Source organism: Typopeltis vanoorti, chromosome 15 (assembly GCF_054136105.1).
Source record: "Typopeltis vanoorti isolate ZY-2024b chromosome 15, IOZ_Tvanoo_1.0, whole genome shotgun sequence".
NCBI lineage: Eukaryota > Metazoa > Arthropoda > Arachnida > Uropygi > Thelyphonidae > Typopeltis > Typopeltis vanoorti.
In genome coordinates, this window is record NC_143563.1 from 111801625 (window position 1) to 112084061 (window position 282437).

Genomic DNA, 282437 nt, shown 5'->3' on the forward strand with positions numbered 1-282437 from the left:
ACAAGGGTGAAATTATTTACCAAAATTCAACGGCCAAACAAAAACGCGTTTTGATATAACCTGTTAACTAGAACAATCATACAAGATCACGTTCTCGCCATAATTGTCGGCCTGGTTGGATAACGTATCCGCTCTCCAGCCAAAAGACAGCGGGCTCGAATCCCGCCGTGGGCATGGATGTTTGTGATTGTCTGTGGAAGTGGTGGTCGAAAATAATGGCGTTGGTGTAGTTGCGGTCAGTTGGTGGATTGAGTGGTGGAGACTGAGTTGTAGAGCAGGTGCCCTCCCTCGATGAGTCATTGGACTCCCTGGAGGTATCAAATAATAATAATAATAATAATAAATAGGAGACTACAAGAATGCTGTAGCATAAATCTGTTGATACCATATAATACAGAGTTCGCTCACAGTAAATTTGTTCCACTACTCCTCCTCACCGTCTCGACAGTCAGTTCTCTGGAGAGCTAATTACAGCCTTACGGCGTCATAAGGAATGAAGTGAGTTGGTGTCAACTAGTCTCGCGTGTCCCAAAGCAATAAACGGAGAAAGAACTGCTCACTTCTTAAAACATGTTTGCTAAACAGGTAAGGATGAATTAAAGTAAAACTGATGTTCTACAGTAACAATTTTCACTGTATTAAGAAAGAACAGATTTTTGAGTAGAAGTAAATACAGTTCGATAAAAGTTTTCAATGAGAAATGCGCCTTTATTCAAGAGATGCTTTACGAAAGTCGAAGGAAATGTGAACAAAGAGATTATAATGAGTGTTTCATTTATCCTCTCACTGTGTATTTCTTCTTTCTTCCTTATCATTTGCATGGCACACACCATGTGCTTCTTCCTATGAGTAAGAAAGTTATTATGGGCTGGTAATCAGAACAAGGCAAGTGTGATTAGATGTTAGGATAATATAATCATTCACTGCAAAACAGCATGTCAGCAGAAAAGGAGGCAAAACTTAATTGTAACTCCAGCCGTCTTTCTTAGCTACATGACATAGTTAAATATTCTCTTTTATATTCCGAGATTTTAAATATACTTGCAACAAAAAAATAAATTATCTACAGTAAAAAAAAATAACTTATGAAATTTTTCTCTGTGAAATGGGAAAATGCACAAAAGAATAAAAATATGGACCAGTTTATGATTTCAGTGAGCACTTCAGTGGGATTTGGTTTTTCGGAACTGTCTCCTGCTCATCCCCAGCGATTCTGATTTTCCAAATAATCTAAACAACGTGAAAGGCATCGCACACAGTTTTTCAGAACTGCAGACAATACTTCTCACGTGGTTCGGGTTATCTTGTTCCATCGTGAAATGGCCTCACGTGCACTTCAATCGGGTTCCCTTTCTGTTTAAAACGGTACACGTTGACAACGAAATATAAAGCATACACCAGACAGCGTAGTACTTGTGTTATTCATTTAATTGATGTTCATTTTTTTTTAAATTCTCCAGTTCTTAAATGTAGCCTTTTTAATAAGAAAACAAACAAACAAAAAAAAACCTCAAACCTAATGGTGCCTCAGAGACAAAATGAAAATTCCGTACATTTTTCTCATAGAAACGTCCAGCACTTGCATAATCTTATGGCGTGTCTTCTTTATCACGTGTGTATTTCGTGTTTGACAGTTGCACAAATGTCATTGTAAACTTCCTCCAGATATCAAATAGACGCTTTTACTCTACATTCGTTAGATATCGATATTAATGAACAGAGGAAAAAGAATAAATTGTCTGATAACCAAAAAGCAAAATTCCCTTCCTGATGTGCTCTTAAGACTTTTCAATAAAAAATAATAAATAAATAATAAGAAGAACTTATCGAACATAAGTAACGTGAAGAAGACGTATAACAATCTGCGATTTGAAGTTTAAGTTTTTCGAACAAAGAAATTTAAGTTTTCAAAAAACCAAAAGATATTTTTAAATAAATATACAAATAAACCATAGGTAAACCATTTGCTCCTTTTTTTAAGCAAGAAATTCCACATCATTATATACATATATAGCGTTTACGCCTAGAAAACGTCGATAAAGAACAGACTGATTTACAAAATGTAATTTTTTAAGTAATTTTCTTTCATGTTTTAGAATATTCTGTTAAAATTTGCAGTGGTTATCGTGTGCATAGGAGAGTGCGATTGTGCAAAAGGTGAAGTGCGAGAATTGTAAGAATCTCATTTGTAGAAAAAGATTTTTTTCCTCTTATTTTAAAACTATCTTCACCACTTCTTCAAAGATGGCAACATAATCCATGTCCGTTTTCTCTGCGTGTAACCAAAATCGAAGTTCCTTTACGTCCTCGGAAGAAAAAAAATTAGTAAATAACTACGACGCTTTTCGATCTCACCTTCAAGACGCATGGACCGTACAAAGAACTGCTCGAGGATTTTTTGTGGTGTGCACACGCGGAAAATCCTTGTTTGCTTTGTACTTCATCCAGTGCCCTTTTTCTATTTTTCGCACAGCATGCATGTACTTTCCGAACGAAAGCCAAAAAGTTTAATCTCCAGTTTGAATGATCACGCCATCTACCGGGGCACTTTCGAACCGTAGCCATATTACCAGCGGCAGCTGCAGAAAGAATTCAGTGTTGCGGTGGTATTTCTCTTGTTACAATGCTTCTTACAGGACCGCGCGTACGTGCTCTATATGGATGCATTGGCGACTCTCTTAGAATGGTAGTTTAAAAATAAGGTGAGTTGTGCTGTGTGTTCTTAAGACGTGTTTGGTCAATTTAAGTATAACCTAGAAATATAAACCGAAAACGTTTCTTAGTGAGCAGAGCCTTCATTTTTATTTATTTTTTTTCAGAAATTCAGAATGTTAAGCTAATGCGTGGTTTAACTAATACCAGTGCCCATCTGGATTCGTTATTTTGAAGAACAATAATATTTAAACATAGTTTCCAATCAGATGACAAAGTTCATTTCTTAGTAAGGTCTTGCTGATGGCAAAAGTTTAATGGCGTTCCATACCTGGCCCTTCTTATAATAAAATTTCCATAACAATTTTCGGACGTCGATTGAGGATAGACGCACCGTTTATTCTTAATTAGGGCGCAAATGCACATGTTATTAATAGTAGGGGGAGAATTATTAGGAGTCTTGTTTACAATGAATTGGACAATCCCTTTTAGTTTCAGAATAGGAGAATTGTTTATTATTCTTCAATACTTTTAAAAAATGTTGAGACTACGCAGACCACGAATAATGCATTGTTTAAAAGAGCCGTGCGATGTTACACATAGAAGAATGCAAAGGGATAACAGAGGAAACTGATGATGATCTGCGATTTTCAGGTTCGATATATAGCTTTTAAATATATTATTCACACTTTTCCACGTGATACCATGTTAATGTGCAAAACGTCGGCTGGTGCAAAATGTCGAACAGTCTTTGCGCTGGAAAGAATCTTACGAAAATGTTCTTTCAAGCACAAAGTTTACGAAAACATATTTCAAAAAGATTGAATTTTTTACACCTACTATCTTTCATAAATTTGATGTGTTAGAACGTATCTCTAGAGTTCAAAATAGACCTTGCAATCGTTTTAGATGTGCAAATCTAAATACCAAACCATACATCTATCTACATGTAAGATGGAAATCATTCGGGATTCAAGTGAGCGACCAAGTTAAAAGGGCAATTCACACGTGGTACAGCTCTCGAATTAACTTTAAAAAGTTCAAGTTTGGTCTGAATCAGGACTTTGTTGCATGTAAAGTTTACAATAGCTGTCTGAAGAATATTGAAACGAAGTCACTATCTAGGGCAAAACCGAGACACTTGTCGGCGAACACGCTTGTGTTATATTGCCTTAGTAGGTTATATGCACTAAGCCAGATGCCGATGATTGCGAATGCGCATCGCTGATTTTTGTACGCAGAAACCAGGAAATAGCAATAATATAAATCCGAGCGAATCACGTAATTGCTCCCAATACACTCGAACAAACATCAAGAATATTGTCTTACTAATTCTATATACCCAGAAGGGGGGGGGGGGGGAATCACTACCTAGACCGGCTTCCACGTTTGTTGAGGTCTCGTCAGTGGGGAGCCGGACCCAGATGTAAAGTCTGGCTCCCACTGACGAGACCTCAACAAAGACCCCCTTCCCATAATGTATAACATCATACATGTCCGAAAGGAGATGTGCTTTACATTATGGAAAATACTAAGGATAGTGATCAATGTTTACTCTACCTTTACTACGAGTTGCCCCTGTCATGTAAGGTTTGCTTACGCTTGGATAAGCCGAAACTTTTATAGTTTCTATATTCGGCAAGAAACTCTTGTTGTCTCTCTATTCGGCTTTGAAATAATGTAGAATTCAAGATATCCACTTAATTTGAATAAATAAGTTGACTTTTTTTATTTTTTTATTTTTTTGCCGCATCCTAGTATTTTTGAATTTCCTTGAATAGTTAATGCTCCCTCCATGGTAGATTCATTAATGATCTGATGCAAAACGCAATTGGGAAATTAAGTTAATTCGGACTGTAAACCATTCCTGATATTTGAAATTGATTCCTAAGGAGTTCGAAGCAAAATTTGTGTCGAGCGGATGGAGTCAAAGATAATTCAACACTATAAAAGTAGAACGTCATTGGCGTAACCTAAGCTACTGTTTTCAAAAGAAATGTAAGAGTTAATACTTGGAAATAATTAACTACAACTAAATATGCATATTACGGAATAGTCATTTAATAATTACAATTCTCAGAACAAGCTTTTATTCCTTTCAATAGCGTCTTAAGAAAAGCGGATGTTCTAAAACGAGAATTCAAATCAACCAATCAGTGTAATATTCCAAGTCTCAAAGCGTTCTTGTGAAACAAATTTTATTTAAATTTATTATTATTATTTTTTTTTTTACCGCTCACGTCATTCATCCCAACATTTGAACAAAGGAAGCAAATATTAATTTTTTTCTACGAGGTTGGTACGTCAATAATTCTCTGGGACCTGCTTTTGTTCTTCATTTATCAAAATATGAAAATTTTTCTAAACTATAATGAATTTGATCCATTTCCATATATAATATTTTTCCCTGGGTAAGCCAATCCTTCTTTTATTTCTTTAATTCTAAACTCAAAATAACCAAATTCTCTTCTTTTGTTTGCTTCGAAATTAACTCGGAAATCTTGGGATCAATTATTTATTCCTTTTAGGAAAATTAACATTACGGAAATACGCGGATCGCAGAACGCTGTCGTCTTTGAGATTTCTTATGTGCTGCTTAAAATAATCTTGAAGAGGTTAATTTATACGTAAGCAATTTATCATCTTTATGCAAATGAAAAGAATTTAAAATTCACATCCACTTAAGATTGGTTACATTCTACTGAAACACTGCCTGATACAAATCAGTCTGAGAATTTCTAGTTAAATTAAGTGAGTTAAATGCTTGTGTTAATCAGCCAGTATGCTTATTTTAGAGTTAAATTAATTAATTTCAATTAATTGGATATTTTGATAATCTCAGTGTGAAAACATGCACCAAAAAGAAAATTGTCCAAATTAGTAATAAAATAAAAAATATGTCCTCCCAGGTTGTGTCTTCAGTGCAATACTATGACAACCCATGTTAATGCACTTCCGATACATCACGAAACAGTCACTTGCTGAAACTCTGGTTGCTAAATGCAAGAGGCGAGATTCTTTTTTCTTTGCATTCTTAGCTATAATTCTTCGAGATCAAGATCTGCACATCCTTTAGCATCCAAATTAAAGTTACTTTGTGCTATAACATCGATAATGTTTCTGTCATGACATCCAGAGGTTAAAAATCGTTATTGCATTTAATGGATTCAAAGCTTTTCAAGGTAACTTGACCAGGTTAGATGGAATTTCGTTCCTTGCCATCCTGTGGTTCACCTGTTTTCTGGTGTCGCTCGTCTGGTGATGCATCGAAGAAGGCAGTTTACTTTTCATTTTTCGCAGCTCGTGACCTACACGTAATCACGTGTGCCATTTTCAGAAAGAGGTGGATGAGACGTCACATGCTAATTTCACGCGAATTTTTCTTCGATTTTCAGAAAATTCTTACATTTTTTCTTAATGAACAAAAAACGTTAATACTTTAAATGAAAAAAATTCAAATTAAAAAAAGTCATCAAAATAAACAAATCCGCTGACTCCTTAATTCTCAGTCGGGCCTTTTGGAGAATGAAGAGACCCCCATTAGACATTTCATGTAATATAAAAATTTAGTACAATTATAATGCGCAATATTATTAAGAATACAGAACCTTTTTTGTAGGGGGAAGCTTGCATTACATTATCCATGTTGTAACAGAAAGTAACTTAATCGAGGTGGACGAAAACTTATTTCCATAGTAACGTAAGGTTCGACTTACGCAAGTAGAGTATTATGAACGTCATTTTATTCATTTAATTACAAACATTCTTATTAGAAAACTGATCAAATTAAAAGAAAATCGAAATAAAAAAAACATTTCCACGAGCATATTAAATTTTATTCACAACATTTTTTTCACCACGTAAAATTTTATATGTCGTTGCTTCTTATTAGAGAACAGCACCAAAGGAAGATTTACCGTCTTCCTACCGGCATCTATAAATATTTCAATTGATTAAAATACCATACAATAAAACAAATCTTACTGTTTTCTCGTATTCAACTGGCTTTTGGATAACATGTCCGCGCGGTTAGCCCAGTGGCTATGCGCCTCGCAATCGTATGCCTGGGGAAGGAGTGTCCTAGGTTCGATTCTCTTCGGAGACGTGAGGGACTGAAGGATTTTCCTCAGCCATAGCCAAGTTAGCCGGTCTTGGGCGTGGACAGCAGGGTTTTCCCACAGTTTATCTGGGGTTTTTCCTCCTACAAGCAGGCAAACCTGCCCCCTGAACACACACACGGATGCAGTCAGGAATACTTAAGGCAATCCCTCAAGCCATAGGTCTAAATTGTCAGCTATGCCGGTCCTGAGCACGGATAAAAATAGGGTGGGGTAGAGGTGGAGCCGTACCTCCCCGTAAAAGCAGCTCACGGCCGTTGAATCACCATACGAAATGAATAAGGTTGGTCGATTGGTAGAGCCTCTGTTACCAATGGCTTGCAAAAAGTTAATTAAGTTTGAGCGAGGTTAGTAGTTGCAAGGGGTTCGATCGTTCGCTGCTGTTGGTGCACTCTCCCTCGATGAGTCTTTGGACTCCCTGGAGATGTCACATAATAATAATAATATCAAGTAATTTTTTTTTTAATTCTAAGGCAACCTGATCATAAATTTTATTTCTAATTTTGGAGACCTTAGTTCAATACAGCTCCTTAATCATATTGAAATCCAGGAACTACACTGCGTTGAATCTAGTACTAAAAACTGTTTCAAAAAAAAAAAAAAAAAAAAAAAACATACCGATGTTTGTATATGTTCTAATCACACTTGATCTAGATTTCAATAAGGAAAACCTTCCTACAGTCTTCTGAATGTTGTATGCTGTCGAGCACACACATGGAAATATATATTTGTAAGGAAGCGTTATTATAGGATTATCACTGGCATATTCGTCCGAGAAGTTACTAAAATATGTCTTCGCTCAATGTCAACTTTAGACTACGTTATCAGTTGAGAGAAATGCGAGGGTGAAGAATTCATTCACAGGAAAATCGGGGAAGCGAACAGCAAAGGTCCACTGAATGCCTAAGAACGGTTATCACATCGTCAGAAGTGGATAGGATCGGCCAGGTATCTAGTGTTTAGGTAAAGAACTCATTCTCAATTTCTAAGTAGGGGAAACTAGGGAAACTGAGAAAACCATCGTTGGGAAAGGCCATATAACGAAGTGCATTATTCTAACTGAATTCATATAGGAAATGTGTTATTATCTCGAGTTGTTTATTCTGATATGGATACTTGTACATGGAGTGTGTGGAGCATGACATGATGCATTGTTAATAATACAACACATCACGCAACAAACAATATTGCGGTATGGTTTGGATAAATACAGAGAAGGTTGATTGATCTGCACAGCGCCAATTTAAGCCTAATAAAATAGTTTGGTTATGAACGGAAACATCAAGTATTTGGCAAACTATTCCAACAAGGGAACGTGATATTGGCCGTCAAGTTGAAGATAGAAAGGTCTAAAACACTCATTATCACGGTGCTTAATAGCATTCCCACAAGGATGATGGTGGTAGGTGTGAAGGTCAAAGGAGAGTTAAGGCATCCTCATCAAGGCCAAGTTAATTCTTATATGAATGTATTCCTGATAGTCACTTCATTTTCTTTAAGCGTGTTATTTATGGGGGCTAACAGATGTTTGCTCGATATTATTTCTGGGAAAACTGAAAATTCTATTGGAGAGGAATGTGATAAAGGGAAAAGCGCAGATGTTTGAGTTAGAACCAGAGGGGAAAGGGGGTTCTTATGTGAAATGTGGCTTGTTTCTTATAAGGGTATGCGTAAATCAAAACATTTCACTCCGAATCAAAACGCGATTGGCCGGTAAAATATGGTGAACAAAAGAACATTCGCAGGTGGAGAAATTCCACGTTTCTGAGTAGATTTGATTTCGAATACTTGCCAAATACCAGAAATGAAGGAAGGAGGGAGTAATTTCTTTAATTCAAGCACATGTTAGGGAAAGTAGTTCCCATCGCAATTTAGATTAATTAAGCAACCGGAAACATTGACAGGTAGCTTAACAACCTGTCAACATGGGAGATAAATGTTTTAATTACTGATCTCATTCGTTTTATCCCTAACATTAAAGATTCGTCACATTGCTTAACACCAAATCCACGACATGTTTTTAACGAATGAATGCATTTATTGAGAGCTGAAAATGTTTTGATTTACGTTGCAAAATTGCAATTTAAGAGAGTCTTTGAAATTCCGCCGGATTACCACTTCTACACAGGAAACTTCTGTATTGCCGAGAGAATGCAGCTTCGTCACGGAAAAGATAAGCCTTATCAACTTGTCTCCTCCGTAACGACTAAATCACTTTTCATCCGCAATTATGACTCCGGAACAAAAAGATTTATCTGATTCCTGAAACGGAGGCTGTCAGCCGCTCCGCTTCCGCCTAGTTACAAGGTGATGATGTATTTCTAGGCATATTCGCGTAGTGAAATTTGCTATTTGAAAACAACCCTCCCTTCGATAGCGGTATTTACTCACTGTAGCAGATGGCAGTCCTTCGACTAAATAACGTTCAGTAAACAGAAGGATGCACTGCGTTTAGATCTCGTGTGTTAAAAGTTTTGTAATATTTTGTGTCGAATCGAAGTTGTGTGGCAGTCTGTGATGTGCTTCAAGCATAACTGGGGATATAACATTCCGTACGTGGTACGTGCAGTATAGTGGAATAGCTTGTATCTGACCAAGAAAAATTATTTACCCTAGTGCTCTTCATGTTTCTAAGTGGTGTGCGCATTACTTTATTTAGTTTTAAGATGATCAGATGTGTTGGTTAGATGGTATGGATTCCTCTCGGAGCCGCGAAGGGTCAAATTATTCTGCTGAAAGAACGGTGTCAACGAAAAAGTACTTTTGAGGTAGTTTCAACCACATTTGATTGAGTTTTAGCTCATGTGAATTATGTTTCTTAATAAAATAGAATGAATCTTGGAATTATTAACCGTGAATTCAACTTACGCTTGTGTTTATTTCGTTTTATGCATGTTAATGGCACAGACGGCGGCTCTTTTTCTCGCTCAACTCTTACCTTACACCGCGGCATATTCTTGATAAGACCTTTTTCAATTGAAAAGACCTTTTCAACTGAAGGAGTTTGTTCGTCCTCCGAGGCCAATAACGCGCTAAAACATCCTCCGACTTCCGAGAGTTCGTGTGGTTTCTCGAAAGCAGACGGTTTTATCTTCTTAAAATTTATCCTGTAACACGTTGTTCGACTGCCGTGCCAATTTTTGTGATGAAATAGAGTAAAGAGTGATAAATTCATGTAAAATAGTTTTCTTTCTTACTCTCTTCCTTCTTTGCTGCCCAATAGTATCTGTCTTATGGAATAATAAATATTTTACTTCTGATTGCAGCTTCCTTTTCTAATAAGATTATTAACGGGATCGCTTGAAATTTAGTAGTTGTTTGAAGTTTGTTTGTTTGTTTTTCAGACCAAGCTCTCCTCGACTCCACATACACAATCTGATTTCTTAAGACCTTTTTTGCGAGCGCTGCTTGCCTTATACACATTGTTTTCGTTACAGTCTAATTTCTCGAGTTACTGAACACTCTGGATAAACCCCATCTTCCCAAAAAAGTAGAATTATAAAACTCTAATCTCTTCCCACTCGTTTTGAAATGAATATCCTTAATAGAGAACTTTCAGAAATATTGCGTGACAATTAAACTCAATGCTCGCAGCTGTTAATCAAAAATCATCCCAACTCTCATTTTGAAGATCCAGTGATGTATGAGTTTAATGAATGCGTTAAGGTTACGTAAGAGTAAGGTGATTTGAATGTTACATCCTTCTTTGTTTACAGAACAACAAGATTCTGCTTGCGTCTTCCACCTGAAGAGATGATTGCGTAGTCAAGAAAGAAATTGTCACTTCACTCAGACTGAAGTGACAATTTCTTTGTCATTTCAGTCTGAGTATGGCAAGAAAATGCAGACCACTTTACATAAAACGAATAAAGACGATGTAGGCGTGCACTAGAGCAGATCCCTAGTGCACGCCTGAGCTCTAGTCTCCATATATGAAAAATATATTTCGTGTCTTTTGTAGAAAAGATGGTTTGACGCACTTTCCATGGCAACAATACGTTCTCATATGAAGGTCGAAGTAAGCATGCGGTTGCTATAAATATACATTCGATCTGAATTTTGTGTGTGTGTGGGGGGGGGGAAACAGATCCAAGACTATATTTTATCCAACTGCCAAAGGATTGGCATAAATGTCATCGCACATCATTAATCAACGAGATGTGCATAAAATGACAGGATGCTATGAATGTCCGTAAAGTAAAAACCTTCTGCATTGTTTGAACTTTCTTGTCATTTTTCCTTCCTTGGGTTCTTTCGAGAACACACGTTGTAATTTAATGTTTATGAAAAGGCACGTGAAAGCCCAACGCTAAATAAATAACAGATTGAAGGATGGGGGAAGGAAAACAATTCATCAAGACTATATTATGTCTAAAAATTAGCTGTAATGGTTTCCATGACTACTACAAGTTATGGCAGTCACAGTTCAACTGTGAAGGTCCACTGCGGGCACTAAAGATAACACGAAGGCTAAAATATTACCAACCCTCCTTCAAACGGGTGCATTTCTCATCGAGATCCTATAGAATCCTACAGGCTTGACTAGTGCATACATGCAGAAACCGCCGTTTCCATTTAAGTATATCACATTCACCTTAATTGGTGTTGAAACTATTTTGTTGGGTGGAAAGTAATGCGACTTTGCAACATTCATACTTAAACAGTGAACTCATGCAACGAGGACACTGCTAGGGAGACTGAATAACTTCTTGGGAGAGTCACATCACATGGCATAATTGTAGTGCCAATGAGTAATTCCACGAAAGAAATTTAAACCACCAACGGGATGTTCTGGTTGAAGTTTTGGTGGCTATCATACGTCAACGGTAACCAACTCCACTTTCTACACTTTCTGTTGGTGTGCCTCTTAATAGGCCACGATACGAACACCCACAAACAGGCGTTTGACAATTGGGCGAAGGGAAGAAGCTGCCAAAGGTGATCAAATTGATGCAACTGTTGAAGTTTGGCGTGTGCCTGAAAGGTGATCCATGTTCCTCTTAAAAAAAAAAAAGTCAGCAAAAAAGAAATAGCACACAAAACAAAAATATTTCCAGATAGTCAAACGCAATGCATTTTAACCTCCACGAAGTTCATTTCACCTCCTGTCGGTAATAGAGTATTACTGACATCAGCTTTTCAAATTACGTTATTTTTCAAATTTGGCTCGGGGACTAAATTTGTAAGTCTAATCCATTCTTTCAAGTTCATTTTCAGTATCCATTCTCTCGTAACCTTAATAATTATTCCAAACTTTTTTTTTAAATTTCCTTGAAGGTTTTCGTGTACATTTTAATCTTTGCAACTGTTTTTTTTTTCCTTCGACGTCCGTTTAGCTGTAAATAAAATTGTCACGTTTTCTGATGACAATAAATCGCACTCCTGTCATTTTATAAACCTTGCATTTTATAAATACAAACTTCCTGCATGTAGAATGCTAAAATCTTAACTTCTGATCTATAAATCAGAATTTAGGATTTTAACATTTAATTTGGGAAAATGAAAAATATTTTAAATTATTTTAATGCAAGTAAAACTCAGTTCCGTATTTATTCCTCGTAAAAGAGAAGTCCTTTCTTCCGTTCAACAGCATCTAAATCTCTATAAAACGAGATTTATCTCGACAATGTTGTTACAAATATCACTTATCAGCATCTAAAAAACACCGTTTTCTTTCTTTCTCTTAAAGCATTACTTCAGAACAGCTTCCAACTCCAAACGAATCAATCTAACCTTTAAATGTGTTGCCACATTTGGGGAAGTACCCCGAAGATCCTCGTTAAAATATGCGACTAAGATGAGAACAATTAGATTAATAAAACACATGCTTGTCGCGTTTATATTTCCATTTAAGATATTCATTAGAATTTCTTTCATTATTTCACTCTCTTTCAAATCTTAAAACACATGCAGCACCTATGAACATCCTTCAAAGTTCAAGCTCACTGATCATGTCCCTCTCTCCCTCTATTTCTACTGATGAAGGGCCCTCTTCCTCAGTAGGAAATGCATAAGACACTCTTATTATGCACTTCCTATGGTACAATCTGCAGGTTTTCAAACCAAATGCTGACTAGTTTCATCTTTCTACTCTACGTTATGCTCATCGAAAATTGTAATGCTGTGCGAAGTGAACAACCTCTAAGGTCTGGGACTACCAAGTGTTTGATTCTGTTGCTTTGAATTTTTGTTGATGATATTGTTTAATGTCATAATTTCCAGACAATATTAAAGCGTAAACTACAAATATTAGTGACAGTCTAAGATAAATTGAAGTATGAATTCGACGGGTCCGAAAAATACTCAACGTTTGACAGTTTGAAAAACAATCCCTGCATTTCAAGCGGCAACTATTTTGAGTATCTTGCTACTCTTTGAGTAAGGATAAACTGAAACTATTGGTAAAACTATCTGGGAATTTCTCGAACTGTTCTTACATAAAGTGAAATCTCAATATTTGTGCACTTTGATGTTTCTTCACGAAGATATACTTCATATGCAAGTAGCATCAGACGTCATATTCAGTAGAAATCACGTATACCATTTTTAAGTATTTTGGAGAATCCACTCCTATTAACAGAAGATGTACCTAATACCTGTTAACTCTTTCACCATTTAATTCCGTTTTGGTTACGTATTTTCAGCACTAACTGTACGTGTCGTCAGAATACCCTGTATAATTACGAAGGTGGTCTGAAATGTTGTCAGCCTAGCAATGAAAACACGAATTTATTAATTCAAAATTATTTTTATTTTTCAACATAACTTCCCTTAAGACTGATACACTTATTACAGCGATGCTCCAGGGTCATCATCAGGTCCCTGTAGTGGTTCTCAGTAAGATCTTCAAAATACCCTTCTACAACTGCAATCACCTCTTGATTCGAAGGAAAACGCTGACCAGCGAGTAAGAGTTTTTTTTTTTAGTTTTGGGAAGAGATAGAAGTCAGAGGGAGTCAAATCTGGGGAATGGGGTGGATGTTCCCTAATGCAAATCCCTTAATTTTCTCATTGTCAAAACACCTTTGTGGTTAGGTGCATTGTCCTGATGGAAGATGATTTTTTTCCTTCTGCAAACCGGGTCTTTTCTCACGAATTCTTTCGTATAGTCTGGTTAAAAGATTGGAGTAATATTCCCGATAATAACTTTCTTTTGGCGTTAAACCTATTTTTACAGAGAATTTTTTAACCGCACGATGCTCAATTTTATCCATTTCAAGGGATACAGAAACACTTTTGCTTCAGACAGCTGTATAACAAATTACTTCATAGAATGACTTGCAATTTCACATGAATGCTTATGACAGATGTACCAACTTAGAAAAAAAAAATTCTTGCCTATAGCGTTACCATTTATAGTCGAGGCCGAAAACGTTTCAGATCACCCTCGTATATTATGAATAAAAAATAATAAAACATTTGTTTCATTGCTTTTTTTTTTTTTTTGTGGTCTCTCTTTTCGTATATTTTCTAATATTGGGCAGCACCTCTCCAGAAAAAAACATTCAGAGCCCTGGCTATCTAATAACCACTTCATTAGTAATAAACCGATATTTTCTTTATTTTCTATTTCTCTAGTCGCGGCTATTACAGTAATGAAACCAGAACACTTATGGAGCCCTAGACGGTTTTTCATTAGCCTTACCTCTGCAGACGGAGCTTTCACTCTACACGAATCCTATTCTTGTAACGACAACGTAAGCAGGAAATGAGAGGAAAGCAATGAAAATTGCTGCTTTTAAAAGTCGTCTAGATCCGAATTAGTAATTGAAGTAGCGGATTATATAATAGCGGAATGCATTTAAACAGCTTGTGGCAATTGGCCCACACGTCGATATGGAGATGCACTTAATGAAAGTAACAGGGGAGAAGTGGGAATCCGAAAATTCGAACAGAGGATACAGGAAATTTCTATTTGAAATAAATTAAAACATGGATTACAATAAAATATCGTGGGTTGTTTTTTCGCGCCTGTGAGATTTGCACATAAAAAGACATGCTTGAAGTAAGGCTTGAATATGAGATGACAGCGAGATCGCTTTAATGCAGCCTCATTTAAGTTCAGTGGGAACAGAAGAAATCATGCGATGGAATCACTTACTCCTAGAGATCGATAAATTTGTATTTCTAAATTCAGTTTATAAAACCTGTTGACAGTTAACTAAGAACACCAAAAATCTCACTTGGTTCTTCGACAAAGTCTGCCAACTCCTGATTTCAACTACTCGTGAAACATGAAAATTTTCTCCTCGACCATCTTCACATCTGAAGCAAGAACTCCAGTTATTGGGTTCAGCTTTTTAGAAAAACTATTCAAATGGATTTTAGGTGTCTTTCTGCACGTCATGTACCATGGAGTGTGACGGGGCTACAAATTATCAACAATGCTTTTTTGACTGCTCCTGGAATACGCAATGAATGAAGCCCTGGAGACTGATATTGGAGTGGCGGTAGGAGGAAGAGCAATAAATCTAAAGTTTGCTGACGATATGGATCTTCTAGCCGAAAACTAATCGGGACTTTAGAAAATCACCACTAAAATAGCTTCTACTATTAAAATGTTGATTTAAAGATAAAAATCATAATCATATTAAAGAATCAAACAATGACAAATATCTATTCTTCTGACCAACAAGGAAGTACTGTCGCAGAAAGTGAAAAAAAAAAACGCACTTGAGGATTTATCCTTAAAAGAAGTTGATCACTAAGCTACAATAGCAGTACAAAAATTAAAACCACTGTGGACAGATAACAAGCTTGCATTTACAAACCGATTACTATGCGAATGCCATAAAGGTGTGCTTATATTAACCGGTCTGGGTAGTGACCTCTCCTCGTCTGACAGTATTACATCTCCTAGGAGCTGTGTTTTACATTATGAGAGAATATCAAGAATAGTGAGGGAGCTTACTCCACCTTTACCTACGAATTGCCTTCGCCGATAGTTTTTCGGCATGAAACCCATAGTTCGTAGTTCTCGATCTTGAGTTTCACTTACTGGCTATATAACAACATAGGATTTTTATCCCCTTAATGGTTTTACTATACTATATAAACCGTACTTCTAACCTTAACATAATTGTCAAGTGACATCGACGACATGAATCTTATTACATCACAGGACAAATATTAAACCCAAACAATATTTTCTCTTTTGACTAACTCATGTGAGAAGGTCCAAATTAAGGACACCGCCTTTAACCTTTCCTTATTTTGCACAACTGGGTTAGGATTCGTCCTCACTTGATCAGAGCAATACTGTTTAGTAGAATCAAAACATGTTTACGTTATAGAAATCAACCGATAAAACCAAACTCAACATATTACTCATAATATTCTCAGATGTTTTCACAGACGTAAAGGATCAGTTACTAGTTACGAAGAAATGCATTACGAAATAAAGATGACGAGTGCGAAAAGGGTAATCATCGTGGAGGATTTTAAGTATCAAATTCTTTGATTCAGTTGTAGAAATCCATGAAATCAACAAAACCGAATTTATTGAGCTGTTGCGAGACAACTTCAAGTATGTGACAGAAGGGACTCGAGGTCAAAGTGTGTGACATCTGATTTAGTATCAGCTGGGATTTCAGCAAAAGACGTGACAGTGATTATGCCGTACTATCTTGATTAAGTATAGGATGGTCCATGAAGAAAACATCACATGCTAAACAAGACCACAAGAAAGTATTAACAACTGGGTAGTATTCTAGGTGATGTCCCAGAGTGTCAGTCGATTGATGTTAAGGTTATCGTAGTGTGCACGGGACGCATTTAGGGAATATTTAAATGATGAATTATTAGACTGTATCAAGAGAAAGCGAAGAATAAGTAGGATACGAGTAAAATGGATGTGCACTATTATTTAAAATATACTTAAGAAAAAGATGATGTGGAAAGAATATCGTATTCTTAATGATTATATCAGTGATGAAAATTATAAGCTGCAGACCAGAAAAACTGTAATTACTGTAGGACAAGCTAAGACTCAGTATGAAACGAAACTGGCTATATCAGAAACAATTCTATCGCTATGGTGCCAGTAAATGAAAGAACAGCTACTGAATGCAGATGGTATGGAGATATCGACAAGATTGTTCAACTAATTTGGGTGTATTCAGCTAAAAGTGATCGATCTGGTGCAGGCAACTTTGAGCCCACTTGTTAATGCATCACTGGATGAAGAAACGCAGATCAGAATTCGGCAATTGGGTCTAATGGGATAGCAGAAAAGATTATAAGAGTGTTCAGCTGTTCTGGTTGTTCCTTTGACCACGCTATATAATCTGGGTCTCAGAACAATACGTATTCCACGTCAGCAGAAAGAATGTATGTTAATCCCATTGCACAAGGACGATACATAGATGGATGAATATTTTAGAATAGTTGGTCACACTCATAAATGGGTTGACAGAAAATCTATACTTTGCAAAGAACAGCATTATTCTTACTAAGGGAAAGATCATGTTTGAAAAACCTGTTCACATTTTATAATATTAACGTTGGGTTAGACAAACAGAATAGATAGACCGTGATACTTTGGTATGTCTTTTAACAAGATGCAACACGGAAGACCGTTGTTTATATTGGTAAATATGGGATTGGATTATAAGGAGCTAAGTTCCTGGTAAAAGAGGTAGACTTTCAATCAGATGGATGGATGCGTGCGTGTAGAGTGACTGATCTTCAGAGAGTTAAAGCCTCCAGAAAAGCATACAACAGGACCATAAGGCGAGGCCGGGTGCGCACATAACCGAGCATCGAAGTGACCATCTGTGGATGCCCAGTGTACATATGGACATGGTGAATTGTTATTTAATTTTTAATAACATTGGGAAGGATTTGACAGGAGACATACAGCTATTTCCTGATGGTACAAAGATAGGCAGGGTAATCGAGAATACGGCTGATATGCAGTACTTGTAGAATGATTTAAATGTTGCAAATGCGCGCATGTGAAAATGATTATCAATTCAATGTCACTGAATGTGAAGTTATGCTCTTTTGTCTGATGGGATATCATAAAATATTGCTTATGATAAAAGAAAGTAATCACGCTACCGGTGTTGGAGGTTTAGTGAATATCAAGTTGAAATTAAAGGATCATATAGAGGAGATTGCAAATATAACTCAGAGGATAATTGCAATGCAGAACTGAACACTGACATGTAAAGATGAGTCATGTTTCTTCAACTACTGCGCTTAAGTCTAGTCTCCTGGTGTCCGTTGGGAAAACAGATAAAAAAAATGAGAATTTGTGGACTAGACACTGGTAAACAGAGGAAAAGGGGGCAGTATGATTCACACTTAAAATCTTAATACATGTGCCAGTATATTTGGAGCTTTTTTTATTTTACGGAGGTTGAGGAAAGGGTATCAACGATACCCTTTGAGAATGGCACTGAAGACGAAGTAGGGTGTTAGATTTCCCTCAGGGAGTGATGCGTGAGTGGAATGAATTGCCATTGGAGGTGCTGACTGCAGGTCGTGTGAATGAATGCAAGAAACATGTAAGGCAGCTGATATGTAGCCTCCTGCGATGAGTCTGCCCCTCAGGTGATAATTGCACGGTTACTAAATTCACGTGACCTATAAGAACCATACAAAAAATGTCTGTCAAACTTCTTCTGGGCCTTCTTAGTCCTAAAGAAATCGAAATGAGGGTTCATTTAACGTAACTTCAAGATTACTCTCCAATCTCCTTCGATCAAAACAAGTCATTGAAATACACAAAATCTGAAAAATTCTTTCCGGTTTTCTACGTTACATTGATTTTCTGCAATTTAATCATCACTTGTAAGTTTTCGAACTTTATTCTTTTTTTTTTTTTGATTAAGTCTGATCGCTAAGGTTTTTTTTTTAGACGAAACGGGAAAATATTCTTCAGAGGCCATTCTTGGTTGTGTCTCTCTCTGATTTACCTTAATGCGTATGGTGGGGATTGAAATCCGAACCAGTCTCGTATTAAAAACAGCCAAAAATTAAGTGATTAACAGATAAAATTGGTACTATATCCTCCTTCTCGTGAGGTTTTTCGCTGTCACACGAAATTTCTTGCCAAACTCGTTGCCACTTTGGCAAGAAATTCTAGTGAGATGCTCAGAAGGCAGCAAACCAATAAACGAACTAAGCCGATGGAATTTCCCCCATGGCAAGAATCCGAATTGTAGACCGATAAGCATTACCCAAGTTAAACATAAAAAAATTCAAAAATTAGCTGTTTTTATTTACTGTGCCACCAATTTGGTATCGTAACTGAAGCGCAGATACCAAATTAGTAGCCCGAAGAGAAGGAATTTTATATTCCACTACGCCGGGTCACCGGCTGCGTATAACCTAGCGCGTCAAATGTGCGAAGGCACAGTATGAGAGAAACTCCGAATTATTCCAAAAAAAAAATTGCACAAAGACAATTGAGAAATAAGAAAATACCTTTTAACTTTATCGGCTGGCAGGAAAAATTTTACCGGTGACTCAGGCTGCTAATCCGGCATAAAAGTAACGTGATCTAACCCTACTCAACATCTTGTTGAAAAATCGAAGAGTAGTTCCTGTATGGGCATTGTTTCGGCAATACATGCCAGTCGCTTATCTCACTTACCATTATTTTTTTAATGCTGTTGGGAAATGGTTTTTCGGATGAAGGATATATTTAGGCTTTGATCTAGTACGAAATCGTAAACCGAGGTTGTCCATAAACAGCAACATTCACTTCAAGAAATCATTCGAGCTCTTAAGAATGTCGTTGTTTAGAAACCCAAAGTTCAATAGCAGGACTTGTAGATATCACTCGATGTCTATCTTCCCACTGATTAGTACTTCAATTCATCATCTCTGAGGTTAGTCACAAAGCCCCAGAGTTGAACTTTTTTTATGTGATAAAAACATTTTATCACATAAAAAAGAATCAGGCGATCCAGCTGCTCATATCAATGCATAACCCACATGATACTCTTATGAAAACATTTCGCAATAGAAAGCATTCATTTCTCAGCTAAAGTCACATTCGCATTTGCCAACAAATTCGTAGTTTTACTGATGTGCTCCTACTGAACACGAGGATCAGAAGTGACAATAACTGGTCTTTATTATCAGAGCAGAGGAGAAAGCCAATTACTCCTGCCCTGTAGTAATAAATAATGAATATCTGAGATGCCTTCAAAAATGAATACAACACTTGAGCGATTTGCTGTAATTATATTAAACCAATGTTCCTAAATCTTTAATCGCCTTTGTACCTGCTAGTATGAATTGCCCATTGTCATGTTTCCTCTATAGATTAGGGTTTTGCCACTTGCCTTTCTCCCCATATGCAAAACGATGTAGACGTCAGAGTTCGCACTCTCTACACCGTAATTGTTTAATTAGGGAGTCAGTACCCGCATCGTTTGAGAGAATTGCAGTCTCCGAAAGCTTGTTTCCAGTTATTAGAAGGGATCGAACCAGTTTGCAACACTTCGTCAACAGTCCCTTTCGTCTGACAAACTAATCTTCTTATTAATTACTTCGCTAGTTTTGGGCTTGATGGTATTGAAGATAATAAAGTTTTCAGAGGGCAACGTCCAATGTCAGATTTTGATTGAAGACTGAGCACTCGCTATGTGGAAGTAATGACCGTGAGTCCTACTCTTGTCTCTAAATTTTAATATTTCATTCATTACCAAGTTAGGCACCATAGAAATTATAGTGACTTCGGGAAAATTCCACCAACAAATATCACCAAAAGTCCTCGATATCAAAACATTTCAATAATCATTATCCAAATATTCCAACATCAGAATTCAATGCTATTCCAGATTGACTTTACGAACATACCAGCTTTCAGTTTTAATAAGTATGAAGTACATGACTAAATTCAGACATTCCAGTATGTTATTTACAGTGAACCACAACTGATACACTCTAGCATGATGCCAGTTGCACATTGACGTTACTTGAGCTCTTCATTACATTATTCGTGACGTGCGTTTTCCTAGTAATGTGGTACTTGCATATTTGATTTGCCATCCAAAGTTTATCGAACATAAATTCCGCTTTATTTGATTTGTTGTGACTCGATTTTACTGATATCACTACTATGTTCATTTGCTTCATTGAAAAAAACTGAGTTCATTATATTTGACTGTCTCTAAAATTCGAACCCATGCTATCTAATTACTCTTCCAGTGAAATAATCTTCCTTGGCAATTTCAACGTCAATCATTCGAACTGGATTCCTTCTTCATCTCTAAATTGCACGCAGGAAGAGAAGAGAAGTAGTTTGCTGTGAGTAAATGATTTAACAGAAACAGAAATTGTCTTAAGTCACTAGAATTTCGGATAATCCTCATGATTTCCCAACATTCTGAATTTTAACTGCATCTGTCTTCAAATATACCGTTCATGTTCGCACTCCTCTTGACAAGTGACCATATCCTTATCCATATTTCCTTTTCTATTAATCTTCTTCCTACAGTCAATCCCAGCCTTGTATCTAGTATATAAAAACTGATTCGATCAACTATAAATGTCTTAAGTATATCTATTTGTGTTTCCATTTCCGAATACTGCTTTCCCTCTTCTGATGCTGGCATCTGCTTTGAAATAATAACCGAAGTCATTCACTGTGGAGGGCTTCAGTTTTTTTAATCAAAGCTGACATAAACAAGTCTCTGTTTTCCCTTATAATCAATAATCTGTCTCTGGAATCCAATTCTATTCACAGGTTTAATGATGGCAACACTCTACATACATCTTCTTCGATTAATAAACCTTGTTTGCTCGGGTGATTTAAGTTTCGAGATCCTCTATAATCAGGACATTCAAAGAGATCCCACAATGGGATCTCTTTGAATGCCCTGTTTTAATGTCAGCAATACACAAGTCTTGTTTCATATCTCACGCGAAAGACTGTTTTTCGCTCATCCTAGTTTCTGCTTGCGAACAAGAATCAAGATTATCTAATTAGAGTTACTTTCATATCAAGCCTATTCTCGCATTGCTACATCACATGCTGTTATTATATTTCGTGTGATTCACTAAGATCCACCTCAGAATGTTTGATTGTGTTCAGAAATTGGCTGATTGCTATGATAACCACATGCTGGTTAGGTGACGCTTTGATATTATTATATTGTTGTCGATCAGATTTCTGATTTTCGTATTCCGGCAAATGAAAATAGCTATATTAGAAAGGAAATAAAATTATTAACGAAGTTCATGTGAACAACTGTGGGACGTAGTACATTTACAAAATCAAAACTAGTATAGACATCAGCTCAGCCACGACAACCTGAGTTTCTTCTTTGTGTATTCTTACAATTATCTATTATCCATCCTTAGCAAGTCTTGGAAAATATCACTGCACATAAACTCTGGAGTCCCCCCCCCCCCTTTTTTTGAGTTATTACACATATGCTTTAGAGTGAAGGCAAGAGTGTATTGATGCAGTTTTATTATCGTGGCTCAATTACATAAGAAATTAAGAATTATTTTGGCATAACGCATTAGAACATCTCAGTTTCAGAAGTGAAGTCCAACTACCGTGACCAACCTACCCCACGTAGCACAAAACGACGGTGGTTACTCCACTTTATGTCCTTCATTCGATGTGCTTCTGTTTCCACGCAGCTACTGGTTTGATGCGTGGAGTTAAACGTTCGTAACGACTTTAATTGCACTTTCAATTATCTAATCTGACGGTACATGTGAGGGGGGGGGGGTGCTACTGCTTAACATATCATAACAATCTGTGTATATCGTAGTGCCACTAAATATAACAGAATTTCAGTTAAATCAGGTTTTAAAGATACGGCAAATTAAAATGATCGTAGACTTAGTGCTAACTAAAGGATTGCTTAACGTTACGATATTTATAAAAGTTTATTACAACTTTGATATTTCAAATAAAGTAATTTACAATATGACGTGAAAGCTAAAATTATCTTTTTACTGTATATATTACCATTTATTTTTAATTCTATTATTGGATATTTACCTTGTTAACATTAATGAGAAGTCTTCGAGTGACTGAAACAACTGACACATATTCAATGCGACTTAACCGGGCAATAGAAAAGAAAATATTGGGGAGAACGTGAAAGCCTATGAGTTGATAACAATTACTGTGGCGTAAACGAATAAAAAAAGCATTTGTTAATGAAAGAATACTGTTGCGTAGTATTTTTAAGCAGAAAAAGCATTTTGTTTCTCCAACAATGAAGACTTTTTATTTCTAGATATGGGTGCAATTAAGCAGACGATACATGAAATAAGATCACTTTTGTAAGTCAGCAAGGAATCAAAACATTAACTCTTGATTCCACACTGATCATGTCATATTATCCGCCCAGTTATTTCACATTTTAAACTACACAATAAAACAGTATCTTTCATAGATGATAATCGAAGGTCCTGACTTTTAACTAATTACAATATACTAAACAACAACCTTTCCACTTTTGCCAAATGTAAGAATTAATTGCTGCTTGTGTTTGGGAATCCAGATTGTAACGTAGTATTGACGCAGTGGGTATTGTAATGTACAACACATATAACACTAAATATATCACCTCTTAGATATGTATACGTTTATAGGCCATTATTCATAAAAAGTGAAACAATTACTCTTTAGTAGACAATGCGCCACAAAATATGCAGCTTCAAAATGAAAGAGAAGTATCCTGAAAATTTTTACTGATAAAATATTCAACACACTGACTTTTTCAGGCATATAAACAAACGAAAACAAATACATAATCGTGTAAATAAAATTTAAACAGTGCTATTTACCTATTTATTGTCTTATGAATTCAGATTGTCCGAAAACCGAATCTTATAATGAAACCGTTTCTGTATTTAATAATGATTGCATTTTTTGGTCATGTATATGCACACAATAATGTATTACCTAGCTATCTGAATCTTCATGACTCATAAGATAAAGCATTCTTTATCTTAAATCAGTTATTGGTCTTAGGTTACACCGATCTTCCAACGTTTTCATAGCATAATATAAATTTTAGAATTAGTTTTACAAACTTCAACTCATTTGGTTAATTTGTGTCATTTGCGCTGATATATCACATGTTCTTACCCGTTATCTTCCTCGAATATTATCCAAAATGCAGTGTCCTGATCATCCAATTTATTTCTTAAATCCGCTAATTCTCTTTTGCAACTGACACTTCGGAACTGGAAAAACCTGTCAAATAATTTGCTCAAATCAATTCCTAGTTCTGGAAACATTTGTAAATCAAATTTTGTATTAAACTTTAATTTTTAAAAATTAAAATTGAGTTCGAATGCAGAAACTTATTCTAGCTAGTGCGTATTCTCATTCTTCGCACAAATCTCTACAATACCACCTTAAAAGTTACTAGGGAGATGAAGTCAGAATTAAATGCCTGGAACAAATAAATTGTGCAGCCGAACGCAATATTTAATAGAGGAATAATTCAAAAATTCGAGACTTATCACACATTTAAACCCTACACTCTTTTTTCTTTTCTCCATAAAAGGTGTTTGTATTACTGTTAGCCAAATTTATTAGTATTTTCGCTGTTCAACTGTCGTGTAGAATAAACAAAAATCAAACGTAGTGGTGGCAATATTAGAAGTATAATCGGAAGCTTTTGTTTACGAGAAAATTAAATGAAAATGATGGGATATTGCCTTCATCCCTACTCTCAACATATCAAACGTAACGAGAATCAAATAATCTCGTAATGTTTCAAAACAAAAGCAGAAATATAACAGGAAAGAATGGAATTAGCTGCATTTTTTTCAACTGCAATAAATATTAAAAAGCAAGAAATCTGTGATTATAACTGTTAAGGACCGTGTGTATTTATCACTGTTAATTTCCTCTAGTTAATTGTGATTTGAATTTCTGGAGCTAGAAAATAGCCAGTTGACAGATAGATTTGCTACTGTGCAAAATTACGTAATCAGTTTTTTCCATACACTATCGATGGTGTCATAATTTAAATTGAACATACAAACCCTTTGAGTGAATTTTCATTTAAGCTTCATAGGATGCAAGAGATATTTATAAGCCCGGTTAAACCGCAGTAATAAGCACATCTGAGTTAGCAAACTGCTGACACACTCTGAGTTTGCGTAACAAGTCGTTGTTGGCGGGTCGGTTAGGAGGAGAGTACGTCATACCGTACCTGAAGCGGAGTTTTCAATACAGCGAATAAAGGCATTGCTGATACGCAGACAAAACGATACCAAGCAGAGTCTGGAATACTCTGAATACTGCTAATTATAAAATAAAATAAAGTAATCTAGCTCTAAGTCATGTATCTTAAAGAGTTTCTAACATTGGTAACGTATGAGAAATCTTATGACACACGAATGTCAAGTTTCGGGAAATAACAAATATCAGCCAAGACATTAAGATGAATATTTTGTCCCCATTGAACGCATCTAATTTAACAAATATAAAACATTAAATAAATCGAAAGGGCTCACGAAGTTTGGTTGAATATCTTGATTTCAGTACGCACGCTAACTTTTTATTAAATTCTAATGCATCCTCCCTGTCCCCTTATCTAATAGACTGCGTTGTGCAAGTCCAATTATACGTGTAACACTGACGGGTGCGAAAGGGAAGTTGAAACTTCGCACAAATATCTTCAATACCATTCATAACAAGAACATAAGACTTGGAGTCTTTTTTTTATTCACTCTTAAACTGCATTTCAAGTCGTCTGTTTAACAGTTTTATCTTAAAATGTAACTACTCGATAATTAAAAAAAACAATACCCGGGTTGGAATGACATTATCACAGCTTCTGAAGTACGTCACAAGTTACTTACGAGTAAATAATTATCAGTATAGTTCACTATACTAGAATAAAATAAACCAAAGCCTCTTCCTACCGAATTGGTTGGAAATGCTTAATATTACTGCGATCTCTAGCGGAAAATTTTGGCTTCCTCTAAACTCTGCGACTTTCACTTTTATATATTGATTAATTTTAAACTGAGATTAGTTTATTTGTTATTGATTAACAATGTGCTAATTAACAATTACTGAAATAATATAATACTACTATAATATTTTAATGAAAAAAAAACTGAAATAAGTTTATTTAGTAACAATTAGAAGTAAGATCAACAGTTCAAATCCAGCTAGCGCATAATGACTGCAGCAATTCGACTATTTTATGATTTGATTTTTTTTTAAAATAAATAAAAAATATGTTTTAAAATTAATATTGTAATATCTTACAATATTAATTTTAATATCTTACAATATTAATTTTAAAACCTAATTCTTCATATCCGTCATCAAACCTCAGCAAAACTGTTTGATACTCGAAAAACAAAATCATTTGAAAAAGCTTAAAAATAAAATTGGGTAATGAAATGTATATTTAGTAACCACGTTCGTCTAATTAACCACCAGCTTTAAAACAGTTATCTTGCGGATGACTGCAGTACCCCTAAATGAAAGCTATGCCAGTTCATCTGGATGTCCGCCAGGAACTAGCAAAATGCTTAGAATACTAAGCTGACGGTTCTAAATATTTTAAAGCACGCACTTATCCCACCATCACTCTAACTGATATGTCATTTAATCGAGCATGTTTTTCAATTAAATGGCTGCAATACTTAGGACTGTCTTTATCTTTACTATTAGCAGTTTATTTCAAAAGGCTGTTAGTCATATAACATACTAATATTACATTTGTAGAGGTACTATGTGGGGGAAACAAAGGTTAGATGATCTGGGGACCATCCTGCTCTAGACTAAATTTAAAGCGCCAATAAGCAAGTCTCCCATATATTGCATCTCCCACATAAAATTGCATCACTACCTAACCGTCTTTCTGAAAATAATTCAAATAAATTCAATAAATAATATAGAGAAAATGTGAAGACTCCATAATTGATACCCAGTTGCTTCGAAAGCGGTCTGGGAACGAAAGAGGCACTTTCTTGATCTAAACTCTTATTGCAGAAGTGTAGTGACCAAAGCAAGGAATTATTCATTTGCTTCATCGACTTAAGGAAGGCAAAGTCCAACATACTAAAACGTTAGATACTAAAACGACTGAATTATTAAAAAAAATGGATTAGATGGTAAGGATCCTGATGTTTCCATCAGGATCATCGAATACCTATAATGGAAACAAAAGGCATCTGTTCGAGTTGGTGACATTATTACAGACTCCTTAACATCAAACGAGGAGTAAGGCAAGAATGGGTGCTGTCATCTTCACATTTTAACATATATTCAGAAGCCATATTTCAAACATTCTTAAAAGAAAATGGTGAAATCATCAATACCATCCGATATACTTAAGACACAACTCTCCTGGCTGACGATATTCAGGACCTTCAAAATATTCTTTAACTAGTGAACGAAGTGATTGAAAAAGTGGAATTAAGAAAAATATCACCAAAACTAAATTCATGCTCATAAACAAGAAACCAATTCTTAATTCACCACTTTCTTTAAACGGGAAAAAAAATAGAAAGAGTGACAAAACATAAATATCTCGTGTGCTTAAATGAAGAATGCAAAGCAAAAATGGAAATTAAAGTTGCAATTGAAATTGCAAGAAAAAATTTTTCTCCCGATGAAATCACCACTGTATAACCGCAATTTAATTTAGAGCTCGGAGTACGCATGATTAAATCTATGTATGGTCTGTACTGCTGTATGGCGCAGAAACTTGGACCGTGAAGACAACATCAATAAAAAAAACTAAGCCTTTGAGATGTGGTGACACAGACGAATGTTAAAAATCCCAAACAAAAACGTCCAGTCAATAAGTACCGGAACAAATGGGGAATCACGTGAACTTTTAGAAACCATAAAAAGGACTCCATATCTTGGTCACCTATGACGTAATGAAAAATATGAGATACTTCAATTGATTATAAAGGGAAGATAAATGGAAGAAGAGGACAATGAAGACCAAGAAAATTTTGGCTGGCTGACATCTGCCAGCGAAGATTTCAGAAATAAGCCAGATATCAGACAGCAGACTGGCATGAGCTCTGAGGGACTGTTCAAAGTGGCAGGGATCGTACTAAATATGCCAAGGAGGTTGCCTACCTCCGATAGGAGATGGCATTCAAAGATGAAGACTTAACTGTCGTAGAGACGTGGAAAACATAATCTAAACTGAATTTCGATAGTATTTCAATTGAAATATTGCAAAATTAATTTTAAATTATATTTGCATCTTATTCTTCTCCAATGGTAGGGAGTGTAATAGATGGTTTGCCAACGAGTTAATAGTAATATTTCACACATAAAAGGTAGAGTTTTATATTATGGGAAGGATGAGTGTTGATGAGTTTTCATAGTGAAGCACATTTGGGCTGAAATTTATAGAGCTCGAAACATTATTACGTAAACAGTCCACCAATCTAGCAGCACCCATATTTCACTTATGTTAATAAGAAACATTTCAAAACAGACCTCTGGTGTTCTCAAGAAGTAACGTTTATAGTACACTCGGGAAAACAGTACAGAGATTTTCACATTAGTAAAATATGAATAAGTTGACAAACAAATTTTCATCATGATGATTATTTAATTTAAAAATAACAATAAGAATAATACGAAATCAGCGTATCATTTATATAAATAATATTAGTAATACGTAATAGAGTATACTGCAGTAGAATGAAATGGGCATTATCAAGTTCGAATAAAACGCTAATTGCTTTTTTTCCCCCCTAACTGAAATGCATACGCGAGTGCACAAGTTACGTACATGTTATACAAAACATAACGTTCAGATAATCATTTGAATTTATGGAAGTAAAACTCAATCACATGCATTTATTCTGAAAATATTATGAGGCTAATGTGTTTCGATGTTGGCATAGTTTTATTAATCCCGAGAAGGGATCAATTTGTTCTTAATAACTTAATTAGGGAAAATTAAAAACAGAGAAATAGCGAATTATATGATAACTTACAAATCGAATATATCCGTTTTAGTTTGTTTTTATTCTCTCTCAAATAAATTAAGTTAAGAGCGCAAGAATTTCTTCTTGCGAATCTTCGCAAGATTGGTTCTCGCTTGAATGCTTTACAACGTCATCTGCCACAGCCGTGTTCAGACAATGCATCTAACCCTTCAATATCTTTTATATGCTCTATAAACTAACTATTTATATCAACTAATTAAAATTATTTCCTTAATATCCTCGATTTTCTTGAAATGGACTAATTCCTTGGTGAGCAAGGCTTGCACCCATAATACATCCTCGTCCTAAGTAAAGACACATATCATAATTATGTCCTTCCTCTAACAGAAGATTTTTATAAACAAAATCGAAACCTAACTAAATGTAATACTAATCATTCAGAATTTGAACTCCCTACAAAATACTCAATTTTTTTACATTAATTTTTATGAAGTCCGGATCTTAGTCTTATGTCTACTTTAAATATCTTCTTAGGGAATCGGCCCTGCGTTAAATTATAAATCCAACTTCTATTGTAGGCGCGCACTTTCAACGTTAAGATCATCATGTAAGGACCTTTTCTTATACAAAACTGACTACAGTAAAATTTTTGCATCACCAACAAATAACTCTTTATTTATGTAAATTTTTAGTATATATATTAATAAATGAACCGAAATTATACCGGAACGAATTAAAGAAGATGCTTCCTAAAATCGAAGTCTGAGATATCGCTCACACCCACCTCGCTATCGAATGACCGACTTCAACGCTGCTCGTCAATAACCCAGTTTCCTAACCATCTCATTAGGTAATTCACCAGAACCTATTTAGAGCATATCGTTTGTGTATGTGACCATACTGCGAAATACCATGCTGAAGTCCAAATTTAAGCCTTTACCATGTCGATATGTCATAAATAAGCATCGACCAGGTCTGGTTTAGGCCTTACTCGAGCAAAAATGCAGAACGAGGAGTGTTCCAAATGGCTAGAAAGAATGCATGATCATTCTATTGTACCAGGGTGGTGCAAGGGCTGATGTATGCATTTATCTATCTATCCGTATATCCCGGTGGAGAAGATTTTCGAAAAGTTGTTAAGGTCTCGTATACGGAAATGGATTGCAGTGAAACTATACTTCTCAGTAAACAGTGTGGGTTTACTGAGATAAACTCATGTTTTATCAACGTGCTCACATTCAGTAATAATGTCTACACAAGGGGAATGGATAGAACATGAACTTCTGAATTTTGCTTAAGGTTTCTGACAGGATATACCATTGAAGACCTTCTTAAATTGGAAAGTATGCGATTGGATTAAAAACTATTGGTTTCGATAGTTTTTATCGGACTGATATATATCAAAAAAGGGGTGTATGTGATTCAAAGATTTAAAATAACCAGCGGTTTACTCTAGGAATGAGTTCTTGCTCAATTATTATTCAATCTTTATATATTAATGATGTACGAGTGTACATCACGTAAGTACAAGTAGATAAGGAAATCAGATATGCAGTACTAGCAGATTGACTCGAACAGGCGCGAATAACACACAATGGCTGTCATTACAATGTCAGTATATGTAAATTTATGCACTTTAATGTGATGAGATGCCCAATGTCATTATATTGATAGGGATTATGCTATAAGACACTGATAGGCATGTGACGTCGATGTTTATTAGATAGGTAGTTGAAATTCAAGGACATACAGCAAATAGAATTCGGGAGGATAATCGGAATGCAGAAGCGATCCTTAATATGTAAGGATAAGCAAGTCATTTTGTCTGTTTACAATGCCTTAATAAGACCTCACGCGTATGCAGATCTGTCTCCTGGTTTCGTTATGGATACCGATGCTGTTGAGAGCGCGTAAAGGATGATGTTAAAGGTGATGTCGTTGTGGAGTACTGCTTTATAAGCAGTACCCACGGAATTTTGGAGTGCAGACACTGGTAAGCAGGAGAAAGAGGAATAACATAATTAATATTCAGAGACTTCTGAAAGGTTCGTACAGGATATGAGTATATGGAGTTTTCATTTTAAGGAGTGTGGGGTGAAGAGATTCTTGGCAGCTTACAATGAATGTAGTTAAGAATAGGGTGAGATCTAGATTTTTGTCTCATCTCTCATAAAGTGGTGCGCGATTGGAACAGATTGCTTTTGGAGGTTGCGAATGGAGGTAGTGTGAATGAATTCAAGAAAGGGTACGGCAGCTGGTATCGGCGATAAGTGAAGTTCTCTCTTAATAATAATTGAATGGTTATTAAACTCCCTAACGTGATCTAGAAATACGCATACGATCACTGCTGTCAGTACAACTCTGAGCCTTCAAGTCCTAAACAAATCGGAACTAGAGCTCATTTAAGGTAACTTCAAGCTAAAGCAAATAAAAATAAAACAAAATAAAACAGTCTTCGAAGTTTCTCTTTTCCTCAATTCCATAATCTCTCATAAGTTCCAAATTTATTAATTTTTTATTACCCAGTATGATCGATTGCGTCCAGTTACTAGGATTTTCCAAATGAACCTGAAAAATTATCCTGCCGAGACCCCCCCCCAGCACTTTCCGCATCACATTTGTGTTACGATCATCAGCCAAAAATGCACGTCATTTCCACAGAGAAATCAGCGCTCTCGTCTCTAAGCTAGGATTTTCGCTGCCAAGCTTGACGAAATTAGAACCAGTCGACTTCGCTTCGAGCGCACTGCGTTTCGCAGAAAATTCAAGTGGAGACACTCAGAAAGTAGCAAACCAATAAACTACTCTATGCGGGTAGACATCCCTTGCGGCATAATTCTGTTTGTTTGTTTTTTTACCGTCAAATATTACGTATCTCTGGGCAAGTTTAACATAAAAATACTTTTACTCGGTGAATTATTATCTGCATGACGATACACGATCAAAACGGCTCGCACACCCCGTTAACACCCTCCCCCCCAGCCGGTTCCCATAAATCCCTTCCTTTTCCCAAAATGGGAATTTTTCTAGCAATTCGAAGCAAAGGTGGAGCAAGCTCCCTCACTATTTTACATTATGAGAGAATATCAAGAATAGCGAGGGAGCTTGCTCCACCTTTGCTTCGAATTGCCTTCGCCGATAGCTTTTCGGCATTGAAACTCTTAGATCGTAGTTATCGATCTTGAGTTTCACTTACTGGCTATAAAATAAAATAGGATTTTTATCCATTTAATAACTATTAAATTGCCAGAAAACTAGCCTTTTGGCTTTTCATTTTAATTGCCCTGACAAATTCTTGGGTAAAAAGCAAATATATTTAAAATAAGGGACAGTCCTAAACGGAAACAGGCTGAAATATCCGTATAAACAATATTTTTTTTAAGAGGAGTAACATGGGAATTTTTCAAGAAATAATACCTAGGCTTTATTCAGTTATTTTTAATTACTGAGCTACGAATTTAACAAGGAAAGTAAACTTTAGATACAAAAATTAGTGGCAGGAAATAAATAATTTTATATTCCTTTGCTAAATTCAGAACTGGGTAGTTATAGTTTCGTATAGCGCAACCTGTTAAATCTACAATTATCTGCGAACGAGAGTGGATGAAACCAAATTGAAGAGAACATTTAAATTAACCCAAAAAATAAATAGTTGCGCAAAAGAAACGTAAATGGAAATAAAAATGCCAAAAAAATTCGTCGTCGAGCAGGAAAATTTTTATAGGCGACTCTGTGGTACTAATATGCCATAAAAGTGATCTTCGTGCTCAGGAAATCAAAGTAGTTCCTGCCTGGACGTAGTTATGGCAATTTAGTAGTCGCTATCTCACCGTCATTATTACCAACCGGCGAATTTGTAACTGCTGGTGGAAAAGAGTTTTCGGATGAAGGTCACATTTAGCTTTGATCTAGTCGTAAATCGAGGTTATCCATCAACAGCAGAATTCTCAAGTATCATCGAAGATTTCTTTAAGCATTCGCTTCAAGAATCTTCAATGATCTTTGAGAATTCTGCTGTTTAGAAAAATCTTAAGTTTAGGGCACAGTTTGTTTTGGTTATTACTTTATCTCTCTGTCTTGCCACTTTCTTAATTCAATTTCTGATCTATGGGGACAGCGCTCACAAGTCATTTGATCTCTTAAAACACGGATTACTGATCCAACTACTTGGGCCAGTACAATATCATTTGACAACTCACAAAATCTTTACTCGATAGAACATGTTAATTTCTTAACTATCGTTATATTTAGAGCTTCCTATAAAATCTCCAGACTTTACTGATTTGTTCTTGAGACTGTAAACTAGCGATCAGAGTTGACGAGAGCCGATCCATATTATTAGAGAAAAATAAAGAATATTACTCGTATCCCGTATTCAGTAGTAATAAACATAAGCGATGCCTACAAGTTAAAAACTACACTCAACATTTTTTCTGTATTTATAACTGTCCAATATTCCTAAGTCTGCTTATTTAAGACGTGTAGTAGCAAATGCCATGTTATATCTCTAGAACAGGATTTTGCACCTTCCCTTTATTTCATCACTTGCAGTTCGGTGGAATACTCGCTGATCAACACACTGTGAAGAGACTCCATTTAGGGATAAAGCAGTTTCGAAGTGATAGCTGCCAGATAGTAAACATGAGCTAAGCTGTGGGTAACACTTCTAAAATATTTCCTTCGGTTTGGAAAAATAATCTTACCGCTGCTTACCTTGTTGTTCGTGCCTTCATGGTGTATAGCAGCTTGCAGTAGGCAATATACAAGCTAGCACTTTGATTTGAAGCCTGTGCACGCACTATGTACAAATAATGACTGAGTCCTTCATCCCTGATCTATAACTTTTCCTGATATTTCACTACCTCGCTACCATGACAAACAGCATAGAAAACCTGTATTGTCTGCGCATAAAGGCATCTCTCACAGAAACCAATAATAATTTTAATATCAAAAAATTGCATAAATAATGACCTATCCAAAAATTTCACTATCAAAACTCCATGGAATTCCAAATTGTCCTTACCAACACCCAAGTGTTCAAATCTAGTATATGAATGACGTGCATCACTACCTCCAGACATCCCGATATGTTTTTGATCAGCGAACCACAAACGCATACTCTTCGAGGATGCCTGTTGCATACACGTTACTCCAACTTTCTCTATTACTTCATGCATTGTGCAAGTAGGGTGCGACTCGTATCTTTGTTACGTTTAAATCCAATGCCAAAGGTGATTACTATCTCTGAAAGTCAAACCTACACGGTAATTACCCTAACAGTGAAATAATCTTAGGGATTTCAACGTCCACAATTCAGATTGTGTTTCCTTCGGTGATTAGGATGGAAGTGAAGATAAACAGTTTGCTGTCAGCTTATGATTTAACGCAGATTGTTCATCAACTCATCAAAATTCCGTATTATCCTTATCATTCTCCCAACACTTGGGATTGTTTCTTAATCAGCTCCTCCATTGCGTTGATGTTATCACTACCCTCCAAAGATTTGACCATATTTCGTTTTCTTTGAATCGTCCGTGTTTTAGTCAGTCTCATCCTAGTACGTAAAATCTAGTCGAGGAATTGATATCTTCACGGTGTCTCTTCATAGTTTACCTAATCTGATTATTGCTTCTTTCTAGTGGTTGCGAGGAGCAACATCCTTTCTTTCATGTTTCAAATTCTCTTTCTCTAATCCTTTAGTTATATGTATAACATCTCACACATTAGGCAGATTTTCCGCACATGTTTTTATTGCTTTTCCACTCATACATAAAACAAAGAAAATCTACTCCGTCGAACATCAGAAAAAGGCTCAATTGGCTTGATGCATACATCTCATGGCCCTGATTGCGTTTCACTTGTACTAATAGCTTGTAATACACAACTAACACCTAGCTTGTCTCCACTCATAAAGTCGTCATTCATCGAAGTCTTCCGATGTAAGCTCTTGAAGAAAGAAACAAGTCAACCGTTACCATTATCCCTGTACTATTTTTACTTTAATACTCGCGAACGTCACGGAAGAGGTTTACAACAAAAGTACTTAAAGACTGACTAGTTACTTGGTGATCACCATTATGCATTCCACCATTCACGTCCAACAGCGATCTACTGGTCAATCTCCCCACCTTTGGAAACATGGAAAAAAAGTGTAGCCTTCTAACTACGTTATAATCTTATTGCATTTCTCCTTCCCTTTGTGAGTGGATTGCCAGATTATTCTTCGGTATTCGTTGTGGTAATGGTGAATGGCTTCAGATTTTTCAGTCAAAGCTGGGATACCCCAAGGCTGTATATATGCGATGCGTTCGCTTATACTCTTTCTCCTGTACATTAATGTTCTTTCTTTCTTTGGCATCCAATCCTATTCATATCTTCTTTTTCAATTTCTGGTCCTCCTGATCAACTTCAAGAAGATCGTCTACAATCAAGGTCTTAAGAGATTCCAAAAGGGGGGATAGGATAACCTAATGTGTTTTTAAACCAGAAATACACTAGTTTCTCATTTCTCGTGAGAAAGACAGTGCTTCACTCTCCCCAGCTTCAGCTTGCGAACTAAAATAAGTTTATCTACTTTGGTTTACTTTAAGAACTAGCCTATTCTCGTTTTAATACGTTACGTTCAAAGCCTATTCATACTATAAAAAACTTATTTTCTAAATAATTGTTGTCGTCTTTAACTCCTCATGCTTTATAAATCACATCCAATCCGATATTAGAATATTGTTCTTACATTTCTTGTGGTTCACTTAAGATCTCTCTCCTAAGAATGTATGATCGTATTCAGAAATGAGCAGTTTTCTTACATAACAACATATATGTTTTGATATAATTACATTGCTATCTATCAGTTCCCTGATTTTTGTATTCCGGCAAGTGAAAATACCTATTTTGGAAAGGGAATAAACCCCTCCTAAGGAAATGCATATAAACAGCTAGTGGGGATCCTAGCATATTTATAAAAAAAAAAAAAAAGTTAAAATATTTGCTTTGTTCAGCTCAGCAGTGACATATTAATTTTCTACCTGCAGGCTTACCATATCTGTTATCATACGCACTTCACAAGTCGTAGAAAAACTCACGGCACATGACCTCTAACCTTTTTTTATTATTATTCATTTCAGAATGATCGAAACGTATTGATTCAGTTTTTCTCTTACGGCTCATCTACATAAAAAACCATTTCGACATAATTTATTCCATCCCCTCAGTTTCACTAAGTCCAACTGTACGTGACCAGGCTACCTCACTTAGCACAAGATTGAGGCGGTTCCGCCACAGATAGGCGGGTAAGCACTGTAATGAACCCCCATTTCCCAGAACGCTGTCCACCCGAATATAATTAAGAAGTTTTATGTCCTTCATTCGATCCGCTTGTGTTCCTGTGCGGCTACTGGATTGATGCAGATTATTCGCATCTTTAGACATCCGTATCAAATTCAAAAATATACATTCGATTATCTAATTGAGCGGCAGAACAGCGGGGTGGGGGCTTCGGCTGCACATGACATCGTAACAACCTGTGTATATAGGAGGGCCGCCAAACACAACAGAATTTAATTCAAATCAGGCTTTAACCCTTTAACTGCTGATTTTAGATTCTGCTGACATTGTCCCATGTGCTGAATTAATTTTAAAAAAATTATAAATAAAATCAATTAAAATTCTTACAAATAAGAAGTCCGGACAGCATCATACAGTCTTGATATACACTTCTTGACACACAAAAATGGCAATAATAGTGTTTTATAAGATTTGCGTAATCTGCAAGGGGTATCCACTTGAGGGCGTCATTTTTTTCTGCGTAGCAGTTAAAGGGTTAAATATGTTACAGAAACACTAAATGATAACTACGTTAAACATTATATTAAACTTAAATCTCACGCATTCAGAATCAAGTTGAAATCATCGCAGCCCGCTGCTGACTTAAGGTTGCCAAAAAGTACGATATATATAAAAAAAAAAAAAAAAAAAAAATACAATTTCTAACTTCTCAATGGCGTAATTTACAATATAATGCGATAGCTAAAACTGCGTATTTACTAAAGATATCATTTTCTGAATTCTATTTCTGTATATTTACCTTGTTAACATTAATAAGTCCACGAGTGATTAAAATAGTCTACACATATTCAATGCTACTTAATCGGGCAATAAATGCTGAAAATAATGGGAAGAATGTGTAGGACTATGACCTACTAACAATTACTGTGACGTAAATAAATACATTAAACATTTGTTTTTCACAGAATATTGTTGCGTAGTATTGTTATGGTAAAAATGCATTTCATTTCTCCAAAAATATAAATATTTTTTTCTGGGTGAAGTTAAGCAGAAGATACACGAAAAGGGAACTTTTGGAAGTTAGAAAGGAATTAATTTTTTATGTTGAGCCCATATAAAAATTCTGATCAACATATAGTACTTCAGTACCGTATATGGGTAGTGAGTTGGGAAAGGAGGAACCTGTTTACATTTGATTTAAAAGTCTGCATATGGAATTCCTTGGGAAATACATCAGGGGCAAGACTGTTCTTCAGTACAACAATAGCATGAAGGAAGAAGAGGAAAAGAAACTTGTTCTGTGGATTTCAAGGTGTAGTGTGAAAGGATGTTGGGCGGTGGCTGTACGTGTTCCAATGGGCTTAGTACGGAGTAGGGAAATTATTGATGCTATTTCAGATGAACATTTCCCATGGAAATATTTATAGAATATACAAATTGCAGAGACCAAACGTCTATGGGGAAAGTGAGGGAAGTGACTTGATAAGAGAGGGTCATTTATCAGTCTAATTGCTCTCTCTTTCTCTAATCCTTTAGTTATATGTATAACATCTCACACATTAGGCAGATTTTCCGCACATGTTTTTATTGCTTTTCCACTCATACATAAAACAAAGAAAATCTACTCCGTCGAACATCAGAAAAAGGCTCAATTGGCTTGATGCATACACCTCATGGCCCTGATTGCATTTCACTTGTACTAATAGCTTGTAATACACAACTAACACCTAGCTTGTCTCCACTCATAAAGTCGTCATTCATCGAAGTCTTCCGATGTAAGCTCTTGAAGAAAGAAACAAGTCAACCGTTACCATTATCCCTGTACTATTTTTACTTTTGAGTCAAGCATTTTGTGGGATCCCCACTCCAAATATGAGAACAGTATTCGATACCTGGGCGGATTTGTGATTTGTATAAGGTTAAAAGCTGTTTAGAGGTGAAGTAATGTCTTGAGCGAAAGAGAAATCTTAGTTTTTTAGAAGCTGAGTATGCAATGGTTGTGATGTGTTTATGCCAGGAGAGGCTTGATGTCAACGTAATTCCGGAAAGAGAAATGTAATCGTGTCTGGGAATTTGAGTGTTATCAAAAATAATACTGGGGGAAAAGTTTATTTTTGTGAGAAATAAGGCAGAACTGTCTTTTACTAGCGGTGAAGTTGATGAGGTTATCTGAGCCCCATTGGAGGATGGCTTGGAGGTCAAAATTGAAAGCAGTAGTGGTTGATGTTCTGTGGGTTGAAGAGATTTGTGTAAGGTAAGGTTTATCAAATCAAAGGGAGGAGTGCAATGTGATGCGATCTGCAAAACTGTGCATCGGGTAGGAGGTCAACTGTAGTAGGTCATCGATATACAGAAGGAAGAGTGTCGGTGAGAGAATAGTGAGCGGTCTATTATCACACATAGTGTGCATCCAGATAGAAAGCTAGCAATCCATCTGCGAAAGTTCTGAGACAGTCTAAATGATAGGAGTCTGCTTAGTAAGCCTTTGTTCCAGACCCAGTAAAAGGCTTTAGAGATATCAAGTGCAACAACTTGGGATTTGCCAAATTTCGCCATGCCGTTTGTCCAGAGGTGGGTGATGTATGAGAGCAGATCCTGTTGATCGGCATCGACGGATTCCGTTGGTGGTCGCTTAATAGTTGGGTACCTTCAACGTAGAGTAGGAGTTGAGAGTCGATTGGTTTTTCCATCACTTTAGATAGGACTGAGGTGAGTAAGATAGGGTGGTAGTTAGATGGCAACGATTTGTCACCCGTTTTAGGAATGGGTTGAATATAGGCCACTTAAGAGTATGTACAGACGGCAGTCTGTTCTGCTGTACAGACCTTTAGAACAATTGGAGAATGCCATCAGAGCCAGGAGCCTTTTTTTTGTCTAATTTAGACAACAGATTTATGATATCTTTCTGGCAAATGGATACAGGGGCATTGTATGTTGAGCAGTTGGAATGATGGGGGGGGAGCGTTTGCCATTGTCAGTTATGCGTGCTTTGGAGGCATAGTATGAAGCCATGAGATTAGCTATTTCTGTGGGTTATGTTGCAATTGAGCCATTGGGTATGATAGGGGTGGGAATAGTGCAGGGCAAAAGTTACGACCAATTGCTTTGGCAAGGAACCAAAAGGCATGGTTGCCATTTGTACAGGCTGCAAGTTTCCTGCTTTTTGCCCGTTCAAATTTTTTTTTGGAAGCATTGATAAATGTTCTTGCATCTGTTTCTGGCTTCAGTATAGGCATGAAGGAGGATGGGGTTCGTGATTTGAGCCAGTTGTGGTATGCCTGATTTTTCATTTGTACAGCCTTGGGACATCTTTTGGATAACCAGGGTTTAGATAGGGGACGGCAGTTCATCGAAGTATGGGGAATGTATTCTTTCATGCCAGTAAGGATTACTTTGGTGATATGTTCGCTGCATATATTTGGATTGGAAGACTGGAAACAATAGTCCAACCATTAGAATGAAGCAGTGTAGTCTCGGAGACTGTCCCATTTGGCGCTGTTATAATGTCGAACTACTCTTGTGTGGGTGTGACTATGTAAGCCTTGTTGCATAGGGGAGGAAATGAGCACTACGTTGTGGTCAGAATTACCACACTTCATTCATTGCATATTTGGAATGGCCATTGATAACGAATAGATCTAAGGTACTGGGGAGTGATTCGGGTTATCAGGTATTCTGGTTGGCTTGTGAACAATGTGTATAATGTCTTTAGTGATGGAAAATGTTTCAACATCTCTGTCTGCAGGATCTGTATAACTGGAAGAGGATAGCCAAATGGTGTTGTGGACGTTAAAAGAGTGGAACTGGATAAAATTGTTAGTATCACGTTGATAATATCGAGTTATCCGCCCGGCTATGACATATCAGAAATCATTTTTCTTTAAGTGCAGAGAAAAAGAGTATCCTTCACAGATAATAATCTGTGAAGGATACTCTTCACAGATTATTATCTGTGAAGAGTATCTTTAACTGATTACAGTAAACAAGTAATAATTATTACTACTTCTAATATAGTAATGCAGATTGTAACGTAGTATTAATACAGTAGATATTGTAAAGTATTCCACACATTACAATATCATTTATACGTTTACAGGCCATTACAAATTAAGACATTAATAACGTCATAAAACATATACAGCTTCCAAGTTATAAAGCAATTACATAAGCATATTTATTTAGCGTCCGCCTTTATCAATTATAAAGGAAATAAACCTAAACAAACACAAAATTCTGATCAAAGAATAGCCAGATTTTTATACTGAAATTAAGAAAATTTGGTCAAAACAATTATAAATTATTAAATAACCTTTTGTGGGTGGGAGTAACAAGCAAAAAATGTGGATATTGGTTCGGGCAGATTCCTCGTGTTCAAGGATTTGGTCATGTGTAAAATGTAAATGTTTATTTTAGCTAAGCCTTGTTTTATCTTGTTCTAAAACAAGACCTTTGTATAGTGATACATTTTCTGTATTCAGTAATAAGTTGCATTTCCATTTTGTTCATATATATGCGGACAGTGATGCATTACGTACCTGTCTCTATCTTCATGTATTCTATATCTTGGATGAGTTACTGACCTCAAGTTATCTCAGTGTATTGATCTCAGGTTACACCGATCTTCCAAAATTGGTACTATACTAGGAATTTTAGAATTAATTGATGTTATGGTTAAATAAACTACGAATCATTTTGTTATTTTTTGTCATTTCTGCTGCTAAATTACATGTTCTTACCTGTAACCTTCCCAGAAGCTTTATTCGAAATGCATTGCTGTGTTCCCCCTAAGTAACTGTTAAATCTGCTCCTGCTCAAGATCCCTTTCCAACAGCACCTTTCGTTTTGCAAATTATACTTTAGCACTTTAATGCTTGTCAAATAATGATCACATCAGTTGAGAGTTCTGAAAAATATCTGAAATCAATCTTGTATTATACATTTTTATTTTAATTTCTTATTTGCAGTTAAAATGCAAAACTATTATAGCCAATTAGCATATCCTTTGTAAATTACTAGGGCAATGAGGGGCAGAATTAAATAGCTATAACAACAACAATAATAAGTTGTGCATCTTATTACAAATTATACATAAAAACTGTCCAATGTTTTTATATAATTTAAAAGTTTATTTACTACAGTATACCAAGAGAACTGTCAAAGAAAGTTTCTTAATTTGAATTAAGTGGATATTGAATCCAATATTATTTCATAGCCGAATACAGAAACTAGAAGAGTTTCATGCCGAATATAGATATATCCACTTAATTTGAATAATTTTGCATTGTCGAAGTAGTGAAGCCTTTCGGCTCTCTTTTTCAGTAAAGTTTCCTAAGTTATTTTTATTTATTTGTCGTGTTGATGAGGTTACGCATGGTCATTTAACGTAGTTAACGGAACTCAAAACTGATGCTACTTAAACGACTTTAAGTTGTATTTAAAAATCCTCCAAATCCCGTAATAGAATGGGCAATTCTAATAAGACGCGATCGATGCAGTGTCCTCTTACGGGGTTAACACTCAAGCGTTTCCATTGGCCCATATTTTTAAAAATTTTAAAAATATATATATACTAGATCCACAGTTTAATCACTTATCTTTAGACATCATTTGCTGTCTGTACGTTATTGTGCAAACTGTGTGATTGATGGCATGACGGTGCGCGAATGTTACACAGAATATTTACTAACTTTTTGAGGTGCAATTCTTTGGTTTCTCTTTAGTATGCCATGAGAGCGATTGACATTGGAAGACTCCTCGTAATACTGAACGGCTGAGTTGGTTTCAACTCTTGTTATTTGATATCGATTCTGCCTACCAAGGATTACGTTAACAACCATGCGTACCTATGCATAAATACATAAGAACAGAATTTATTTACTCAGCGATATCTTTTAAGTTCAGCCCATAACTGCAGCTTCAGCAAGTTCACATTTAACTGGCCTTTAGTGGATTGCATTCATGATGTAATGCAACACTCATTAAAGTATTGAGACACACGAAATTCAGCCTGTCCAAAGTAATTCTAAGCAGTCACGATGTGTTAACTTAAGCAACATAGCGATTAATTTTAATGATAAATTAGTGTCAACTTTATTTTTCTAAAATAACTGAAGCTTTTGTATGTGGTAACTATAATAAAATGAATAAGGTCAAGTGTAGCTCACTCCTGTTTTACACAAGTAGATAAATTTGTTACGTAGTTTGTGTTTTGCTTCGGAGATAAATGAAAATGACTTCTAATCATCACCCCAATCTTCTCGTTCAAATATCGATAAAAGAAAGCTACGCAGAAATTTATTTAAACAGCCAATACCAAATGAATTTTCGCTGCTAAAACAGTCTGCTTAATTAAGATACACATCTTGTCGAGTTGAGGTAGACGCAAACGTTAGATAAGGGAAAACCGTAATTTATGCTGATCCCGCCCACTAAATGTTGTAGACTTATGATGTGAAAATTGTGGGTGTGCTGAGGATTCGGTAATTCAAAAACTCTGATGAAGAGAGCAAAGGTGGACCATTTTGTGACACTTCTGTCATCCAGGTCGGAGTGATTGAGGTCCAACAATGGAAGATTAAAATTTCCAAAGACATTAAAAAAACATCCATCATACCTAAGAGGGGATTGTTCGCATACATCGTTTCCTTCAGGTTAGGAAGAATTCGGGAACAGTTAAATCTGAATAACGTGATGGAAAATTACAGATCTTTGCAAAAAACAAAAATCAAAAACAAATTTCACGATTTCGGTTTGTTGTTTGGTCGTTTACTTTTCAATGATTAATTTCCAAATGTTCTTTAGAAAACCTGGAAAAAATGAAATGAAAAAAAAAAAAAAAAAATCCGAAATGTTCTTTAGATTTTAAATCTCTTCGTGACTTATGGACCACCGTGTAGCTTAAAAACATGAAAAAAGCGCTACAATGATTGGCTATTCCTTGCGAACAGCCAATTATTGATGAGAGAACATTTGAGTGGTGCACAAACATCGGTAAAACTTTGTTTGTAGAATGCCGAAGATATTTAAGTGAGTGCGACTGATAAACCACACACTTATTACCCAACTAAAACGCGCATTTGGAAATAAGCTACTTCGAGTCACTCAATGAAATAAAATCAAACGAAAAGAACAGCACTAAGCAGTTAAAGTTTTTGTAAAACAATTTAACATTTGCTTTAAGCGCTCTGTGGAAAGTGGAGTGTTACCGACGCTAAGGATTACTCAATTTCTCGTGAATAAAATCGAATACACGCGAAATATCTAATATTTTGTCGTCTTGTTATAGTCTCAAAATTATAGGCATAAAATTCTTACACATTCTCAACCGAAATTGTGTTTTCTTTGAATACTTCGCAATATAAAAGATTATTCGTTGGCCACACTACTTTTATTGCTAAGGCAACACTTCGGAGAGTCGGGCATAAAATGTTTCCAAAAATCCTATTCATATTGCAGATGCGCGTTTTCTCCACGAGTGGCTTTAATATTGCTGCCGGACCAACTTAATATTCTTTCTGTGCAGCCATCGTACAGAATAGAAACTTTTCACCCAACTGGTAGCGACAATATTAAAAGTAAACTCGAAAGATGCTGCGTATGAGAATATTACCTGAAGATAAAGGAACACCTTCAAACCCCAATATTAATATATCGAAGATAACGAGCATCAAATGATCTCCTAATGTATCAAAAATCAAAATTAGAAGCATAACGATAAAAGATGGAATTAGGTGAAGTGTTTTTTCTGCCGTAAAATGTTACAAAAAAAAATCACTGATCTGGTTAATATTTAGCAAACAGAAAAACAGCCAACTGACAGTAAACGTAGCACTAATGGAACTGCCTTTCATTAATGTTCGACCATAGAAGCGAGAGCCGTCGTTGGCAGGCTGCCAAGAAGAGTCAATTCATGTTCAAGGGGAGGAAGAAATAAGGCGATGTACGAATTGGTCACCAACAGGCGAAATCACGTGCTTTATACGTACAATTTTCCAACTGTTATACAAGCAAAATAGTTATCACTTTAAAAACTACAATGATCATAAAAGAGAAGTTCATTTTCCGACGTGTAATAATAAACACCTCATCCCACAAAAAGGATTGATTACCCTATTATCGGAATGAATTCTCCTTCTTTTGACATGCGCAAAAGTGTCGAAAGGCCTCGCATCTGTGGACGTACCTACATTATATATACTCTACAGAAAGGAATGCAGAAGAATCCCGTAATCAGTCTCTTGTCAGCGCGTGGTTAATATTTTTTTCATCGTGTGAACGATGAATCTGATGCAGATCATCACGCTACCTCGAAATGCTAAGCTTATGTTTGTTTTGCTTTGTTTTAGGATCTGCCTCAGATCCCAATTCAAAGCCATTTCGAAAGATATTTGTTTCAGACCGAAAACTTCATTTTCTGTCTGAAAATTAAGTTTTATTCTGACTGGTGTGTCTGTTTTGCGAGTTGAACACCAATGTTTCGGGGAAAACATTCTGTGCTTATATATCACAGCTGGGCTTACGTGACGTTCGGTCCTTCAGCAACTACATCACGTATTCACAACTCCAGCTTATTAGTACCTCTCCTCAGACTGAAGAAAACCAACGGCGACACAGAGACTGATTTAAAGGTCACTTTATAAGAGAGGCCAAATCTCTTCAGTAATAGCTGTACACCCAGGCATACGGAAGATACGACACCGCACCACGCGTTACAGTACTGTAGGCTGGAAGAGTTACATAACTCTAGAAACTAAACACGGAAATTTTTAAAGATAATTCAGCCCTGCAGTAAGAAAGGGTTCTCAGATTGGAAGAAGAAAATGATTTCCCACCGATTAATATTCATAAACATCTATAGAGGAACTGAAACCAGCAGCCTACTGGTTAAAGAGAAGTAATGCTAACAAGTCGGCCAAACAGGTAAACTGAGCACTGCTTGACGGCAGATCTATGTTGTCAGACTTAACACTACCGCAATGCTCACTTGGCGCCTTGGAATTTCTAAGATCTGCACTTGTGCGTTGTAACATTCGACTTTCTATTTCGTTTCTTTTCATACGCAACACGAGTACAACCATTTAATTTATATACAACCTGGAAAGTTTGATAGGGAATTTAAAGGCTGTTCTATTTCTGTTTCTCAGATGGAAAAGATTTCAGACTCTACTAGATAAGATACCGGACTGAAAGTAATGCTTTAAACAGAAGGCATCCATGGAGTGTCTGCAGGAAAAGAATTACTGCCGCTGCTCTGAGTCGATTTCTTTGTTTTTGGAATTACAGACCAAGCATCTAAGGATACGTGAACAGTGTACAGTATATTGATTGAATTTATTCTTCTGGTCGGTTGGCCTGTTTACTAGTTGAAAAACCATGCCTTCTCCGTTTGAAACCAGCTAGGAGAGAGTTAACAGTGGTGGTGTGTTGGGGATACTGACGAAAATACGATATGCTAGCATTTGGAATTAACTTTTCGCCTGCATGTCTTAGAAAGAAAGAAATTCATATCCCTCCCAGTAATAGCTTACTTGAAACAAATAAGTTGCATACCGAAAAGTGTAAGAACTCGCATGCTGAATAAACCCATCCACTTTTTCAGAACCTTCCTATACCTGCTAACAAATATACGAGGATTACATAAACGGAACCTCATTGGAAACTAAACGGAATTTATGTTAAATATGCGCATGTGTAAAAAATCCTTTATACACATGACGATAGAGCTATCTGTCGCATCGTGGTGTCATTTGGATGATGCCGGAAGAGAAGAATTCGTGGTCCCCACTATAGTCAAACATCTTATTATGCTTCAGGATTGTTTCTAATCTGTGACCACCAATAGGATTCTTAAAAGGATCAAAGTAGAAATTGCTAGCAGTCAAGTGAGGAATATTTGTGTGTGTGTGGGGGGGGAAGTCTGAAGATCATTATCCAAATCTGGTATTTAGAGAGTCGACATTCGTTTCCTATTAACCAGTGGCAGAACTTTAGTTCGGACGGTGGTTGCTAATCTTTCGCTGGAGCTTCCATACGATTTTATGCTATGGTGTCTGTGGCCGAAATACAAATAGAAAAATAAAATAAAAGCATTAACTTGCTTTAGTATTTTTTCAGGTAATATGCATACCGCTATCTCCTTTACAGTTAACAAAAACGAATCAACTAGAAAGGATTGGAGTAAGTGTTATGTGAATGCAGAATACAATATGGCATCAAGAACGTAAGGGTATCACAGTTATCAATAAACATAAATAACAGTAATGCTCAGGACTCGCATTACACTCCAATTCATGTTAGTCTATACAACACTGCACTTAGTTATTGTCAGGTCTAAATGCAGTAGTCTTGTGGAAGTCTCCTAAATGAAAAATGCGCAAGTTCACTTGGAGGTCTGCCAATGATTTAATGATTAGGAACTCGGCAGAATGCTCTAACAACCACTTAATCCCACAGACGGACGCCACGTTAATTAAATTGTCATTTAAAAGGGCATACTAGTTGATTAAATGGATGCAATATTAAACAATTCTCTTTCCATGCACCGCATGTCTATTTCATATTAAAAATTTATGATTTGTAAATGCTCATATAATTAGCAATCATAAATGGATCCTGTTGTCTGTTATTACGATAGATGTTCATGTAATTCCACTGTCACACAGTGTTTCAGGTTTTTTTAATACTCAGGATGTCGTGTATCACCATAAATTTTTCTTTGTAATTAGAACAAGTATCTAAGTACTGATTCTCAAATACCCTGAGCTTTTTTTTTAAGATGAGGAGTTTAGTTTGAAGGTCTTCTATAATTTCTGTCCATTAAGTTGAATGTCACAAATGCATATGACGAACAGAGCAAGTGGTGCCCTCTGGGACTCCGTGTTTTACTTGTATGCCCCAGTTATGATTTGTGTCTATTTCGGTCATTTAGGCATGTGTAGCAATGTGATTTAAGGGTAGTCGCAGCTATTCTTGTCGTTAATGCAGCGGTTTATGTGACAGTGTCGCAAGGGATGTGCAGGGCGCATGATTCTTGGGTTCTTTATAATCAGCAACGTTTTGGTGCTGCTCATTATAACTGAATTGTGATAGAAGCGCTTAATTTCGTTCAGGTCTTGTTTTTGTTTGGAGAGAACAGTGCTACTCTGTGTGAATCGTTAGTGGTGTAGAATCATCTGCGTGTTAGTATAATTTACTTAATACAACGAGGTTCTGAATGTCACAGATGTATATGATGGACAGAGCAAGTGATACTAGAGCGCCCTGTTGACTCCCTGTTTCATCTGCATCCCTCAACTATGATTTTGGTCACCTGTATTGAGTTTGAGATGTACTTCCCGGCCCAGGTAAGTAGAATTCTTATTTTGAAGAAGATGACAGCATGTCGGCTTCAAATGTATCAAAAACCTTTAAATCATGAAGACGTCGTATTATTTATTTTATTTTTCAAGGATTTTGTTGGTGGTGTTAAAGTAGTAATGCTTTGTTTTGTGGAACCGGTTTTGTGAACTGATTCACTTTCACAAGTAGTTCTTAGTTTAATTTTTGTGCAAGAGCTTTGGGATGACTGGTAGGTCACCAGTCATCCCAAAGCATGACAGTTCTGTGTGTTATTTCTTTCCTTCTGTTTGCAAATATTGTGGGTTAATATCACTATCGATTAACAATATTCAAGAGTCTCAAAGAAGTACAGGTTTTATTTGTTCAAAGCGTGTTAGAAGTTTGTGTCTTTATTTGTGCATTGGAATGGTCTTTGGTTTTAGCTGTGGGGCATCCTTCAGTTCCAGTTTGATTACGGATGGAAAACACACGGTTTGCTGATGACTGTGTCGGTAATTTTATGTTATTACGCTAGAAGATTATCTTTTATGATTTGCATGATGTTCATGTAGACATCGTTCAATGAGTGCTAATTCCTCTTGATTCATATCCAGACAAAACATTTCGCTATCATGTTGTGAAATGTTTCCTGTTTATAAGTAATTCTTTAAGTGTAAACCACGTCTAATTCATACTGCCCTTGTATTACGTGACTTTCGGAGAGCAGAAATAGTACATATTTATACTATTTCTACTCTCCTATTTATACTATTTTATTGTATACCAATGTCTTCTATTATAACGAGCCGGTTAGGTCACACGTGGATTGCTTATTAGTCAGGATCATCGTTGTCGCTATAGGCCTCTTCGACTTCTGCTGCTAAAACGACCAATGACTGATGGCGTGCGTTCGATTTTTTCTTGTCCTCGATTAACAGAGCTGATGTTCATGGTCGTAACAAGAACGCCGATGCTTGTGCCAATTAATTGCACTGGAGCATAAATATTCCCTCTGTAGTTCTTTTTGCAGTAGATGATGAATTAACACTTAAAAGTGTTTATTTCTTTTCACCGTTGATTTTCGCGCTTGGGGTTTTCAGGCGCTTCTGATGCTACCAATCTCAATCGGAATCATAAGCAACAAAGAAAAAAGCGTGTTTCAAAACAGATTTCCATCGGCATTTGTGCATCACAACACATTTTACAGTAAACGTGAAAGTTAATTTCGTGCACTATAACATTCATCAGTAATGAAACGTCGGCAAGAAACCACTACATGCCAGGAGAAGTATACGTGAGAAGTATACGTATACATTACGGTGTACTTGGCCAATTCTGGTTCCAACTTAAGCCACTGTGTTCATTTTCTCAAGCGAAATCGCCTCCTTCCTTTTCTTTTACTGCTTCGTCCGTTTCTATTCGTCTCTGGACGAACTTCGCAAACGAAAGACATCTTTGAAATTTCCCTTCAGCCAGCAGCAATCACGTGGTCATTCACTGAACGAATGTACAACGAAAACAAAAATACCCAGGAGGATAGACTCCGCACTAGAAATAACTCACTACTTCGCTTATTCTCGCTCTTATGTGTGGTGAACTGATGTGATACCAAAGAGTGAGTTTCCTTAGGAAAGAATTGCTCCTCCAGGACTTGATGTTCACTGTTATCACATAAGTCACTTGAACCGCTGAGGGCGGGAAATATCTAAGCGACGAGTACCAGAAGGTTTCTGTGAAGCTATGCCTTTTTTTTTAATTTTTTTTTTTATTTCCACTGCGGGATATTTCCACGCAGCTATCACCACCGCTGTATTGCAATTTTTGTCGACAAAGTGAAATGAACTCCACACAGTATTAAATCAATAAATAAAATCTCTTAACTGCGTCTATAATAACTAAAAAATACTACTTAAGTAGAACTATGTTCAATGGTATTAGTATACTTTTCTCGACCTTTATATTTTAATTATTCTTTGTTGTTCTTATATTTTTTGTTTCTTTTTTTACAATGACTGCAGAATTCCTCTCACGTCCGTACATAACTCGCTCCCAAATCTTTCGGTTTTGAGGGCTTAAGCAACGTATCCCGGAAGGAATTCGAACTCAGATATTTTCTGACAACGGGTACAGGTATTCTTCCGAACTACCCTACGAAGTAGATGGATTATCTAGTAAATACAGCAATACACTGTCTTACGACGATCCGTTGATACGAAAGTTTTGAAAGATGTCCAGTGCTCATTTATACCCCGCTGCATTCCATCATACGATTGTTTAGGAACAAGACTGTCCCGTGAATCAACCCAGTTTTCGTGAACTGTTTGTTGGGGATGCCGTTGTTTTTCCTGCGTCTATGTTTTGCTGTGAATTTTACACGGTTTATAACTATTATTTAATTGCTGTTAATAATGGCAGTTGGAATTCATAGTAAGGATCCTATGGCATGCAATGAAAAGATTCGTAGAGCTATTGCATTAGATTCTAAGCTTACTATCATTAAATTTGGTGAACAATGGTGTATCGAGCACTGGGATAAGCGGCAGTCTAAATTTACCTCGTTACAATTGTTTGAAACAAAAATAAACCGAAAATTGCTGCACTAGTTAATACCATATTTATAGGTAAATATGACAATCCTATCGACGAAATAGAAAAAAAAATCAATCGTGCAGATAAATGACCGAACTGGTTGGCATGTTCCTTAGGCGAAACTCATCCGAATAACACTTGCGTTTGCGAAAATTATTCTAAATTTTTGGTTTGCGCATCTCACCTAACTAATGGTTTTGTTTATGTCAGTTACTCGCATATATGATTGCTTTAAAATGTTGTTACATGCATTCTACAACCTATAAAAAGGCAGCGATTCGCAACGGTCTGGAAGGTACTATGTCATGTGACCGAGACAAGCCTGTACGTTAACAGTTTGTTAGTACAATGTGTCCAAACGACAATTACCGCAACAATTCCAAATTCCCTTTAATACTAGTTTTGTACCATTTATTATTTAATGTTCCGTCTTCTAGTTTCATACATTTTCGAAGGAATATTCTTTATTTTTTAAGGAAAGCCGTCCACTCGTTTTTAATTCAATAAATGTGATTTTCTTGTATTTGCGTTTTAATATTTGACCCTGAACCAATTAAATTTCATCCGGTTCTTGTGCTTTTAACACACCGCTTTAAGCGACGTCCACGGGATAACGCGTGATCGGCCGTTTGGTGAGAACTCGCATCCCGCGACATCGCGTGATTGGCAATGAACATGTTAAACGCCGGTTTCCAGCAATTTAGTTGGAAGTACACACAGATCGCCACTGAATTAGAAATCTTTATGCAGCGTACATACAAAATACTTGGTCACAACGTTTTCTAGGAAATATTTATGATTTCAGCTGGTCTGTGATCGTGAATACTGTTGATCGCAATGGGAAAATCACAGATTTTCCGGAGTTCGACAAAGGGACAAACAGAACTTACGGTGTGCAGTAGTCGACATCTCATCCAGCAATTTCAGTTGGTGATCAACTAAAAAAAGATGATAAACGAATTTTTCAGTCATAACACATCGTGATAACTAACAAACAGAAGAGGAGTGTTACGCTTCTCAAGTCAGTTGGTGTTTCCGATATGCCGGGGGAAACGACAATCACCATCGTCGTACTGCTCAAAACGACTGCATTTTCAGTAGAAAAAACACGTTTCAAAAATATTCGATTTTCGTTTCTAGAATTACTGGTTGATTGGAAAATAAGTAGTTTCTTAACTACATCGTTGTCCTGACTGAACGTTGCATCGTCAGATTGTTTATTATGTGGGGGAGAATACCTAGAAGACAAAATGTGCATACCACAATAAAAGTCGATAGTACTTCATTGGTTACATAGTATTCAGAAATGTCGAAGTGCTTATGGACAGAATGATACACTCAGTTAAGTCATTACAGAAATGTACATCTCATATTCATTCTCTATCGTACGGCAAAGTGATGCCTGCAGCGTACTAAACTGAATATTACAGTTGAATAACAAAACAGTTCCATGTTTTGTCTCTGGAGAAAGATATCCTACCTTACAGACTCACTTGGAACATCAATTACCAATAAGAGAGGCGGAAACGTAGAAATTCGTCCCCTAATTAAATACACTATTTAGAAAGAAGTCAACGAAAAAAAAAAGGTGTGCCGTTAATCTTTTTTCCTCACACCATAATGTGAGGAAAAAAAGAGACATGGCGTCCACCTTAAGATACAGGACTTCTTTTTCTGCGATGAATGCACTAATTCTACGGAGCATCCTATCCACAAGAGGATGATAGCGATCAATGGGGATTTTGGACCCCTCTTCCTGCAAGCTTGTAAAGAAGTCCTCGACTGTTGTGAGGAGGCATCCTTTGACCTCCCCCGACGCTCCAGTTCATCCCACAAAGTTCAATAGGGTTGAGATCAGGGTTCTGTGGAGGCCAGTCAAATGTGTTGACGTTCATATCCCTAAACCATGCAGATAAGTGATGCCTGAAGTAAGTCATGCATATTCGGATGATATTGGGCTATATTTCGTCAAAATAGTTAAGTAATATCATTTTTTCAGTTTATTTAATCACGTCATGCTCGAACTATAATTTACAATGCACCACAATGTGTGTTCCAAAGATAAATATCATGTGACATATTCTGTGCGCCATATATCCTATTTGTATGATATATGGCCCCCGTCAAATCTGTCAAGGGGTCTTGAAATTATCAACAGCCTACGGCTAGAATTTTGCTTATTATGAAGAAAATGTTTATCTTATCAATGGATTGGTAATAGTGTTAGCAATGTCGTAATATTTATAGATGCCGAAATCAGTTTATCGGCACTTTCAAGCACGTCTATCATGATATCCAATATCACATTTTTCCTCTTCAAGAACATTTCATCTCATGAGAATGAATTTTAATACATTTGACCTTTGCTATGACCTTGACACCAAACATCAGCATTGCATAACTTAGGTCACCTTAGAGTTTCCTTTATATTAATTGTCAAAAGCATATTGGCTGAGTGTTTATGTCATGGTAAATAACAGGTGAACCAACATGAAGGTGTAGAAAGAGAAATTGGTTACTGCAGGTGGGCAGCAGCAACCAAACCATTTTGAACGCAGTGTTTTGAGCTTCGAGCTTCTTCAGTTTGGTCACTGACACTGCGACTCTCTTAAGAAGTTCAATTCTCTTAGTAGCGTGGTTCTCACAAGAGCTCATTCTTGCGGTATGAGATTATTGGGTTGCGTTGCTCAATCACTAATCAATTCTACATTTGATGAAACCTTTCCTCTGTTTCTGGCGCCTTTCCAAACGAGTGTCCAAATTTTGTTTGATGTTTTGTGTTTATAGCAGTCTTTTCAGTATATCCTAGACAGTGTTGTTGAATGATCCAATGACGATGTCAGTCATCGAAACTCCTGTCCATCCTTTATCTCGGATTAACGCGGGTTCCTGGCATATCGGTATTTTGGTGCAATTTGTGAATTAATTTACCATAGCAATTTTACTTTTACTGATATTTTGGTTTAGTATGATAAACAGCATATCGCTCTAAGCGATCCGCGTGTTCTGCACACGGTGCTAACGTACTAAAGGTTAATCAAACTTCTGGTGTATAGGTCCAACATTTAAAAATAAAAAACTGTACTGAGTTTTAGAAATCTCCTTTTGCTGCCCAGGCAGTTCACAATCAGGTCTATGACTAGATGTATAATTTAATATTTTTCAATAATAAGTGTCGAGATAAACTACTTTCAGCGTGATACTAAAAATGAGATAAATCAAAAAAGTACACTTCTCTCAGAGTTAGTATCACGTGCACAAATTAATACGTGTTGTTGGCCTTTGATTGTGGAAGCATATGGTTGCTTGCGGTACTTTATTATCTGCAAACAGTTTTTTTTCCAGATCTCAATGGGATCAGCAACCCTTTGAAACAGTGAGGGGACACTGCCTTTTATTGTCTTGGAATAGAAATGTTTAGTTTTACTATTGAAAAGCTAATTTTGAAGCATAATAAAAGAGTCTTAACGAATTGTTTCCTCGGGTTTTTTTAAACAATTTTAACGCTGCTTTTCCATTTTCAGATGCAGTTTCATAAATATTAATGGCGGAATGTGTTCTCGCTTCTTTGTCACCTGCCCCTTTCTTGGTCTCCGAAAGAGACCTAGGAAGGGGCAGGTGATAAAACGGTTCAAAACTGCATACGATTTTCTCTTTACGAACTTCGATATTATCTCTGCATTTTATGCAGGTCACCTTCATTAACAAAACGTGCTACGGCATTAATGTTCATAGCTCTGGGGGTATGCTAAAATGTCGTCTTTGTTCTGTTTCCCCTCCACAAAAAATTCAGAACCATTGTATATTTATAGCAACCGCGTTCTTATTTTGCTCTTTATGATATGAGAACTTGTTGACATGGAAATAGCGTCAACTCGTCCTTTCTACCAAAGATACGAAACACTTTTTTCATAACGGGAGAATAAAATTCAGACATGCACTGGGAATTTGCTTAAAACATCCTTATTTTAATGTTATTTGCATTTTCTTACCATAAGTTAGATACATACACAACTAACATGTTAATCATACAACATATAACAGAAAGCATTGCATCTGCTGGATTGAAAACCAACAAATTAAATCCCCTCCTGTTAATCTCAGTTTTATACTACTCTTAGAAACCTGCTTGGTTACACACACACACATACAAAACGAGGTTTGGGAATAATAACAGTGTGGGCGTTTCGAACAATCTCTTCAAAATCGGCTCCCAGAAGGCACAGTTCAGATTTTAACTCAGAAATGTGTTTTCAGAAATATGTAAGATGTCGAAAGGGGCGTTTAGAGTAAGTTTTCTCTTATGTAGCGAGTCAAATATCAAGAAAATGTGTAGAGCAGGGGTGTAGGACTCATTTCCATAAAGTGAGTTCATCTAGGCCTCGATCCAAGTATTGACTCGGTTATTGCCTTCTGCAAGCTTATTTGCTTGACACCAAACGGTAATCACAAATCGGTAGCAGCAGGATTATTTTCCCTGACGACAGGGAACATTCCCGGAGTGTTACCAACAGATTCACTATATTATTAGGCTGTAATGCCATGGTAACCGATTTACTACTCCGCCATTAAATCGTGGAGGTCCTAGCTCACTAACAATGCGCACTTCACCAGAAGTGCATGTGGGAAGAAAGAAAAGGAGCAGAAACGGAACCCTGCTCTAGAGAGGAAACATGGCAACTGCCACTACACGTCTCCAGTAAGCACGGGGATTAAAAACTTAACTTTGACCTAATATAATTACAAAAAATCTATTGAGTGTGGTGTTCAATTTGAAGGCATCGCTGATGTTATTACTCTTTGATACAGAATATGAATACTTGGCTTTTATCCTCTCTGATAATATGGATCAGATGGATCTTGTTAACTCTAATCGTATATTTTCAGTTTGAGGAACACATCTGGAAAACTGTAAATTTGAGAGGCAGATAGGAACATAATAACGATAGTTCATGTTCTAAATGAACCGATTCTGTTGGGAAAAGATTTTATGAGAGTCGTCAATAAGATGTACTGTCGTGAGAAGGTGGACCATGTGATCTTTTTAGGCCATCAAATGAAAGTCATAAAGGCTTGTTAGCGGTTCCCACACGAGAAACTGGATTAAGAAAGTGGCCAGATAGAAGGATTAAGTAATAATAAAAATTCGTGCCTTAGGCTTAAAATTTTCTAAGCAGTGGAATCCAAAGAGCCTCAAACGATTTCTTGAAGCAAATTCTTGCTGTTGATGGTTAACCCCGATTTAAGATTTCGGACTTGATAAAAGCGTAACGATGTCCTTCATCGGAAAAATGGTTATCACCAGAAATAATAATAATAAAAAAAAGCCGGATGGAGATAATGGCACGTTAGACAGCGACTGCTATACTGCCATAACTACGTCCAGGTACGAACTATTTGATTTCTTGATAAGCAGTGGAGCATCTGAAGATCGTTTTTATACCATATTTGTAAAGTATTTCCGGATCGCTTATAAACTTTATGGCGTTTTGTAATTTCTGAGTAGCTTTTGTGCAACTTTGTATCTCTTTAGGATAATTCAAGTGTGTCATTCAATTCTGTTTTATCCACTGTGTCTTCGCATATATCTAAGGTTATATTATACTTAGCCAGCGCTGCCCCGGTTTGATTTTAATGAAGCAAATGCCGAACATAAATTTCTAATGTTTTAATTCGTACAAATAGTTTGGCTGATAAGCTTTAATTTCGATAAATTCGTGACGCAGTAATTAAAAATAACTTTAGACTATGTTAAACTTGCCTAAAATACTTAATATCGGAATTTGGCCGCAGGCGAACTCGACCGGCATAGTTAGAGTTGGTTATTGGAGTGATACTTTCTGAACATCTCCTCTTCAATTTTCCGCCAAACGCGTTGCGCCCGAAGCGACTCTGAAATTGTTCGATGTAAATCAATATTTTCTATGGAAATTACTTTTTTTTTTGGCTGATGATCGTAATGCCGAATATTATTTCAGGTTTATTTATATAATCCTTGTGGCCAGTTCTGGGCCATGGTATCAATTGTTGGTTGTGAAGGATATCAACAGTGCATGGGAAGTGTTTAAAATACTTAAATGATGCGATATCAGAATGTCCCTAGACTTCGGAGTATAAATAGCGTAGGAGCCAAATGGATGTGTAATCTTATTAAACAAGAGATTCTTAAGAAAAGGTTGATGTGGAAGGAATACCGTGTGCATTAGGAAGATGTCAGTTAATATAATTATAAGCAGCAGGCAAGAAGAGTCACACCAAAGTGTACTTTCCGTGCAGAGTTGTACAGAAGTCTCAAAGCTAAGTCTCAGTATGAAAAGAAACTGGCTCTGCAAGTCAAAGACAACCAAAACGAATTCTATCGTTATGCTGCAAGTAAAAGATTAACAGCTAAATTAGTAATATAAAATGATATTAATAATTAAAATCCAAGAGAAGAACTCAGCTGCCCGTGTATAGTCCTGCACGATTTTGCTCAAGTTATTCCCTCTGTAACCACAATGGGAACCGTATTCTGTCTTAGAATTTTGACTGGTTTTTGAAAGAGTACTGCGAAGTATACTTCAGCAATTATCTAGTCAATAACGTTCTATAAATGTGCTAATAAATGGAATTCCGTGTCCAGAGTGAGTTTGGTCTTGCAAAGAGAATTCTGCAATACTCAGTTAAATGAAAACAGAGATTATACCTTCATGTAGATTGAAAAGTGCTACACTGTAAAAAACCGCTAAGGACGCGTCGTTCCTGTAGAGTAGAAGTCTTCGACTCATGGCCTGCGGGCCTCTTTACAATTTTGAAAATATAACTACAGTACTTAACATTAAAACGCGATTAAATAAAAAATAATTTCAATATAGTCCGGGGCCCACTAAGCTATACTACGGTATTTAGAATTGTATGATGCATTCCAGATTCACAGGGATGCTGTGCATTTGATACTTCACATAAAATCCTATGAAAATAAGTATTAAATACACATGCTTCTTCAGTCATCTACCAGCGCCAAACGGTGCTTAAGTACTAGTACTAACGTCGCATGTAGATGGCTGAAGCAGTAGTTAGTTCGAGTGCGCTGTCTAGTGCCTTCCAGATATCTCGATACTTCGCTATTTTCATATAAATACAAGATTTCTCATCCGCAGTCAGTCAGTCGTGAACAGTCTGATATTCGTGTATAAGCGCAAGCAGGTTCGACGTGGATAATAACTTACAAGGCCATTTTGTATAATTTTTTGGATTCACCTTCTATCACTATGGCGTCTACAAGTAAAATGCGTAAATCAAGCGATTCCTGTCGGGTTTTTAATGAAAAGTAGCCCAATTTGTACTTTTTTGTGCCGATCGACGATAAATCAGTGTGTTTGATTTGTCGTGCAGTATCAAAAGAATACAATATAAAACGACACTATGAGAATGCGTCCAATTTCGTTCACCTTCAAGGGCGGCTTCGTGTGGACAAAGTGAACAGTCTCCAAATTGAGGGAAGGGTGCGAAACGTGCGTCAAAGTAAGTAATAGCTGAAAAAATATCTAACATATTATAAGCCTTCTTTGACAGCGAGTTTGTGAAAGAGTCTCATCGCTTCTGAACACAAATAATAAGAAGTGTTAAAAAAAACTGAGTTTGTCTGGGATAACTGTAGCACGACGTGTCGAAGAACATGCCAATAACACTGAAGGAACTTGAAATAAACGGTCGTCCGATTTTACGTCACATTCACTTGCTTTAGATGAGAGCACAGATGTGAAGGTTACAGCACAGCTGAATATCTTTGTCCGTGGCATTGATCAACAATTTAATGCCACAGAAGAACTGATAGGACTCGTACCTATAAAGGGAACGACGAAAGGCATTGATATTCTTGAAGCCGCCAAGAAAACACTCCTACGTTTCGACCTTAGCTTAACCAACCTCGAGGGCGTGATTACTGATGGTACCTCTGCTATGTTGGGAAAGAATGAAGGGTTTGTTGCGTTGCTACGGAAAGAACCGGAACTGGAAGAAAAGGATTTCGTCCATTACCACTGTTTAATCCACCAGGAGAATTTGTGCGCGAAAACTATTGAATTTGAGAATGTCATGAAAGTTATTGTGACTGTCGTCAACATTATTAGGACCAGAGTATTGAATCACTGTCAATTCCAACAGTGCGAAGTGGATCACGATGTGGTTTATTATAGTGATGTGCGTTGGTTGAGCAGAGGGAAGGTTCTTAAAAGAGTCTTTGACTTAAGGAGCGAAATACAGCAGTTCACGTAAACCATGAGGAATCCGATTGCGGAATTTAACGATACGAAGTGGATGACAGGCTTTGCCTTTGTGACCGACATCTCGTTCCATATGAATGACCTAAATGCGCGGTTACAATCCAAAGATCAACTGGTGCACACTCTGATCACATCAAAGCTTGTGCGGCCAAGCTCAAACTTTGGGAGGCACAACTCGCAAAAAAAACTTAGCTCATTTTCAGCTTCTCGCTGAGTCCACCTGTTCGTCACTTGATGAATACGCTACAAAATTAGCCGTGTTGCGAAGTGAGTTAGAAGGGAGATTTAGTATTTTCGTAACCAACAGTCTTCTTTAGATTTATTTTCAATTCTGCCGAAATGCCAGGCTCAGTACAAATGGAGCTGCTTTAATTCCAAAAAAACTCTTCTTTGAGAGAAAAATTATTCATTGTGCGCTTGCTTACAATTTACAAAGACTACATTTCTGAGGACGCATTCCCTAACCTTCGCCGGCATGCTTTGAAGATGTGCGCTTTGTTAGGAAGCCCATACTTATGTGAGCAGTTCTTCTCAAGAATGAAGCATGTGAAGTCCAAGACAAGAACTCAGATTACGGACTAACATTTCGAGAATACTCTACGCATAGCGACTTCCAACATTGATGCCAACATCGACAAGCTGGTCAAGGAAAAGTATTACCAAGTGTCCCATTGCCACTGTAAAAAATTAATGTTTTCTTCATTAAATTATCTTTTTACAAGTACTGATTGTATTTACTTATCATGAACCCGACTCCTACCTGCGCTCTTAAAGCTGAGTTTATTTTTATAGGATTTTATGTAAAGTATCAAATTCACAGCGTTCCTTGTGATTCTGGAAAGCATCGTACAATTGTAAATAGCTTACTATAGCTTAGTGGCCCGCGGGCTTAATTGAAATTTTTATTGAGGCCCGCACTGTCAGAAAGGTTGAAGACCTTTGCTGTAGAGGATGCGTTGGTTGGGATAAGTGTGAGAAATATGTTTGGGGAGAAATATGTCACATACGTTCTTTCCAAGTTGAAACACGCTTATACTTAATGCATGCGATGTTAATGAATAGAAGGGTTCGACCCCGTATCAAGAAAATTAATCGAGAAGCATTAGTAGGGGAAGAGGGGGAACAAAGCCGAATTAAAACGAATGCTTCCCCAAAATAAACAAATCGCAATAATGTGTACACACTTTTTTAATCTAAGGGATTGAAAGGGCACTGCATCATTAAGTGGGTGCAGAAAAAGTGAGTTTTGGAACCTGTCAGTAAGAACGTATTTTGGTCTGCCCAAAATAGCGAATGGTTCTTATGCAGCCGCTAATAGTTGGTGCAACGGGATAGTGTCTCATCTTCTCTGCTGACGACTTAACTACTTGCAAGAAAGTTTGAAATAATTAACCTATTTCATTCGATATAAATAAAGGTAAGCAAATTACTTCCTCTGAATGCGATTTTCATTAATTCCGTGTATTTCGTGATACATCGAAACAAATCTCGTTTATCGAGTTATCTTTACTAGTAATTCTGGGCATTGTCATCACGTTCCACTGTGGACATGAAGTTAAGTGAGGGATCCTAGCATATTTATAAAAAGAGTTAATATAACTTGTACACTTCATTCATGACATGCTGATTAAGTGTATGTGGTCTTACAATGAATCCGCTATCGCCCAGCCTTCTCAAGTGTAGAAAAACTCATAGCACATGACATTGAATTCCCCCCCCTCCCTTTTTTTTTTAAATTATTACGCATATTCTTTTAAACTAAACATGTATTGATTCAGTTTTAACACCACGGCCAAAATTTCTTACTTAAAGTAAGAAATTTCATCATCATGATCATCAAATTCCTGCCATGTACCCTCAAGGGGTGTACAGGATGTGACAGTACTACATGAAAAATTTACATCATTACTAACTTCATATCTACAATTTTCCTCCAAATCAGTCTGTTGCTTGTCAAGACTCCAACATTATCAGATCTTATATTTCTATCGTCTAAGGAACTTCGTACCGTATCAATCCACCTATATCTTGGTCTTCCTCTGGGTCGTTTTCCTGCCAACCTGGCAGAGAACACTTGTTTTGCTAATCTTTCCTCTCCCATTCTATTTAAGTGACCATACCACCTGAGATTAGCTCTGCTAACGCATTTCTGGATGCTGACAATGTCAAGTTATTTCCTAATATCCTCATTTTTAATATGATATTGCCATTGATGCCATCTGTTCAAGCCTCTAATCTTTCTCAGGACGCTCATATCTGCGGTCTCTAGTCTTTGGTAAAGTGTTTTACTTCTGACCCAGCTCTCAGATCCATAAGTTAAAACTGGTTTGAACACTGGCTTGTATACAGCTAATTTAGTGTTCCGACTAATTTCTCTCTTATTCCATATGAATTTATTCAATTGACTTCCCACCATACCAGCTTTGCTGATTCTGTTGTCTATTTCTGTATTTAATGTACCATCTTCAGTAAAAATCGCACCTAAGTAGCTGAAATGTTTTACTTGTTCCACAGGTTCTCCATTCACAACACAGTTGACATTTTCAATGATTCTGCCTATTTTCATCGTCTTTGTATTTTTATTGCTGACCTTCATACCATATCTATTACAAAAGTTATTCAATTTAGTCAGAGAATCTTGTAGACTTGTAGCGGATTTATTTAGAAGTATAACCTCATCCGCATAAAGCAAAGAGCTGACATTAACATCTCCAATTCTGATATCAGGTTTAATACCACTTTCCTTCATAATGTGATCCATATAGATAATGAATAAAAGAGGGGATAATGTACATCTTTGTCTCACACCAGATTTAACATTAAACCACCTTCCTGTACTTCCTCCAATTCTAACTGCTGACTTACAACTCAAATAAAGACTAAGTATTGCTTGATATAATGCCCCATTGACACCATATAACTGCAGCGCATTGAACAGCTTCTCTCTTGGCACCTTGTCATATGCCTTTTCCAAATCGACAAAACTTAAATACAGATCTTTGTTATATTCCCATACTTTCTCGACTATTTGTCGTAAAGTGAAGATCTGATCCTGACAGCCTCTATTTGGCCTGAATCCAGCTTGTTCAAAGCTTTTCTTCCACAATTCTTCTCAACCGTTTCTCAAGTATACTCGCATAGATCTTGCCAGGAACACTCAGAAGGGAAATACCTCTGTAATTCTCACATTCAGTTTTATTTCCCTTTTTATATATGGGTACTATGAGAGCTCTACTCCAATCATCAGGAATTCGTCCCTCTGTCCAGGCTTTCTGAGCTATGCAGTGCAGCCACTGTAAGACTTTTATACCACCATACTTCAGCATTTCTGGTCGAATATCATCTACTCCTGCTGCCTTTCCACATTTCAAGCCTTTGATGGCTTTTTCTACTTCAAGTATGGATATGTATTCCTGACTGCATGCCTGGTCAGTGTTTTTTATCACTGTGCTGTCATCACTGCTTGTTTCATTTAGCAGTTTTTCAAAGTAATTACTCCATACTTCAAGGATTTCTTTTTCTCCTGTTTTCATGTCACCTTTATCATCTTTAACTCCTTTTACAGCACGCTTTCCTCCATTCCTAAGCTTGTTCAACACCCTCCAGAATATTTTGCCACCTTCTTGATATTTATTTTCTATATTCTTGCCAAAGTCCTCCCATGACTTTTGTTTAGCTAGTTTTACACACTGTTTAGCTTTCTTACATTTGTCTCTGTATTCTCTAAGAGTAAAAGCTGACTTATTTGCCAGGAACGTTTGATATGCTTTCTTCTTTTCCTTCACTGCCTCTTTAACTTCCTGTGTCCACCAGGGAGTTCTGATTTTTTTAGTAAGAAATTTTTGGCATAATATATGGGATTGCCTCGATAAGTGAAGTCCATCTGCACGTGACCAGTCTGCCTAAGCACAAGACTGCGGTAGTTCTACAGCATGCAAACATCCCCAATTTCCCAAAGGGCCTTCCACGCGAATACAGTGGAGCCCATTTAGAAGTTTTATGTCTCTCACCCAAATTCGCTTCTTTAACCATGAAAGCGCTGTGGATTGTTGCAATTTCCCGCATCTTTAAGTATGCGTAACAACACTTCAAAGGTTCACTGGCAATTACTAATGAACGCAATAAATGACAGGAGGATCGTGACACGCAGAACATCGTAAAGTGTGCATACAGGAGTACTTACAAACAGGATTGATTTCAGCTAAAGTTTAAGGGTATGGTATCTCAGTAACACGAAATAATTGGATTAAAAATTAATTAAAATCTACTCATTCAAAATTAAACTAAAATTATCGTAGCCCAGCTGACTAAAGGGTTACTTAATATAATTACAAAAAATTATAAAATAGATACTTATTAGTGATTAGAATATCGAAATTTCCAATAAAGTAATTTACAACATAACAGGAAAACTAAAATTATTTAATATGTATATTATCATTTTATAACATCTGTTGGTGGAAGCGTACCTTTTTAACATTAACGACAACTCATCTCAATATATGAAGATGAAGCCACATATACTCAATGCACTGCAACATGACAAAACAGAAGACGACTGGAGAGGGGTGATGTGTAGGCCGTTGTGAACTCGTAACAATTTTATCATGAAACAATTTATCACAAAACAGTAGGTGGTAGTTCTTTCTCCAACGATGCCAAACACTTTCATGGGTATGTGTGCAGTTAGGCACACATACCCATGAAAATACATACCCACACATACCCCAGAAATTACCTAAGAGAAATATTAGAAGGAAGCAAGCAATGAAAATATTAATTACTAGCGCCACATTCATCGTGTTAGATTATCTGCCCAGCTATGATTTGCAAAAATAATTTTGTTTAACTGCATAGTAAAACAGTATCCTTCACAGATCCAAGAAAACATCCTGATGACACCTTCAAATGTTTACAATATCAATCTAGTGTTACGTACAGTATGGCGCAAAAAAAAAAAAATACTGAGTACGGCATATCGCATTTACGGAAGGAGGGTGTCGAAGTTCAGTATTTTTTGTCCATACCATAATAACTACTCTTTCTCTCCTTATACCGCGTATCTCTCTCTATTTCATATTAACAATTTATGTGAATTCCACATCGAAAGACTATTGTTCTATAGTACTTTAATTACATAACTTGATGATCTGAAAAAAACACTGCTCTAGACACTAAACCATAAACGTTTTTAAAGTCAATTCTTTCATTTAAGAAAGAATAATTTTATCATTCTTTCTCAAATGAAAATGAGTAATTAGCAATGAGTGAAAAGCAAGGCAAGTACTTGGTTTAGTCACTTACGTTTGTCTTAATCCGCCTCCTTGTGTATTGAACTATACTACAAGAAAGCCCAATTTCAGCGAGAACTGCGTTTGTCTCTTAGTGCTTGGATTGAATCCTTTAAAGACAACCTTACGAACTTCGAATCAATGGCTATCTGGTCAATGAAACTAAATGTGCTAATAAACCGAATTTGGTTTCCAGTGTCAATTGCGTCTTCGAAACGGAGTAGTGGAGTGTTTATACAAATTAATACGAACTGAAAAGACCGCATTATTACTAAAGAGTTGAAAACCACAAGCTCTATCTAACGGAAACAACTACAGTGTTGGGACAATGAGTTATTGCACTACAGAATGCATAGCTCAAGTAGTGTTATCGCACAAAGTGGTCCTTTCTAAAAAGTACTCTCCAGAATATTTAATTATTTTTGTGATCTGCATTACGAAAACGGGTTTGAAAACGTTATGTTATCATCTGTTTTCTGATTCTCTAAGATGAATCTGTAAGAATGATTCTCTAAGTAAGTAGTTAACCCTTTCTGTCCTAGTGATTCCAATTGGGATCATTAACTTTCTTGTCCTTCATAGCCCATATTACGTGGCGAATGATTCCAATTGTGAAATGATTCATTGAAAATGAAATTTCCATGAATCATTGAAAAAAATGCATTTTCATTTTCTGAAAAATGAAAAATGTATTTTTCAGAAAAATACTTGATACCCTTGCTTTTTTAGACCTAAATACAAAATAAATAGAAAGAAAAATATTTTTCACTTGGAAAAAAAAATTCAGGTCAGAAAGGGTTAAAATGCTTTGTGTTACCAGTTTGTGGGGAACGATGCATTGGTTGTCGACATTGGGGAGAAGATGCAAAGATGATTTAAATTAATTGTGTGAATATTTCCATTGATATGAAGGGTTAGTGAATGTTTCCATCTTGCGAAAGGGATTAAACATGCGTGGCACATGCGTATTAGATTGACCGTAAAACTCATGTACAGTAATGCTTAAGCGTTTAGTTTCAATGTGTGCTGGTAGATGACTTCAACCGTCCAACTACTGTGAAGGCCTCAATATTTTGCTTAAGTTTCTTCTTAGCGACGTGATCTGTGGAAAATGAAAAAGTAAGAAAGTTCGAATTGAGCATTTACAGGCGGGTCACGTGATGTGATATATCCATCTGTTATTGGGATTACTGCTGAATGTTCAGGATATTGCCTATCGTGATAAGGGGTTCGGGTTATTGACTGGTGGATATTAGATGTCTAGAGGACTGTCGAAACAAGTTTTTTTATGTACTTTTTCTACCAAATTGGATAGCCGACTGTCTGTACTGTTTAGTAGAATGGTACATCGTATACGGATTCGCAAATCAGATGATATGAGTTTTTTTGTTAGTGGGAATCATGGTCGTACTTGAAAGTCTTCTGCTGCAATGAGGTGGAGCTTAGCACGTAGGTTTTCTATACTTTGGTGCACTTAAGATGGCAGTCCGTATAAAGGCATTAAGCAGGCGTTACGGTGTAAATCAAGGGCAGTGGCAACTATTTTTGTTGTCGTTAATGGAGTGGAATGTGAGATATTGTTGAATTTTTTTATATTTAAAATAGCTATGGTCTATTATAGCATGTTTTCGATAGTAAGTATTAAAATTATTTCATAATATTACTTGCAGTATTGTTTCTAAACTTGTTATAAGATGAGTCTTATATTACTTGAAATGGATTTAAAACTTGGTCTTAAAGATTGGAGGAAGGGGAGTTATTGCACTACATAAGGAAATTTTCTTGAAATTAAATAAATTCGGCGAGTTTTTAGTCGATGTAACCATATTTCTTTCTATTTTCTTGCTTGTATGAGAATAAGTTATCTGGATTGGAGTTTGGGATTACCTTTTGTCTCGCTTTCTACTAGAATGCAGTCTCTCAGAGTTGGTTGGTAAAACGCGCGATGATTATGGGAGGTCTATGTTTTTGTAGTCTTCCATCAATCGAGATGATCTTCCGTATTTTCTCATTTAGCATGCCATCAATTTTCTGCCGATTTTTCCGTTCTTTTAGTAATAAATGTTATATTAGCAGTAGATGTTATACTGCAGAAAGTACTCCTTTCCCCATTTCATTTTCCGCTTGAAATTTTCCTGCGCTTCTGATTCTACCAATAGATTCAATAGGAATAATGAGTTACGTTGACAGCGAACAAATCGCGTTTTTCAAATTGATTTCCAATAGAATTTGCCAATCTAAAGCATCTTAAAAAATAAATAAATAAAATACGGAGTTAATTTTACAATCAAAGATTAATATGTATTCTCAAATAATTTTGTTGAACAAGGCCGATATAATCACAAGTAGTTAATTTCATGCACTGTGGCTTTCATTCGAAATGAAAAATTGACAAGAAAATGCGTCGTACGTGCTACGGTGATTGAGGTTTTACTATGCAGAGAGAGATCTGTTAAAGCTGGCAGCCTCGGATCCCTCCCGGAGGCGCTGTACAAATAACTTTCTCGAAGGAAATTAGCTCACTTTTTTCATCTTATTTCTTTTGTCTGAAAGTACTCTCACCTACTTTTTTTCGTCTCTGGGGTGAACTTCACAAACGAAGGACGTCACAGAAATGTGCCTTCGGCCAACAATAATCACGTGGCCATTCAACTTAAAGAATGTAATAACGGGGGAGGGGAAGAGAAAGCACACCCAGTACGATACGATACGATAGTGAACTAAAGATAACTCACTCCTGTTCCAATTCTCCCGTTTCGTGTTGACATATCCGAGAAGGAATGAATCGTTCCTCCAGGGCTTTATGTTCACCATAATAACAGAAACAACCGAGGTTGAAAAATATCTAAGCGACTGAATATAAAGTCATCTGCAAACCACGCAGTTTTGTTTTTAACTGCGTAAAATTTTCGATAGTCAAAACCATCACGTTTTGTCGACAAGCAAACATGAATGCCACAAATCATGAATTCAAGTAGTAAATTGATTTGCTTATTTAAAGGTAAGACGGAAACTCGTCTTACATGAATTACTGCTTCATTACGACCTGTGTATGCTGAATATCATTGGTACCTTTCTGGACTTAAGTTTTATATATTATAGTTACTTTTGTTCTGTTTGTATTTCTAAATATACGCTGTACGTGGATTATTAATAAATCCTATTAATTTGACAATTCCAAGGGTCTAATATTCGAATATCTACTTTATTTTATAGTTCAATGCTATTCAATGGATATTAAGGTTAGAATGGATTTTTGGAAAATAATAAAGAAGTTGGCTCCATAAACTTTAATGTTTAAAATAATTTTTATAATTTCAGTTAAGGTTGTATAACGATTGTAGCAGAACAAAGGCAGCATCATCTATCGTCCGCTTCAGGCCTTCAATAAGCTAAGTGTATGACACTGAAAAACAACCATTTAACAAAGCTACATCTCACTGAAGTTGATCGGCGAAACGGAAGTTGAAAAAAAATTCTCTATCATTATAGTTATTAAACCAATTAATGAACTATCGACAAGAGGAATCATCTTTAAGTAATCATCTTGGTAATATGCCATTTATTACATAATGCGAAACATAACGTTATCAGATTATGGAAAACACATAATAGGCTTTTAACCAATATTTATTCAATATTCGTTAACAGCCTATTTGATAACATATAGGGCATTGATGTGTCCTTGAATTTCGTACGAAAAAATGTTGTGCAAACGTTAACTTGCCGACTTAATTTTTTTGTCGATTATGATGCGATATCAATTATCCACAGATAAACCTGTCCATGGATAATTGACACCCATTGACGTATGGAATGGAATTCATCCATACGGATGGTAGTGGCAGCTATGCTACCATACTAGGGAAGTGACTATGAGAAAGGTGGTTTCCCGTTGCCTTCCTTGCTGTCCTATGGCTGTATCCTGTGTGTTCACGGGTTCGGTTTGCCTGCTTTGCGGGATGAAAAACCCCAGAATAAACTGCGGGGAAAACCCTACTGTCAACGCCCAAGACCGGTTACCTTGGCAATGGCTGAGGAAAATCCTTGAGCTCCTCACGTCTCCGATGGGAATCGAACCTAGGACACTCCTTCCCTAGGTTGAGAATATTGGGTTGCGAAGGGCGCAGCCATTAGGCTAACTGCGCTGTATTAACATACATTTCTTTATAAATTACTGCAACGGGAGTACTAAGCGTTAATTAGTTTTGAGAACCGCTCAAAACAAATCAAACACTGTACTTTTTGACCACTTCGGGCCTCCAAGTGTTCACTAACCGCATGATGTAAGTCATCAACGTAATCAACACATTGAATTAATGTCCTGCGAGGGTGCGATGCAATCTACCGTCTGTCCGTTGGAAAATGAGGCAATATACACTTGGCCAATCATGTATTATGTTTTTTTTTAATTAGAAAAAGATCACTAAATATATAAATGGATTAGAGAATAACATGCGGTGAATATTTGTTACCATATTTTTAAACAGGCACGGAAATACTCAAGAATTTTGCAGCTAAAGTGACTGTGCAGGCCCACACTTCGATAAGCTTTATGGAATTTTAAATACCAGTTTGCTGCTTCTTGGTGATGTTTCCTGATAATCATCCATGCCATTAAGAAAACGGGTGTCATTTTACTGGAACGCTATGTTATCCCCACTGAATTTAAACGGTCATAAAAAACATAGGGGATTCGAGGATTCTACGCATTTGTTAGTCGACGGGCTATTTGTATTCTTTAGCATATGACACAGGTGTCGTTCAAAGTAACATAACCGTAACTCTCCTGGTCATTATCGGAAAAAGAAATCAAAATCCGGTTACTCAAGTAATGGGCGATTTCACAGGGATGTCACCTGAAGCTGCGATCATTGCTATGGACACACACACAGAAGGCATTAAAGTTAACGGAAAACGCGATGGTCAAGTTTTCAGTCTGAGATGTTTTGATTTTTTTCGTTAAGGATGATGGAAAGGTCTGGCTTAATCGTGTTGGAAACTTAATGGCTTCATTTCCCAGAACCGGCATTTCTTCTAGATTAAAGAATGATTCAAATACACTCGCAATCCTTAATGTTGGGACACCATCATAATCGAAGCAAAAGCTCCTGTTACGAAGAATGACTGCATTTTCATTAGACTTTTTTTTTCATACCTTTCAAATGAGCGCTTCCAAACATCAGAAAAAAAAAACCTTAAATAGGTCAAATTAACAGCTCTCATTCATAGTTAGAAATTTATGGAGACCCAACACACGTGTTAAAATAATTTCTTTACTTAATATTAGGTAAATAACATTCGACGTTTCGATCTCTGTATTGAGGTCATCGGGAAAATACATAAGAACCAAGCTACATGCTACTGTGCTATACAAAGGTAAAAAATCTAACTGTTCGTTAATCTTTTACCTAGGCTGACCTCTTGTGGAAAAACTAAATTAATATTAAATTTAAATATATATATATATATATTTATATATAAATAGATTAAAAAATTAAATTCGAAAAACAGATAAGTTTAAAAATAAATTAAAATAAAAAATAAACAAAATTAAAAAAAATAAAATAAATTAAAACAGAACTACATTAAACATTACTAAAGTCCTCTTATGAGGACTTAAGAAATGTTTTTCTTCTGGGCTTGTTCCGGTTGCTATAAGGTCGAATATTATTTTCCTAATATTAAGTAAAGTAATTATTTTAACACGTGGGTTGTGCCTCCATAAATTTCTATGAATGCTGATCACCGCGTAACTTTAAAAGAAAGAATTAACAGATGTCACAGATACAAAAATAGTGTGAAAGAAGCAGTTAATTTGGCATTCAGAAGTTCTTTTCAGTTATGCAATTATTAAATGAATTAACTATAATTATTAAATTTATATTTATAAAAGTGCTAAAAGCTAACGACACTGATTAATGATAATGCATTCTTGTGTAGAGGCTTAAGTGCTGTGAGGACATTATGTTGGAGGTTTAATGGACTTTTTACAGCACTCACAAAGAATTAAAATAGAATTTAATACTTCCTATATTTCGTCCTAGTCACTAGGACATCTACGGGGATTACAAAGACAATTAATGTAACATGTACACAAAAACTTACAATACTAAGCCAACCACGTGGGTGACAATAAAGTCCTATCTAGGTGGAGCGCCCTCTAAGGGCAGTTGTAGGTGGCCTGGAATGTAAGGTGGGACCTCTGGCGATGACTGTTTCCCAAATCTTCGGAAGCTTAATGCAACCGTATTTGTTAAGATTTGGTTGGTTTTTGAGAGCTGCTGCTGCTGCTTCTAATAAAAGTCTCTCTTTCTTGAATTTGCTGTGGTGGAGCATGGTGGTTTTTTTCCATGATACTCTGTGGGTGGTGTCCAAAACATGGTCACCCTCCTCTCTCTCTGCCTGGAGTTTACAAAGTACCCTGTTCCTGTAAGCTTGCGTACTTTGGACAGACAGGCAGATCAGCATCCATCCGCCTAGAGGAACACAAGTCGTACATCGTTAAACACAACTATGGCCATTCAGGCTTGGCTGACCATGTTTTGGACACCACCCACAGAGTATCATGGAAAAAAACCACCATGCTCCACCACAGCAAATTCAAGAAAGAGAGACTTTTCTTAGAAGCAGCAGCAGCTCTCAAAAACCAACCAAATCTTAACAAATACGGTTGCATTAAGCTTCCGAAGATTTGGGAAACAGTCATCGCCAGAGGTCCCACCTTACATTCCAGGCCACCTACAACTGCCCTTAGAGGGCGCTCCACCTAGATAGGACTTTATTGTCACCCACGTGGTTGGCTTAGTATTGTAAGTTTTTGTGTGCATGTTACATTAATTGTCTTTGTAATCCCCGTAGATGTCCTAGTGACTAGGACGAAATATAGGAAGTATTAAATTCTATTTTAATTCTTTGTGAGTGCTGTAAAAAGTCCATTAAACCTCCAACATAATGATAATGCAAGATATTCAATTTCTTTATAAATATAGATGTCATGAGAACACACGTTAGAAAGTTAATGTTTAAGGCAGTATTCCCAATCCTACTCTGCTAATACAGATAGAAAATATCAAAATGCCTGCTATGGTGCCGGAATGCGTGTTGTAATAAATACAATGATTTGAAATCTAATAGAATCTACTAGAATCGAAAATTAAAGGAGACAAACCTAAAGCTTCTTTGAAGTGACTAGTTTGCGAAATTTCAACCACCAAGCATGAACAATTTAAGTTTGCCGTCAGTTATGTTTCACGTGACTGCTGTCCCAAAAGGTAACAAAAATGAATAAAAACGATTTTATTTTTTTAATATGGAGAAAAATATGCAGGACAGGATATTAATTTAAAATTCAATACACTGCTCCGCCATGGTTAGTGGAGCAAGTATTGCCAAAAATACCACGTCCGTGTGCAAAAGACAACAAAAGCTTATGCGCAGAACAAACATGAGCAATATGTCAGCACTGAATTCCACCAAAACACTACTGACGATCTCTTGAGACCCTCAAATGCAGGGCCAAATTCTCCATGCTTGTTTTGCAAGCTCATTAATTGAGAAAGACGTAATATTTATATTTTAATAAATGCATGCATTTATAAGCATTCCATTCAGGCTTTTATTTTTGTAGACAGAAGTCGTCTTAAGCTTGCGCGGCAATAATTGAGCTTTGCGTTTTGTATCGAAGGCCGATGCTTGCTCGTCTAGTCCACCTTGGCTTGCTCGGTTGTAGGAGCTTCCAGGTCCTTGCAGCAGCACTGTGATTTCATGCGCGCGCATAGCCATTTCACGTCGTCTCACTCTATTGCTTAAACCCAGGCCATACGCAATCAACGTAGCTCTAGCGAGTGAGCTTCAGCCAGCCTTTACAAGTGTGCGTGTTGCTTGGGAAAATTAAGTTACAACCAACTTTTTATGACGTTGTTATTGACCAGTTCATAAAGAAAAACCGTAAGGTAGAATTTGTATTCGCGTAGCTCAATTGAAAACAATAGAATATCATTTGTAAAATAAATGTTGTATATGTATGATTAAATGTAAATCAATTTCTAAATATAAAGTTTTAAATGGTCAGTAATTCATTATTCCGATAATCAGATTTCAATCACACCTCTCACTGCCTGAATGATAACGAGCAAATTTCAAGACCAGTATTCGCCCCTGCTCAAAAGCTAACCTGAAATTCTGAAGTCAAGAAATAAAACATATCTGATAAGCTGACACCCACCGTAATACCAGAAAGGTAGTATCAAGCTATTCGACAGTCATACTCAAAATTTACTAACAGACAATTCGAACATCAAAAAACCGATACGTCCGTAAACAACTTAATGGCAAACAACCATTAATGTCGCTTCTGGCGACTCAAATCACGTGATGCGAAGTATATCACATGGATTTTTGCACGTTGGCTAAATATTTTCGTCAAAATAGTTCATAGTATTATTTTGGTTTATCTAATGACATAATGAAAGAATTGAAATTTCCACACAAATTCTGCACAATATTTCCAAAGAAAAATATTCACATGACATATTTCGACGCGCTTTATATTAATATTTGCATGACATATGGATCGCAAAATGTTGCATTAGATCTTCGACAATCATTAATCAAATGGAAGAAGCAGAATATGACACTTGATTGTAACCAATGCATGTCAGAGGGGGGGGAGTCTCCTTATCATGACGTTTTCTTGGCGAGTTTTTCTATATCTAATACCGTAAATGGAGTTGTGCGGCGAGTGAACTTAGTGTGTTTGCAGCACTAGGAACCCACTGTTCATTTTACGTGATTGAATATATTGAAATCTGTATTCAATTCAATTTAATGTAAAAATGCTGCCACAGTCGGAAACGATGTCAACGACAGCCAAAATATCACCTTCACATTATGGCGAGTATGAAAAATGCAAGGGTTAGGTTACAGCTATGATAGGGTCTGAATAGAAAAAAGTTAGAATGATGTGTGGTAGCATCTGCGGCTGCTTTAGTATTTTTATTCTAGTGTCCATATGGATATTTTTCTAGCTGAGGAAATCGTTTTATTAAAAGAAGTTGAAGTGATGGTTATGTTTACAGAAAAAGCTATGTTGTTAATAGCAACGGAAAATGTAATAAGTAATGCTAAGACATTAGATGGATGGACGGTTGGCCTGAACTCTTCTTCTGCAAATGTAAAAACGGTGAATAGAAATCATTATGTTAAGCTCAATCTGAATATCGATTGTTTCCATAAAACCATCGGTTAGTTTAGAGCTGGGAATATCATTTTTCAACTCGGCATTATTCATTCAAGTTTATTTATTTATGCACATAAGATATCTTCATCGCTACTGCAGTTCGTTATCCGAATGAAATATTAATATTTCTGCTAAATGCTAAAGTTTGCGTGTCTCTCTTATTCATGTTTAGGGAACCATTTTAAACGATGTGTCCTTTGAAAAATTCTTTTGGGTTACTTAAAATTATAGTTCATGCATCAAGCCCGATTCCTTACGAAAAACAAAATTATTCTCAATACTGCTCAGCTTTCAACGTAATCCTTACTTAGCGAGATAAAACACTTCACTTGCTTAATGAAACAAAGAAGGAAAGTACACGTTTATAAGTAACTATGTTTAAGTGAACCAAAGTAGGCGAAGCTTTGTTAATAGAAATAAGAACACGTGGAATGGTTTGCAAACTAGCTGCTTACAAGACAACGTGCGTTGGCTTAAGGCGAGTTTAATAAACATGTGTTTGTCAGACGGTTCTGGATTAAGAATTAGATTATCAGTGACGAAATCGGCTTACCCCAAGTGGGAATTAAAATCTTAAATTACGTGCCATAATCGGACTAACGTTATCTTTCCACTTAAGCAATAATACGGTTGAGTTCCGCAGTATGCTTTATTTATAACACGAGGTGTTTCTATTTTGTATTTCATGTATTCGTAAATAGTTAATTTAAGATGCAATATACGAGAAGCTTTTCCATAGTATCTCGAATATCACATCTCAGGAATTTGATGCAGGAACCAGCAATGTCTTCCTATCGGAGATAAGTTTCTTTTAGAAGCTAATTTTGTATGTGCCAAATCATTCGTTAACTTTCATGTAGTAAGGTGCTCTTCTGAAACAATCCCTTAAACGTAGGACAAACGAAGCAAAATCATCTGCTCATGCTCTAATATTCTGAGTAATAACGAAGTAAGGTATGATTCGGTTTAGACTGCGGTTAGATTTCCGTCGAATATTAAGTGGCGTAAATCGAACCAAAAATATAACCGAGAGATTGCTAAACACAATACGTTCCGTTCGAAGATTTTCAGTAATTAACACAAAACACTTGAAAAATATTTAATTTCGTGAAATATTTTTCAAGGATGATGTATTTTCAAGAGAAAGTTAATTTGTTTCTTTATAAACACCTGAACAGATGTCTGTCTAGTTTCATGTTTTTGTGATAGTAAATTATGTTATGGCTGTTGAACTCAGTCAGTTCCTCTCTGCACAGTTGAGCTCAGAGTTCCAGTCTTTTTCCATTCAACAAATGGGGAAAAGGTGAAACTTGATAATACGTTTTAAGCGCATGGCCGTAAATATTTGAAAATATTAATTAAAAAGGAGACAAACAAACACCCAAAACCCCGAGTAGGATGGAAAAAGGGGTACTTTCTTATGGCACTGGAGAGTAGGATCGATCACACATAACCTGTCGGCGTCCTGTTTTCTAGACACCAGTGCATATTTTTCAGTTCACTTGCAATTCTTAGTCCGTGGTTGATCTCATTTGCTTTTTTCTCGTTGAATTTTATATTCCATTTTGTGTTTAATTACTTAAATTTTAGGCCGTAGTGAAATCGTTTATTATTATAGTTTTATTACAATATCGGGACCATGTGTTCATGGAAGTCGATCAGAGTCTTGACTTATCATTACCTCCACTCATGATCTATGAGACCCAAAAGTGAAGCAGGCAGCAACCGATCATATCTCTAATCAGTTTTTCGATAAACTGAATTGGGTTTCTTCCGGTTTTGTGGTTCTACGAGATCTTCAAACGCCCTAAGATTAACCAAATCGGTGTGCTCCTGAGTTAATGAATTTTGCAGTCAACGTAGAATTAATTACTTGGCAAAGGCTGAAGCCCCTTAGGCCTTAATCTCTCCCCGATATTACACTGCATTAGTTATACTGCATGTTGTCAGCGGAGTATTTAGAGTTACTCGGCGGTTGAAACTCCAATTTGCAACATTTACACCAACATTAATCAGACATTAATCAGTAAATCGGGTGATTTACATATCATCCTAAATGGGAAATTTAATCAACCTATTCTGGGATTTCGCCTCAAGTATTATGTCCGGTTTGCATTCGAGTAATTAATTTTCGATACAGATCGACTGCCCATTCACATCAGCTGTGACAAATGCTAGAAACTTTCTAGTTTACCCTTTCGGAGGAAATCTTATAAGCTCTATGAATTTTACGTTGATAAATCCTAAAGAGGGTAAAGGCTGCAAAACTACCTTCTCACCATAGGTACCTCATGGAAAGCCATCATGTTACGAATTAAGTTTTTTTTTTTTAATTACGTTTGATTTCGCATTCTTTTCCACCTGTTCGAGAAATAACATTATTTTATATATTTCTTGCTAATTTAATTTAAATTCTCTTTACGAAAAATATTATTCATACTTTGCTCTTCCTAGTACCTTAAGAAAATATGAATCCACTTAAAAAGCAAGCAGATCTAACTAAAGAATGCGTATAAAGAAGAATTTCCTGCACAGATCCCACATTTATACTCAAACAAATTAGAGAGAAAAAAAATAGAATTTAATCTGCCAACACATATGGCCTTCCTAGATTATCAGAAAGCATACTATCAAAAAATTAAATATACTATATCAATTGAAAGCTCCACCTCAAACCACAAAAGCAAAGAAAACCCTGGAGTAGTTCATCTTTACTAGACATCCATCTGTGAACTACAACTTTCCACTGCGAGAACAATGCTACAAAGTACAAAGAAGTATGAGCAATAGAATAATTTAACTGGTGAAGTTTTAACGATATCAGTGATAAACTGGCTGCTGGAAACAAAGTTTCGTGCTGTAGTTATTGACTTGCATGGAGTATTTTAAATTTCACCAGAACTTTGCTGTTAGCCCCGAAGTGGTGTTTGCTTTTAGCCTTATCAGTAATAAATGAAGGTAGTCGTCCTTGAAAGCTAATTAAGGTGTGAGGGTTCATTTATCTTTTTCGCGATTTGAGTTTGTTCCCAACAATGTTAAGAAATATTTGGAGCTTATGTAAGTGGCCTAATGGTAGCTGCATAATTGCTGCAACGTGCGAACCCACGAGGAGCTGTTCTGAATTATAGAATAGCACGGGAGGGTTTGTGTAATTATTGTAATTTAATTTAAAGTTAAATGATCTAAAGAAAATATTGGAAAAATTAAAAAAAAAAAGAAAAGCTACAGGAGAAGATGGAATAAATTCAGAACTATACAAATACAGCTCTAAACCATTTCAATTACAATTAATTAAATTTCGAAAGAGAATATGGGAAGAAGGAAGCATCCCACAAGAATGTAAGCAGCAATAGTCAAATATATTCAAAAAAGGAAACAGAAAGGATTGCGAAACTGCAGAGGAATATCCTTAATAAATACATGCTATAAAATATATCTAGATATAATTAAAAGGAAATTAACACCATGGGCCGAGAAAATTATTGGAGAACGATGCGCCTTTAGGAAAGGAAGATCCTGCACAGATCCTACATTTATACTCAAATTAGAGAAAAAAAAATAGAATTTAACCTGCCAACATATATGGCCTTCCTAGATTATCAGAAATCAACAGAATAAAATTAAATATACTGTATCAATTGAAAGCTCCACCTCAAACCACAAAAGCAATAGCAAATATTAATATAATAGAAGAAAGCTATATTAAAATTAATAACGAAACCACCTAAAAAAAATTACAACCAATAGAGATCTCATTCAAGGAAGTGGATTATCACCAATAATCTTCAATATATATGTATATATTGTAAAATATAGTTAAATGACTTAAATCGATTGTTAGGTAAAAAAGAGGATGTTTAATATTAAAAGACGACTAGTTGTGTAGTAAAAACTAGTCGTGTTTTACTATTAACCCCCTTTTTTTTGCCTACTTCTCAGTTTAAGTCATTCAACTATTTTACAATATGTATTTCAACCGAGTCAATCAATCGAAATATATATGGAAAACATTTCAAGAGAATGAAAGAGAAACAAAATCATGGGAATTTAAATAGGAAATAAAGAATTAACCAGCCTTTTGTATGCTGACAATCAAGTTACTTTTGATGAATATGAAGACCAATTACAGAAAAATCTATACGTATTGAACAAAAGAAAAGAAAAGCATGACATTAGAAGAAAAGCAAAGATGCAAACTGGTCATCCACAACGAAGTAATAGAACAAGTGAACATATTTAAACATCTAGGAAATTACATAAGCCCCAATGGAGAAATCGACATTGCATATAAAAAGCAAAAATTCCTAGCAATCATTAGAACTTTGAATACACACTTCAGTAAACAGATGTCTAGAACAACCCAAATAAAACTATATACGTAGGCTGTTCAATAAGTAATAAGACTATATTTATACAGAAAACAGATTACCTTTAATCGTCATCATTTACATGGTCTTTTTCGAAGCAACTACCGTGAGACGCGATGCATTTGTCCCAACGTTGCGTCCACTTCTTAAACACATGTGAAAGTCCATTTTTTGAGAGTTCTTTCAAAACCGCCTCCGCAGCTTTTACACATGCTTTGTTGCTTTCGAAATGGCGGCCTCTTAGTGGTTTCTTGAGCTGAGGAAACGGCCAGAAATCGCACGGTGCGAGATCAGGACTGTATGGAGGGTGTAGTAGGATATCTTGTTCTGCAAAACGTCCACTACACAACCAGCAATATGTGGCCTTGCATTATCGTGGTGCAATAAGAAGCCATTCTTCAGCAATGGACGCTTCCTTTTGATGTGCTTGATGATAATCGCTGCTGTGTTGATCATTGTCTCCGTGATGGACGTTGAAGGTCTTCCACATTTTGCCTTCCTTAAAAGTTATATGCCAGCGAAAAACACTTGCCCTCGACATTGCTTCATCGTGGAAAGCTTCGCGTATCATGTTAAAAGTGTCCGATGCCGATTTTTGCAAACGCACACAAAATTTAATCGAATAACGCTGTTCCAAGGACGCTTCCATTTCGACGACTGGTCGAGGTTCGTAGGCGCACCGAAACAAGCTTGTGTTTAGTCACGTGAACACTCTGGCACATCAGCCCGTATACGCCATCTATCAACCTCTTTTGTTAATACAGGCAGCAACATTTCTTTATTCCAAAGAAATTAATATTGTGATGAGTGGTTTTGCCACAGTAAAATTAGTCTTATTACTTATTGAACAGCCCACGTAAAATAATAGCGAAACCAATTCTTGAATATGGTAGTGAAACATGTACTTGGGGAGAACGAGATAAAAGACAAGTGGAACCTGCAGAAATGAAGACTGATCACAAGCTATAAAAGAATAGATAAGAGATAACATAAGAAATGAAGAATATGAAAACAATTATCCATAATTAACATAACAAAAGACATCACAAACAATAGAAAGAACTGGAAAACCACAGAGAAAAAATGAATGAGGACTGATGACTAATTATTGCTTGGAAATATAAACAAAGGGACACTGATCAAGAGGAAGAAGATGAAGAATTCAATTTAAATAGTAACTCGTTAAGTAATCATTTAAAGATGCTTTATTATTCGAATTGTTTCTGAAACATAATTTTGCTCCTTTTTCGAAGATTTTCTATTGGAGAATAAGGACATTTCAGGGAGAAATCTTGGGTTTATAATGCGCTCTATCTGCAATTAATTAGTACCTATTTATTCGCTGATGTGACCGTCAGTTCCTGTATGTTAAAATATAAATTTATTTCCTCTCCTTTTTCTTATCTTCACCTGTAAAAACATTTACATAATATTTATAATATTATGTAAATGTATTTTTATCAAAAAGTTACATAAAATATTTCCTTCTACAGTTAACCATTCAGAATTTTGAAAATTAAATTTAAATTTTGCACGACGGCGTACGTACCTGCCAAATTTGTACCCGCGTTATTTTTTGGTTGGAATTAGCGAATTTTACTGAAAATGTTTAACTGAAACCCTGGCCAAATTTTATATGAACTTCAATAGCTTTTCCATTTTCGTTTCATTGCTAACATTAAATGCATGAGCAGACGCGATACTTTGGCTCTCGCTCGGTGATGATTACGTTTGGCTCTTACGATATGCGACAAAAGCAGTCAAAAGATACTTATTTCTGTAGGTGATTTTTATGCAAAAATTAAGTGAATAGTAAATAATAGTAAAAAAAAATAATTACAAAAAATCATAGAAAGGAAGGGTTTACTGATATCATTCACGTATAGTAACTGCAATCAAGATCAAACTCTAACCTTTTCGGTTCAAAGGCTTTTACGTTTCACTAGAGGAAACTAAACTTTCCTTATGCCATCTGTGGGTAAGGTTCCTGACCAAGGTGTTACGGTGATATTCTTCTTAAACAGATGGAGACTGTATTCTTCGGAAAATAATTCGTGTGGGTTCGGATAAAAGGAATCCAGGTCAATGAAATGAAATGTGAATCCGTATCATTTTCGATGAGTCGGCGATTCAGACAAATGTGGGAGCAGTGATTCAATGCTGGCTGAATTGATTTGTGCAATAAGCAAAACGGGAGGGAAGAAAAGTAACGAATTAAATAAAAATTATTACTTATCTTAGTCTTATATTTGATGGAGAGAAAGATAACTACCCGTCCTTAAACACCGAATTTCTTATATTTTTGTTTGAGATAGAAGGTAGGGTGGTATGTAATCTCCTCTAGTGGAAACGTGTTGTATGAAATACATCGAATATTCTAATTGGCACCAAAACAGAAATGTTCAACCAACAGTGAGATGCAATCAGTGAAAGTTTTCTTGAATATTTTCGGGATCATTTAACATGTATAGAATAGGATCGAATGTATTTAACGACGATCTTCACCAACATCAATGAAGAATAACGTCAATGCATGATAGTCTGCGTTATTTAATGGGGTAAAGCAGGATCACAAGCTAGACAGACATAAGCATACAAAACATACGGTATCTCCGCTAGCATGGGATCTAAAATTAAAGTTCGTCCGAGGGAAAAGGAAGAGGGTTATCTAGATATTGCACGTATGATTCGGATTATTAGCGTAGCAAATAAGTGACGCCAAACCCGCTTAAAACGGAAGGACCGATACAAGAGGAGGAAAGAAACATCCTGTGTAAAATATTTGTTCCATTTCACTTTAATTCAATCTTTCTGGAAGAATAAAATAACGTCTGAATGCAGCGGAACACTAAATTGCACATTAATAAACTTCCTTCAAAATAGAGGGGATTTTTTTCGCTTTACTATACTCTTTAAATGCGACGTTATTCTTTGGACGGACACTGTTATCTTAATTAATGCAATGCTAAAATCATTATCAAGCGAGAGTAAATGTCACCTACAGTTTGTGTGTTTCATTTAACTTGTGAGTCGCACACATTTCCGAGGGGAGGGCTGGCAGTACATTTCATTTACGTTTCCGAGAAACCTTTAACCTAGTTAAAGGTTTCTCGGAAACCTTTTTGTAGAGATATCAAAGCAATGACAAATGTGAAAGTGCTTTCCAATGTACACCTAGCGAAGGACACGTGGGATTCAGTATCGAAGTACGTATCTTAGGAAAATATTCTTTCGCAAAAATGACTGCCTCAATTAACTTTCTGAAAGACTTCCGCATTTAATTTCATTTATTATGGATGAGTTAACAATAGTTTACAAAGCCAAGGGCAGTATAAATTCCAAGACAAGTTAACACAATTAACTTTTCATGTATCTCCAGAGCAGACGGGGCCCGAAGACTCATAGGAGATAATTCACGAGCTTTCTGAAACAAAAGCGTTGCATTCCCATGTAAACATTTTAAGCCATTTAATATTTTTATTACAAATTTCATATCTCCATCCAGGGTTACAATTTCATCCTAAAATACTTCGTTTTCCATGTTAAAAATCATTCAGCAAATCAGTATTAGAAGAAGGTCCGATTCCTCCTGGGGTATCTTGTGAAGAAATGGAAGTTTGTTTTTTTAAATCTCACAAGATGATATCTCATTTCTACACATCATAGCACATTAACCACGTGGTTTTACTTTTAGTCGTATAAAGGCTTAAAGAACTAGATGTTTCGTATAGAGAAAATAAGAAAATCACCTCGCGTATGACATTCTATTAAACTATTAATATGATATTGCATTGTTATTTTTCACCGTTCTCGAGATAATTCAATACACTATAAACAATTAAAATAATGTGAATTACATGCCACTTGTATCCTGAGGAAATTGGCAAATACACAACGAGAGATGGCGTGAGATTAATAATAGGGGACTTTTGCGACAAGTACGCATACCTAACACTCTTAATGTAATTGCAAGTTCTGCCATATTTACAATAGTCCAGTATTTCATAATATTTTTTGAGGTAAGTCAATTCAAGAAATCAGTAAATAAAGACACTAATAAAGACATTACTTTTATAATAATTAAGTATTTGTTGACCATACTCTAATATGAAAAATTGAACGCCAATTCGTAATACCTTCGTAAAATTAATTAAAAACTTTTCACAAAGAGAAGATTATCGAATTCTACTTTCCTACTACAGCATTCGATTGGTTTTATTACGGAATATTTATTCTAATCAGTTGTGCATGTTCAGCAATACATTTAAGCGTATGAATTTCGAAAAAAAGTCCTAAAAATAGGCATTATGAGAAAAAAGCATGTTATTCTTCATGTTCTACGCCTCCGAATCGAAAAATTAGAATAATCAAAGAAAGTGTGTTTAATGATTTGCAATTGTTATTTATTGCATAGAAAATAATTATTACCAAATACGAATTAGCGTCATCTAAATGTACATACTTGTAATTATATAACCATGTAAGCACATTAAAATGTGCTTACATGATTACTCGTGTGAGGAATTCTTTGCGCACGGATTTCAGTTAATCATTTGCTAAACATGGGTCGATCGAGTGGACTATCGGCAGCTAAGAAGTTTCGTATGACGTATCTACACAAAGAACTATAAACTCAACAGTTTATAGCTAAGGAATTGAAATGTTCTCAATTGGAGTTTTCGCCGCAATAGCGGTCGAAAGATAACTACATCAAGAGATGAGACGAGAATGAAGAATATCGTGAAGAAAAAGCGCTTCTGAAGTGCAAGTTATTTCCGCAGGAGAAGGAAAGGACTAGGTGTGAATGCGTTTAAATATACGACGCTGAGACTAAACAAATTGGGGTTTCAAGTCATGTGTGCATGAGACAAAGTCGCTTCCAAGCAAAAGCGCGATGGTGTCAACAAAGAATGTTGTGGGGTAAAGAGGACTGGAAAAAGGTACTTTTTAGCGATGAAGGTATGGTTTGTATGTCCTCTGGTCATTAACAGATAACGTGTTTGTCGAAGCATTCTTAAGAAGCATTTCATAAAGAATACATGCAACGTTAAATGAAATTGGCAACCTGTGTCATGGTATGGGTTTGTATGACCGCAGAGGGTCCAGGTAGGCTGTGTACTATGTACCAAAGAGCCAATTCCCTAATGTACCAAGAAACTAAACATTTCATGTTACCGGCAGTGGATAATTAATGTGATGGCGATTTCATTTTTCAGCAAGATTAAGCTTCTTGTCACACTCTATCCAAACCCACTACCAGATGCTTCAAAGAAAGGCAAATCAGTGCAATTCCTTGGCCAGCAAACTCACCCAGATTTATATCTCATTGAGAATTTGTGGGGAATTATGAAGAAGTGTCTTCAAGAAGTTGTTCAAAGAGACAAAAAATTAACTTGTTTCTAGTCCGTAGACCACATGGGGACGTTTTGATAAAAAAAAAATAAAAAATGAAAAAAAAAATAAAAAGACTAATCCTCTAGTAAATAACATGTCCGACCGTTTACTAACGGTCATAAAAGCTATTGGGGGATGCAACAAAAGTGCAAATTATTTTCCCCTTGGAATGTAATTTTTGAGCATTTATTTTTGCAGTATTCTAATATTTTGAACCATTCTGAAATTATTTTAATTTTTTGAATGTTTTAATATAGCAGTTTTCTTATAATTTATATTACACTTTTATGTGCCTATGTGATTATACAATCTACGAAGTACGTTCATTTCCATGATGCTAATTCATATTTGGCAATAATTATTTTCTATGTAATAAATCAGAATTGCAAATCATTCAGGCACATTTTCTTTGATTATGAGATTCGGAGATGTACACAGCTTTCCTGCACCTTTTAACCTCCTTAACTAGTTCGTTTTCTTTATCTTTCAGTATGGCATAGAGAGAAACAACAGACATAATCAAGGCGTAAGCATTTAAGGTATCCAAAATAATAAGATAATTAAGATGGAAATGTGAACTTCAATTATCTTTCATCTCTTAGCAGTAAAGTGAAGGTGTCTTCTGGTCTATTCCTATTTATCAGATCAGAGCATCTCGTGCTCGAAAGGTAAAGCAGTCAATATGAGACACACTAAAGTGATGGCAGGTTTCATTTTACATTTGACATGGAGTGCTCATCCAATTTGACTTGAAAGCGAATACTCGTTTCGTATTCGGAACCGCATTGTGAAAGTCGGCCGGAATTCTTAATCAAAGAGTCGGAACAACGAAGCAGCGTTCTGTTTATTCGCTATTCAGTGATCTGCCCTTTGATCAGAAGCAGGTCCCAACTGATTTGTTGTCTGCCTAACGAGAATCGATTAACATTTGCTTTCAATGCAAAGCTTACGATTTCTTAATGTACCAAAGCTTTCGCCTACGAAGAATAGAAATGAATAGTTTCGACCCGTAACAAAGCGGTATAATGCAAACTATACTTAGCGAAAAATGAACTATTGCTGCCACAACATGAAAAGGATTTCCTACAAGTACATTAATGCAATATTTCAGCAATTTAATACCAACGAAACAATAATGATCAGCAACTGACCATAAAACAATTTACTGCAAGCGTCCAAATTTCAAATCTCTGCGAATAACCGGACAGCTATTTTCGCAAAACTTTTACCAATTAAATACTGAGGTTCATTCACGGTCAACCACCAGGAATGGAAAGACCACGAGAGTTAAATAAAATTGTGCATATAATTTATAATTAAAAATGAACTAAATGTAGGTGATGGATGAATTTTTATTCTGGTTCATTTTAATAATTTCTGTACTTTGAGCCATTATCCTTAACACTAAGAACTTTTTTAAGCCAATTAAATTGTACGACTTTTAATGCTCAGAGAACATTAATCATTTACTTTAAAAGTCGGGTAGGGTGGTTCACAATTTAAAGTTATTCTCATAATTGTTAATGTTAAACAGACTTTAAAAGACTTTACATTTATGTTAGGGGTTATGTTCACTGTTCAACATTGAGGAATATGTAAAACACATTAAAATATAGATTAAGAATTTACGCATTCGAAGTGTACTGAGTAAAAACGACCAACCTAAAAGTTATTTGCAGAAGTTATTTTGTTCCACCAACTTCGTTACCTGAGTGCACAACACAGCGATCCAGAAATATCCAACTGATTCGCCAAAGTACGAGCAATGCTACTCACATGGTTCTGTTTCTTTCGTTCTGTAGTGAAATGAATTCACACATGCTTCATTCGACTTCTTTTCCCTTACTGTTTGAAGGGTAAATATTTACAAGTTGACAAGGAAATATAAACCAGAGATAAAACTGTGCAATACTGGTGTAATTTGATAATTATCTTAAAAATTCTCCAGTGCTTTCGATTGAAAAAAAAAAAAAAAAAAAAAGCCAACTCGGAAAATGTACCCATTTTTAACAAAAAAAAAAAAGAATAAATAAATAAAATAATATTAAATTAAATTGAGCCTTGGAAATGAAATGAAAACTTATGTCTAAGACAATCACTGTCTTAGAATCACTCTCAACCCAAGGGGTGCACCCCCTTCGGAGATCGAAATACCTCTGGGAGGGGGGGGGGGGCGAAGAAAGCTGACATCAAATGAAAAACTGAAAAATTACTTCATTGAAACAAAGCATTTAATGAAACTATTTATTGAGATAAAAGCAAAATACACTCAAAATAAAATAATAAAATTAACTGTATTAAATAAACTAAAACGCTTATGGTAAGATATCAATATTGCAAAATATGCCGAGAAACTAATTAAAACTAAATAACAACAATGAATCTAAAAATTAACGGCTTCCTTGGGCCTGTGTTGCGGAACAACACTTTTCATATGAAGGCGATACACTGAAAATTGACACTCTTAGTTCTCTTTCTATATTTAACTGAGAAATATATTTTGTTTTTAAGGCAGCCACTGCAGAAGTGCCGATTTCACAAAGATAAGATGTTGGAAATGGAAAAAATGCACGAAACGTTCATGCAGAAAATTCATCATCAACACCATTCAAAATTCAAACAGCGTTTGAGATGCAAATTGTCTTTTGATTTCGCCGCTTGATGTCAAGTCTATAAATTGTTCGTCTTCTGAAATTGAGAAACCTTCAGGGGGTTAATTTGAAATAGATTTCAAATTTGAAATGGTTTCTAAAATTCCTCGTGAACATTGTTAAATTATTTTCAATAGGTGTAAACAAAACTTTGATGTGTTGCTCTTCTGTCTTGCAGGTTTTGATAAATTCATCAATCTTTGCAAACATTTCTAATATTTGTTGCTTTACCTTTTTGTTCCATAACTCTAGTTTTTTACAAAAAGCATTAACTTTGTCACTCATCCATAAGATATGTGTACTTTTTCTTTGGAGTTGCAGGTTTAATATATTCAGTTGCTCGAATATGTCCACCAAGTAGCTCAATTTCATCACAAGTAAGTGATTTCCTCTTCCAAGATGATGGCTATTTCGTCTCTTAATGCGGAAACATGTTGTAAGCATTTTCCCTGTGATAACCATCCTGTCTCGCAGTAAAAAGTAGCGCTGAATGTTCCACTCCAGCCATGTCCTTGCAAAGTTCAGAAAACAGTTTTGATGTTAAGGGTCTCATTTTTTGTATAATTCACCACGGTTATAGCTGTTGTTAACACAATGTTTAGACCAGGACTCATTTCCGTTGCAGCAAGAGCTTCTGTATGAATTATGCAATGTGTCCAAATACATTGTGGGGATTTTCCCCTCACAAGGGCTTGTAAACCTTTAAACCTTCCAGACATAACTCGAGCACCATCAGTGCAAATCCAAACACAATTTTTCCACTGTATGTTTGCCTTGCATATAAAATCGTCCAATATTTTGAACAATTCAGGTGTTGTGGCGCTTCTTTCTATTGGTTTACGAAACAATAAACTCTATTGCTGATAATCCTTCGCAAAATCATTGAACAAAAGCAATTAAATGACAATCTCTGTTGCTATCCGTTGTCTCGTCAGGTTGAACTGAGAATAATTGGTCACATAGCTTCGACAAAAGTTGCTGCTTCATATCTTCACACAAATTACCAATTCGCCGAACAACAGTGTCATTTGCTAGAGGTATGCACTGTAGTTGTTTAGTAAAACTTTCTTCAAACATAGTTTCCACAATATCATTCTCAGCTGGCCGATAGTGTAGGGCTTTTTGCACCTAGCTATCTTATATGCAATTTTGTAAGAAGCTAGTAAAGCTTTTTAATTTGCAATGCTAGACTTTTCAGTTTAACAACTCTCGAGAATTGTTAACATGCTGCTTATGAAGTGTTCGTAAATGTCTATTAAGTTTATTCGGTTTCATGCTATCAGTCACCAAAATTTTTTAACAGTTGACACACAGGTCTTTCTTCATCATTTGTAAAACAGAAATCAAAATATTCTGCTGCATACTTTCTTGTTTTTATTTTCGGAATGATGTTCCGAACCTTAATTTGTTGACATCGACTCCAAAGTCGTCAGATGCCCGCTTACGTCCAATTAAAAATCTATCAATTTTTCTAAACTAGAAAATATTATTTTTTAGGCCCGTGTATCACAGTCGTTGCGAATATCAGTAAAATAACGCCGACCATCGACTTCTCAATTTTGGTCATTGTTGCCATTTCAAGTCTTATACATTTGAGACCTCCGGATCAAATCACCAAAGTTTCAGAAAGGGCGATACGATTCAACGGTCTGTGTAGTGATGCTTTTCGAAAGATTTGATGATGTATTTAAATTTGCATAAATATTTAAACATTTTCATTAATTAATTTTTTTTTGGTTTTGTTTTTCTAACTTTTATCTGTTTTGTCCGTGTCGGAACACAAATGCAAGGGATAAAGTGGGGGGGGGGGGCATAAAAACTAATATCAAAAAATGGAGCACATATGAAAGAAGGTTGAGAAACACTGGTCTAAGAAAATTGCGCTCATTTTTCTCATGGTAAGTTTCAGCAATTGCATAATCTTGTGATGTGTCTTTAGTTACGTGTTTGGAAATTGCGAAACCGTTACATTAAATTTTTCTTCAGATATCACATTTTAATTTGAGGAATATTAGTATAACGACTCAATGGGAAAACTAGTTGACATTTAGAAGCAATTCTGAATTACATTTCATAATCATTACAAATACAACAGAGATAAAAAGAAACAAGCTACGCGTAATTGATTTTTTAAGGCAAAGAAACTTCATTTAGCATCAGGAAAAAAAGTAAATATTTGCTTACTTGTGCGTAAAATATTATATTCATTATTTCTTTAATTACTTCCCTCCGGGCGAGATGAATCCTTTTCAAACTCATGTTTTAAGAAATTAATTATAATTTCTTATCGTATTTAACTTAAGAGAAATAGATCACACCTGAATTAGTATGTTATTTAGTCAAACACCTAACATTCGATGGATTTTGAATCCCTCAGTCGCTTCATATGTACACAAACTTTATTTTCTCCTTGGTCATAAAACAGGAAATATTTTGTAGCCCTCCATAAAATATGAAATGTTCATTTGGTTTTCAAGTTGTTTCCAATACCATGTGGCTATCTACGATGTGCAGTTAAGTAATTCACTTGAACAACACTTCTGGTGATCAAAATGTCTTTAACAGAGTAAGATGAATTGTTGGATAAGTACGAAATTTAAGCAGATAACAAGTATGACTTATTTTCCTAATGTGCTCTTAAAAGGCTTCTAAATAAACAAAAATAAACACAATATTTGATTCTTAACCCTACATATAATTCCACAAATTAACTAATATGATTTTTTATACATCGACTTCTAAATGTATCCATCTCTTGATGCAAATAGCGTAACGCTTACGCCTAGAAACCCTCGGTACAGAACAGACCAATATACAAACTGAAACTGTTTTCTTTGAAGCAATTATCTTCCATGTTTTACCGTCGCCTTCTTAAAACACACACGACACTGTCTTTGCGTTTGTAAAAAGTAGTAACGGCAATTGTAGGAGCTAATTTGTTGAGATTAAACTATTTTATTCTCTTTTAATTTTTTTAAAAAATTCAGTACAAAATGATTACGACGTAATCCATCTCCTTCCATTCCCTGTTAGTCTAAAATCGAAGTTCATTATAGTTCTAGAGATCTCTTTTTTTTTTTTTTTTGTCGCCATCGCTCAAGGAAACAAACATTCGCTTTCAACAGGTTGCAATTAATACCAGAGGGGGGGGGGGAAATCGACAAGAACTACGACGACTATATCGATATCATCTTCCAGACACATCAACCGTAACCAGAACTGCTTGAGAAATATTTAACTTGGAAAATCTTTGATTGCTTTGTGCTTCATTCCATTTCACAGCTTGTCGAACGAAAAAACAAAAAGTTCAATCGCCCGTCTTAATGATCCCACCATCAACTTGGAGCACTTTCGAATCATAGTATTATTAGAAGCAAACAAAGTTCAGTGTCGAGTGATCACTGCTGAAAGGGATCAGTGTTACTTTTACTTCCGAACAGTGTTTTCTCACAGGAGTGTGCTTGTGTGTTCTATATGGATGTAGTGGAGACCATTTGGAATAGCAGTTTACAAGTAAGGTGAGTTGTGAATCAATGCGTGATCGTAAAGACGTATTTTGTCACTTTACGTATAACTCTGAAAATTAAATCAGATAGTTACTTAGTGATCCTGTGAGTTAATTTTTTTTTAATTTTTTCAGAAATAAATTCACAATTGTCAAGCAATGCAAGGTACAACTAGTGCCAGCGCGCAGCCTGGCATTAGTTGTACTGTAATCTGTATAGAATAAAATTGACAGAAGCCTTGATAAACAGCTCCATTTGAACCATCGCCTTTTCTTAACACATCTCCTGGTTCTTTCAGCGATATTTCTGCAATACTATTTCTGAAACCAACACGATAGCACAATAAAGAGTGAATAAGGTATTTAATAGCCATACATTTCAACCTGAAAATTACAGGTGATCATCAGTGAAATCAGGCTGTTGAATACGAACTAGAACATGAAGAATGGATTATTGAAAACAGTAAGAGTCGTGTGATGTTATACAGAGAAAAACCCAAAGGAATAAAAGAGGAAACTGACGATATGAAATTTTACTGATGAAATACGTGGGTGGCAATTAGATTTATTATTCACTCTTTTCCGTGTTCATTTTTAAACGTCTCCTGGTGAAATTGTTCAACGGCGTTTGCACTGGAAAGGTCGTTCAGAAAACATCGCGAAAAGCACAAAGGTTTTTGTCAAGAAAAAAATTTTTTTTTTTAATTTCATAAATTTAGGGAGAATATATCCCTAAGTGTTCAAATATAATTTGCAGTATTTCCCCTAGTCAAATTGGGAATAAAATAAATGAAATGAGTTCGCTAATGAACGCTAGAAAATAAAATCATTCCATTATTAGTGTAATCTGAGCTCCTGCTTTCAAAAGAGAAAAATATTAATTCTTGGAAATTAACTACAACTATTTTTCTTTATTAGGGAATAGTTCTTTTTGACCCCTTACAAAAATGTCTTAAGAAAAGCGAATGTTCTAAAATCAAATCTACCAAGTCTCGAAATCTAGCGAAACTTTTTTGTTATTCCTTCCCATCATTCAGTCCAACGTTTCCAGAAAAAAAAAAAAAGCTAATATTAGCTTTTATTTTCGATTCTGGTATATCAATGCCAACGCAGCGTTCTTTCTCCCGAACCTGCTCCCCCCCCCCCCCGCTCCTTTATGGAAATATTAAAGTTTGTCGAAACTATTGTGGAGTTATAAATATTAATTTTGGGCACACAAGATTCCAATACCAAGTAGAATAAGATTATTTATCCAGTGTTTACGTAAATATTTCTTTTGTCAAACAGACTGGAATCTTTATCTGAGTTTCTTTTGTTTGCTTCCAACATCAACTTTTTCTGCTATTAGAATGCTACGTTCAGAAAATATTTTTGTTTTCGATTGATACTGGGTCAAAGAAAATTATCAAGTCGGGAAAAAGTGATAAAACCACGCAAAGTCGCTTCGTTAATGAAATTCATATCCACTTGGGTTACGTCATACTGAAACACCATATTACAAATTTCTCGCCAAATTAATGCATTACTTGGTCAAGTGTATGTAAGCGACAGCTTAGAGTTGGTATACCTTTTCTTTTCACAAGCGTTACTTTGATGTTGCACCGCTTTAAAAGACGAATTTGATTAGATTTAAAATGAAAGCTAAATCATACAAAACTTCGTACTGGATTTCGTTAGATAAATTGCGTGTGTTTACCAGCGGAGTTCCTTGTTTTGTAGTTTGGCAAACCCAACTTTCCGGTATCATCGCAATGCTGTTTTTAACAACCCACTATTTAAATTTCAATTAATTGGATATTTAAGTGACCTCTGTACGAAAGCAAGCTCATTTCGTGTCTGTCTTCATGAAACCCTATTTAGATGCACTTTCTGTACATCATGAAATAATCACTTTCTGAAACTGCGCAAGAGGAGTGCATATTTTTTTCTTTGCATTAATTCTCCGAAATCAAGAGCTACACATCCTTCAGCAAAAGGTATAGAAAATGTTATTATTGAATTAGATCACAAATCTTCGCAAAGAAATTTGACAGCTGTTACAGAAATTCCTTGGCATCCCAGAATTATAAGAGGTGAAACACGGGATGTGTTTAACCTATTATCCACCTTCGCTTGTAATCTGGGGAATCGAAGAAGAAAGTTTGTCATATCATCGATAACAGTAATTTACCTTTTCGTGTTTTTGCAGCTCATAACTGAGGCGTGATAAAGTATGGCATTTGCGCAGAGAGTATGCAGTTGATAACTAATTACTTGCTGAAAACTGAGCCTGAGGCAATGGCAGAAGGACTTCTTGTTCATATACATTTACCGAACGGTCTCCCATCGCGAGTTCACGCGGCGATTTTTCGATTAAATGCCCGTTTCAGGTAGAGTACGCCGCCAAATTAAAAGCAATTTTGCTGATTAGTTTTACAGTATATATATATATATATATATATTTGTAACGTAAAACCGAATGTCGTCTGGATTCACTTTGTGACTAAAATTAAATTCCTATGCATATAAAGTCAAACACCGAAATTTTTTTCCTTAACATTTCAAACAAAGAAAAAAAATCATTTAGAGATAGAGAAACATTTTTTGAAATGAACGATAAACGTTAATACTTTAAATAAATAAAAATCTGAATTTAGAAAAAAAAATACATAAAAATAAAAAAAATCCGCTAATACTTTTTATCCAATTTTGGGAGTAAGCGAGGCCGTTTAAGCCCAGTCTCACGTTTGGAGACTGAGGACAGTTTGACAACTTTTATCATAAAATGTGCGCTAAACAACAGAAAAAATTGGGAATAGAGAACTTCTTGTGGATTCGAGGCGAGAGTTCCGTTAGGTTACCAAGTTGTGTCAGAAAGTAACTTTTGAGGAAAAATCTGCTCAAGCTAGTAGAAAACTGATATTACCATAGCAACCAAAGTTCAGCTAACGTATACCAGTGAGAGTACATAAACTACAACAATTCTACTCGCTATAAAAATCAATTTATTATGAAAGTAGGAATTGTATTCATTTACCTACATTCTTACTTGTAAAGTGATAAGATGACAAACATTTCCACGATCATATTTAATTTTATGCAAAACACGTTTCTTCGCTCCATAGAATTGTGTGTTTCCGTACTTCTTACTTGGTAACGGTACTGACGGAAGAATTACTGTAATTCTACCTAAGTTTATATATCTTCGTGTTTATTAACTACCACTTCTTAGTGGTAGTTATACACGAGCATATTTTCAAGCATGTTTTATTATTATTATTATTCAACTAGGCAACTTATAAATGTTGCTAATCGCAGACTGTGATTGAAAGAACACAATCATTGAAAAAAAAAAAGGCCTTTTAACGAAGTGTATCATCTGATTTTCGGTGGAAAGGTGTAATGATCTTTGTAATACAGTTATTTCTTCGCATGTGGACTCGGACCTCTGGTTGTACTGCGAGTAATGATGAACACCTGTCGATAATGCAGCGCATCGTGTTACCCCGTAGCCGGTATTGCGACACGATTCGGAAAAATGCAGAAAAGGTCGACTGATACCGAAGAATCCGAACTTAATCAAATGAGTTACGTTTGGGATGAATGGAAATGTCGGTTAATGATCGAAATGCAAGCTTAACAAACCCACGGGCAACTTTTGGTCAACTTGAATGGAAAGCAAGGATATTTTATTCAATGGGCTCAAGGGATTTTCTTAAGTAAAGTTTTGCGTGTTCTTTTTAAGGGCGAGTGTAAAACTAGCACAGTCAATTGTCTTCTGTACAATTCTGATCGTTTAGCGGAATTTCCAAGAATCACTTTAAATAGCAATTTCACCGGGAAAAACCAAACGCATCAACGAATCCTAAGGTGACTGCTGACTGAATGAAGTGAATAAAAGAAAAGCAACGCTAAGATGGAGAAATTCATACCACGAATGAATACAAGCCAAATACGTAGCAGAGAATAATTTCTGTAGTTCAAGCACCAAGTAAGGGAAAAACAGTTTCACAACATCTAAGATAAATCATCTTAATAAAAAAAAAAAATAATAATATTACGAGGAAGAGTAAGGACTTGTGATATTAATGCTCTTTAAACCATTGTGTAATTCAAAAAATGTGTAAAGCAAAACCACCCTCACACCTTTTTATTCCATGCATCGACATCAATATAACGCATGTTTGACGAAGGAATTTGTTTATAGAACCTTGAACACATGTTGGATGCTGAGAGTAAACAGCTGCAGACATGGCAGGGAAACAAAAATCCTACTCGACCAGACAACTGCGATATCGAGCAACTACTTTTCATCAGAAGTTGTGAAAGCAGTTTGAAAGCGTCATCCGATTCCAAAAAAGAAAATTGTCAGTAACTCAATTTCTACTTGGTGAACAAATTATAAAACATTTCGCTGTTCTTGGCATTCTGAAAATAGCCTTCCTTTCGGCAGAAATATTTATCTATTTCAGCATAAGCGGTCCATCGATTTTGTATACGACTTTCTATACAGAGAAAGTGAATTATGTTTAGCTGTGGTATGAGGGGTGTCGCAAGTGTTTCGAATGTTTAAAGTCGAATAGCATGGTTATGTGTAGCCTGTTAAATGCTTCAAGCATGGTATTCCGTCCGTGATGAACTAAGGTATAGTGCATACGAGTCATCTGATTCCGTTTTCCCTGTTGCATTTTATGTCCTTTAATTCTGCTCAAATAGTTAATTAGGTTACGTGGTTAGTTTTAGAACATCAACATTTTATAATCGAACATCGAGGGTGAAAATATTTAATGGGGTGCGGGATTAGTTTATTTTGTAGGAAGATTAGAGGTATGTCAATGTGATGGTACAGATATCCTCCCCAAAGCTTCACGGTATACTGTCGAACGGACTGTAGAATACAGTGAAAGGTTGTTAGAGATTAGTGGAATGGAAACTATTTTCACGTAAAAATGCATTACCAAATAACGATGACGGATGCGAAACGAGTAATCATAATGGGAAATTTGAATTATCCGAAAACTGTTTGGGTTGCAGCGAAATTTACGTGAGAAGAATGAAAACGAATTGAGTTGTTGCGAGACAACTTCCTCATGCGACATCCGACAGATGGAACTCAAGGTTAAAGACTGTTCGATATGATTATAGTGTTATTTCATGCAGTTTCATCGTAAATGGCGTGACTGTTCTGCTTTCGGTTGGTGACAGTGATCATGAGGCACTGACTTGGGAAGGGGGATAAGTATCAAGAATGCTCCATCCAAATTATGAATAACTGAGGTGTATGCCATGGGACATAACTGGGTTATGTCCCATGGTAACAGCTTTTCCATGTTAAGGATATCGAAAGTGCATTGAACGGTTTTAAAAGTAATTAAATGATGCAATATTGGAATGTGTTAAGAATTCAAAGAATAAACAGGGTAGTAGCGCAATGGATGTGCAGTCTTATTAACAAGAGATTATTAAAAAAAAAAAAACGACGACAGAATAAATACCGTTTTTATTGGGATGATATCAATTAAGAAAATTATATGGATCAGACAAGACGACTTACCTAACTATTGTACGGCAAGCTAAGATAGTACGAAAAGAAACAGGCTGTATTAACAACAGACAACTAAAAAATAATTCCATCGTTATGGTTGTAGTAAAAGAATGAACATGAAAGAATAACTCTTCCGAATGGAAATGGTATGAAGGCGACAGACGCAGATGTGATGCTTCACGTAAGGAGTGCTCATTTTGCTTAAAGCTATCAACCTGGTGTGCGCAACATTGAGCTCACATTTCTGGACGAAGAAATTCAGGATTAAGGGGGGAGGAGGAACTCGAGGTAATTAAATAATTCGATAAAACGAGCCTGATGGGATGTCAGGGCGGAAGCTAAAAGAGTTTCAGTTATTCCCTTGACCACACAATGATTTGGACCTCAGAAAATTAAGTAAACCATGGCAATGGAAATCAGGTCTGTTCTGTCGGTTTCCATGGTGATTATGGTCCAGCGAGGAAGTGCAAAGGAGAGTTAAAATGATATCAGTATTGTGGAATTCAGATGAAGACAGATTGAAATTTGTAGAGTTCACGCTCTACAAATTTCAATCTATAAACAGAAGAAAGAGGAGAGATATGATTGAGACAAACTTTTGAAAGGATGATCAAGGGCATCGGTTAGATGGAATTTTTATGGAAGGGGGGTGAAAGGACGAAAGAAGATCATTTTAACCTGAAAATAAATGCCGTCAAGAAGGAGGTAAGCGATCGATTTTTCTACCAAAATGGTGCGTGATTGGAATCTTTTGCCATCGGAGGTGGTGAGTGAAAGTGGGGTGAATGAATTCAAGAAGAGTTATGCAGAAAAGGTGTGGTAATAATGTTCTCTCTCGATGAGTCTGACTACCTGGAGGTCTCTGTTAATAATAATTATTACATAGTTATAAAACTCACTAACGCTACATATAAAAACACACGAAAACCGCAGTTACAGTTCGTGTGGGATCGATCGCATTGGGGCAACAGGGTTTTCTAATTGAACCCGAAAACATATTCTTCAGAAGCCTGACTCCTAGCACTTCCGTTACGGATTAAAATCCACACCACTATCTTTTTTGGTTCGTGCTCTTAATATGAAAATAATTTTCACAGAAAATTAGTACCGCTGTCTCAAGTTAAATGCTTCGCACTATCACAAAGGACGAAGAAAACAACCATTGATTTTATTACCGCTTCGGCTGCGACGCGTTTGGCAAGAAATTCGATTGGGGATGCTCAGAAAGCAGTAAGCCAACGAACAGTTACAATTATTTCTATCCATTTCCCTTACAGCAAAATTTCGAATTTTCAAACTACGAATATTACATATCTTGAGAGAGATGGCAGAAATGGCCAGAGATAGACGGTTAGCAAAGATGCAGAGAAGTTTTGGATTTAAAAAAAAAAAGAAATTAAAATTAGCTACTTGTAAGTACTGTGAGCTAATGTATCGAAAATAAAATGTTATACTAAACAGTAGTATGAATAAACACGTAAGGACATTATATGACCATTTAGGATATACCTGCGCTGCTAGGTGTGTCCTAACCCGTCTTGTCTGCCAAGGCACAGTAAAAACTAAATTAAAGGTACAACAGAATTTTTCCAAAAATACAACTTGCGCAAACGCAACCGGTAAGTTTAAAATATCTTCATCGGCGAGGAGGGAAATATTTTCCTGGTGACTCCGCGCTACCAATGCAGCAAAAACGTGAAGTCATCTATTCGTGCGCCACTTCTTACCAGGAAATTAAAGGAGTTCCTGCTTGGACATGATTTCCGCAATACAGCAGTCATCGTCTCACCTACCATTATCGTCTTCCGCTTTCTTTTCATTGCTGGTGATAACGATTTTTCTGATGAAGGATATATTAACGCCTTCGTGTGGTCTGAAATTGTAAACAGGGACTGTCGATGAAGAGCAACATTCGCTTCAAGAAATCCTTCGAAACACTTCAGAATGCAGATTGTTAGAAATCCAAGTTTAAGGCACGAATTTTGGTTATAACCTGATCAATGTGTTGCCATTCTTCCCTCACTGTTCCCACTATGATGACAGTTAACAAGCCAGGAGGGTTTTCGCAATAGAATTGGTTAATTGCTCAAAGATGATTATCCTTATCGGAACATAAACAAACCAATTACTCCTTTCTTGTATTAAGGTAATAATAAACATCGGCGATTCCCTCAACTTGAATACCAAACCTAGATTACCTTTAATTACATTTGGCCACTGTTTCTTTTTTTATTTTTTTAATTAAAATTTTTTTTTAATGTTGAGCCCATGCACGAGAGGTCTATAGAGGCAGATTCGTTTACTATCTCTTCCCCTTCGTCTCGTAGTGCGAACGGGCACTTCATTGATCACACTATAAATATGTAAAGAAAACGAGTGTCTACACCATACAAGAATCAACCCTTTTATTTTAATTAAATTTAAATAAAAAAAATCATCTGGAAAAATCTGCTGCCACCACCTAATTTTGTGGGCGATGCCTGGTTATTGTTCGAGTAAACAGCACGTAGACGTAATCCATAATACATGTAGATTAGCTGCGTTTTTAAGTATGCGTAACAACTGGATGCTAGAAGGGAGGGGAAGCTCGTGCTGTACGAAGCACCGTAGCAACCTATGCATACAGGATTGCCGCCAAATCTGGTTTTGAAGCTTTAATAGAAACGAGGAGTTATTAAAATAATTAAATTCTGGCTCATTCAGAATTAAATTCAAATGATCTTAGCCTTGCTGCTGAATACAGAATTGGCTAATAGTACTATATTCCAAAAATACTTTTACAATTTCGTAATTCCAATCACGTAATTTACAGTATAACGTGAAAGCTAAAATTGTCTATTTACTTAAGATGTTATCATTTTCGCAATTCTTTTACTGAATATTTACCTTGTTAACATTAATCAGTAGTCCTCGATTGATTCAAACAACTTACATATATCGAATGTGACTTAACCGGGCAGAAAATGCAGAACATTATGCGAAGCATGTGTAGACCTATGTCCTGATAACAATTACTGTGGCGTAAACAAATAAATGAAACTTTTTTTTATTATTCCCAATATTTTTGCGTATACTGTTATTCGAAAAATTCATTTTGTTTCTCCAACAATATAAATGTTGTTAAGCAGAAGATACATGAGAAGAGAACTTTTGGATGCTAGCAAGTAATTAAACGATGAACTGTTAGTGGCTCATTCTTCGTTTCAATTATCCCCCAGCTTTAGTTTCGCTGCTTACCTACAATTCCTTCACAAATAAGCCAGGACAACATCCTGCCAAAGCCTTTAACCGTTTACAATATATTCAAGTCCTTTTCAATTCAACTATGTGTAAGTACTAATTACTGCTTGTATTATGGTAATCCAGATTGGCACGTAGAAATCATGCAGTGGATATTCTAATGTAAAATACTCATTTCACACTATACATGTTACCTCCTTAGATATTTACAAGTTCATATTATTCATAAAATGGATCCGTAATTCTTCGTCCGCCTAGTGGCTGTGCGCTTCGGAGAATCAGTGTCCTAGGTTCGATTCTCGTCGGAGACGTGAGGAGCTTAAGGATCTTCCTCAGCCCCAGCCAAGTTAGCCGATCTTGGATGTGGACAGCAGGGTTTTTCCCCCAGTTTATCCTGGGGTTTTTCATCCCGCAAAGCAGGCAAACCGGACCCGGGAACACAAAGGATACAGCCATAGGATATAGTACGACAAGGAGGGCAACGGGAAACCACCTTGCTCATAGTGACTTCCCTAGTATGGTAGCATAGCTGCCCCTACCAATCCGTAAGGATGAAAGGAAATCATTACATTCCAATTCTTCTTCAATGGAGTCACGTCAAAACACAAACATCTTCCAAATCTAAAAGCGATTACATAATCAACATACTTTTTTAGTGTTAAAATATTCAAAACCCTCACGTTGTAAGTCAGGAAAACAAACCTAATGAGAAAAAATAGTCTGATCAAAGAATAATTATTTTTCTACAGAAGCGAAATTTGTTCCAAATAATCGTATAAATAATTTTGAGAAGTTAGTTTATTTTAAATGATCTGTTCTTAAAGTATAAAATTTATACAGTACTATTTAACTAATCACGGTTTTATCTTGTTCAAAAAGTTAATATTTGTGTACTGAACGTTTTCTGAATTTAGAAATTGAATTTTGTTATCTACACAATGATGTTTTACGCAGCTCTCTGCATCTTCTTGCATTCTATATCGTGGTCGAGTTATTGGTGTTGGGTTACACCGATCTTCCAAAACTGGTACTATAATATGAAGTTTTAGACTTCTGTGATCCTTTGATTAAACAGGCTTCTAACACTTTACTTAATTTGTGTCATTTGTGCTATTAACTAAAACGTTCTTACCTGTCATCTTCCTCAAATATTATCCAAAATGCAAGGTCCTGTTTGTCTAAATAATCTCTGTCCAAATCTCTGCAATCCGCTCGTACTGAGTTCCGTTTCCATCAGCAATTTCTTTATGCAAAATGTCACTTTGGAACTGGAAGACCTGTCAATTTTTTCAAATCAAATTTTGCAATTTCTGGAAACATTTGTAATGAATTTTGCATTATAATCTTTAATTTTTACAAATTATTTCTCAGCTTAATTGAGCCTCAGAATTAAAGTGTCATTTAACCGGACATGCTTTCTGAGTTAAATGGCTTCAACATGTAGTGATTCTCTCTATGTAATGCACTCGCTCTTTACACATAAGCAGTTTAAATGACTTGTACATAAAAAAAGCTGCGAGTCATTTACTACATGAATTTACTTTGGTAGTGGTACTATCGGGAGGAAAAAGTGTTATGTGATTCGGAAACCCTGTTCTGGTGAATAAATCCCGAACGTTTTTTTTAAGATACTTAAAGCCTCCAATAAGCAAAGCGGTGTTTTCCGTAAATCGAGCTGAGTTTCATCTCCAACGTAATTGACACCAATAATCAACAATCGGATGAAAGTGATGCAATACTCAGTATAGTGACTATACACTTTGGCTCAATTTGCCTCTGCATTGTCTTACCAGCATAAGAATAAATTTTTAATGGAACCTTCTCTCAGTATTTTAATTAGTTCTTGAAAGAGAAGTGTAAAGTTTAGATCAGCGATTATCTGGTCTATGCACGCACTACTACGTGGAATACTTGTTTCCAGTTGGAACAGCGCGTTTTAAATGAGATTTGTTCTATTCTCAGTTTAATAAAAACATTTAAACTTTATGTAGTTTGGAGAGTGCAGAAAGAAATGGCCAAGGACACCAGCTCGTATAGAAGCTGCGAGTTAAATCTAAAATAAACACATCAACTCCTGTAATGAGTTCGTGCGTTAATACTCCACTAGAGAATGCATAGTTTATTATGAAGGTCAGAAATTATAAACAAAGTGATGGATTCTAAAAATGCAGTGCAGAAAATTAAATTAGTTTGTAATTTACATTTATAAAAAGCTTATAAACTCTCTGCCTACTTTCTAGCATGAAAAATGTATGTGATTCTCTAAGAAAGTAGTTTAACGTACTTAATGTTATCATTAAATCTTGCGGAAGAGAAAAATAATATTGAAACGTGCTAATTAGATTGACAGTTAAATGATATTTAAGGCGAAGAGCGTGTATTTTGAAGTGTATGCCTTTTGATGTGTTCATAATGGAAGCACGTTTTCACTGGGATTTATACCAAGTATGACAAGTAGACATGACTAGTGTAGAAGCGGTCAATATCTCACCGTAATAAAACGGCGAGATATTGACCGCTATCAACGGAAGAATTCAAAGAGGCCTCGCTTATATCAGAGAGTGCGAAGAAGAATTAAAAAGATCTACAAGCTGCTGCGCGGAATTTATTGCAAATTATGTGAATGGGATATTGAATGGGAATTATACGCAGTTCGAACAAGCTACTTCTGATCAACAATCTATAAATAAATAGAATCGAAAATAAAAGGATCCAGGGCCTTAAGCTTCTTTAAAGTGACTAGGGTTGTGAAAATTCGACCAAGAAGCAGACCTGGTTTTATTGTTGTTTTTAATAATGTGATCAATATATATTGATCACTGCTATTGCTTTTAATTTACAGCTCCTTTCTGCAAATGAACCAGCAGTTTTATTTTATGATTTTTCACATAATTTTGTTCAACTGTATATTTCTATTTGATTTGCCAAGAGGAACCTCCAGCTTAATTTACGATGATCTTCGCTATACAGGAAGAGAAGTGCAGTTATCGCGATATCAATGTTTCTTTGCACTGCGAGATAATTTGTTAGTTTAGTGCTGTTCTCCGAATTTAACATCAAACTCTTTAAAACCGCGGTCTAGATTGCAAATGGTCTTGCAGTGTCGTGCGACGACATTTCGAAACAATGTATGTATAGAGATAACCAGGACGCTTTTACTTATGATGCCAGCCAGCAGTTAAAGCCGAGAACGAAAATATTCGGTTCCAGTGATTTGAAAACCTAGAATTTGGATAGTTAAACAGGTCAAACATATGTTCGAATGAACTGGAAGCAACACTAATCCTAGACTAGATAGTAACTCTCTTACTGTCGCACATGGACATATTACCATAATACATAACAGCGGCTTATTAATTTTTTAAGTGTTGACAATTGACACTTTTGTATGCTTAGATTTTATTGGGATTAAAAGCGTATTTTGTAACTCAAAAATTCTGTAACTCAAATTATGAACATTCTGTTCATAATTTCCGCAAAGAAAAAAGAGCCTGAAAACAACCACATATTTGGCATTGAATGCCGGAAAAGGCAAGTATAATACTCTGACAGAACAACTTAATCAAATTCAGTTCAGTACTTAGTTTGGTTATTTTGAATTAAAGCCGAAGTAAGCTAGGGCTAATGTTTGGCGGTGTTAGTTGTATCCTATTTTCAACCGAAACATCTAAGGTCACGGTCCGATTACTGATATTGTGAACTGAAAGTTTCCGAGTGAGGCTGGCTAACTTACCTTCGGATGAAAAGATCTCAATCTTCGCATTCTAGACTGGATTCGAACCCATCCAAACAAAAAGTATCTTAGATTACAATTGAGCTTGAAAGGCTCACGCCAAATCGCTGTTTTGATCGCCAAACCATTTAGGCTTTCATGGGAGTTGCTCTCATGAAACAATCTATTAAACGTAGGTCAAATGGCATCTCAGTCAGATGAAGCGGTATGGTCTGCGCATGCTTTGATATTTAAACTAATATCGAAATAATCGGTTTCGATTAAACTGAATTGGAATTTCTTATTCTGTGGTTTCTACGATATCTCCAAATGCTATCCCTTTTGTCTAAGGCTTAAGATGGGAAGGCTTACTTGACAAAGGCTATAGGCGCTTAAGACTATTTCCTGTATTATATTGTACGTAGTGGAATATCTTCAGTAGAATTTGCCATCTCGGTGGGTGAAATTTCAACAAGTGAGTTGTCAAATTCTACAGTAAACGTTAACGCTAACATTAATCACATTATAAGTGATGGCTTAAGTAGGAGTGTCGAAATGACCTTCTCTTTAAGCACATTCGGAAATTTAATCTCGGGCGATTTACATATCATTATAATTAGGAAATTTATTCAACCCATTTTCGAGTTTCACCTCAAATTTGTCTGGATTGTATGTGTGTGTGTGTGCACAACTCTAGTGCAGAACGTTTCAGTACAGATCGACTGGCCATTCACATTAGCTGTGAAAAATGCTTGGAATCTAGTTTACTCTGACGGTGGGGGAAATCGCTTCAGCTCTAGGAATTTTACATTTATAAATGCTAAAGAAGGTAAATTTTGAAAGCTAACCTCTCAACCATAGGTATGAGCTTTATTTCACGGAAGGCTATCACGTTAGGAATCAATTTTTTTAAATTAATTATATTAGTTTTCGCAATTATTAACATGTATCGAAGAATTAGAATTATGTTCTATTTTTTTTTTCTTTCTGATTTAATTTTAAATTCTCTTTAACATAATACTTATTCGTACTCTGCTGTTCGTGGTATCTTAGGAAAATATGATTCCACTTAAGCAAAACACAGAACGATCTCATTTAACAATCGACTTCAGGAAGAATGCCAAGGATCTCTGGTCTTTGGTTTTTTCTACTTTGCTTTTCCTAGAACAACACTGCTGTAAAGTGTCAGCAATGGATTTTTGAAATATTAGGAGTACGTCCCTGGTGATGCTTGTCATGTTGGAAAAGTGGTTTGATAGCACGATCTCCCATGTTAATGGCAACAACTGTTTTGCATGGTAATGCGACAGCTGGAAACGAAGTCTCTTGCTGTCTGCAGTGTTTCAAATGTTCACACCGTCATCCTGAAACCTCTGTAAGCCAATAAGTGTTAAGTTTGCTCTTCATCCTATCAGTGATAAATGTAGGAAGTCATCCTTATAACTAATTAAAGTGTAATGGTTCATTTATATTCTTTATGATTTGATTTTGTTCCCAACTATGTTCATAAATATTGCGAGGCTCGTGGAATTGGGGTAATAGTAGCTTCAAAATTGCTGCAACGTGCGGAGAACCACCGAGGAGTTATTCTGAAAGGTGTTCAAAAAGGAGAATGGTTGTTTATGATTCTAATTAAATTTAACTAAAATAAACTGTTTTGTTTATTAATCTCAGATATCTAATTATTCTATTTTGAAATTTGTGACGCTTATGAAAAGTAAGTGTAAGTTTGCTGATTTTATAGAAATATTCTGCGGGAGGATAAACACAGATCAGTAAGAACTGGGATTTAAATGCATCTTTATCTTCATCTATTTAGTACCCATTCATTCACTGATCTGACTCACACCTCTGATATTACTTCTACCCCCCACCCAAATTTAATTATCGTCACCTATTAATCTCAATCTCGTCCCACTAATTTTTTTTGAACATTTGAATCTATCTGTTATTACGATATGTGTATATAATTCTCAATGATTTTTTTTTATCAAACGTTGACCGTTTAATATTTCATTAAAGGAGAAAATGATAAAAGCTTTGATAAAAACACAATTTCCAGAGATTTTCCTTAAGGCATTGAATGACAATTATTTCGTTAGGCATGCGATTCAAAATGCTATGGTGATAAATCTACTATCATTAAGAAATTTTACTCTAGTTAAGAGAGCTAATTCATGATGCCGATTAAAAAAATTCTTTCATACGTCTGCAGTCAACAATAAGCGGACTGAAGAATTTCAGAAATTGTTTTACTGAAACGTATAAATAATTGAATTTTCATGTTTCATTTCAGAAAAATCACGTTAAGCAATAAGTTGCTGTGGCTGGGTGCTGATTATATGTTTTTAAATTTAAAATAGAACAAAATCGTGCTCCTTTAATATCGCTCATTTCTATTGGCAAATTTCAGCAAATCGAAATGATATTATTGAAACATACCTGCAGAAAATAAAAGAAATGTTCCTGATCTCATGCATGTATAGGGACAACATTCAAGAACACTTTGATTGCCTGACCTAAATATTCCAAGTGTATTCATCGCGACCCTAAGATCTGAGATTGTTTTTAAATTCAAGATGGTTCTCAAGAGATGAATTGCTTATGTCCCCAAAAAACGAGACCCATACTAATGTATGCCACTTCGAAACGAATGAACATATGTTCATCGGTGGCCACGAATAGTGGACATAATTACGTGTAAATTCCGTCCGGACGAAAAGAACAATTCCTTTTAATCTCGTTTGCCTATCAGACTATTACTCTTAAGAAATGAACACATCAATGGAAATATTTGATTTGTAAGACTAGTCCAGCAAAGAACACGTGGGTTGCAAAATCTTAGTATCCGAAGAAAAAGATTCTTTCACAAATGTGACGCCTGAATTTTCTTTTAAAATATATCATTTAACCTTTTATTGTGACACACTTCGGGTTTCAGAGGCGATTAGCATAATTCACTTCTAAAATATTACCGGAGTTAACAGTTGTCATGGGTACCGATGACTTATGGCAACAATTCTGAAACAAGAACGTGGAGTCATCTGATTGTGAGGTGGAACTATAATGCAATTTGGATTTCTTATGGTCTTCGTAAATTATTTTCCAAGGGAGTCGACCAAACCTTTCTTTTTTTTTTTTGATAATTTAGTGCTACAGCCAAGCTATGAGACCGTTCTACGAGGTTGGTCGGAAGAGTTCTCGGCCTAACAATGAAAAAACGAATTTATAATTTTAAAATTGTTTTGGCTTTCAACATAATCTCCCTTAAGACTAATCCATTTATTCCAGCAATGCTCCAGCGCCATTATCCCGTCCCTGTAGTGTTTCTCAGTAATATCTGCAAAATCCCCCTCTACAGCTGCCATCACCTCTTGATTCGAATCAAAGCAGACCAGAGAGGAAGATTTTTAGTTTTCGGAAAAGAGAGAAGTCAGAGGGAGCCAAATCTGGGGAATAGGGTGGATGTTTCAACAATTCATAGTGCAGATCCCTTAATTTTCACATTCCCAAAACACCTCTGTGGGGAGGTGCATTGTCCTGATGAAAGATGATTTTTTTAATCTGCAAACCGGGTTTTGCTCACGAATTTTTTTCGTCTACTATGGTTAAAATATCGGAATAATATTCCCCGGCTATTGTTTTACCCTTTTCAAGATAGATAATAAACAAAATGCCTTTAGCATTTCAAAACACCAATACCATAACCTTTCTTGCTGATGGAACCGACTTTGTCTTTTTTTTTTTTTTTTTTGGCACTGAACAACCGGCTTCTATCCACTGTTTTGACTGCTGTTTGGATTCTGGTGTGTAATGGTGAATCCAAGTCTCATCCATAGTAATAAATTGACGGACAAAATCAGTTTTATTCTTCTTAAAACGCTCCAAGCACTGTTCAGAGATTTTCATTCGAGTGCATTTTTGATCTGCTGTGAGAAAGCGGGGCACCCATCTTGCGCAAGGAGCTTTTTCATTTGCAATTCTTTATGCAAAATATATTCTACATGTTGTTTCGAAATGCCAATAGTCTCAGCAATTTCACGCGCTTTGACTAACGGTCACTCGATCAATGATTTCCGGTGTTGTTACACTTTTTGGACGTCCTTCACGTGGATCTACTTCAAGGCTGGTGCGACCACGTTTAAACTCGGCAGCAAATTTCGTATTTGTCGATAACGAAGGAGAAGATTGCCCATAAACTGAACTTCGAATGAATTGCTTTTGGCTTTAAACCTACTTTTACAAAGAATTTTATAACTGCACAATAACAATTTTATCCATTTCAAGGGTACAACATTTTTGCTTCAGACAGCTGTATAAAGCAAACTACTTGATAGAATGACTTGCAATTTCACATGGTTGCTTAAGACAGATGTACCAAGTTAGAAAAAAAAAATCTTGCCGATACTGTTGCCATCTGTGGTCGAGGCCGGGAACATTTCAGACCACGCTCGTATTATTTCTGGAAATTGCTTGTCTTTTGGTCGGTTTTTTATGTTGTGTGAGGCGGTTTCTTCAATTGAATGGCTATGCAATTGTAGGAGCTCATTTGTTGAGATTAATCTTTTTCTCTTTTACTTTACAATTTTCTTCGGTACTTCAACGATGGCGACGCATTTCAGCTTCGTATACACCGTGTACATCTAAAATTATAAGTAAATTAAAGTTTTCGAGATTTTTTTTTTTTTCGCCATCGCACATCGAAGCAAGAGTTCGCTCTAACAGGTTGTAATTTCTACCAGAGGGAAAAGAAAAACGGCAAGAATTACAATGACTATTTCGAGTTCGCTTTCGAGACGCATTAATCGCCTATTGGATTGACGCTCACACCGTCATCCTCAAAACCCTGTAAGCCAATAAGTGTTAAGTTTGCTCTTCACCATTGATAAATGTAGGAAGTCATCCTTATAGCTAATTAAAGTGTAATGTTATATAATGTTTAATATAAAATTGTAATAATAAAAGTGTAATAACAGTGTTTTGAAAACAGTTGGTAGTCAATTAACATAGAATCTGTATAGTTTAACAAGTCAAGTATCTGTTTGAATGAATTGGAAGCATCGATAATCCTAAACTTGACAGTAACTTTGTTACCGTCGCACATGGACATCTTCTTCTTTGTCACCACATCCCCATGTAGGGCCTTGGCCTCCCATTTTTGGGTTTCAGAACTTACGAGGTGGGGTCGTTACCCCCACGTTCAACAATGTGTAATTGTCTGTGAAGCGTTGTGTTCTTAAGACCGTTTGCCTGGTTTGCGAGAGGAAAACCCTGAGGTCTACGCCCAAGACCAGCTAACCTGCTATGTCTGAGAAAGATCTTTAGCTCCTCACGTCAGCGACGAGAATCGAACGCATGACACTCCTTTCCCAGGCATATGGTTGCAGAGAGCGCGTAACCACTCGGCTAACTGCGCAGACACATGGACGTATTACCATATACATAACAGCGACTTATTGATTTTTTTTTTTTTTTACACCAGACTGTGATTGAAACTATTGTATGCTTACTTTTTATTGGGATTACAAGCACATTGTGTATCTCAAAAATTCTGTATCCTAAATTATGAACAGAATTATCATAATTTGGATCATAGTTTACAATTTCCGCACAGAAAAAAACGCTCGAAAAAACTACATGTTTAGCATTGAATGGCCAAGAGATAAGTATAATACTCTGACAAAACAACTTAATCTAATCCAGTTCAATACTCATTTTGGTTATTTTGAATTACAGCACAAGAGGGAGAGGGACTAATGTTTGGTGGTGTTCGTTGTTTCTTAGATTTTCGACCAAAGCAACTTAGGTTACCGTTCGGTTATTCATGTGTGAACTGAAAGTTACCGAATTAGGCTGGCTAACTCACCTTTCGATGGAAAGATCTAATAAAAGTTCTTCGCATTCTAGACTGGATTCGAACCCATTTCTTTACAACAAAAAAGGTATCCTCGATAACTGGGCTTGGAAGGCTTACGCCAAATCACTGTTGTGATTGCCAAACCATTTAGGCACTTTCATGGACGGTGACGTTGCTCCCATAAAACAATCTATTAAACGTATGTCAAATAGCATCTCAGTCAGCTGATGCAATGCGGTCTTCGCATGCTTTGATATTACGACTAATATCGAAATAATCAGTTTCGATTATTTCGATTAAACTGAATTGGGATTTCCTGTTCTGTGGTTTCTACGAGATCTCCAAGTGATCTCCCTTTTGTCCAAGTTTAATATTGACAAAATCAATGCCTGAGATTTTTGCGGTCAACGTGTAGTTGATTACGTGGCAAAGGCTAAAGACGCTTAGGACTAAAACTATTCCCTATATTATATATTAAGTTGTACGTAGTCAGCGGGATATTTACAGTAGAATTTACCAACTCGTGAGTGAAATTTCAATTTCACCGACCAAGTTGGCAAGTTCTACTGTAAACGTCGACGCCAACATTAATCACATGATAAACGATGAATTAAAGAGGACTGACGTCTGTTCTCCTTAAGCACATCCAGAATCTAAACAGCGGTGAATTACATATTATTCTAATTAGGAAATTTAATCAACCTATTGTCGCCTCAGTTATGTCCGGATTGTATGTGTGCACAACTCGATCGCAGACTGCTTCGCTACAGATCGACTGGCTATTCACATCGGCTGTGACAAATGCTGGTAACTCTCTAGCTCACGCTAATGGAGGAAATCATTTCAGTTCAAGGAATTTTACATTCATAAATCCTAAAGACGGTGAAATTTCGCAAAACTAACCTCTCGACCATTGATATCAACTTTATCTCATGGAAGGTTATGTTAGGAATAAAGTTTTTTTTTTTAATTATATTACTTTTCTCAATTGTTTACTTGTATCGGAGAACAAGAATTATCTTTTTCTTGCTGATTATATTTTAAATTCTCTTTAACATAATGGTTATTCGTAATCTACTCCTAGTATCTTAAGAAAATATGACGACAATGCAAATATTTAAAACACTCCATGCAGACCAGTTCTACAGCACGAAATATTGTTTACAGCTGACGGTTTTCCATGGAAAACAGCTGTTGAAGTGAAGATGGGAGATCATGATATCAAACCACTTTTCCAATAGCCTTAACATGACATGCATGAAATCTAATTTAACAATCGACTTCAGGAGGAAAGCCAAAGACCTCTGGTCATTGATTTTTCTACTTTGCGTTTCCTAGAACAACACTGCTGTGAAGTGTCAGCAATGGATTTTTGAAATATTAAGAGAACGTCCCTGGTGATGCTTTTCATATTCAGGCTATTAGTAAAGTGGTTTGATATCATGATCTCCCATCTTAATGTCAACAGCTGTTTTCCACTATAAACCGTCAGATGTAAACAATGTTTCGTGCTGTAGAACTGATCTGCATGGAGTGTTTTAAATGTTCACACTATCATGCACAAACCCCCATAAGCAAATAATTGTTAAATTTGCTCTTATCAGTGATAAATGTAGGAATTCATCCTTAAAGCTAATTAAAATGTGACGGTTCATTTATCATCTTAACGATTTGATTTTGTTGCCAACTATATTAATAAATATTGCGAGGCACATTTTAGTGGCGTAATTGTAGCTTCAAAATTGCTGCAACTTGCGGAGAACCCCCTAGGGGTTGTTTTGAAAGGTGTTCTGAAAGGAGGGAGGGGGGTTGTTTAATGATTCTAATTAAAGTTAATTAAAATAAAGCAACTGTTTTACTTTCTAATCTATGTATTTAATTATGAAATTTGTGACGTTTCTGTAAAATAAGTTTGCTGATTTTAACAAAGTATTCTGCGGGAGGATGAACTCAGTTCAGTAAATTTCTTGGATTTATAATGCGCTGCAGCTTCATCTATTTATTACCCATTCAATCACTCACCTGACTTACACTTCTGATATTACTTCTCCTCTCCCCCCATTTTTCTTACCTTGACCTATGGATCTCATTCTCGTCACACTGATGACGTTTTTGAAATCTTGGGTTCCAATGTTATCACGATAGCTTTATATAATTCTAAATGACTTTTTTTTAATCAAAAGTTGACGATTTTGTATTTCACTAAGGTATAAAATGTTTTTTCACACTTTTCCTTACGGTGCTGAATGGCAATTATTTTACTATGTATGCGATCCAAAATTGCTATAGCGATAAATCATTGATTTTCTACCATTAAGAAATTATGCTCTCTTAACTTGGGCTATATGATGCCGAGCAGAGAAATTATTCTTTCATAAGACTGCAGTCAACGATACGCGGATTAGCGAATTTCCTATATTGTTTAACTGAAACCAATTTTCGTTTCACTCTAACATTTAAATGCATAACTAGGATTTTCTAAATCATGTGAAGCAATAAGTTGCTCTGGCTAGGTGCTGATTATATATTTTTTTTTAAATTAAAAAAAAAAAAATCGTATTCTTTTTAAATTGGTCATTTCTATTGACAAAATTCAGCAAAACAAAACGACGTCATTAGTAAAATATAACTGGAGAAAATAATAAAATAAAGGGTCTCTCATCTCATACCTGTATAGTGACAGCATGCAAGTAATCATTTTGAATTGCTTGAATATCTGACAAAAATATCCCACGTGTATTGTTCAGTATTCTTGCCTCTTCTCAGGTCTGAGACCCTTTTTAATTTATAGTGGTCTTCAAGGCATGAATTTCTGAGGTCTCTAAAAAACAAAGCTCGTTACACATGATGCCGACTTCAAAACTAATGCACATATTTTTATCAGTTAGCACGAAGAATGGACGCAATTCCATCCAGTCGAAATGAACAATTCCTTTTAACATTGTTGAAAATTTATTTATCACTAGGTTAGACTATAATAGATTTAGTTTAATCCTTTATCCCAGTGAGAGCAAACAAAGTTTGCGCCTGAAAATATCTTCAGAAAAAAAAATATTAAGTTAGTACAACACTATATTTAGTCCTGAAGATATTTTCAGGCGCAAACTTTGTTTGCTCTCCTTTTAACATTGTTCGCTTATTATTTTGAGTACTGTTTAAGAAATAAAGATATCGATGGGGCATTTGCTTTGTAAGTCTAGTTCAGCAAAGAGTACGCGGATTGCAATATCTTAGTATCTGAAGGAAAAGATTCTTTCAAAATGCGACACCTGAATTATCTTTTTAAAAGATCTCATTTAACTTTTTGTGACATAGAAATTAGCCTCCGAAACCAGAAGGTTTCGGAGGCTATTTTCAAAGGATCATTAAACTTCCAAGAAAATTAGTATAATTCACTTCTAAAGTGTAACTGGAGTTAACAGTAGTCATGGATACCGATGACTTGTATCACTAATTCTGAAACAAATGCGTGGAGTAAACTGTGAGAAGATGGAAGAATAATACAATTTGAATTCACGAAGACCATAAGAATTTGAAATTTCTTATGGTCTTCGTGAAATATTTTCAAATGAAGTCCGCTTAGCACTTTGGTTATGAAAAAATTATGGCTACAGCCAGTGGTGAGCTACGGTAATTTTAAAGAAGGGCTCGCCTCGTCGAGGAAAAAAAAAAAAAAAGCCGTTTTCACACAAAAACTTTTATTAATACAGCTCGTGTACAAATTCCAATCAAAAAGTATGAGAGGTCAATCAACCTCTAAAGGCTATCATTTTTAAACAAATATTTCATGATCTAAACATGAAATATTTGCACATTCAACTGTGTTAATTTATCTTACACAAGAAAAACATTTTTTAACTATCAAAATATAATAAGAATGAAATCTTCAATAATCTTTTATAATCTTTCATAAAACATTTGATTGGCTACTGGTTTTACCATACGATTGGTTACCAATCGTATGGTGAAACCAGTAGAACTAAAAATAAAACAGTAGAAGAAACTAAAAATAGCTCATGCGCTTATTTTATTTTCAAACTTGGACATATTCGTTATAGAGTCGAAATAATAATTCCAAATAACCTATACACTGCCGATTAGACTAGTTTTTGTTAGGTTACCGTATGAATTTGTCGGTTTATGTTTCAAAAAACATTTGTTTTTGAAAAAATAACAATGTAAACAAGAACAACAAGGGGCTCGAAAATTTGAGAAAAATTTAACTAAGGGCTCGCCCAAGTCCCTTATAGCTCACCACTGGCTACAGCCAATCTATGATACAATTATATTATGTCTGGAAATTGCTTGTGTTTTGATCGGTTTCCCCAGTTTTGGGAGGCAATTTCTTCAATTGAATGGATTTTAATAAAGATTACTCGTACTTTAGATAGGATTAAAACGAAGATCTTTCGAAAACGTGTAAAAATCATGAATGCGTACTACAACGTACAATGATAGGACTTTATTGATAGAACATCATGTAATGATGTTGTTTCAATAACGTTATTCTATTACCGGATCGTAGGGATTAAAAATATTAATTAATTATGTTTTACAACCTTAGTTTTGATAACCTGACCTTTTCATTAGAGAATATTGCACACATAAGGCCATTTCTAATTCTTCGGCTATGCAAGTTTTAACCGTTTGGAAGGGTTAGCCAAAATGTTGATGTCTACAGAGATCATAATTTACGTTTGGATACTATTTCCCGAACAGTGACAATTAATATCTCACAAGTTTATATCATTCTCGCTCCAGTACTCGATTTAAGTGCGAGAAGGGGGGGGGGGGATTTGAGCACGGCTTAGCGAATTTCCAGTTTATTCCAATTGTAAGTTTCTTGTTTTGATAATAACTCAGTGTTAATCACCTCAGTTAAGTTACAATAATTGTATTACAGTTTTATCTTTCATCCTTCCCAAGATAATTACAGAGAATGCTGAAATCTAATTGAAACAACTACAGCTTCATGCGTACAACATTTTTCTATGGAAATCGGAAAATAAACAACCAAAGTTGGTGTGAGATTACTACCAACGTCTTTTCCTACAAGTAACTAAAGCATACCAATAACGTTTCATGCTATTGGAAATGCACGTATGATCACATAATCGTTTTCGTAAAGTCATTTTGGAAATGCCATTATAAAATTCAAAATTCTCAGTTGGAATTTCAGATTTTCGTAAGGGGTTAAACTACTATCATCTCATTAAAGTATGAACTTCATTTTGCTGAAACGCTCTTAAAATTGTTCTAGAAAATTTTGGTCTTATCTTTTACGGGAGATATCTTCGATACAAATTCATCAAGAATGCAATGAACTCATGGAGTTCGAGGACGAATTATTACAGCAATATAACTTAGGTGGATAAACTGAAATCGATACATAGACATCGAAATCATATTATAACGACAATTGTTCATGTATGTGAAGGCTGAATACAACTATGCGAATGGCTCATATCAGATGTCCGATATGAGCAGTTTCTAGTTCGAGCAGTTTTAGACACTGCCGATGAACAGCGGAGTTGTGAAAGTGTTGCAGTGTCCAGAAAGAATTTATCAGTGTCAATTGATAAATGTCAGTGTCACCGGTAACAAAGGCAGAAGAAACAAAATGAAGATGGTGTAAGCGAGACCCCTGTCTCACTGTATAATGGATATCCATACAATTATGGCTCGATAAGAGTTGTGAGAGATGTGTATAAATCACAGATTCATACGAACATGCCAAACACTGCGTGCACTCGTTAACAAACAGGTGCACGCACAAAATACACGTGCTGGACAAAAGAGATTTATATATAATTTGATTTATAGTAAATCTGAGTGGTTGACTTCATTATCGCCAAAGAGAGGGATTTTGATGCGTTTCTGTTCTGAACAAGTTGGATTTTACATTAATTAAACAAAGCAACAATTGACGAGTTTTGCATATTTTTTCTTTAAGATGATGAACGAAACATAGATCACTCTTTTCTCGATGTTCGCTACGTACAAAGCTTCCTAGCCATATCAGAGCTTCGCGAAATACGTGATTTTTTTTTACACTCAATGTTCAGTATATCCCATGAAAACAGCATCTCAATGCTGTTTTCATGGATATACAGGTGGTGTTTGTGGTGCTTTGATTTCTTCCCGTAAAATTACGAAATATTTTATTGATGTCTCTCCTCCCCCCTTCCGTTTTTTCTCTACATTTGGTCAGCCAATCTTGAAGTCAGTATTCTCTAGTGCATGCATAATTATCAAAGAGTCTCAATATAAAACGAAGTCAAATTTTCAATCTTCTTCTCCAATGTGATAACAGGTGACTAATTTTTTGTCTGATGGTCAACGTAGTAACATAATAGTGCAGCAGTCTGCTACGAAATATCAAACCTATTGCCACTGACAGCAAGTAAAGTATCTTGGAAAAAGCAAGAAATTTTTCAAACATTTTCTGTATATATTTTTTTTTCTTATAGCCTTAACAGAAACTATCTCATTGTAGTCCAATATTCGTAAGTATTTAAGGTGTTTGCTGTTCGCTGCACCAATATATGGAGCAACATTGACCCTTTTCCCCCTGTTGCTTTCATTTCTGAAGAATGATAAACTGCACGTGTATCAAAACACCGCACTCATTCTACGTTCGTGTTGCAAATTTGTTTCCGACACATGGGATTGATTCATCAGTAGTTAACTGGTCACTTTAAGGGAAATAAGGGTGGGTTAAATGGGTGGGGGAATTGCCATCCCAGTCCGTTCTTATCAGCTGCAGATAAATGACAAATTTGAGATGCTTTCATGACGTCATCTTCATCTGTATCCTGGATGCATGTGTTGTGTGATTGCCCTCTTTTTTTGTTTGGTTGCAATGGTGCATTATGGGTAGGCGTAAGTGTATGGAATTCCGGGTGATGGTTAGAGAATGAAATACTTGAAATTTCCCTTGGGTGGATATATATGTCTGTGACGTCACGTTATGTCTTTTGGTTCGAGTGTTAAATTCTTGATAATGGTCAGAGCATGGAATTCTGGGATGTGCCCTGATGCCGCTATCTGTCAGTGACGTGAGATGAGCCTTTGGAGGGTCGAGTGTGGCATTATGGGTAGTGATTACAGAATTGGAATTCTGGGAGAATATTTGGTCACGTATTGGGGTCTTTGGCTCGATTGTTTAACTATGGTTGAATATTTATCTATGGGTGGCTGAACGAATTTTCCAATATAAGTGTGTGGGATTTCATGTCTAATTTTGACTGAGAATTTTTCTAAAATAATTAACTACTGGAAAACAGCAGTGTCTCCCTTCACCTCCCGACATACATACACACACAATAATTTTTCGTTTCCTGCATTAATTTCAATGTAATGTGAACAGATGGCAGTACGAATTTGGTAATTTCAGTGTGTGTGGTATTTCATCACTAAATTAGACAATAGAAATTTTAATTTAGTATCAATAAATGTCATCACAATTTTTTTTTACATTCACATTTTCTTAACAGGTAGATGTAAACATTTTCCTAAAATAATTAATTAGTGGATATCATTGTTTCCCAACTGTTTTTTTTTCTTTTTGTACCCTGCATTAATTTCACAGTATGGATAACACATGACAGTACGATTTGCTATTTTTAGTGTGCGTGTGTGATATTTCATATCTACATATGAAAAGAACAGACAGAGATGAGAGTGAGATTCCATTCCCCCTATTTACCCTACTCCTATTTGGTTCTTTGTGACAGAATTATATTAAGGGATAAAATTATGGATTTATATATCAACTTCTAAATAGAACTGAGTAAAAATCTTAAATATTTTTGAATGTATAATTAAGTAGAAATCTGTTTCCAATAATCTTTTCACATATATAACAACCAATATTTTGATCTATACGAAACATTTCTTTGTCACCAAACATACACAAGCGGTCCACATATAGTTTTCATTTTCTAGATCTTAAAATTTCATCACATTTTTCCCTCATTAAATGTTAATTTTTTTCACCATAATTCAATAATTGCATTAGGGTATAAAATTATGGATTTATATATCAACTTCTAAACAGAATAACTGAGTAAAACTTTCAGTGTTAGTGTAACTTAAATATGGAAAACACTCCAATGACACAAACCTTTGTTCATTTAGGTTTACAAATGCATATTTTATTTTGCTGAAATGTTATTTACAAGTATATTCACAGAGAATAATTCGAAACATGTAATTACCTAAAACTTTTAAGCAGTTTTTAGTTTAAGTTTACACTCTTAAAATTTCCCAATTAGATTAATAAAAATGTTCATTACTTACTGTTTTTTTTTTTTTTTTTTGATGACGGGGAGTTATAGTACATCAAAATAGACGGTCACGCAACAGAATCTCAAGATCAGATATCATAGAAAGCACAGATCCATACATTTGATACAGCGTTACTCTCGAAACCACACCATGCATGTTTATTGATTCATTTGTCACCAGATATACACAAGTGGTCTCGTATAGTATTCGTAAATGCTCCAAAATAAAGAAACTTCATCGATTTGTATTAATAATTTAATCATGGATGATTTTAGATGTGTTGCTGTAATTCTTACTTTTAGTTTAATAGTTGGTAGTTAAGTTTTCAAAAATAGTAAATGATTATCAGTGTCGTACATTTTGTGTGAAAATCTCTCAGCTTTTTCGCAGCTAATAGAGAAAACTTTACTTGCACCATCTCCTGTTTCATAGGTGATTAGTTCACCTTCTTGGGATTGGAGAATATTAGTCTCCTATGTCCAAATCGTAATCTCCTCTTCTTTTTAAGTATCCGAGGATATCACACCATCGGTGGCGTAATCTCTCCCATGTGCTTATAGATATGTGCTTACAGAAAGCACAGTAAACAAGGCGATTTCTGGCCTGAAAGAACAAATTGCAGAACACTGAAAAAATGCACTCGAGGCTTGTTCCTTATAGGTTTGTTTATCCTGTCCATTTCCTTCAAAACGTAACATTTGTGCAGATGCCTCATGGGCATGTTTTCGCACGGTTGTGATCTTGAAGTGATGTTATCCTACTTTGGGATGTCACAGGGTCAAAGCTTATTCATATCTGACCCAGTCCGGGAAATATTTTCTGTAGTAAAATTAATGCATACATTTTTGTTTTTTTAAACCAATACATATATTTTTGAGCATTGATATTAGCACAAAATTTTTCCTTTTGTTTCCAGTAACATGAGTAAGTGTGCACTATATCTAAGCGTTTGGTCAACCAATATCATTCGTATCAAGAACAGGTTTGCTTAATAATTTTGAAAACATTACCTATTTTTCTCTACCTTTGGCAAGCAACATTTGATATATGCATGTTGATTGTATTATCCAATCTTTTAGTTTGTTCAGAGAAAGGGAACCAATGTCTCATTTCAGTTGGTGGTTATATTTAATAACCAAGAATTCTGTTTATTAACTTTTCAAGTAATTAATTCCACCTACAAGGTGTTTTTGTCATGGTATTATTATTATACAGCACCTCCATGGAGTCCGAAGACTCATCTCGGGTCTATGACAATAATCCCCTTTGAAACACAAATTTCTTTAGGAAATAAAGTTGTCTTCATCATAAAGAAATTGTGCATCTATAATGCTAGTGATTTCTGAAATTTTGTTTTTTTTTTTCATCTATATTTGAATGGTTTTCTATTTTCTTCATCCTTGTTATGTTACATATTTTTCCAGCACAAATAAACAATTATTATTATTTCAACTGAATATTAGGTATGGTACTATAATTTTCAACTTAATTCCTCTGTTACAACTTCCAAACATTATACTTTGAACCCCCGTATTTTTCTTTTGCATTAGTAAGTGTTGACTAAAGGAAATGAGAGAAACATGGGATTAGACTGTGTGTTTGCATTTTCTTGTTAGTAAATTCATCATTATCCTGTTCTGTTGATTTCACACTATAGTGTGAACAGATGGCACTACAACTTGGTCATTTGCACTCCTAAATATATTTCGCATGTATAATTAAACAGAAATCTTTATGTTTCCAATAATCTTTTACTATGTATTAACAGACCCTTGCTAGTATGATATAGTAAGTATAATTCAAATAATGGGTTAATTTGTTAGAATATTCTGACACAAGGGCTAACACATCGACATTTTTGCAACAGTTTAATCAGCAGGATTCATCATAGAATGGCCTACTTTCGCGAATTTAAACTTAACAAGTGTCTGAAAGTTGGGTATCATATTTCTTGAGAGCAACATACGACATCAATGTCGACCATAAAAAAAATTGTAAGGTAAAATGAAATGTTTACCTTCAAATAAACATCGTTTCACTTTAATTGTACAATTAAAAGCTTTTAGAGGAATGATTTTTCTTGAAAAAAAGTCATTTTTATTAGTTCATAGAACTCCGAGCAATTCACAACTGAATTCACTTATTTGAAGGAGACGATTAGTGTGTTTAGTTAAAAGTCTGTTTCAATCAGAAGACCAAACATTGTTCATCTGAGAAAAAAAAAACTCTCCACAGATGCTCTTGATCAACCAACCATTAAATGAACTCCACAGGGTTTTCAAGGTTTTGACATTCACACCCATTTTGTTTTCATCATTTTGAATACTGCAAGCCATAAATTAACAATCGGTGTAGGCTTCTGATATGCTTCTATATTTCTTCAATCTTATTTGTTTGCTTTTCTCAATTTTACTTTTAAATCTTACAGTATTATTTTTACAATTGAAACCTCATCAAAAACCTTTGTCTATTTCAACAAATGATTATTCGAAACGAGATATGGAATTCACTGATTTCCCTGGTCACTGAACAACCTCAAAATCCCGACTTTATTGTATCCACGAAAACTGCTCTGTAGCTTTGAGATTGCTTCCCGTAATTTCTAAATAAGAGATATACTTCTCATAAAAATTCAAAATTGTTTTTTTTACTTCTCATTCGCTGGCATACAGAGATAGCTTTTGCTTGCAAAGCTGTGAAGATTAACCTGTTTTCTCGTCTGGCTATTAATTTTATTTTCACTTCTTGTACTTCGAAGCCATTTCTGTTCCTGAAATTTCATTATTTTCAAATGTTGACAATTTTTTTTTGAAAAATTTGAACAGTGGCATGAACAAATGAAGCTAATAATTCACTGAATGGATTTTCAAAAATTGTCTGATTAGTTTGGGGTAAGAAATTTCACACTGTTAAAGGAAGCAAGATTTCATTCCTACCCAAATCAAAATAATACTTTGGAGATGCCTCCAACTGACTAGTATATTTGTTCATCAGTTTGGAATTAAAATATGACAAGGAATTTTGTGCTTTTATAGAGAGATAACAGATAATTTAACTCAAAACGTGACTTTAACTCATAAAAAAATTGGTATGGAAAATAAAACAGTACCGTAATGTGCAGATAACACAAATACAAATTTTTGGGAATGAAATGTTGGTTAAACTAATGTTCCTACAAAGAAATGCCAAATTTTCATATTTTGAAGTAAGCGTAGAAAAACCAAAAGAAATTATCTAGTTTGCCAACATTGGGTACAGAAAAGTACAGTCACACAGTATTATAAGATGTTTAAATCTGCTTCCTGGTCTGCAAAGTATTCTTTTGATTTGGGTAGGAATGAAATCTTACTTCCTTTCGAAGTGTGAAATTTCCTACCCCAAACTACACAGAGACATTTTTTGAAAATCCACTGAGTGAATTATTAGCCTCATTTGTTTATGCCAGCTTTCAAATTACTCAAGAAACTATTAGTAATGATTATTCTAATTTCTGAAATTATAGAAATTATAATGCAGACTTGTTCTTGATATGAACAACCTTGGTTGACCAAACATGAACATATAGTGTGCACTTACTCATGTTACTGGAAACATTATGAAAGATTTTGTGCTAAAATGAATGCTCAAAAATATATGCATTGATTTAAAAAAATAAAAATGTATGCATCAATTTTACTACAGAAAAAATTTCCCAAATAGGGCAGAGATGAAAAAGCTTTGCCCCTGTGATGTCACGAAGTAGGATAACATAATTTCAAGGTCACACCCACAACAATGCAATTGGTATAGATGCCCATGAGGCATCTACACAAATGTTACATTTTGAAGGAAATGGACAGGGTAAAGAATCCTATAAGGAACAAGGCTCGAGTGCATTTTTTCATTTTACTGCAATTTGTTCTTTCAGGCCAGAGATTGTCTTGTGTGTTGTGCTGTGTGTGTGTGCGTCCGGTAAAGTAATATAATGAGTGAGTCCCAAAAACCTTGGCAATTTTCTTTCTTCAGGAAAATAGCACGAGACAAAACACTCTGCATAACTCTAAAAGGATGGAAACCAATTGTTATTTAGAAAATACATCCATTGTGATGTGATTATCGACAAGCACATGGGAGAGATTTTGCTGCCGGTGGTGATATCCTCGGATACTTACAAAGAGCAGATTACGAATTGGACATAGGAGACTGTAATATTTTCAATGCCGAGATGGTGAACTAATCACTGAAAAAACAGGAGATGGTGTAAGTAAAGTTTTCTCTATTAGCTTCCAAGAAGCTGAGTGCTTTTTACCAAAAATGTACCACAATGATAATCATTTACTATTTTTGGAAACTGAATTACCAGCTATAAAACTGAAGGGAAGAATAATAGCAACACATCTAAACTCTTCCATGGTTAAATTAGACCTTCGAGACTTAATACAAATCGATAAAGTTTCTTTATTGTGGGACATTTACGAATACTATAGGAGGACTGCTTATGTATATCTGGTGACAAATGTATAGGGAGGAATCATAAAACAGGCATAGTGTAGTTTCGAGAGTAACACTGTATCAGATGTATGGATCTGTGCTTCCTATGGTTTCAGATCTTAATATTCTGTTGCGTGACCAGCTATTTTGATGTACTCTACGCCTCACAAAAAAGTCGGTAATGAACATTTTTATTATTAATCTAATTGGAAAATGTTAAGAGTGTAGACTAAAAACTGGTGTGATATTTCTAGGTAATTATATCTTTCGAATTATTCTCTGTGAATATACTTGTAAATAATATTTCAGCAAAATAAAATATAACCTTTTAAACCTAAATGAACAAAGTTTTGTGTCATTGGAATGTTTTCCATATTTAAGTTACACTACACTGAACTTTTTACTCCGTTATTCTGCTTAGAAGTTTATACAATTCTGTATATATTCTCTATGCAATTCCTTACTAGAATTCTGTAGGGTAAATAGGTGGATAGAACTGCACTCTCATCCTCATCTGTTCTTATCAGATGCAGATATGAAATACCACACACACTAAAAATAACTCGTGCTGCCATGTGTTATCCCTACTGTGAAAGTAATGCAGGGTACAAAAAAAAAACAGTGAGGGAAACAATGATATCCAGTTATTAATTATTTTAGAAAAATATCTACTGCTACCTATTGAGAAGAAAATGTGAATGTAAAAAAAAATTGTGATGACATCTCTTGCTAGTAAACTAAACGTTCCTATAGCCTAAGTAGGGATGAAATATCACACACACTTAAAATACCAAATTCTTACTGTCATCTGTTCACTCTACTGTGAAATTAATGCAGGGAATGAAAAAAACCTGTGTGTATGTGGGAAACCACTGATACCCAGTAATTAATTATTTTTGAAAAATGTCTGCTGCTAAAATGTCAATGCTTTCTTGTCAATTCCATACTCCAATCATTACCCATAATGCCACGCTCGAACCAAATGTTCATATCACAGCACTGACAAATAGCGGCATTGGGAAACATCCCAGAATTCCATGCTCTGACCATTACCCAGAATTCCATTTTCGAACCAAAAGACATAACACGTGATGTCACGGAGAGATGTATCCTCCAAGGGATATTACAAGGATTCCAAACTGTAACTATCACCCAGAATTCCATATGCAAACTATTACCCATAATGCACCAATGCAGCCAAACAAAAAGAGGGCGCTCACACAACTCAATCATCCAGGATACAGATGACATCATGAAACTATATCTCAAATTTATGTCACGTATCTACTGCTAATGAATGACGTCAATTATCTACAGCTGAGAAATGATGCCACTTATCTACATCTGATAAGAACAGACAGGGATGGCAGTATCATCACTTTCCTCCCGACATTTACCCAATCCCTATTTTGTTTAAAGTGACTGGTTAACTACTTGCATCATTTTCGTGACAAATATATAGAATGGTGTATGACAGAAAAATATCGCTGCCTACTTTTCCCTTACGTAAGACATGAAATTTTAGCCACTGTAGTAACTACTCCTCTGAAAACACACCGACAAAAGCAATCAAGCATTTAGTACTGAGATTTGGTTACTGCACCACAAGATTCAAGGATTACTTGTCAAATTTTACTAAAAGTGCAATGTCGCTCTCATGTTTGCAGCAAAGGCCCACACCTCTTTGAAATTAAAAATGGTTTTCAAATAAATCTTTGAGAATGATCCAAGGCTTTTATTTGACTGAAGCTTGCTTTCTGTCTTTTTGTGAATCAAATCCCTAAGAAAAATGTTAAGTTAAGCACTACTTTATTTATTTTTTTTACTATTCCGAGATAGCTGCTTTGGTCCTTAATTCTAACCAGAATAGTTAGAATGGTTTTCTTGTGGCGAAGTTGAGAAAGTACTCGTCACATTTGACCAACCAATGTTCACACTCTTTAGTCAAAACAAATAAATAATTAAAGAATAATATTTCTCTGTTCTCAGTAAGTTACTATATAAAGAGATTTGTTTCTCCATATGCGATTAAAAATTGATATGTTCGTATAAGTAATGCATTACAGTATATTTCATTTGGCAACATACCATTAACTACATTTAATAATTGTGGTAAGTGAATGTTTTTCTTATTTATTCCTGAAACCTTTATTCATGTAATATAATATTGGAGAATCATACTTTCTATTTTATAATCTATTTTCTCATTAAAAAAAATTTCTGTCTCAAATTAACATAAGTTAACACCAATATTTTTCATGGGCAACTCATTCTGTTAGCCAAGTTTCGCATGAAACTGAAGTTTTTTGTTTTCAAAGTAATACCCTAGAAAAGAGTAATTTAGAGTGAAGCGAATGGACGTGAACCTTTCAAGAATTCCCTAAGTAAGAATTATTTCTTATCCTACTGGTTGAATAAGAATGCATCTTTTGTAAACATAATAAAATCATAGCTTAAGTCAGTTATTAACGAATAACCATTAATTTTATTAATTTAGTATTATTACTCAAGTTCATCGGATAACATTAATGTGAAATAATTATGTCGGTCGGATTTTTGTGTTACTATTAGTACTCGTGAACTAATGATATCGCAAAAACGGAAGATTTTTTCCACACGATTATTTTAATCGAGCCTGTGTAGCTCAGTGGATGTGGCATTTGCATACCACGGCGCTTGGCCGCACGAAGGAAGACTTGGTTTCGAGTCTAGTCGGCGACTGGAGGAAATTTTTCTAAGCCTTTTTTCGACCGGTTCCCGAGTTAGTCGATCTCTGGCACGAGCAAGCGAGTTTTTTCTCCCCGAAACTCGGGTTTTTCGTCCCGTAAAGTCAAGAAAATCGACCGTAGAACCCACATTATTTCAGACATTAAATATATTGTGTTAGGGGTAGGGACCACGAGATGGCGGCACATTTGAGCCGTCTCTCTTCACTGTGTACCGCTTAATTAGTGATAGCCTTGGGCCATCTATCTCTGATTGGTACCAGTGGAGATTGAACTGCCCACTCAGTCTCCAAAAGTTAGATAGGGCTAAATGGCCTCGCCTACTCCCGTATACGGGAATAAAAAGGCGTTAGCTGATTTTTTTTTTATTATTATTTTAATCATTAGTAAGCTGGAGCTATTAAACGAAATAATTGACTCTTCTTGTTGCCAGTGAAAAATTTAATCAGACACAAATAGTATAAACGCAATTCACAGACTGGATTGCTTTCTCTTCCCTCCAAAACTGATTATCTATATTAAACACTTTGCCCTCGAGATTAACTCGATAGCCAAATCTCATTTCCAATTTCTCAGTTGGCGATAAGAATGTCAAATCCTCTCCGATATTTGAACATTCTTCGCATGACGGATACATTCTATTAATGTGATGGGAAGATGTTGCCTTTATGTTCAGTTTTCTCATTTGTACGAATCGTATGAAAACAGCCTTCGGGAATCATCGCGAGGATTGATTATTCACAAGACATCAGCGAGTGTAATAAGAAGTTATTAAGTTGATCGAGTTATCAATTTGCAAAGGAACTGTTAAATTGTCTTAACAACGTTGATAATATGTTCATACAAATAAATTTATACATGCCATATGAAATATACGTCGCAATATTTATATAAATACAATTAAAAATCTCATATCTATTGAATGTTATTAATTTCTTAAGATTCAAATTCATTATATAATTAACACGACTTCGATCAAATAGCGCAATTCCCCATTACAAAAACAAGAATACAGCAAATTGTGTGCCTTAAGAGAGAAAGTTTGCCCTGTTGTAAATATTATCAACTTCATTCATGTAAAACTTCAGTGAATCTCTTTCATTAATAATATTAATGCTAATATCGTGAATCGACCCTAAAAAGCAGCCTTAATTAATGTGGCCTCTAAAATTTAATGAATGCACACATTTTCACTGACTAAGCATACAATTCACTAAAAACAACTGCAATCATTTTACTTTCTTCAGCGTATCGAATTACAAAGAGTAGTTAGGTACACTGATGGAGACGTTTTAATTCAGTTAACAGGATTTTTTATTTTTTGCGGGGAGCTGATGACATTCTACATGGGACAGCATCACTTTCTAGCATAGTTTCAATGTATGTTTTATTTCCTCTCTTAACAAAAGTAATTAAATTCATCCCCCTTATCAGTCTCTATGGTTGGTTGTATGGAGAAGTTTTAACTGGGTTAACTGGATTTTTTTTATTTACCCGTCCTTATCAAAAAAAAGTAATTAAATCCATCCCCCTTCAGGTCGTTCTGAACTGGTTTCTGACCAGGCAACCTGGTTTCGTTTCTGAGGGACAGCTGCTAACATCATACACGGGACAGCATCGCTTTCTAGCATAGTTTTAATGTTCGTTTTATTTCCTCTCTTATTAAATTCATCCCCCTTATCAGTCTCTGTGGTTGGTTTTATTGAGAAATTTTAATTGGGTTAATTGGATTTTTTTTTTTATTTACCCCTCCTTATCAAAAAAAGTAATTAAATCCATCCCACTTCAGGTCGTTCTGAACTGATTTCTGACCAGGCATCCTGGTTTCGTTTTTGAGGAGAGCTGTTGAAATCATAGATGGGACAGCATCGATTTCTAGCATAGATTTAATGTATGATTTATTTCCTCTCTTATTAAAAGTAATTAAATTCATCCCCCTTATCAGTCTGTGTGGTTGGTTTTATTGAGAAATTTTAATTAGGTTAATTGATTTTTCATTTGCCCCTCCTTATGAAAGAAGTAATTAAATCAATCCCCTTCGGGTCGTTCTGAACTGGTTTCTGACCAGGCATCCTGGTTTCGTTTTTGAGGACAGCTGCAAATAACATTTCTCATTCCCCAGATATGCGAAAAATTGAATTGCTTAATTTGGTCAAAAGAAACTCGCCCACAACTAACTATTTAAATTCGACACGATGCTCAAAGAGCATGGATTTCTAGCTTTGAGGCTACCACCATAATATCATTGCGATATTAATGCTACTGAGTATGTTTGGGCAGAAGTGAAAAGTTTCATTCGCCATCACAACGTAACTGGGGATATTGACATGTCGAAACTTTTTAAGCTTTCAGAACAGGCGATTGAAAGTATTACAGTTCAAAAGTGGGGAAAATATTGCTCTCATGTCACCTCATTGGAAAATATATATTGGGATTGAGACGGAATTATCAAAGAATTGTGCGAACCTTTGGTGATCAGTTTAAGTGAAAGTGATGGCGATTCGGACACCGATTCAGATGACTCTGAAGATTAAAAGAATTTGACAATGGTATTTTTTCCAACATTTTTTTTGCATGCTATCGAGAGTCACAACAAGTCATAAATAATTAATCAGTTTAGGACATTAAAGTGTCTCAGTTCTCTCAACTGTAAGTTTAGAATATCTAAATTCATTTAAAATAATTTCTGTTTTTCTCTATAATTCTTTTTATTTTATAGAAAACTTTCTTAAAAATAAACTTAGTTACATTTTTGTTTTATGCTATAGCTTTTTTATTTTTATTAACACTCTACGTACACTTTTCCAACTGTCAAGCAAAATAGTTACACTTTAAAAACAGCAATGTTCGTAAAAGAAAAGCTAAATTTTCCGACCTGTAATAATAAACAAACTCAGTTTGTTTATTATTACATCCCAGAAGACAGACTGATTACCCTATTATCGGAATGGATTCTCCTTTTTTTTTTTTTTTTGACATGCGTAGAAGTGTCGAGGGACCTCAAATCGGTGGGCGAACTATATTTCTGAAATAATTTACGTCTTAGAAATGCTTGGTAATATCCTCTTATCCGGGGGGAAAGCTGAAGGCTTATTACTCTCAGTACTATTCAGAGAGAACACTCAAGTCACACTAAAGTGCCTCAAGCTATAGCGCAGAATACATCAAGAATGTCTTGTTTCCTTTTGTTTGTTGATTACAGATATCCTAACAGAAATACAGACATTTAATAATGCTGATACATTATTTATGCCAAAATAATTTCTTAATTTATGATCAGTTTCACTTTTATTATCGAAAAATTATAAATTATTTCATACAATTATCTTGAAAAAGAGGATTTGAATTATTTTAAAAGAAAAGGTGCATATGCGTTTCATAGTCTTATTTTTTTTTGGGGGGGGGGGTATTGACCTATTCAATCTGCAGATATTTCAGAGAATTTATTTTATAAATCGTTCGAAGACAACTGTTACAAACGTAAATCACTTGGGGAACATGCTCATTCATTTAAGTGTAAAATAGAAGCAAAGGTTTAGTTATCTAACCTAGAAGAAAAATTTATGTCTGCTGATATTAGAATCTTACGTGAATAATTTTTCCGGCATGATTTCTCTATTCGTTATAATATAAACAATTTTCAGATTTTTTCCCCTCCTTCATACTCCATGTCATATGCAGTGATTTCTTTCTTTTACTATAAGAAAAAAAAATCAGATAACAAGAAAAATATGTAGTATTTTGTTGTTCATTGGCTGAATTTACAATGTTCTTTCTTTGTGTTTTGAAGAGAAAGTGCAAATGATTTTTTTCTTACTATTTTTGCCATTATAACATCTGATATAATTAAAAGAGTGACATTTTACAGTTTTTCTCCCACACGGGAAACAGAAATAAGGTAGTAATAGTATTGTTGATTCATAACAGTTTTCGGGTGTGTGATAGTGATGCAACGGGGGGGGGGCGGTAGCTATTATGCAGAAAATATCTACATATAAATTTAAATCACAACTATTTAATTTTATTTTGTAACGACCAATTATACAATGAAACCAAGAAAGCGAATGTACAAGTAGATCACTATATAAAGAAAAAATTTAGTGATACGATTAAAAAATTTCATGTTATTCTCTATAAAGCAAAGTCGATCAAGCACGTCCTAAAGGAAATCTGTGAAGTATTATTCCATTTCAATGATTTTGAACAAAAATAATATAATCTGGAACGTCGGCAGCCGGTTTTCTTTTCTTTTTTTTTTTAAAAAATCATATTTCAAATAATTATCGTGAATTAGTTGACAAAGAAAATGTTCTGTCGAGTAAGCGATTAGAAAAAAATTAGTGAAAAAAAAAATGAAATTGGTTTTCCAAGGTAAGGCAATATTTTAGTGAAGAAATTATGCAAGATCTTTATTGTGTCCAGACATTAAAATTGTACAATAAAAAGAGCAAACAAAAATATAAATAATTTCGATATTTTTAGTTTATCCAATATAACTAAGATCCAGTTCCCCAGCATAGAACAAGGAAGTGTGTTTCTTGTTATAGGCAACTGTGAGGCAGCTAGGAACGTGAGAAATTCCGATTAACTGTTCTCTTCAGCCTGAGGGTTTATCACACCTTCTAATGGCCGTGACATTGCACTGTTTATCACTGTTCATTCGACAGGTGGGCTGAATCATATCGAGATTTAGCTGGACGTCTATAGAAGTCCTGGCCGTTAGGGAGATTAAGTCTGCTTCTAATGGAAAGACGTTGTTTTCTTAAACTGTACATAACTTACAACCCTTCAATCAAATGGAAAATCCCCCCCCATTCAAAAAATATAAAATAACAATTATTGTACTGTTTCAGATAAGAAACGAAAAAATTTTTAAAATGCATTTCAAATTTTAAAAGGCAATGCAATTCAAAATGGTCAGAATTAAAATATATAATTTGTATGTATGTGTAATAAGCAGATGATAGTGTCCACGCTGCTATTCTAAAAAGTTAGAGGAAAAAAATAAAAATTCACGATAATTTTAAAAGTAACTGAAATGATAAATTATGGTAAATGAATCACTGGAGTATCGGCAGTTGTCGCGTTAGAGCTATCTGACTTACTGTTCACTTTATTTCTGTGATGTTTTCTTTTTTCTGGCTATCACATCAAGCAATTACATGGTCTTCTTTTTTTCTTTCTTCCCCACCCCATGCTTTCGGTATAAGCAAATGTTTTTTTGAGCATTCCACTTTTATAAAAACATCATGGCACTTCAAACTGTAAAACCAAACTTCCTTCACACTGGTTATTCATTTCGCTGCGATGTATTCACCATGCTGACTTATGCAGGGTTGTTTGCCGATTTCTTTTTTAAAACGAAGTTCTAATTGAACAATAACTAAAGTTAAACTACTGCAAACGAAAGTTTCTTGGCAAAAAAATCAATGTTCACCCTTCGTAACAAAATTATTTCGTTAACCTGTGTTATATCATACGTACTACCATGAGAAACTTCGACTGTTATAACAGAAACGTTTTCCCATTAAGGCTAAGAGATATGTCGTTATGCAGAGGTAGGAACACAATGGTTGGGCTGGTGTCAGAAGGGTGCCACTAACACGATATTTTATTGAAAATGGGACACTTAAAGAGGGCGCATAGCTACGAATTTTTCAAAGGCTCCAATAATCATGATATTCTACCGATGCACTTCCTTTCTGAAATATCTTAATTTTATAATCCCTGTATATTGCAAGAGATGAATAAAATAACGTTTCAAAAATTGCTGATTTTTAGGACATTAAAAACTTCACGGCATTAACTGCTTTAAAAGCATGCCAATAGATGCACTACATTAATAATGAGAAAAAAGCAAGTTATTCACAGTAATCACTATAGGAAAATGTTTTTTTTTTTTTTTTTTTTTTTTTTTTTTTTTTTTTTTTCTCTCCTCCCGTGCGGCTGAAATGGTCGCGGATTGCTCCGGATTGTTGGCACTTGAATGAATTCATTTGATCTATCATACGTTGGGATAACAAAAATAAAATAAAAATAAAATAAAATAAATTTAGAATTATGGCACCTTTTCAAAAGGTAAATGAAAAATATCACAAGCCAAGAAATTGTATATTAAATTACATAGCAATAGTGGCTATTAAAGATACAAAATGAGTTCTAAACGAATATTTCTAGAAACTATGAAAGTTTCCCAAATTTTACCTGAGAGCTTACGAAAATACAATCCCCATACGCTCTGAAGTTATTTTAAGTAGAGGATGCTAAGGTAACTTCGATCAATGCCGAAGCTTGTATTCTCGTAAGCTCTGTCTGTATAACTGATGTACCGGTCACTTATTTGTATAGCAGAGTTAACTTCTGAAACCTATGATACTGTATTAAAACGACTGCGTTTCGTTATTGAATTTAGTAAACTGTTAACCACTACCCCGACCTCCCATTCTCTTCAAACATTAATAACATTACACAGCACAGCTGAGATTACCACTCATTCGGAATGAATCATTCCAGTAGTTGAGATATTAGATTATCTGAGTGTGTGGAACACTCGGCAGCATAGCTAGACCTTTTATCTCTCTAGACAAATTCCTAACTATTCGTAATATATATAGTTAGACAGTTGCAATGTAACACACTTGGTAACACAGCAGGTCACTGGCGCCCTTGGCAACTTCCAATGCCAAAGTGTTCCTACGCCGCTGGGAATACAGCTTGACAAAGCTCATAAAATCTGTCACAGATGACCTAACCCAAGTTTTGAAAGATTTAAACATATTTACTGCAAAATATTTCTTTTTCTGCAAAAGGATTTAATCTTGGGGGGGGGGGGGGGGTTAGTTGAGTAGACGATTGAGAATACACACTACGCATTGCATCCAACCTATGACTGAGCATATGCAATAATCGCTAATTCATGAGTAATATAGACATAGAAGATACGACACAACATAAATTTTTAAAAAATTAATTTTAATTAGGAAAAGATTTTTGGAAAATTTCCTAGTGTTTTTTCCTTTTTCTTGGGGGAGCAAGCGCCCCTTGGTCCCCGCCCCTCCTCTGGGTCAGATTTGGCTACAGCAATTGAAAAGTTAAAGTAATCAAAGTTATTCTACAATTAAGATGAGCGCTAATGTGCTATGCACTCTTAACCCTTTCATACATTGATAAAAATTCAATCATACTGTCAAAATGGAGGGAATTTTGTTGCGCAATTTGCATAAGCCACACGACAACACACCCAACCTAAGTGGGAACTCGACGCCACTGATATTTATATTTAAATGGCTAATTAGGAAACTACTCTGAACTCTATTAGTATTTATCTAGATAAAAGTAAGCAATGCTTGAGCGTCATTTATTGATTCATGGAATAATCTTAATCCTCTCTTTTAAAGGATCTCTCGATTTTTATTTCTGAGCTCTCCTTTAAGAGCTCAGAAATATTCTTGATGCTGGGAGGAAATGGCACTGCAGAATACTTGTTTGTGCTTCAGGTATCTGGAATAGTAGATAATCTTGCCTGAGGGGTACGGTACAGGCCCAACAAGGCTAATCCAATGTTTATTTCAATGTAAGAAGATCAGTATGCTATAAAGCAGTGGCACACTCATGATTTAATCTTGGGGGGGGGGGAACCGAGTTGAGTAGACGATTTACGAATACACACTACGCATTGCATACGACCTATGACTGAGCATCTGCAATGATCTCCAATACATGATAAGTAGTATAGAAATGGAAGACACAACATAAATAAAAAAATGAATTTTAATTGGGAAAAGTTTTCTGGAATTTTCTAGTGTTTATTTCCTTTTTCTTTTTTTTTGGGGGGGGGGGAAGGCCCGTCCCCTCCCTCCCTGGGTGCGCCATTGCTATAAATGTGTATTTTTATATGCTGAACGCCGAGGAAGATGAAATTAGGTTGTTAACTGCATTAATATTAAAAATGCAGATTTTCTTGAATATTATGTTGTGTAGATGTTGTAATTTGTTATGCATTTTTTTATGCTCATCATTCCCAGCAATTCTGTAATCGAATTCTTATATATATATATATATATATATATATATATATATATATATATACCGGTGTATTAGATATTCTGTAAAAATTATGTGCATTTAATGTGATGCGTTTGCATTATATACAATGTGTACCTTCGTTTGTTTGCAACTACAAAACTCCAAACTCTTAGAGAAAAAACTGGTTATTCCATTTATTAAAAAAAAAAAAAAGGGAAGTAAAGATGACTTAATTACGGTAGACGTATTCTGCTATATGCTGGAATATTAAAAGTGAAGTTAACGAGTATTATAGTGGTCAAACAACCAGAATAACAGAATGGATTCAGGAAGACCGATCGTGCACAGACTCAATTTTTGCTCTAAAAACCTTAACTGAAAACCGAAGAGAAAATTTCTAAAAGAAACACAGACGCGGCCTTCATTGATTATGAAAAACTCTTTGAGAAAATTAATAGAGAAACCTATTTAAGATGTTGCCAATCTAAATATATTGAAAAAGCTCTTACAGCTTATTCAGGAAATATACACAGGAAATAGAATAGCAGTCATATTAGAACAAAAAATAAAAAGACATATCAAGAGGAGTATGAAAAGAATGCATCCTATCGGCTCTGCGTTTTATTATATATATAGTACGCCCACAGATACGAGACCCTTGGACACTTCTGCTCATGTGAACAGGAGAATCCATTTCGATAATACAGTAATCAATACGTATTGTGGGATGAGTTGTTTATTATTACACGTCGGAAAATGAACTTCTCTTTTATAATCATTGTAGTCTTCAAAGTGGTAATTATTTTCCTTGTATAACAGTTGGAAAATTTTATCTATAAAGCACGTGATTTCGCATGTTGGCGGCCAATTCGTACATCGGCTTATTTCGTTCTGCCCTTCAGCATGAATCGACTAATCTTGGTGTGTCGATTCATGCTGAATGAATGTTTGTCGACAAAGCCAAGCGATGCTCTGTCACGGAGTGACAGAGCTTCGCTTGGTTTTATATAGTACGGCCACACTAAAAAGTACTATATAATTGGTATTATGGTATTATAATATAGTACTATATAATTGGTATTATATAGTACGGCCACACTAAAAAGTGTGGCCGTACCATATATAGAAAGTTTTTTTTTTTTTTTTTTTTTTTTTTTTTTACCACGGGTTTATTATACGTTAAAGACACCAAGAAATTTTATATTTGGTTTATATATTCAGTAGACATAATGGATTTGGCCAGGAGATCCTTAGGATGGACTGGCTGCTTATTGCTGTTGCTCATTTAGCACAACCCAGGGAACACGTATAGCTTAAGGATCGTTATGGACGCGAGCAACGATTTCCCCCTATACTTGGTTTTTAATTTTTTTTTCCCAAGTAAGCAAAACAAAATTTCGCGCGTGAAATATATTCACGTCTGAGCGACGAGTATAGAGAGGCTAATGCCTTCATATCACTTGCCTTAGTATGTATCCCATAATGCAAAGCACACTCCCTTTCGCGCGTGCATAATGGAAAGATTCACTACTTGGACCGGTTTCCCTGTTTTAAGCGAGCTGAAGGATGATTTAACTCGGCGGTGCCTCTTCTCACTGACAGGCTCACCCTACCACCAAGCAGAACAGCTCATATTCCAGGGAAAAGCATCAGCCAAGGAAGCCCTAATACAGGCTACATCAATGGATCCAAATCCGTGGTTGCTCAAAGCTCCCCAAGGCAAAAACTATGCTCCCCTGGAATTAAGCTACCAACCAGTTTCGACCTTTATTGAGGTGTATTTAAGTAAAGGACGCTCTAAAAATTAGGCGATCCCCCAGACCACTCCGATGTGACCGAAGGATCGTTCAACTCAATGTTGTTTCACTCCGTGACAGACTCACCCCGTTACCAAGAACAATAATTCAGCGTTGGCTCTACCCAGTGGCAGGCTCACTCCACCACCAGACAGAGCCATAATAACAGCGGTGGCCCGACTCAGAGACAGGCAAAAACCTACCCAAAGTAGGGCCTCTCATATCTCAAGAAAAGGGACCACATGTGCACATAAGCACATCCGTGGGAGCCAGACCCGGGAGAGATAACAAGGTTGAAGTAATGCAGAAGTCATATATATCTCATATACAAGTAGACAAAAGGTACTTGATCTTATTAATAAAAAATCTCTGGATGAGAGAAGATATAGAAAGTTTTTTGACCATGGGCTTATTATACGTTAAAGATACCAAGATATTTTATACTTGGTTTTAATCCTTTTCCCAAGTAAGCAATACAAAGTTTAGTGCCTGAAATAAATTCATGTCTGAGCTACTTGTATATAGAGGCTAATGACTTCAAAGAATCAAACTGTATTAGCTACATCAGAAGATGATCTACAGAGTTTCCAGTATGTATGATCATTAAATGAAATTTCAGAACAGTATAATATGGGAATATCCAAGTAAAGACAAAAATTATGACTTTCAAAGGCGAAAACCCAATAATAAGAATTAAATAGTGACAGATAAGAAAATATTGGGGCAAGTGAATATTTGCAGTTACCTGGGATGCGAATGAAGATAAAAAAAAAAAAATGGACATTTCGTTAAAGTAAACGGCATACTCATTAATATATTTTATAAGCCATTCTTAAGATAAAAACACTATATCATGTTCTATCTAAGCCAAGTTTATTACATGGAAGTGAAACATAGAAGAAGAATGAAAAACAGATTCAAAGAACGCAAATGAAATTTCTCAGGAAAAGAGCTGGATGTACCAAGTGAGACCATAAAACAAATGAAGAAATTTTTCAATCTCTGGATATGAAATCAATTAAGTTCCATATAAGTAAATATAAACAAAAATTGTTAGAACATATAAATCGAATGGCCAATAGTACACTGCCAAAAATACTATAGTGATATAAAATAAATGGAAAAAAAAAAAAAAGAAGAATGGAAAGACAAAGAAAGCGATGGCATGGGTGGGCCCGGAAAAGACGAATTGGTCCAAAATCCATAATATGAAGAACAAGAATTAATTTGACTTAAAATTAACCTAATAAGGAATTTAAAAAAAAAAAAAAAAACCTGAATTTCAAAAGAGCAAAAACTGCGCACAGATAAGTGATTCGAATACGTACGTTCAGTTTACGTAGCAGAAGTGTACCGCTAAGAACTTAGAAGCAAAGAGAATAACACTATGGCTACCGGAAATAATGAGAATAAACATTATATCCCCCACTTTGCGATCTGTAAAAGCAAACGGCAGCGCACAGAGAACGGTTGTAGTTCAGATATGAATGACAAGTACAAGATGTCCACATTGTTTGTACGTGGTGAACCGTGGGGGGCAGTGATGGGAGAGTAAATCCAGTGAGCCAAACGAATGTCTTACATAATATATATTTAGTAGTAGCTTCACTGAAAGTGATAGAAGCACACATTTCAAAACATGGAATGAGTAAAAACAATTCCAATATTCAGCTTTTAAAATTTAACTGTTTGTTGGAATGGACAATGTTTTCCTGTAAAAGTTTGAATTTAATATAAGTAAATTGTAATTAATATTGACACAACTTGTAGGAAAATTGCGTCAATTACCACCGATACATTTCTGAACGCTTGTACTTCGAATTTAACAATCGCGTTTGCCAAAATTCAAGGTGCTTGCATTTAAACAAATACAGTACATCGAGAATTAAATCAAAGTGAGTTTCACAAAAAAGACAACCGCTTTTTGTGAAATTTTGTTACTGTTGGCTGCACTATATTATCACCTAATCGACGTTATTCAGAAGTGGGAAAAATATAGTTTTTGAAATCTTTTATCAGCAAACTCATGATTTTTCTTCCATTACATTATACAGGTGTTATTTACTTATTACCATTGAACGTTTCACTTTTCTTTACCTCATTTACATGTACTACTTAAACAACATTTATTATGTGAATGTCTGAATTTCCACCCACATGCTGTTGCTGACAAGGAAGTTCCGAGAACACAGTTATGAGTTAAATTAGTTGTCATAGAATCCTAACTGTTAGCAAATTCCTAAAACAAACACACTAATGAACCCAGAATGTTTTTATTAGAAGTTTAATTTCTCTAAAACAAACATTATTAATTTTTGACTAAAAAATGCAGAACTATAAACAAAATTATCAGTGAATAAACGGGTTTTATAATAGAACTTCGCATTAGTAAAAACGGACGACTCTCTTCTAGGTATATATTATGCATATACACATTCTTGAATATACGTAACATACACATGGCAGAAATGCGCCTTTCGGTAGGAAATGATCTGCGTTCGATTCTCGTCGTGATAGAGGAACTTTATGAGCTTTTTCAACTAAAGTTGAGTTAGTCCATCTCATACCGTGACTGCAGAGTTTTTCCTCCCGCATACAGTCAAAAATAAGTACATGGTATTCTGCGTAGTTGGTGGATGAAGCGGTGGAGACGGGGAGTTGTAGAGCAACGGCCCTTCTTCAATTACTTGTACTCCTGAGAGGCGTCCAGGTCCGTCGCCAGATTAGATGGCGCCCTGAGGCAAACAATTAAGTATCACCCCTGATGGATTATAAGACAAAAATATACTAAAATACCCCCTATTTTGTTTTTATTACAGGAAAAACATTAATGCAGCCTAATCGATTACATAATAATATTAATTAAATAATGTTTGCTCTACGGGGATATCACACAATGAAACTGTTTACAAGCTCTTCTAAATTTAAATTATAAGCTATGTCCGCCTCTATCGATATAGTTGCTAGACCAACCAGTCTTTCTTGGGTCATTGCTGTTCGCAAATAATTTTTCATTTGCGAACAGCAAATTTAAATGCAGTTTAAGATTGGAACTTAATACGCTAACAGGAATTGTTAGCGTAGCGACGGCGCTTACCGCAATATGGTTGAACGAGCGCCCTTATTGAGTCAGGCTGCCTCTATGCTACACCCTGTCGACTGGGTATAACATAGAGGCAGCCTACCTTCCATCATATGAGGATGGAAGATTTTTTCTTCCCTGAAACTTGGGTTTTTTTCTTGCCGAAAAACAAGCGAACCGAATAGGAAAACACACGCAGTGATTTAAGGCCAGTTGCTTTGGCCTTAATTCAAAACAACTCAACCCAATTCCAATTTCCTTTAGCACTCTATTTTCTAACCATGGTACGCCGACCATTGGCATCCTTCAGAAGTCAAATAAGACTTCTAACTGCTGCTCATCTAAATATAACAACGGATGAGTATGTCTCAAAAAGGTTTATAGATTATTTTTTACGACTCTTTATTCATTATTCCTATTTTATTATTTTCCTAGAGAATATTTTAACCTTTTATTCTTTTTTTATTTTATTTTATTTTTTTTAAACAAACTGCACCGTTCACCTCCTCAAAACCCAGAAATATACCCACGCATATACTCATCAGTATTCTTAGCCTAATCCTCCCCTTATTAGATGTAATTACTTGCTTTCAAGATTATTCAGGAGATAAGTGCATGTGGCACTCCTGTCGTTGAGGAATAACAGAAACAGGAGTAAATAAGTGAAACATGATTGAAAAATCTTCAGGAATGACTTCTTTTTCAAGTTTTCCAATATTTTTACTCTGAATTCTTGTATATTTTATTATTATATTGTGAAAAGTATTTACATCAAAGAATCAATTCATATCAGTTTTCCGACATTTGCTCCTCCGACTGCAAACAAAGGATCAGATTTGACAAGAGATAATCCATATTATCAGAACATTAACAAGCCAATCAGTCCTTTATTATATTAAGTAATAATATACATCGCCGATTCCCTCAACATGAATAACAAATTCGAGGTTTTCTATAATTACAGTAGGCCAATGTTTCTAAGTCTTTAATCACAAAGTTTACTGGTGGTGTGAAACGGAAATTTTCATGTTTCGTCACTCGAGTCGAATGCGCTTTCTATCACTTCCTTTTCGTCTTATGCACTGCAAACGGGCATCTCATTGTTCACGGAGTAAACATATAACGAGAACCAGTGCTTACACTTATTTCAGAGTCAACACTTTAATATATTTTATATAAAAAATCATCGGCAAATAACTGTTGCTGCTGACTAATTTTCTGTAGATGTAATCCATAATACATGTGGATTAGCTGCGTTTCTAAGCATAAGTAACAACTTAAAAAACGCACTCGCTATTAACTAATTGGACGCTAAAAGGGAGGTGAAGCTCGTGCTGTACGAAGTATTGTAGCAAACTACGGATACAGGATAGATGCGAAAGACAATGGGATTTCAGTCAAATCCTGTTTTGAAAATGCCATAGAAACGAGGAGTTTAAAACGTCGCTCATTCAGAATTAAATTAAAATGATCGTTGCGCTACTGCTGACTAAAGGATTGCCGGTGTACTATATTTCAAAAATACTTTTACAATTTCGCAATTCCTAAAGTAAGTAAGTTAAATATAACGGGAAAGCTAAAATTGTCTATTTACTTAAGATGTTATCATTTTCTCAATTTATTAGTGAACGTTTACATTGATCAGAAGGTTCGATATATGTAGGTTGTTTTAATCAATCTTCGATTGATCCAAACAATCTACATATATCGCATGCGAGTTAAGAGGGCAACAAATGCAGAAAATAATGCGGAGAATGTGTAAGCCTATGCCCTGATAACGATTACTGTGGCGTAAACAAATAAATGAAACATTTTTCTTCACAGAATATTGTTGCGTAGTATTATCCCAAAAATGAATTTTCTTTCTCTAACAATACAAATGCATTTACGCAGAAGATACATGAGAAGAAAACTTTTGGATGCTAGCACGAAATTAAAAGATTAAGTGTCAGTTATTCGCAAGCTTTGGTTTCGTTGTTTACCTACAATTCTTTAACAGATAAGCCAGGACAACATCCTGCCAAAGCTTTTAACCGTCTATAATATAATAAAAAAAGTTATTTTCACTTCAGCCAAGTGTAAGTACTAATTACTGCTTGTAATATGGTAATTCAGTTTGTAACGTAGAAGTCATACAGTGATATTCTAATATAAAATACACATTCCACACTAAACGCGTTACCTGCTTAGATATTTACACGTTTATATTATTCATAAAATAGAGACGTAATTCTTGGATGGAATCTCATCAAAAAATAAGCAGCTTCCAAATCGAAATGCGATTACATAGTCAACATATTTTTTTTTTAATGTAAAACCGTCACTTTTTTTTTTAAGACCAGAAAACAGACCTAAATAAATACGAGTCTGATAAAAGAATAATTAATTTTCTATAGAAGCGATGAAAATGCGCAAATTTACAAAATTGCTAGAATGCTATTTCTTACGTACTTAACTATTTCATTTTTTTTCCCCTCAAAATTCTTTCAAGTGTAATATTATGCTATTTCGATATCACTTTTTTTCTTAGTAGTCTACCATTATTCTCACCGTCAGATCAAAGGATGCCTTATTTTTATTTACACCTTCTTCCTGGGAAATCAGCAGTTTTTGTTATTTTATGAATTTTCACATTAATCCAGTTTTACTATATATTTCCATTTGATTTGATCAATAGTTAGTTTGTATATTTTGAACTGCAGTCGAAGCGAGCTACAGCTTATGTTTCGCGGTGTTAGTTGTACTCGTATGCTGGATTTCCACTTGACATTGACAAAGCAACTAAGTCTTGCCGTCCGCTTATTGACTTGTGAACTGACAGTTTCCGAACTCTCTTTCTGATAAACGTTCTTCACATTCTAGACTGGATTCGAACCCATCACTTTCCAAACAAAAGGTATCGTAGGTTAAAACTGAGCTTGGAAGATTCACGCCAAATCATTTTGAAATTTTATGGGCGGTGGCTTTGCTCCCATCAAACAATCTATTAAACGTAGGTCAAATGGCATCGCAGTCAGATGAAGCAGTATGGTCTGCGCATGCTTTAATATTCAGACTAATATCGAAATAATCGGTTTCGATTATTGCAATTAAATTGAATTGGGATTTCCTGTTCTGTTGTTTTCACGAGATATCCAAAAGCTGAATCAACTTAGTACGACAACTCTTCCCTGTATTATATATTAAGTTGTATGTAGTCAGTGGGGTATTTACAGTAGAATTTGCCAACTCGTGAGTGAAATTTCAATTTCACCGACCAAGTTGGCAAATTTTACTGTAAACGTTGACGCCAACAGTAATCAGATGATAAACGATGGGTTAAATAGGAGTGACGACTGTTTACATTATGGAATTCAAACAGCGGCGATTTACATATCATTCTAATTCGGAAATTTAATAATCTATCTTCCAGTTTCGCTCAATTATGTCCGGATTTCACGTGTGCACAAGTCGAGTGCAGAACGTTTCACTACAGGTCGACTGGCCATTCACATCAGCTGTGAAAAATGGTAATAACTCTCTGGTTTACCCTGAGGGAGAAAAGCGTTTCAGCTCTACGAATTTTACATTAATAAATCCTAAAGACGGTGAATTTAGTAAAACTCACCTCTCGACCAATGGTATCAGCTTTATCTCACGGAGGGATTTCATGTTAGGAATCAAGGTTTATTCGTACTCCACTATACCTAGTATCTTTACAACACTACTGTAAAGTGTCAACAGTGGATTTTTGAAATATTAGGAGCACTTCCCTGGTAATGCATGTCATGGTCAGGCTATTCGAAAAGCGGTTTGACATTCTGAACTCCAATCTTAATGTCAGCAGATGTTTTCCATGATAAACCGACAGCTGGAAATGTAGTTTCGTACTGTAGTACTGACCTTCAGGGAGTGTATTAAATGTTCACACTGTCATCCTCAGACCCCCTCAAGCCAATAATTTCCAAGTTTGCCCTTATCCGTGAAAAATGTAGGAAGGCATCCTTAGAGTTAATTAAAGTGTGACGGTTCATTTTTCTTCTTAACGATTTGATCTTTTTGTTGTCATCAATATTCATAACACATTGCGTCACTGTAGCTTCAAAATTGCTGCAACGTTCGGAAAACCCCCGAGGAGTTTTTCTAAAGTGTTAAGGCGGGGGATGTTTAATGATTCTAATTAAAGTTTATTAAAGTAAGCTTTATTTATTAATCTGAGCGTGTATTTGTTCTGTTTCGAAATTGTAATGTTTCAGAAAAGTAGGTTTGTAGATTTTACAGAAATATTCTATGGTAAGATAAATACAGATCAGTAAGAACTCTGGGATTTAAATGCATTTTTACACTTGCGATAATATTTCTACCGCTCCCCCCAATTTAATTATCGTCACCTATTGATCTCATTCTCGTCCAACTAATGATGTATTTGAACGTTTGTATATCTCTGTTATTGCGATAGCTTTATATAATTCTCAATTATTATTATTATTTTTATAAAAAATTGACCCTTTTGTATTTCATTCAGAGAAATTATTGTTTCACGCCAGAAGTCAACAATAAGTGGAATGGCGAATTTCCGAAATTGTTTAATTGAGACCAATTTTCGTTTCAGAAGGAACTATTAATTGTATAAACAGAATTTTCTAAATCATGTGAAGCAATGAGTTGCTCTGACTCGTAGCGATTATATATATATTTTTTAATTTAAAGTAGAAAAAAAATCGTGCTGCTTTCAAATCGCTCATTTCTATTGGCAAATTTCAGCAAAACAAAATGACATCATGATTGAAACACCTGCAGAAAATAAAAAAAGGGCTTCCTGATCTCATGCATGTATAGGGACAGAATGCAAGAACACTTTGAATTGCTTGAATGTCTGACAGAAATATCCCAAGTGTATTGTTCATATTCATCCCTCCCCCTCTGATCTGAGACCGTTTATTAATGTTGGATGGTACTCAAGAGATTAACTGCTGACGTCTTCAATAAACTTGGCACACTACTTATGTATGCCGACTTTGAAACGAATGCACACATTTTTACCCGTTAGCACGAATAATGGACATAATTACGTGTAAATTCCGTCCAATCGAAAAGAACAATTCCATTTAACCTCGCTGCTCTATTATTTTGACTACTGTTTAAGAAATAAAGACACCACGTGCTCTTTGCACATCTAGTTCAGCAAAGAGCATGTGGGTTGCAATATCTTAGCATGTGAAGAAAAAGATTCTTTCACAAATGTGACGCCCGAATTATCTTTTTTAAAGATCTCATTTAACCTTTTATTGTGACACACTACTGGTTTCGGAGGCTCTTTGTAAGGACCATTAAACTTCCAAGAAAATTAGCATAATTCTCTTCTAAAGAATTATCACCTGGGTTAACAGTAGTAGTCATGGATACCAATGACTTGTATCACTAATTATGAAACAAGAGAGTGGAGTATTCTGATTGCGAGAAGGTGAAACAGTAATGCAATTTGGAATTTCTCATGGTCTTCGTTAAATATTTTCCAATGAATTCGGCCAAGCACTTTGGTTTCAAAAAAATGAGTGCTACATCCAAGCTATGAGACTATTCTATTATGTCTGGAAATTGCTTGTTTTCTGGTCGGTTTTTCCTGTTGTGTGAGGCGATATCTTCAATTGGATGGCTTTGCAATTTTATGAGCTCACCTGTTGAGTTAAACTGATTTTTTCTCTTTTACTTTAAAACCTTGTTCAGTACTAAAGGGATCACGAAGTATTCCTGTTCCGTCGTGACCGTGTGTATCTAAATTCGAAGTAATTTAAAGTTCTGGAGATATTTTTTTGTGGCCATCGAAAAAATCAGTCGCTTTAACAGATGGAAATTATTACAAAAAAAAAAAAAAAACATCAATAATTACGAAGGCTATTTCGTGTTCACCTTCTAGACACATGAACCGTAACGATATCTGCTCGAGAAATATTTCACGTATGAACACGCGGAGAAATCCTTTATATTAGCAGCAAACAGGGATCAGTGTTTGGGTAATCACAGCTGAAAGCGATCAGTGTTGCGATGATATTTTACTTCTGACAGTGTTCCCTCAGAGGAGTGTGCTTGTGTGTTCTACATGGATTTAGTGGAGATTATTTGGAATAGTAGTTTTCAGGCAAGATGAGTTCTGCATCAATGTATGTTCTTTAAGACATATTTTGTCAATTTAAGTGTTACTTTGAAATTTAAACCGGAATGGTCTCTAAGTGATCACGCGAATTAATTTTTTTTTCCAAAAAATAAATGCGCAATTATTATTCAATGCAAGATACAACTAATGCCAGCGCGCAGCCGGATGTGATATATATAGAATAAAACTGATAAGAACCTTAATAAATAGCTCCATTTAAACCAAGTGATGCACAAAACCAATTTCCAATGTTAATTTGTGCGATTTTCTTTCAACTAGACGCTTCAATGTTTTGTACATCATTGGATTTTCTTAACACAACTGCTTGTTTCAGCGAAACTTGTGCCATATGATTTCTGAAACCAACACAATAACTCAAAATGAGTGAATGATATATTTAATAGCCGTACCTGAAATGTACGGCTATTAAATTACAAGTCATTGTCATCCGCCTGTTGAATACAAAGTAGAACAAGAAGAATGACTTATTTAAAACAGTAAGGGCCGTGTGATGTTATACCGGGAACAATGCAGGAAACTGATGAATGAAACTTTTGCACTGGAAAGGACGTTCAGAAAACATTGCGAAAAGCACACAGGTTTTTGAGTACTTTGGGAAAGAAGAACAATAAGTAACTAATCGAAGAATGCTTGGAAAATGTCCCAATTGGCAACTAAAATGGAGCTTAGGGATTTCTTCCTCAATCACTATGACTTTGGCCTCAGAAATGTAGGGATTCCACGGCAATGGAAATGAGCTGTGGTCCTGGTTTTTTGTGATTTTGGTCCAGTAGGGAGAGTGCAACGAGGAGAGTAAAAATGATATTAGGATTGCATAATTCAGATTACAAAGGCATATTGAGGATTTCTAGGCTTCAGACACTAGCAAACAGGAGAAAGAGGGATGATATGATTGATACTTTTAACAGGAAATTCAAGTTGGGATGCTCAGAAAGCAGCAAGGAATTTATTATTACGGGCAGCTCCAAGGAGTCCTTAGACTTATCGAGGGAGGCCCAACATCATGTCAAGAACAACTATTCAACATTCACACAGTATCTATCACACTTTGCTTTTAACTTATTTACAGTCATGGCACCCACAACAGACTCTGGCAGCTTATTCCACTCATTCACCACTTTCCAAGTAAAAAACCTAGTTCTAACACCCTTGCTAACCACACTCTTACCAAGCTTCCATAGATGGCCCCTAGTCCTCCTACCACCAGTCCTATTCTCAAAAATATCTTCTGAATTAATCTCATAGAAACCCTTCCGTAATTTGAATGTCTCAATCATATCACCCCTTATCCGCCTATCAACCAATTTCTGCAGCCCACAAATCTTCAACCTGTTCTCATAACGTTCATTCCACAGTCCTGCTATCATCTTGCTCACTCGTCAATGGATCCTCTCCACCTCCTCCCCATCAAGAAGAAACCCTGGCGCCCATATCTGGACACAGTAGTCTAGATGGGGTCTTATCAAGGCTCGATATAGAGGAACAATAACCTGTTTGCCTCTGCTCGATAAAGTGTTTTTTCGCAACCAAGTAATTTGATGAGCTGATTTTGCCACTTTTGCGATGTGTCCCCTAAACTTCGACTGCCTATCCACCAACACTCCCAAATCCCTGGCCTCTTCAATCTCCTGGAGTACAGTTCCACCAATGTGATATACTGCTGCTAATCTTTTCACCCAAAAATACAAAACCTTACATTTTTCCACATTAAATTGACATCCATTCTCCTTAGCCCAGTCCTCCAAATTATCCAAATCATTCTGCAAAATTTTGACATCCTGAGCATTCACTATTGCTCTACGCAGCTTTGTATCATCCGCAAACAGATGCATAGTTCCTCTCAGATCCTTTCCTATATTGTTAATGAACAAATTAAACAGTAGTGTTCCAAGAACAGAACCCTGCAGCACACCACTAGTCACAGGCTGTCTTTTGGACTCTACTCCTGAATAAACTACTCTCTGATATCTCTCCATCAACCACCCACCTATCCATCTCACCAACCCTATATCCATTCCCATATGCTGCAGTTTAGTGATTAGAATTCCATGTGGTATCCTGTCAAATGCCTTTGCCAGGTCCAGCAGTGAGCAAGTTACCGAGGCATGATCTATCCTTCACAAAACCATGTAGTCCGCCATACGGTATCCCATTGTCATCTATCCAATCTTGTATTTTCGTCTTGACTATTTTCTACAAGACCTTGACAACAATCCCTGATATGCTGATCAGCTGGTAATTTTCAACAGCAATCTTGGAACCTCCTTTATGCAGTGGAAATACTTCCCCTCTTTCCACCCCCTCGGGACTAACCCAGACCCGAGACTCAGATTAAACAAAATGGTGAAAGGCACTGACAATTCTTTAGCCGGTTCTCGTACGACACGAGCTGGTATACCATCCAATCCCGCAGATGAATTGACATCGAGGTTTTGTAATAGACTATTCACCTCCACTTCATTCACCACAATTCCCAAAACTCTTGCGAAACTCACTGAGTAATTCTGCTATATCAACTGATTCGGTTACCTCCCTACCATCGGCATTCTTTAAAATCAACCTGCCGTATACATTATTTCCTTTACTTGCAACATATCGAAAAAACTGTTTGGGATTCTCTTTAGCCTGCATGGCTAATGTTATTTCATAATCCGCTTTTGCTTTTCTTACCACACTTGTTACCCTTCTGGCCTGGACTTTATACCGTTCATGTGCCTGCAGGTCACCTTTCTCCTTAAATTCCCTCCACAGTTGTTTCTTTTTTTGAAGCTCAAGCTTAATGGTGTTATTCATCCATTTAATCTCTACTTGATTTATTATTCGGACTCTAGGTATACTGTCAGCCATTGCCTCCTGCAAACATTTGTTAACCGCCTCCCATGCATTATCAACATCCAGCCCTTGCAGTTTTACATGCCATGGCACTGACCAATCTCCTAAGCTTGTCATACTTACCAGCCCGATAATTCCACATGTACCCTGTCTTAATTGTAAATTCCACACCTTTAGCCACCTCCCAAGTCAAGACCCTATGATCACTCTCGCCAATTGGTGGCAATGTGGTCATATTCGTTACAGTCAAATCCTCAGATGCAATTACTAGGTCAGGTACTCTCTGATCCCTAGTATTTCCCATTACACGCTGTTGCAATAACCGCATAAAATTCAATTCCTTCCTCCCATGTGTCCTCTCCTCCTTCCAATCAATGTTACCATAGTTGAAATCTCCCATAATAATTACCCTCCTTCCACTCATTTCTTCTATTTGCTTATGCATACTATCTCCACCATCTATTCCATCACCTGGTCTATAGCAGCACCCAACTGTATGTTTTGTTCTGCTAGCCTCAATTTCACACCAAATGGCCTCAAATGTGCTCTTTTCTCTATCCTGCAATTAAATTTCTATTCTCCTTGGCTGCAGCTCATCAGCTATCATCAATAATACTCCTCCCCCCATTTTATTCTCCCTTTCACTCCTGAACACACTATGCTCCTCACATTCAATCCCACTAGCTATATCATATTCATTCAGCAATGTTTCACTAATGCCAATAACCTGTGGTCTGGAACTGCAAACCAAGACCAAAAATTCTTCCCTTCCTAATACTACTAAGCATTAGTATACATGAATTACAGAAGCCTGTTAGTCCCATCTCTAACTTGATGCCTTATACTAACTATCCCATTCTGATTTGTTGTCCTTATTCGCTCGGGCATATTATGCTCATTCATACACTCAACTGCCTCCCTAAGGTCTGCATATCTACTTCTCCCCCTTAATTACTCTAGTTTCCCTGATTCTGCACATCCACTTCATTCAACAACACTTTTTCAAGTCTCCTCACACCAAATCCATTCAAATGCAAACCATCCATCTTATATAGATCCTTTCGCCCATCGAACTTGCTCCAGACGTCCACAAATTCCACACCATTCACCCTGCATAACCAGCGCATAAAGTCATTAGCAATTATGGCTCTCCTTCTAAACTCTTCACTGTCATACCACGGCCACAGACTAACCATCCTAACTCTGCTCTTTTGCTACCTCAAACAATTCCTTCAGGATCTCTAACATATCCATTTTATCTCATTTCAAATCATTCGTACCCGCCACCACTGTCATTTTTTTCATCCTTTGTTTTGCTCCCTAATAGACTCACGTCCTCAATGGTCGCACCATTAAGGACGTAATTTTGTCAAATTTTGTCAACTCTCAACTATCACACCTAGTACTAACGAATCTCCATACAGCACTCTCTCTCCTTCATTTTGTTTACGTTCACAATCACTCGTATTTTCCTTATCACACTTTTTTTTTATTGGCTGGTACACTTGGTACACATTTGTGCATATGCTCCAGCTGCTGCTGCTTTGCCCTATGTATCGCTCTGCTCAATCGTGCGATCTCACTCATTGCATCTATCTCATCTTTTTTTATTATCTGTTAAATCATTCATTTGCTCTGTATTATTACCTTCATTCAAACAAGTTCAAAGATTACAAACTTCAAACCAAGTTCAAACTTCATTCCAAGAATAAACAAGTAACTATGTCGATCGATTTCCCTTACAGCAAAATTTCTAAATCTCAAACTACGCATATTACACATCTTGAGAGATGGCAGAAATGGCCAGAGCCAGAGGTAGCAGGATGGCAAAGATTTGTTGATAAGGAAATTAAACCGTCATCTGCCGGATGAGAAAAAAAGCAAGTTTAGGTAAAAAGAAAAGGTTAAAAATTAGCTATTTTCAAGTACTGTCAGATAATGTTGTATCGAAAATAAAACTACGAAAATAAAAATAGAAAATACTTTACTGATGACTCAGCGCTACCAATGCAGCAAAAATTGCTCTAAGGTACGAATATAACCTGATCACCATATTGCCACTGTTCCTTCAATATTTCTAATATGGTGATAGCTAACAAACCAAGAGATTTTTCACAATAGTTTATTTCTCTATTTCTCAACTATTGTTACGTTCATATCTCTGTTCCAAATTCGCAGATTTGCTCCTCCGACTGCAAACAAAGGATCAGAGTTGAGAAGAGAAGATCCATATTATCTGAGAATAAAAAATTCAATTATTCCTTTCTTAAAGTAATTCATAAAATAATTCGGCGGTTCCTTGAATACCAAATTCGAGGTTTTCTATAATTCCATTTGGCCAATGATTATAAGACTTTAATCGCACAGTTTACTGGATGTGTGAATTGGTCATTTCATTTGGCCTGTAGAGTCGGGTTCGTTTTCTGTCACTTCCCTTTCGTCTAATGCAGCGCGAATGGGCATCTCATTGTTCACACCTTAAATATGTAACGAGACCCAGTGTCCACACCATTTGAGAGTAAACCAGTCCCGCAGAGTTTGTTGGGGAGTGGAAGTTCGTGCTGCAAAAAGCATCCTAGCAACCTGTGCATACATAACTGCAGCCAAAGACAAAGGGATTTCAGTCAAATCTGATTTCGAAAATATCATAGAAATGAGGAGTTTTTTAATTAGATTAAAATAATTAAAAAATCTCTCATTCATTCTTAATTAAATCAAAATGATCTTTGCCATGCTAGATTGCCTAACAGTACTATATTGCAAAAATACGTATGCGATTTCGTAATTCCCAATAAAGTAATTTACAATATAACGTGAAAACTAAACTTTTATATTTAATTAAGATATTAACATTTTCTCGATTGGTGCTTAAGGCTCAAAGCTGTATAACTGAGAGGAAACCTCCACATAGCTTTTAAAGGAATGCGGAGAACCGACCAGGGCTTCTGACCTAATGTCAAATCCTCACCTTCTCGTGATGCACCCTGTTGGGTATCTACTTGGATACTGAACGAACGAGGATGGGCTGGCAATTTGGGATTTAGCCGACCAAATTGTATTCTTATTGGCTTAAACCAAAATACAAATGATGGTACAACATGACGAAATTTCATGTCGGCTGGGGCGTCGCTCAGTTAAACAAGGCCCCCTTTGTTTTCGCCAGGGAACCGGGGCGAACAGCAAAAAGTTAGATACTGGAACAAATCTGAAAGCACACCCCAACTCAACATCCCCAGAGTTAAAGATTGGTACTATCAACATAAGAAGCCTGAATGGCAAAGAAATGGAGCTAGCTGAAGAATTAGATAAGTACAAGATCGACATAATAGGGGTGACTGAAACAAAAAGACAAAAACTGGCGAGATCTTTCTCAGCAATAAATACAAAATGTTATATTCAGGCAATGACAATCAAGGAAAAGAAGGAGTAACCATAGTATTCAACACAAAATACGAGGCTAATCTTCTTGAATGGCAGGCAGTCTCAAGTAGAGTGATGTGGGCTAATATCAGAATGGGGAATTGGATAATGAGACTTATTTGTGCCTATGGTCCCACAGAAGGTTCTCCTAAGGTAGAAGTGGAGGAATTTTTTGAGGCTTTAGAAAAAGCAAAAGTTGGTCCTTGTTGGGGATCTAAATAGCAGAGTAGGAAATGACTGTTAAACATACAAAAATATTTTGGAAAAATTTGGAGAAAAGAGCAAAGCTAATAATAATGGCAAATACCTGTTGGATTTTTGCTCAGAACATGGACTGGTTATTACTAACACCATGTTCCAACATAAAAATGTGCACAAATTCACATGGAGAGAAGAGACTAGGAATAAGAAAAGTCTCGTTGACTATGTTATTGTTGATAGTGATGTTTTCTCCCTGGTGCAGGACACTAGAGTGTACAAAGGATTTGAAATTGGAAGTGATCATTATTTAGTCTTGAGCAGAATAAAATGAATTTCATATTGAAAGGAATAATATGTAAGAAAGTTTTAAACTTTCTTACATATTATTATCTAAAAAGTTGTAAGAAAGTTCTCAGAACTGTTCTCAAATTTCATTTTGAGAACCGTTCCTGTTCTCAAAATGAAAGAGTTTGAGAACAGGAACCAAACCTTGGAGATTCAGTGGCAAGCCTTGAAGAAAACCCTGATTGATTCAACCAGAGAAGCATATGGTGAGGTTGTCAGCAAGGATAGAAAAATCAGAACTGCATGGTGGACACAGGAAGTTAAAGAGGCAGTGAAGGAAAAGAAGAAAGCATATCAAAAGTTCCTGGAAAATAAGTCGGCGTTTGCTCTTACAGAATACAGAGACAAATGTAAGAAAGCTAAACAGTGTGTAAAACTAGCTAAACAAAAGTCATGGGAGGACTTTGGCAAGAATATAGAAAATAAATATCAAGATGGTGGTATGATATTTATTCATATTCTGGAGGTTGTTGAAGAAACTTAGAAATGGAGGAAAGAGTGCTGTAAAAGGAGTTAGAGATGATAAAGGTGACATGAAAACGGCAGAAAAAGATATCCTTATAGTATGTAGTAATTACTTCGAAAAATTGCTTAATGAAACAAGCAGTGATAACACAGTGGTAAGAAACACTAAACAGACACACAGTCAGGAATACATATCCATACTTGAAGTAGGAAAAGCCATCAAATGCTTAAAATGTGGAAAGGCAGCAGGAGTAGATGATATTCGACCAGACATGCTGAAGTATGGTGGTATAAAAGTGTTACAGTGGCTGCACTGCATAGTTCAGAAAGCCTGGACAGAAGGACAAATTCCCGATGATTGGAGTAAAGCTCTCATAGTACCCATATATAAAAAGGGAAATAAAACTGAATGTGAGAATTACAGAGGTATTTCCCTACTGAGTGTTCCTGGCAAGATCTATGCAAGTATACTTGAGAAACGGTTGAGAAGAATTGTGGAAGAAAAGCTTGGTGAAGAACAAGCTGGATTCAGGCCAAATAGAGGCTGTCAGGATCAGATCTTCACTTTACGACAGATAGTTGAGAAAGCATGGGAATATAACAAAGATCTGTATGTTAGTTTTGTCGATCTGGAAGGGGCATATAACAAGGTGCCAAGAGAGAAGCTATTCAATGCGCTGCAGTTATATGGTGTCAATGGGGCATTATATCAAGCAATACTTAGTCTTTATTTGAGTTGTAAGTCAGCAGTTAGAATTGATGGAAGTATAGGAGGATGGTTTTAATGTTAAATCTGGTGTGGGACAAGGATGTACATTATTCCCTCTGTTATTCATTATCTATACACATCACATTATGAAGGAAAGTGGTATTAAACATGATATTACAATTGGAGATGTTAATGTCAGCTCTCTGCTTTATGTGGACGATGTTATACTTCTAAATAAGTCCGCTAGAGGTCTGCAAGATTCCCTTACTAAATTGAATAACTGTTGTATTAGATATGGTATGAAGGTGAGCATTAAAAAGACAAAGACAATGAAAATGGGCAGAATCGTTGAAAATATCAACTGTGTTGTGAACGGAGAACCTGTGGAACAAGTAAAACATTTCAGCTATTTCGACCCGATTTTTAGTGAAGATGGTAAATTAAATATAGAAATAGACAACAGAATCAGCAAAGCTGGTATGGTGGGAAATCAATTGAATAAATTCATATGGAATAAGAGAGAAATTAGTCGGAACACTAAATTAGCTGTATACAAGACAGTGTTCAAACCAGTTTTAACTTATGGATCTGAGAGCTGGGTCAGAAGTAAAACACTTGATCAAACTAGACTAGACACCGCAGATATGAGAGGCCTGAGAAAGATTAGGGCTGTGAACAGATGGTATCAATGGCAATATCATATTAAAAACGAGGATATTAGGAAAGAACTTGACATTGTCAGCATCCAGGTACGGTCACTTAAACAAAATGGGTGAGGAAGGATGAGCAAAACAAGTGTTCGCTGCCAGGTTGGCTGAAAAACGACCCAGAGGAAGACCAAGATATAGGTGGCTTGATACGGTATAAAGTGCCTTAGACGATAGAAATATAAGATCTGATAATGTTGTAGTCTTGACAAGTAACAGACTGATTTGGAGGAAAATTGTAGATCGGAAGTTAGTAATGATGTAAATTTTTCATGTAGTATTATCATATCTTGTACATCCCTTGACGGTACATGTCAAGAATTTGATGATGACATTTTCTCAATTTTATTACTGGATGTTTAACTTATTAACATTAAAAAGAAATCCTCGAGTGATTCAAACAACCAACATATATTGAATGGGAGTTAACCGTGCAGCAAATACAGAAAATTATGCGGAGAATGTGTAGGCCTATGCCCTGATGACAATTAATGTGGCGCAAGCAAATAAATGAAACAATTTTGTTCGCATATTATTGTTATCTCGAAAATGCATTTTCCTTCTCCAACAATATAAATGCATTTAAGCAGAAGATACATGAGAAGAGAACTTTTCGATGCTAGCAAGGAATTAAAAGACGAACTGTTAGTGCCGCATTCCTCGTGTTAGGTTATCAGCCAGCTCTGGTTTCGCTGCTTTACCTACAATTCCTTTACAGATAAGCAAGGAGAACATGCTGACAGCGTCTTTAACCTTTTACAATATATTAAAGTTCTTTTCACTTCAGCCAAGTGTAAGTACTAATTACTGCTTCTATTATGGTAATTAGGATTATCGGCATTATTCATACAGTGGATATTCTAATATAAAATACACACATTCCACACTAAACGTTACCTCCTTAAATATTTATCTAAGGAGGAAACACGTTTACATTCATAAAATGGATCCGTAATTCTTCTTGAATGGTTTCACGTTAAAAAAATAAGCAGCTTCCAAATCGAAACGCGATTACATAATCAACATATTTTTTTAGTGTTAAAATATTCAATACCCTCACATTTTACGGCAGGAAAACAAACCTAATGAGAAAAAATAGTCTGATCAAAGAATAATTATTTTTCTAAAGAAGCGTTGATAAATAAACATATGTGCATTTTAAGCTAAGAAATAATTTGTACAAATTAAAGAATGCAAAATTCATTACAAATGTTTCCAGAAATTGCAAAATTTGATTTGAAATAATCGTAAAATGTTTGGCTGACTATTTGTTTTAAAGGATCTGTTCTGAAGGGTACAAATTTTACACAGTGCTATTAACTGAACACGGTTTTGTCTTGTTCAAAAAGCTAATATTTGTATATTGAAATCATTTCTGTATTTAGAAGTTCCATTTTTGTTCATGTATATGTATCCAATGATGTTTATTGTAGTTGACTACATCTTCTAGCATTCTTCATCCTGTTGAGTTATTGGTCTTTGTTTACACCGATCTTCCAAAACTGGTACTATAATATGAAGTTTTAGACTTATATGATCTTATGATTAAACAAGTTTCTAATAATCTGGTTAAATTGTGTCATTTGTGCTATTAACTGACACGTTCTTACCTGTCATCTTCCTCAAATATTATGCGAAATGCAGAGTCCTGTTCGTCCAAGTAATCTCTTCAATCCGCTCGTACTGAGTTCCGTTTCCATCAGCAATTTCTTTATGCAAAATGTCAATTTGGAACTGGAAAACCTGTCAATTTTTCAAATCAAATTTTGCAATTTCTGGAAACATTTGTAATGAATTTTGCATTCTTTAATTTGTACAAATTATTTCTGAGCTTAAAATGCACATATGTTTATTCTAGAATCTAGTTAATGCTTACTCTGTAATTATAAGGTACCTTGGGAGATGAATCAGAATTAAATAAATGCCCGTAACAATAAATTGTTCCGCTTAACACACAATATTTATTTGAGGAATAGAATTATGCAAAAAATTCGAGACTTATTTGAAATTTAAACTTAGATTCTTCTTTTATCCACAAATGACGTTTGAATTACTGCCTATTTGATATTCTCTCGGTTCAACTTCCGTCAAAAAAATCACTCCTGTGGTGGTGCTAATATTAAATGTACTCGGCCACATTTCTTACGGAGAAAGTTACACGTATATGACGGACTACTACCTTCATCCCTACTGTCAATATATCAGTCGTAATGAGAACAAAATACCTCGCAATGTTTCGAAACCAAAGCAGAAATACTCAGAACAATAAAAGAATCAAGTAAAATTTTTCGACTGCAGTAAAATATCGAAAAGCAGAAATGTGCATTAATCATTGTTAAGGTTTTTGATTTAATTTTCTCTGGTTATTTGCATTTTTATAGTGAGAAAAATGCAACAGAAGAATGGCCAGTTAACAGTAAACTGGGCCACAGTGGAAATTGTCTTTTATTAATATTGTGGGGATGCAGGAAAATTACGTAATCAATTGATTTTCATTCACTAACGATCTATTAATGATTTAAGTTAAATATAAATAACCTTGTACGCAGAATTAAACACTTTATAGAACGTAAGAGAGATTTACAGGTAGGATGATTCGCCCAGTAATTCTACAGTTTTAAGCACATCTCAGTTGGTGTGTCGGTTAGGAGGCGCGGACTTCATAACCCTACCCGATGAGGAATTTATAATAAACCAAAGGAAAGAAGTGCTCAACCTCAAGCACTGAGTGAAAGGGAAGTATAATTCATTAAATCTCTTTAATACCATTTAAAATATATACGACTTCGATTCGTTTTTTTTTTTAAATATTCATTCTTAAACAGCATTTCAAGTTGTCTTTATAGCTATTTGATCTTAAAATATTACTACTCGATAATAAAAACAATACTCTTATCTTGGAATAATTCTGTCACGCCAACTCTTCTCAATACGGCAACAGCTCGAACACTTTAAGCACAAAGTATCAACACATCCCATTCTGTACTGATACATGACAGCAAACTGAACACCAACACCTTTTGCCCACAGAACTGGTTGAAAATTATTAACATTACTGCAATAACGTCAGCAGGATGGAAGTAGCAGAGATGAGAATGCTTAGGTAGATGTGCGTTGTGTCCAGAAAGGATCGTCTGAGAAATGACTATGTGAGGAGACCAGTGAAAGTTACGAACTTAGGAGCGAAAATACAGGAGGCAAGGTTGGGATGGTTTGGTTATGTGATGAGGAGGGAGGATGAATATGTGGGAAGAAGGGTCAAGCAGATGGATTTGCAAGGAAGGAGGAAGCGTGGGCGGCCAAAGAAGAGATAGAGGGAGCTGGTAGAAGAGGACTTGAGGATGAAGAACTTGGATGTGGTGACAGCCCAAGACAGGAGGTTGTGGAGGAGACTCATCATCAATAGTGACTCCGCTTAAGTGGGAGAAGCTGCAAAAAGAAGAAGACTGCGATTTCTGATGGGAAGTTTTTGGTTTCTCTGAAGTTGGCGATTTTCTCATTTATATATTGCTGAATGTAGTTATAAGCTTACTTAAGTATTTCGTTTCGTCTCACCAACTATGACATCAATACATGAGACTGTTGGGGATAAGCGAAGAAAATATGTTATAACCTCATGATTATACTTTTTATAAAATTATTTCGTCATATTTTTACTCTTGCCCTTTTGCTGCAACGGGAGTCATGGGTTGCCAGTATTCTCGATATATCCAAAGAAGACATCTTGAAGCTCTAAACATCAACCACACTTTCGAATGTCACGACGCTGAAGGAATTGAGATTTATTTATGCTTTATTTTGAATTTGAACCGAAGCAAATAACACCAGGAGGTTTAATGTATTCCGTCCATTAATCCTGTTTACCTTTGGCTGGTTTGTCTGCTTCGCAAGATGAAAATTTCGAAGTTATGGTAAAAAACGTCTGCCACCTCCATTTGGCAGCTGATCTTAGATGAGGTTCCGTCTTTCAGGGAAAAAATTACCTACACGTAACTTCAGAGCCTATTAATACCTTACATCGGAGTGAATAGAAGTTGACAGAGTGAACCAATGTAGAAAGAGGGCCGAATTTATTGAACATACGCCACTTTATAAGACAGGCCGAGTCTCTGCGGTATTTTTTGTTAATCCAACCGCCAAAGATTCATAATATTTATCACACCGTTACGATGCCGTAACTTTGAACGGTTAGATAAAACAATAACTCTGCTCTTGACCAAATATGGAACTTCTAAAAACCAATTCATTACTTCAGTGAAGAAGAAAAAAAAAAAAAAAAAAAAAAAAAAAATCATTTTTGGTTTCAAGAGTGGAATAATGATTTCCAACCGAACAATATTTATGAACATCCATATACGAGGGTGGTCTGAAATGTTCTCGGCAAAAAAATGGAAAAACAAATTTATAATTTCAAAATTATTTTTCAACATAATCTTCCTTAAGACTAATTAAATTTATTCCAGCGATGCTTCAGCGCCATTATCCCGTCCCTGCAGTGAGATCTGCAAAATACCTCTGTATAGCTGTAACCATCTCTTGGTTCGAAGAAAAACGCTGACCAGCGAGGAAGAATTTTAGATTTGGAAAGAGAGAGCGGTCACAGGGAGCCAAATCTGTGGTGGATGTTCCAACAATTCATAGTGCAGATCCCTTAGTTTTCCCATTGCAAAACACCTTTGTGGGCAGATGCATTCTCCTGATGAAAGATGATTTTTTTTTCCTTCTGCAAATCGGGTCTTTTCTCACGAATTATTTCGTCTAGCGTGGTTGAAAGATCGGAATAATATTCATTGGTTATTATTTTAGCCTTTTCAAGATAATTCGTAAACAAAATGCCTTTAGCATTTCAAAACACCGATGCCATGACCTTTCCTGCTGATGGAACCGACTTTGTCTTCTTTGGCACTGAAAAACCGGCTTCTGTCCACTGTTTTGACTGCTGTTTGGATTCTGGTGTGTAATGATGAATCCAAGTCATATCATAGTAATAAATCGACGCACAAAATCAGTTTTATTCTTCTTAAAACGCTCCAAGCACTGTTCAGAGATTTTCATGCAAGCGCATTTTTGATCTGTTATGACCAAGGGCGGCACCCATCTTGCGTCAAGCTTTTTCATTTGCAATTCTTCATGCAAAATGTATCCTGCACATTCTTTTGAAATGCCTATAGTCTCAGCAATTTCACGCACTTGGACTCGCCAGTCATCCAATGCCATATAGTGCACTTGATCAATGATTTCTGGTGTTGTTACATTTTTTGGATGTCCTTCACTTGAATCTACATAAGGGGCTGGTACGGCCACGTTTAAACTCGGCAGTCCATTTCTTAATTGTCGAAGACGAAGGAGAAGGGTGCGATAAACGTTTATGAACTTCGAATGAATTTCATTAAAATGGCATTAAACCTTCTTTTATAAAGAATTTTATAACCGCACATGATCCTCAATTTTACCCATTTTAAGGAATACAGACAACACTTTTGCTTCAGCAGCTGTATAAAACAAACTACTTGTTAGAATGACTTGCAATTTCTAGTAACTCTGTTCGTATAATTAACGAAGCTACACCAGTTCTTCTCGAGGTATGCCGGGGTCTAAATGCTTAGAAAAGGTACACAATCATGAGCTTAGCATTCTAGCACGAAGCTGGTCTCGGAAACTGATGCCTCGGTAATTAAAGTGTCATTTAACCGGACATGCTTTCTGAATTAAATGGCTTCAACACACAGCGAATCTCTCTATGCAATGCACTCTCTCTTTTAACATCAGCAGTTTAAATTACTTCTACATCAAAAAGCTGTTAATCTTTTAGTACATGAATTTACATTAGTAGAGGTACTATCGGGACCAACAAATGGTTGGGCGCGGAAACCCTGTTCTGGAGATTAATCCGCAATGCTTTTAAGCTATTTCAAACTACATAAGGAAAACGGTGTTTTCATCGAGCTATGGATTCCATCTCCGACATGAAATGACATTAACAATTGGGGGAAAGTGATGGAATACTCAGTATAGTCAACTGTACATTTCATCAAAAACCGTGTCTCAGTAGGTTGATTGGTTTGCTAAAGAGAATTGCGAAGTTTAGATCAGCGATTATCTGGTTAACCTCCAGTTGGAATTGGGTGTTCTTCAATTCTTCTTAGTTCACTGAAAACAGATTAAAATTTATTTATCTTGGAGAGTTCAGCACTGCAAGAAATTCCCAAGGACATGAAGCGCGTATAGAAGCTGCAGGTTGAATCTAAAATAAACACAAACTCCAGCGATGGAGTCGTTCGTTAATATTGCACTAGAGAATGCACAGTTTATGTGGGTGAGAAATCATAAACAAAATGATGAATTTTAAAAATGCAGCCCAGAAAATTAAATTAGTTTGCAATTTACATGCAGCAAAACGTTCATAAACGTCAGCCTATTTTCTACCATGAATAATATTAAAACGTGCTTAAGGATATTTAAGGCGTAAAAGCGTGTGTGTTTAAGTGTATGCCTTTTGATGTGTTCATAACTGAAGCTTATCTGCACTGGAATTTATATTAGGTATAATAAGTGAACATTGCCACTAGTGTAGAAGCGGTCAATACGTTGCTCTAAAGAAAATGAAAGAAATCAAAACAGACCTCGCCTACACTTGAGAGCGTGAAGAACAATTAAAAATATCTACAAACTACTACGCAGAATTTATTACCAGTGATGTGAATTGTTTAGTGAATGAGAATTCTGCGCAGTTCAACGAAGCTACTGCCTGATCACCGAAATATAAATACCTACAATCGAAAAGAAAATGATCGATGACCTTAAGCTTCTTTATAGTAACTAGGTTTGTGAAAATTCAATCATGAAACAAAGTTTGTTTGCTGCTAGCTTACAACAGTTACTTCCATCTGATAAATCAAAACCCATGCTTCATGTGACTATCTTACAAACGTAACAAAAAAATAAATAAAAGTTGCCAATACTTGCTCCAATAACAGAGCAAGTATTGGCAATAACATCACATATGTGTGCGAAAGAGAGGAATCGAAACTAACATACACAATAAGATGAGGCAAATTAAGTTTTAAAACTACAAGAAAAACAATTCAACAGAAACACCAAAATGTAGTGAATAAAATGGTTAAGAAAACGCCTATCCCAGTACTAGAAAGTACCAAAATACTACTATCGATCCCTCGCTGCCCTCAAAAGCTAGCCTAACCTTCTAAAATCAGGAATGAAACCTAACCTATCGTGACATAAGAACACCCACAGCAATTGTTAACGACTAATCCTAGAAAGGTTAGTATTAATAACTATAAAACGTCATACTCAAAATTCACTTAACTTTCCTAACATCAAAACTGACAGCAACATAAATATGACAACCAACCAATAATGTGTCTCATGTGGTGACGCGATTCACCTGATGAGCGAAACATGTCACATGGATTTTCTTACTTTGGCTAAATATATTTTCGTTAAAATACTGAAGTAGTATTATTGTTCCAGTTTATTTAATAACATCTTCTTCCTTTGAGCTTCGTGGCCTATTACGATTCGAAATCCCCATTGAGTAGGTCGGTCAGTCTTATATCTGTAGTTACGTGTGCTCACGGAGACGAAAAAAAACCCGATTTTCCTGGTGAAAAAACCCCTACCCTCCGTATGAGACCGGCTAACTCACCTTTCGTCGAAAGATAAAGGTTCCTCACATGATGCACGGGAATCGTACCCAGGCCTTTCAGAACCAGAGAGTTTTGTCTATACTGTCTGAGCAACGTAGGCTCATATTTCATAACATCATGTTCGTAATATAATTTACACACACAAATACAGCACCATGTGCGTCGCAAAGATTCATTTGACATATTCGAAGCACCATACATCAATATGTATATGATATTGCTCGCTTCAGATCATGAATTAGCACTTAATAAAATGGAACGAGTAGAATGTGACACTTAATCTCAACCAATAACTTCAGGGGCAAATGGTCTCCGTTGTCGATTAAATTAAAACGAGGCGAGTGTTTCTATATATATTACCGTTAATCGATTTCAACGGCGTGTGCACTTAGGGCGTATGCAGCTCGTACGGATCCACCCGTTATTCACCCGTGATTGAATATGTTGGAATATGTATTCAACATATTCGATCACGGGTGGATTTGAATTGAATATCTTTATAAATTGCAAAATTCTAAAAATGCAGCCACAGTCAGATAAGATGTCAATACCGGTATATGAACAAAAGGACGAGGAGTCAATTATTATACGACCCGTTGAACAGGCTTAATATCTTCATTCTGAGGGGAGAAGAGGGCAGTGAGGGATTGAAAATACGAATAGGATCTTACAAGAAACATTCGGAATGGGTGAATGCTAATATCTGTTGCGAGTTAGTATTTTTAGTGTAATGTCCATATGGATATTTTATAGCTGAGCAAATGGATTTAAAACAAGAGGTGTTTATTAACATCTGTGCATTATATTAAACATTTTGCTACCTTCTTGGCAATGATTGGAAGTTACTATTTTGAAATTTAAATGTTGATATTTCTCTTTTCTATCAAAACACATAAGCTGTTGTTTTATGGTGGGTGATCGTGGCTGCCCAACAATGTATTAATGCTTTCGAGTCCTTTAAAAAGCTTCTAGATATGACCGTGGAGCAGAACTTCTTTGGCAATCTGTTTAACTTTGATAGAGTAGAGCTTTTCTATAGGATTGCTGTCAAGAGTCTGTAGAGTATAACAGCAATTACTGGACAATAATAGATGCGGGCAAGTGTTAGTTCGAATCTTGCACAGTTCTTGCATATTTCATAGCTTCTAGTACCGTCCAGCTGAATTTTCATGCCTTTAAAATGTTCCGTCCTTAGTCTGGTGATGACTGTGGTTATTTCTCTATTTTAATTAATTTCACAAATTTCATTCTTCTTGATAGTTTGTTTTACCAATCTTATTTTTACGACAGTTAGCATCAAGTTAGTGGTTGATTTTTGGGTTAAGTGTCTTGCTTTTTTGGCAGTCTTCTGCTCTCTCATTGGCTTCAACATTTACACGGGCTGGTATTCATTGCAGTGTACAGTTCTTATTTTTCAAATTTAAACTTGTTAGCTGTTAATGAATTTCCTGTGTGAGTTTTGTTTTCCATTTTTTAATGCCTCAAATGCAGATTGTGAGTCACTGAGATGATTATTCCTTCTCACATGTTTATTACTGGATTTGAGAGATATAACTTGAGAGCTTCTTGTATGGCTGTTAATTTATAAAATTTTAAATGACGTTTGAAGCTATTTTTACACTGATTTGCATTTCCTCGCCTCCAAGTAGAGTTTGGAAAAAAAACAGATCCTCCTTGTTTGAGTGCTTCATCAGATGATCCATCAGTGTAGGCAATGATATGATTTAGATTATTTAAGTGATGTATAATGTCAAGTCTTTTTCTTTTATTTTTCATGCTCTGAACCTTTTGTATTAACTTCAAGAATGTATTAATGGGAGCATCATTTGTGATCGTCGTTTATTCAGTTTTATTTGGTCTTTTGTGATTCCATTCATGAAGAAAGGTTTTCAAAATCAATTAACGAACCGATTTAATATTTTGGCAGGTCTTGTTCCCTGGTTTCTGTTCTGATTATACACAGTGTAGACTGTCAAAATGATATCAGGATTGTGGAATACTGATTATGAAGAGACAGATTGAGAATTTGTCCGTTGCAGACACTAACAAACAGGAGTGATATGACTGACACAAACTTCTGAAAGGGTCATACAGGATTTCAATTGATGGAATTTTTCATTTTATGGAAGGTGGGGAAAGGACAAGAGGGCATCCTTGTGGGTGGTGCGTGATTGGAATGGATTGCCATTGGATGTTGAGTACAAACAGTCTGAATGAATCGAAGAACAGGTAGGACATAATGCAAATAACATTCTCTCCCTAGATGAGTCCATAACTCCCTGGAGGTCCCTCTTAATAATAATAAGTATTTTTTCTACATACATTTCGTCTGTTTGATAGAGTGATTAGCATATCCTCTTTCCAACCAACCAACATGTCGCCGGGGTTCGAATTCCACCAACGGCGGGATTCGAACTATGTTGTCTTTAGGTAGGAGATGTATTCTATCGAGCGGTGTGAGCTCGCCGCCCCGCTTATTGGAGGGCTTAATGTGAAAACATTCCCATGTTTGATCTCTAGAGCATGGCTTTTGGATTAGGTAAAAAATAAATTCTATTTACAAAAAATATAAACTGAATAATACAGAAAAAAGTGTCCTTAGCTCACCCAGTACAAAACGTACTCTAGATTTGCTACTAACCTTTTTGGGTGGAAGCATTAAAAAAAAAAAAAACGAAAAAAAGAAACCCAAAGATCTTTGAGTTTCTTTGAAAAGAACTGATAATGCTTAACTTAAAGTGAAAGAGAACATTGCCGAAAACTGTGCTGTTGCTTCTTACGCGCATTTTTCTCAGAATGATTATAACATGAAGTTAACATGCTCGGTACAGTCGCTGTAATTATTGAAGGTCATCATTGTGCAGAATAAAGCTGACCAAAAAGATTTTTTTTTAAATAAATTTTATAAAAAAAGTGAGTTGAATTGATGTTCTTGAACTTTGCTCTCACCATTAAGTGGAAGAGATCAGTAAGTAGCTGTTCTGTTATTTCAAGACCTTTTGGTAATGGGTGCCTCGAGGCCATCGTCCTTTGCGCAATATCTGGGCCTCACTTTGACCCTCAAACACAATTCTGGGGAAGCAACAGGTTCACGTAAGACGCAAGATGATCGTTTGTGGGAATGTTACCTATCACTTTGTTATTATCAGTTCTTTTCTAAGATACTCAAAGAATATTTGTGCGTTTTTTATGTTGTTTCCACTCAAATAGGTTTTTACTGAACATATAGTATATGTTGTACGGCGAGTAAACTAAGGGAAGTCTTTAAAATGAAGTTTATATATATTTCTTGTAAATCGAATTCATCTGTTTTATCTAGTCCGGAAACTCGGCTCTAGAGACAAAGCATGAGACTGTTTTCAAACCAGTGAGGCCTTCAATAAGCGGGAGGCTGTGTCGATGGAAAATTTCTCTCTCCCAGCTTTCTTCAAATCGCTAGATGGCTTTTTTTTTTTTTAATTTACAGCTCCTTTCTTCGAAATCAATAGTATATTATTTTATGAATTTTCACATTAGTTTATATTTCCATCCATTAAGATTGAGCGCCTGACTTTCAGACAGGAGGGGCCAAATAGTAAATACAGCGCTCAACAAGAGTGCTTGACGTTGTTAACCTCACCCCAAATGGAATTTTCCACACGGAAATAGGTGAAAGTTCAAAGCATCTCTGTGATATTAACAGAATTTCTGAATGAATTCGGATAAGATAATCAGCAGACTTGATGGTTATTAAGTTTCCAGAGAAACCTACTTCTGTTGTTAATAGCAACAGATAATGTAATAAAAAATGTTAAGACACTTTAGATATATGAAAGGTTGATCAAACTCTTATTATGCAAATGAGAAAGCGTTTAATGGGAATTCTTAGGTTAATGTCAGTCTGAATATCGTACGTTTCTATTATAACCGTCAGTTAGTTTAATGCTGGGAATATCACGTCTGAACTCTGTATTATTCATTCAAGTTTATTTATTCATGCACAGAAGATGTCTTCCTCGCAGCTGTATTTCGATACAGGAAAGAAATAATATTTCTGCTGAATATTATTGCTCGAATGTCTCTCCTCTTTTTCATGTTTATTCAAGGTTAGGGAGCCATTTTACACGATAAAAACTAAATTAACCCTTTGAAAAAATTCATATTGGGTTAATTAAAATAATAGGTCATTCGCCAATCGAGATCTTTTCGGAAAAGAGAAATTTATTTCAAAACTCTGCTGCTCTACCTTCAAAGTAAATAAACAGCGATAAAAGGCATGAATAAACGACATCACATTTAACTCCGCAAAAGGCAAGTATAATTTCTACAGAACAACTTAATCTAATGCAGTTCAATACTTGGTTGCGATGTTTTTCTTTAAGGCCTAAGTAGATTGGGCTAATGTTTATTGGTTGTATGCTGGATTTTCGACCGAAGCAACTAAAGCTACTACCGTCCAGTTACTATGATGTAAACTGAGATTCCAGATGAGAAAGTCTGCTAGTCTCGTATGAGAATAACTCACTCAGGCCCTCTCAACCAGAACGTATTAGAATCCATCAAACGTAGGTCAAATGGCATCAAAGTGAGATTAAGCAATATGATCTGTGCATGCTTTGTTATTACTCTGTATAACAAAGCATGCGCGGACCATATTGCATCATCTCACTAATCGGCTTCAATAAAGTGAATTTTCCTGATCTTTAGTTTATACTAGATCTCCCAATGCCCTCTCCTTTGTGTAAGTCCTAAGATTAACAAAATTAGGGCCTGAATTAATGATTTTTGTGGTCAACATACAGTCAATTACTTGGTAAAGGCTGATTCCATGTAGAACGAAAACTATTCCCTATATTAGGTTGTATGTAATCAGTGGAGTATTTACAGTAAAATTTGCGGACTCCATGAGTGAAATTTCAATTTGCAACGTTCAAGCCAACATTAATCAATTATAAATGATGGTTTAAATATGACTGACGACTATTCTCTCCTTAAGCACATTCAGTAATTTAATCTGGGGCGATTTACATATCATTCTAAATAGGAAATTTAATCAACCTATTCTCGGTTTTCTCCTCAAATATGCCGGGAATACATGTGGGCTTAATTAATTTTCATTACAGATCGACTGGCCATTCACATCAGCTATGACCAATGCTAGAAACGTTCTAGTTTACTGTTTTGTAGGAAACCTTTTCAGGTGTAGAAATTTTACATTGATAAATCCTAAAGACAAGTAAACATGCAATGTGCAGAAACGTCAGTCATGAAAATGACTCAGCTACTTGATTAATGACAACTGTTTAAATCAGATTAACAAAATTAGGGCCTGAATTAATGATTTTTACTGTCAACATACAGTCAATTACTTGGTTGTATTTTTTTATAATTTTTTCTGAACAAGTATGCAGCTATCTGTGTAGATTAGGCATATAATTAGCTTTATCACCTAATTGATAAAATAAATTTATTATTTTTGTAATGCATGGATCTCATATTGGAGGCTTAATGGATTGTATACAGCAGTCAGAAAGGATTAAAACAGAATTTAATACTTCCTATATTTTGTCTCAGTAAATGAGACATCTTCAGGGATTACAAAATGTGTCATTTACTGAAACGAAATATATAAGAAGTATTAAATTATGTTTTAATCCTTTCTGAGTGCTGTATACAATCCATTATGCCTCCAATATGATGTCCTCACAGCACTTAAGCCTCTACACACGGGCAATGCATGGATGTTTGTAAAAGCCTGCTCTGGAGAAGCATGTATGACTTCTTGAATAATGTCTTAAACATTAATTCACATATATTATGTTTATGGCTATTTTTCTGACCTGTCTTCGTTTAGGAATGTCCCGTATTTAAAATACATTGGACTCTTTAAAATAAGGGACACTCCTAAACGAAGACAGGTAAAAAAAAAAAAATAAATAAAAAATAGCCGTAAAAATAATAGTTTTTAAGAGGAGTAACATGGGAATTTCCCAAAAATAATATATATATATATATATATATATATATATATATATATATATATATATATATATATATATTAATTCACTTTTTTTTTTTTCACAATTCCTCTATTCTGAAGGGAATCGGTTCTTTAGCTATCGTCAACGCTAACCGTAATCAGAATTGGCTATTTAAGCGTCTTCTCGTATACGATCAGCCAGAACACGCTTGCATTTCCTTTGACAATTAAAGGATATCTGTCAAGGAAGCAGGTATATGGTGATCGACTCCTTCGATTCCACTTTTTGTAATCCGCAGTTTTATTTTTGTTTACAAGAGGAAGGCTTGTTTCTTAGGTGTAGATATTTTACTAAATAAATTGAAACTAAGTCAGAAAGACCGCGATTTCTCTCTCGACACAATGGAAATCATTCATCGCTATATGTGGCAATGGAGAAGATGAAATGTAAGGTTAGAGTTTTCGACTTCTTCAAACTGAATGGAAGGAGACTCAAAAGCGTTATGCTGGACACTGAACTTCAAAGAAGCAACTCTCACATCAAGTAGACAGAATGAAAAGGATTACCTGTTAAAGTTACATATGAAGTTGGAGTATGGCGATCGAGATCATTTCTGGAAAAATCCGAGTTGTTCTTGCAAAGCTGCTCTGCTATCGCTAAAAGCAATATATGCACATCAGTTGAAAATGTTTTTACGAAATACGATTAGTAATCGTCACATAAAATATAAAAAGAAACCAAATCGAATTCCTTCGTAAAACCCTTTAAATGCATCTCTTGACTATTCCATCTTGCTTAAGATTCGACCTCATTACATAATTAAATTTTTTTAAAAAAATGTGCAGTTTCAATTTTATAACATTTTCATTCCCTTATAACACCATCGAACTTCTTTCATTAATAATATAAATTTTGAATTTATGAAAAAGCAGCCTTATTTAATTAAGTAATCTGGCCCCACGAGTTTAATGTATATATTAAAGTTTCGTTAATGCACGCACACCATTCGCAAAAAAACAATATTCCCTCAATTTTAAGCCTCATAAATCAATACCTTTAAGTTCGCCAAATGAAACAAACAACATAAATAAATGAATATATTTTACAGTTCTGAAGTCAACTTTGCGAATAAAGCACATACAATTGAGACAAAATTTTCATTAATAAATCAGCTTAAATGAAATTCAAATTACCCATTCCATTGCACTTGAGACAACACTCGTAATTTCTGTTCGCATTTCGATAGCATGATCACGTTTTGTGTAAAAGTACGTTTGCAAATAACACCATTTTTTTTTAACCGCTGGAGTGTCTTGGTGAAATCTGCATTAGGCTGCTAAAATAATTTCACGATAATTGAATTCCACAACGCCTGTTGATGTCTAATTTTAGCGAATACATAAGAAAATAAATAAAGAATTCTGTTATCTCAAGACAATACATTGGAGAAAACTTATCTACTTAGAACTTGGGTATTATAATTAAGAAATATTGACATCCAACGGACCTCTCGATAACATCTGTAAGCATAATAATAGAAAATGTTCTTTAAGAGTTGGGTTTTTGTATAATCCTTCTAACAATCACAGAAATGTCACTCAGGTAACGCCCAAATGAAAATGTCCGGATTTAAACGAATTCATTTAAGTAAATATAAGAAATAAAAACCTGTTTCAAAGTAGATTTTTTTTAAAGCAATGAATTTAACATAAAGCTGAACAAGTTTTATTGTTTTTGAATATTTGCCTTCATTTGTGATACTGCGCTATATTTTCACGTGATTAACAACATTATCATTTGTGTATTTGTTTTATTCTTAGCTTTTCTTCGTTTCACTGATTTGCGGGCGGCTCTTCACTCTGATCTCATATTACTGTCATCACAAGCACAGAATAGTGTAACAAGCTATTTTCACGGGGGATATCATGTAGGGTCATGTGTTTTGATTATGTGGTAGTACGTTTTCACCTAGTGAGCTGTTGCCAACGACGGACTTACACCAACTTCCATTGCAGTTCAATGACGAGGAAACAGCGAGGTAACATATTTTACTTTCTCTCTTCTATGTGAATTTCGTATGTGCAGTTTGTTTTCTTCCTTATGCAGTATAACAGTTTATTCCACAAGATGAAGGTGTATACTGGTTTATAGGGATTACAGTTTTAATTATCCATATTGTTTTATATCGGAATTTGGCTGTTTTTCTACAAAAATCGTTTTGCTTCTGAAATTCTATACTAATCCTAAAAATAAGTGTTTATAGTTTGAAATGTTTTCGACCTACTCATGTATATATTACTGATACATAAATTAATCTAGAATGGAAAAAAGCAACTGTGATTTCTATCTTTAAAAAAGGCAATAGAGATGACTCTAAAAACTATAGAGGTATCAATAAACTAAATTCCTGTTACAAAATATATAGCAGAATCTTAAATAGCAAACTAACGAAATATTCTGAAAACTTTATTTTAGAAGTACAGAATGGATTTAGAAAAGGACGATAATGTATAGACCCGGCCTTTAGCCTAAAATTAATAATAGAGAAAAGAAGAGAATACAATTTAGAAACACATATTGCATTTATTGACTTTGAAAAACCATTTGACAAAGTTAAAAGAAACATATTATTTAACATATTAAAAGAAAGACAAATACCAAATAATATCCTAAAAGCTATCACAAGTATATATGAAAATAATCAAATGCAAATAAGATTAAATCACGAGCTACCATATACAAGAGAGATAAACCAAGGGGTCCGACAGGGATGTCCCCTCTCAGCAACTCTTTTTAATATTTACTTAAATGAAATAATAATAAAATGGAATAAAAATTTACATCAAAGAATTAAACTTTCTTCTACAGTAAACTTAAACACTCTCCTCTTTGCCGACGACCAATAATAATTACAAATTCTGAAGATAAACTACAGAAAGCTATTTTAGATCTAAATGAGATAGCCAAAGATTATGGTATGATAATATCAACAGAAAAATAAAAAAATATGGCCTTTAAAGGACAAGATCCAGCAAGAACTAAGATAGTAATAGATAACAAGATCTTAGAACAGGTGAATTCATTTAACTACCTGGGATGTATGATCACATATGAAAAAGAAAAAGATATAAACGTAAAAATTGCAAAATATGTAAAAATAACAGGTGTAATTAACTCTATATTTAAACCAAACCAGACTAAAAGTATACAATACATTAGCCCCATCAGTCTTATTGTATGGAAGTGAAATCTGGACAATAAAACAAAAAGACAAACAAATATTAATAACAGCAGAAATGAAGTTTATGAGAAAAACTGCAAAGTACACTCTATTTGATCACAAAAGAAATGAAGAAAATACGGAAGAATTGAACCAAGAACTAGTAATAGAAAAAATTAAAAATTATAAACATAAATGGATGGAACACGTTCAAGGAATGAAAACAGAAAGATTACCAAAACAAGCCTTCAAGTACAAGCCATTAGGGAAAAGAAAACCAGGACGTCCTCTTAAACGATTCAATGATGACTTCTAAGGCCGGAACAGGCCATACTAGGCCTAAATCCTTGATACACATGATGATAAATTAATCTAGAATTAAAATATATTAGGCGTGTTTCAGAAGGTATATGAAAAAATATTTTTCCTCCCTTCACACTTGTCATGTAATCTGGTTCGCAGAGGTATGTCTACTTTCGTTGTGTAATGAAATTCAACGAACGTAACCTGTCACGTGATGTAAACTTATAACAATTTTATTAACCTCAGTTATTTATTTATAAATATTATTCAAAATAGAAAAAAACAAGTTATGGGTAGCTTATATGTGAAGGGATAATGTATGTTTGCGAGTAATAAGGAAAACTTGAAGTACATAAGCATAATATTAATATAAAGCAGCATGCACTGTAAAATCGAGATTAAAGAAAATAATAAACAATTCAATTGATATGCAAAAAAAAAAACGTCATCTGGAAATAGAAGCAAATAAATTAAAATTTAATTAAATGTTTAGCACCCAAACTTCGCTAATTACGAAGAAAGTATTAAAAAGAATAAATCTACGACAGTTTGATATAATCAAGTTTCAAGTAACTGGAAAAATATATCCTTGTATCAAATTCGTAAAATTAAAGTACTGCTCACTGGTACTCCCTATAGTTCACTGCGGTACACAGACTGATTTTCTCAAATGAAAAGAACGAACGATGATTAAAAAGCTCGGGAACAAATACTCATAGAAATTATATGGCATGGACTGAAATGGAAACTAAAGATCATATCAGAAACGAATGAAATCACCATGTTCCAATTACGGGAGAGTAAAAAAAACCAACATTGTATGCTTAAAACCAACAGTGTATGCGGAAAGACCATCATCATTATTATAACACCAGAGAATTCCTTATTAAAATCACATCATGTTGGTCTGCAACTTTTTAGTTAAACGGATTCGTAATTCAACCGAAATAAAACCTGCTGTTGCTGCATAAAAACTGAAATAATCTCTCGATCCAGCGGGCACACTTGCAAAACAGATTATAAAATCTGAGTTAGGTACTTAAATCTTAAATGTTCATTTTAAGCAGGCTCCACTGCTATAAATGATGCCATCACAGGAGAGAAAATTACTCATCTGATTATCTATCCAGTTATCTATCAGTGCTCCTATTACAAGAATCTTCCTTAATCCTCCTCTTTTACCTTTACGGTGTTGAGATCTTTTAATCATTTTCAATTCGAACTTGAAGGTGATTGACCTACACAGTCCTCTTAAGTATTCTTGTTTGTAAATTGAGTGTATTCTACTGGCCAGTTTGCTTATTCTGGTGACGAAATGACAAAGTTTCTGGTTGAAAAAAACTACCTCCGTATGAGATAACCCACATTCAGTCGAAAGAGACCAGATAAGGGTTCCTCACGTCATGGGCGGGAATCGAACCCAGGTCTTTCTGACCAAAGGCTTCGTCTATATCGAATGAGCTACAGAAGCTTATTACACGACTCATTATGGTAAAATAATGACTTGCTGTAAATCCTGTCCTTCTAAATTTACTACTGTCGATCCGCTACATTGATTTGATAACGGTATTCATCAGAACTCACTATTTCAGATAGAGGAGTCAAGACGGTGAGTTGCATGCTTTTCCTCTCGTCCCGAAGCCTTGAACGTTATTAGTAGCCCTGACCCGAGCTGTTGTTGATAACAATAAATGGTTATAATTGATATTTTATAATTTATATATAGGGGTTTTGCGTTCTCCATTTGGGGATTAAAAGGGGATTTATTTAAATTAATAGAACACAGAAAAAAACTTTTGACGCAAGTAATAAATTAACTATAGAACTTTGAAAACCTCGAAAAAGGAATAACTCCCAGAAAGCGTCGTTTTATGCTCCTCCACCAACCCTCTTTAGATATTGCAGTCTTATTAGATTTCGACCAAATGTTGATAAGAATATTAAGATGGATTTTGGAAATTTAACCAATGCCGGCCTGGTTGGCTGAGTGGTAAGCGTATCCGCTCTCCAGCCAAAAGGCTGCGGGTTCTAATCCCGCCGTGGATGTGTGTGATTGTCTGGAAAATACTAGTGGTAGTGTAGATGATGATGGCTCGTTGTAGTTGGTGAATTGATTGGGAGAGGGAGAGTTGCAGAGCAGTGTCCTCCCTCAATGAGCCCTTGGACTCCCTAGAGGTGTCACGTAATAATAGAAATCAGTCAAATCATATTCCTATCCCAATGGTTTTTAACAGGCCTTTAAGGCCCACAACCTTCCAAGCATGCTTGAATTTCGTAACCGAAATACGAGGATAGGATGGTCATCCCTATGCCTCTAAGTATTCCTGGCTGTAGATCCGTGTGTGTTCACGGGACCGGCTTGCGGGATGAAAAACCCCAGATAAACTGGCTGAAAAAAAACCTTCTGTCCACGCCCAAGACCGGCTAACTTGGCTATGGCTGAGGAAGGTCCTTCAGCTCCTCACGTCATCGACGGGAATCGAACATAGGACACTCCTTCCCCAGGCATATGGTTGCGAAGCGCAAAGTCACTAGGCTAACCGCGCAGACGTCAAATCATATTACAACTACTGAATTATAGGCAGACTACATTCTCCAGATTTCAATAAGTCGTATTATTCAATCGAGATTGATTAAACTTAAAATGCTGTTTTATTCGGAGCTGAAAGTTCTAAAACTTCAGACCACCTCGACCACACCAAGAAAAGGTTATTCTACAGAGTTCAACCACATTGAAAGGATTGTATAAAGGAGATATGTCTCTACATATTAGCACAAATTGCATCGTTCGATCGATTTCGAACCGTTAATATTTGATCTACTTTAATTAAACCAATAAGTCACGTGTTATAAAAAGCATTGCATTCTTGGTGAAAATGAACAATTTTCTCTCTTAACCCCACCCCCCTCCACCGACTACGAAAGATAGTGAAATCCATAACACATCAATGCCAGTAAATTTAATTATACTATGGATTAGTGGACAATGGGCTAAGAAGACATCAGCTGAAGCTTTCACAGCAGATGAAACAGAAGCAGCGGAAGACAAGTTTTTTGGTACGGTTGAAGTTCAACAGTGAATGAAAATTAATTGCGTAGCTGCTTGTGTTTTAGGACTTCGAGGAGCGATGGCCAGTACAGCTGAACAGACCAAAGAACCTATCGATAGGAGAAGCATAAGGCGGAAACAGTAATTTTTGAGACAATTAAAACTGTCTGTGGAGACGTATCTTACAGCGCTTTTGATGAACACTTTGTAATGAACTTGCCAACAACGCTAATTTCTGATTTAAGTAAATTATGCGCTTCTGCAGATGAAATGTTTTAAGCACAACAGAACTTTTTTTTTCTTGCAAGCTGAGGAGACTATGAATGGCATGTGTGTATAGGAAAACTCAGCCCAAAAGAACCGATCTTGTCTGAAGAGCTGTGTGTTATCAATTATGGAATGTAGAATCTTAGACTGAATAAATCTCATGTTTGAGCACAGTAATTTTTATGAAGTGAATAATTACTAAGTGACTTAATCTGGTGGTTGGATACAATTCAGAGGCTTATACATAATTGATATTTGACTGTTGAAGGGACTGCTGGAAGTGCAGTCATCTCTTTCTGAGTCCCTTGATCAGATTGTTTTACACAGTTGCTTTACGAAAATGTTTCTAACAGTGAGGATGGATTCTAAAATCAAATAGGATATTAGTCGACCTGAATATTGGTATAAAACCCTATCATTCAGCAGTTTCTGTGTTTTCCGTTGAAAAATTAATTTCGCTACCTAGTAATAAATTTTCAGATTTCCACTATCCTGTTCATTAGAAGTCTGAATATCCGTATACATCCACTAAGGCCGTCCGATTTGTAAGTGTTTCTAGATGCTTGATTTACAAATTTCATTCGAATCCGTATATTTTACGACTTAAATAATTTTGCTCACTGATCGAGTAAAGTCACACAACCATTCAACTGCAATGACTCGTATTATTTCAGGCTTTCATATGATATACCAGAAAACAATTATTTATCGCGATATACATGTCCGAAATAAACTGGAAATGCAATAAGGTGAAAGTTTGAATTTGTGAGAAATATTTTTATACTTATTAGTTGTAAATTTTATACTTCTTAGTCCTTAACACTGTATGTACATCTTTCAGGGGAATTTTCCCAACTGTTTATGTCTGATAATTACCAATAAAGTGAAATGCAACATCTGACCAATACCTGGTTATAAATGGCCCTCATCACCGAAACATAAATGAGATGTCACACATGTTTACAGTAACAAGTGGTAGAGAGTGGGACGGCATTTACTCTTCATCCTTCTGAGTTCCAAATTTATCTCAACAACGAAATTTAGTAAAACGTGTGAAAGTTTAAAATGTCCAAATAATGTGGCCTTTCTTCCGTTAAGTCTGTAACTCTCTAAGAGATTAGATCTATATTCATCGATCTGTATCTGAATTGAATAGTGGATTCTTCCCATCATGCTTCCTCCTCTTAACACGTAGCATTCTCCAACTTATTCCTTTTAATGACAAACGAAACCATCCAGTCCCTCTCACACGCATCTAGTTCCATGTTAGTTGTATGCATAGACACATCCATGGTTCATCCCACCCTACAAAATAAGGCTCGAACAGAATATAACTATTTCTTCTTGTCAAAATGAAGCCACAAACATACACAATTCCAATGCGGAAGGTATAATAAATACCAGAAATGAATGATGGAAAGAGGGGGTTGCATTCCACACAGTTTTTGCACAAAAGAATGCAAAAATATACATGGGTTAGATATTCATGCAGATAGGCTGCATACCAACTGTACGCTTCAGTTAAACATTGGTGAGCTACTATTAATGTTACTATTAAAATTAATATTAATAGATAAACAATATTATTAATAGATAATATTAATATATAAAATAAAAAAATATAAACGGTTCGGTGATAAGTATTTTTAGCTGATAACCCTCCCTTAATATGTTTTATATTGAAAATTAACAGGGTTCTAATTAGGTTTAGCATGCTTAGTCAAGCAACTTACATCGAAGTGTGTGATAACCTTACTAAACCATACAAGGTTCAGAACAATACAAATCATACCTTCACCTTCTGATTCTATCCTCTTAAAATTTCAAGTTTTGGATTGACACAGATGTAAGTAAATACAACACAACCTAAGTGTTCCTTCTTCTTCCATTAAAGTGCATATAGGAAAAAAACAACTGAAAGAAAATTTGCAACAAGTTGTAAATGCTGCCATCTATCATACCATGAAATAAAAAGCAAAAAATCATTATTGATATGCTTAGCCGTTTCACGTTACTTGTAGCATACGTGAATTACCTATTTCTTTTAAAAAAAGTAAAGCAGTACGATAAGTATGTGGCATCTCGAAGTCTGTGGTTTATTGATGCTCGTGTCGTTTAAATGATTATTAAATAAAAGACTTTTCTGGTTAAGGTTTCATTTGTCTATTGCACAGCGTTAAATGCAAGGCAGTATGTTAGGTATTTTTACTGATAAAGAACGTATTCCCTAAGATATTGGGAAAGAGATTTTGAAAACATTGATAAGAAAATATTTCCACAATCAGGATATTGACCTGAGACCTTGGAGTAAAAATGTATTTTTGAATGACATTTTTTTCAATACTAATTTAATCCACGTACAGTTGGAACACACATGACTGTGTAGAAAATTTGGCTGTGGGTCAGACATTTCACGAGCTCTGTTCTAGCATGGACCTCTTTTAGACCACTTTTAACCTCCAGAAAGTACGATGGTCTCATACCGGGTGATGAAAAGCACTTACATATAATCACATACAATAGACCGCCATTGTCAGCTGGATCGATTAATCTTTGTTTCTAACTATTCGAGGAAGGTAAAGCAACTTGGTGTATAATACAGTTCTGTTTTATATTCATATACATATGAACAAATATATTCCGTAGATTAGCTGGATTAGACCTCCTCTCGGGTTGGAAATATTAGGGTTTGAAACTCATTTATGATGATGATGAGGAACCTTATTTTAATCAACTATTAAGTTATCCCGTCTCATACGGAAGTGCAGGTGTTTTTTCCCCAGAAATTTGGATTTTTAGTCGCAAAGTTTTTTTTTAGTCTCAAAATTTGGGTTTTTAGTCTCCTAGTTTTAATCAAAACTAGGAGACCAGTCCTGCGAACACATAAATCTAAAAGCACAAAATATTTGTCATTGTGGATGCAGCAGAGGAGTGGCGTGACGATGGCATTAATTCGCCATGACTCCTAATCGGAGGAGTATAGCTGTCGTAAGGGACGGATGGGTTGAACAAGAAAAAAAAACGTGCACTGAAAACTTCGGAGTGGGACTGTAACTGAATCTCCGTTATATGAAAGTGTGTGATTAGTATATAATATACTACCCCTTTCCTAAAATAAACTACAAAACGGTTGTGTTGAGAAAGGGTAGACCCTCACTGTTTTTGGAGATATGAGGGAGACTGTTCCGATGAACAGCGGTCGGGGAAATGAAAGAAGAGAGCAAAATGGTCGGTGTAGTTTAAGTTCAACTGCGAATGTGAAACACGTTTTGCCAGATTTCCTGAACTAGAAAGAAGAGAGCAGTCAAGTTCAGGAAATGCCTATTCTCTGTGCATTCCTTGTGTATTCAAGGCGAACATAAAGATATTCTAAAAAGGAAGCAGAACAAACTGGGCGATCGTCTGAAAGACTGGAATGCACAGAAAATATGCATTTCCTGAACTTGACTGCTCTCTTCTGTACTGAGCTAAATAGTTCTGTGAAGTTTTGGGAGGGGAAAAAACATCTCGATTAAGTGTTCAGATGATTTACAATATACGCGGTTGATAGATATTCAGTGGTGAAATAACACGCTGAGCAATAAAGCTGAGAAAGTGATATTTATGATAGCTTCATGGAGAGGTTGGAAATTTGAATAACAACCTCTCCATTGGAAAGATTGGAGAGGTTGTTATTCAAAGTAGAAAAATCTCTTGTCTAGAAAGCTGGTTGTTACCAAAGCAAGCCCAGGATAAGATGTTTTCTATTTTTTGGTTTGTTTAGTAGAATTGAATTTAGCAAGCATCAAATTATTACCGTTTAGATTCTGTCATATGTTAATATCTGCTTAAATATATTCATGTCTAGAATGCTATTTGTTTGTGTGAAATGGTGTTAAACAAGTGCTTCTTCAAACCTTTCATATTTTACTGAAGCATAGAGCAGCAGTGAGTGTAGTTTCGCCTATTGCTAGTTGACTTGAGAGGGCGAAAAGTTTGACCGTGCCTAATGGCTATTCTAAGAGGATACAGCCCATCGTTCAGCATCATGAAGAATCTGCAACATATACATAACTTTCTACTCCGTTGGATTTAAAATCGTTTTTTTATACCGAGTGCAATGAAATAATCCTCACTGCGAACAAAGCTAGTCGCAATTGAGAATATAGCTTATGGTCGACGCTGGCAAGAAAATCGAACAGTGATGCACACCAGACAGTGTGTGTGTGTGGGGGGGGGGTAAACAGAGACGTAAAAATGGAGCGGACGGAAGAATAAAAGGATGAGTTGGAAATAATTCCTTGTAAGAAATATGGTAAAATATACGGAATGGATTTTGTCTTCTCCTCATATGTATTCACGTTCCTATTGAGAAATGTATACACCTTCATTCGTTTATTGGAAGTTTGGTTTTTGAGCGAAGATTAAATGAAAGCTATTCTTTGAGTGAAACTGCCAGTTGTCGAGTGAAAAAATTGGAACATATACGTTATTTCCTGTTTCAATACCGGGCAACTGAGTTTTATAAAGAAAACTGTTAAGTTTTGGGTAAGCAGTAACTGAATATGCTAGTATAAAGCATATGCTGAAGTCGGAGGTGAGAGTTGTCATTTATTTGTGAGCAAGGAAATATTGCTGTTGTTTCCCTTAGTGGATTTATGGACTGAAACTTGTGTCTTCATTTCCCAGAGCAAGATTGCCAAGTTTCTGTGAATGTATGAACTTCCGAATAAAATGTTACCTTATGCTTTTAAAGATATCTTGCATCCAATATTTAAAAGATTGATTGCGTAAAAAAGTCAATATTGTTTATATATAATTTTTTTTTGTTTTTATGTTGTGTTTAAACGCACACTTTGGTAATCATATATATAAAAATAAAACTTAGTTTTCATGTATATAGCATAGTGAAACACCAAATACATAAAACCTGAAGGAACCTGTAAAACGTGGGGGAGAAATTATACATATAAAGAACCTCTAAAAAATTAACATCACACGTAATGATAAACAAGAATATAGCATCTCCTTGTCGAGATGCTAACAGGGCAAGCCAGACGTCTCAACAGTCTCTCTCCCTTCGCGACGAATTTTATCCGATATATATATATATATATATACATACTGTATATACATATAGGTGATGTGTGTGTGTCACATATGGAAATATACGTACACAATTGTACTGAACTATGCAGGACGCACTTGTTGAATGATCCAGTCCACTACAGACTAAAACTGGAAGATACATTTCTGGTCATGCAATTAACTGTCATGTGTTATTGCATTTATTGGTATTATGACCAATGTCATTCCTGGCGTTTGAGTTATACTCATTTCGAAATACGAACTAGCATGACCACAACATTTTTGAAAGATTATTTAGGAGTTAAGAAAATGCTTGAGAGGATTTTCAGTAAGATTCTCTAATAATACTGATGAACGAACTTGACCCTGAAAAAGTAGTGACATATTAGAATGATATCATCATGTATTTCTGGCATTCAGAAAAAAATGCTCCTTTTTCTCAAAATGACAGACTCAGAGTCTTGCTTTGGCACTACAAAATATTAAAATAAAGCTTATCCAGTTAGAGGAATCCATTAGTAGTTGTATGTGCGGTTGTAGTGCTAATAAAACTGCTAACTAAATTTATATTATAGATGTCGGTGAAGCCATGATCAAAGGGCATTAATAGGTTTGTCAAAATGTTTGCGTTCCATATAACTCCATAGCCTCTTAATCAATGAATACTTGGCCTCACTCGCAAGAATTCAGCTGTTGTTGCTAAGAGGAGAAGGCACATACTAGTTAGTGAAAATGGACTTCAAGAAGGTAATATTTCCGTCTAATGGTTATTAAACTTTGCTCACTGTTCCCATAATATTATCCAGGTTATCCACAAGAGAACGAGGCGGCTCTTTTTAATCCGTAATCATTCATAAGCGTGACAGCAACGAAGCGAATATGAATTAGCGGCAAGTTTTTGAATAGAGTCTATACAATTCTTTACGTTAGACACTTACGAATTTTGCCTTGTTCGACCTGAAGATCCTAAATTGTGGCGGAGCTCTCCATTTCATTTGGAAATAACAAACGCTAACTAACAAAAATAGCTTACTTGTTAACCAGTATCTTATAGTTAAGTTTTATTCATACAAGATAGCAGTCTAATGAAGCTAGATTTAAATTGGGATTTAAATTGCGAACAAGGTAAAACAGATGTTTTAGAATTGTAGAATCATTTTCAAGAAACTTACCTTTCATTGTTAATGAGCAGATATGCAATCACGAACAAGTCAATAGTTAGTACTTTTATACATATATATAAAATTATATCATACGTTGTGTAGTATTTTAGAAATCCTATAAGAATACATTTTCAAAGAATCATGATTATTTATAAAGTATTAATGGTTGTTTAAGTGTATATTAAAAAGCCCAAACAACGCTTGATGTTTTGTAAAGTATAACGTACAAGAAAAGGATATTTTTATACAAAGAGCACTGACTTTACACTGGATTATGAACAGCAGATTCCCTTAGGATAATACGTTTGCTAAAATCCATTATTCCTCTCTACACTCATCCTTATTAATTATGACCGTCTCAAATGCCACTTTCTGGAAATGTGAGATTCACTCAGGGGAAAATCATATACAAAGCAATGGTATCGAAGTCAACTCTGGTTCTATCTTAACTCCGCATATGATAATTTGTTGCAACACAAAAGGGAATCTTTTCTTTTAGCGGGATTATTTCTATTGTAAGTTATCCTGAAAGTTTCATCTTGGTAATACACACTTTCTAAGATAAACGAGGGCTGGAGTCATGCAATAAAGGCAGATGAATAATCATGAGAGAGCGTTTGTATGAAAATATGTGTTTACAGCAGTGAGTTGATCTCCGATAATATTGTTCAATGCACATTGAACAATATTATCGGAGATCCAGGAGGTTGAAATATTTGACGTTCTTTCGATAGAACATTTCTGCCCTTTCAATATTCATTACAAAAGAATGCATAACAAACTCCCTTGGATAAAATACACGAGGAGTTGATGCGAAAATTTCGGTATAATTTCAGGATTTTTTTCGTTCAGTAGTAAGTCAGCTGGTCGCTGATTATTAAACGAAGTACTCGTGTAGGACAGAGCTTGTGACCGTGGGATTTTTTTTATTCCAAATTATTTAGCTATTTTCTTTAAAGGAACAGTAACTTGAGTCTGGAGATTATTACATATATACCTCAATTAATTTTACTAATTTCAGCAGTATGATGACGTAGTCATCAAACCAGTCAAAAAAAAAAAAAACTATTATCCAATGACACACTTCACACAAAAGAATTGCCATATTACAAAAGTTATTCAAATTGTGTCATATGTTTGAATATGCGATGCAACAAAGCACAATCAGAATAACATCCTTCAAAACGAACCTGCCGAAATATTTTTTCAATGGAACAAAAAAACAGAACAGAACATTCAGCTGTAACAGTTAGCCTAAATATTGGCTTCTTCATTCTTGGTGTACTCTGGCTTTTGTGTATTTTGTCTCATAAAGGCAAATTTCAAAGGAACACTTCCATCTCACTCTTCGAAAATCACGAGTCCAGTTTAGCAATAAAATATCAAATAAACATGAGCTCGTGAGAGTTCGATGAGCAAAGAAAATCGATGCTATAAGAAGGGATCCAGATGAAAATTTAGAAATTTCGTAGTCTTCAAGGAAGAATATAATTCTGTTCATGAATTTTAATGTTTCAACTGATATTCTTAGTATTGGAGTCACAGAGGTAGAACTCACCAGAAACACTTCTTTATCTGATTGGCCACAACCTTTTAATTTCTGCTTATGAATTAAAGACCCAATAGTGTTATCTTATCCAATGGGATCAATACAAGCAGGCCTTCCATTAAAACATATCACAATATTTCACAAAATGATTAGATTTTCAGATATATGACGGCTCTCTTCTCTCTACTTATGAAAAGCAACTCAAGTGTTTCATTTTCTTTCACAACTTGATTATTTGTCTACACGAAACCTCACATCCGATTTATCTTCCCTTTTGCGCATATTCCACAGCATTTGATCTACTTTCGGTTGTCTGTAAGCACATGAAGTTGATAATAAATCTTCATCACGATGAGCACTTTTAATCAACTCACTGTTTTGCTTGAAAATTGTACTCCATATTGTATAAAAAAAATGCATAATTCATATTTTGGATATTTAATTTTCATGCACAATTCTTAATGTAAATTAATCTGTTCGCATTCAACCAATTAATAACGTGTCATACCTGAACCCTGTAGAACCCGATGCTCGATTCTTAGGAAAGTAAAGATTGACTGCGTTTTCTTGGTAGCGTAATTAAATTCTAACAGAAATTTGATAAAGGTAAAACGAAGACATTTAAATTACTTACACAAAAATGTAGGCCAGAAAAAATGATAAAATTCAGTGAAGGTGCGAAATTTCATCAGAACAATCCTGCTATAGATGCTTATACACGGTGACAATGCTCTCATAATGTTCTCATATTATTGGGAAACTTGTGTAAAAAGGAAGATAAAAAGCCGACAATCCAGTTTTTATTAAAGCAATAATGGAGAAATTAGTTTGTTGAAAATCAAGCATTTACTCCAGCACGCCACTTCATAGGGTGTATGAGAGGGATCTGTTCCTTTATTTCCCTTTGTAACATGCAAGTAAACAAGTGTTCAAAGCGAAAATGACGACGAATCGAGCACTTGGGAGTACTTCGAGTTAAAGTACGACGAACGCTCAAGGGAGCTGCGACTACCAAAGTCCAACAGAATGAGTCTCGTTAACTGGAATTCCAATCCCATCTGCACCATCATTATCAGAGGATCCTTCTTACTGCTAATAAGAAAAGCTTGTACACCGCACATTAGACTGTGAGAATTGCTACAATAGTGAAAAATGAGCTAGTAACAAGAACACAATGGGACAGGGGAAGATTTACTGCTTTAAAGCACTGGAAATCTCATACCGATTCGAATTAGTAACAAACGAAATAGTTTGTTGTTCGCAAAATCATTCAGAAATGACACGAAACTGGGTGTTTTTTTTTTTCACTTGAAGTGTCTTTATTTTTAATATTCTTTTTATTCTGCATCGGTAACATATCTACAGCCGTAGAAACAACGTGAATGGATCAAAGCCTTAATGCAAACATAACAATAATCCTTCGCCATGTTAGCTTCTTCATCGACCAGTTAAGATAAACTCACTGTTTCATTTATATTGCCACTTTTTCTGAAATGATTTCGCTGCTTTACCTACAATTCCTTCACAGATAAGCAAGGAGAACATGCTGACAACGTCTTCAACCTTTTACAATATATTAAAGTCCTTTTCACTTTAGTCAAGTGTAAGTACTATTTACTGCTTGTATTACGGTAATTAAGATTGTCATGCAGAATTCATACAGTGGATATTCTAGTGTAAAATAACATTCCACGCTACCTCCTTAGATATTTACACGTTTATATTATTCATAAAATGGATCCGTAATTCTTCTTGAATGGTTTAACGTTAAAAAATAAGAGCGAAAAGGATGACGAATCGAGCACTTGGGAGTACTTCGAGTTAAAGTACGACGAACGCTCAAGGGAGCTGCGACTACCAAAGTCCAACAGAATGAGTCTCGTTGACTGGAATTCCAATCCCATCTGCACCATCATTATCAGAGGATCCTTCTTACTGCTACTGCTTACTGCCTCCAAATCGATCATTGGTAATGAATATTCGGTATGAATATTTTAACACTAAAAAAAGTATTAAAATATTCATTACCCTCAACTTTTTATGGCAGGAAAACAAACCTAATGAGAAAAAATAGTCTGATCAAAGAATAATTATTTTTCTAAAGTAGCGTTGATAATATGTTTCAAATAATCGTAAAATTTTTAGCTGATTATTTGTTTTAAAGGATCTGTTCTGAAGATTCAAATTTTACACACCGCTATTTAACTGAGCACGGTTTTTTCTTGTTCAAAAAGCTAATATTTGTATATTGAAATCATTTCTGTATTTAGAAGTTCCATTTTTGTTCATGTATATGTATCCAATGATGTTTATCGTAGTTGACTACATCTTCTTGCATTCTTCATCCTGTTGAGTTATTGGTCTTTGTTTACACCGATCTTCCAAAACTGGTACTATAATATGAAGTTTTAGACTTATATGATCTTATGATTAAACAAGTTTCTAATAATCTGGTTAAATTGTGTCATTTGTGCTATTAACTGACACGTTCTTACCTGTCATCTTCCTCAAATATTATCCGAAATGCAGAGTCCTGTTCCTCCAAGTAATCTCTTCAATCCGCTCGTACGGAGTTCCGTTTCCATCAGCAATTCCTTTATGCAAAATGTCAATTTGGAACTGGAAAACCTGTCAATAATTTTCTCAAATCAAATGTTGCAATTTCTGGAAACATTTGTAATGAATTTTGCATTATAATGTTTAATTTTTACAAATTATTTCTGAGCTTAAAATGCACAAACGTTCATTCTAGAAAATAGATAATACTTACTCTGCAATTATAAGGTACCTGGGGGATGAATCAGAATTGAATGCCCGTAGCAATAAATTGTTAGGCTGAACACGCGAGTATACAATGACACGTTACTCAGCTATTGTGACTTTAAACTAGAGTACAGCCATTTCACAATATGAACAAAATAAGATTCTCTTTATAAACCTCCTTTGCGAATATTGGAACATTTGACACGTTTTATTCATTAAACAGTTTACGAATTCTTTCTCATTATTCTTGTATATAAATATCATGACTTTCGGCGAAATATCAAAACTATTTCCAGTGGAAAATAACGGAACAAACGCAGATTAACTGTCATTTACCGGATGTATCATTTAATTTTAATGAAATAAAACTTAAAATCTCAGTATCATTCAATCTAAGTGGTTTATGTTTTTAATTACTAAAGACCCAAAATGCTTAATTTCGGCAATGTGAAATTACACTGAAATAATGTAGGATCGAGTATGCACTTCGCCAATGTGGGATTATGTTCTATTAAGAGAGGATATGCAATTCATTTAACAGCGATAATTGTGTTCGTTATTTTTCGTACACATTTAATTACAAGCTCTAATGTCGACTAATCCTTTTCCCTCTTTACGTGCATCGTGAAATTAACAACATTCCTGCAAATTCACAAGGTTTGCCCTTTACAGATAAATGAGATGTTGCAGCAGCTCCATTTCCAACGAGTCCTGGCATGACATTCGGGATTATTTCGTGAGCTAATATCCTCCTTATCTGAGGGCAGCTCCATGTCCAACGACATTCTTAAATGCAAAGTAACGTCAGCTCGGAGGCGAAAAAAAAATTTTTTTTTTGGTGGGAGGGGGGGGGGGGTAGAGTTCGTCAGGAGAAAGAGGGAAAAGGTCGCAATAATTCTCTTTACCCAAAGTCGGATTCTTATTATCATGGCTCAGGATGATTCCCGGCGTGTTTTCCTCTGTTCATTTGGTAGCCTGACAAGTAGCTTTCTTTTCGAGTATTTAGAAGCAATGCTGTCGATATTGTGATTGGCTCGTTTTTGAGCAAACGCATCCCGGAATATTGCTGTACTAGCTTTTATATTGTACATTCCAATTAAAAACAATAGCCTGATTTTTTTTTCCTGAAAAAAATTCTGATAAAGGAAATTTACTTTTATTTTTCCATATACATGGAAGAAATGTTCGACAGGGTTGCTTAATAATATCGACCCACTCTGCGATGTATGTCGAGTTTTGTAGAAGAAGAAATGAGTTTCTGAGTGGGCATCTTCTCTTCTTGAGATACAGATTAACATCATGTGGTAAAAGCAATTACAAAAGGTTAATCCGTCGGGATTAACCCAACGAAAAATCATCATGCCTACAGATTGTGCTGATAAGACATGCAAAACTATATTTCGATGGCCTCAGCTGTCGTCAGACTAACCTCATACAATTGAAAGATTGGTCAGAAGGATGGGGATCAAAGTGTAATGTGATGAAATGTAAATGTGACAAATGAAGAAAGCAGTTTCATATTGATAAATACTAAACATTAGGATTTGGATATTTTCGTTCACAATGAATTCCTACTCAGGAGTTATTGCCATGTCAACAAAAGTTGACAAGATTGTAGTGTTCTTTGGAATCCGGAGAGTTCGCCGAGAAACAATTATCGAAAAAGTCAATTTGCCGAATAAATAATTCATTGAACAACAGTTAATCTAAAACACAATTCATCGAAACGCAATTGACCGAAAAATCACAATTCGTCGAAAATACAGTTCACCGAAAAAAGAATTAAAGATATGTGGAGTGAAGATATGCATGCACTTTTTTTTGTTTGTTTGTTTTGTTTTGAATTGTTTTGACAGATTTTTTCGGAGCGATATAAACGATCGTTAACTAGCTATACTGTTGCAGTGTGTGATATCCAAGCATATTTACATGTGGAAAGACATTGAACTTCTGGTAACATTTTATAAAACCACATTAACTGGTAAACTCCAAAACAGAAAAATCTCCTTTAAGAAACACCTTTTTATACACTGACACCTTTTTTAAAGGTGTCAATATATAAAAAATGCTCATTCATTCTAAACTCAATGAATGAAACTGCGCTGAAAAGGGCTTCAGCATTCTACTTTTATCAAGGCTGATAAAAACATCAGCCAAGGGCCTTTATCAGGGCGTTTCACCTGAAGGTGAGTTAACTTGTCTCACACGAGAACCAAAGGATTTTTTCATCCCTTAAACTTGGATTTTTCTTGCCGAAAAATAAACGAACCGCATAGAAAAAGACACACAGAGATATTAAAGGCCAGCTGCTTCAGCCTTAATTCAAAACAACTCAACCCAATCCTATTTTCTTTTAGCGCTGTGTTATCTAACTGTGGTTGATCACTGGCATCATTCAGAAGTTCGAATGCGACTTCCAACTGCTGCTCATTTAAATATCACAATAACAACAGATGAGAATACTTCACAAAGCTTTGTAATTTTTTTTCCTTTTCTGATTATTTATTCATCACTTCTATTTTATTATTTTTCGAGAGAACATTAAATAATATTAAAAAATAAGTGCATCGATCACCTCCTCAAAACCCAGAAATGTACCCACCTGTATACTCATCAGAATTCTCACTTTATTAACTTCAATTACTTGCCTACGAAGACCTTTGTGAGACAAGGGCATATGGCACTTCTTATCGTTCGGGAAGAACAGAAAAAAAGAGTAAATAAGCGAAACATGAATGTAAAATATTAAGAAATTATTTCTTTTTTAAGTTTTTCAATATTTTAATATGAATTCCTATATATTTTATTAACATACTCTGAGAAATCCTTTAATTCAAAGGATTAATTAATATAATATTATGAACAACAGATATATTATTATTAGTAGTAGTAGAATTAGTACTAATAATGATTAATGCTATTCCCTTCATCGTCCTAAAGCTAATAATTGGTGAGAGAATTGTTACTTTAATAAGAAATAATTATAGAACAATATGGTTTCTTATTGTCTTTCGTGTCCGATAACTGTTTGATGTCCGTATTATTTTGTGTTCGTGGAACTTTGAGAAAAGAGTCAGCCATCTCCGTATTTCACCTGCTAACTCACGCTCAGTTGAAGAGGACTGATAAAAATTATGCTCATCGTATATGGGATTCCAACCCGGTCTTTCTAATTAAAGGGCTTCGTTTATACGGACAGAACTTCGCAGGCCCTATTCGGAGTTACAAAAAAACAACTTGTCGAAATCATGTATTACAATAACTCTCTGACATAGCGTAATTCGCAGAAGTCGCCAGTACAAGAATCTACAAAGAAGTTTCGAAATAATATTAGTAATTCTGCTCTGGCTTGATTTTAACTTAATTGAAAATTTCCAGTTAAGTCTACCTAGTGTTGATATGACAAAATTTAGTAGAACGAAATTTTTTCCGTACAGATAAATCGCTATCTGCACAATGAAGCAATATGTACACTTACATAAAATGTTATAAAAATGCAAACAAATAATTACTACCTTTCATTCACCATTTCATATTGAGTAATGTTAGGTATTGTTACCAAACGTTTTTAAACAGTAGTTTGCAAGAAATATGACTTTTCTATGAATTATGAATTATTGATTGAAAATGTTAAGTGAATTGTTTTTTCGATGAATTGCATTAAGACGAATTGTCTTTTCGACGAATTCCCATTCGTCAAATTGTCGTTCGATGAATTGTTTATTCGGCGAATTGCTTTTTGGATGAATTGTGTTTCGGTGAACTTTTATCTAACCGTGTTATTTTCATCAAAAAGAATTTTCAACAAAAGAATTTTTTCATCTCATTCATCATTTAAATGAGAATAAGTTATGCTCTTAAATCGTTCCAACCAAATATTGAATCATCACCTAACTGTTTCCATTATTTTTTAATGGCTGTTGAGATAAACAAATATCAGAAAACATTCGTTCACGGCACGGACGGATTGCATCATAGTGTAGTTAACTTTAATTTGATAAAAATTAACAGGAGAAACTGTCCAACCGAACTCATTGCACAGAATGTACAACATAAGTGTCCAAATTCTGTTACATTTGCCTACTTAAGGGTGTACTAAGCTATGTAATATATATTGTGAAAACAACAAAAGGTATGATAATAAGGAATGAACTTAAATAAAAAAAATTTACGATTCTGATAATTTATCACAGTCCTCTTCCTTTCGGGAGAAAAGGTGTTTCGAAAAAGTGTCCGATTTGATCCACTTCGAAATGGCAAACTGAGATGATTCATCAACAAGTATTTGCTTCCAAGAAATCTTAAGCTTTCTATAAATTTTCGAGTTTTAGAAAAATCGATTTAAGAACGGCCTTTGATTATTCCTTGTTTGCTCTACCTTGCCATATTTCCTTCTTCTATTCATATCTTAATGTAATGACTGCCTACATAAACATGTAATTAAATGGTCAACAAAATGAAGGATCGCGTGATCCAGCTATTGGCGTCCGTACATGCTTTCGAATTTTTTTTTCTTACCCCGTAGAATTGGGTTTGTTCTTAAGTATGGTGCCGTTCATATCTGATTACTCAAGAGCTCATCCGTATTAGTAGTGAGAACAGCATATAGTTCCTTGTCCTGTAGTAAGCACTAATAAACAGTTCGAAAGTACAATGGCAAGTGCACACACTTGGCCAATATTCTACTCAACAAGTGAAAAAAAAGCAAACAAGCAAATCAAGTAGCTGTCAACAGATCAATCTAAACCTTAGAAAGGTTAATCATATGATTAAAGAGTGCCCTGCTTCCAATATCCCCCCCCCCCATTTATGGTAATAAGGAAGAAAGTGTTTTCTGATGTTCACATTCCACCAGAATCTCTCTACAGCAGTGTGTAATGAATTACGTTCTGAGTTTAGGCTTAGAATAATAAACAGTTGTATTTAAAAGTCGAAGTTAATATTTTACTTTCTTAACGTGCACTGCATGCTGATGGCTTTTAAAAGGTCAGTCTGTTTTGAAGCATGACGAGTATTATCAGCTCCAACAATTTAGTGCCATTCACGTAATTATGGATGACGCAAGAGAACTTTGCAGTTTACTAAGGTGAAATGATGCTGCTGTATTCTACATTGGTTTGCTGTTATTGCAATAACAGGTGACCTAAATTTCAAACAAGTGTGCGGGGTCTGATTAGTTGTAACTGCTTCTGGATGCACTGACTTAACTGCCCACGGCCATATGGCTTATGTCTATCAATGCTTGTTTTCTCCTAGTTTGTTCCAAAACCCTGCGTCCCCAACCCATACCTGACTGAGTAATTCACCTTCGGTTGATAACGTCTAGAGAAGGCTAATTACGACCTGGGTAAGTAAATAATTAAAAATAGCATCGGTATAAACACGTGACTCATTACCTCTGCAACATACATTTGCAATGAGATGTTTTCAAAAATAAGGTTGGTCAAGGAATTAATTCACATGATTACCTTAGTATCGTTTTCATTAAAATGTACAGCAGCAGCTGTACTTCGTTTTACACGGTAGTTAGCATTAGATTTCTGGACGTGGAAACTAAAGAAAAATGTAATTTGATTACGCGACATTTTTATATTGTTCATCTAACAACTCAACATCACGAGAAAACTAAATCTTTGGCTGCTATGGTTCTTTGTTGGCTCAGGGGCAGTTATTCTGAGAATGCCGAAATATTGATGACGATTCGATGAATGTGATTTTTACAAAGAGATTGAAATGAATTTTCTAGTAAAGTGCATGACATTTCGCGAATTCCATACTCTTCACATTAATACTAAAAGATTTTTATTTCTCAGTCGGCGGTTTTCTATTTATCGATAACACATATTATCGGGGGTTCCACATTAAGAATGAAATCGAATCACAAGGAATATCACACTCATTTCCGAGTTTGACTCACCTAGAGGCTCAGCCGACAGGATGTAAAATTACTGCTCATGTACGAGAAGATAGTCCCGGTGATAACATTCTCCTCTCCAATTGCATGGTGGAATTATACGGCCTACTTCAGTATGTAAAACGCCCGATCAAACAGATTTGGCATTCATTCATTAGTGCGCAGCCGAAGAAAATTCTCAAGATTGCTACGGGAACTGCATGTGAATGCGCTTGATTGGGATGGGCGGGAGAGGAGTGGCATTCATGCTCTATGAACAATTCAATACATGCGTTTTAATGCACGGACGTGACTTTAAAGGAAAAGATACGAATTAAATGAATGAAGGCGTGTGTCTATGGAGAAAGAGTGTATCTCATTCTCTCTCTCCTATCCAACTACCAAAAGTTTACTAAAAAAAGGTTTAATATATTTCTGGGTAAATTGGTGTTCGACGTATTACTTATTAAGGAAACGCATCACTAAAGTAGCGAAACGAGGGTATGTAACGAGGGCTGTTAAGTTCAGCCCTGCTTTATGAGATTTTTTCAGATTGGCTTCTTATTATTTGTATTAGTTACCTTGTAAAAAACGGGGTTGACTTCAATTTCCAGTTAACATAAACGAGTTTGATTTTTGTGTATATCCCGAACAAAAGAAATTAAAAATACATACGAGAAAATTACACAGAGTGGCATCTTTATTAGTTATAGCATTTAGCTCCCTTATACCTTAGAAACGGCTTTTATTCTCTGGTATTGATTCAATCAAGTGTTTAAAACGTTCCTCTGAGATATCCACGCTTTCACAATAGCATCGCTATTGTGAAATATTGCTGATGGGATGGTGGAACGTTGCTTCTGGTAACTGCTCCTTCCATTATCTCAGTCAGGAGACTGAGCTGGCAGCTGAAGTAAACGAAACTCGTTTTCATATTTCTCAAACCGCTCACTATAAAACACAACACTACATGCTTTGTAACATGGCGCAATGTCTTGCTGAAAGCTCTCATTTGACAACGAGTAAACTGCAGCCATAAACGGGTGATCAGCGACGACGACAAGATAGGTTGCAGTAGTCGGCTGGTATCACAGGACATGAGCACAACTAAACATTCCCCACACCACTATATCCTCGTGCTAGCTTAGGCTCTTACTATCTGGCTAGAGGCAGTTAAATGCAGCCACATTCTGCCATCAGTATCATCAAGTATAAAGTCTCAAACCGGGATTTCAGGCGTCATTTTCTAGTCTTCGAGTGAAGCCACATCTTCCTGTTCTTCACTGACACAATTCCTATTCAGGATGGTAGTCTGCTTTCGTAGCTCATCAGTTAACCGCGTGTGACGAACAGTGCACTCGAAGGTAATGTCCTGACATGACCAAGCTTTTGATTTGATTGGATGTTGCCCTGTTGTCAAGTTTCATAATCCTTGTCATTCTCTAACCTTGCGCATCAGTGAGCTGCTTCCGTTTACAGATTGCCGTTACATCACTCATGGTACATACTGAACTTTGTTATGCGTGAAAAGCACAAAAGACTAAACTTCGTTAATAACAAACTTCCTATCGCGCTAGGTCATTAAGTCACGCTTTTTACTCACTGTGATGCCTCAAACTCAATATACAGAACAGCAGATGCCTGTTTGTCTGATTTATATTGCTAACTGCAGCGACATCACTCAGTCTTTAGCAACGGTCCGAATCCCGAAATATGAAGTGGGTCCTAATAAAATGACCACTCGTGTATATGTTTAAGAGTTACAAATATAACAATTTCAGTAAAAAAATGGAGTCGAAATTAAAAATTGTGATATCTTTCAAGCTGAAAGAAATCGCAAGCACGTCCTACTCGCTTGGTTTTTTGAATGTCGTTTGGGATAAAATGTGGCACTGCCTCATTAAGGGGTAGGTGGTTTCTTCAAGTAATGAGCGATGTAATTTCGTCATCGAAATCATCTTTTTCTTTTATCCAGTGCTATTTAGAACAATAACCAATGTGCCTTAAACTGCCATTGGTTGTTTGTGCTACGGACAAATCACAGTACTTTTATTAATTTCTCGGATTTCAACAGCATGTCTTCCTTGACGAGTGCACATAGAATGTAAGTTAAAAAAAAACCATCATCATCCACTTAATAAGTTGCATTCCTCATTCAATACATTATTCATATGAATCTCACCGGAAAGATGGGTTACAAACCAATCGCACATTGGTGTACAGGGTGTAGGCAAATCAATGGAAATAAATGCAAATAAATGGAAATACTGACTTTAAATATAATTTTCTTTAAAATTCTTTAGTTATTAGTCCATTTTATTTCATTGTATATTGGAGAAGCGTGCCCGCACACACACTTATACATACATAAATGCACCCTGGCGCATGAGTGCCTCAAAAATATTTGTATGATGTGTGGCTGGTGAAACGTCGCTTTAGATCTGGAATATTTTCATCTAATGGAAGTGAGAGTGTGACATGTGCCCAATGGGCCTCAAGGGTATACTGTCTCCGTTGTATATAAGGTTAAAACGTGACGAGCGTTATTGCTTTTATTCCCTTTAATGGAGTTCTGTGGTGATAGCACTTGTGCTGTTCTAGAAATACACCCGTCATTTAGATGTGATTGAATATGGTAGGGTTTAACTGAGGCTCTTTTTTTTTCTTGTTTTTCATGCAAAACTATAACAATGGGGCTAAAAATTATCAGCATGTCAATTATGGTATACGGACAGACAAGCGGTGAAGTATTATTTTGCCGCTTGAACAGGCACAATGTAATTTCTTGAAAATTTTGTTTTTACATTGAAAAAAAAAGAAAGAAAAACCTCTTTTACCGACATCGTAGTAACATCTTAATGTACTGAAATGCAAAAATCATCATCTCCATTATTCTTTAAATTTATGAATCCTTTATGTAGGACTCATATTCATTTCTTTATATTTTTGCCTATAATCAAATATATATTATTGCGTATTCTTTGGTCAATGAGTTTTCGTAGCTCAGACGGTATACGACGCCCTTTGTTTGGAAAGACCCAACTTCGAATTCATTCCTCCGACAAAAACAACATTTATCAGGTCTTTTCAATTGAAAATGAGTTAGTTGATATTACACGGATGTGAATCTCACCGATTTTATTTACTCATTACTTTTTAACATTTTTTTTCTTCCTGGATGATTTCCAAAGCTCCTATTTTAAAGTGCAGTTAAAGTTTTATGATCGCGATTTAAGACTGCACTGCAATTTATTCATTGAAGCATTCTTTGCATGGTTGTTCTCCAGATTTAGTTTGTCTTTTGGAGAAGGCTAAATTCCTCACAAATAAATTTCTTTCAACAGCCGTTATTTAAGTAATCGATATTGTATCTCTAGTACAAACTGTTTTTGTTATCATTAAAAACGAAAAATCACAACGGCAAAAATCACAAAACTTGCTTCATTTCGTAAAATTGGATAATGGGAAGTTTTTCCCTTTGAAAGATTATAATCTGGTTCAATGCAGCCCTCATAATTATTAATGCCCATCGTGCAGAACATGGATGACTAACTAAGAATATTCAATTTTCGTGTAGTGTGAAGTGAATTTATTTTCTTAAACTTCGTCCTTCTCGCAATTAAGGGCAGAAAGAGTGAACAGATCGTCCGATAAATTTAAGACCATTCATTATGCAGGTAGATGAGCCGAGGTCATCCTTCAATCTCGTTCCTGCTTGGCATCGCCAGTTGTGCAAAACTGCGCCGCGTATTTGCGTCAAATAAAGAGGCGACTGTTCCTCAAGACGAAATACGATCTCCCATATCAAAGTTTTATTTGTTGATTTTTATTTATGGTTCCTTTCTTCTATTTCCGTACATTAATATAAAAACCTCTACGAAATTAACAATTTTTGGCTTGGGATTTTCTGATTTTCTCCCATTTTACTGTGTTTTGCATAGTTGTGCTCTTCACTTAAGTACTATTAGGTTGTCATTCCCCAATATTCTATAGCGTTGTGCAAGTCTAATCTCCGGTTTTTTTCCAGTCGCTTCAAAGCCTTCCACGTTTCCCTACCGTTCGACTTGTTTTTTTCTTTTCACGATTTGTTTTCTTTCATCGGAGCTGTCAGATAATCTTAATTCATCGACAGCCTCAATCTAGAATTTCGTTCAGCATGTAACGAATATCAGTGTAGATCCAATCTGAAGAAAAATTGGCAAAAGTACTAGTAACGCTTTAATATTGACAACCTTCTCTAGTTGTTTGATCTTTGTGAAATGCTTGTACATGCTGAAGGCATCTGCTTGCGGTAGTCAACTATTATGCAGGCATATCACACAACTGAAACAGAACAAAAGTTTTTTTTAGGAATATAATGATATGCTGATAATCTCGAAGTGAACTGTCGATTCAAAGGGATGTAGTGTTGGCCAATCAAAGTCTTACATTTCGCCTTTAGTCAAAGAAAAACTGCACTTCATTAGTCACACCTCACTTATTCGTTATTTGTCAATACGCAATCAATTTGCTTTTACCAGATATTTGAAAAATTTTTTAAAAAAGGCCCATGCCTAAAAATCGTACGCAGTAAAGAGTGGCCTTATATGGCAATATATGAGAAAGGACGCTGTTCACCGAGCGTCAACAACTTCAGCACCGACTGCTTCTCCAGCACAAAACATTCTTTTGAGCCATTCTTTGACATCAGCAAAGCAAGGTTCAGAATTAATCAGGACAAAGAAATCTGCAGAAGACGTTCTCCTGTTATGCTTCTAAAGTAGTTAGTTCTGTTGTTAAAAATAATCTGTAGACAAGTTATATTAATTCGGTTTAAGGGCGAGACAAGTCGTGTACCGCCAGAAGGCATTATCGATTACGAGAATTCACATTCTCCCAAAGGGGAGGCACTGAATGGCAAAGTGACGTCAAATTCTCTGAATTTCATATGTCAATATTATTACCATTGGGTGGTTTAAAATAAAGTTGGAAATAACCGTTTCCAACTCCACATTCTTCAGTTTTGTTTATTTATGCATAGAAGAGGAATTCATTGATGCCGCATTTGGATTCACGAGGAATGAACTTTTAATGTTTCCGACAAATATTAGAGCTTTAATGTCTCCGTTCTTTATTAGTAATTACTGAAGATCAGAGAAAAATATTACATGGTTGCCGCTTTGACAAATTCACACCGGATAATTACAAATTGGAGTAGCTTATTAATCAAACCAGATTAATAAGCTACTTTGCAACAAACTTTGTTCCTTACGAAACAATGTTTGTTGCAAAGCATTGCTCTACTTTTAGATCTTAAATCAGCGAGATAAAAGTTACAACCTGTTAAGGAAATTTTTTAGGACGAAAGGCATTTCAACTTTGATAAGCCTTCTAATAAAAGCAGGAGCAGTTTGCACCGCCTAACAATTAGAAAATGATCGGTTTATTGGCCAACACGGGCCCAGTAGTGGATTCAAGCCGAATTATTAAGTGTGTGTGTCAAAGTCCCGGAATAGGAAGCGAATAACAGCACATAAAACTCATTGTGTACTTCACTTGTTTAAATAACATCACTGAAATGGGAATGTACGTTTCATTATGTCATCTCTTACCAAACAAAGAAAGAATGAGTCCGCAACACCTTAATATTTCTCTAATCAACGCGTCTTGTGAAAGGAAAGATTCAAAGAGAAATGCTATTAAGGGAAGCGCCGGCTTCATAGTAGCATTTGATCTTATACTGAGCATTTGATTAATACACTACACTAGAAGGTAGCTATCGGTTTCGCATTCAGAATCGTATGATAAAATCTGGGCGGCATCGTTCAATGAAAGACTCGGAGCAGTGCTTTTCCCTCGCCATTCAATGATGTTATCGTTTATGTAAAGTTCACCCCATAACTAATTTGTTGCCTGTTTAACGCGAGTCGATTGAAGTTTGCTTTGAATTCTTGGCTTACGGTATCTCGTTATAGTAAGCTTTCGACTGTAATGAACTTTACACAGAGTTCGTAAAGGTAAACTGAGGACTGAAGTGCTGCTGTCGTCTGAAAGCGATTAACTTCTACAAGAATTGAATATTTAATCTTTCATACTTGTCAAATAATATTAGCCACAGCTAACGACCTCATAATAATTGAAGAAATTCAATGCAGTGCACTTTTGTAAACTTTAGTCCTCTCCAAGACTAGCTGTTATCCCAAAATGAGAATCATGCACGACCAAGGACCAGTGGACTACGAGGATTAATTTGAATTTCACACTTCACTTACCACTAAACATGTGAAGTAAATTGAGCACTCTTAAATATTAAGAAAAAATCAATTGTTTACTTTGGAATTTAACTATGGGTATCCAATATAATGGTTCGTAAATGTGTTTTACGCAGGAGAAAATTTCTGACCTTGACTACAGTAGAAAGTTTTCAGAATACTTGTTAACACGAAAGGAAACTTCATTCTAACATAATTAAAGCACACGCAATGCTAGCCTTATTACCCCTATTCTAAAATTCTATGATTACAGAATAAATGTGAAATTGCGACAGGGTTTCATTTAGGATGCACTCACACGAACACATTCATATGGGAACAAATCGCATTTTGGACGAATTATCAAATCAGTACAAAACATCTTTTTTCTGTTGACCGAAAAATAATTTACTACAAAATAGGAATCTCTCCTAGTTCGATGTAAACTGAATTCAACTGTAGGTGAAGGCTTACAGTGGGCGCCTGAGCTGACTGACGCTTTTTGAAACTGGCGATTAAGAGCGGGGAGTGATTTTGTGTGTAAATTTTCTTATTACAGATTTTGTCTAAGGTAATTTGTTTGCCACCCTGTTGTTCCAGAAAGTCGTATGTTTTCGATCTTGCATTAACTATTGGAATAAATCCTATATTTTTAAGTTGGTGTGCATAGTGGGCGTCGTGTTTGATCCCAAAATTATTTTTCGACAGCGCCATACTGCCTTTCAGAGTAAACTAAACGGCTTTGGATATCAAATCTGATTAAAGAGAAAAGTGTTGAACAACATTTTGCTAAGAACAGGTTAAAAGGAGGGAAGGTGGGATATTCTTGGACTCCAAAACTATCGAAACCGATGTCATGGGTTTCACTTTTCAGCCTGGAAAAGAAACTAATAGCACATCTGATGTTAGCTTATTATTTCATTTCCCCTAGCTGTTTCAAGCATAATCGAGGATGCTGCTGAGAGTGATATTTAAAGCAGTTTAAAGACTACGCTTTGTTTCTTTTTAAGCCTGCCATTTCGTGATGGCGAGAAAAATCGTAGAGGCGCATCGCATCTCATTGCAATTACTGCTTCTCTATAATGCACGTTTCAAAATTAACGTGATAATCTGCTCTATCACCTATCTATCTTTGATAAGCGTTTTTTGATTCCATCTCCTACGGGGGTAATCAGTAGCAGTTTAAATGCACATCAATATTGTGATCAGAATACTGCCAGAAATATAGGATCTACCATTTTATCTTATTTTGATGTATGAAGAAGAGAGAGAAAAATTTGCCTAGTAAACACCGAAGTATAATTTAAAAAAAAACGATCAGGAGAACCTTGTGAAAATTTAAGGGGCAGCACGGAATTGTAAAATTAACAAATGAAATTTTTTACCAAAATCCTTCTGTTAGAATTTAATGAATATACTTTATTCAAAATATATTATTTAATAACAGAGAGTAGGGCATGCCAATTAGACAGAAATAAGAACAACAAGGAATATGGGAACTCGGAAGGAAAGAAATAAGTCTCACCCATTACTCTTATTTCTCTGCCTACCAAATGCATGAAACTGAAGGGAGGGGGTAGGAAACTAAGATATTGAATATAAAATTGGAGGACAGAAAGAAAACAGAATACATATTTTGTTACATTTCACTTGAACGCAATCTTTTATTGAAGAAGTAAATAGCGACGGTATGCAGGCGAACACTCGGGTGTACACTAATACGACGGTGCAATTTATTACAATAAAGACGAATCTTTTGCTTTCACAAATGCCTTCAACCGCTTACTTCAAGAAAAAAGGCCATTTGAAATTCGTTTAAGTGGATGTTGTGTTATCGTTGGGATAAACGCTATTTCCTTCCGTAAAATAAAGATAATTATGAAGCGAGCGTAAACTGCACTCTCAGTTTGATCGTGTACTTCCTTTAACTCCAGAGTCAAACACCTCTTCGGCGATGAAGGCTGGAATAAAATTATTCTTATTATGTTTCTACAAAAACTGCTACAGTTCATGTTGTTAAATACGAGACTGCAATTTTAAATAAATATCACAATAACGCTCCACCCCCCCCCCCAGAAAAAAATAGGAGAATTAACTTTCAAGGCCTATTATTGCACAATACACTTTGGCCGCAAATTACAGGAAAATATTCTTTCACAATAATGAACGCCTAAATTAACTGCGTGAAATATTTACTCATTCAGTTTTATTATAGATGAGGGAACTAGTAGATCACGAGCTTATTTTCTAAGGGGCGTTATCAACCTCCAAACACAAATCACCATAATTAACCTTTAATGCTATCCCAGAGTTAACATTAATCATGGAAACAAGGGCTTAGAATGTTAATCGCCCGCCCAGCGTGAGATCACATACCAGCTTATTGGAGGCTGGAGTGGTTTGAAATGTTCCATGCCTGGTCTTTAGAGTAGGGTTTCCGAAATATGTAAAAAAATATAAAAAGATATAAAATTAATTAAAAAATAGATCCTTAGGGCATCTACGATACAAAATGTACTATAGGTTTGGAAATAATCACTCGTGGGTGGGAGCTACATAAAAAACAACATACTCAAGAGGCCAGGGTATGATGTCTGTAAATTGTTATTCTGTTGGATTATCTGCTTCACGTGATACAAAATACTTCTATATAAATCCACCGAACTAAGATTACTCCAGTAATAGATGGGAGTCATATTTATAGGGAATTCTAATTTAGATCTTTCGAGTCGACGGGTAAGTGTCAACACTGCGCCCTGACGGGTTTTGTTTGAACAGCAGCATACAATGAAATCTTTTTAGTAGCTTTCAAGACTGAATATACAAATATGGTTTTCCTAATTTAGTTTTTTAATACCTTAATTATTTTCTGAGAAAATCTACCCACGTAATTCAATGCCTACTTTCAACTAAGCAAATATTGGACGAAACAATAGAAATTTTCATGTGTGACAAGCTCGTAAGCTAGGGTACGTTTTACCCAGTTTCGATAAATAAAGTGTTAAAATAATAATATCACCCAAACTGTGATAGTTGAAATCTTAAAACACGATGAATTTAAGGTCTCTAGGTTGTCGAGCGTTCTCAAACTTTTGCAGTTCTTCCAAGTAACCAAAACATAACTGATGCTTTTCTACTATTGGAATTTCAGGCATATTTAGCTGCGTAGTTGAAATTTTGAGATTTTTGTTAGCGGAGAGGGACCTGCTAGCATATTGTAAGAACAGTCAACTCTCCTTTTGCCGAAATGTTCCTTAAACGTTTACTATTCTCAAATGGAATTTCGACTTGGATCTTTCTAAGGTCAAATAGAATCGTTGTACCTACTACACTACGGACGCTTCAATTACCGCTTAGGTGTTGTCTAAGCCGTAAACAGGGATATTCCCCTGATCTTTAGCTCTCTCCCTCAAATCTACTCAAGATTGTCACATTCAGAGAAGTTATGAAGTAATATAATGAGCAAAATATGCATCTTCTAGCATGGGCTATCTGGACATCTCTCTAGTTGATGTAAAACATTTACGTACACCCCCCGACACCCTTAACTTTCGATACAGAGTAACTCGCAACATATGACACACAATAATGTTATGGAAACTACGCTTTCAAACTATCCAGTCGGATATGACGCATACATTAGTGAAAACCCGAATTTTCCTGGAAGGATTTTAAAACAAATTCCCTCAGTAGTTATTTTCGCTTTTCATTCTTTAATGACAAGCGAAAAATGGATTTAAAACTGTGAATTGCGTTTCTTAACTTAAGAATTTGATAGACTTACTTAAAACAGTTTAAGAGTATTATTTAGCAATTATTCTGTAAACTGTTATAACTTTATGCGTAAACAATTTGATTTCAGTTGCGTAAGACTGAAGCAATATAAAATGATGTTTCTGACATTCGCGGTCTACTCTATCAACTTCTTTTCGCAAACCATATCTCAACATCACGAAAATAAACGTTTTTGGATAGATTAGCGAATGGAGGCTTGGGTTAACAAGCGAGCATTGAATTTCCAAATACTCAACGAATCGGTTCCCTAGCTAATAAACGAGGCTCTCGGCATCAGATCGCATAACATCGGTATACTGCACACGGGCCTAGAACCAACGTTGTTTTGAATAACAATAAAACAATGTGTGCTGAAAGTTATCCCTTTCTCCAAATCAAATCCCGGCTCGTGCCATAACTATCCATAAATCTCAGAAGAACTTCTGAGCTGGTTGTGTATGAATATGAAAAAAAAAAAAAAAAAGACCCTTCGTTGCCTTATGTCGCCTTGCCCAAAGTAACAAAGTAAATGGACACCGTTTCTCCTACGGTGACAGGACTTTTCACCGTGGATTGGGAAATCCGCGATCGATGGTGCGTTGCGAGTAATTCATTAGCAAATACTCTCACTCTAGTTTATCAAAGACAGAAAAGCCTTATAAAACATTGAAGCCTTATCCCGTCGTATTTTTAATTGTCAGTTTTCAAGCTCATTTCGAAGATCTTACGGACGCCATTGCCTGCTATTTCTGAAACTTGGCTAAATAGCGATGAACACGTTGGTGTGTCAAATTTCGATTACAAAGTCAACGAACCCCATATTATTATTTCATTTCAATAACATATTAATAACATTTCAATAACATATTATTGAAATGTTACTAATCCTCTCCTCGATATTATTTACTTATAACTGACCAATGTCTGAGACTTAACGTTGATTTCTCCGATCCTAATTCGCTGTCAGTTGTCAAACATGCAGCTATACCAACGACGAGAACGACAAGTGTTTCTTCTTTATATGCAGTTTTCTAGCTGAGATTATATAATTTGCAATCACGTGACTTATTTCATTTACTACAGTTATATCCAATATTATTGAAATTGAACATTATGGAATTGTATTAAAAATCATTATTATTATTTCGCAACTCGTAATTTTTTTATTTCACAAGTGACTATGCAAAGAACATAACTAGAGCTTGCCTGTACAGCATTTTTAATGTACAACTCTGTTTACGAAATACAAACTCCATTCATTTACTGATAATGAAAATAAATTAAAATACCATGATCGGATTAGAAACGTTTACACCGCAATACCTGTGAAACACCAATTGCCAATTTATCGGCGTATCTACAATTTATGACCGCAAAATAATTCAACTAATTCGATGCACTCGCACTTTCGCAAAGTTTAAATCAATAGTATCGCAAAACTTATTACGGAGTTAAGTGCTGATTCACTCACAAACCAGGGAACGGGAGTACTACGAGAGTTAATTTGAATTTTGCAATTCGCGTATCATTGAACTTGTTCGATAGGAAATACACTAAACATAACTTTCCAGTAACAGATGAATTTTAAACCTGTTTCATTTGAATTATTCCTATATTTTCTCTGCAGTATAACGTTTCTTTAACGTTAATAAATCATTTTATTTAAGTCGTATGCTTCGTTAATATTCATAGAAAAATATTCAAATACTTTAGAATATCACTACGGCTATATCTCAATTAAAAGTTTTGAAAATAATTTTCAAGCGGACGAATAAAATTGCTGATTTTTGCAAACACCTGAATACTTATGAAATTGTCTTTCTTAAATGATAACGTGCAATGCTGAACAGACAATGCTAACGTCATTACCCCTATCCTAAAATTAAGGACAAAGTTAACTGAAACGGACATCGGACTGTTTCATTTAGGGTACGGAGGAATACCAATAACACAAATAAGATATCTGAGGAAGGATTAATAAAGTAATATAAAATATCCTTGGCGTCCACATACCAAACACGGCAGACAATAAAATCGGAAATGTCATAGTAAGGTGGCATTTGAGCATAGGCTTACAAGCACACGTGCGAGATGATTGTAACGCTGCTTATTGACACTCTCGGTAAACAGGTTGCAGTGATTGATGCGTCTGGAGAGAATGGATCAGTGACGTAGAGTGGTAACTTCTACAGGCCTGCCGACCAAATTTAAAAAGATGAAATGTCAGAAAGACTCTTCTCACTGGATAACAGGCATGAGTACGATTTCGACTCGATGAAGGGTGTAAGGGATGTTACAGTTCGTCGTCGATCTGAAACATTTCTCTTCCTCACTTCTTCTGAATGACAGCTTCTTGGAATAAACGAGCCAAAAGAATAAACTGAAGAGTTCAAAAGCTTCATGGACACATGAAATCTCCTAAATGATAGTTTATGAAAATTTGGGATATGATAATTTTCGAAACTGAAGATATTTCTGCGTATTAATCATGAAATAAAAATAACAAATAAGGTTAGTGTTGAAGAAACAGATTTTAAAAACAACATTAACATGTTTACTAAGCCATTTCTCAAAAATATAAAAAAAGAAACACGGGAGTAAGCGAAAATATTATAAGAAGGGAGGGAACAGAGAGAAGGGGAGATTATATTGAGAATAGTATGCGAAAAAGCATACGATTTTAACAATCTTTTAGCTAACTAAAATCTGTTTTAGGTTGAAAAGAAGACATTACTTCTGAATGCCTATCATCGAACAGATACAAAATTTCGGATTTCTGAAACGGTGTGACTAGTACAACCGACCGATTAAAAAAGTCTCCATGATTACGTAGGCTATTAATTTTAATGCCCTTCCTAAATAATGAAGAAATGCTGCTGTTCTTTTTATTTATTTCGAAGCTATTTAATGCGATATTGTAGAACGAAGCCTTTTTTGAGTTAAATCTGAAAAATGAATCCTTTGCAGAAAATGAATTACTTCTTGACACAATGACAAAACAAATATTTGATTTTTAATTAACGTAGCGAAATTTTAAATCAATAGCGAGGAATGTATTATTAATATTTTAAAAATATTAATGTGTTTTTTTCCCGCTGGCGTTCTATTTGGCAGTTTAAATCGGAAACGAGTCTACTTTTCAATTAACACTGGCAATAACGAGCAAGATTTAGATTTTTAAATTACTTCTGGCATCTCGAATTAACTTGCTGTTAGTCTTATCTTAAAGCACGGAAACATTTCTTAAAGCCGCCATTAATCACAAGTTTGATCAAGTAAACAAAATATATAGTCGAAATTTGGTTCAACTAGAACCAAATTAAATTACTGTAACGATGTCCTTGACGAAACGTCAGTTGCTAAATGAGTCACATTCCGACCGAAGGGAATCGCTAGGATTCGGAATGCCGTCTGGCTTGTAAGTTTGGAATCTGATTGCATTTAACAAGATTTGTTTAAAGCAGATGTTGCTGATTTAAGAAGACAAGATAGTGAAGTGCGAACTGTCGCTATATAAGCGCTGCAGTGCATTTCTTTTATATATATATATACATATGCAAACAGTCCCTCCACCCATTAAGAGGAAAACATGTTATTTGGGATTATAGCCGAATAGATTGAGGCTGTGTGGTCAACGGATTATGCATGTCAGGTGAATAGAAAACAGACAAACCGTCTTCGGGACGAATTGGCTGTATTTTGGATTAAATGTCCTCATAAAGTTTATTAAAAACCCGAGAGGTTTCGATCCCAGATATTTCAATTCAATGAGGTTCGTCTATTAAGACTAAGGTACAGATTCTATACGGAAATCAGCGATAAGTAAGTTACAGTTATTGGTCTCCAATTCCACAACCGCGAATGACTCAGAACGCCAGATGTCTTCCTTGATCACACATAAATATTTATGTTCAACTTCGTTCAAAATCTCATTGTATTGCGATAACTTCTAAAAATAGTTCTCTTGGCTGCAAATTGTGTGTATAAATTTAGAGTAAGCAAAAAATAAATTCTAACCATGAAGATTCTGCAATTCCTTAAGGAGTTTGTCAGCTCTTGGTATGTTTTCTCTCTAGTTTTATTCGTGTATTTTGAGATAGGGATTTACGAGGGTGGTCTGAAAAGTTCTCGGCTAACAATGAAAAAACGAATTTATAATTTTAAAATAATTTCTATTTTTCCAAATAATCTCCCTCAAGACTAATACATTTATTCCATCGATGCTCCAGCGCCATTATCCTTTCCCTGTAGTGGTTCTCGGTAAGATCTGCAAAATATACCCCTCTAAGCTGCAATCACCTCTTGGCTCGAAGAAAACTGATCAGAGAGGAAGAGATTAGTTTTCGGAAGAGAAAGAAGTCAGAGGGAGCCAAATCTGGGGAATAGGGTGGATCTTCCGACAATTCATAGTGCAGATCCCTTAATTTTTCCACTGCCAAAACACCTCTGTGAGGAAGTGCAATGTCCTGATGAAGGATGATTTTTTTTTTGTTCTGCAAACCGGGTCTTTTCTTTTAAGTTCTCACAAAGGTTTTCGTCCAGTTTGGTGAAAAGAACGGAATAATATTCCCCAGTTATTGTTTTACCCTTTTCAAGATAATTAATAAACAAAATGCATTCCAAAACACCGATGTCATGACTTATAGAACTGACTGTCTTCTTTGACGCTGAACAACCGGCTTCTGTCCAATGCTTTGACTACTGTTGGGATTCTGGTGTGTAATGGTGAATTCAAGTCTCATCCACAGTAATAAATCGACACACAAAATCAGTTTTATTCTTGTTAAAACGCTTCAAGCACTGTTAAGAGATTTCCTTGCTAGCGCGTTTTTGATCTGCTGTGAGCAAGTGCGGCACCCATCTTGCGCGAAGCTTTGCATTAAAAATTTGTAATTTTTAATGCAAAATATATCCTATACGTTCTTTTGAAATGCCTATAGCCTCAGAAATTTCACACGTTTGACTCTCCGGTCTTCCAATACCATATCGTGCACTTGATCAATGATTTCTGGTGGTGTTACACTTTTTGGATGTCCTTCACTTGGATCATCTTCAAGGCTAGTATGGCCACGTTTAAATTCGGCAGCCCATTTCTTAATTGTCGAAAACGAAGGCGAAGAGTGCCCATACACTTTCATGAACTTCGAATTAATTTATTTTGGCGTTAAACCTTCTTTTACAAAGAATTTTATAACCTCACAATACTCAATTTTATCCATTTCAAGGAATATAGAAAACAGACAGCTCTATAAAACAAACTACTTGATATAATGACTTGCAGTTTCACATGGATGCGTATGACACGTTTCAACGTAGAAAAAAAAATTCCTGACGATAGTCTTTCCATCTGTGGTCGAGGCTGAGAACATTTCAGACCACCCTTGTATGTTGAGTAAGCAAGCCACACACGATCGTAATCCCTAAACAGGATTGATATTTATAGTCATTCTTAATCTATGGAAATACCGTTCCTTTTTGATTTTTTTAAATCAATGACACTGACCGTGGTTTTTTTTTTTAATTTAGGACAAGTTTAAGATTCGTCAGAGGACACTCCGTGTATAAGATAGATAGAAAGAAATTCGGGCTGTTTATAATTAAAGTAATTCAATACTCTTCGCCAAGGGTATTATTAATGGTTTTGAGAAAGTATCAATGGAAGTATTATTCTTGTAAAATATCAATGAAAAGACAATCGGCGGATTTCTAATTCAGGAAGGTATTAAATAATTTACACCCAGCATTGATTTAACGAATTTTAAACTGCAATATAGCAAAGAGAATTGATATGCGATTAATGGGAAGATTTCTTTTAAAATTATTCCTTGGGATCAATCTTCGGGAGTAGTGCGCAACATTAATAATTATTTTGTGATATCACTTTTCTGTATGCTTTCCAAATTGATTCAGTTGTTAACTTTGAGAAAGTACTTTTATTGGAACCGTGGGTTAAAATTCCGCGTAATAATGCGTGGGTGTTATAAAAGCCTACTCAAGACATCAAAACTCGCAGCGTGTTGAACGTGTGATTCTCCAATAAAAAAATATTTTTTGTTCGCAATTCTTGCATTTCTGAAGGGATTCACCGCCCCTAAGTTTAGCTATTGTCAACACTAATGGGAGCCACAAAGGTCCATTTGAACTTGTATGTTTCTAGGACGATCAGACCAGGAAATACTCAAGCTTACTTTGAGGATAAGACCATCTCTGTCAGGAAGTTAGTATGTATGATGATCGATTCCTTACGTGATCTGCAGTTCTTTATCCTATTTATAAGGGAATGCTTGTTTTTGTTACAAACATCAATCACGATGGAAGTGATTTTTTATTTCTTTTGACAATCGAAATCTTCCGCTTCTTAATCGTCATCATTAGTGCTCTGTCTCTTGACAGGTCTAATGGTATAACTCAGCAGATTCTCTTCCCCCAATTTTCCCTCTCTCTTGCTTCCTCCTTCATTTCCTGATATCTTCTTGTTCCCATTATATCATCAAGCATCATTAGTCGTCTTCTTCCTCTTGGTCTCTTTCCTTCACTTTTCCCTTCTATCATCCTTTTCAGTAGGCTGTCTCCTCTTAATACATGTTCTATCCAGTTATGCTTTCTTCTTCTTATGGACTTCAGTAAATTTCTTTCTTCTTCAACTCTTTGTAATACTTCTTAATTGGTGATTTTTTCAGTCCACTTTATTTTCTCCATTCTTCTCCATAACCACATTTCAAATGCCTCCAACATTTTAGCTTCTTTCTTCCGAATTGTCCATGTTTCTGACCCATATAAGGTCATACTCCAAATATAGCACTTAATAAGCCTTTTCTTTAGATTGTTATTCATTTTATTAATAAACAAATTTTTCTTGCTATAAAAGGCACATTTTCCTTTGTTAATTCTTTCTTTTATTTTTCCATGTCACATTTTCCATTTTCTTGTATTATACTACCAAGGTATTTGTACTGTCTCACTTGCTCTACACTTTCTCCATTCATCATCACCATGATACTTCCTGGTTTCCTGGATACTCTCATCACTTTTGTTTTCTCTGCGTTAATTTTCGTACCATATTTCTTGCATATATTTTCACATTTTTGCATTAGGTGCTGTAGTTCATCTTCAGTATTAGCTAATATTGCTTGATCATCTGCAAATCTAATATTTTGTATTGTTCTTTCTCCAATAGTGATTCCTCTTCTTCATACAATGCTTCTTTTATCATTTCTTCTGCAAATACATTGAAGAGCGTCGGTGACAGGCAGCATGCCTGTCTTACACCTCTGCCTTACGCTTCTTAATGCAGATGGGTCAAGTGTAAGGTTATTACTCTGAAAATTGGGCTGCAGATGAACAATTAAGACATCAAGCAGTCTGAATGAGAAGGATCACTGTTATCGTTATATGATGTTGATAGATTATTTGCTACCGGGGCAGGTTCTTAAAAGCGCCGAGCTTTTTTTTTTTTCTTACAAAGGGTCCCTGCTATTGCCAAAAGCAATAACAGAAATTGACAATGCATTGAAAGTAATAGGATTATTATTTGCCATGTAAACTATGAAAAATGATATAAAAGACTTTGTGCAAAACGGATAAAAGATCTTTTAACTATCATATTACTGTTACCCTTCTTAACGCTTAAGCTCGTTATATAACTGAAATTATAATTTGATTTGTTTTTGTGATTCTATAATATCTTAATCAAAATGCAACTTCCCATTAGAATGAAGTATTAAATCATTGGGAAACATCTTTCTTACGCGAATTTCAATCTGGAAAAAACTAACGAGCTCCTCTTTCATTAAATAAGAATGTTTGAGTTCCGCATTCCATAAAAGAAAACCCTTATTGAATAAAGTAATCTCGCCTCTCCATTTTAATGAATGTACAAAATGTTCCCCAATGCAAACACAGCGTTAGCGAAAACGAATCCAAACCTCACGAAACGATTGGTGACGTGAAATGAAACAGAAACGACAAATGAATAAATTCCTCAGTTATTTGGCATACTGTGCTATTACATAAAGCAATTTAAATTGAAAAAAAAACTTTTTTCATTAATAAATCCGTTTAAACGAACGGTCCATTTCTCTTTCCGTATAATTAATTAGCGAACACTTTAATTTATGCTTGCATACCGATTAAATTATATTTAATTTTAAGTGCGCTTGCAAATGAAACCAGATTTTTTTTTCTTTTTATCATTGGAGCGTTTCATGCAACCTGCATTAGTGTTGCTAAAATAATATCGAGAGAAATTAATTTAAAAACATCTGTTGGTGTCCATTTCAAATTAGTGACTGCATGAAAATAAAAAAAAAAACATTACGATACCCCCAAGCCAGCTACATTGAAAAAAACGCATCTCATTATAAATAAGTTCAGCATACTAATTGGGGAATAAAGAGATATCCAACGAACTTCTCACTTACATCTGGAAGCATAATGATAGGAAATGTACTTTCGTAATAATTTTCTTTCATATAAATTGTGAAAAATCAAAAAAAAATGTTTGTATTCGAAACGAATTCAGTTAAGGACGCAAACAAATGAAAATTTTGTTGAATATGAGGACATGTCAATGAGAATGGTGTTTAATCTAAGTCTAAAGCAGTTGCATTATTTGTGATGAGTTTAAATGAATGAAATAACCGGGTTGTAATTTTTTCTCTTCGTTACTAATGTAGTGCACCGAAGCTAATCGGTTTTCCAGTACTGCACTACTTTCCGCTTGATTAACAGAAGTATCTTATGCATATGTGTCCTTATTTGTAGCTTATTTGCCGTCTCGCTGATTAGCGGATTTTGTTCTTCATTCTGACCTGTTGACTGAAAAATTCTTCGCTATTCCTATATGACTTGGCGCATGCGTAGAGCAAGCTATTGTTGGGATGGATGTGAATGTTTTCTTCCTTATGCAAGGTTATTTCGACCTTTTGTTTGAATTTGTAGGATTGCGATTTCATTTAGTGCAGTGTCAGCGTAGGAGTTCACAACAAACCTGGTATTATGACGTAGGGCGTAATTTCTTTCTGAGTTTCACCCTCTACAGCTTGTTTTCTTCATTGTACAATAAAACGGTTTAGTAACCTTTTTTGATATTCCTACCAAAAATCTCACAAGTGAAAAAATATTTCATGCTTTTGGGCAGTTGTAGCCTAAGAGACCTTTTATTTAAAAAAAAAATATATATATATACATACTTCGTATAAGATTTTCCTTAAATATGGTATCTGATTGTTTTAAGATTTCATTACCGATTTTGATGCAGGCAACTCTTTATACCTCCATTTAATCTCTTCAAAGTCCTTTTAACTGCAAACGTTTATATAAACGTTTGCATCAAAAGGACTTTGAGTTTTATATAGGTATTGCCAGAGAGAATATGTTTCTCAAACTAGCTGTTGCTATATTTTGTTTATTATTTTTTGTTCAAAACCAAAAACGTTCTGGCGTGGGAATCCAACAGTTCAAATCTAAACTGGAAATGACTCTGAACCCAAATCAGGGTCCAAGTCAATTCGGCAGGCAAGAATATTAAAGCACATACACGAATTGGATTGACAAAGATGTTTCGCATTTGGTCTCTAGTATAGAACAAAAGACGGTTTCAGATTAATCTACTTAAGGTATTAAAAAAGTAATGTATTATAAACTTTACAATCGTTACTGAGTGGATTAAAAACCGCTCTGAAATTTTACAGTTTAGCATATGACGCGAAAAAATTAATTACTCCGTATTGTTTATGAAGAATGCAAAGCTGCAGTTATTGCCTAGGGGTTCGGTTACATAAATAAACTAACACCAGCCAACTTAATGCGACAGTTGGCAAATCCGTTTCTTCCCGACGCATGAGAATTGTTTCTCCATTTGGTAAAGCAGACAAAACTTGAATGTGAATACCTGTGTTATATCGTCTTGTTATCTTGTGTGTGTGTGTGTGTGTGTACTGAACAATCACCTACGAATGACTGAAAATAAAATATTGTTAAGCTACTTGAATTAAATATTGAGTGCAACACAAAGGAGTTATTGCATCGCATTGCTGTTTGTATTTCCTTAAGATTTTTTCGCATACAAAAGCGTGAAAAAATCCAGAAATTATAATAAATAAAAATGCGATGATTGCACATACGAATTAACTACATAATCCTCCTAAGACAAACAGCAGAAGTACTCTTCGACTAATGGCAAAGGCTCGGTCTCAAGTCGAGACATTTAATATGTATGTTCTAAAGTGCAAGCTTGCATTCTCGAGCACGCAGTAAGTAGACCATAACGGAGACAACAGTCGGATTGGTTAAAACTCAGGTTTACATTCAAGTGGGCGGGACTTTCTCTCTCTAATATTATATATATATATATATATATATATATATATATATATATATGTGTGTGTGTGTGAGAGAGAGAGAGAGAGAGAGAGATACCAAGAATTTGTATAGTTGGTTTTAATCCTTTAACCAAAGATGCAAAACATTGTCTTGCGCAAGAAATATTCACGTCTGAGCTACCTGTATACTGAGGCTAATGACTTCTCATCCGTTGCCTTAGTATGCACCCATAATGCAAAGCACACACACCCTTCGAGAGGTATAAAATGCTATGCATTCTGCATTACTTCAACTTTGGTATCTTTCTCGGATGTGACTCCCACTGATTAGACCCCAATAAAGGCCAGAACCGCTGTTGCTTGTGACCCTTCATTTGTCACCAATCTCCTTCAGTTCCCTTCTTGCAGCGATTTGACGCGGATCCAGTTGCAGCGACTTGGGAACATCATATTCTTCGAATTTATTAAACATGTGACTAGTTACATGGCAGGATGCACCAAGCAGTATGTATATTTTACATAAGAAAAATATATTCAAAAATGTATACATTTATATTTTAATAATGGTTTTCAGCAAACATGTGACATTAATGGATTATTTGTAAAATTTTGTTCGTGTATTTTTGAATTTATACAGTAGCATGTGGACGTGTTTTCTGAAAACATAATGATGTATACGCACAATGATATACTTACCTCTGTGAATCACTTTTTGTATCCCGAATGAATGTTATTCTTAGCCTACGGAAATCTTCCATTATTTATAAAATTTGTTTTCTGTGAATTTTAGAACCAAATCTGAAATTACTACCAATCATTTGTTGGTTCAAAATACTGCTATGTGCGTTACTAACTCAACTATTCTTACCTGCCATATGCCTCAAATCTTCATCTGCGTTTTTACAGGTAGTCTTCAACGTCTACGTTTACTTCAGGTTTATTACTTGCCGTATTTTTTTAAGCAAATGATACACCTAATGAAGAAAACCTGCAACAACAAGATTTAATCACATCAATTAAGAGTTCTGGGAAAACATTTTAATCTCATTTCATGATGTTAGAGTTCCTCATTTCTATTCGATTTATAACGCATGTTAGTTCCTTCTTTGGAAAGCTATAAGTGGTTGTTTAATCTTTTAACGTGGACATTGCGATTAAACTGATACTTGCAATCAGAATGATACCTACAATTACAATAGTAGTAAAATACTCAGAAAATTCGGAGAGGACGTATGCAAATTGAATATTAAAAGCTACTTTATTTGTGATGTCAAGAAATTCTTATTACAAGAAAACAAGAACAAACAAATTTTCAAGTTCCTCTTTGGATGGCCAGCATCCAGCAAATCTTCCTACGTCGGCAACATTAACGTGCAAATGACTCAGACTGTCTAATGAAATAACGATTTATGCCAAGGAGTGATTTCAGAACAGGGAAGGGGGGTTCATAAGACTGGGTGAACATCTCGGGGAACTCAGCTGTGCGACTTTTTGGTAGCATGAAAAGATTTTTAATTAAGTGAAAAAAAAGTCGTAATGAGACAAATATATTAGGAAATGGGCTGGTTTACCTGGAAGAACAAGGAAATCGGAGCCGAATAATGTTTGGAACTATGTCCCAAAATTGTGTAATAAAAAACTTCGCTGCAGCAGCCTGAGGTTGCCGGCCTGGTTGGCCGAATGGTTAGCGTACGCTCTCCGGTCAAAAAGCTGCGGGTTCGAATCCCGCTTGTGGGCAGGAATGTTTGTGAAAATACAAGTGGTGGTTGCTGGCGGTAGATGGCGTTGGTGTAGATGGTGGTTGCGGATTGTTGCAGTTGGTGAATTGAGTGGTGGAGACAGAGCCGTAGAGCACGTGCCCTGCCTCGCTGAGTCTTTGGACTACTTGAAGGATCACGTAATAATATATTCAGTTGCGGTTCGGGTGTGCGTGTATGTGTCATTAAAGTTCTGTGACGGCCCGGCGATTTCTTTTGGCCTTTCTACCGCATTTTCATTTTTGAAATAAGAGACACTCGTATAAAAACGACAAGGAAGAAAAACATTCAACTACTCGAAAGTAAATCGACCACCGTATGAACTTCGTAAAACTAATTTTTACACTTCTATTAAAGTATTCGTAAATTACAAAACTGATTGAATTTTGCACACACAGGGTTTGAAATAATGATTTTCTTTTTTAGCTTTTCCAATTAAATATGTTCCTTGACGAAACTGATGAACAACATAAATTGAAGTTTGTAATAAAAACCAGGAGCCTCTGCAGCTCAGTCGGTATATCGTCTAAGATGGGAATCGAATCCAAAGGACTGCGTCCTTTGGATTCGATTCCCATCTTAGACGTAAGGAACCTTGATCTGGTCTCCTTCGACTAAGACGGGTTTTTCGTACCTCAGAACAGGAAAACCGGCCCGGTGAAACACACACACAGGGATTTATAGCCATGAATACTTACTAGATTTTCTGGAAGAGACAGGGTCCTCACCACATGTCGTAACGCTCGTAGTTAACCATGAGTCATGGTAGTCAACGTCCTGGATACATGAATGATACAACGGTACATGAATGAGAATACGAACCAAACGGTGTTTATCATTTCACAATAAACGAAACAGGTACTCCAACTTATGAATCTTCGTACAACATCAAATAAACTGAGTTAATAGAAGCGCCGACGTTCGCTCTACAGAACGAGTTCATAAATTCCTTTTGCAGAGTGGGCAGCTGGAGTCACTCTGTAATGCATATGTAGTTGGAAATAAATTACGAAAACATTTCCTGGAACTATCTGAGGTAATGATGTTTTAAATACTAACTTACAGACCACGTTGGCGATACTGTTAAGTTAAAAAATCATCAGAGATAACACAGGAATTAAAGGATTTAAGAGAATGGATGCAAAAATATGTTAAGTTGGAAGAAACTACTGAAATAAAAATATTACCAAGACTTTATATCATATTGTACTAGACCACATTCTGACAAAAAACTAATGTTACGAAAAAGAAGAAAAGGTGTAAGAAAATGGTATTATTAAATCGGTGGATCATACAGAAAGTACTTCGCGAAAGATATGAATTTAAGAGATTAATTATGGAAATATGAAAGAAGGGGAAAAAGAAAGCCACTGCCAACTTACCCAAATTACACAGGGAAAAAAACAATTGCTTCAACACTGAAGCGATGCAAAATTCATTTCCATTTGGTGTTTGCTGTTGTGTTCTAATGTTTCTGGATTTTCATCATTAAACAGAGCCGAATATTCAGAACTGATCGAAACTCCCCCGCTTCAAGTTATCCGCTAATTCAAAGAAACATTCTAGTTCAAAGTAATTCTGGCAGTTAACAGTTAAACCGAATGCATATCTGAAACAAAACATCCGCGCAATTAATGTATGTTCATCATTACGCAACAAGTAGTAAAATTTGAGGTATTGTTTAAAATTCAGCATTGTCTGAAATTTTGTAATTGTAACAAACAGATTGAGCGTCTTACAAACTATAACAAATATACCTGCTTGTCCAATTGGGCACGATTGTTAAATGGTATAACCACTTAAGATAAATACTGTAATAAGCTTTCTTACTTAATTTTCTCGTTTGTTTCGTAAAGTGGAAAGAAACAGCTGCCTTACATCAAAATAATAAAAAAATATATATAAACTTCAGTGAAGGTGCAAAATTTCACTCTCGGAACAATCCTGCGATATGAGTATTATTATACGGTGACTCTGCGATTATAATAACCATCTCAGGTTATTGTGAAACTCATGCAATAATGGGATAAAACAAAGCCTACAACTCAGTTTACTGAAGCAATGATAATTTGAAAATAATTGCTTTCTCGAAATCATTGGTTACTCGAAAAATGCTTCCTTTAGAAAAGGAAGCATTTTTCGAGTAACCCTCTTTAAAAGGTGTATCAAAGAGACTCGTTCCTTTATTTCACTTCTGAATAACCACAGATGCCGTATGGTAACACCGGTGCTCGGTGATGTGCCACAACATGCCATGTAGTCCTGTCGCATGCTTTTCTGGAGGCTTCAACTCTCTGAAGATCAGTCACTCCACTCACATCATCCGTCTCATTGATGGTCTACCCCTAACTCTTTTTCCAGGAACTTTAACTTCTATTACTGTTCTAAGAAGTCCTCCTTCCATTGTGTCCAAAATATTTTAACTTTCTTCTGTCATATCCTTAACGAGACAAAGTTCTGATCTTTTCTAACCAATATTGAAAACCTCCCAACACACGATAGTTTTTTCAACAACGACTTTCTTATCTGACTTAAGGTTTCGAGTCTCACATCCTTAAGTCGCTGTTGAAAAAACTATCGTGTGTTGGTAGGTTTTCAATATATACACATCCAACTGATTTCGTCCGTAAAAGATATTAGTGGATAGCTGAAGGTCTGAAACTACTTCACTGACACCGGTTTCATTTGCAGTATTGTCGTTGCTATTATGGCATTGATTGAATTGAAGACGGAAAGATATTTTAAACAATTAAAAAAAAAACGTTTGTAAGTATCCTTTTCCTTAAGTGCAAATTCTCTTTCTCAGTAATACTCAGTTCACTTTCTTACATATTTTTTGAGATAACGTATTATTATTTTATTTTATATATTGATTACGCAAGTAAAAGTTGATACGCTGTTGCAACTGGATGAACGATGCGAAGTAGACGCGTAGAAATGTAATTCCTTTCCCTTTCTGCGTTTTACTCGGGTTGAGTCGTAAACTTTTCCAGAGGACCATTAAAATGTGTAAGAAACAACTACTTCAAAATTCTAGATATGATGAATTATAAAATCTCAAGAAGTCTTGCGGAGTAAAAAAATAACTTTCTTTTTAACATTTCTGCTGTTTTTAAAATAACTCTGCCATTTCAATGAAGTCGGAGACGTTGTACAGCTGGACACCTCCGTCGAAAACATGTTGACAAATCGATAACATTCAACTTAAAAATCAAATTGGGGTACAATTGTTCTTGTGAGAATATCCTTTGGAGCCATTTTCTACGCAATTTCGAATTGGTTTGATTGGTAATATTTACAAATACCACAAAAATCTTCATATCATCGCAACAGATATGAAGGAAGAACCATTAAATGTAGCAATAAAATTATTTTTCTGTTACGATACAAAGCGCATTATGCAAACGGCACAACAACAACAAATAATTGAACGCCTGGAGCTAAATATTACCTTGCTTCAGCTTATAATACTATACACCTGTGGTGACTGAAAGGACAATGAAAAGATTAGCCTTTATCTTGTAATCAAAATATTGAAAGAAACGGTAACAAATATCCATTTTTATTTTGTAGCCAATTAAGAAAAAGACTGCATATAGGCTCTCCAGTTGTTATCCGATTTCACCTACGAGAATTCTGCGCGAGAAATCTCTCACATGTCCACACAGAAGAAAAATTGTTCAGTTTGCTTCTGCTTCAGAGTTTCTCATCTCCGCTTTCACGTACTTGCCGAACGAAAGCTTGAAAAGTTTAATCCCCTCTCTGTAGGATCGCGACATCTACCGGAGCATCTCCGAGCCACCGTAATATTCGCAGGAGCTACGGAGAGAGGATAGTGCTGCGGTGATATTTCACCCTGTGCGTAATCCATCTCCGTTCACAACGACTGCATCTAAAACCAGTGGTCGTGAAAGTTCTAGAGATCTTGTTTGCAGAAATTTAAATCGTATAGAAAGTACAGTCAGGAACTTTTTTAACGCCATTCAATTTCTCCTTCTAGACATACTAGTAAGAATTCTGAACGAGAAAATTTTCACGTGTTCAAACAAAGAGAATGAAAAATTCTTTACTTTGTTTCTGCTTCGTTCCGTATAATTCCGTTTTCTGCAGAGCTTACACTTACTTGCCTAACGAAAGCAGGAAAACTTGGCTCTCGTCTAGGTGGGATCGCGACATCTACCGGAGCACATCCGAACCATTGTAATATTATCAGCCGCAGCTGAGGAAAGAGGCCAGTGTTGCAGTGATATTTTACTTGTGTTTCCTCGCAGGAGAACCTGTGCTGTATGGATACACCGGTAACTCTCTTGGTACGGTGGTTGACTCGTACGGTAAGTTGTGCATAGTATCTGTTCTTAAGAGGACTTCTGTATGGCATCTTTAAACCATAATTGTTTACTGGCCTTCCAGGTTTTTAAATTAAATTCACAATTTAAAGGTAATGAAAGGTGCAACTAAAGCTTTCGCGCAGGCAGATGCGATATATTAAAGATCAGAACCTCAAATTTCATTCGGTCATAAGCAGATGATATTCTTTCCACTTCGTAGCAGCTATTTGTGTGTGTGTTTCTGAAGACCAAATTTACACGCATTCAATACCGAACTCAACTTTATAAAATTATTTTTAAAACATTTTGACAAAATTAGGGTAAAAAGGAAATAATTTTGTGTAGGTGGAAATTTGTATTGTTGGCAATCCCTAAGTCAACCACTAAGTTTTCGAATGGAAAACTAATGGAATTTGCGGTAACTGAACATTACGAGACTAATGTAGTTATTCTTCAATAATAATTTTCTAAACGCTAGTTTCGATTTTAATGCAATTCTATATCGATTGTATGCAATCTTAGATATCGCCACATTTAATTTTCCTTAAAGTTATTTTCAGCACAATAGTTCAAGTACCATAGAAAACAACAAATATTGAAAAAAGCGCATTTTCTTCAACCTGCTGTTATCATTGAAAAATAAAAGTTAATTTACGGGTGAACCACCTCTTTCAAAACAAGAGAAACCGCATCTAGTGACTATTTAGCGATGCGTAGTTCGATGGTGTATCCCTGTAGTTCACAATATAGCCGGCAGTCTTTTTTAGTAATCAAATTGGAGGTTAAAAGGATTTTTCCTGTCGGTGATGCCAGCAATACAGATCTAAGATGGAAATAATTTGGAATACAGCTGAGCATTCAAGTTACATTAGCGTAAAGTTGTAAAGTATTAAAACATGTATAACCTGGCTTGGAAAAAAACCTTTGTTTGCTCTCTAACACAGTAAAACCTCAAAAGATATATTTCGGTGATTATATATCTTTTGAACCAATTAGCCACAGAAGTCTACACCTGCAATTACAGTAAAACCTATTCAAGGTGCTAATACGAACGTATTATGGTTAACAACCATTCTTGTAGGATAAAAACTGCTCAGGGATTTTTTAATACGCTATATGGCCTTAATAGGTTGTGTTTACTGAGCCATTGGTGACTGTGAATTATGTAAAATACAGTACCGTTTGAGCCAACTGAATTAAAATATTAATTCAATAAACTCAAACTGTTTTAACTGCTTTTGTTGTAATTAATGTTTTAATTAATGTTACTATCCCTCTGATATTTTTCGCGTACTGAAGTGTGCAAAATTCCGGAAATGGCAATGAATAAAAAAATGCGATGATTGCTTCACATATGAATGAACCACATTACCTTTAAATATAATCGGAGAAACAGTGAAAGTTATCTTAGGTTAATGGTACAAACCGGAAGGCTTTATTTCACAATATTACACTTTTCCAGTTATATTTATAGCAGAGAGAGTTTATGATATCGAAGCTAACCGAGACAAAATAATTAGAAAGGTGATGTGCAATACGGTTATCACATGGTGGTTCCATCATAAACAGAGCCATGTGCATACTGCTTTTTTTTTTTGATCGAGTCTAATTCTCCTAGCTGAAAAAAATGAATATGCTTGTATTTTTGAGCTGGAGTATGCAGTAGGTGGATCATAACTTGGCAAGTTCATGGAGTAGAAGATATTCTCCATAATATTATCTACTCCTGTCATCTCTGTAATTGATTATTATTTCTAATTTTATCTTTTTTTTTTATGTAGAGCATTCCTCTCCCACGGTTCTCTATGCCACATCATAACGTGTTGTTTTTCAATCTTTGCCTACGTCTCACCTAATAAACACTCGAATAATGTATATTTTCAATAGCTTCCGTTTTTAAGCATAGAAGTAAATCTCCAGACAGTCTTCATGCTGCCGAAATATTTCGTTTCCTTGTGTGATTATTTCTTTATTTTGCTTTTTTCTTTAAACTAACTGACAGATAAATATAGTCCACAATTTCCATGCGATTCTTTCTTAATTTAAGTTAAATTTCATCTTACGTTTTCATTAAATGTGTGATCTAGTTATGTCAATTTTTCACTTTTTTTTTCCTGTTCCCCCTCTTCTCTCTCTATGTTATTTAGCATTTATTTCTTGAGCCACTTTATTTTTTTCTAAAAATAAAATTTAATATCACCATCTGTGATGATAAATTCCATAGTTCTCATACGAAACATTCCTGAAGACTTCTTATGTAGCAGAAAACCGTTTGCAGGACATCCTTGTTTCACACATCTCTCAATGCCTTTTTATCAATCCGATATAATTCGCCGGAATACTTAAGATGCTTATTATTTTAGACTGATATAAAGATTCAAAAGCTTTCTCTAAGTCTATAAACACGAAAGATGTAGTTGATATTCATTTGCTTATTAAGGTATTTATATACTAATTACTTCATTCAATTAGATATTAATATGTTGTTTATTATTTTAACGGTATAATGGAACACAGAAACTAAGTAAATAATTAATTTATTAACTTGATGCTGATATTTCGCTGGTGTTATAACCAGCATCTTCAGAGCACAAAAACACTGTTTGTCACAATACGCGAGCCTGAAACAACATGGTGTACTTAAACAAAATTGTCGCAGCAACACAAAGACTAGAGTCCTGATTTTGGCGCCCTCTATTTGAAAAAAAAAACAACCACTATTATATATTACTAGAGTCCTAGAAAAGTGCTAGTTTTTTCTTAATATGACTGTCTCCCAGATCTTCGGCAAGTTGATACAGCCATATTTGTTGAGATGTTGAGATCGGGGGTGTGTTTTAGGGCTTTTGTCGCCTCTAAGAACAATCTCTCTGATTTAAACGGGTTTCTGTGTAGTACTTTTGTGTTTTTCCAGTTGATCCTGTGTGCAGGGGTATCCAGTGCATGGTCTGCTAGGCCCGACTTCCCATAATGATAATTCCGGACGTATCTTTTATGTTCGCTGATGCTGGTGTTCACAGTTCTAGCCTACTACGATCAAACAGGAAGATCTGTGAACATCCGCATCAGCGAACATAAAAGATACGTCCGGAATTATCATTATGGGAAGTCGGGCCTAGCAGACCATGCACTGGATACCCCTGCACACAGGATCAACTGGAAAAACACAAAAGTACTACACAGAAACCCGTATAAATCAGAGAGATTGTTCTTAGAGGCGACAAAAGCCCTAAAACACACCCCCAATCTCAACATCTCAACAAATATGGCTGTATCAACTTGCCGAAGATCTGGGAGACAGTCATATTAAGAAAAAACTAGCACTTTTCTAGGACTCTAGTAATATATAATAGTGGTTGTTTTTTTTTTCAAATAGAGGGCGCCAAAATCAGGACTCTAGTCTTTGTGTTGCTGCGACAATTTTGTTTAAGTACACCATGTTGTTTCAGTCTCGCGTATTGTGACAAACAGTGTTTTTGTGCTCTGAAGATGCTGGTTATAACACCAGCGAAATATCAGCATCAAGTTAATAAATTAATTATTTACTTAGTTTCTGTGTTCTATTATACCGTTAAAATAATAAACAACATGTTCGACGAACACATAAGTCTGTCCACACGTTTTAGATATTAATATATTAACATGTACATCATTATAACTGGTAAGGGAGCGCTCATAGATGCGGTCCCTGGACTCTCAGTGACTGTTTTTGAGCTAATTACTTCTCTAATAACCAGCATGGCTGTGGCCCTTGGTTAGCATATTCGCATAAACTAACTTACATTATCACTAAAACCAGTAACTTATTATAAACTACGAAACCATTCGAAATGTATTATACTCTACTTGCATATGAGAAAACCTTTTATTAACTATAATAAAATAATAGCCAAAATAAGTGTTAATACCAATAGAACATGATAGTAATACTTGAATTTTCATTCTATAATACTGTACTCTACATTGAATTGTATTGTGAAATATTGTACATTGAATTATACAAGTTGAATAGTATAATAAGTATATATCTTGAATACGTGATGTGAATAAACTATTAAAAAAATTAAACTAAAAGAATTACTGAACGTTTGATTACTCCAGAAACTTAAGTAAATCTCAAAGCTTTCTTGTGAAATTAGTTTATTGGCTCAGGTGATTAATCCAAACATTTTTTTGAAATGAAACCAAATATTAGTTTTTCCTTCGAGTTATACATGCAGCTTTTTCTAGAACCGGATTTTTTCTTTTCATTAATTGAAGAATGCTAATTTTTATAATTCGAGATTTAGGTGCATCCCTTGTGAGCGCGCTACTAGTTCTCTAACAATAAATTCGGTGGAATCATGAATTCTGTTCGTTCTGTTTTCTTCGAATTTCTGGTTAAAAATAACTGGAAAAACTCTCGCCGTATGTTGCTGTAACAAATATATTCAACGCATGTGAATGGAAGAAAAGACGTCAACCTTTAAGTACTTTACATCCTGCTTATAATACCTTAGTCTACTCATGCGATACTAATACATAGGTAGCTATTTTTCGCGGTTATTTAAATAAATAAAAACAAGATTTTTCAATAATCACTTCCATTAACGTTCGTTTATCAGCGCAAGGGATCAGAAGTTATCTTTATTTATGTAAATTAATAGGCACAGTTATTTGAAATCAATGCCTACATCCTACGATATCCAAAGATGCAAAAATCATTAATGCGCTGAATGGGCTCAAGCTTTCACACGGAGGCTGGAATTCGAACAAAGTTTCGTTTTGCATTCCGCTATTTCAACCAATTTCTCTTCCCCATTCCTCTACAATTAGCTCTACCGAAAATGGCAATTTCTGATGACATTCATATCAGCATATTTTTACGTCGGTTGCGTACTTTTCGTTTTTCGGAGCTCCTGTCGTCATTCTAACAGGGTATGGAATTTTAAGTGGAAAGTGCGGACAAAAGCTAATTAGTGTCGGTAATCAGTAGAGTGGGTAGCAACAGCGCATTTAATTCTTGTAAACGTGCCTTTAGCAAACGGTTCCTAATCGCCTTCTCTCTGCGAGACATTTACTTTCTATGAATATCTCCCCCCCCCTCCTCCCAGTGCCAAGATATTTTATACTGATCGTCTAGAATAATTTCAAGACTGACATTAAATAACATTTATCCAGCATTAAACCAACAGAAATCATATCGAACCAAAAAAAGGATAACCTTTTTGAGTACACTGAGCCAAAGAAGAACCGCTGCCTGATGGAAAAATTCAACAGTGCGGCGTAGTTTTAGGAAATTTACAAATACCGGCAAAGAGGAGGAAGGGGAATCTTCACAATTTCAGATTTAGGAAGTTGGGAAAATAATGCTACATTTTAGATGAACCACTTTATAAAAACTACCGGCAATATTAACAGCGACTGTAATAATATTAAAAATAAATGCTGTTTATATTAGGAGGTTATTCTTATAATTCCCTACCGATAAACGTGCAGCACATTAAATAACAATTACATCCCATGTATTTATTGTCAATAAATTTTTCGCGAATAGCCTTACGCTAACAGACTTCGCCTGTTTCATATCACTTTTATCCTGAATTGTCATTCTAAAATGATGACATTCATCGGATTCTGGAAACTAAAGCTGGCAGCAGAAATTATACTTTCTGATAAAATGTGATGCATTCGCCTCTTTTAGCAAACTAGAGGGAAAGCAACCTTTTTTCGACTGCGTCAGATAAAATGATCATCTTTCCCTCGCCTTCCTGGATGAAGTATGATCAACTGAAAAGATAACCGTGTTTAGCTTTCGTGTGAGGGGTGTCAAGTTTTTAAATTGTTTACTCGACATGTAACATTTTTACACTTTTTGCTGGAGTTTTAACTTCAGTAGTTCCCAAAGAATCACAGCTGTTGTTATACGTGGAATATACAGTGCGTGAGATACTTTACCAATTTTGGATATTATATTCTGTCCGAGTATTCGCAGTATGGGGCCGCGTACAAGAGCAGCTGTGATTTTGTCTGAACTACTGCAGTCAAAACTCCAGCAAAAAGTGCAAAAATGTTACATGTCGAGTTATTCAGGATGGAAAACAAGCTGAAGTTATAAGCAGATTTGCTCATAACTTCATTTTCTCCTTTGATTAAAATAAAAAAGTTATTATTTTCCTGTGTAATTACAAACATAAGTCAACTCACTGCAAGTATAACACCAACTTTATTGTAACTTGAACTGCTGTTGGTTCAGTGATAAGCGGAATGATCCACACCCAGTGCGCCCATGTATATATGCAGCAAAATTATTGAATCCCTTTTATTTTTCTTGGTGGTGATGGGGGTTGGATCAGGCAGCAGAAGTCTGTATGCAACACATTCATCTGCGCTTTCTTCATAAACGTACTCGGATGTACTCTTACCGATTTGCACGATATTAACATTATCAGTGTCTTGTACAGCAGCAGGATTATTTTCCTCAGATATTTTAATAACGTATATTTCTTGCCATCGTAATGCTCGTTATATTTGTTAGGTAGATTGCGTATTAATTTATTTTACATATATTCTTATTATTTATCTTACATATATTCTTCAGTATATACTGAAGACTCTTCAGCAGAAAATATACTGCAGAACGGTCTATTAAAGAAGAAATGATTTGATGTATTTATGTATAATTTTTCAAATAACATTCTTTCTTAAATCCTAATAATTTAACTATGTGTAAATTTCGTTTCATTTTAAAACAAAATTGAAACTTTGTATTCTTTTATTAACCTCTAATTCAAAATTTTATTTCGTATTATGCAAGCTAATAGAGTTCATTACATGGCCCTCTCATTCCTATCCATTACAGAGTTAGCTCTCCTTTAGCTATTTGTTTATTGTTATTCATTTTAATCGCAAAAAAAAGGGCAAGTGTAATTTACACAATACATATGGACGTTTCTTCCTCGCGTTTATTGCGATGAATATATTATCTTCTTTCTTAGTTAATACTAAATGTGTTTCTTTTTATCTTGCCTGAATACGGCAACTTATGAAAACCTCTGAAATTCAAAGTAGTTGTTTACGTTTTCACTGAGAACCACTTTAGATCGGTTTCAGGTTTTCCTCTAGTCTCGAGTTTCTGCCTTGTTTGCTGAGTTACTGAACTTGGATTCCATTCCAACGCTCCCTGGTGCGACGTAACCTTCGCTATAAAAACAAACGCCTATCTTATTCTGTTGAGATACGCTGCTTCAAGACAAAGACATGTTTATTTCCAAAACGAATTTTCCGTTTCGATCGATTTTCTGTATGTGTAACTCACTGCAGGGAAGAAATTTTACTGGTTTACTGGTGTTACGGAAAACATTTTCAGTTTTGGGCAGCCAAAATGATCCCAAGAGATGATCAAAAACTTTATATTCCTAGCTGAAAGATTATTTCAATAATTTCATTCTTACTTGAGTCTCTCTACAGTTAGAGTTGTTGCACACTCTTGATATAGCTAACAACGAAAATTAGACCGATTCCATGAATAATAAGAGCTTCACACATCCGAAAACAAGGGCCTGGGCTTCTTAATACCAAGAATCTTATTCGCGCGGTAGATTCTCTTGAAAAGAAGTGAAATCGAAGGAAAATGACCCCTCGCTAACTTATCCCCACTCTTTCACATTGCGAAAGTGCACAGGCAGATGATTCGTTACTATAGCGGCTGGATTGGATGGTACAGTCTGTGAACCAAATGCAACTGATAGGCTGAGTATTAGACTTAAAGAGATAAAAAAATAATTGCGATGTTTAATCTCGCCACTCCATTGCTTCGTCAGCCATCTGTCTGAAACTACTTGAATAAGTGTAATAAGATTTCCCAGTGACCCACAGCAAGAGAACAGAAATGGTTTAGGTCTAAACGTCTAACTTCGGAGAAAGGTTTAATCTCGAAATTTCGAGGGGTAATCTCAAAATTGAAAATCTTATTCTTAAACAGTGAAATATACATATTTGAAGATATAGATATATTATTTACATTTTACAAAAAGTTTTCTAAGATTAAAGACAACTGTGTTTGAAATTTAAAAACAAACCGAAAACAATGAAATATGAAAGCATGCGAGTCTTGATTTGAGAGCACATTTAAGTTCTGAGTGGATTTTTGTCTATATCAAAAACAGTTCATCTCAAGAATGATGAACGTAATGTGTTACGGTCTAGGAAGATGGACGTTTTTCAGTGTTTCTGTTGATAATTGGAGTGGATACGCAACACGAGAATATAAATATCGCCTTCTAAGTTGAAAAGTATGCCATTAAGATTCCAATCCACTTCTCTGCGAACCGGAATAAAGTAACAGGGCCTCTGTGGTGGACCGAATTATATTCCTCAATTAAATTAGTTTTCTCGAGGTTTTTCTGAACTCGGTCAGCAATAGATGTTCGATTTTTGTGCGATTCAGTTGAAGAAGATAGAACTAAGAAGCCAAAAGTAGATTCCTTTCCACATAAAGTGCTTTTATCACCAAACGAATTTCATCTCACATGTTATCAAAAGCCCTCGAGTTTATTACGAAAATTCCAAAACACATTACAGCTCCAAGACCGACATTCCATGCTAACGTGCAGAAAGAATAGAGGACAACAGAGTCAAGAGGATATACTACCTAATCCATGGTTTGAAAATACATTAATAAGTTCAAACCTCGAGAAACCAAACCGGTCTCTGTCGTAGCAATCATTTCTTCAGTAGTCAAATAACAACGAAGGCTATCTCCCCCCCCCCCCCTTTCTACTGATGCCGTATTACGACTTTAGCGCATGTCTGGAAATACTAGAAAACCCTGTTAATGCCACTTATAGTTTTCTTGACATAAGAACCTACCTCATTAAGTAGTTCTTTGCATATTTTATGTGAATTGAGAAACTACTGGTCAGCTGAGGGAAAGTAGAGCAGAGTCGGAATCACGAATTTAAGAGTAACATTTAAAAAGTAAGTCGATTGCATTCTCATCTTTAATGTTTTCAAGCCACCAACTACCATCTTATTATCCATCACTAAAATCTATCAAGATTTATGTATGAACGATATCGAATCCAAACCGGCCCGGGATTAATGTTCAGTTTGAGTTGGGGCCTTTTAAGGCGTAGAATTTACTACGTCCAATCCCATATATCAGACTTTCCTTCGAGAATAAATGAAATAACGCCTTTCGAAACTGCAATGTTTGCATACACTTCGACGATACTGAACTAAAGCGAAAAGAATGGAAATCGATATGAATACCCTTACGACATATTTTCCATACACAGTCTAGGGATTTTTATTATTACATTACATTCGAATTATATTTTCTAACCTTCTTTGGTGTGATATTTCTCGTTGTCTTAATATCCAAATATTCCAACCTACCACTCAGCAAGACGTTCTTCCATTTTAACTCATCTTCAAGAAGCATATTTAGATCCAATTGTCTATTAAAATCAAACTAACAGGTCTCAAAGTTGTGGGAGACTGTTGGTTGCAGATGTAGAGATGCTGATTACTGCTAATACTTTGAATTTCAATTTAGCAACAATAATTATGCTCTTTGAAGACAATATTTGTTATAAATGATCTCTGGGACAAAATCACCAGAGATCATTTATGAATTTAAATAATCAAACGATAAGATGGCAAAAATACAAAGAGGCATCGGTGTTATCTATCAGTGCGTCTGTTCTGTCATTGCTTTTTTACGGAATGAAGTCACAATTAGACCAGTTAACTGACGAACTTTGAACGTTCCTCTCCTATACGGGATTTGAACCCAAGTTTCTCTCCAAACAAAGTGCACGCATTAATCGATTGCACTATAACGGGGAATCACTACTTGGATTAAGCTGTCAACAGATAGGCTTCTCTTCTCCCTTCTACGCCTACTAGCCTGTCCATTAGATAAGGCGACTAGCCCTATGCCTTCCGGTATATCCTGTGGCTGTAACTCGTGTGTTCACGGTCCGGTTTGCCTGCTTGCAGGAGTAAAAAACCCCAGATAAACTGGGGAGAAAATCCTTGCTGTCCAAATCCGGCTAACTTGGCTATGTCTGAGAAAGATCCTTAAGCTCCTCACATCGGCGAAGGGAATCGAACCAGGACACTCCTTTCCAAGGCATCCTTTGCTAAGCGCATAGCCACTCGGATAAATCGCACGACAATCCGGGAATCACTACTTGGATGGACTTTTTAACAGATAGGCAAGCAAGACATACCTGATTTGTCCTTCTTACTTGCTCTGCTTCGATTGGCAAGCTCAAAAATAGATTCTTTTACAGGGATTCGAATCATGCCTTTCCAGTACGGTGAAGGCGTTTTAAAGAACTATCGCAACTGCAAGAGCAAACGTAAGCCATTTTTACAAAAATGAAAGGAAGCAGTCCAGGTCAGAAAGTTCTCTTGTGTGCGCATCAGATTAAATGTAAATCAGATGCTTTTAAATGCTTCTTCGTCAGTTCACATCTTGAATATACTGAATTGGCACAACTTTCATTTTACAAGTATTAATTGTTTTTTTAAATTACGAAAATGGAGCGTATTCTTATTCCTTAGAGAAAATTTAATTTCACGTTTTTCCTTATGGTGAATTTGTTGTTCGGAGCGGAGCTGCGTGTTAAATATTGTTGCTTATAGGATAGTTTTTGTCAGCAAATTTTTATTCGGTTCATCCTTGTTTCTGCAAGCTGTTGAGCATATCAGCGATGTCATGACAATAAGAACTTTCGCTAGGCGATCTTACGCTCTGATAACTGCACTGTTGCTCGCCAACCCATGCAGAAAATTGCGGTTGGAAAGAGTCAACCCACTCAATAACTCGCCGTTAACAATTCTTATAGGTACGAATAATTTCTCTAATGCAGTTGTTGGCTTCTGTTCACTAGGACTGCTCGTCTAAAACAGGCGTTTTACGTCTTTCTTACAGAAGTTTGGTGAGAAAAAATGAAAACTGATTTTTTTTTTTTTTTTTTTTTGTTCAACACGCAAGGAATTTAGGTTGGTTAAAAATTCAACCAGTATTGTAATGGAAGCAGCTTTTATTTGAAATGCAAATTTATGAGCAAACGACTTCACGTTATGTATGAGATCATAAATTATGGTAAGCTCTTGCTTGATCGGATAACTAATTCAGTTGTTGGACCTTCATAGCGATCTTTTGACCACTTACGACGATTCTGTAATTATCATGAAGAAAATGCGTTTCTAACAGGGATACCACATCAGTGCCAAGTTATTAAAACACTAAGAGAAGGAAATATGTACTCCGGATATTTCCTTTAAACTAAAGAATTGCCAATTATTTAATCTAAAAAGAACAGACAGTCGCTAATTTTCAAAAAAACTAACAAATCAAAATCAAAGCAGAAAATCACAAAGTTGCTTAAAGAAATGAATAAAATTATTCCTTTAAGTTCTTGTGTCAGTGGAATGGTACATATACGTAAAGATAGAAATAAAATATTTACATGTGTGATGCAATTATACGAATTGCAAGTGTCGAATGGAACGAATTGTGTCCACCGATTTATGGAGAAAAAAAATCAGTAAGCAGAGAGAGAGAAAGAGAGACGGCTCAACTAGTCGAGACAACCTCTAGATTTCCAATTTCTAACGTATATTACTGTTTCACAAAAGCAAGTAATGCAAAGTTATTTTTTCTTCATGAGTATGAGGCAAACGAGATTCTGATCTACGAATATATACGTTATTATATTTGGATAATGGCTTCTAACGGACTGGTTTTATGTGTAAAATTAAAAGTGCTATTTCGCTGCTCAAAGCTGTAACAGAAATTCATTGTGCAGTCTAACTATTTTCTGTATAAATTAGTAACATGAACTTCTTTTCCATATACAGTGTTGCATACGCAGATGTGTTTTTCTGCAGCTTCATTTTTCCTGTATCGTGGATGAGCAGTTTCTCGTGGTTTACACATTAAAAACCTTTACCCTCTCAATTTTTGAATTAAGTGATTTTAGGAATGAAAATACCACGAATTATTTGTTAGTCAAAAAAGTATTTGGGCTGTAAAATCAAATCTTCTTACCTGGTATCCATCTCAAATCATTATCTGTGTTTCATTAAGTAACATGTGACGTCCACTATTACTGAAGGTCCATTAATAACCTTCCCATCTTTCTTTCTTTTAATGATACTTTTAAAGTGGGAAACCTGCAACAAAAATATTTGCTCAAATCAACTGCGAGATCCCGAAAAACCTTTTACTAGAACTTTGCGTTAAAATAGCATTTAATTAAAAATTTAGAAATATTAATCTAACATTCCAAGCCATAAGTAGCTGATTGACATTTTAACTGGGGATATTAGGATTAAATGTACAAATATTATGCGATGTGTTTCAAAACACATACTTAGAACATACGATTTACCAACCAGGGATGTTTGGAAACGCTACCCAAAATTGTGTAACGTGAAATTGCGTTTAAACAGCTTTGAATGTACCGGCAGCACCTTGGTGGGCACCCCACCCCTCCTTTCGAACACGAAAAGGAAATGTTAATGTATTACTGCAAATGTGCGTTGTGTTCTGTTGCAGTTTAGGAGCCATGTGTACACGTTCAAGATTACGGAGGATGACTGAGGTTTTTTTTTTTTGTTTTTACCTCACAGATCACTGAAAATTCATTTTCGAAATGAAACCAACGAAGTTATAAAAATCAAGTAATCAAAAGAATTTGTCCAAAGTATATAGAAAAAGTAGATATTAAAGAGTCAACGTTATTTTTAAGATTGTGAAGCTCTTTTTTTGATAACTTTTAAGCTTTTGTAAACCTATTAGTAGATCATGAACTAGCTCGAATTTCGTACCTACACTTAACTCCAAATAATGTTTTCCTGTTACTTTTTTTGAACTAACAAAACTGAAGAAAAACAAATAACAGCAGTTTCTTGTTTACATTTCATTCTTTAAAAGAATAATGTAACTTTAAGAATTCCTATATACTTCAAGCATTGGAGTATAATTTATGTAAAGTTATACAATGAAACCATAAAATAAGTATGTGATTGAAATAAACTGATGAGGTTCGCTGAAGAAATATTATTACAATCATACTAAATTATGTATCTAGCACATGGTTGGGCAATAATCCGAAAGAAATAAAACTATAAGACAAAAAAGTATATGCACAAATCTCCAGGATCATAGAAGATAAAAAGCTTTGAAGGCACGTTTAAGATTCCACCGATTAATTACAGAAATAAAAACTGAACAAGGAAAAAAAGCAACAGCTCAAATTACAGCAAACAGACAAATGGCGTAATTTCATTTCGAATGAATATAACTAGGCCAATTACTTAAATTAAAACTATAAAGTTTCATTTAAATAAGAACTTCTACATTTTTATTAATTAAAAATGTTTTCTTCCCACAGTATTGGAAGGATATGCAAAACAAGCATGAATTGGAAACAAATTGGAAATAAATTACTTGACGAGAAGATGTAATTAAGAATTAAGTGTGTTAATCTTGGAAAATGTTTTTATAACTTGGATGAATAAAGCATCGCACGGGAATAATCTTAACATATTAGTAACAAACAATTCAGTTTTCTGCCACACTGAAAAAATCTACAATCTGTAGCAAGTGGAGATTTACCAACCTCTTACCTCAGAGTCAAATCATTCAGAAACTTACCTTCACGCAATCAGGTAACAAATCTGCCAACTTACATCACTGGTAAACGCAGTAAGTATGAATTCTTGGACGTCGTCCTTTTGTCTTTAGCTTATGAACGCAAGTAGAAGAATACATTTTATCAAGTGTTTCCCAAGATGTGTAATGTTCGGAAATTGATTCCTGATGAATACAAGTAGAAGAAAAACTCTTCTGCGAGGGTGTTTGAGAAGCAGACGTTACAAGCTTTAATTAATGTTGCAACTTAAACAACGCGATCTAGTTTACTTTGGAATTAATCAGACTACCCTTGTTAGTGATGCGGTTTACTTCCTGATGCGAGAGCACGTGGTTATTTCACTTCGGGTGATTAATTAGTGGAAGCACGGACAGCAACTACACTAATCCATTTCGACTTTTAGTGCAGTTAATACTGTGCAATCGCCTCTGATTTAGCCTGAATGAGAAGGTGTAACGGAATATGTTGACCTAACAGTGTCTTAAACGGAGAGGTTAGATTTGACCTAATTACATTGATTTAATTAACACTGACAACGGTCGCGCAATGGGCAAACAGTTTCCACTGGGATGTCTATTTTACTTTGTTCAAGTGGTTGTTTCCCAATAAACTTTATCTATAGAATATGGGGGGCTTTGGTACTGAGATTGACATCTTCAGCCCTTCAAGGAAGGATGATTGATCGCTGATATTATGATATCGAAGTGCAGTTTAAATTCTTTTATAGACTACTTTCTGGCAAATGTTTGTATGCTGCGAGATCACAAAGTATTCCAGGCAAGTTTCTGATCATTTATGATCAGAAACTTAACTTGAATACTGTACAGCTGCCTTGGATGGTCTCATTGTTGCTAATAGATATCTAAACTGTCTACCATGGGATACGTTAGCATCGACTTGCACCAGCTACAAATTCTTCAGAGCGGTCTCTACTCAGATATTTTTTTAATTTAAAATTATTTATGTTGTGGTTCTTCCAATCAAGCCAATAAACTACACTTTAGTGCAAATGCAAACTTCAAACCTTGGAGTATCCAAAGAATTCTCAGTAGTCAATGCGTATAGTTCACTGGTGTGTTCACCGGTGAACTATACGCGATCAAATTATAACGTAGGGTCAATTATTTTTTTTCTAAAATTACTTATGTTTTGTAAGTTGGTAATGGTCATAAGGTGTAAAAGATTCTTTTACTTGTTGTACTTAAACATTTTGTATTTTAAACAAAATTTCCTTGATCAATGACTCGTCTTCTCACTCAAATATCGAGACGAACGAGCTACAACAGGAAGTTTATTTCAATAGTCACTTAAATTTGCGCGGCTTTCTGAATACTGACGTCAGAAATCATGACGTCTGTTAAATGGGTTGACTCCCACAACAGAAATTATATTGATTTGGGAAAAGCGATTATTACACGTTAATAACAGAAGTCGAATAGAAACCCACTTAACTACGCAAAACAGATCTGGTATGGCGCCTTCTCCCACATGAATTTCTGTGCGTCTTTATATTTTATGGTGTCATTAATGACCAGTCGTAAGCCTCTGCAGGAATTTATCATAATTATTAGACTTGTCTTTTTATTCGAATTTCTTATGCGACTCTTGTGGAAATAATAAAAAGCATACGAGATGGCAGTCGGAAGCTCTCTTTATGAAAATAATAAATAAAAATGAGTGGGGTTCTGGAAGAAAGACGACTTTCGTCCATCTTTAATAGTCAAAATATTAAAAACGTAACGTGAAAGTTTGTACTACCAGGTGTTCGCTTACGCTTGGATTCGCTGAACTTTTATAGTTTACTATATTCGGCATGAAACTCTTTAATTCGTATCTTAGAGTTTCTTATTCGGCTTTGAAATAATGTGGGATTCAATATCCCCTTAATTTAAATAATTTCACGTCGCCGAAATGAAGCCTTTTGGCTCTTTATTTCAATAACGTGAAATGAAAAGGAGAATGTTTCAAATAACCATAGAATAACAATGGAATTTTCTTCGTCAGTTGCAGTAAAATACTAATAAGCAAAACTGTACCCTTCTTAAGGTCGCAGATAACATGTTCGTAAGTTTTTATTTTTATTTTTTTTTAAAATTTAATTTAATTTTTTTTAATATTTGAAGCTAGAAAACAACCAGTTAACAGCTAATTAGCGGCAGCAGAAACACGTTAATTCTGTTTCTTCTAGAAAAGAGATGCAGCAGAATTTCGTAATCAATTCCCTTTTAGATTTTATGTCCTAATGATTTTAATTTAGTACCAGTCTTGCAAGTAAATAAGTACTTAACAGGTGCGGGAACGATTTAAAGCCGAAGGTCTTAGCCAATTTAATATGCGTTTTTACTTTTATCAAACTAGCGGTAGGTGAACTGACGATACAGTCGACTGAGTTGCAGAGTATTAGAGATTGGGGTGTGGTTAGGCGGAGAGTACCTCAAAAATGTAAGCTGAAAGGTGCTTTTCAAAGAAGCAAATAGAGACAGCGCTCAGCTGCAGATAAAGTAACCACAGCCGAGTGTGGAATACCATGAATAGAGCTATTAGTCAGAGCATGGGCAACATTGATACCGTACACTTCTTATTAATCTTACCCGTCACTTTTCAAATTTGACAAGCACTAACATTAATCTGCTAAAAATTAATATTTTATCCTCATGAAAAGCGTCCTATTTAACGAATAGTAAAACATGAACTCAACTGTAAGAGTTTATCATGTTTTTTGTTTAATCTTTCTTTTTTTTTGCCAGCTGGCCAACGGATTGTTAGGGATTTTCTTTCTTCCCCACTTTGTCACGTCAGTCTCATTTGCTACAAATAGAAGGTAGAAAAAAAAAAAAAGCAAAGCCCCTTTTAAATGCAAGTGAAAATAGGTACTTACGATGTTATTCCTTTCTTGTAGCTCCTACGTGCTTTCTTGCTCCCCGTATACATTTTTATTTTAAAATGTAACTATTCTATATTTTAAAAATACTCTTAAGATTAAGATAAGAGGTTGTTGTCAGGGTGAGGCTTCGCAGTTATATCAACAGCTCTAATTGCATTACTTATGAGAAATTAAAAAAAAAATTGCGTACCTCAACTCTTTATTCACGTGCGAAAGTACGTTAAGAGGGCTTTCACACAAACTACAGAATGTGCTGAAAATGACAAGTGACTGCGACCTCTGGAGGAAACAAACTTTGGCTCCCTCAGAACTCATTCTGAACACGGTTTTTAATTATTTATTTTTTCTTTAATTTTAATATTCATTAGTTCAGCAGCTGGTCTTTAAACCATTGAATTATTTTCTGTTCCCAGCTTGCATAAGATTTTCTCTAATATGTGTATTAGTAAACAAAAAAATTCAACTAAAGATCACTAAATTAATTCCGGTATTTCTTCTTTATCAGATGTTACTACTAATCCCTACAATTAATAATAAAAAAAATTAGACAGCTGAGGACAAGGGCTACTTCACCACGGAAAGCAGAGTTCGAACTGCAATTAGTTCAATAGAAATGTAAATAGCAGTTGTATTATATTCAACTGTATGCTACTTTATGGAACACTGCCGTTGGCTTTATTTAGATAAATGCTATTCAAGGGGGGAAAAGTGTTCTTAAGTTTGGCTAACAAGCACCATTATTCTTTACTATAGGAGGAAAAACGTGCATTATTTAGTAAGTGTTCCCCTTATTATTTATTCTGGTCTTATATTATCGAGTTTTTCATTAACATTCCAATTCAGCAATCGTGATTCGTTGTTTTGGGATCACATTCAAAAAAGTACACATTTAAAGGGTATGAACTAACAATATAACTGAGGCTGACACAGCTCACGAGTTAACAAATACTGTACACATTAGAAAGGCTAACGATACAATTATAAAATTAAGAAATCAAAAAGAAACGGAAACTTACCACCTTACACTCAGGAAAGTATTTTTTAAAATGTGCCTACGTTATAATAATGACATTAATTTCTAATAACGCTAAAGCTTTTAAAACAAAGAAATATTATCGTTTAGTAACCGTAACAATACAATCCACTCGTCAAACAATTAATATTCGCTCGGTTAATTTTGAAATGAGTTGCAAATGCTCATTTTCCTTTACTCTTACAGATTTTGCGTGGACTACAGTGAAACAATTTCGGGCTTCATTAGAAGGAGCTTACTATTGATCTCTATTCCATCATGAGTCCCACTGAAATAAAAGTCATTTTAGTTATCCACCTGGAATATGTGCAATAAACAGACAGATGATGGAAGCTTGAGTTGCAACTTGAGAAACGAGCTGGCCTACCTCGTTTCTCAAGCTGCTGTATCTGCAGTCTGTTTTTCTTAATCACAACTTAGCTTGGAACAACAGCATGCATATGTAGATGTATATCTAAATGTAGCTTCCTAAATTGAGATTGAAGATGGATTTTTGAGGACCTGTAGCACTAAACATCTTACCGCCAGAAAAGAACTTTGTGAATCTTAGTAACGATTATGAATATTATGAATCTTTGGTAACGATTCAGTTTCATGGAATTTATTGAAAGCTCTGTACAATACAACTCAGCTGTAAAGTTGTTTCGTTTTAGTGGTACCTGAGCAATTAATGTGCTGTATGAGAAGACACGGAAAATTCCACGAGGTTCTCTGATTAGTTTTCACGAAATAATATTCAATTCTGTTAGCCTGAAAACGCTTTCTGCAGGCTACTCAAACTTTCCGCACTTCATGTTGTCTACGTAACCTCTTACCGTTGCCAGGCCGATAGGCTGTTTAATGGTGTCCGCGCTATGTTGTTTAAGACAGCTTTTTTTTTTTTTTTTGTAGACCAAAGAGGCTTATGGCAGTCTGATGAGTGTTGATTCTCAGGCCATGGGCAAAAAAATAGTTAGCCACGTGGGTTGGCTTCTCAAGGATTCCGATAGTCGTCGAAGACGTCTTATTTTCCTCAACAGACTGGGAATTCGGTGATATCCGAAATAGTCCAGTTGCACTTCTTATGGCTTGTTAGTGAATGAGGTCGAACGATCGCAGGGGGGGGGGGAATTCTCTTGCAGAAACAGACAAAATATTCAACTATTTTAACACCTGCTTTCTGTAAAGGGTTTCCAAACTTTTGCTTAATAAGAAATGGAAACGATTATGATTCAAAAGGCTTTTAATGTCAATACCACTGGCGGAATCGATGCTCAAGCAATCATCATTTAGGTGAGAATGTAAATATTTTTAATCGAAAGCTAGCCAATATTCCCTTTCGTGAATAACTTTCATCTTGCAAAATGGTTAATTCGTAACTCGTGTAACACGCACATTACATTAACTGGTAAAAACATTTTAATGTTCGATCTGTAAAGCCTACAATTTTTTTTTTAACAAGTGTGATTTTGAGAGGTTTACAACGAAGCACATTTGAACAGGAATTTAAACAACACTAGTACTGGTAAACAATCCGAGTGGTAGAGCAGCGTCAATGTGTTACTTATACTAACAGAAAAGAATTTAATTACACCTCTCGGTTTCGAGTTTAGTGAACAACTCGTGAGATGATCTAAAGACTTTTGCTTGATGTTTACCGCATTAGATTAAATCTGAAAAAAAAAAAAAAGTAATTTTAAAACATCGCCATCATGCCTATTATCTAATTAAACAGCGCTCTAAGTATAAAAGCGAGACATGCTTATCTTTTACGTGAAGATTATTCTACACAACAATATCCCTTTCTATTCATTCTATTAAAGTTTTTATGCTCGAAATGTATTCGCTTATGGCCTTTTTTAGGCATTTACAGAACATAACATTAACTACAGCTGCTGCTGCTAATCCTTGAATTAAAGTTAAATTTAATCTATTTTGAATGTTCATCTTTATAGTAATGTTATAAGAGTAGAAAAAGAAGGTGGCTTAGAATACGCTTTTAATCTTCCTAGCAAAAAGCACCAAAACAAATTCAACGTGTTAAAATATAAATATACTCGACAATAAAAACAAATCCATTCGTTTGATTAGCATACAATGAAACCCCTTTTTTTAAATAAATAATGTATTCATATAAGTTTTAAAAAAAAATTGTATAAATACATTATTTTTCTGAATAAATTCTCAAGCTAATAGATTGCAATGTTGAGTATGGTTTTATGAAAAGCAGAGATAAAAATGTTCTTCTTATAAGCATCCTGAGAGTAACAAGATCCTAGATAGAATTGAAATGTCATTCAAAAGAAGCAAAGTGGATATTCAGCGAAAGGTGTTACACGATAATGCAGATACCACACACGTGGCTAATCTTAATGCATTTTTTCACACAACAGTCAGTTCCATCACGTTTTCCTCGCTGTTTATAAAGCAAACTTAGTTTTAGTCCTACTGTTTCTCTTCTAATATGCTGTTTACTGTAAGATACTGTTTATTTACTATTGTACTACTTTCAGGTTCTAGATTAATTTTCACCCTCACTACATGATATTTTATTATTAATTTGGATACATTGTTGATGATCCTGCACTTTTTGGGAAATTATGACAGCAACAATTACGTTTTCATTACCAATCTTAATACCAAATCAAATCTGCTTTATATTTGATTATATGAGGAATAAAATCACATAATGAATATTCTGATATATTATCTGCACAACGTACTGCCTTACGGATTATTGTGTATTTTTATATGGGATGCATTCGAAATTGTCAGCCAGATGTCGTTCGACATCTAATTTTATTTTGCTTTTTGTCGCATTCTTTTGGGTAGCAGTAACGTAATGTCTTTCAGTTATGTAATGGCTCTATTATTGCGCACAATGGATGTCATCTGTGTTGCTGCGTGCCAAGTTCTTGAAACCAAAGACAATTTCATAAACATCGCAACTACTGGCAAGGGAATAATCGGCAGCGCACCGAATACGTTAGGAGCATGTGTACATCTTTTCGAATCGGAATGCCAGCCTGTTACTGTAAATGTTGCTATGCGTTTGAATGATGGTTTATTGTTTTGATTACGAACATTTTAGTTCTTGAAGCGTTTAAACATGCAGCGTGAGATGATGGTTGAGAATACATTTGATGATTCTTTCAGTTATGTGATGTCTTTCAGTTATGTAATGGCTCTATTATTGCGCACAATGGATGTCATCTGTGTTGCTGCGTGCCAAGTTCTTGAAACCAAAGACAATTTCATAAACATCGCAACTACTGGCAAGGGAATAATCGGCAGCGCACCGAATACGTTAGGAGCATGTGTACATCTTTTCGAATCGGAATGCCAGCCTGTTACTGTAAATGTTGCTATGCGTTTGAATGATGGTTTATTGTTTTGATTACGAACATTTTAGTTCTTGAAGCGTTTAAACATGCAGCGTGAGATGATGGTTGAGAATACATTTGATGATTCTCATCGGCTAATCCCTATTCTTCAGGCAGGATTATATCTTATCCACTTTGTTTGGGATTACGATATTATTTCCCTTCCAACAGTACTCATTTAGCTATACGACGTGCTTATTTCTTATAGCATACTGAACACACAACGTTACTGCAAAAATGTATCGAAGGCCAGTTCTAATTCTGAATGGAAAATCAGAATCCATTCTACAATGTTGTTCGGAGTAAGTTTTACTGCGTTGAAATACGCCAATTCTAACAGTTTTGTTCTGTAAATAATGTATATTTCTAAAGGCAAAATAAATTCTACTTTTAAACTTATGTTGAAATCAGAAGATTAGAACAAAATTTAAGTGCGAGAAAGAGATTCAATGAAAATGAAAATCAAGGACATAAGTAAGGAGTGAAGACGCTCTTGAAGCGAGAGCATGGAAAATAAAATTAAACGTAAACGATTGAACAAAATCCGAGCATTGAAGAATAATCATAAAACGTTACTGCTGTCACTATAAACAGCAGTCACAATGTAGTATTGAATACAATTTCCTCACTTAGCAGGTATATTGCTGTTGTTCAAGGGCAAGTGACTGCGGGCATTGATCAGGGCAGATCAGCCTGCACTTGAAATGATTATACTATTTGATGGATAATACGAAAACAAGTTCGGAAAGAGAACTTCTTGAGCCTTCTCTTTTCAGCGTTCAAAGAGTCAAAAACTGAATTTTGGAATAAAAAAAATTTAAACTTTGCTGTGGATTAATTACTTTCTGACGAAGTATTCTCGTGTTTATGAAAACAACTTTTTGGTAATTTTGGATACCCTCCTCTAATATAACAAATAGCGTTATTTAATATTTTTTAATATTTTATTTTTTTAAAACTCTTTTCTACACTAACTTTTGAGAAGAAAATGAGATGTGTGGTGTAGAAATAATTCATGCATAATGATGCATTTGTATATTTAAGCCACGAATGAATAGGCATAAACTAAAACGAAATTTTAAAGTGCACATAGAATATGATTGACGTGTCCAAATTAATAAATCTGTATACCGCGCCTACTAAATGAATTCACATTTACTCATTACGTTCCCAAATTATATACAGGAACTCCAACCACAAACAGATGCTCACATCATGCAAGGATCATGCAAATAATTTCTGATACAATGATGTAGATGAGCTTTCTAGAAAGATATGTATACAAATATAAATCATCAAGCACAGTATTCAAATCTGAAATAAATGGAAACAAATACTTGTGCTGTCAGTCAACTAACGAAAAGAAATACAAAGAAATAAAAATTTTACTAACCAAATATATCACACAAGTTAACATTATTCTGGTATTTTATATTCTCAGTAATTGTGGTAAGAATAAGATAAAAAAAAAAGAATACGATTAAAGCAGTTCCCTGTTACTGTTCATTTCCAGCTAATGAAGTTTTTGGCTACTTGGTAATTCATGCATCTCATCGATGGCATCGTCCTCACTAAGCCATCCGTGGTAAGACTCAGAGTTTTCCGATGGATGGATTAATGATGGAAAATGCCGAGCTACACAGAAAATATGACAATCCCCATGACAGCTCCATTTCAGCCGCTCATTTACTTCACAATACAAGGGGATACGGGGTGATTAACAGCATTCATTCACAAGGTGTATGCATTTAATGCGAGCCACTGAGAATATGAATGCAACTGGAACAATCTAAAGTTCCTTTATTATCGAATTACCTGTCTGCTGTAATTCCACCTGATAATATGTCCAATGAATTGACGTACTACGCATCTGTGGCTGATGATGATCTTTAACTACGAAATTTCTATGCAGTCAATTCGAAGTGTTGCCGTACCATGAAAACCTAAGAAGGCATTGATTGTTTTACGAGTAACTGTTGTCTGTGCCAAAAATACATTCCCTACAGGAATGGTTCAATGCTTACGAAAACTGTCGTTAAGACAGGAAAGTTCTAGACTTCATAGAATTTAAATCTTCATTTAATTCTAATAACATCAAGAGATTAGTCGATCATAAAAAACATACGGGGGTGCATGTGTTTTTCAATAAGGAGCAATTTCAATACCACTCAACATTATTCTTAAGTACAACGAAAGTTAGAGTTCATTCGATTTCAATGATTAAGTTTCGTCAAGTGTCAACCACCACTCCTTGACTTGAATTCAGCCGCTCCAACATGGAGTACAGACGCTGTTTGCAGCCGATTCACCGAATACAGTCGCTGCTTGAGGTTGCCATACCTGGCTACCCTCACTTAGTTTAGCCTGTGGATCGACACAGTTTACCGAGGTGTGGCCGCTACCAGTTTGCATAGCTTCGTGGAGCCATAACTGAGAGTTGGGTGTCCAGTGAGAATCAATCCATCTGAACCACAATTACGTGCGACCATCCAAGTGGAGAGGTACTATCTTTCTTCGACACCCCCATACAACCAAATCACAACAAGCGACACTAAATTGGACAGAATTGTTCGGACTCTCCCGGGACAGACAGAAGTGGAAAAAGTTCATTCGGCCTCATCATCATCCACATAGATGATGGAAGAGAAAATAAGATATAGAAGACAACGAAAGGTTACAAGATTCAAGCACGCGAAAGGGCACGTAGAAGGCATTCGGTAGTCATTTCTTGAGAAAAGTAAAAATGCATTAGGTGGGAAAGAATATGCATTAAAGTAATCAGAGTAACTGATAAATGCAACTGGTTATATCAAGAAAATAATTTTTTTCTAAACATTCTGGATAATTTGATTCAGTTGATTCACTTAAATCGTTTAACTCAAATTCCTGTGTAGTGCCTTTTCTTAAAATAGAAGATCCATTTTTTTTTAAATTCCTGCATTTTGAACTGAAGCGGTCCCTTTGCTAACTATCGTCAACACTAATGGTAGTCCAGAAAGACCCATATAAGCTAGCATGTTTCAGTGTACGATTAGCCCTGACACGCTTCAATCTTCCTTTGAGGATAAGACCATCTCTGTCAAGGAGTTAGTGTGTATGATGATCGATTCCTTCGGGTCCTCGTTGATCAGCAGTTGTATTTTTCTATTTAGAAGCGGATGCTTGTTTTTGTTATAGACATCAATCACGAGGGGAGTGATTTTTCTGTCTTTTGATACAATCGAAATCTTCTGCGTCTTAATATGGCAAGAGAGCAAATGGATCAAGTGTAAGGTTTTCGACTTCGCCGGCGTAAACGGTAGAAAGAAAGGTCAACCGTGCTATTCCGAAAATAGCCTGCAGATGAAACTCTGACATCAAGCAGTCTGAATGAGAAGCTTCACTGTTATAGTTATATATGAAGTTGGATTATTTGCTACCGAGACCAGATGTGAAAAGCGCCGAGGTTTTTTTTTTCCTTACAGAGGATCCCTGCTATTGCTAAACGCAATAACAGAAGGTGACAATGCATTGAACGCAACAGGATGAGTATTTGCCATGTTAACTATGGAAAAAAAGGGCATCAAATCCTTTGTGAAAAACCAAATCAGGTTAAATATGTTTAATATGTGGACATGTTAATAACAGTGATATTTGATTATGCATTTTTCTTTATTTGTAGCTTTCCTCCGTCTCGCTGATTGGTGCACTCGGGCCTGTTGATGACTGAACATTCTTCACCTGTCATGTTACCGTCTTCACAAGCGTAGAACTGTGGAAAATACTATCCGTGGGATCGACAATGCTTTTTTCGTCCGTGTTTGATTTGGTTGAACTGCGATTTCATTCGGTGAGTTGTCAGCGGTGGAGTCACACATCAACTCAGTTGTTCGATGACATGGATACAGCAAGGTAATATTTTTTTTTCTGTATTTTGTATACGAGTGTCGCTTCCCACGATGTGCGTTTATTATGCAGTGCAATGGTTTACACCATCGGTTGTTCGCACAATTTTTAGTACTGCTGTCAAAAATAAAACACAAAAATGGTGTAACTTGTTAAATTATTTTATTAAAATATATACAATACAAAATGGACATAAAATACTGCATCGACATGGTAATTTAAGTTTGGGAATGTTTGTTAAAACGAATATTTTGACATTTTCGCTAGAAAACTTAATTATACAATACGGGCACTGCAATACAGTATTACCTTTTCACTAGAAAACGTAATATTGTAGTGCTAGAAAGTAGAAGCAGCTAAAAGGAAATGTTGATGTGACGTTAAATTATGTGAGCAAGCACTCAAGTCTTATACTATGTCGGTTGACGCACACCTTTACTGAATCCTCAACGTTGGACGGTAATACTAAGACGACAATGCGTACTGACGGCAATACAAACGCGTAAGAATGTCTTCTAGGAAGGAACCAAAAACAACGGGAAGACACTCACGCTCACGAATTTTAAGAATTCCGAGAAATGTTTAGCTATCCAGTCAGGGGTTGAACAAATCTAAATATGTAATTATCTTCTGAGGGGAAGGAATTTTTAATATCTAAAATTTCATAAATTTAAAATAAGTTCAACTGTCCGTTATTCGCGTACCATCATTTGAGAAACGCTGCTTTATATTGCATGATGAATGTGGTATGTTGTTTTATAGGGTTAGCTTTTTTTTTGTTTGATTCTTTTTAATTTTACTTATTGCTTTATGTTTGAACTTGACACCTATATTTTATTTTAATACTGAATATATTATTACACTTCCAAAGATGGGTGAATGATCGTGATCCAGAGGGTAATAGATGGCAATGCTGTAGCCAATGAAGTTTTAACTGAGGCTCGGCTATTGCTGTTACCCCGCCAAGACCAGAGCTTATAACTCAATAACACGCTATCCATACATTTTCTTCCACAGACAAAGGAAAATATGAAAAGCATTCTTGCTTCACCCATCTAGAAAAAAAAAATTCCCAAGATATATTTGTTCGGAAACAATTGCTTCTCAAGCATGTTAGAGAAAGTATGGTTTTTAGTTAAGTAAGAATATAATAATACAGTGTTTGCTCAGATATTGTCTGCATTCGTTATAGAATAAAAGTAAACGATCTGAATATTGCTAACAGTTTCATTACGTTAAGTTAATTATTTTTAAAACATTAACGACAGAATATGAAAAAATCGAATGTATTTTAGAAGCCATAAGGAAAACTAATTATATAACTAAATACCAATACAATCTAGATAAAAATTAAAATTAATGTAAGCAGCCAAAAACCTTAAAACGATGTGGAAGGAAATAAACTAATTTGAAATATTTGACTACTCAGACAGTCAAATTACGAAGAAACCAAATATAGAATAAATCTAGGATGGCCTGATATGATCACATTTATATCAACTGCAAAAATATGATCGTAAAATTAAAGTATATAGCTTCACGGTACTCCTTATATTTCTTTGTGGTACAGACCTTGTGTTCTCACACAAAAGGATGAGCACGGATTAAAAAACATCGAAAACAACTGTCTCAAGAAAAAATATATGAAATGGACTGAAAAGAAAATCAAAGAAGATACCAGAAACGATTTAAGCTATCGTGTTCCAATAACAGCAAAAAATAAAAGAAACAGTTACAGGGTATTGAAATATCTTTTTGCAACATGAAGAATCGATTTCTATGAGAAAAACTGTACCGAACTCGTTACAGAAATCAAAACGATTCGGTGTAAGATCGAGTAGAAACGTTCACACTAGCCGTAACCACATGTAGGAAATTGATGAATTCATATTCTTTAAAATATTGTGCGCTTCCGTACCATAAAAGTGTGAATAAGAGAACTCATCATTAACTTAAACATAAATGAATATCAGAAATTCAGGATTGATATACGTTGCATATAAAATAAAAAGTGTCTGCGGCAATGTATTTAGCCGCTTCCACTTTTGTTATGACGTTTAAAAAAAGATCATTCAGTTAACAGACACATATATGCTATCTGGAAGTTTCTGATGTATCGATGTTTGTGTAGTTCATGATCACTAAATGCATGGCTTTTCTTTGACGTTTTATTTCATTTCACTGCACGAAAATATTCGGTAAGATACTGGTAAAGAGATTGTGTAACCCTTCACAAAGTCAGAAGACTAGACTGAGACCTCGGATTAAACATTTACTTCATCGGCAGTATTGCCTTTTTCCATGCCATATTATGATCGGAAAGTTGTAGCAGACAACAGTAGTGTATGATTTGCCTGGATTCCTTTATGAGCGCAGAATATCAAGTTACGCTGTTCCGAAGCTGACCGGTACCAGGCTCGTTTGGAAAACTTATTTGATATTCGGATTTTAAGCATGGCAATAATGATTCATTTAAATATGCTAAAAAATCACGATCCCTTTCCCTTCAAATTTTGATACCGAAACTGTTTAGTACAAAAATTAATTCGGCAGAGTAAAAGAATCGAATAAATTGCAATCAACGTTTGCTTGTGTGGAAGCCATCTCACCTTTTAATAATTTCGCAGAAAATATGCAACTTGCGCATTCAAGAAATAGGATTTCTCTTCTTATAGAATTGCGTCTTAATACTATTTTCAATGAATATCTTTTTATACGATAAAATTTGTTCTCTTAATAAATGACCAACGCGCGAATGATTTCTAATTCTTTCCGCTGAAGTTCCATCACCAAGTGATTACGTCACATCTTTCCAACATCACTTACGTGATCGGGCGGCAAGCCTACCCAAGATTAATTTTTTTTTCGACGGTGTGAAACAGCAGAAAAATTTTCGAAATATAAAATTCTTTCACGATTAGTTCGTGAGAATTTAAAACACGAAAGGAAGTTCAAATAAAATTAATTTCAGCCTTTTTTTAGCTGTAAAGCATATTCTTATTAATTCGATCTCTTTCTAATAGAGAGTAAAATGCTTCTGTTATTCATTTAGATAATCGGAGAAATACCTGTTGTGCCTTCTGCAACAAAATTATTCAATTTACCCAGCAAAAATCTCTGCAATGTTATAAACGTTGTTTGTGTTATTTCAGGAGTACAAAAACAGACTTTAATATGTCGCGTATCAAAAACCTTTTGATTAGTAGAATTGCGAGTTCAGAAAACCTTCATAACGAATGATAGATTCCATTCAATATCATTGCAAAAACACATTCCACCTTGAAGAAATGCTATGCTATCCCTATCCATCCATCAAGGATCGTCTTACGTTAAAACATACGTTTCAGTAATGATAGAAAGGAAGAAAGATTTCGTTTCTGAGAATGCTCTTGAAACATGGACCAACAACTTTCTTGGTCTTGAGAATAAAGTTATTAAAATTTCTTTTGGAGTAGAGAAAAAACTAAAGTTCTCGGATGCACCAACAGGATAAAGGCAATTTATCCTGTTAGTTTTTTTTTTAATTATAAAATTTTCGTTATTTATTTTATGTTACCTATAAAAAGGGTTGTTTGTAGCAAGTTGGTTAGATCCCATGAGGTGAAACACGCATCTGATTTTATAAGAATTTTCGAGAAGCCTGCTAAACGTTAGCCAAAAATACGTTTATTTACTATCGTATTTTTATCGTAAATTTAAGTGATATAGCCAAAGATTATGGAATGATAATATCAACAGAAAATCAAAAACAATTGCCTTTGAAGGGTAAGATCCAGTAAGAACTAAAATCGTATTAGATAAGATTTGAGAACATGTTTTAGCTACCTAGGATGTATGATTACATATGAAAATGAAAAAGATATTAACCTAAAAATTGCGAAATATTTAAAAGTAACAGGTTTAATTAACTGTATACTTAAAAACAAACCAGATTAAATATATTCAATACATTAGCCCTACCAGTCCTGTTGTATGGAAGTGAAATTTGGACAATAAAACAAAAAGACAAGATTAATATCAGCAGAAATGAGCTTAAAGAAAAACTGCAAAATATACTATTCGATCACAAAATAAATGAAGAAATTATGAAAGAATTAAACCAGGAATCAGTAATAGATAAAACGAAAAAAAAATCTATCATTAATGGATGGAACGCGTTGAAAGAATGAAAAAAAGATTACCAAAGCCTGAAATTACAAACCAGCAAGGAAAGAGCAACGGAACCGGCCGCTCTAGGCCTAAATCCTTGACAAGCATGATGATTTTTTTTATCGTAAAAATGGAAAAAAAAAATATCGATTATGGTAAATGAATCAGTTTTTTTTTAAAGAAAATAATTCAATCATTTCAGCAGAGATTAATAGACAAAGCAGTTTGCAATGACAGAAAAAAAAAACGATTCTGAGGTTTTTCGGTATAATAAAGAGTATCATTGAGCTGGAAATACAGCGATAGATGAGTCATGTACGACTCGCTTCCAAAGTAATTAAAATTCAATCAATAGCGTTTGGAGTCAATGTTTCGTAAATAATACGGATAAGATGAATTTTAAAATTAACGATTCCAGAAACAATTTCTCAGTGTTGTACGTGGTGGGGGAGAGCAGGTATTCAGTTAATTTACAATCTGCAGTATCTAAGTATTAGACCCTTTAGTGATTAACTTTCTGGATGACTAAGTTCGGAAGAGTTTGGCAAAAAGTAAGAATACTTACACATCGGAGACTGCGTTTTCTTTCTAGGAAGCTTCCCTCTTTTACTGAGCAACATCAACATTGTTGTATATAAAGCAGGGCATACGAACATCACGTGTATGTGCTTGTGAGAGAGATTCTGTAAACAAAAGCGTATTGATCGTTTAAAATGTGTGGCTGTATTGTGGAAATTAATTAAAGCAAAGTTATTGTCTGTTATATAAGAACATACGTAGCATTTACATACAGTTGAACGTGTATTTTGAAAATTCTTAGGCAACTCGTAAATTCGTTCAAGTATTTTCAAAGTAGTCCTATGGCTGCGAAATAAATGAACACTTATCATTTCAACAACTAAACGTTTAAAACAAATGTTCATTCCTCCCTTCCCCCATTACCTCTCAATTACAAACACAATACAGGATGGAAAAAAACGTAAATGGACACGTGGTTTTAAGTTAATTTGTTTAACTACAGACAATCGTTGCCTTTATGGCGACTTGATGGTAGGTGAGAAATGTACGTTCACGGTTGCACTGCACCAAATTGCACCAAACAAATGCATTTAATGAATGATTCAGTCAGGTCCAGCCTGAAACTGAAGAATACAGTTCAATACAAGTCGTGCAACTTCCTGTTGTGTGCATTTTCAACTAACGCGATCATTTCAAACACGAACCTATAGCATCAGCTCAATAGTTTTGAAGGATATTTATTTAGGAATCACAAAATTCCTAAATAAATATCCTAAGATTATATATAGTAAGATTCTGTAGTTGAACTGAGAAACTCATCGTCGCACTGCGGAAGTGATGACCAAAATTTATAATGAGAGTGTACAAAATCAAACTATGCGACTTTATATGTTGGCCTGCAATACCGACTTGCATTGTTCTACCATAATACTCCACATACAGAATCGTTAACTCTCCATTTCACATGGAGAAGAACATAAGTTGTTTGAACTCACCCTATAGCTAAAAGAATGGCTTACTTGTAACACCAAGTAATAGAACACTACACTTTATTTTCTGGATACTTTTGTTTTTTCAGAAAGTAAAGTCATCCATTTCAGGCAAAAGAACGATGCTGAATTTGACTTTCTGAAGTATAGTATCGCTTGGATGATTTTCATCGAAAACACGTGGAGATGTAAACACCAAACATACAGGGACCAGTATACTTTTTTAAAATAAGTAAATCATACTACACAGTTTTTTAAAATCCTGCAAGAAGAATAAAATTGTCAAGAACCATGAACCTTTAGTGTTTATATTTCTTGAAGTACATTAAAATGCCTACACAACGCTGGTTAGTTGTATTTGTCGTAATTTATTGTACTGTATTATATCAATTCTTTTCAAATAGATTCCAATCAGATGGTTTGTAAAGTATAATTGTAACTGACAAGAAAATGATTATATACGGAAAGCAGCTTTGACTTTACACTAAGTTGCTCCTTGGCATTCTACAATGCATAGCACATTCCCTTAAAAGTTGTATACGACGTGATATTAGTGAAAACAAGAAATATGAGGAAATCGACCACTATATTCAATGTAGATAGCTAATTTCCATATACACGAGCTTCAAATAAGGATGAAAGAAACATGGTACTGTAGTGTCAAGAATAACAAGACTAGTGAGATTTAATAATGTTTACTAAAATACACTCTTTACAATTATTTCCTGATATTTATTAATGATCTTCTCGAATGCAGCATCGCAGTAATATGAGATTCAATGTGGGAAAATGTAAACAGAGTAATGACACCGAAGTCAATATTGGTTACAACCGAACTAACTACACCTATGGTTGTTCGTTGTAGTATCTTAACTGCTACACACTTAAGCGAATCTCCTCTTTTAGCGCGACTATTTCTATTGTAAAGTATTCTGAAAGTGCAAACTTGGTAATGTGTGCTTCCCTGTTAAATAAGGGGACGAATACACAACATTAAAGAAAAATGAATATTGTTCAGTACACCCGAGGAGATTAAAATGTTTGCAATTTTTTCGATAGCAAAGTTTCACCCCTGAATATTCATTACAAACGAATCTGCAATAAATTCCATTCGGTAAAGTGTTCAAGCTGTGAGATGCACATTTACTGAGATTACTTAGTAGAGATCACTTAATAGTGGTCTAAAAAAAAAAGAATATTTAAATACGCACATACAAAGGAATATTAAAACATGCAGAAGAATAATTTATATATCTTAAACTACGCTTTCATAAGTAAATCATGCAGTTGTATCATATATTTGAATATGCGATACGACAAAAAGCACTACACAGTTCAATCAAGATAGCATGCTTAGAAAGGATGCTTAGCGAGATTTACTTTTCAAAAGGTAAAACGTTCAGCTCTAATACTAAGCAAAGTGTTTGGCTATTTCATTCCTAGTGCATTAGTATCCAACGCAGCTGACAAAAATTCAAAGGAACATTTCTGTTAAGACGCTTCAAAAATCGCAGTTGAGTTAGGATGGCAAATAAACAATAAGGGTATAAATGGGAGTTCAATGTACAAGTAAAGCTGCTGCTGCTGCAAGAAAACAGATCCTAATGAAAATTTGAATTCTTAGTCTTAGAACAAGTGTGTATGTATGTATGTATATATATATATACACACACACACACACACACACTCGTTCATCTTATCAGTTTTATAGGTTTCATACTTGTATGAATATGAGATATTCATACAAGTATTCAAATTCATAGAAAAATTAATTAAGAACTATCAAGGGAAGAATTCTTTATCTAATTGGTGCTGCATCGCTTAAATTTATTCTTATGATAAAATAGTTGAAACGTTTTACACTGTGAGCCCAGTAAAAGCAGAATTGATCTCTTGGAACAAATGGCAGTAAACACATAATTGATCACATCTCCAGATCAGCAAATAAATCACAGCTGTCTGTTTGCTGCACCAGAGAAGTAAGCAACTCCATTTTTTCCCCTCCCTAACAAACCTAAACTATTACCCACAAACTCGACTTGTTTCCAAGAAATACGAAGATAACTAATTTAGGAATTTCTGATAACAATAGTAGCGAATTTTCCGCTTATTCGACTTTCGGTTTACACTTCGATCGAACGTGTCACTTAAATACGACATTCCACCATTTAAAAATAACCCGAATTTTTTGTATTCCAATTAGAAATTCAAAATAAGTTTTGAAAGATAATGTTTCAAAAGATAATTGATTAATAATTTAAATATAAAACCAATTAGTTGCGTTTTCCTTACAGCTGATTATTTTGAGTCGAAATGAGAGTTATGCAACAAAAAAGAAATTCAGATTACTACAAATGATGTAGTGTATGTAAAACACACGCGAATATACAGATATATGAGCACACAGAAGGTGACAATGCGATCGTATACGTGCTTTCTTTTACTTGCGGCATAACGATAAAATTAATTCGGATTCCGTTCATGGACAATTTCTTTTCATACTCCGATTTTTCTATCCTCACAATACTCGTTACTTTTCTAGCCTGAGCTTTATATAGGAGGGTGATCTGAAAAAGTTCTCGGCCTAACAATGAAAAAAGGAATTTAAAATTTCAAAATTATTTTTATTTTTCAACATTATCTTCCTTAAGACTAACACATTTATTCCAGCGATGCTCCAGCGCCATTATCCCGTTCCTGCACTGGTTCTCAGTAAGATCTGCAAAATACCTCTCTACACCTGCAATCGCCTCTTGATTCGAAGAAAAACGCTGACCAGCGAGGAGGAGAAGTTTTGGGAAGAGAGAGAAGTCAGAGGGAGTCAAATCTGGGGAATAAGGTGCATGTTCAAACAATTCGTAGTGCAGATCCCTTAATTTTCCTATTGCCAAAACACTTTTGTGAGCAGGTGCATTGTCCTGATGAAAGATGCTTTTTTTTTCTTCTGCAAACCGGGCCTTTTCTCACGAATGTTTTTTCGTCTGGTCAAAAGATTGGAAAAATATTCCCCGGTTATTGTTTTACCCTTTTCAAGATAATTAATAAACAAAAGGGCTTTACCATTTCAAAACACCGATGCCATGATCTTCATGCTGATGGAGCCGACTTTGTCTACTTTGGCGCTGAACAACTGGCTTCTGTCTACTGTTTGGACTGTTTGTATTCTGGTCTGTAATGGTCAAAACCAAGTACAGAATGGACGCACAAAGTAATTTTTATTCTTGTGAAAAGCTCTAAGCACTGTTCAGAGATTTTTATGCGAGTGCGTTTTTGATCTGCTGTGAACAAGCGCGGTACCCATCTTACGCAAAGGCTTTTTCATTTACAATTCTATACGCAAAATATATCCTACACGTTCTTTTGAATTGCCTATAGTCTCAGCAATTTCACACATTTTGACTCGCCGGTCATCCAATACCATATCGTGCACAGATCAATGATTTCTGGTGTTGTTACACTTTCTGGACGTCATTCACGTGGATCATCTTCAAGGCTGGTACGGTCGCGTTTAAACTCTATAGACCATTTCTTAATTGTGAAAAACGAAGGATAGGAGTGCCCATAAACGTTTATGAACTTCGAATGAATTTCTTTTGGCGTTAAACCTTCTTTTACAAAGAATTTTATAACCGCACGGCACTCAATTTTATCCATTCAAGGGATACAGACAACACTTTTGCTTCAGAAGTTGTATAAAACCAACTCCTTGATAGAATGACTTGCAGTTTCTTATGGATTCTTAAGACAGATGTACCAACTTGCAAAAAAAATTTACCGATAGTATTGCCATCTATGGCCCAGACCGGGAACCTTTCAGACCACCCTCAGAGATGAGATTGTTGTGAAACGCATGCAATAAGAGGGTCTTTCAAAATCTCCAGCCCAACTTATTTCAGTAAACAGCTTTTATAAAAAGTATTGCTAGAGAGCAATACTTTTTATGGATGTGTTTGAAAGAGTTTCACTTCTCTATTTCCTTCGAAACGCTTAGTTAAACAAATATTTCGATTGTAAAAGAAATGAATCGAGCAGTAGGGAGAAGTCCGATTTAAAGTATGACAAAGGCTCATGCGGGATGTTGTTCCAACTCTATCGGAATGGATCTTGTTAGTTTCAACTCCCATGTGTAATTAACATCAGTAGGACTCCTTCCAGCCAATACGGAAAACTCATCTCGTATTTGCCTGTGTTAAGGGTGGTTTAACATTGCGCCATACTGAGGTTTTCAGATTAGCAACAAAACAAAACGGAACAGTTCGCAAATTTATTCGGAAATGATACCACTGCGCATCTCTTGTTGATTAGAGGAGTCATATCGTACGAAATCGTAAATTTCGTTTTATTCTAGAGTCAATAGAATAAGTTGCACCTGCAGAAGACTGGAGAAAACATGGAGAAAATTCTCAAAATATGTCAGTCGAACACTAAAAGTTTTCTCCATGTAGGCCGGTGACGATGTAATGAAGTACAAACAACCTATTATTCTGTATGGCTTGTCATTTATTTTAATATGAAGAAACAGCAAGTCAGCCAATTAAAGTATATCTTAATAGTCCCAATTTCTGAACATCAACATGCATGTTCAGAAATAAAGATGAAATTAATTTAATGGTTTCGATTCAATTAAAATGTAATAAGTTACTTAATTCTGAATGTAACCGATTTGGCTATTTCACTTGTAACAAAGTGCACTTGTAACAAAAGTCAATGAACAAATAAAAACTGGTTTTAATAAAAGACTGATTGAAACAAGCGCATGATATCTCTTTCGCTTGCATATTAAATAGGAGACAAGCATTCAATAGCATAACTTCAGCATCAATCTATCGAGTTACCATACTGTGCAGCTGACTAGTAGATTTTCTGCTGCTCTCGACGTAGTCAGATTGAGACTTCCAGAAACTTTAATTTCTCTGGAGAGCAAAACTTGCAATATTTTGAGGAAACCCAATGCGGCAAAAAGAGTCAAATATTCGTCTTAAAGACATGAACGTCCAAATGCAACACACGTATAAACAATCGTGCTTCGTAAACATGTTTGTTAACCAATGTATTATTATGTTAAACAGTGTTGTTATTCCATAACAATTTTCACTGTTTAACAAAGATCCGGTTTAATTCTGAGGAGAAATAAAAGAAAATAAAGATCGTTAGAATGTTTACTAAGCTTTAATGAAAATATTTTTAATTAAAGGAAAGAAAATGGAGTTGAATGGTCAGACTATTTCTTTTCCTATCTTTGACACACACACACCATGTACTCGCTAATGAATGACATTGATTATATGCTGATGAACAAAAGAGGGTAACATTTAAATTTTAGACTTATTATTCCCTGATAATTGTAAACAGTGATCTCGTTTCTTCAGAAAAGAAGAGAGCGAAATTGTTTGTCTCTTAGGTACATACAACCCTTTTTAAGGGTTGTATGTAGCTAAGAGTAGCAAATGCAGTTTCGTATTTGTTTTGAGAGTTGCATAAATCTTTCTCTAGAGAACAAATACATGATTTTAACTCTACATCCGTGGAATATTAATCATATTAAAGGGAAACGATTTTATTTAGAAAACATTTATAAGCAATTTTGAGTTAGTCCGATTTATATCACTCATTGCAAATATCACAAAATTGAACTTGCACAAAAGGATTTTAAAGGGCGAACTCACTGAATTTAGCAACATGGAAATTTTGGTGTTTTTTTCCTAGACTTTATAATACAGAGCGGAGTAATAGCACAGTGATAATAACAAAATGTAATTGACCATCGGAAGCAACAAATACTATGCTTCAATTCAGAATAACCCTTTCCGTGGTTACTGAAGTGAAGATTATTTAGTCTTCATCTTGTAATCCGAAGCGATTAGGAAAAATGTTAATAAATAATCACTTATTTTCTAGCCAAATAAACAGTCTGCGACTAACAGTTTCGATATTCACGAGAAAACAACCGACTATATGAACTGCTTTGGTACTTTAATAAATAAAAATGGGCAAATGTTACTCCAGATCAAGTATATTCCACTTTCAAGGCTCAACACTGATCTGGGTTTGAATTGCGGACTGTTTGCTTGCTATAAAATAACGAATATTTATCATCTTTCCATTTCAGTTTCTGAAATGGAATAATTAATTCTTTTAGGCTTATGTTTTATGTAATTCTAATTTATATCGCGATTATCCTTAAGAGAAATGCATTTTTACGACCTCAGTTAACCGTCGTATCGTTTTTCATCCGAGTCAGCAGTTAAAAATAACTACAAGCTCACGGAGGAATTTTAAAACATTTCTCAGTACTCTAATGATCAACTCTCCTCCAGGCATATCAACTGTAAAAACATGCGAGAGAATTTTTTTGCATGTAAAAACAAACACAAAGAAAAATCTTCAGTTTGCTTCATCCCGTTCCATCTCCATTTTCCGCACAGCTCTCACGTACTTGCTCAAAAAGTTTAACCTCCCATCCGTCAGATAGCGTCACCCAACGGAGCACCTTCGAACCACTGTGATATTAGAAGCAGCAGCTGCGGAGAGAAGTCAGTGTCGCGGTGATACTTGACTTGTCAGTGTTTCGTCGAAGGATTGCGTGCTCTCATTAGTACTATATTGCCGGAGTGGTGACTCTCATGGAAAGGTGGTTTGCAAATAAGGTGAGTTGTGCGTTCAACGGGTGTTCTCTAGAACGCACTTTGTAGGTTTCTGTTTTAACCCGTAATGGTTTTTACTGGGTTGTCAGTATTTATTTATTTTTTTAAATATGAGTCACAATTTTAAACTAAGCCAAGCTGAAAGTATCGCGAGAGCCAGTTCTGGTATATTTAAGAACAATCATTATCTAGAAGTTCAAATTTCAGTCACTCATAACCAGTTGACAAAGATCTTCTCTTCATTTCTCAGCAGCTCTTGGTGACTGTCGTGTACTAGGAAATCTGAACGTGAATAAAATATATATTTAAAATGTTTTCTTCGGGTCCTTAAAAGGGCCCGAATTAACGTTGGAAACACATAAAAATTAAAACAACAAAAGAAGAAGAAGAACAGATATTGTCACAAGGCATTTTTTTTCAACGTGCTTATGCTAAAATCTTCTGTTGCTGGATATATGCAGATCTAAACTGCACAGCTGAATCCAGCAACATCACAATCGCCTGGATTCTGAATCCAATTCAGAATCCAGACGAGCGTGGAAGTTGCGGTGTTCGAAAGTATTAAAACGTATTCACGAATTGGGTTGAATAAAATGTTTCGTGTTTGGTCCAGTAAAATGTTCCAGATTAATCTATTTAGGGTAATCATCTTAATGCGTTGTAACTTTACACTATTCTTGAGTGAGTTAAAACCTATACCGGATTCTGGTTTGGCATATTATTATTAAGAGAGACCTCCAGGAGTCAAGGCCACATACTGCACGCACTATCACTACTATCATATCATAGCATGCACACACTATCATATTTATTCTTTCACATTCACACTGCTTGCATTAACAACATCCAATGGCAACCCATTCCAATCACGCACTGCCCTCTGACAGAAAAATCTAGCTCTTACCCCCTTCTTAGGGGCATTCATTCTCAGCTTCCAAGGATGACCTCTTGTCCACACCCTCCCTAAAATGAAAAATTCCATCAACTGAAATCCAGTATGACCCTTTCAGAAGTTTGAACGTCTCAACCAAATCACCCCTCTTTCTCCTGTTTATTAGTGTCTGCATCTACAAATTCTCAATCTGTTTTCATAATCAGTATTTCACAATCCTGATATCATTTTAACACTCTCCTCTGCACTTTTTCCACTATATCAGAATCACAAGGGAAACCAGGAGACCAGACCTACGCATAATAGTCCAAGTGAGGTCTTAGGCCTTGTAAAGAAGCAAAATGACATCCTTATCTTTACATATGAACGTTCGTTTCAGATTGCAATTATCTTTTGAGTTGTATTTTCAATCTTTGCTACATGGCCCCTGCACTTCAACTTCCTAGCTACTAACACTCCAATATCCCTAACCTCATCAGTCTCTTAAAGCATAATCCCACCGATATAATACGACATTGGATATCTAATAACGCCAAATTGAATGACTCAACATTCACTGACATTGAACTGAAATCCATTTTCCCTTGGGCACAATTTCCAGTATATTGAAATCATTCTGCAAGTATTGCATATCTGCAGCATTCCCGATTACCCTAACCTATCTTTGCATCAGTAGCAAATGGCTGTATGTCGCTTGTCAAATCCTTCCCAATATCATTAATGTACAGAATGAATAACAGTGGACAAAACACTGATCCTTGTAGTATGCCACTGGTTATTTTTAACATTGCAGACTCATATTCCACGTATATCACTTTTTGATATGTCAGTCGCCCATCCTCTTATCCAATCTAATAGTTTATCATCCAAACCCATATTCTCAAATTTGTGCAACAGTCCACCATGCTGTATTCTGTCAAAAGCCTTAGCAAAATCCAAAGTTATCATGGTGTATCCATTCCCTTTTCCTAGCTCAATGGTAACATTATAATAGAATGTGAGCAAATTGCTAAAACATGACTTTCTTTCCCCTTAGCAAACCCATGCTGTTCGTTGCAAAGTAGAGATTCACTGTCAACTCATTTCTGAATGTGAGCTCTAACCGATTTTTCCAAAATCTTCACCACCAGTCCTGGAGATACTGATTGATAGATAGTTGGATATACTGTACCACCCTTGTGCAGTGGGATTGCCATACGGTCTTTCCATTCCTGCAGAATCTTCTCTGTTCTGAGACTCAAATTATATACACTCGTCAAAGGGATAGCCACTTCTGCTGAACACTCTTTTAGCACCTGTGCTGATATAAATTGGGAATGCAAAGTGAATTAAGTTTGGTTTGTTTCAGGCGAGATGCGATTGAAAGACTCACCATCTGATGAGATAACGCTGCGTAGTCCAACCATCACACGAATGGTTTTAATGTTTACCCTTTAATTTAGTTTAATTTTTGCATTACTGCAGGGAAGAAAGAAAGGCTTAAACAAGATTATCCAATTAGTGATACGAATTATAAGGCCCACCTCAGTCGAGTCTTGAACACAGTACTTAGACAACAAATGAAGTAGGTGCACGTTCTAGACGTGAAACCCTTGCAGAAAGTTTGGTTCCTCTGCGAAAGGAGTGAAACATTTCTATTTCTTTAAAATGATGGTCACAGTTCTCAGATAATCAACATCCATATACGTCAGTATCTAAAGGTGTACACAAGTTGCTTATAATTTTTCTCCATGTGTTTGACGAAGGTACGTTAACTAAATTGCTGTTTAGGTACGAAGGTACCTCAACAGCAATTTCAGGCGTTAAACCAAGACATGTCACTCTGAATCAAAACGTGATAAGTTTCTAGACCACACACACAAAGCAATTGTATGATGGATAAATTGAGCACAACGAGGTAAACCTCATTTGGAACATCTAAAAAAAACAAGAAGGGAAGGGAATATCTGAAATTCTAGCGGGGTAAGGTAAAAAACAGCCCAATATTTTAGATGAATCGCTTCGTACAAAGTAGATATCGACACGGACTGCAATAACATGCAAAGCAATCAGGTTATTGTTATAATTTACTAAAATTAAACGGTCGTCACATAAAATAACATTTTTTCCGTGTATTTAAGTCAACTTAATGTTCATGAATAGAGAGGACACCGAAAACGTGCTGGGAAAATGCAGCTGTGTCTCGTAAAAGATAACGCTACGCTAAGAGACACCTCCCGCTTGAACTCCATTACTTTTACCCTGAATTGTGACGACGGAATAAACGCATTTATCTGTTTTAGGAATGATAAAATACACGCATTTGCCTCTTTTGACATATTACAGGGAAAGCAACCTTTTTTTCGGCAGTTACTTATTTCAGCTGACGCGTTCTTTCTCTCCCTCTACGGTATACGATAAACAAAAAAGAGAACTGTGTTTAGCGCTCGTGTGACGGATGTCACAATTTTTAAAAGGTTTAGCGTTGATTTATTTACATTAGGTTTAGCACATAATGGTCTGACAGTCCGTGAAAAGCTTTACCGAACCGAGTATTACGTCACGTCCGAGCATAAGTTCTCTATAGGGGGCTTATAACAACAGCCGATTCTCCCTGCGGCAGTTGAAATTCCAGGAAAAGTGCAGGAAATGTTACATGTCGAGTTATTCAGGATGGAAACTATTCGCTTAGTAATTGATGTGCAAGTCCAATTTATAGACGACATAACGACGAAGTTGCTGCAGTTTTGCTATTAACTACATTCTCCTCTTTGATTAAAATTAAAAACTTGTTCTTTTTCTAACTTGAACTAGTGTGTATTATAACTTAAACTGCTGTCGGTTCGGTGATACGCGGTAGGATCCAAATAGTACACCAATGTATATGCATACGTGTAGCAAAATTACGGAACCTGTTTTTGAGGGGGTGGCAGGTAGTAGTAGCATCCTGGATGCAACAGCTTCTTCTGTGGATTCTGGATAAACAGAATGAGCAGTTGTTTAGGTTATCACTAAGCACAGCCTATTTTCATTCCACTTCAGGATTTCCTCTATTTTTCGACCTTCTGCTTTGTTTGCTGAGTTAGTGAACATTTAGAATCTACTCCGACGCTATCTGGCAATAATGCAAAGGATATTTCGCTGTTAGAGGGATGTTGTCTTCGCTATGAAAAAGAATCGACTTTTAATTTCCCATATGTGTTTACGAATAAAATCTTCCAGCAAATAAAATTAGCCTTCACAAAAGCCTTTCCAGGCTCTACAACTCTGCAAGACATAAATATCCGCTACAGCAATTCCAAAACCGTATATCTACTTCCCAACTCCATCAAAGGGAACTTCTCCACCTGCCATACTCAAATATTGGAAAAGCTCACGCTTGCTGTCGTCATTCAATCCAGCTATTTCTCTTGCACCCACCTCTCGACAACCATGCGTATCATCTATTATTATAGAGGAACCTTCTATTCCAGACAACAAGCATCAAAATGGAAGATCACTCAGAAAGCCAGTGGATGTTGTGGCACAGCATACTGCAACGCCAACCAAACTGCACACATTAAAACTAATCGACTGATGTCTTTTCACTTATTGCAATACACCTGGAACACTGGATTACCTGCCATTTAAATATAAATATAATTAGATATCCTTCACGCTGCCTTTACTAACTGCAGTCGATTACAGCCAACAAATAACGTATCATCTACTCCAGCCGGCTACAACAGACTATGTGCAATTACTTCTTCATAGCTGCAAACCCCATTTACTGTGAGAATCGTAAAATACGTTGTCATATATATATATATATATATATATATTTAGGTATTCGTTAATGTTTTAACCGTAAATAACGTAAGGTACAGAATATTCAATGATCTGTCTTGGTTTCATCGTTCTTCAGTTTCTACACCTATGACATCTTCATCACTAAATGCATTATGCAGATGACATTGTAACTCAAAGGCTTTCCGAGTTGCAAAGAGTTCATTAACCGAGAACTTACCAAAGCATAACAACTACTTCAAACAGTGAAGCTTGCAATCTAATCCGAGTATGGCAGTTCCGATACAGCTACTCATATGTATCTAAACCATGCATTGAAAGCTGTGGATCTGTTGCGCCATGCTTGCGAGACCTCTAACTTGCATGTTACTATTCCCGATCCCACCACCGACTAAATGACTGTCTTTCGAACACATTTGTGCACTACACTTAGCTGTGTTATGTCAGGATTGGTTCTGGCAACATGAATGTTAATTATAATTCCTCTGTTTCCTCGGCGTCATGTAATAGTTCCTTTTGTTTATTCTGTTGTCACTTTCTAGATATACACCGTTCTCTCAATATTGATGGTTCTGGACGATTTCAAGACTTGAAGGAGAGCACGACACGCAGCTTGCTATCCTGAATTTTGACAGATGAGATTGTATTTTAAAGCACTTACACATTGCGATGCGTTGAGTGTAACCATCGATGCTACATGTTTGCTTTCCGACTTCCTCGCTGGGAGCAACATTGTAATAACACTGAGATGCTTGACTAAAGAATTAAATTAGTGTAGAAGGCTAACATAATATTTAATAATGTGACTTTAAACTAGAGAACTATTTCACAATATCAACATTATTAGTCCAATAGACATAAAATTACAGTTTCTATCTTTTTCAATGTCCATTGAGAAAATGTTTGCAGCCATTTTCTTCATTTATTAGTTTACGAGTTGGTTCTGTATACAAAGAGGAAAATGAAATATTTAAATATAACGAACTTATGGTAACTTTTAAAATAATTTTAGCAAAAGTCATAACAGCAGAAAGATCACCTGATGTAGTACTTAATTTTCGTGTATTAAAGTTTAAAATTTTTAAGTATTCTTTTAACCCAACTAGACTATGTTCCATTCAGATGAGATATGAAGTTCATTCTAAAGGCATTCCTCATAGCGACAATTGCGTTCGCTAATTTAAGTACAAAATGAACCACAAGCTCTAATACCAACTAATACGTGAAATTGACAGCATTCTTGGTAATACACTTGGTTTGCCCTTTACAAAGCCCATGTTTGCAGTAGCTGTGAGTTAGAGCAGTGCCCCGAAGCAATTTTACACGGCCCGCGAATACATTCCGATTATGTATTTGTTGTAAATACGGTGCTTATAGTTTCAGAGACGGAGATATGGACTGAGCTTATGTGAGCATAAGTTCGGTCCATATCTACAATTCACAATCAGTAAATTTAGTTCGCCAGCCGACAGTTGGTGGCGCTTCAGTATTCTGGTGTTTCCGATGCACAGATGCGCAGTTCATATAGATGAAGACAAACTAACTTACAGCTTATAAAACCTGTTTATTTGTGCTTGTTGTTAGATCTACATTATATCACTACCAATCGTTCAGAACTGTGTCTAACTTTCGAGTGTTGCTTTCATACGAAAATTCCTCTTGTTGAATTAAAGTTGTAAATAAAATTATAATAGTGATGTTAATTAAAAGATTAAACTGCAAACTGTCTTTAACAAATAGTAAAAGAAAAGTGGACGAAGAAGGACTTGTTTTTCAAGATAAATGGGAAATTATGTACTTTAAAAAAACTTTTATAAAAAAAAACATATAATTAAAATTGTATGTTTTTTTTTTTTTGTAATAAGGGATTATCAGATCCAAAAGAATACAGTTGACGTCGCCATTACGAAACGAATCATGAAGAAAAATTTGAAATGTTGGAAGGCAAATTGAAGGAAGAAAAGTTAGTTTCTGAAATATGGCTTATAACGCCAACAATTTTTTTTTACTTAAGCAAATAAATCCAGTGAAGCAATAGTTCACGCAAGTTTTGCTCTCCCGCACATCATTGCAAAACGATCAAAACCATTTACTGATGGCGAATTCCTTAAAGATTGTTTGAAAGTCTGCTGAACTTCTTTGTCCTGACAAACAACAATTATTTAAAAATATTACTTTGTCAGCCAACACGGTAGCGGAACGTATTAACGAAATCGCTAGTGATTTACGATGTCAGTTAAAAGAAAAAATATAGATTTTGCAGCATTCTCAATAGCAGTTGATGAGAGTACTGACTTCACAGGTATAGCACAACTAGCCGTTTTCGTACGAGGTGTTACTGATGAATTTGAAGTAATTGAGGAATTATTGGAAAAAATTCTTATGAAAGGAAAAACTGGTGCGCAGGATATTTTTTTTTAAATAAAAACTGTAATAGATAAATATAAATTAACTTGGGATAAAATGGTTGGATGTTCAAGTGATGGCGCAACTGCTGTGGTTGGTAAAAAATATGGAATAGCGGTAAAATTAAGAAATATAATGAAAGAAGAAACATTTCAGAATAAATTTTGCACTATACATTGCATTATTCACCAAAAAGCACTTTGTGCCAGAAGTTTGCAGATGGATAATGTTATGGAAACAGTAACTAAAACAGTAAACTTTATCCGTGGACCAGCTCCGAATCATCGAGAATTTGTTGCATTGCTTGAAGAAATTGAAACTGAGTACGGAGAAATGAATTATTATAACGAGGTGAGGTGGTTAAGTCGAGGAGCTGTATTAAAACGGTTTTTTGATTTAATAAATGAAATCAAAATTTTCACGACACAAAAAAATAAAACCACGACGGGCTATGTAATGATACATGGATAACAGATTTCGCATTTCTTGTTGACTTAACTGGCCATTTAAATATTCTCAATACAGAGCTGCAAGGAAAGAATAAACTTATCACTGACATGTATGCTTGTATTAAAGCTTTTAAAGTTAAATTGCAATTATTGGAAACACAACTGAAATCAAAAACTTTCATACATTTCCTACATCTTAAATCCTGCCCCCCCCCCCCAAAATCTCAAGAATATGCAAGAAAAATAGCATTACTACGACAAGAATTTGAAGAAAGATAAGATTTAAAGATTAATGATTTGGAGTCCGATTTTACATTATTTTCATTCCCATTAAAAACGAACGTGAATAACTCACCAGAAAATCTACAAATGGAACTAATTAATTTACAGTGTGATATAAATCTTATTCAAAGATTTGAAGATACAGATTTGATTAATTTTTATTCGTACTTATCAAAAGATAAATACTCTCAGTTACGAATTTTTGCAATAAGAATAATCGCTTTCTTTGGGAGTACATTTATATGTGAACAGTTTTATTTCGCAGTTGAAAATTAATAAGTCTAAGAAAAGAACCCGATTGACCGATGAGCATCTGCAATCCGTGATGAAGATAGTTTCTAGTAATTTTTCTCCAAGGCTACAAACTTTATCAGAATCGAAACGCCACGAAGTGTCAAGTTGTAGTAAGAAATAAAGTAGTTTATAATTATTTACATACAAACATATATATTTTTTCTGTATGTGTCGAAGAAAAATTTAATGAATAAAAGAAAGAGAATTGATTGTCATTATTTATTCCCAAGTTATAAAGGTTATAAAAGGGTTTCTTAATTATAAAGGGGTTGTATCCATACATTAGGGGTAAGTACGGTTCTATATATATATATATATATATATATATTCACTCTCATTTTGTTAAAAAAAAAATCCGGCACTTCAGCTGCTTTCACATCGTGCATTCGGCCTGCATGCAATTTAAGTTTGAGACCACGGAGTTATAGAGCATTGTTATTATTTTTTTTTATATCCAGTAACGCCCCCTGAAATGACATCGATGCAGGGCCCAGCCGTGCGGTTGTGCGCCGCACAAGGGCGCTTGAAGATAGGGGCGCCATTTCACTACGGGAAATAATTTTAAAAAATGTAAATTTTCTTATTCCTGAATTATATCGTTTGAAGTGAAACGTTATCAATATGACCACAGATTTTATTTCAAAGAGTAAGCATCGACTCAGCGAAAATTTTAGAAATATACTCGATTGTTTATTATATTTTTAGTGGAAATTGTTAGTTTAAGACAGACCGTGAATTCATTCTTACGCTGTGCTTTGCCCAGTACCGTCGACAGGATGCAGCATAGAGGCAGCCGCGTCACGGCGCTGCTTAATAAGGGCGCTCGCTCAGCCGTATTACGGCAACAAGATATTTTACAAAAATACAGCGTTTAGTTAACAAATAAAAAGGCGCCATTTCCCATTGACAGTTAAATATCTGCTTATTATATTTTATTAATAAAAAAATTACAGTCATACATACTAAACCTAAACATTTTCGAACCCACTTATTAGATACTTATGGAAACAACCCATAAAGTATCATACGATGTGAATTTCATAAACTTTTATAGTCTATATATATATACAGGGTGTTCGGGATAAATTTGACATATTTATAATTAATTATATTTTTCCGTAAGTTACATGTATTAACACACACTTCTCTTCATTTAAAAGTTTGGACCCTTCTTCATTCATATACAAGATGTCAGAAAGGATGGATAGCTGGAACCCACCTGAATCATGGAAGAGAATAACTTGTATCATGATGATTCGTGCCCGCCATCAAAATAAGGATATTACGACTGCTGCCCAATGCTCCCTGAATACAGTAAAAACAATCAGGCATGAACTAGAGACTTGCAATGGTGACTACGAGGATGTAGCAAGAAGAAAGATCCCTAGCAGACGATCTGATTGCGTTCGTACAGCAGAATTCCTCGCAAATCTGCAGGAACAGGTGTTGAAGAACCCTGGCATTGGAATTCGGGCTTTGTTCGTGGAGTTGCTAACTGTAGTCAAGCCCTGGATAACAAGGGTAGCCAATGGTAGGCCGTATGTATGGCAGCAGGATTCGGCCCCTTGCCACACCTCTGGGAAAAGTCAAAAATGGTTGTCTGAAAATTTCTACGACTTCACCAGTCCAAATGTTTGGCCTCCAAACTCCCCAGACCTTAACCCCATGGATTATTTTGTATGGGGCGCAGTTGAAAAAGACACCAATCGCACTTCCAGTAATACAAAAGCCCAGTTAATGGATAAAATTAAAACAGTTTTTGCGGCCCTTCCCAGGGAGACTGTAGCATCAGCTTGTTCGAGGTTCCGAAGCAGAATTGAAGCTGTGATCGATGCTAATGGTGGTTATTTTGAGTAAATCTTGTTGATAGTATTGTAATTAACTCTGCCTGTAATGTTTTTTTGTCAATTCATTAAATTTAATAGATACAAAGAAGATTTTCTTTTTCCTTACGAAACTGTCAAATTTATCCCGAACACCCTGTATATATATATATATATATATATATATTTACAAAAATACAGCCTTTAGTTAACAAATAAAAAGGCGCCATTTCCCATTGACAGTTAAATATCTGCTTATTATATTTTATTAATAAAAAAATTAGTCATACATACTAAACCTATATATATATATATATATATATATATATATATATATATATATATATATATATATATATATTAAATATTATGCATGAATTCATGTACTCAAACTGCGGGTTTCTATCTCCCCGAATTTCACATTTGAGTGATAATTCGCTCCCTGCAATAAACAATACGCTATCCCCAACAGCCATTATACTGCAGAAACACTAAAACCAATTAGTTTTATCATGTCACTGGATTAGGTTCACAGACATCATTTGCAGACTAATATATATATTTCTCAAAGTATATTTCTCAACAAATAGTGCAATTACAGACAACTGGTAATATAAACACTAAATAATGAATGCCATCTTTCCTCCAACAGAAACTGCTATATACAGCAGGTGCAACATACGGTTTTGCTTGACACTACCCCGTCATGAACGTGTTAAAACTAAGAAATATATAGTGAATGCATTTCAGATATTATGGAAATCGGTTTATGAGAATTAGCATTTCAATTCAATTAGACCGCGCGGTTAGCCTAGTGGCTTTGCGCTTCGCAACCATATGCCTGGGGAAGGAGTGTCCCAGGTTCGATTCCCGTTGTAGACGTGAGGAATTTGAGGATCTTCCTCAGGCATAGTCAAGTTAGCCGGTCTTGGGCGCGGTCAGTAGGGTTTTTTCCGCCAGTTTATCTGGCGTTTTTCATCCCGCAAACAGGCAAACCGGCCCTATGAACATACGCCTCTACAGTCAAAAATATATCCCCCCCCCAGCTGCAGACCAGGCAACGGGTCGGTTGGGAGTAGTACTAACAAGAAGTCGCATCTAAAGTAACACGCGGACCCTGCATGGGAAGCGGGAATAACGCGTAGTAGAAGAAGAAGAATTTCAATTCAATTGTCAGCTTGTTTTGTTAGCTCGATCTTTTGTTAATACCGCACCAATCATATGCGCTTCTTAATAGTGGCTTTTTCTCTATTATACTGGCCTACAATCGCGCACATCTTTCACTTCTCATTAGTAATTTGTCAAGGATTGTTCATTACATATCTCAAGTCTTAAATTACTGGTAATTTTTGCTTGATATAATGGGAAATAAGATGACTCTATTTGGGTAGATAACTGATTGCACCAAGGAAACCGCTCTTGAGGACAGAAGAAGTGATGGAGAATAGAAGATTCTTGGTAAGTCATACCCATTTTCAGTTTTTTTTTTTCCCTGTAAACTTTAGTTTCCGAAAATCCCCACATGTATCTCGCAGCACGATTTTTTAGCTTTAATTTTGGGAAAAAAAAGTGCGAGTTATAGTCAAGTAAATACGGTAATATTTTTAGCTTTCAAATTGTTAAGTATGGATTTATAAAGACTGGATTTATAAAACGCACAAAAGAGAGCAATGTAGCAGATATAGAAATTGGCAATTTCACTTGTCTCATTGATTATAAATTATTTATATTAAGTTAAAATGATTAGTATCTTTATAAATTTTGTTCTATTAAAAATAAATCATGTTTTTTTGTTTAAATGTACATCTAAATTCAAATAAAACACAGTTACAATGAAATATATTTTTATTTATTTATTATTATTTTGATAAGGGTATTTTGAAAAGGTAATAATGAAAATTAAAGAAGGGTACACGAATATCTGAAGTTTCAGAAACACTGATTTATCCAAAAATATTTAGTCTGAAACATAGGTGTACATTACGATGTTTGTTTTCTTAAATTCCGCTTCGAATTTCAATAGACGAAAAAGCGTCTATCCAAACACGCACTTCCATTTTTTTCGGAGTCATTTCAATTTTGTATGTGAAACATATTGAGTGTATTGTGTATTCTGTGTTTAAGTGACTTTGGACAATTTGACTTTGAATTTAATTGTGTACTGATTTTTAGATTTTTAATAGACAAATAAAATTTTAAAGATAATAGTTTATAAATTATAAACATATTAATCAGCTGAGGGACTTAAGCTAAAAATCCCGTATATGTGCGGGATAGACTATCGGCGCATCAGGCTGACGCGGCTCGAATTAAATTAATAAAGATAGGTTATTTATGAGCTATAAAACCCTTTAGATGAGCTTTGTTTACTCATACTGCAATTGGCCGTTTCTTGATAATTTTTGGTGTATTTTTGCATCATTTCATTTTGTGCGTTACACTAACAGTGTTACTGTGCAGTTGCCTTTTGTTATTAGTAAATTTTTTTGTGAATTTGGATTGTAAAGTAAGTACATCTATTATATTTTTGATAAGTTTGAAAATCAGTTAAATTGTTTAATTTTAGTAATTATCTTATTTTGAAAACAAAAGATTTTTATGTTATGTTGGGTAGATGTCTAGAAAATACATAATTTTCAATAAGAGATTTATTTATATATTTGTTCTTGTTCTGGTTGGAAGACATTGGGGTTGGGGTCCTTTTACTGATTTCTTTAATAAATAATTTTAATATTCTAGAAATTTCTTAATTATTAAACAATTACCAGAATGTAAAAAATATTAAATAAATATCACTGAGAAATAAATCAATGGCGAATATCTCTACATGTTAATTTTCAAAAAATACCTAAAATGTAAGCATATTTATTATTCAAAACATCTGAAAAATCAAATTCTGTAATTAAAAAAAAATAGTCAGTCCTGGGCCATTCACCTTAAAAATAACAGTCGGTTAAGGGGTTAAAAAATAAATTGAAGGGAAAATTTCAGAAATTATTTATTTTGGTGGACAACTTTTAATGCTCTTCTTATTTTAAACTCTAACCAAGTGTCTTAACCTTTAGATGTCGGAAAAAAATCAAAAGAAGTTATCTGGTGCACAAAACAGGAAAAGACAATTGCAGCGAGTATAACTGGAACATAAACTGGCTGGATCGCTGAATAAAGTTTTAACTTCAGGACCACATAAAAAACGAAGAACAGAAAGTTCTGACGAAGCAAGTACTCTGTGTAGCTCTACTCCAGAAAAAGAGACGACACAAGGTAACTATGAAGAAACAAATGTTACATGCGAAAATGAAACTGGACTGTCTACAGAAGTTGCAGCAGAAGAAATATTGGATTCCGATTCAGCGAAACACGAAACTTCAAATTTTAATGTTAATGATCCAGGTACTTGGCGAATCATATAACTACCAAAGTTAGTGATTGTTTAGTTGAGTATTGCCCGCGTCAAGTAGTTAATAAAGAATTTCCCAAAGATGAATCTGGCCGCAAGTTTTGCGATTCATACTATTATTGAACTTTAGCAAATGGAGAAAAACTTTTACGAAGTTATTTAGTTTATTCAGAATCGCGAAATTTGACTACCAAATATTTTATTATTGTAAAATATTTGGTAGTCAAAATTCCCAACTTACTAATGAATACGGTTGTAACGATTGGCAACATTTGAGTCATATACTAAAATACACGAGACAAGTTCCGCGCACATTAAAAACTGTTCAAAATACAGCGAACTTAAAATGTCGTTGATTAAGAAATGCACTATTGATTGTACACAACAAAGATTATACGAAACTGAGGAAAATATCGGTAATCTGTTATAGAACGGTTAATCGACATAATACAATATTTATCAAGTCAGTGTATAGCTTTTAGAGGTTCTTCACAAAAACGTTTTGTAAATGATAACAGCAATTTTTAAGGTTAGTAGAAACTATCGCTAAATTTGATTCGATAATGGCAGAACACTTGCATCCCATCCAAACATCACAAAAAAGGAACATTGCTCATTATTTTGGTGATAAAATACAAAATGAAATCATCTGTATAATTTCTGAAGCTATAAAACAAAAAATTTTAGAAATGGCTAAAAGGGTACCAGGCTCTTTTTGGCATCACAGAAGATGAAACTAAAGATATCGATTCTAGAGTTCAAACAGCCAACTTAATTTCAAAGATTTATTCGTTTAAATTTATTTGCTCTGTTCATTTTGGTACGAAATGTTAAGTCTCGTAAATGTTGCAAGCAAAATAATGCAGAATCCGACATTTGATATAGGAAAAATTACAGAAAATTTTGATTATGTTATACAAGAATTAAATACTCGCCGAACAGACTAATATTTTGAAAATATTATTAGAACTGTAAAAGTAGCAAATGATCTAAATATTTATCTTATTTTTCCAGACATTCGCAAAAGAACAAAAACAAAAATGTTTGGTTACAAATCATCAGTTGAGAAAATGCATGATCCTAAGCAAAATTTAAAATTATTTTTTGATTCGCGATTTTAGACATGACAATAATTTCAGTCACGGAAAGATTCATACTCTTAAAATAACACAGTGAAGACTTTAAAAGTTATAAGAGACATTAGCAAATTAAAAGATTGGAGCGATGAAGATTTAATGAAACATTGTAAAGATTTGCACTTAAAAGTGAGCGACAATCGCAATATTGACGGTATGATTTTATTTGAGGAATTAAAAACTTTGCAATGTTAGTAGTAGGGGTTCCACTCTGAACAAGATCAAGTTAAGATAAGGAATCGTGACGTAATTGATTGATGACGTTATTGTGTGTGACGTCATGGGTTTGGAATGTTTGGAATTTCCCTGTGGGCATATGTGTCACTGGCTTCAGTTCTTGTATTTTGGTTCGCGTATGGAATTATAGGTGATGGTAGAGATAAGGATTCATGTTCTGATTGGTGGGACACTCTGAACAAGATCAAGATAAGGAATCGTGACGTGAATGTTTGTTGTTATAGAGTTTGGAATTTCGCTGGGGCCCTTGTCTGTCGGGGACATCACGTGGTGTGTTTGGTGATATTTAGAGATAAGAATCGTGACGTTGTGTTTGGTAACTCACAGTTTCGAGTTTTCTGAATAATTTAATTATATGGTATATCACTCAAACATAGTTTTTTTTTATTTATTTTTTCTTCTATAGATGGGTGTACTAATTTCCAATACATTACGAGTATTTCTTTCCTGTTAAACGTGGGAATTCTTAGAGTAAGTCCTGATGGCGGCAGTCTTTCGAGGTTTTCTGAATAATTTAATTATATACTGGTGTCTCTTAAACACCCTTTTTTTCCCCATAGCTCATATGTATTTTTTCTATATTCATATGCTAATCAAGTTCATATTTTATTCATAATTCATCCGAATATTTTAATTTGTCTAAATTAGGATCATAAAGTTAAATAAAATTGTTATGTTCAAGTTAAAAAAAAAATAGCTTACATTTCTTTCCAGAATAGTAACATCTTGGTACTATCTAGGTTTTCTGAATATTCCAAATTGTTGATTAACATATATTCACAGAACACAAACAAGTCTGAAAAGACAATTCACTTTTTCATTATAGTTTACTGAGCTAACATATATTCACACCACAAAACACACAAAACATAGGTGTTGAAAGATATTTCTGTAAATAACCAGAAAAGCTAGTGGACTACTTAATTACATTACTATCCGATTGGTTCTCTGTATTAATTCTTTCCCACTGTTGCCAAAGCTTGGTGGGAAAGTCTATGTGCCGTTTTGTTTAGGGTAAGTGTTATTTCCGGTTTCGAATTCCGATTGCTGTTAGAGTATGGAATTCTGTTGTGACGATTTGCTACTACATCTGTAGATACCTTCATCAGACTAGAAAAGCAGTCGTATCAAATTTAACAGTACATGCAGTTTTTTTTTTCTTCTATAGATAGTAGTACTAATTTCCAATATATTTTGGGGTATTTCTTTGCTGTTAAAGGGTGGGAATTTTTAGAGTAGAGTCTAGTGGCGGTTGTGTTTCGAACTTTTCTGAATAATTTTATTATATGCTGGTGTCCCTCAAACATACACTTTTTTTTTTTTTTGCTCCGAAGTTTTCATTATCAGTTGGAGGTGACATTAAAAGATTATTGGCAAATGATAACATCTTTTTCAAATTAACGTTATCTTGTTTACAATGTTTGGGTAATGGTGTTTTTTTTTTGTTTACATGAAGAGAAAAAACCAAACGGTATTTTAAAAATAAACGGACTCTTAAAAGGTTACAATAACTTTATTGTATGTAGTCTAGAAATTCTAATCATAATTTAAATTTACTTACAGTTTTCCAGATTGATACTTCTTAATGCAAATAGATATTCCAAAATAGTTGAATTTTTATCCACACCACAACACACAAAAACACAATCTTGAAAGAACGAAATTTCTGTAATAATCTGAAAAGCTATTTGACTTTTGTTCCTTAGATTTCTGGTTCCACTGTTAATTTCTTAGCATAGGGTCATACGATGTTTGTGATGTAACTATATGTTTTTAGCATTCACATGATTCGTTCCTTGTGACACACATATCCTAAGTCGTGTGTTTTTCATGAGTAATAATCCGGAACCGAGCGGTTTACATCAATTCGCAGTATTCACCTTTTAAATGACTCATATTCTTCCTTTGATGTTTTGCGTGGTATTATTAGTTTAGGGAAGTAGGAATGTTTTTCTATAGTTGAATATTTAATTTAGATTACTATCCGATTGGTTCTCTGTTTAATTCCTTCCCACAGTTGCTCATGCTATGTTTTCCTAAGCTTGGAGGGAAAGTCTATGCGCCTTTTTGTTTAGGGTAAGTGTTATTTCCTGTTTCGAATTCCGAGTGCTGTTACGGTATGGAATTCTGACAAGTGAAATGATTTTTTTTCTTTCAAATTGAATGGTTATTTGATGTATTTTACTTTTAAAATTAAGTTTAATTACATATTCTAACAGAATAACTGAGCAAAATTAACGAATAAATAAAATGTGAATTTATTTTCCAACACTGTAGATTTCTCAGTAAGTCTTATCTTAAAGATATCTCTCTTACCCGTTACCAAATTGTTGTACCTACGTGAGAAATCGTGTGTGTGTGTAGTAACGAGTTGGTTCAAGATATGTAATGGTTCTGTAAAATAACCAAATTCTAGCAGTATTGTAACATTTCAGGTGAAATCTTCTCCACTAAAATTCTGGTTATTAATTTAATACCCGAATAATTGATATATTTGAGGGCTTGCATGAACAAATAAGACTTTTAATTCGCTGAGTCAAAAAAATAAATAAATAAAATAACAAAAATCTGGTTCGTTTGTGGCATTAAATTTTACAAGGAGAAAAAAAAATGTTATGGACTTACTTAAATTTGTATTTTGACTGTTGTCCTCTCAGCCTGACTCTTTTTCTTTTTTTTTTTTTTCACAGTAGGGATATCTATATATTTTAACACAATTATTATATTACATATTCTTTCCAACACAGAAAATAATTATGTATTCTTATTTCAAATGAATATAGCTCAGAAAGAAAGAAAATTGTAAAGAAAAAAATGTTTACCTTCAAATAACTATTTTGGAATCACAGCAAGCAAAAAATTCATCACCTTTTCAAAGTTTTTAAATTCCTACCCATATTGTTTTCATCATTTGGTATCATTTAAATGAAGAACGGTTCTGGCTATAAACTTTGTTAATGTTATTGATTTTTCTCTTCCAATGGCGGTCATTTTTTTTTTTTGATACACTCATGCTGGTTCCTTGTTATCTGCACGCTACGATACCCTTTTATTTTCTACAACAAACGTTTTAAGAGTTTAAGTAACGTGATTGGCTAAAATATCAGCTGTTTGTCTCTGTAAAATAATCAAATTCTAACAGTCGTATTGTTAGAATTTGATACGACTGTTTTTTCTAGTCTGGCGAAGGTATCTACAGATGTAATAACAAATTATCACTTATCAGTTCATTTTTACTTTATTCTCAAAACTACAAATCCGTTATTTGGTATGGTCTCTGTTTTTAATTCCCCCATTACTAGAATGTACGGGTGGTAAAGTTTTGAAATAAGTTTCGACTGGCAAGAAAAATAAAATGTTTACCTTTAAATAAATATTTATGATCACAGTAAGCAAGAAATTCATCAGCTTTTCAAAGTTTGGCAATAAAATAAAAAAACGCGTTTTTTTTATTTTTTTCCTAAAAAGATATCATAAAAAACGCGTTTTATATCGCTTTTTTTTTCCTTAAAAATTATCATTAAAACGCGTTTATTTAATTTTGTTTTCCTAAAAAGTTATCAGTATCAGTTGGAGGCGACATCACTAAAAGATATCCGAAAATGATGAGCTCGCTCATCTCCACAAGGTTGAGCAGACATCTTCTGGAGGAGAGGGGGGGGTGAGGGGAGTATTGCAAGGAAGACCTCTGTCACCCTCTTGACTACCCTTTCACTTCCACAACCTGAAGCTATTTTTTTTTCCCTACAAAGTTATCAGTATCAGTTGGAGGTAACATCACTAAAAGATATCCGCAAATGATAAGCTCGCTCATCTCCGCTAGCCTGAGCAGACATCCGCTGGAGGAGAGAGGGATGATGGGGTTAGAGTATGGGGTGGGGGAGCATTTAGTGTCAGTTGGAGGTGACATGACTATAAGAAATCCGAAAACGGCAAGCTAGCTCATCTCCCTTAGATGAGCAGACATCTTCTGGAGGAGAGGGAGGGTGGGGGAGCCTTGCAGGGAAGACCACTGTCAACCTCTGGACTACCCTTTAACACCCAACAAATAATGCTATTTTTTTTCCATCCCACAATTTCGGACATCCGCAAATGGCGAGATCGTTCATCTCTTTGGTTATCAGTTTGAGGTGACATCACTAAAAGATATCTAAAAATGGGTAGCTCGCTGATCTTCCTTTGGATGAATTCGAGCCACAGAGATAAAGTTTGCACCATAATGTCACAAAGTAAGATAAACGCACATCAACACATCAATCCACCTGCATGCGAAAACATGTCTGTGAGTCATCTGCGCGAAAGTTTCATTTTGGAAGGAACGGTCAGGGTAAAGGGTCAGGGAAACAGTACTCTAAGGAAAAACAATCGAGTCGAGTGTCTTTTCAGTTACTGCAATTCGTTCATCCAGTGCAGCTATCGTATTATGTTGTGGTGTTTGTGTCCAGTAAAGTAAAATAATGAGTGAACCACAAATGTCTTTGAAATTTTCTTTCTTCAGGAAAATAGTGTAAACTAAATATTGTGAAATATTTTTTAGGTAATTACAAGTTTCGATTTTTTTTTCTTTGTAAGTAATATTTCAGCAAAACAAAATAAGCATCTGTAAAACTTAAAAACTTAAATGAACAAAGATGTGTGTTGTTGTTTTTTCCACAGTGAAATTTTTGCTTGGTTATTAAGTTTAGAATTTGATAATTAAATCCATAAGTTTATACCTTAATGCAATTCTGTTTAATTATTGTATAAAAAAAATCACTACTGTGAAATTAATGCCAGGAACATGGGAAACCTGATATCCTGTAATTAATTATTTAGAAATTTGTCTAATGCAACCTATTGACATTTCTTGAGTTATCTGTAAACATTTCTTTCGCATACTCGAAAATCCTACCTGATAGAATTTGGTGATTTTACAGAGAGAAAGCAGATAATTTACCCAAAATGTGACTTCAACTCTTAAAGTTTGGTATAGAAAAAAAGGTTTGTACTCTCCAGATAACATAAATACAAATTTTACCATTTCCCACACAAAGTAAGATAAAAATGTGGTTATTTTACTGAGTGCAGATATTTTAACTCATCCCGCTTAAAAAGGTTTGATCTAAAAAAGAAAAGAAGGTACATTTTTCTTTTCTTTTCAAATATTTGTACATGATAAAAGTTTAAAAACATATCACAGCAGTCGAAAGTTTTTTCTTTTTTTTTTTTTCAAAACTTGACAACACATAGTTGTAGTTTGGTGAATAAAAGTACAAAAGAACTCACATGTGACAATTTTGTTACCACATCTGTAGATACCTTCACCAGACTAGAAAAAACAGTCGTACCAAATTTAAACAATACGACTGTTAGAATTTGGTTATTTACAGAGAGACAACTGATATTTTAGCCTATCACGTTGCTTAAACTCTAAAAACGTTTATTGTAGAAAATTAAAAGGCATCGTAGCGTGCAGATAACAAGGAACCAGCATGAATGTACCAAAAAAAAAAAGACCGCCTCTGGAAGAGAAAAATCAAAAACATTAACAAACTTAATAGCCATACCCATTCTTCATTTAAATGATAACAAATGATGAAAACAATATGGGTATGAATTTCAAAACTTTGAAAAGCTGATGAATTTCTTGCTTGCTGTGATCATAAATAGTTATTTAAATGTAAACATTTTATTTTTCTTGAGAGTCGAAACTTATTTCAAAACTTTACCACCCGTACATTCCAGTAATGGGGGAATTAAAAACAGAGACCATACCAAATAACGGATTTGTAGTTTTATGAATAAAGTAAAATGATGTGATAAGTCACAATTTGTTACTACATCTGAAGTAGATACCTTCCCCAGACTAGAAAAAACAGTCGTATCAAATTCTAACAATACAACTGTTAGAATTTGATTATTTTACAGAGACAAACAGCTGATATTTTAGCCAATCACGTTACTTAAACTCTTAAAACGTTTGTTGTAGAAAATAAAAGGGTATCGTAGCGTGCAGATAACAAGGAACCAGCATGAGTGTATCAAAAAAAAAAATGACCGCCATTGGAAGAGAAAAATCAATAACATTAACAAAGTTTATAGCCAGAACCGTTCTTCATTTAAATGATACCAAATGATGAAAACAATATGGGTAGGAATTTCAAAACTTTGAAAAGGTGATGAATTTCTTGCTTGCTGTGATTCCAAAATAGTTATTTGAAGGTAAACATTTTTTTCTTTACAATTTTCTTTCTTTCTGAGCTATATTCATTTGAAATAAGAATACATAATTATTTTCTGTGTTGAAAAAATATGTAATATAATAATTGTGTTAAAATATATAGATATCCCTACTGTGAAAAAAAAAAAAAAAGAAAAAGAGTCAGGCTGAGAGGACAACAGTCAAAATACAAATTTAAGTCCATAACATTTTTTTTTCTCCTTGTAAAATTTAATGCCACAAACTAACCAGATTTTTGTTGTTTTATTTTATTTATTTTTTGACTCAGTGAATTAAAAGTCTTATTTGTTCATGCAAGCCCTCAAATATATCAATTATTCGGGTATTAAATTAATAACCAGAATTTTAGTGGAGAAGATTTCACCTGAAATGTTACAATACTGCTAGAATTTGGTTATTTTACAGAACCATTACATATCTTGAACCAACTCGTTACTACACACACACACGATTTCTCACGTAGGTACAACAATTTTGTACCGGATAAGAGAGATATCTTTAAGATAAGACTTACTGAGAAATCTACAGTGTTGGAAAATAAATTCACATTTTATTTATTCATTAATTTTGCTCAGTTATTCTGATAGAATATGTAATTAAACTGAATTTTAAAAGTAAAATACAGAAAATAACCATTCAATTTGAAAGAAAAAAATCATTTCACTTGTCAGAATTCCATACCCTAACAGCACTCGGAATTCGAAACAAGAAATAACACTTACCCTAAACAAAAAGGCGCATAGACTTTCCCACCAAGCTTAGGAAAACATAGCATGAGCAACTGTGGGAAGGAATTAAACAGAGAACCAATCGGATAGTAATCTAAATTAAATATTCAACTATAGAAAAACATTCGTACTTCCCAAAACTGATAATACCGCGCAAAACATCAAAGGAAGAATATGAGTAATTTAAAAGGTGAATACTGCGAATTGACGTAAACCGCTCGGTTCCGGATTATTACTCATTAAAAACACACGACTTAGGATATGTGTGTCACAAGGAACGAATCATATGAATGCTAAAAACATATAGTCACATCACAAACATCGTATGACCCTATGCTAAGAAATTAACAATGGAACCAGAAATCTAAGGAACAAAAGTCAAATAGCTTTTCAGATTATTACATAAATTTCATTCTTTCAAGATTGTGTTTTTGTGTGTTGTGGTGTGGATAAAAATTCAGCTATTTTGGAATATCTATTTGCATTAAGAAGAATCATTCTGGAAAACTGTAAGTAAATTTAAATTATGATTAGAATTTCTAGACTACATACAATAAAGTTATTGTAACCTTTTAAGTCTCCGTTTATTTTTAAAATACCGTTTGGTTTTTTCTCTTCATGTAAACTAAAAAAAAAACAAAAAAAAAACACCATTACCCAAACATTGTAAACAAGATAACGTTAATTTGAAAAAGATGTTGTCATTTGTCAATAATCTTTGAGTATGAACCTCCAACTGATAATGAAAACTTTGGAGCAAAAAAAAAAAAAAGTGTATGTTTGAGGGACACCAGCATATAATAAAATTATTCAGCAAAGTTCGAAACACAACCGTCACTAGACTCTACTCTAAGAATTCCCACCCTTTAACAGGAAAGAAATACCCCAAAATATATTGGAAATTAGTACTACCATCTAGAATTTGATACGACTGCTTTTCTAGTCTGATGAAGGTATCTACAGATGTAGTAACAAATTGTTACAACAGAATTCCATACTCTAACAGCAATCGGAATTCGAAACCGGAAATAACACTTACCCTAAACAAACGGCGCACAGACTTTCCCACCAAGCTTCGGCAACAGTGGGAAAGAATTAATACAGAGAACCAATCGGATAGTAATGTAATTAAGTAGTCCACTAGCTTTTCAGGTTATTTACAGAAATATCTTTCAACACCAATGTTTTGTGTGTTTTGTGGTGTGAATATATGTTAGCCCAGTAATCTATAATGAAAAAGTGAATCGTCTTTTCAGACTTGTGTTTGTGTTCTGTGAATATATGTTAATCAACAATTTGGAATATTCAGTAAACCTAGATAGTACCAAGATGTTACTATTCTGGAAAGAAATGTAAGCTATTTTTTTTTTTTTTTTTAACTTGAACATAACAATTTTATTTAACTTTATGATCTTAATTTAGACAAATTAAAATATTCGGATGAATTATGAATAAAATATGAACTTGATTAGCATATGAATATAGAAAAAATACATTTGAGCTATGGGGAAAAAAGGGTGTTTAGGAGACACCAGTATATAATTAAATTATTCAGAAAACCTCGAAAGACTGCCGCCATCAGGACTTACTCTAAGAAATCCCACCTTTAACAAAAAAGAAGTACCCATAATGTATTGGAAATTACTACACCCATCTATAGAAGAAAAAAAAAAAAAACTATGTTTGAGTGACATACCATATAATTAAATTTTTCAGAAAACTCGAAACTGTGAGTTTCCAGACACATAACGTCACGATTCGTATCTCTAAATATCACCAAACACACCACGTGATGTCCCCGACAGACAAGGGTCCCAGCGAAATTCCAAACTCTATAACAACAAACATTCACGTCACGATTCCTTATCTTGATCTTGTTAGAAGTGTCCTACCAATCACAACACGATTCCTTATGTCTAATATATCTTCCTTTCCATTCAAAACAACAACGTCACTTATTTACAACTAACAAATGACGTCACTTATCTACATCTCATAACAACAAACATTCACGTCACGATTCCTTATCTTATCTTGATCAGTGTCCCACCAATCACTACACGAATCCTTATCTCTACCATCACCTATAATTCCATACGCGAACCAAAATACAAGAACTGAAGCCAGTGACACATATGCCCACAGGGAAATTTCAAACATTCCAAACCCATGACGTCACACACAACGTCATCAATCAATCACGTCACGATTCCTTATCTTGACCAGAGTGGGAACCCTACTACTAATGTTTTATTAAGAAAGAGTCGGCTCCTCAGGATGTTTTAAATTATATATACGAAAATAAATTAACCGAAACGTTTCCGAATACTGCGATTGTGATGTGTATGTATTTAACATTACCAATATCCGTAGCATCAGGGGAAAGAAGTTTTTCAAAACTGAAACTAATAAAAATTATTTGCAGTCAACAATGTCTGGAGAGCGTCTAACGGATTTAACAATTATATCAAATGAAAATAATATTATGGAATCATTAGACATTAAAGATATTATTAAAAGTTTTGTGGCGGCCAAAGCCTGATGGATAAATATGTAAAATAAATCTTTATTTATACTAATTATTATATGGTTAAAAGCATGAATCCAAATTATCTTCGTTATGTAATATTTCTTTTTATATTAAAATAAAAGTAATTTTGTTTATATATATTCTGTTGTATTTATATATTAGGGAATAAACATTTTTGAAAATATTTATTATTAAAAATTTCTTATTTATGAATTTCAGTGATTACAATGTTCGACTATTGTTAAATAAAATTTATTTTTTTGTATGCGTATAAACTGTTTTGTACTTTTAACAAAATAAAATTTTTCGCAAAAATTTTTCATGGATACGTATTTTATGGGGGCGCTGAAAAACGTTTTGCACAAGGGCGCCTCCTACCCACGGTGCGGCACTGCATCGATGGCTCTGGATTACTTTGAAGTCGAATGGACTCATTATTTCCGAGAAGCTTCGTGCATAACTCAGTCGTTCTGGGCGAAGTGATGTCTTCTTAGGTGCACTCGGCCGTTTTTTTTTTTTTTTACGTTTTCCCGAAAAGGTCCCGAGAAAAGTATCGCAGAAATGCGCTTTCCCGAAATCGAATTCTTATAATCATGAATGAGGATCAAGAAGTGTTTACCTCTGTGCATTTTGTTGCCCGACAAGTGAATCTAATGAACGCTTTGATAGAGGTGCTATCGACACAGTATATAATATCAACCCGTTTTGCAGACGGAAAATCCGAGTTGTCAACTTCCCTTCTTGTAAGACAGATTAACACGAAGCTAGAAAAACGCACGAAAAAGTCATGGTGATTTGAATCCGAGACTTTCCAACAAAATAAAAAACAAAACATCGTCGCGCCAAACGTCGCTAATAATACGCATGAAATCGTTCATCTCAATATCCTCAGCTGCCTTCATATATTTGAAAGAGTGGCCAAAATTGGAGGGGGGGGATTAAAGTGTGATGTGGTGAAATGTAAATATCTGCTAGCAGACAAATTAAGATATTTTATATAAAAAGAAACTTCATTTAAAGGAGGGAATAAGTTCTAATGCTCTTAAATAAATCGTCTCAAGTAAATATTGAATTATCACTGACTGTCGCCATCATGTTTAGTGGCAGAAAATCAGTTTAACAGCAGAAACGACGAAAGTTATTTAACGGAATGCATGATGTAGGTGACCAAATTCTGTTGCACTTGCCTACGTCGGCGTGAACTAAAATAAAAATAGAGGATGCTGAGAATTTAGATGTTTTATTCTGAATTAGATAAATGCTATGGATACGTAGTGACGGTTAATAATTTGAGAAAAACCAGTTGTTATATATGGTGTTAGAATATTCATAATTGGTATAAAGTTCACAAAATTGAAATAAATAACTAGCACAATAAACTTCATAAGAAAATCAGCAATAAAAAGCTACTAAAACAGGAAGAGGCAAAGGGAAAATTGAATTATCAGTAGTGAACATACTGAAGTTTTAACTCACTAGCACTTTTTTGTACGAATGTCAGACGATGCCTGAACCACTTTCAAACTATGGATTTGAAAACTGGGTAAGAAATAAATGGTTCAAAGATAATTGATAGGGGAGTTAAGAAAAATGTGAGTGAACAGATGGCATCATACCAGGAGGAGTCATATTTAAATAGAGACATTAGGATCGAGGTGACATGTTAGAATTAAGGAATTGTGTCAGTAGAATAATCCAAAATGGTGCATTCACTTAACAGTGCAAGGGTTAGAAAATCTTGTTGGATAAAGTTAGATTAATCCGACGTCTAGGCGGATTGATATGTCCGAAAGAAGATTGGATATTCGAAACCTAATTACTGATGAAATCGGAGACATGACAAATAAAATCTACAAAGCAAATTATTGATCGGAAATCAGTTACGAAAGAATTGTGCCAGCCCGGTTCAGTTAGTGGCGCTGTAGGCAGCGAACAGCAGCGTGTTTAATCAGTAGAAAGAGTTGCCTGGCTGTACGGTTTGACATGACTGCGGAGATGGTGAGAACCGTATAGCTGTAATAGCACTTCAATGTTTGAATGCAGCTACCTGTTATTTTAAACACGCTAGAAACACTCGGAATCAGTAAGATTTTCTGTATCGGACTATTAACTTTTATAATGATACAGAAGACCTATCTAACCTCCAAAGAACAAGTCGACTACGTTGCGTTAAGAAGCAACAGCTTGTGAGGTCTGCGAAGGCACCCCCACCGTGATCCTGCGAGAACGCAGAAAGTAACATCCCAAATGAATGTTTCGCAGAGAATGATGTCACGTATACTTACTGATAATCTGATGAGAGCTTATCGATATTCTACCGGACACTTCCGTTCTCTACAATTTAGGCAGCAGAGCGAGATAAAATGAAAATGCACCTCTCCGACGGTACGCAAACAACAGACAGCGATATCCACTACCCAGATGAGATTTTCACTGAAGAGTCGCTTAACATCCGAAACGGGAATATATGCCCGGATAGGCGGATGATATATCAGGAATGTACAAGCTGCATTTCTGCAAAAAAAAAAAAGGTCAAAATCTTCTCTAAAGTATATCAAGGCACCGTACTGGAATCTGTGGTACGGCCTCTGAACAACTTGTTTCATGGCAGTTGACCTTCGAACAGCGCTCAGCTCCTGCGTGCAAGACGAGGACCACAGAGCAGTGGTTGTAGGCGAATGTGCCCGAACATATATCACCATCTGATCGACTGCCTCGAATTCTTCTGAATCAGTTAGACTTCAAACTATGGTCGAAGCTTGGCATGCAGTGATTAAGAGAACTGAGTAGCTGTAATAGCACGCCGTCCGAATTTGGGGTGTCATTTGTTGAAGGTGGATTTGCAGTGAGCAGTAGCAGCGTTTCGTCGGGTGTTTTGCCATTGATATATGCCCTCACAGACTTTGAACTTGCATGAAAGTACTGCTATATGCACATTATACTCGTGGTTGTATGTACTCAAAGATGTGAATGGTTTACTGATAGATAAAATGTTTATTCTCTGTTCCATTTGTAACGGTATTTATGGCTAGACTAAGTGTATGCAGAAAGAACAACAACAACAAAAACTTGTATGTTCATTCGTCATTTAATGCTAATACCAACCCGTTTATTTCATTTATTTATAAGAGATAATCCTGTCTAAGAATGGTTGTAAAATACAGCCCATTGACTGATCGACATATGACACAACATATTTCATTCGAGTTTTCTAGCGTTGCAGTTGTCAAGTGACACACAGGAACCTATTTTATTCATTTTTTTCTGATGCCGTTTCAGGATTTCAGCACATTTCCGGAACACTAAACAACCGCGTTAACGTGAAATTAGATTGCTCACGTTCAGTGAACAATGTTCAGTTTTCGTTGGTACATTCTAAGAATGGTTGGCTTATAATGGACCATCCGACACGTCAGACTTTCTGTAGAGAAAGGATGAAATACTTTTTAAATTAAGGGGATATTAAATCCCACATTGTTTTAAAACCGAATACGAAACTCAGAAATTGGAATCAGAGAGTTTCATGCCGAATATAGTAAACTATAAAAGTATCGGCGATTACTAGCGTGAGCTAATGCAAGTAGTCCTAGAACGTAATACATACACGGGCAACTCGTTGCAAAGGTGGGTAAAGTTCTGATCGCTATTCTTTGGTAATTTCCATAATGTAAAAACACACTTCCTAGGAAATGTATGCTGTTATTACATTATGGTAGGCGGTCACTACCCAGACCGGTTCCAGCCTTTTTTGAGGCTTCATCAGTGAGTAGCTAGACCAAACTAATACCAATGGGTATAGCGAAAAGAACTTATATACTCTGCTATACGAGTTGTCAAACAGGTGCACCCATTAAGTTGCTTAAATATAAAGAGCCAACAGGCTTAATTTCGGCGATCAGAACTTTACTCACCTTTACAACGAGTTACCCGGTATTGTACTACGTACTAGGACTACTTGCATTAGCTCACGCTAGTAATCGCCGATACTTTTATAGTTTACTATATTCGGCATGAAACTCTCTGATTCCAATCTCTGAGTTTCTTATTCGGTTTTAAAACAATGTGGGATTTAATATCCCCTTAATTTAAATAGTGTTTATATCGCCGAAATCAAGCCTGTTGGGTCTTTATATTTAAGCAATGAAATACCGTATTTTTCTGTGTATAAGACTATGTTTTTCTAAAATTTCTAGACCCAAAATTGGGGGTCGTCTTATACACGGGTGGGGGAACGGTTGGGTGACCAGCGGTTGTCGTGGTGAAAATGCGGGTACCTTGCCTCCGCGAACAGGCTTCTGCCAATCACTAGCCTTTGTTAACTCTGTCTATTGACGTCATTAACGGCTGATTCTCAATAAACCAATCAGAAGTATTCATATTTCTGTATTCATATGTTCTGTAATTCGTTGGTGAGGAAAGTTAATACATTAAAAATATTTTGAGCACTGGCCCATAAAAATGTCCGGAAAAAAATTTGTCATATTCTTAAAAAATCAAGTTAAAAGTCATCTATTACGCAAAGAACATGGAAATAAACTTCAGAGAGACAGCTTGGACCCCCTCTGAGTGTATGATTAGACATTGCAGATATTTAAATTATTGATTACTTAATTTGAGGTTCGAAAAAGTATGGTTCGTCTTATACACGAAAAAATGCGGTAATTCTTAGTCTTCGTCATCCGGATATTTGAATAATCCAACCCTACGATTCAGGAAGAAGTTCTTCCATCTTAACTCATCTTCAAGAAACCTAGTTAGATTGTTAACACTAACCAAGTTGGATTTTCTTAGAATGTTGGTAATTATATAAAGGCAGTTAATTATATAAAGTTGAATACGTGTTATCTAGTCAGTTTTTCGATTTATCGAGAGGGGAAGAAATTCTACCTCCTCGTTATACTGAATCATGATGTTCGCTTGAAAGTTCACAACCGATTTTGTAGCCTTCCCTAAAGTACTTGCATCTTGTCCTTCCCAAACAGATCTAATGAAGTGCTTACGATTTTATTCAATATATTCTCTCATGATTGAAATATATACTGAATATGCAGTGTTCGTGACTAATATGTAACTCTCCTATTACTATGAGCAGCACATGACTGCTTTGTATTCCATGCATTGGGTATCCTGATTTAAAGTAGCGTTGTGGATTTGTAATTTGTTTCGTACACTCTAGATTTCATTCGCATAGTTTTAGTAGCTCAATTTAAAACATGCATAGTACGTTACCAGGTGGGAAAGAAAAAATCCATAATTTTTTGGGGGGAGGAGAGTTCTGATTTAATTACTTTCTTATTTTAATTAATTTTATTTATTTATTTTATTTTTATAAAATTCTTTGTAAAAGAAGGTTTAATGCCAAAAGAAATTCATTTACCTAAGAGACAGATAAGTCGCTAACGATGCAATAACGATTTTTATATAAGAATAGCGGAGATGTCTTCAATTTCCAGTTATGATTTAGTGTATATCGCAAACGAAAGGAATAAAATAAAAGGAATTAAAAATCACGTACGGAAAAGTACACAAAGCAGCCATTTTATTAGGAACAAACTTCAGAAATGAGTGGCGATCCTCCTTTCGTCTTAAGAATGGCCTATATTTTCGGTGGCATAGATTCAACTGAATGTCCGAACTGTTTCTGTGGGATGTTTGCCCATCCAACAATCACATGCTCTGTCACTTAAAGACAGGCTTTTTTTTATCATAAAACAGAACCGTCGAATGCCTGTCTGCATGATTTAAGGATCACATTTTCTGAAGTGTTGATAATAAAATGGCCTGTCAGTCTATATTTAATGATGACAAAAATAATAAAGTGCCAGTAATAAACGAGGGCGAATTTAAACCTTTCAAAATTAGAGAAATCACAAGAAGGTACTACTCGCTTTGATTTGAATGGCGTGGGGAAGAAATGTGGCATTGAATAGGTAAGGGGAAGCGAGAGAATGAGTTCTGGAATCAGAGAGGTTAAGGGAGTAGTTTGATTTCTTATGAAATCATCTCTCTTCCTTGAAGACAGCACTATTAAAAACAAATAATGGGTCTTAAAATTGACACTGGTTTTTCGTGCTATTGGGTGGATCGGAATGCTCTATGAATTTCTCCGTTTTCAACAGTGGCTGCTTTCTCTGCATGCATCCAAAGAAGGAGCAAACGAGCGGCATGTTGGTTTTTTTTTTTTTTTTTTTTTTGGAGTTAATGATTTACACTTGACTAATGGCTATAAAGATTGCATAACTTATTTTAATTATAAACAATGAGACATCGAGGGCATGTCAAAAACTATGAGCCATCTGCTGCTGCCTAATCCACTCAGAGATGATCCTTTAAGAGTAACTTTATTCAATTGACGGATTATTTGCCGACAGCTTGTAGCACACCTGATTTTATTTACCGAAGATCAACGTCACCGAGAACTGTGGATTGATGGGCTGGCATTCTGTGATCCAATAAAATGTTTTGTAACCAGACATCGGTTCAAGATAGATTGTCTAAAACTTATTTGTAACACATCGAACTTACGCAGTCTATGTTTAAAATGGATACGACATCCCGGACAGACGTAACCGAATACCAACTATCGCACACTTAGCGCTATCTATTAACCATAAAAGCGAACTAGTTCTAACTACACATCTGCTCTGGCTTGGATATTTGGATTTTCATATTAGCGCAAGACAAAGTCTTGCGTTAATACGTGTATACAGTAGAGGAAAAGGGACTATCACAACTATAACATTACCATCGCAAACCTGTATTCATTAGTGTATAGAATTCTTTAAGAAAGTAACTTGTGATGCTAAAGCTAATTTATCTATCGAAAATGCCAACATTTACTAACTTCTGTTACTAGGATTGGTTAACATTGAAGAGATGTCATTAAGTCAAATGTCATGTACTCTGATTTGATGACAATTAACATGACACAAAAGGATACATCATTTATTACAGAGCATTATATAGTACTGTTATGAATTCATTATATTCTTTAGTAGACACCAGGGCATAAAATATCCAGTTCTCAAATCACAAAGGTGTAATGCATGAACAGTATACTTGATTATCGAGAAAAGTTTCAGTGGTACTTTGTTTCAAAAATAAGTTAAACAAATACAAGATTCTAATCAATCACTTTTTCACTAAAGTAAGGAAAACATTTAAAAAGTGTATAAATTATTCGATTTCAATAATGTTTTTTGCGGTAAGCTGGTTAGATTCGAGGATCTGGTCTTGTGTTTGATATTTAAACAATGCTGGTTTGCTATTCTGTGTTTTATCTTTTCCAGAAAGTTCCACTAGAGGAATTTCCTTTTTCAGAAAAAAAAAAAATCTGTATCCAGTATATGTGGACTTCTTTTCTTTATATATAATGATGTACACATCATAAAGATCCACTATTTACTTGTGTGTATGTCGCGTTATGTATTCTGGATGAACCGTTGCTTTTAGTATGCACCAATCTTCCAAAATTTCTAAATTTTTTTCTCTGGGAATTTTTTAAGTGAATCATGTTATGACTGAAAATTACTACCAATCGTTTGCAGGTTTAGAGTATTTCATCTGCGCTACTGAGTTCATATTCTTACCTGCCATAGTCGTCAAATCTTTATCTGTGTTTTCTTCAGGTATTCTTGAAGTCTATGTTTACTCCAGGTTTATTACTTCGGTATTTTTTTTTTTTCAGCGATTATCACTTTGAAAGAGGAAAACTTGCAACAAAAATATTTCATCA

At 35.3% G+C, this 282437-nt stretch overlaps 1 long non-coding RNA gene across 1 annotated transcript; it reads left to right on the plus strand.

The window, feature by feature from the left end:
* The first annotated feature begins 2613 nt into the window (after window positions 1–2613).
* LOC150099079 (uncharacterized) lies at window positions 2614–238229 on the plus strand. The gene is made up of 3 exons (XR_016549453.1): window positions 2614–2702; window positions 165556–165773; window positions 238016–238229. It is a non-coding gene; the product is annotated as an uncharacterized LOC150099079 (long non-coding RNA).
* Window positions 238230–282437: the final 44208 nt, after the last annotated feature.